At 39.8% G+C, this 261,856-nt stretch overlaps 5 protein-coding genes across 13 annotated transcripts; all 5 read right to left on the reverse strand.

Annotated features, from left to right (window-relative positions):
• Window positions 1–26,966: 26,966 nt before the first annotated feature.
• Window positions 26,967–33,444, reverse strand: borcs5 (BLOC-1 related complex subunit 5). The gene is made up of 4 exons (XM_085282977.1): window positions 33,017–33,444; window positions 32,587–32,730; window positions 29,873–30,030; window positions 26,967–28,705 (listed from the first exon to the last, which is right to left on the reverse strand). Exons 1-4 carry the CDS (start codon window positions 33,072–33,074, stop codon window positions 28,472–28,474), a joined length of 594 nt encoding a protein of 197 aa, XP_085139103.1. The 5' UTR covers window positions 33,075–33,444; the 3' UTR covers window positions 26,967–28,471.
• A 2,029-nt stretch (window positions 33,445–35,473) lies between these two features.
• Window positions 35,474–51,063, reverse strand: smc1b (structural maintenance of chromosomes 1B). The gene is made up of 25 exons (XM_085282978.1): window positions 50,867–51,063; window positions 50,327–50,515; window positions 49,470–49,582; window positions 47,939–48,142; window positions 46,297–46,535; window positions 45,850–46,108; window positions 45,285–45,425; window positions 45,107–45,189; window positions 44,747–44,954; window positions 44,420–44,605; window positions 44,068–44,259; window positions 43,845–43,991; window positions 43,129–43,266; window positions 42,868–42,984; window positions 42,377–42,483; window positions 42,146–42,287; window positions 41,503–41,648; window positions 40,894–41,047; window positions 40,640–40,738; window positions 40,399–40,555; window positions 39,550–39,704; window positions 37,334–37,485; window positions 36,954–37,023; window positions 36,193–36,303; window positions 35,474–36,098 (listed from the first exon to the last, which is right to left on the reverse strand). Exons 1-25 carry the CDS (start codon window positions 50,973–50,975, stop codon window positions 35,979–35,981), a joined length of 3,738 nt encoding a protein of 1,245 aa, XP_085139104.1. The 5' UTR covers window positions 50,976–51,063; the 3' UTR covers window positions 35,474–35,978.
• A 3,363-nt stretch (window positions 51,064–54,426) lies between these two features.
• cpa4 (carboxypeptidase A4) lies at window positions 54,427–59,975 on the reverse strand. The gene is made up of 11 exons (XM_085282979.1): window positions 59,829–59,975; window positions 58,993–59,074; window positions 58,396–58,530; window positions 58,190–58,288; window positions 57,996–58,097; window positions 57,641–57,742; window positions 57,187–57,297; window positions 56,907–56,997; window positions 56,339–56,538; window positions 55,081–55,165; window positions 54,427–54,745 (listed from the first exon to the last, which is right to left on the reverse strand). Exons 1-11 carry the CDS (start codon window positions 59,891–59,893, stop codon window positions 54,558–54,560), a joined length of 1,260 nt encoding a protein of 419 aa, XP_085139105.1. The 5' UTR covers window positions 59,894–59,975; the 3' UTR covers window positions 54,427–54,557.
• A 19,103-nt stretch (window positions 59,976–79,078) lies between these two features.
• Window positions 79,079–194,379, reverse strand: LOC146570144 (copine-8-like). 3 transcript variants are annotated; one of them, XM_085282982.1, is made up of 21 exons: window positions 194,085–194,379; window positions 169,670–169,710; window positions 162,644–162,690; window positions 161,550–161,653; window positions 144,215–144,254; window positions 136,329–136,405; window positions 128,664–128,727; window positions 127,293–127,396; window positions 126,535–126,639; window positions 124,730–124,771; window positions 123,820–123,895; window positions 120,941–120,997; window positions 119,331–119,392; window positions 118,998–119,044; window positions 114,810–114,991; window positions 108,943–109,070; window positions 83,248–83,350; window positions 82,046–82,103; window positions 81,250–81,323; window positions 80,831–80,929; window positions 79,655–79,777 (listed from the first exon to the last, which is right to left on the reverse strand). In XM_085282982.1, the coding sequence occupies exons 1-20, from the start codon at window positions 194,165–194,167 to the stop codon at window positions 80,864–80,866; spliced, it is 1,560 nt and encodes a 519-aa protein (XP_085139108.1). In that variant the 5' UTR covers window positions 194,168–194,379; the 3' UTR covers window positions 79,655–79,777; window positions 80,831–80,863. The 3 variants fall into 3 exon arrangements, with proteins under 3 accessions (XP_085139106.1, XP_085139107.1, XP_085139108.1); XM_085282980.1 differs by lacking the exon at window positions 80,831–80,929 and having other exon boundaries at window positions 79,079–79,777; XM_085282981.1 differs by having other exon boundaries at window positions 79,639–80,929.
• A 9,028-nt stretch (window positions 194,380–203,407) lies between these two features.
• On the reverse strand, window positions 203,408–260,629 carry kif21a (kinesin family member 21A). 7 transcript variants are annotated; one of them, XM_085282984.1, is made up of 35 exons: window positions 260,238–260,629; window positions 239,957–240,179; window positions 236,971–237,153; window positions 235,776–235,916; window positions 235,322–235,453; window positions 234,985–235,155; window positions 234,527–234,642; window positions 233,592–233,787; window positions 233,271–233,460; window positions 233,069–233,135; window positions 232,004–232,207; window positions 231,355–231,429; window positions 230,436–230,523; window positions 230,214–230,328; window positions 227,620–227,808; window positions 226,772–226,971; window positions 226,177–226,284; window positions 226,006–226,074; window positions 225,715–225,860; window positions 224,791–224,935; window positions 224,248–224,442; window positions 223,391–223,492; window positions 222,344–222,509; window positions 221,675–221,695; window positions 220,896–220,953; window positions 220,494–220,548; window positions 220,207–220,406; window positions 219,457–219,570; window positions 214,485–214,621; window positions 213,749–213,923; window positions 210,047–210,211; window positions 208,492–208,609; window positions 208,078–208,248; window positions 207,441–207,640; window positions 203,408–206,080 (listed from the first exon to the last, which is right to left on the reverse strand). In XM_085282984.1, the coding sequence occupies exons 1-35, from the start codon at window positions 260,279–260,281 to the stop codon at window positions 205,990–205,992; spliced, it is 4,770 nt and encodes a 1,589-aa protein (XP_085139110.1). In that variant the 5' UTR covers window positions 260,282–260,629; the 3' UTR covers window positions 203,408–205,989. The 7 variants fall into 7 exon arrangements, with proteins under 7 accessions (XP_085139110.1, XP_085139109.1, XP_085139111.1 ...); XM_085282983.1 differs by having other exon boundaries at window positions 219,457–219,582; XM_085282985.1 differs by lacking the exon at window positions 221,675–221,695 and having other exon boundaries at window positions 219,457–219,582.
• Window positions 260,630–261,856: the final 1,227 nt, after the last annotated feature.

Here is a 261,856-nt window from a genome sequence, read left to right on the forward strand (position 1 = left end):
TTGCCATTAGTAACAGGTTTTAGCTTCGGTTTTAGACGTGATAACGTGTCTTTTATATCCATCGTTATATATCAAAGCTATCTACCGATAAAGAGATTTCTTTTTAAAATGATAACAAAAGTTAGAGATGCATTTAATGTGATACAAATATTTAACATACATATGGCCATGAATGTCTGAGGACTGGGGAATATCAGTGGATGCAACATTTAATGATGAGTTCAAGCTGGATCTCTGTCAAAGGAGAGCCAGGAGTCAAGTTCCCAATTTGCAATTATAATTAGCTTTCAAGCCCCTTTAAATGTAGAGCCCGTGTATTCTCCATGCCGCCCTGTCTTTATATGATATTTGCTCTAATTCAGCGTGGAAAACACATTAAAAGCAGAATCAGTGATGCGCTCGTGCTGAAGGCATGAGGTGCTCCGTGTTTTTTCATGTTTGACTATCAGAAAATGTGCTGCTGCTGTTTTAAAAATGTAAGGGTCCTAAATCATGCAGATCACACCGTGTAAGACCACACAGGAGCACAGCATTCCTGCTGTTACAGCACTGCTGTAAGCACGAGCCTAAGTCAAGTGCAGCAGCTTTGATATGACAGAAAATTAAAGAGGACTGCTGGAACATCTGTCCTGCTCTTATAGGGGGCTGGAGTGTCTGTCGATTATGTGAGAGGTGTTTCTATCCCTCCGTGCCTGCTTGTTTGTTTATTATCCTGAAGAAATTTGGTGGAGGGACTCCCTTAGTGGACGTCCAGATCTAAATTTGTGATTGGCACCTTCACATCTTTATTTACAATTCTGAGATTCATTCACAGACATGCAGATACGTTTTTTTAATGTTATATTTTGTCTGGATGATGCAGTTCAAATAAACATATACTGTTATAGCTAGAAGAACTTGCTTTTACACATGCACCAATATTGTAATGAAATCATTACTTCACACTTATATTTTATTATAGTAGCTGTTTGATATATTTCAAGGATGAATATGAATGTTTCTGCGATCTTCCCAAATGCACAGTTATTTGAGATTATGATAATTATGATTGCAAAAACTGAGAACTGAAAAGTGACCCCAGTGGTGTTGGATCAGAATCCATGTAAACATAAACACTTAAACTGACTTTCAGTTTTCTAGGCTGAACAACCGCTTACTTTAACATAAATTTTCTTGCAACCTAAACTAATTTAAATATTTTTCTTATACACAATATTACCAAACGTATTCAATCATCCATCCAAATAATTGAACTCAGGTGTTCCAATCGCTTCCGTGGCCACATGTGTATAAAGTGAAGCACCCAGGCATACAGACTACCTCTGCATTTGTCAATAATGGGTACACTGTGGTACTATGATAGGATGCCACATGTGCATCAAGTCCAGCTGTGAAATTTACTCGCTACTAAATATTCCACAGCCAAGTGTTAGTGGTGTTATAACAAAGTGGAAGCAATATGGAATAATAGCAACTCAGCCATGAAGTGGTGAGTATAAAATCATACAGCACATAGAGTACAGAGATGTCCAACTTTCTGCAGAGTCAATCACTACAGATCTCCAAACTTCATGTGGTCCTCAACTTCATGTTTGTATGTGTGCAATCACGATGGGACACCTGGACCAAAAACTCTAGGCCGATATTTTTTTTGTCTCAGTGAAGCCCTTAATATGACTGCACACCAGTGCACAAAGCAGGCTCCATAAAGACATGGATGAGCGAGTTTGGTGTAGAAGAACTTGACTGGCCTGAACAGAGTCCTGACCTTAACCGTACACAACACCTTTGGAATAAATTAGAGAGGAGGCTTTGAGCCAGGCCTTCTCATCCAACAGTGTCTGAACTGCGCTTCTGAAAGAATAGTCAAAAATTCCCGTAAACACACTCATCACCTTGAGGAAAGCCTTCCCAGATGAGCTGAAGCTGTTATAGGAGCAGAGGGTGGACCAACATTATATTAAACCCTATGGATTAAGAATGGGATGTCACATGTTCAAATGCATGTGAAGGCTGATACGGGAATACTTTTGCCAATATAGTGTATAATAACATCTGATATGAGCCAGCTCCAACAAGTAAATAAAATTTAAAAAAAACATGACATGAAGGGTAGCACACAGGAACTATGAGCTGATTGTGAAATGAGCTGAAAAGTAGCCAGAAACACGGAAAAAAACAAAACATGTGGCATTTGGCCTTTCATGAGAACTGAACAGTGGGTATTTTTAATAACTCATCCATTTAGACTTTGTCTGATTTGAATCATTGAATTGAGCCTCTTCACCAGGTTTGTGTTGTTGGTGCTTTTTTGAGCACTTAATTGGTGGCTGGCATCAGAGAATATACACTTTCCTAGCAAATGCTTGTTGCCAGGGGACCAGTCTCTATACCTGTTTGATTGGGGCTTAGCCATGCTTCCTAGCACTGCCTACCCTGCTTTCCAATTATGGTCCCTTGTGGCTCCAAAGTTTTACTTTAGTTTGACATTATGGTGGCTACATCTTCAGTTTTACTTGATTTGAATCCTTGTTACTTTATCATTCTCCGAGGGCTTAAATGGTAAATGCACAGCAGTTTAGAAGAATAATTTTAACAGGCGATAGCTAAACTTGGAGCTAGTGAACTAAACGAAATCAATAATAAATAAAAATTAAATGTATATTAATATAAAATCCATAAACTTGATTATGAAATTATCATAATGATCAAATATTATAAAACTGCCATTTGTGTGGGTGGCGTATTATGAATAGTATCTTTAGTCTGTGATCCCACCCTGTACTAACTAGAGCTTCATAGTGCATAGCTTAGCATGGCTGCAGTCTTTGTTAAGTAATCAGTGGACTTCACATAAGCGTTAATTTAAAAAGGTTTTTGAAGGGAAGAGGTAATTTTGCAATAGTTGCTCTTCCACTTGTGAAATATAAATGAGTAAATTATCATTATTATTCTGCCAGCGCCACTCAGCATAAGATGCAGTGAGAGTTGACACACTCAAAAAAATAAGTCATTGGATGAACTCAATTGGACTGATGGCAGGTTTTCCACGTAATACATCTATTTTGGTCCAACCTAATCTACATACATCATGACAATTCAATTAAATTGAGTCAGTAGAACACAATTTCGTAAATACTGCTAAAATGAAAAAAAGTACATTAATATGATGTGAAAGGTTTTGGTTGGTCCAACTCAATACAATGTCATTCACTTGAGCTAGATTTTCATTGCATTGAAATCATTATTTTGAGTTCAACTAAATCATAATTTTCATTACCAGAAAACTAATTTAATTATTAAAATAATGACAAAATGAATTTGTTTTTACAACTCAGGTTTATTCACTTGAATTAAAAGCAGAAACAGAATATTTTGTAAATAAACATACATGTCACATGGTCAAATCAACCTTAACAAAAATCAAAGTGCTCACAAAAAAGTGCTGACGTACATTTGTAATGAATGTCAAATCTGAATAGCACACACCTCTGTAATACTAGGCAATACTGAAAACAAACTGGAATCTGTAAAATCAGATTTCACTTCAGAATCATTGTATATATTTATATAGGCTACATTTCACTGTATGACAAATAAAGAACCTTGAACAATACATAAATACACACACACATATACATATATATATATATATATATATATACATATATACATATACATATATACATATACATATACATATATACATATACATATATACATATATATATATATATATATATATATATATATACATACACACATATATGTATGTGTGTGTATATATATATATATATGTGTATATATATATATATATATATATATATATATATATATATATATATATATATATACATACACACATATATGTATGTGTGTGTATATATATATATATATATATATATATTTTTTTTTTTTTTTTTTTTTTTTTTTTTTTTTTTGCGTTTACCTGTGGACGGGATTATTTTTTAAAACGAAAACGGAAAATCTCCGTTTTCAAAAATACCTGTGTAAGTGTGGATGTAGCCGAAATCTTTTATAATAATAAATAGGTTTGAACGGCATGGGAGTGCGCATTGTGCTGCCTGCAGTTACTCTTCCGGCCACATGGTTCGCTTTTGGTAGCACCCTCAGTAAACTATGTAGTGCTTTTAAAGACATCTCAAAACGATACTTTCTACTAGAAAATGGCATATAATAATAAACACAGAATACCATATTTTTAGATTATAAAAAGAAAACAGTAAGAAAGAAGTTAGCTATAGGACATCATCTTTCATTGAGCACAATGGCTAGCTGCTAATAAGCTAGCACACGCTCCGACTTAAAAGTTGGCAGCTACACAATTTCTCCTCTAAAACAAGGCACTTTTGAAAAGACCTGGCTATATTGTCAAAAAAAAATAGTATTCAAGCAGAGAAGAGAATGGTAGCACCACCAAAAGTTCAAAAAACAACTGTTACAAGCTTCTATGATAAATAGCATTGCCATAGATTTAGCTGATAAAGAAATACACAATTGGATATATGAAAAAATAATATGTTACCTTACCTGAAGGTGTAGTTTTATCCAAAAAGTACAGAGAGGCGAAGAGCAGCTGCATTCATTTAGGTGATCCTGAAAGAGCGCAAAATTTTCAAAGAAGGCGGACCGTTGTGTAACTCAATAACTTTGTGTTCTTGTGACAAAGACTGCTTTGAGAGAAAATAATTTAGGTTCACCACACGAATAATAATTGCAGTAACGCTGGAGTGCTACATTTGCGTTGAATGAGATTAAAAATAATGTTTAAGCTTAAAGAGGGGCTTGAATTTATAATTTTAGGTTTACACAAAGAAAATCAAATTAATTTGGTATTTTTTAATTGCATTTGTGAACAACTAACATAATTTGCATGTGTTCTTTGAAAGGAGGACCTGAATCTGTTTTTTGAGTGCATGATGATTAAGTCAGAAGCCTGAAGCAACTGTCGATGCTCAGTCCACTCAAACAGAAAACAGGTATCAGTGTCCACCAGACCCACTGATGCTCAGTATCACACACACACACACACACACACACACACACACACACACACTTAAAGCCATATATTTAGTATATTTTATTAAATATTATTTATTTAATATTTCTATACTTTCTATCAACACTACAAGGTTGTTCAGTTATACATCGGGTGCTTAGTGTGTACTTTAGATATTCACACATGCTTTGCAGAAAAGCTAAGCTTAGTGAATCGATGAATAAATCAATAGAAAACTGATGAAGTGATACAAATATATGCTCAAATACAACCATGTACTGGTTTCTTGGTGTCGTACTTCATGACCTTCTTCTTTATGAAATGTGAATATGGATTTCCTGGCTATGAAAGTTTCAGAACACGGCTTAATTAAGGGTTTTAGACGTTCAAGACTCTCCAAGAATGTTTTGAGGTCGACCGATGACTCTTTAATCCAAGGGAAACACAGGAGGGCGGGTGGAATGCGAGGACAGAGAAAAATATTTGAATTTTCTCAAACAGTTTGACACAGCCTCGTCTTGTCTCTCCGATAACGGATGCAAATTACTATTTCCTCCATCTGGGATACATTAGAAAGAAGATCTTATCATATTTAGCTGCCAAACAAACTTAGAACTATAACAGCTCTGTGCAAGCCTCGCAGCCAGATAGCAAATGAGTAACAGCCACAGATACAAAAACACAAGCAACAGACTCTAATCTAATGTGTTTGCCTGATTAATGTGGTTTTAAACAGATTTTCCTCTCACATAAAATAATAGTTTATTTGGTGAGTCAAAAGAATTTCTTGAAATTCCAAAACAATGGGCCTGAGATCACCAGTTTAGATATTCTCCCCCTTCTTGTATATCATACAGAGTCAAAACAGTGAAACTGAGTGTTTGGGTGATGGCACAAACACTTTAACTGTATTCTCTAACACCACAGTCATTTTAAGTTTGAGTGGTCTGAATAAATACAATATCTGTATCTGCTTGTGACCTTATCCAAGGTCCTTTACCTTTCATCCAACTAGAATCATCCCCACTTGTTTCTAGCAAATATACAGGTGCCAGAGCAGCACGAAATTACTGGTCCCGAAGTGAGAATCACTGACTTTAGAGGCTATGGGAAGAAATTTACATCAGATTTGCATATGCAGCTTGAAGATCAAACTTTTCAAAAATGCTGGCTGGTTCACAAAAAGCAGCAAGACAGAACTGGCTCAGCAACAACAAAGGAACCACATCTATAGAAAACAGATAAATGTTTGATTTGGAGTTCAACCTAAGAGATATTTCTCCTCTAAACTTTTAGATCTTTTTTTTTTTTTTAGATAATTGTCGAAAACTTGAAAAGGTAAAGCTTCTCAATATTTCATGAGAAAAAGAACATCCTAATAACATTCATGAAGGAAAATCTTGTTTCATCATCTTTCCCCTGCTGTTAATCATCCTCTGATCATTCACGATCAGGGGGATTGATGGTGAAGTTGACCCACTAAACCACCAACCTGTATATAGAACTCACCTGGGTTTAAGCAGCTACGACAGCAAAAATGATGCTTACAAACCATCTGTGTTGATAATAGAATAGAACAAATAAGATAAAGGAGGAGAATTTTCCTGTCTTTAATGAAAACCTGTAACAGATGGTGTTATGTAAGGGATCTAAGCACTTCTTTCACCACTGAAATACCATTAACTCAAAACATGATGCAATGAATGATTAATACTGGACCTTGCGGTGTGCAGTCAGAGCAATGATTGTTCAAGGTAAAAAAGTCAATACTTTCCCTCATCACCTCCATACATCATGCGATTTCCAAACACTGTTAGAGCGTAGACTATAACAGCAGCAGCAGTGAGATTTCTTCTTCCATCATTGGTGGCCAATAGCGTTTCACATCACCAGCACAACAGAACTGGAGCGCCATCCATTAGCCTGTCAGAAACTTTGAATTAGAATTGATTCCTCTTGGCATAATTATTCATCTGTTCCTATTATTTATCATGGTGACAACAGTGCTGCTGTGTTTGATTGGGTGATTGCCTCAGATTTTGGGGTGCAAAATTAGAAGTCAGAGAACAGTTGCTCCCCAAACACTTGACAACTGATCTGTTTGGCCAGCGTCTGGAGAAGCAGCGGAGCCCAAATGAGCACACTTATCTGAGTTGCACTCCCTACATACTGATTTACGAGATGTTTTCTCTGTTATTAAATTGTTTTGTCATTTGTCATCTTTTGTTCAAACTATTAAAAAAAAGACTAACAAAACATCAAAATTGTGATAATTTGCTTTTTGAGGTGACATGTGTGAGGCATCGTTTCAAGGCGTTTCTTTATGTGTGTGACTGACAGAGAATATACTGCAGAACTGATTGTGAAAGCACTGAAAAACTGTTGAAACACTAACTAAAGCTGCAGCTTTATGTTGACTGTGGCATGTCGCTTAGAGAAAGTATGAGTGGCAGTAAATAACTACTGCTGAATGGCAGAATGCGAGCATCAATATCTCAGGCAAAGAATAAAAAATGGCTATAATCCAAATGACATCGGGTAAAACAGGGACATTGGATCTCTGAGGTGAAGCAGATGACACAGCTCAGCAACAAAACAGAGAGGAGCAGTGGATACATGATTGATGGATAAATGAATGAATGAGAATGTGAATAGTGCCCCAGAGTTGCTCAGGCATGCAAAATACACTGGTATTTCACCCAGGCTAATTTTAGGAGACATGTAAACTTCTGCAATACTAACTCTATTAGACGCTATCCATTTATTCTCTTTGGTTACAAAGCCATTTCAAAGGCTTTCGGGCTCCAGGGAAGCACAGTCAGGGCCATTACAGTGGGAACATAGGGATGGGAACCGATAAGAATTTAGTGATTCCAATTCCATTATCAATATCACTTATCCATTGGATTCCTTATAAATTCCCGTTGGCTTCACTTTAAGAGTCACCACCATCCCCAAGCAGCATATCATTGCGTTCATGCAAATTGTTAAATACTGTGTGGTCAAATGTTTGTGCATGTTGGAGGTATTTTCCATCTTGCCTGTGATCAGTGTTGTGGTCATTACTCAAAAAAAGTAACTCCAAAAGTAAAAGGTTATTACATACCGAGCACCGCAGGGGACATGGGAGAAAAAAATTAAGACGGACTTTTGCGAGATCTCGCAAAACAAACTCGGGATCTCGCAAAAGTCCGTCTTAATTTTTTTTTCACCCATGTCCCCTGCGGGGCTCCGTAATTACAAGTATTACACAGAACTCGTTTCTTAAAAGTAACAGGAGAAAGACAAATACTTTTTTTCTCCAAGGAGAAAGGCATTCGTTATACTAGTTGTTACGCTACTGTTATGTTACTCTGTAAAATGATATGAAACACACCATCTCATAATTACCACCTGATAATACAAACCTAGAGGCTACAGCCCCTAACGAGTATCAATATAGCAAAATCTCATGAAACAGACTCGGAAGTGGTGTTTTCATCAACGTGTACGGCATGACCTTCAGAAAGGTCAGAGTAGACTGGGTCTACACCTACAGAGTGATGCCTGGATGTAATGGGAGCTAGAGGTGCAACTATGACTCAAAAGAAAACAAATCAAGAATTTATAGAAAACAGATAAATGTTTGATTTGGAGTTCAACCTAAGAGATATTTCTCCTCTAAACTTTTAGATCTTTTTTTTTTTTTTAGATAATTGTCGAAAACTTGAAAAGGTAAAGCTTCTCAATATTTCATGAGAAAAAGAACATCCTAATAACATTCATGAAGGAAAATCTTGTTTCATCATCTTTCCCCTGCTGTTAATCATCCTCTGATCATTCACGATCAGGGGGATTGATGGTGAAGTTGACCCACTAAACCACCAACCTGTATATAGAACTCACCTGGGTTTAAGCAGCTACGACAGCAATAATGATGCTTACAAACCATCTGTGTTGATAATAGAATAGAACAAATAAGATAAAGGAGGAGAATTTTCCTGTCTTTAATGAAAACCTGTACGGACACGTGATCTTTCTCTTAGTATTTAGGTATGAACACAAAGCCAACAGCATACATCCAAGTTGAAAACCATCACAAAGAGACTCAATATGAACAGATAGAAACGGAGTTTGTTACCTGTTGAAGTTCAGCGGCGACACCACAAATGACTGCTCACTTCATCACGGTGCTGGACTGGGGTTTAGCATTTATGCTGCTTTAGCATCTCTCTGGGTTCTTGGGTAGCTTAGCATTAGCACGCTATGCTCGCGAGGAGGCAAAGTTGTGCAAACAGTATAATACAAATGTTTCTCTCTTGAAGCAGTCTCCATTTTACATTCTCCCTCTCATCCTTTTGTGCAATAAAAATAAAAGTAATGTCCATATCCACTCTGTAAACTGCTTACATGGGATTACGTGGGTTAAAAACTGCTTTTTTTGTAGAAGACGATGGATATAAGTGCACGCACTGACTTCATGACACAAACATCCACCATCAGAACAGGGTATGGATAAAATAACTGTTTTGAGTTGTGACCTTTTTAGCTGGCTTAGTGCGGGGACCCATGTATTTTCTTAACATCTTATCCAGCTTGGAGTCAATGGCGAAATTGGAGTCTATCCCAGCTTTCATGTGTCTAACACAGGGAGACAGCTCTTTATATGCACACATGCACACTTCCATCCAAGTTAGAATCACCAGCTAATACAACAGTCTTTGGACTGTCGGCTGAACACAAACTACTTGAAGCTGACCCACAGGCACAAAGAGAATCTATATACAGTCCCGATCAAAAGTTTAAGGCCACTTGAAAAATGGGAAAAAAATCTTACTTTGCATGGTTGGAGCCTAACAAGGTTCAAAGTAGAGCTTCAACATGCAACGAGGAGAAATGGGAGTGAGACAAAATATTTTTTTGAGCATGCAATTGATTTAAAACAACTCTCATATTTTATAAACTGAATAGAAATATTTTTTTTAAAAGTAAGTAAACCTTGGGTTTGGTTGAGTTGTACACAGTATAGATGGCAAAAGAGCGCAAATGGGCTATAAACACACGTTTAGCAAAAGAACAAACAAACCATGACAGGGCTATTTATCCTTCTCAGGTTATCTGCAATGGACAGTTTTGTTGTTTCCTTTCCAAAAGGGGAGGGGAAGGAAAAGATTTAGCTGTCTCCATATTGTCTTTGTGTTTACAAAGATGAGCTGAAAATGTGAGACTGGATGCATGCAGCTTCTGCAGGGAAGAAATCAATAATCAGGACCCCTGGAGAATCACAAGATAAGCCTAAAGTGTTGCAGAAAGATTACAAGGATAACAAGAAAAACTATTTCTGCTAAATAAAATGGTTAAAGGACACTGCCCTATTAATTTTTTTAAATTCTTGATTTGTTTTCTTTTGAGTCATAGTTGCACCTCTAGCTCCCATTACATCCAGGCATCACTCTGTAGGTGGGATAACAATATTGTAGAGAAGTCTTGACTTTGACAACGGAGGTTTACGCTGAGCCTGAAGTCTACTCTGACCTTTCTGAAGGTCATGCCGTACACGTTGATGAAAACACCACTTCCGAGTCTGTTTCATGAGATTTTGCTATATTGATACTCAAACAAAATGCTACAGAGCTACCACAGAATTACAGACAACTTCAAGCTCTTTTCAAACTGTGACACTTAGCCTGATTTTTTTTATCTTCGGTATCAAGTTACATTTATGAATGTCAGTTTTTGAACCTGGGATTAAGCATTATTTTCTCTGCCTAAGATGCAGTCATGACATGAGAAACATCTATGATTTTCTTATCAGCTACCTAAGCTGTTAGCTGTCATTTATCTCTTTGAAACTTTCATTTCCCCAAAGTTGCCCTAAAAACACTACATGTGCATAAACGCTGTCATTTGTATTATGATTAAATGATCCCACAGAACACTGAGCTGTGGCTCAGGTGGTTAAGTGGGTCATCTACCAGTGGGAAGGTTGGTGGACTGACCCCCGACTCCTTCACTCTGCATGCCAAAGTATTTTTGAGCAAGATACTGAACCCCAAGTTGCCCCAAATACATCCATTTGTGAGTTCATGTAAATATTTGAAAGTACAGATCCTCTATATTACTAAAATTATTCACTCATCTGCCATCACTTGCATATGAACATGAGTGACATCCCATTATTAATCCATAGGGTTTAATACAATGTTAGCCCACCCTTTGCTGCTATAACAGTTTCAACTATTGTGGGAAGGCTTTCCACAAGGTTTAGGAGTGTGTTTATAGTTTTTTAACCATTCTTCCAGAACCAAATTTGTGAGGTTGGACACTGATGTTGGACAAGAAGGGCTACACTCTAATTCATCCCACACCAAATTTACTCATCCAAATCTTTATGGAGCTTAATTTGTGCACTGGTGCGCATTGATGTTGGAACAGGAAGAGGCCATCCCCAAAGTGTAGTCAGACAAGTACTGTTCTCCTGATAACCACCAAACTCATCCATTGGCTTGCCAGATGGAAAAGCATGATTTCTGTCTCCTGAGAACACATCTCTCCTTCTCTAAACTCCGGTGGCAGCGTGCTTTCTAGCACCATCTGAGACGTTGCTCGACGCATCTGGTTGTCCAAACCATTCCATGAAGCTCTCTACGCACTGTTCTTGAGCTAATCTGAAGCATACATGAAGTTGGGAGGTCTGCAGCGATTTACTACTCTGTGACATTTCTTCAGCATTTGCTGAGCCCGATCTGTGATTTCACATGGCCTGCCACTTCATGGCTCGGTTGCTGTCGTTCCAAACCACTTCCACTAACAGTTGACTGTGGAATATTTAGTAGCGTGGAAATTTCACAACTGGACTTGCTGCACAGGTGGCATCCTATGACGGTACCATGCTGGAATTTACTGAAGCTCCACAGGACGACCCATTCTTTCACAAATGTTTGCAGAAGCAGTCTTCATGCCAAGGTGCTTCATTTTATACACCTGTGGCCATGGAAGTGATTGGAACACCTGAATTCAATGATTTGGATGGGTGAGTGAATACTTTTGGTAATATAGTGTAAAAGTGCTGTATGAATATGACTGGGCAAATGAGACTTGTAGTAGAAAGCACTTAGAGTGCTAAACTCAGTAGAAAGGTGCTATATATAAACATCAGGCCATTTTCAATCTCACAAATGTTTATTTTTATCACCGGTAATGGAAAACAGTTAACCTCTAACCTGCCTCTTCCAGTTGCCAATTACTATATTTTCTAACTGTGTATCTATTTATGTCAGCCCTGTTGGTGTAAGAGGTGAATGCAGTTACAGTGTGCAGTAAAGGGAAACTCAGCCACCCAATCAGCCCCTGCCATGCTTCTGCTCTGTCCCCACAGAGGCAAGGTCTGAATATTTCATACCCGATAATTTGAAGGGTTGCAAGAGTTCCCAGTGTGACTGCATATTTAGTGAACCACTGCTCGCATTTTAACCCAGTGGAACGGGATGAAAGGCAGTGCCGTGGATGAGATGTGAACTGCTTGTCTTCACCTGGAGGATGAGCCAGGAATTTCTCACTGCTGTTTTATTAAGGTCATATTTTCTGAAACGAAATCCAATATTCAGTAATGGATTTGAAACATCACTGGGAAGATATACTTAAGAGTAGTGGTCCTCAATAAACCACCATCCTACAGACTTGCAATAGAAAGATTTGGAAATTAAAAAATTTTAAAGAACAAACAAATGAATAATGCATGGTGTCAGATTATACGTGTTTATAAGGAAGGTGGGGCTAATTTTATCAATATTTAACTCCAGGTTAACACTTCCAGTCTTGCTGTTGGACAAGACTAAGCCTTACCAGCCTGGTTTTAATTTATTGTTCCCCAGTCTAACCTCATGCTTATCACAGGGCTTTCTTTCCAAATTCTAGTTACAGTCATGGAGTAAATGAATTTCTGAAGATATTCTCATCAGATTTGCCCGTGCAGTCCTTGTCAGTATGTAAACCTGACTAGAATGAGTATATGAACAGTTGTTAATGCCGCATTCACTCTGGTGCACTTTCAAAGACCTGACAGTGTGGCCAGCCTCGACTCCTGAGTGTAATAACCTTCATCAAATAGAAAAATAAAGTGTTTTTTCACAATAATAACGGCTTTCGTTGTGTTGAGTGAGTCATCTGTTTGAAGGAGTCTTCATAAAATGAAAAGGTCACAAACTCAAGCTGGCTGCTTGGTGATCTTTCAAGCCCAGGCTGCCACATCATAGTTTACAATTACACCTTATTCTGCATCGCACATGTTTCACAATCTCAGGCATGATTAAAGTTTCAGACTTTTACATTTACACCATGTAGTTGTGTTTGAAGATCTTCTTTTGACATTAAGTCCAGTTTAAGTTAAGTTCAGTGTTACTGACAGTAGTTATATAACTAGCCGTGTGAAATTCAGGACTTATTTATTAATATAGTGAAGGATTTGTTAACACCCAAAAGCTACATGTCATAACCAGTGCAGGCTGAATTCTGTCAAGATTGCAAATCAAGAGAAAATAAAAGAAACATTTTAGGACTTGAAAAAACCCTAAAACCTAATCATCATACCTAGACAATAATGAAACCTTAATATTATACTTTATATAATAAAGCTGTGGTATTCTATTAAGAAAAATCACAAGACAACCAACACAATTGGTCCTTTCTGTATTCCCTACACCCTGGAGTGCCCGATTATTAAAACTGAAGATTTAAATCCTTTGAAACGGGTCGTAATTATACAGCTATTTCAAAAAAAAAAAAAAGATTCAACTGTTATCTGATCAAAATCAGGAGCTACAAAGAGGACAAAGTAGGTGCAAATAAAGAAGTAAAGTAAAACTTAATTCTAAGTTGATTACATTTACAAAAGGTCCAGGGGAAAAAAACACAGTTCAGGTGGCTGGAACAAGCAAAAGAAGAATCTGAAAAATTAAAGAAAGAACCATGAAAACAACTGATGGTCAGTCAGCCTGACAGCCAGCCAGATAGAGCTAACATGGAAAATATGGGACTATAGAGACAGAATGAAACACATGGGAATCAAATCTGTTTGGAGAACACATAGACCGAAGAAAACAGCTAAATCCGAAAGCAGATGCAAATAAATTCACAGTTATGCTCTGATCAGTGTTTCTAGGTATGAATAAAAGTGAATTTCACTGTATGGGAGTTCATAGTGAAAACCAAAGAGCAACCTTTGGGGCTAAAAAAAAAATTACAGCAATGCAGAAGTGCAAAAATCAACTCCTGTAGAGCTACCTGAGACTGGCTCCAAAAGGGAGTTAGCTCCCATGAATGCCAAGCTTTGCAGCAATAAAAAGCATGATCATACAAGAAATTTTCTTGTACCAGGTTTCTCGCTTTATAACAACTGTACAAGTTTTAGTGTTTTACAATTATTTCTCATCCATTTGGATAATGTTGATGCTTAAAGTTGGTGGTGTGTGATCAACAAGCTTTTCCTTAGTCTTATCTTCATTATTTCAAACCTTTGAAATGCACCTCGCGAACATGTTTGTGCTGTTGGTACCTCCTTGAACATTTTTAATCTTTCTGTGTGGTACAGGTGACCCAAGAAGCCTGCGTTTCTGGAGTCTGGAGTGAGATTCTGCTATTCTATTAGTCTGTTGCTTTTTAGTGTTTGGTTAAGAGCATAATTTAACCAGTATTTTAAAAGCACTACTCTGAGCACAGAAAGTGCACTGCAGGCTACATTCACTAGTTCAAACATACAGTTGTACTTACACTACGATGGACGCATCAGGTCAATTTGAGATTCAGAATATTGCCCAGAGACTTTTTGACCAGCTTTTTTAATCTGTGCCTGAAAAAGCCAGCGTTCAAATCACTGGCTTTCTAATTAGTGTGTTCTTTGCTTCTGCACAGTTTAGGAATGCAGTGTGCTAACCAGGTTTTCCAGGTTTTGCTGATACCTATGCATGCCACCCTCTTATCAAAGAATGGCCCCGTCTGGATGCAAAAAAAAAAAAGCAACATGGCATTGACCAAGCAACCATGGAGAAGAATGAGCTTCTGCCTGTGCAGGCTGGCAGAGTGTGGCCAGAACTGGCAAAAAGTTGCTGAGGAGATCACAAGAAAATGGCACATAAAAAGAGACAACGACAGAAAAGGGCAAGATAAAAGCAATCATCTCTCACTGCTGCATGAAGGATTTCCATTCCAGATCAGGTCTAATTAGAATCTGCAATGTCACACTATACATGATAATACTTGAAGTTGAATGAATGAATGATCTTTATTGCTATTATACACAGTACAATGAAATTCAGTTTGACTTTGTTTTAGGATAAAAAATAACAATAAATAAAGAGCATAAATACAAATTGGTAAGTTATTAAGGATAAAAATAAACTTAAACTTAGCAGCAAACTTAAGAGCCCCAGATCTCAGAAGAGAAGAAAACAGCATAATTACCACAATGTAACCAGTGTAAAGTGTCATTAACCAGGTAAAAGGTCCTCAGTGTGTCTTTAACATGTCCACTGAGAGAAGCGAAATAATACTGATTATCTCTTCATCATGGCAGCTGATAGTGGGGGGGGGGGGGGGCTATATTAAGGAGCAAGCGAGCATTTTTTCAGAGAGGGAATGGTGGGTCATCAGGAGCTAAGGCTGATTGATAAATGTGGGGAGCAAAGGCTGGCCAGTGCAACAACAAACATCCACAAAACACTTTGTTGTGAATGCGGTTACAAAGCCGCAGACCAGTCAGGGTAACTATCCTGACCCCTGTCCACCGACCAATGCACTATGAAAAGAAGGCAAGAGGCAGTGTGATGCTTTGGCTGGGAAACCTTGGGTCTTGCCATTTATGTGGATGTTACTTTGATGCGTACCACCTACCTAGGCATTGTTGCAGACCATGTACATCCTTTCAGGAAAAGAGGCTGTGGCCTCTTTCAGCAGGATAATATGCCCCGCCACAAAGCAAAATAGGTTCAGGAATGGTTTGAGGGGCACAACAACAACTTTGAGGTGTTGGCTTGGCCTCCAGATTTCACTCCATTCCAGCATCTGTGAACTGTGCTGGACAAACAAGTCCGAACAATGGGGCCCCTAACCTTGCAACTTACTGAATTTAAAGGATCTGTTGTTAACATCTTGGTGCACCACAGCACACCTGCAGATATCTAGTGGAATCTATGGGTCAGGGCTGTTTTGGCAGAAAAATGAGGACCAACACAAAATATTAGATACCTAGATAATATTAAACACCTCGGAGTACACACTGACAATAAACTGGACTGGGCTAAAAACACCACAGCACTTTACAGAAAGGGCCAGAGTCGTCTCTGTTTTTTGAGGAGACTGAGGTCCTTCAACATCTGCCAGAAAATGCTGAGGATTTTCTATGAGTCTGTTGTGGCCAGTGCGATCCTCTATGCTGTTGCATGCTGGGGGAGCAGGCTGAGGGTAGCAGATGCCAACAGACTCGATAAACTGATCCGTAAGGCCAGTAATGTTGTGGGGATGGAGCTGGACTCCCTCAAGGTGGTGTCAGAGAGGCGGATGCTGTCCAAGATAAAGACAATGTTGGATAACACCTCCCACCCACTCCATGACATGCTGGTCAGTCACAGGAGCTCGTTCAGTGAGAGACTGAGATTACCGAAAAGCACCACTGAACGACACAGGAAATCATTCCTGCCTGTGGCCATCTCCCTGTACAACTCATCCACTTAACACACTGGTTACTGCAACAGCTACACCCTTCTTGCACATGTTCTTTTTCAGCTATTTATTAATAAGTGACTTTTATGTATATATATGCCTGTATATATTGTGCTATTCTTAGTTAGTGTATTGTCTGTCTCCGTTAATGTTTGTTTATAATGGAGCACTGTAACAAAAAATAATTTCCCCTAGGGATCAATAAAGTATTCTGATTCTGATGATTCTGATAGGCAGGTGGTCATAATGTTATGCCTCATCTGTGTATATCTTTATATGTTTGTTTAAATATGTTTTAGACTGTGGTCTTCAAAGTGTGTGGGGTAGACACGCTCTCTCTGGTATACTTCCAGATGGGCACAGCACAAATCACTTTACTTTCTAGTGATGTTTGGCACAAACAACTGCAGATAATGGGATGTTGGGGAGAAAGAGATTCTTTCTTTTCCTTTTTTGCTCTCCAGTTGAACATGTTTAGAAAACAACCAAACACAGAGGACATTTCACTTCAGGCCAGCTTGCTCACTGAGTTCTGCTCTGATCAAACCTCAAGGGTCCTCCACAGCCTTTTCACCGACATGCTCCAACTCATCTGGCTACAGTGTGTTCCTGGAACAAAGCATTTGGCTCAACCTCTTATCTGCTAATCAATGTGAAGAGACCACTCAACATAATTGATATAGGATGTGATGATGCATGTTTTTTTCCCCCCTCAATCTGAAGCACACACACACACAGCTGGAAAACTGAAGAGCAGGGCGTTCTTTCAGACAATAAGTTTGCATTTGCATATGAATAATAGCGAATAATGAATTCCTCCTACTCTTTATTGTTCGACGTGAAGCTGTACATGTGTACTCGCTTTTAAAAAAGCTGCCGTGAACAGCGGGGTGCTCAGTGGCATTGTTTGAGATGTATCACTAATACGCTATATCTGAGTGATTCCATTTAAAACATCAAAGCCTAAAACCGTAACGCACACGTGATGATTTTTCATACGACTTTAGTGACACTAATGTGTTTTACTACTTGTGCATAGCACTGATGATAATGAGACTCTCTGTATATTTCATTTAGAGTAACACAAAAAAGAGCAGAAATGAGCTGTAAACAAAAAGGCGCATTTGTAACCAACAGTTGTACGCCGAAAAGCAAAACATCAGTGTTTTGGGACCTGAATGAAAATGTCCTACAGTAAGAAAGAGTGTGCTTCTGCACCACGAGAGAGAGCAGAACTCCCAGTGGCTTGTTCGGCTCGCTCATCTGAGCGAGTCAAACATAACAGAGCAGTGACGGACGTGGCTCCTGTCTCACTGGGTTTCCTTCTCTCCTTTATGAATAATAGATGAAATATTTTTGCCTTCATGAAAACAGTCACTGGGAAAAGATTTTTTTTTTTTGTAATACACAACCAAGTGCTGTTTTTTAACCACATTATTTTAAAGTCAAGGCCTCAGCGTGGCCCAGGTTTTGTTGATTATTGTTATGCACATTCATTTGCATTTTCTGCTGTTTCTGGAAGTCAAGACTAAGTTTACACCAAACATTAGATGGAAATTCTGCAGTTAGCAGCTTCCAATATCCATCCATTCATCCATCCATCCACCCATCCATCCATTCATCCATCCATCCATCCATCCATCCATCCACCCATCCATCCATCCATCCATCCATCCATCCATCCATCCATCCATCCATCCGTTCATCCATTCATCCATCCATTCATCCATCCATCCACCCATCCATTCATTCGTCCATTCATCCATCCATCCATCCATCCATCCATTCATTCGTCCATCCATCCATCCATCCATCCATCCATCCACCCATCCATTCATTCATCCATCCATCCATCCATCCATCCATCCATCCATCCATCCACCCATCCATCCATCCATCCATCCATCCATTCATCCATTCATCCATCCATTCATCCATCCATCCATCCATCCATCCATCCATCCACCCATCCATTCATTCGTCCATCCATCCATCCATCCATCCATCCATCCACCCATCCATCCATCCATCCATCCATTCATCCATCCATCCATTCATCCATCCACCCATCCATCCATCCTCTTCTGTTTATCAGAAGTTGGATCACAGTGGCAGCAAGCTTTGCAGAGTATTCCAGATGACAGAAGTTTCTAGTTCTACCCAGGGTTCTCAAAGCTGGGAATCTAGCAATAATATCGAGCTTATTCTGTGGCAGCTGGATGCATGGTTGAAAAAAGTAGGCTGAGTTAATACTTTGCTTTTGAGTCCTTTAAAAAAAAAAAGATTTCATACAATTACCTCTATCAGTCCTGTGAGTACAGCTGTAGAATGCACTGAATGCACTGGGAGTGAGGCTGTGTTAAATCTGTGTGTGCTTTTTTCACATTTCACTGCATCTCACACTTCACTACAGAAGCCTTCCTTTGCCACGCTGCCTACTTGGGAATAGTGAGACCTTGAAATCTCAGGAGAATTCACTGAGTAAACAGGAATTAGCTCAGTGTGCTATTTGGTGAGAATTTTAAAAAGTTGCTCCATCAACCAAAGTCTAAAGGTGGAGAAAGAGAACCAACTAACAAAGACAAAAAAATGAAAAAAAATAATAAGATTTTATGTAATTGTGAAATGTTGTTTATGACTAGTTGAGCTTCAATATTTGGTAGAACGGTTAAAGGTAAAATTTGGTTTAGGGTAAAGAGTTTGGCACTTACAGTGCGGGAAAATTATGATTTAATTCTCTGCTGAATTTGTAAGTTTACTCACTTTAAAAAAAAAGGAAAAACTGAACAGTCTCTGATTTTTATGATAGTTTCATTTTAATGGCGAGACACAGAATATCAACCAAAAATCCAGAAAAAAACACTTTTATGTAAATGTTATAAACTGAATTACATGTCACTGAGTGAATTCTGGTTCCTGCAGATTGGCTGTGTGTCCAAGTGATGCATAGATTACAATCAACCCATCAATCAATTATAGATACTCCTAATCATAACTTGTTATGTGGATAAGGCACACCTGCAGAGGTCAGGCTTAAGTTTGCCATTGAAGATCTAGATGATGTTCAGTGGCAAAAAACGAGAAGGCTCCTTCTTAAGGTGTGGCTGACAGTCATTCTTACGAATAAAATCATAGCAGAAGTGTCGCCACATGTCTGACATAAAGAGAGTAGCAATGTGTTTATTTGGTAGTTCAATGAAAGGCTTCAGGTAGTTAAGAGTGAGAAATGAGAGCCGTTTGGAAAGAATCCATACATGTAAATGTGTTTTACACTCTGATCATGAATGGCTTTGGAAAACACTATCTGATAGGGTTAAGGTTAAGGTTAAGGTTAGGGCTGGAATAGATGGCTGAGGGTGTGTTACCACTGCGAGCGGCGTCCTATTGCATTCAACTGAGAATCTGCAGCGTATCATAAGGACGCTGAAGGGTACCTTTCACGTTACTATGAGACGCCTCGGGACATGACAAATCGTTGGTATGTTATGCACTGAGAATGAGAACGCTCTGCCTGAGATGTGTGCAAACCTGATGAACAACTACAAGAAGCATTTTACTACTGTCTCGATTCATGCTCAATTACTCAGGTAAGCAAATCCCAGAAAGTTGATTCCGTTCATCTGGATGTTGCATTTTCAGTGTTTCTCCCACAGGAAACACAACATCCAGATAAACAGAATATCAGCTTTCTAGGATCTTACCACTGTGTTTGCCAAAAACAGTGATGTGGTTTTTTTTGGATTTTCGGTTGATATTCTATCTCTTCCTGTTAAAATGAAATTACAGTACACCATTCAGTTCTAATGTTGACTGGGTGACCAGATGGAGAACCATTTAGAGATTTCTTCAATCATCAGAATGTGTGACGCACATCTAAGCAAACAGTTTGATCCACCATTACCAGTACACTCAAATACCTTTGGTCAGACATAACAGTCACTGGGACAACTAACCAGACTGTAGATACAACACTGCTTCTACACAGGATAATCAGAAAAATAGCCTTAATAAGATCTTCACCCTTTCAGCGGTCTATAGGTAAATATTTGTCACAGGAGGTTCTAATGTTACTCACCTACTGCTCATTACTCCTTTACAAACTGAGAGATCAGATCCAAACAGCTAGGCGTGTATTTCAGAGATTAAACAGCAGCAGAGTGAATGTGTTCGTTAACATGCGCATGTCCTTCTGAACGCAGCTACAGCAGTGAATGACAAAACATGTCGTCTCCTGTAGCAGCTCTGTGTCCTTCATAGCACAAATGTGCAATGAAGCAACAAAGTGCTTTATTAGATGTCCCCGGATAAATCTGGTCTGAGGCACAATTCGTCTTTCTACTACACCAGAAATGTTTGGCTGCAACTCAAGAGGGAGGATCCACTGGGTGTCTATCACTGGAGGGGACTGCCTACAAGTTTCTTTTTAAACCATGTAGGTTGATTCTTCAGAATGAAAGTCGATACATTCAATACAGGCATTCGTCTAAAAACAACCTTTGCTTTTCCTCAAACTACTCACAGGTACAATATTTACAACAGTTCTGGGCCACATGGCTTCAACCTGATAAGGTTGTAGAAAAAAAATCTCACAGTCATCTCCAAGCAGACCTGCCATGTCTTTCTTTATATTCAGTCATATATTGTTTACAATGGGACCCTTATACTAAATATGGCTAAAGGTTTAAATAATAAGGCATTTTAAAAAATAACAAAGATTCCTCTGAAGCAGCTTGTTCAGCTGACTTCAGTTTACTTTTATTTAGATAGCACCAATTCACAACAACAGCTGACTCAGTTTTATTTTGCAGAGTAATGATGCTACAATATTAGAGAGGAAACCCCAACAATCACACAGTCTGCTCAGAGAGAAAGGAAAACTTCTGGCAGGTCCTCGTGGAGGTGCAGACCTCTGCTGGGACCTGTTGGTGGGTGGAGAAGAAATGCTCTGTTAGGTCCCAGACCCAAGTATGTCAAACAAATATATTGTTTTTTAGTTATCAAATAATCAGTCAATTTTTAACTGTTCAGAATAATAGACAGACAAAATTGTTCCTATTAGTTGCACAGTTACTGTTTTCAGTCTCAGCTGATCAGCTCAGTATTATTTTATTTCTTTGGATAGGAATTACGAGGGGAAAATGCATGTCTTAGATTCCAAGGAAGCTTCTGTACTTTTACTTCATGTCTTGTGCAACCAACATCAAAATGGCACATTCAGTTTCCAGTCACAGAAAACAATCTTCACTCTGGACTAAAAAAGTTATTTTATTATTTACTTTTTGGAAAATAAATTAATTTATAGTTCTGTTCATTTTGATTTTGATTTTTTTTTGTCATTTTCTGGGGTTTAATCACAATCAGAAGTTGGAAGCAGATATGAAAGATAAATAAAATGACTTCTGTCATTCACATAATTATCTGAACTCTGTGAATTATTTTCTTCTTTAAATGAGCACAGAGACATAAAACATAACAATTATCTGGCAAATTTCCACTCTTATTGCAGAAAAACAACCAGTGCCGGTTCGTATTTTTGACCTGAGAGATGATGGGGATAAGAGGCCTGGACTTATTTTTATGTTTCTAATTTTAAGTGGGTAAAACAGGAAGGAAAAAGGCAGCAAACCAGCCTTTGATTTATATTCAAATGAGAAGTATACAGAGGAAATTGGATTTCTCTTTCATTTCAGAGAATGAATTTCCTGGTGGCAGATCGTATTGTATCATCTTGTGGCGTTAATATCCAGCTCTGAGCGTCGGTAGCTGCTCTTCATTACAAAGACTTGGAGGAACTTTTACACCTCCTTGCTGCATAAATGCAATGACAATTTCCATTTCTGTTCCAATGTTCAAACAATACCCCCACGGCCATTTAAGACATTTTTTAACCCATTTGAATTTACACATGAAAGGCGATAACATATCAAAGGAGTTCTACTTTAAATTCAAACAGAAAAGTTGTCTCTGCCTTATGTACCATATGTCAACGAACTGCGCTAATTCTGCACCTCAAAGCAATCCAGCCGGAGGAGGATCCTTTTGTAGGTGTAATTGAGTTTGGGGTGTTTATACGCTGATGAAAAATTCAACAACATACACAAGAACTCTAATCAGACCACACTGGCTCAAGGGGGGAAGAAAAAAAAACCCGACCACCAGCCACTCGCCATTAGCAGCGAGCTTTTTCTGAGGCAACATCCTTTAATCACTGATTCTGATTTAGTCTTTAAGTTTGGTCCGTATGTGGTATAAACCCCAGTGGGAATCACCAGGCTTCCAGGCTTCTGTGATGTTGCTCATCCAAGCACACACGAAGGAAGCTGCAAGTTGATACCACAGCACCCTATGTAACTCTGAGGACCAGCCAAGGGCGCCAACAGATTTGTTCCTTTCTATTTTTCATGCTTTAGTAGTAGAAATACATATTAAAATTTAGTACAATACATGCACAGTCAATACAAAATACAGTAAGCTGACAGCCATATCAAAACACAGGAACAATGTCAGGAAATTGTTCTTAGTATGCTCTTCAACTACTGTCAGACATGTGCTAAAGAGAACCTGTTATTCTCATTTCAAAGTCTTTATTTTTATTCTTGGACTCTACCAGAGTAGTTTGTCGTAATTTAAAGTTTGTAATAATCCCTGTTTATCTTATTATTCAACCTTGATTTTCACTATCAGAAAAAAAGCAGTTTGAGTTACTCTGATCTTTCTTTAGATTGGCTGCAGCTCATAAACAGAAGCCTGGTTCTGCCTGCGGTTTCTTCCTGTTAAAAGGGATATTTTTCACTTTCCACTGTCACCAAAGTGCTAATACTGAGTCTTATGATTGATGGAGTTTTGGCTGTTTTCTCTTTATTTAGGATCTTCATCTTCACCTTGAGGCAACTGTTGTTGCAATTTGGCGCTATATAAATAAAACTGATTTGAACTGAATTCCTGCTTCCATCTTTCCGCTGTAGTACCCTTGGGCAAGATGCTCTCTAATGCACCCATCTGTGTTCGACTGTTAGAGAATCAGTGTTTTTACCATACAGGTCTGGCAGTGGGGAAAACTGTTTGGGGCAGCCTGTAGTCTAAGGCTCACGGAGTTTCCTTGCAAATATTTTTATGTCATTATTTGGGATTGAATGTGGGCACTGCCACTGTAACAGTGTACATTCTGTCCACTCACCAGCCACTTTATTGGGTATACCTTGCAAGTATCTGGTTGGATCCTCTTTTGCCTTTAGACCTGACTTAATTCTGTGCGGCACAGATCCAACAAGATGCTGGAAACATTCCTCAGAGATTTCGATCTATGTTTTTTTTTTTGGCCTGTCCCGTTTGGCTCTTTTGCCATCAGAATTGTTGTCTAAAGGCAAAGAAAGATGCCCAACGGATTTACTTTACCAAACTGACCATCCCAGCCTTGCCGTAATGGTCCATTTGATTCACCTTTTATTGTTTATTTTATTTTCACTTACTGAATACGGGACAGACTTGACTGGGGGAAAGAAGGGGAGAAAGAAAGAGGGAAAGAGAAACAGCTGAGAAGAGGGACGGGGGAGAAGGGCAAAAGACAAAAACCAACAGAACGGGCAGAGAAAAAAAAATGCATATATCAATCACCTGGATCACCTGCTGAGAAAGAAAAAAGAAAGCAAGCAGAAGAGAACAAGAGTAATAGAATAAACAACATCACAATGATATATGGGGATATGACAGTAAATACTAAATATTAAACATTATTGTGCAGCACATAAGATCAACAGAACACAGTGTGCTTTGAGGTAGGAGCCAAAAAGGGTGTAGTTTGTGGGTGTGATCACCCGTGTGTACACCTGTGAGCATGGACGCGCTTGTTTTTTTTAAAAAAAAGGTTCCTTCATGTAATGATCTGCTAGGGAGTGTGGGGGGGCCACAGCCCCGTCCTCCAGGGCATGAAGCAGGTATGGAGGAGATCAAAACTCCAGACATCCAGAGGCCCTCAGAACACAAGAGACCAAGGAAGACCAACAGAGGGGCAGCCGCGCCACTGTCCCGGAAAGAGCTGAGGAGAGTCCCAGATGAGGGCTCACTCAGCAGCCGCGGAGCAGAAGCCAGGGGGAGTTGCAGTGACGCGCCCGTGAGCTCCGCCGGCAGCCAGCTGCGCCTGAGTGACCGAGCCCCAGGCCGAGAGGCCGGGGGCACCCCACCTCCGAAGTGGCCCGAGCGAGCCCCAGGCTCCAGGCCCCGATAAGCGGCCGCCAAGGAGTGAGCCGGTGTGTACCTGGACGCCCATCCCCGGACACAAAGAACCACCAACGCACCGATGTCTGAGGGAGTCCGCCACTGGCAGGGGAAGTGGTGGTGGGGGGAGATAGGCCTCCAAACCTTGGAGGGCCTGAGATGTCCCCAGAGAGGTGGCGTCTGATACCCAACCTGACATATAGACACAGACATACAGGCACACACAGATACAAACATCCATTCCCACCCTCATGCTCTCATATGCACTCACTCCACACTCAACCAACGTGGAGACAGACATAAAGAGACGTTGTACACACGATCACACTCACCAAGCGTACTCTACAAACCGGGTCTAGGTGCCCCCGCCCCTGGAGGGGGGAACTGCACCCAGACCCAGGTGGTGTTTCCCTTTTCCCTGCGGTGGGGGGAGGCAGACCGCCCCGACTCCGCAGCAGCAGGAAGGCTCCACACTCCAGACCGCAGTCGGACGGCCAACTCCTCCTCCTAGCCCCCCTGCTCCAGCAGGTCGCAGAGAATGGGGGTGAGAGAAGACTCCAAACCTCCCTCCACCCGCTCATTGTAGTGTTGATGCATGTGTGTTCTAAGGTGCATTTAAAACCCAGGAGGGCATGGAGCTACCTGCCAGAGAGCAGCAGGTAAGCGCATGGTCCCTCCTGATAGCCCTCAATGTCTACGTGTATTTAAAATTGAGAGGTGGGCAACGATGCCAGGGGTGGGGTGTACACCCTGATGGTACTTTGGACTCCGTGTATCGTGCCCACCCCCAAGATCCTATATGTATGTGTAATGAGAGTGTGAGTAATGTGAATGTCTAAGTTGTGGGATAAAATTGAGGCAGAGGCAGCCAGAAGGGGACAGAGGGGGGGGTAGCCTCCTCTGCACCCTGGTGACATACCCCTACTCCAAGGCCCTGCATGTGTGGGTGGTTGTGGTGGAGCGGGAAGAGGGAGGCAGCTGGAGATGGGGAGGGAAGGAAGGGAGGGGCAAGTGACCCCTCCCTGGGGTCACTTGCCTGTGTGCTGTCATGATCTATGTTAACATGACAGCACACAGATTTGTGGCTGCACATCAATGATGTGAATCGCCCGTTCCACCACATCCCAAAGGTGCTCTGTGGGATTGAGATCTGTTGACTGTGGACGTCCTTTGCGTACAGTAAGGTCATTATTATGTCTAAGAAACCAGTTTGAGATTAACTGAGTTTTGTGGCATTGGACATGGTCAGCAACAATACTCATGTAGGCCGTGACGTTTCATTGATGCTCAGTTGGTGGCCAAAGAGAGCCAAGAAATCACTACCACATTTATGCACATTTCTGACCCTACCATCCAAATGTTGCAGCAGAAATCAAGACTCATTAAATTAAACCAGACTGAAGAAGTCACTTGGGTGAGTGACGAAACGTTTCTCCCACTGAAAACGTTACGTCCAGACGAACAGAAACCTTTGGAAACCAGGCAATGTATTTCTAGTCTTCTATTTTTGTGAGACTGTGTGAAAAGTAGCCTCAGTTTCCTGTTCTTAGCTAACAGGAGTGGCACACAGTGTGGTCTTCTGCTGTTGTAGCCCATCTGCATACCTCAGTTGTAACAAGTGGCTATGTGAGTTACTTTTGCCTTCTCATAAGCTCGAAGCAGTCAGGCCAATCTCTTTTCATTTCTGACATTAATGTAATTTATCAGCAGTCTTCAGTACAGTCGATTTATTATCAGACACAACAAACTTCGAAATTATTAAGACAATTTCACATTCCTTTTTAAAAAGTGATTAACAGATTCAACTAATGTTATCGCTCTAAAGCACTACAAATGTTGATCAGGGTAAATAAAACACTAGGGCTGCACAGTGAGGGCAGCTAAGCTTTAATCTTAACTTGAGGTTTTCATTGCTGTTAGACATGAGCATCCATCACTGTTAAAAAGGATATGACATAAATCAGTGTGTTATAAACTCTGTTCTAACCACAAATGAAGCTCTGACACAAGGAATGAAAAATAAAAACAGGTGGCCTCGCAGGAGAAAGCTGTTTTATTTATTTTTACAGTGACAGTGAGCATGTACAAGCTAACAATCATTCACTCTCAAGTCCTAACATCCACACTCAAACAGCTGTTTATGGGCAATGAGACACTCAGCCAGTGAAATGTGTTATACATGCACCACCTAGTGGACCAACATGTCCTCACTACAGCTGCTGCAAAGTGTTCAGGGCCACCTTAAAGCCAATTTCTAAATTAGTTTTACTGGCATTTACACACACACACAAAGGTCAGTGATGCATCAAGAAGAGAAAAAGTGTCTATTTTCTACCTAATAGAAAATAAATTGTTGAGAGCATGTTACACGGGCACGTCTTCTTGACAGCTTTTTTCTCTGCTTTCTCTTCTTAAAAAGAATAGAGGCAGTGAACATGAAACCACATAAAATCCCAAATCCATCCCCTGTAAGGGTAGCGAACATGGCAACTACTCAGTAGATGAAGCCATCAAGTTAACCTGATCAATTTCCCCAAAGAGATCAAAATATAGCAAACTGTTATTACATTTCTGCTTATTAACAGGTCAGCATGTAAACCTTTGGTGTGCAGACCAACAATCAAAGTTAATGCTGACATTTGGTGCAGTGATCTGAAAGCCTTTTTTGTAACAGAAGTCAGAATCCAAATGTTTTGTGTCCACCTCAATTTACGTGTTTTTATCCTTCCTTACGAAACCTGAGCTATCAGCGTCTATATACAGTCCAAACTTTCTATTTTTCACATATTTTGATTGTGAACAGGCTTGTCACAGCTGCTCAAGCAAAAGCATCCATTTAAGGTCTTCCTTCCCACAAAAACCCAAGTACACAAGATTTCTGATTTTACTTCCACTGCACAATTTCGATGCTCATTATGCAATAATACTTCTTTTTGCTCTTTATATCCCAAAATGAAATTTTAACATTGCAAAGAATGCACACAAGCACTTCCAGGATGGGATATGATGACAAAGTAACTCAAACATCATGATTACAAACACACATTTGTAACGATCCAAAACTAACGCATCACAAATTATGGAGCAGGTGGCAAGTGTTAGGAGGCTGTCCACAAACCTCCAGATCAGCAGCTTTAGATGTTTTTATGTTGCTCACATTCAAATCAGAATCTTTAAAACATGCAAAACATCTCAACAACTCCCAGCTTGATTCCCTTGGGTCACGTGTCACGTGTACCTATGAATGCACCCAGAAGGTTATTGATCAGGATAGCTTGCAGGTGTGAAAATGTATTTGCTGATCTATTGATTACTGGCATGTGTGTTCAGCAAACCCGGCTGCAATAAATAAAAGAATACACATAATTGTTTGTGACTTGGAGAACGAACCCAAGCAGCTGCAATCGCACACAGCCAAGCTGCAGGCCTCTTTAAATGTTACAAGTCTTAGATTCTCTCCAGCTGGACAGAGCTGCTGTTCCTCCTGGATGGAGAGTTGCACGGAGACTCAGGTAGGAAGCAGCTGTGTTTATTTTCAAGAGTCTACTTGGTGGCGGATTCCCCATCAGGCCTCATGCTGAAGGGCTCCAGGCGTTCACTCTCAGGCAGCATGTTGTTGAGGCGCTCCATCAGCGGCACCGTCTGGTCAATTCCCATCTGGATGCGTCTCAGGATCATGGACATCTCGTTGACCTTCTGGATCTGCTCGGCGTACTTGGCATACCGTTTCTGGCGTTCCTGCATTATACTGAACAAGGTTTCCACCGACATGTCCATCTGCAGAAAAACAGATAAGATAAGATAACCTTTATTAGTCCCACACGTGGGAAATTTGTTTTGTCACAGCAGGAAGTGGACAGTGCAAAAGTTATGAGGCAAAAATTAGAATACAATAAGAATAAATACAGTACACAACTGTACAGAATAGAATAAAATAAAATACTATATACAGTAGAATAAAATAAAATAAAATAAATATACAATAAGATAAAAATAGAATACAAATACAAATACTATATACAACTGAGTAAAAATAATAATATAAATAATATATATATAAATAATAATAATATAAAAATAATAATATAGAGTAAACAGAGGTGAAAAAAACCAAAATGTCCTTTTAATTTGATTATTTATTTATATTCTTTTCATTTTTCTTCTACGATATGTAACAATTTTAGATTGATAAGGAGGCCCAATTTTATTTTAATGCACAGACTTGTACATGTTTATTGTTTTTGTGAGCAGCTGTGTGCTTGCACTGAATTGTGGTTCAGCATTACTGTTTATCTATTCATTAAGAACATTCCACTGTGTCTTTAGTTAAAGGAGGTAATAAAGAAAGCACAGAGGCTCCTTTCCCGAGTATTTAGGGAATCTGTCCAGCTCTTAATACAGCTGCCCTGTGGACATTTGAGTCACTTCTCTCAGTTAGGAAACTTTCTAAGTAAAACAGACTATTCCCACCCACAACTGAGTTAATGGAGATTATATGGCTATAGGTCAAATCTGCAGAATGGCCTCATTCTCCTCACCTGGTCTTCTCCCTGACCTTTTCTTAGTGCTTTCTGTTTTACACCCTCCACACCTACCATTTAGCAAGTGCACACCCTGCAGACTTGTTCCATCTAACTGTATATTGTATATTTAATTGGGATATTTTGAGTTTATTTAAACATGTTTGTGGTCTTTGTGAGTGGCTCCATAGTGTAGTGGTTTACACATGCACCCAACAAGCAAGAGATAAACGGCTCAGTCCTGGGAGGAGACGGAAATCCCTTTGGTGCTGCGTCACAAAGAGAATCTGGAGTAAAAATCTGCCCTTGTAGAGAGAGCAGCCAGCCTGTGACAACAGCCAGCAGTGCTTATGGTACTGGTACAAAATGTGTTTACATCCCATGTAGTTAATATAGTTATTTAAGGACTTAAAAACAGTCTTACCTCTTTGATCCTCTTTACAAGAGCATTCTGGTCGAAAGCCACAGCCTCAGCACACTGGTGTAGGTGGTCCTGGTACCGGATGCAGAGCTGCAGAACCTGAGCGGTGTCCAACCTTTCAAGACACACACTGCTGGGTGACGTCTGGCCGCTCAGCACTCCTGTGGAGAGAAAAGCCAAAAAATGACTTACTTGAACATGCAGGAACACGGTAACACTTGACAACAGTGTAACACTTGGTAATTACAGTAATTAGCAATGCACAGGATGTGACAGAGCTTTGCAGGCTGCTATTTCAGGAGTGTGCCTACACAGGAACTTTGGTTCATTATCAGCCTTCTAACACAGTGCTAATAGGTTGCAGCGGCATTCAGCTCCACTACACAGAATTTTAAAATGAACTGATTGGAATCAAGATGAAAACTCAGCACATGTGAAAACTGAAAAGAAGGATGCCAGACAAAACATCTGAAGAGAGTAATGAAGGCGTACCTCAGGTGATCACAGAAATCCAAACACTGTTATCAAATCAAATCAAATCAAATCACTTTTTATTGTCACATCACATGTGCAGGCACACTGGCACAGCACATGCGAGTGAAATTCTTGTGTGCGAGCCCCACAAGCAACAGAGATGTGCAAACACAACAACACAAACGAGCAAAATACAAGAATGGCCAACCTGAAACTAAGAAATATATGTACAATATATAATAGTGTATGCATTTCTGGATGTGTATACTAAATATTTTCCTACGTGTGTGTGTGTGTATACACATTTTTACAAATTAAATAGTAAAAAAATAAAATAAAATAATAATAATAATAATAATAATAATAATAATAATAAAATATATAAAATATACAGAGTTGAATATGTGCAAAACAAGTGGCATTTATATACAGTGTGGAGTGCATAATGTTGTTACACTGCCTTTACAGCTAATGTTGCAGTGCGAAGTTATTTAGTTTTCTATTTTTCAATCAAGCAAAAAATAAATAACTAAATAAAAACTGTGGTCACTATGCAGTCTATGTATTTCAGCTAACGTGTACATTGCACCAAATTGGATTTGCTGCCACTTGATAAATGTAAAAATACAACATAGGTCATATATTGTGCTACGGATGCATTTAAATGCATATTCTGTTATTTACATCAATTATTTCCAGGACCCAGTGCACCAGCGTAGGGTCTGACAGTGAGTCCAAGGATTTTATTCCGATACCCAATGGGAGTGAGGTTGCTGTCACATGCACTCGGAGTGTACCTGCTCTCATCTTTTCACAGATGAGAGCAGGTACACTACGAGATGGACCTGCCAATTCGGGTATTTAATGGCCAACGGTGCCAAGCAGTAAGCACAGGGCCCGCTAGAACATGCTGGGCCCTCAGGCTACCATCATGAAGTATGTTTCGCATTGTTTTTTCAGAGACATTCACATCAGTGGCCTGCTGGAGGTTATTTTGCAGCTCTGGCAGTAATGATTGGTTATGGACCTTCTACAACCCTGTCCAGTTCTCCTAGAGTAAGAGTCTGTCTCCCGGAATCTCCTCCATGCTCTTGAGACTGTGCTGGGAAACACAGCAAACCCTCTGGCAAAGGCACGTATTGACGAACCAACGTGGAGGAGTTGGACCACCTGTGCAACCTCTATATCTATCTATATATCTTTAAGAGAGAGAAATTGTAACAAATATCAAATCAAATCAAATCACTTTTATTGTCACATCACATGTGCAGGTACATTGGTACAGCACATGTGAGTGAAATTCTTGTGTGCGAGCTTCACAAGCAACAGAGTTGTGCAAAAAACAATAATGTAAACAAGCAAAATACAAGAATGGCTACATCTGAAACTAATAAATATATGTACAATATATAATAGTATATGCATTTCTGGATGTGTATACTAAATATTTTTCTACGTGTGTGTGTGTGTGTGTGTGTGTGTGTGTGTGTGTGTACACATATTTTACAAATTAAATAGAGTAAACAATAAATAAAATATATAAAAATATTCAGAGTTGAGACATGTATCAAATATATCATTATAGTTCTTTAAACATACTTTGGGTCACCAAAAAGAACTAGATTAACTACAAAGGGGGCAGGGATAGCTCAGTAGGTAGAGTGGTGGCCCTGTGATCGGAAGGTCGGGGGTTCGACTCCACTGAACGGCTACCCTGAGGTACCCCTGAGCAAGGTACCGTCCCTACACACTGCTCCCTGGGCGCTGCACTGGCGGCTGCCCGCTGCTTCACTGGGTGAATGGGTTAAATGCAGAGGAACTATTTCCCTATGGGGACTAACACGCACACTTTACTTTACACTTTACACATGTAGTAAAATTAAGGTAATTATAAACATACCATGTATTTACCAATATAAGTTAAGATATAAGAAACACAGAAATCACTTTTTTGGCACAACATCAGTCCTTGTAAATAGGAACGCAAAGATCTGGTACTGTATTTTTATTTCATTTAATTGAAATCGGTCCAAAACTGACTTGGGTATGGGACATGAGTCAATCTTGCCCTGTGTTTACTCCACCATGCAGCAGCACACCGGGTGGTATACTGCTTGTTTTAAACTCTGGCCATATTTAATATGAGCACCCGCCACTAAAACCCTATACCCAGATCCTCTTTTACAGTCTCTTAAAGTGCCAAACAAAAATCCGTGACAGCACTCCGGAGACTTAAACGTTACCTTTCAAAAGCGGCTGAAATGTAGGTATCTCCTGAAGCTTGATGACATCTGGGTCGTTGTGGATATTTCGCATTGACTGAGTCCCCTGAGCCACAACCACAATATCATCCATCTTTGCCTTCTGTTTTGCTGGAGATGGCACCACTGCAACGACAGAAATGTAATGAAAACCAAATCTGAAGCACAGCACATGTGGAATATGTGTAACTTTTAAAAAGCTCAGTACCCACACAATTTGACAGCAGGACTTTCATTATTATATGTATACTACTAGTAGTGGTGCTACTACTGGAGGGTGAACGCAAATAGGATTTGTAATACCGATGACTGTTGGTGGAGGTGGCTTGACATATAATCCTAACCTCAGCTCGGTTTACTTTTCATTAAAACTAACCTTAACAGAGAAAACCACCACGGCAGACAGCCTTACCTGATGAGCTGTAATCGGAATGTTTGTGCTCCGCATCTCCGCTCTGTTCCGCTCCCATGGTGCTGACGTTAGGTTAGCAAACTAGCAGTTAGCTTCAGTTAACGTTTTCAAAAACTGGAGTTTCCTGCTAAAAACCAGTTTGTGCAGAGTTCATACGGTCTACAAACGGACCAAGTATGTAGGACCAGAGGAAGTAAAAGGGCTGTGGGCTCACCGGTTTAGGCTAGCTACTAATTGCCAGCTAGGATGTGTTACAAACGGGGTTACCGGAAGCTCGTTTGATAAATGAATCCCGAGCAAATGTTTTTCAATGTAGCGATTTAGCTCTGAATAATTAAGAAATATCTGCATGACAGCACAACAAAAATGCCTGTGAGCAGACTTCAATTCGAAACGAGGATACACTTCCGTAAATAGTGATCACGGGGTCTGCTTCTTAGCTGTAAAGTGCTCAATATTACCGCCCCCTACTGGTGGCCAGGTCGCATATACAGCCTTATTGTACGTATATTTATGTCTAAGGCTCTGCGTAAACAAGACTGTATCTCAACAAAAAATGTCAGTGGAGCCCCTACAAAGTGCTATTTTTTATTTCAAGTTATTTATTTTGTAGTTTACTGTGAATACTTTCAGATGCAAACAGCCATCACAGAAATAACTCAGCTACTCAGCTACAACCTTTACTTCCACCTCACTATTATTAAGATCTTTTTATAACCAGGTCTCATTGCTTTTCAAGCTATGCAGTATGGAGTCTTTAACACTTTGCTACTTTTTAATATCTACAGTAAATTGTATCTTAATGTTGAATCAGCAAGAATTTCAGTGAATCACAAAAATATAAAACACATTGCTGTGTTCTCAATTATATGGTAGCTGTGTGCATCCTAAATTCAATTTAGCACTAAAATTATGTTATGACTGTATCTATCCTGTGCATACATATTTTTCTATGAGTCTGTTGTGGCCAGTGCGATCCTCTATGCTGTTGCATGCTGGGGGAGCAGGCTGAGGGTCGCAGATGCCAACAGACTTAATAAACTGATCCGTAAGGCCAGCAATGTTGTGGGGATGGAGCTGGACTCCCTCAAGGTGGTGTCGGAGAGGCGGATGCTGTCCAAGATAAAGACAATGTTGGATAACACCTCCCACCCACTCCATGACATGCTGGTCAGTCACAGGAGCACGTTCAGTGAGAGACTGAGATTACCGAAAAGCACCACTGAACGACACAGGAAATCATTCCTGCCTGTGGCTATCTCCCTGTACAACGCATCCACTTAACACACTGTTTGCTGCTACAACTACACATGTTTCTTTTCCAACTATTTATTTATGAGTGACTTATGTATGTATGTATGTATATATATGTATATATTGTACTATTCTTAGTTAGTGTATTGTCTGTCTTGTCTTAATGTTGGTTTAAAATGGAGCACTGTAACAAAAAATAATTTCCCCCAGGGATCAATAAAGTATTCTGATTCTGATTCTGATAATAAGTTATTTGCATATTAATGCGACAGATGGTCAGGAGGTTGATATCACAGTATCTTCTACACTACATCTTATTAGCACAAATAATTTGTCTGCAGTAGACAAAATATCTGTCATGATCCTGGGTCTTTTGACCCAGCGTTTTAAGTTTTGAGTTTATTTTGTTCATTAGGTTATCTAAGTTCATTTGTTATTAGATTCCCCTTGTGTATCCAACCCCGTTAAGTCTCCCTTGTCCTTCATGTGCTTCATGTCTGTGTTTCTTATGTTGTCATGTTTGCGTTTCATTATGTTTCCCATTTTATTTTGAAAGAGGTCCTGTGTTCCTGCATTTTGTTTTACTCTTCCCCTGTGGCGTTATGTTCATGTTGTATCTACTGTGCCTTTCTGTTCCATGTTTCAGGTCCTTATGTTCTAACTCCCCAGTCTGTTAAGTTTACATATCTTGAGTTCCGTCAGTGTGTTTCCTGTTTTACTTTCACAGTCTGTCCTATGTTAATGTTTCTAGTTTTGCTTCCCTTGCCTCGTCCTGCCTAATTACTCTCAGCTGTGCTCTCCTCCTGTGGCTCATTCCCCCTCGTTATCCCTCAGTGTATTTAAGTCCCATGTTTCTCTTTGTCAGTGTTGCGTCCTCCCTCATAGCTGTGTGATTTTTCCCTGTGGCTCATTGTGCGTTCGTTAGTTTAGTATTGTTTTTCGTGTCCCACGCCAGCAATAAAGCTGTGTTTTTTGAGTTTACTTTTTGTCTCTGTGAGTTTGCGTTTGGGTAATATCACCTTATGCACCTTCATGGGCTCTGTAATTTGTACATGGCAAATAATATAAAACAACGATATTATGCTTTTATCATAACTCAATCCACAATGGTACTGGGTAATGGGTAGTAAAGCAGAATTTGTTGCATTTAAATGGGAAACACTTTTTAAAAAAGGCTGAAAATATAACAGCAACACATCACACTTATTAAACTTGGTGGATTTAATGAACAGAGCATTTTCCAACTTCAGTGGTAACATTTACACCAATAACTTCAAAGTGCCTAATGGGAGAACAAGCACATAAACACAGTCCTTCAAAGGCTGTAATGTGTGGTTGCTACATTTTATATGAAGGGTTTTTTCTTCTTCTTTCATTTTTCACCTCAGTTAAAAACTTTGCTTTGTAAGCAAATTAAAACACACAACCTTCTCATAAACATAACTTGAGGTCAAAATTTATCTGAAAAAAAAATATTCAGTGAATTGCAATTACTTTAAAGAACAAGAACGACTCTAAAACAGTCAAACATAAAGATCATCATTTGATATCCAAGATAACTCCACTGCCTGCACATTTAGTCTGGACAGTTCCTCTGTGTAGTCAAAATAGAAGAACACTAAGAAACAACCACATCCATTAAACAATGCAACAGGCCACTAGACAAGAAGAAAACATAATGGCTTCATGCAGCTGATTCCTGTAAAGCTCAATCCTGCCTTTTGTCGGAGCTGGTCTCTTTGTCAGTCTGTTTCCCATTGTCATCTTCAACCAGAGGATAGGGACGCAGGTCTAGGGTCAGAACGCAGCTGAACATGCATTCATCAAACTGCCAAACACAAAAGAATAATGACTCTATTGCCTGGCATTGTAGGAATTTAAACTTCTTCACTAATTTTCATAATTAATGAAAGCTATGTTACATCTGAATAGACGCCCAGCAGAGCGTCTGCCTTGGAGAAAAATTCCTCCTTGAGAGAGATGATGATGATCTGCATGTTCTCCCTGGACTCCTCTCTGATGAAACTGGTCACCTGGAGACAGTGAATATTTGCACTTGATATATCGCCCACAAAAGTTTCCTTTCAGAATGCAGTAGGCAAAATGTATTTGGTAAATATACAAAAATAATATAATCTGAATAATAATACATGGTTCTCCTGCTGCAGTGCATCCCTTTCTATTAGAAGCCCCCAATCCAATCCCCCAATCCAACACCAGCTTATGTCACTGCTTCTTACAACTAAGAATAAGTTATTAGCATAATTATGTCCCATCCACAGTGCAGGTCAAACAGTTCTGCATTAAGGTGCTTCTGTGCCAAACTGAATAGTCCTTTAAATCTAGTCTTCAGTCTGACAGGCTACTATTCAAAGAGTACCAGTAGTGTGTATCTGTGGGTCAAGTTCCGTACCCACAACCACAATCATGGAGAAGATTGGTGACACTTTTTCCTGAGGTTGATCAATGGATATAATCAATATATTAATAGTTTCCAGCCAACTCCAAATCACGCCTAAACATGTAATATACACACTGGTCCACCGTGTCGATTTCACGTCTTGAAAGGCAAAGCGTGAAATAGACACGGTGGACTGGTGTGTCTATTACACGTTTTGCCGGGATACTGGGTTGTCCCAGTGGTGGATATTAATAGTGAATGTTTATGCAGCTTGACTCTTACCTTTCCAATGTTAGTGTTGTCCAGGGCTGCATCCACCTCATCCAAGATTAAGAAAGGAGCAGGCCGGAAGCTGAGAGAAGGAAACAGAACAGACACAGTATACTGGGAATGTGGGTCAGGAATATGGCATCACTTTGTGTCAGTCAACATAATCAAATACTGATCACTAGGGCTGCTCAAAAACCATAATCACATTATTTTGGTCAATAGTAGTTTATTATTTAACATGATTATTCTGCAGCTTAACAAGCGACATACATTTATTAAAATAAAAAAACAGGGTTTTCTTTGACCTTAAACTATAATTCACTGAAAAGAATACATTTAATATATGTAACACATTTTTCATGTATTCTACCATGGGGTGACTTCAGTGTTACCTGTGTATGGCGAATATGAAAGCAAGGGCTGCGATGGCTTTTTCTCCACCAGACAGGTTGTCCATGGACATGAAGCGTTTCCCTGGTGCTACACAGTTGTAGTTGATGCCACCCAAGTACGGCTCTTCTGGATTTTCTGCACTCAAAATGGCCTGGAGCACAAATCACAGACAGCCTAAATTTTTAATGAGGTTTTATTATTTAAGGTAACAGCTTCTAAAATGCTCAAGTTAACGAAAATTATGTCCAGTTTAGCTTGTGCTGGATCACATATATTCAACTGTACTAAATGCCCTTCATGAGGAAATCAGAGCAGGAGAGAAACTTTGATATATGCCAGTAGATATACAGTGGCTTGCAAAAGTATTCGGCCCTCTTGAACTTTTCCACATTTTGTCACATTACAGCCACAAACATGAATCAATTTTATTGGAATTCCACGTGAAAGACCAACACAAAGTGCTGTACACGTGAGAAGTGGAACGAAAATCATACATGATTCCAAACATTTTTTACAAATGAATAACTGCAAAGTGGGGTGTGCGTAATTATTCAGCCCCCAGAGTCAATACTTTGTAGAACCACCTTTTGCTGCAATTACAGCTGCCAGTCTTTTAGGGTTTGTCTCTACCAGCTTTGCACAGAGACTGAAATCTTTGCCCATTCTTCTTTGCAAACAGCTCCAGCTCAGTCAGATTAGATGGACAGCGTTTGTGAACAGCAGTTTTCAGATTTTGCCACAGATTCTCGATTGGATTTAGATCTGGACTTTGACTGGGCCATTCTAACACATGGATATGTTTTGTTTTAAACCGTTCCATTGTTGCCCTGGCTTTATGTTTAGGGTCGTTGTCCTGCTGGAAGGTGAACCTCCGCCCCAGTCTCAAGTCTTTTGCAGACTCCAAGAGGTTTTCTTCCAAGATTGCCCTGTATTTGGCTCCATCCATCTTCCCATCAACTCTGACCAGCCTCCCTGTCCCTGCTGAAGAGAAGCACCCCCAGAGCATGATGCTGCCACCACCATATTTGACAGTGGGGATGGTGTGTTCAGAGGGATGTGCAGTGTTAGTTTTCCTCCACACATAGCGTTTTGCATTTTGGCCAAAAAGTTCCATTTTGGTCTCATCTGACCAGAGCACCTTCTTCCACATGTTTGCTGTGTCCCCCACATGGCTTGTGACAAACTGCAAACAGGACTTCTTATGGTTTTCTGTTAACAATGGCTTTCTTCTTGCCACTCTTCCATAAAGGCCAACTTTGTGCAGTGCACGACTAATAGTTGTCCTATGGACAGATTCCCCCACCTGAGCTGTAGATCTCTGCAGCTCGTCCAGAGTCACCATGGGCCTCTTGGCTGCATTTCTGATCAGCGCGCTCATTGTTCGGCCTGTGAGTTTAGGTGGACGGCCTTGTCTTGGTAGGTTCACAGTTGTGCCATACTCCTTCCATTTCTGAATGATTGCTTGAACAGTGCTCTGTGGGATGTTCAAGGCTTGGGAAATCTTTCTGTAGCCTAAGCCTGCTTTACATTTCTCAATAACTTTATCCCTGACCTGTCTGGTGTCTAAATCCAATCGAGAATCTGTAGCAAGATCTGAAAACTGCTGTTCACAAACACTGTCCATCTAATCTGACTGAGCTGGAGCTGTTTTGCCAAGAAGAATGGGCAAGGATTTCAGTCTCTAAATGTGCAAAGCTGGTAGAGACAAACCCTAAAAGACTGGCAGCTGTAATTGCAGCAAAAGGTGGTTCTACAAAGTATTGACTCTGGGGGCTGAATAATTACGCACACCCCACTTTTCAGTTATTTATTTGTAAAAAATGTTTGGAAACATGTATGATTTTCGTTCCACTTCTCACGTGTGCACCACTTTGTGTTGGTCTTTCACGTGGAATTCCAATAAAATTGATTCATGTTTGTGGCTGTAATGTGACAAAATGTGGAAAAGTTCAAGAGGGCCGAATACTTTTGCAAGCCACTGTATTCTTATATATACTGTTTCCTGTATACAGTGTAATGTATAGTAAATCATCACTGAAGACTTATATACAACATAATACATATTCAATATGAATATATACAAAATTCACTGTTTTTGTTCCGCATACGGAGAAGTAATTAAACACATTTTACAAACATAACGTTGAAGGAGAAAAGAACAACGAAAATGTAAAAATTGAAGAAAAAACATCAAAGTGAGGTTTGTCTGTCTCACCTGGGCGCTGTTGTTCCTGCAAATTCTTTTATAGACCTGATCGATTATGACAGACACGTGCTCAAAACACTGACTGAAGAGGTGCAGGCGCTGGGATCTGACTTGCTGAAACTCCTGATTACACTTCCTGGCTGCTTTAGTGCTGGCTTCAAAGGCTGAGTGACAGAAAGAGGAAGCTTAATCATCAGTCCAGGTGCTTCACTTAACACACTATAACATGCAAAATGCACCCGTGGGAATAAATGAATTTCAACATGAAAAATCTGTCTGCTTAGACAGAAGCAGTCCTCTGTTCATTAATTAATCAAATAAACAGTTTGAATATCTTATGAAAACAATATAAACGTATAGATAAACTGGTTCTGCTGATTGTAGAAATACACCAATCAGATATCACATTATGAGCACTTGTGTAATATTGTGTTGTTCTCCCTCCTTCTGCATGCAATGTAGCCCTAACCTGTCGAGGAATGAACTCCACTTGACCCCTGAAGTTGTGCAGTTGTATCTGCCACCAAGATGCGACCAAGAATCCTGACACCTTAAGGTTTTCAGCAATCACTGTTCCTTCTTTTGATAAATGCTGACCACTACAGACGGGGAGGTTTGGAAATGCTCTGACCCAGTCATCTGGCCATCACAATTGCTAAACTCGCTCAAATCTTTACACTTGTCCATTTTCCCTGCTTGTAACACGTCAGCTTTGAGGACAAAATGTTCACTGCTCCCATTAAATAATCAGTTTTATTCAGTTCACCTGTCAGTGGTCATAATGTTATGCCTGATGGGTTTATATTGCACCAGCTGTTTCAGTTTGAGGTGAAAAACTCAACAGATTCATACAAATACCTTCCTTCACTCCCTGTAACTTGTCCTTCACCTCCCTCATTTTGTCCAGTGCTTTCAGGTTAGGGGCAGTGGTGCGCTGCAGCGCTGCCTCTATGGAGGAAACTGACTCCCTCAGGTTCTCCAGGGAGGCCTCTACTTCCTGCTCAGCCTGCAAATTCTGACCATACACAATGGGTGATACTTGCTGGTTCTATAACCAAAGAACACCAATAGAGAATAAGTATGCTGCCCTGTTTTTCACCTTGAGCTCTGTCTCCAGCTCAGAGTAGTCAATGACTAGTCGTGCCTCTCTCTCATAGATGTCCATGGTGGCTGTAGTGCTTTCAGAATCTGTGTCCAGCTGCATAGACCGGACAAATCAATGATCATCTATACCAACACTACAGTACTTTAAACCTTTCTTTCAAATTAAAATTTGAGCTGAATTTGATAAACAGTCCAGGACAGGAATGATCAGTCAAGTCAGAGTAGATACCAAACATCTCTGTGTCCTACCTGCACCTCGCTGATTTCATTCAGGCTCCCTGACAACAGGCTGATGGGCAGGTTCTGGATTTTGCAGGCCAGCAACAAGTTGTGTCTAGTCAAGCGCTTTTGCTCTATAGCCGTCTCTGTTGTCATCACCTCTCGCTGAAGCTTCGCCAAATCCCTATTTGGCAAAATAAAAAGAAATAAAGTCAGAGAACAGAGTCCATGACAAAACATGATACACAAGTCAAGTTTTGACATGGACTTATATGGTAACTCATGTCATTAGGTTGCTTAGGAAGAAGGGAACGTTTTGGGAGTGATGGTGGAGAGAAAACAGCCAATTATAACACATTATTGTTACTGGAAACAAAGCTCAAAGAAACTCATTTCATGTATATTACTGATGGAAAAAATTACTTAAATGCATCAAAAACAGAATATTTTTTTAAATAACAGAAATAAAGGCATATCAGCAACTGTAGTGGGTTAGATGCAACTTTTCTGCTACCTAACAAACGGGAAACCTCACAGCAACACAACAATCAATACAATCAGCAGTGGTGCAAATGGTGACAGTAATAACTGCACAAAATGTCAAAAACAGTGGCACTAGAAGCATTGCAGAGATGTTACCTGTTCATCTCTTGAAGGACTTGAGTTTTTTGATCCAGCTCAGCCTTGGCAGCAGCCACCTCACTTTTCTTAGCTAAAAGCTTGTTCTTGTGCTCAAGTAGCTTATTCTGACCTTCCTCAACCACTGCCAACAACTTTTGCTCTTCCTGGAAGGGAAAACGAGCGCTTGGTTGAAAAATCTGCAAAAATCGAACTTAAGATCCACAAAGGCAACAGCCAGAAATAACCAGAAGTAACCAGCACTGTTGCCTCATAGCCAGAAGGTCCTGATATCAAGTTCACCATCACCCCGGGGCTAATCTGTGTGGAGTTTGCATGTTCTCCCTGTGTTTGCGTAAGTTCTCTCCGGGTACTCTGGCTTTATCCCACAATCCAAAGACATGTAATTAGTGGGGTTAGGTTAATTGGTAACTCTGAATGTTGAGTGTGTAGGGTTGTCTGTTTGTATGTGTAAGCCCTGTGGCAGACTGGTGACCTTTTCAGGGTGTAACCTGCCTCTCGCCCTAAGACAGCTGGGAAACCCCCCCCCCCCCCCCCCCCCCCCCCCCCCAAGGATAAGAAGGGGAGAATGGGATGGATGGAAAATATATTGCTATGAATGTTTGTCATGTGCTTTATAACAACATAAAAAACTGAGACTTACCTTTCTCTGCTCAGTCATAAATTTCTCTTCCTTACTGATGGTGTCCTCCAGTTTTTGGACCTTCTTTCTCTGTTGCTCAAGCTGTTTTTGTTCATATTCAATGCATGTATTTAAGCGGGCATGTTGACTCTCAAACTCCAGCCTGAGTTGTTTATCATAAAAACCCATTAAAGATTTGGCTTTTAAAGTTCGTCATGTGACACAGAAAATACTGGTGTGTGACTGAAGTACCGTTTCTTATCAAGCTCTGTCTGCTGTTTCAAGCGCTCCTGCTCAAACTGTCTGATGCTGTCCACTCCGATCTCAGCGCAGAAGTCAGAAAACACCAAGTTTTCTATCTAAATACAGAGAATAGAGAGGATCCATACAACATCCGATATGTGCAAGTGTAACCAGCCACAAGACAAACACTGTATTTGGAAACCCACCATTCTAGCAGACCGTTAATAAAGTTACTCACTGAACACTTCAAATTCCATTTTGCTTTTGTAAAAGTCTAAATCACTTTACAGTGTTAAGAATTAAATGGGCCAACATTCATGAAGCCAGCACAAAACACTGCAAAAGTTATAAGTTCTGTCAATTGTTAGGATTTACTGATTAAAAATACTGAAAAACTGAAAATTCAGAGACAAAGAAATTTCTCCAACAATGAATTCACTTGCAACAGAAGTTCAACGGCAAACATTTCAATCTAAGTCATGATATGTTGAGAGCAGCACCTGGTCAAGCTTGTCTCTGATCTCCTTAATCTTTGCCTCTTTTGTCTTCACACTCTCCATCTGCATCTGAATCTGAGAGTCCAGGTTTGCCAATTCACTCTCCAGACAAGAAATGTCCTGAAAACATATGACAGAGTAAATACCAAGAAACTGTAAGCTCAGATGATTTCAACACCTGTGTGAAAAACACTTTTGCGCCCTATTAAGTCTCTAAACTTAGAATGATTGTGGCAGTCCAGAACATTTTATATCAGATCATACCGCTTGGCATTTAGGGATATTTTTCTTCTGAAGGTTTTCCAAGTCATTTTTGGAGTATTTGAGCCGGGTTTGAGCACCCTGAGCCTGTGCAACAATCTGTTTCAGGTCCAGCTCTTTTCTCTTCAGCCTCATCAAATCCTGTTACATAACCAAAACACAACTTGATTCCTGTGCATAAAATACAGTGTGTATAAACCAAAACAACAACAAAAAATACAACAATTTATTATATTTCAGAGTTCTAAATTCCTTTTCTTTGCACTAACACATGCTCACAGATTTCAAACACATAGTGAGAGGAGTGCCTACTTGTTAAGCTGGTAGTTTAGTATATTTATCAGTTCTCCTGGTTGTAATAGAATAATCCTTTATTCCCCCACAAGACAAAATTTGGTTGTATCAGCAACCAAATGTAATATCCCAGTGACTACTGAAATTATCATCTATCTTTAAATATTTAATTGCTCTGTTCTCTGGTTTTCATGTCCCAGTCCTAAAACATCTCTGCATGCTTGAAAAACGTCTGCAAAGGATATCAGAGTAGATTATTATTGCTGTGTTCACAGCTTCTCCAGCTAGCGTTCCCTCAATTAACATGTATTATAAGAATTGAGACATCCTTCAAATAATGGACTGAGACGTCAAAGGGAAGAGGACAAAGGAGGAGGAGAGGAGGCAGAAAACAGAGAATAAGGAGAGCACTTAGTGTGACTCACGCGTAACTCAGTGGTCAGCTGGGTCTTGCGCTCCTTCAGCTGCAACACGTCCTTCTCTTCCCAGCAGCGAGCTTTAGTTCGCAGGTTGCTGGAGCCTCCGGAGATTACGCCTGACTTTTCAAACATTGTCCCTTCAAGAGACACTGTCTAGAGTAGACGTGACAGATTAAATTTTTTTATGGTTCCGTCTCAAATTAGTGGATCTCAAAAGAGGAAAGTTTACCTTAAAGCGTTCCTGTCCATCAAAGGCCATACTCCTGGCTTCTTTGACTGTTTCACACACAAGAGTGTTACCACAGACAAACTGCACCACTTTCCTCAGCTGGGTAGCAACTGTGGTAGCAATAACCTGCACAACATCCACCACCATCTTGGCACCAGGCATCTCCCTCAGTCGCTCGTTCAGTGGACTCAGCTGTGCACACAGAAGTGATGTTAGGAACGACAAATTTATACTACTTGGTCTACTTGAACTACACCATTATTTCTCAGGGCCTTTTATAAGGTTTTCCATTTTTAACAAACCCAAAAAGTCAAGCTATGATTTAGAAAGCACAGCTTGATTTTTCCCTTACAATCAAGTTGTCGATGGGAAGAAACGTCTCGCGTCCCCTCCGCTCCTCCTTGATGAAAGTGATACATTCGCAGGCTACTTTCTCTGATGCTACGACGATTGCATTCATGTAGCGGCCAAACACCTTAGTGACAGCCAGCTGGTACTTCTTATGGATAGGGCTGCACAGGTCGGACAGACGGCCATACTGAAACAGCACGTGTCACAAATTAGTTAAGAAAATTGTACAGGCAGTGCTAGTGTTAAGAAGAACAAGGTACGTTAGGTGTTATGTCCCGAACCACAGTTTTGGGGAATTGCTGCAGCCTCACTATTTACTGCTTCTCACCACAGTTTCCGGGTAGAGTCTGCGGAGCTTTTCTAGCAGCTCTTTGTGCTGCAGCTGCCTTTTGTTCTCCTGTTTGTCCAAACAGGCATTCCCCAACTCCTCCATCACCTGATTCAGCTCCTGGTTCACCTCCTTAGTACGCTGGTGGCCCCGCTGCAGCTCTGCACTAAGGCTCTCCTCCTGCTGCCGGTACTCCTCAAGGGATGACCTGAGGCATACAGTGCTTTCAAAACAACATATATATATCTAACGACCAACTATACAACATATATTAACACCTCGCTGAGAGTGAAAAAAAAAAAGAACAAAAACAGCACAACTTCCTTTTAGCGTTTAGTGGTTGAGCTAAACACAACATACTTGCAGGTCTTGGTGTACTCCTCTAGCTTCTCTGCTCTGCATGTCAAATCTTCCAGCTGTGTTTGGTTGTACTTGATAGCGTTCTGTGATGTGAAACAGAGGTAAGATTAGACTGAACAGCTATTTTATTGATTTAAATATATCAATGCTACAAAAAGAACTGTGTCATAGAAAGTACCTCAACTTCCTTCTTTCTGCGCTCATCAAAGGCTATCTTTACCCAGTCTGCTTTCACATCCCAGTGAAGCTTCTCTGCCTGCTGGCTGAGGACAGCCCCCTGCTTCAAGGCAAGCTCCTTCAGCTCTTTGTATCGCTCTGACTGTAGCATAAAAAAATAATAATAATCATAACAGAGTCCCTATATAACTATAACTTTTAAATGTTACTTCACCAGCTGGGCCCACATCCTCATTTTAGGTTTGACAGCATTTTTAGTAGATAAGGGCAGAAGACTTGAACATGAATTGAGGCTGCCGTTTGGGGAAGTGAGTCACCGCCAGTGCTGTACTAATGAGAAGTGAAAGAATTGAAAAAGGGAGGATGGGGCATGAAAACGAGAACAACAGCTTGTAGAGCCGGGGGTCATATATAGATCGAGAACCGGAAGGGGCATGCTGGGAGGTATAGTCCCGCTCCTAAAATTCAGATAATTTATCTCCAGTTATTGTTTCTTTTAAGGCATGGTGTAGTGAAAAGTACCCGACACTTCAAACAAAAATTAGCAGGAATGAAATCTAACAGACCTGATCCATGTCGAGCTCAATGTCTCTTCCACGGGCAGCTCCCTGTTCCTGGACCTGCTTCTCATAGTTCCTCCAGGACTTCTTAAGTTGAGAAATCTCCTGCTGATGCTCTTCCAGCTCCTGCTCTTTGGTTGAAAACATCCTCTGACTCTTCTTCAGGGCATCACGGAGATCCTCAGCCTTTTTTACGTGATGAGACGTGTTCACTTTCGCTTTTATGTATTGGGACCGAGACTGGGACAGGATTTGCTCCTGTGTGCTGTGTGAAAGAATGTTTCCAGTTTACTTAATTTAATAACAGATTTTTAATTATATCTGAGTTGATTTGGATTAAAAAGGTGTCACCAGTGGCTTTCCTGTAAATGAAAACAAAATTAGTGAAATGAAAATATAATGCATCCATTTATAGACCTTCAAATTTGAAGCCATATACGAAAACTAACACACCAGATCTCTTTGTCAATGTGTTGCTGCTCTCTTGTGAGCCGTCCGTGTTCTTTCTTTTGAGTTTTGACTGTCTGCTCCCCAATCAGCAGTTTACTGTTCATTGCAGCTGCAGCCTCCTGTCTCTTCTTCAGGGTGTCACTAAGAGCACTGATCCCCTGCTCATTATGGTAGAGCTCAGCGAGGCTCAGCTGCAGGCGGCTTTGGTGAAGTTCATCCAACAGTGCCTGGTATTTCTGTGCCTGGAAATATGAGCAAAGATGAATAACGGCAACTCACTGTCATTCTGACGCAAAGGCCCGCGGAACATCACTAACCCTCTCATATATCGGATCGAAAAAACTGTTTATTGGCAACTATTCTCAGAAACATGGAGGTAGAGATTCTATCAACCATACCTGACTGTATTCATGGGGCCAGAGCAGGCTGGGTAAGGTTAAATGTGGATTTGGTAAGACTGTAGGGCCGTTCGATATATCGATATATATCGGTTGACGATATGAAAACGTCTATCGTTTCATTTTATGCTATCGTTTGTTTCGTGGTGTCGCAAAATAAACCGTTTACAGCAACATTTTTTCATCGTTTTGATGGTCACTGTAGAATTTCTTAAACTTCTATCTTTCTCTTATATTTAATATAACCACACTACGGAAGGACAAGCGACTGTTTTTATGCGTTGTCGTTGTTTATTTTCCACATAAACCTTTCACAATAAAGCTGATGATCCTTTTGAGATTTTTCAAAATAAATTGAATCACATGAAATAGTATGTAGAGTGTTTACAGACGAGAAGCTAAAAAGAACCGTCAGGTGCTAAAAAAAATAAACCTTAGAACAGGCTTTTCCCCGCAGCACACCGTGTAATACGTACTCACAAAGAAAATTGCGGCCGTTTCAACTTATTTAACACTCGACTCCAGGTACACAACGCCCAGCTGAAAACACTTCACGCAAGTCAAGTTGCCCGAGATTCACAGAATTTACAGAAGATGTAACATTTTTGTGATATATATTGTTGTCGGGACGATAAATGTCTTATATCGGGATATGAGATTTTGGTCATATCACACAGCCCTACAAGACTGTAATTCACATTGGGAGTGATGACACACTGCATCAATCCAAGGTCACTAAAATTAGTCGGTGTGTAATTCTGCTAAATCATTGCCATACTCTGTAGTTTTCTCTAGTGACATCTTGAGCTCTATGCTCTCCTTATAACTGCCTTCTGAGTGGTGTCTAAATATGGGCTTCATGGATAATTGGAGAAATTTTGGGTAAAACCTGGTCATGTTAAATGGAGTGATTCAACAATTAGCTTTACTCCTCATTGTAATGTTGGCTTGGTAATGGTGACTATGAAGATGTTTCCAACGCAAATGAATTCACACAGGTAATACCAGGGAAAACGTGAATTTGCAAGGATGTGAACACCCCATTAGATCTCACAAGTTTAGACTGGGAGAGGAAAACTGTTCTTCAACATCATTTGAGACTTTTGGGGTGTTTGTGTTTGTGACATTATAATCTATCTGCTGTCAGGCACACTTATGCCATTTGTAGGCGCATGTATCTAGAGACTCCACATTTGGGGATGTAGAAGCATGACAGAATAGAGAAAAATAATTTCTTGGTATGCTACCTCTATTTTTTCCTGAGACACCTGTTTCCTCTCGACAGTAGCAGATTTCTTCTTGTTAAAGTGAAACTGAGTGTCTTCTTTGGCCTTCAGCAGGGCCTCTTTCTTCTTGTTGTATTCTGCAGCATATTCTTTGGACTGACTGATCGATTCCAGCATCTTGGTTCTCTCCTTTGGGTCCTTCAAAGCTATGGACTCCACTGCCCCCTGGTGAGAAGCAAGCGGAGTACAATCTTTGTAAGACATCTCTTACCAACAGTGCCAGTTAAAAAAAACTCTCACATTTAGTTATTTATTAACAATTAGATGCAAATGGCCTGGTGAGCTTGCTTTTATGCAATGTCTACACATATCTACACATTCAGCATTCAGATAAGGATTCAATCCTTGTCTGAGTGTCACTGTGGATGAACAGCTTGTGCCATTCAGGGTTAGGTTCAAATTTCTACAGTACATGCCAAACAAGCCCATTAAGTATAGCCTAATGATCTTCTGGGTTTATGATGCATGCATCCCCTGTGCAATACTTGGAATGGTTTACAAACAGGGGAAGAAGGTAAGAAGAATCTGAGGGGAAAACATTGTCCAGCACTTGTGCAGTAAATTGCGAAATACAAGAGACAACATCACCACAGATAACTGTTTCTCCAGTGTGCCTCTTCCACAGTGTCTGCTGCAGACACTATTGTGGGGACTCTACAATAGAACGAGGCAGACATCCTTCCTAAGATGAAGGTTTCCGAGTCCAGGGAGGTTTACAGCACAGAGTTTACACTCAAACCTTTGCATGGTCAGCTACATCACCAAGAAAGGAATAGCTGTATGGCTATGAGTCCTCAGCATGATGATCACAACAAAATGGTGGATGAAAATACCAGAAAGAGGAAAAACATAATTTATCACATTCTACAAGCCCAAAGGAGGTGTAGATACCAGTGCCTACACCTTTTTCATGGCTCAGCACCCTGAATTAAAGAACGGCATCACCACAGCATGGCAGGCCTTCCTCACTGAGCTCTCAAAGGAGCTTGTCACACCACATATGAGAAGTCAACTGGAAAGTTGCCCCCAACTGCAAACCCCGATCACTGAAGCAATGGGAAGGTGTGGGTGACAAAAGCCACAACTGAGCCACAGAAAAAAAGCAGACCCACTTATGGAAGAGTGTAGGGTCCAGTCTCTCGTGCATCTAAGGATTAATGCAAGGGTTAATGTGACAGTTTACTGTTAGCAATCTTCTATGTTTGAGTAAGTATTTTTAGCGTGTTATATTTGACTGGTTATGTGTTAATTAACTTCTTATTGTTTGTAAATCACTGACCCTAATCCCTGCACCACAAAATATGCCATTATATGGTAAATACAAACACTTTGGGGCATATTTTTCAGTTTGTTGTACAATACTGCAGTCACCACAGCTATAATGTGAAAACTGACAAAAAAAAAAACACTACAGCAAACAAATCTGGCAAAGTTAATTTTTTTCATGTTGACTTTCAGTAAATCAGTAAAGTGCAAGGCTCTGGCACTTTACCTGGAACACCAGACAGTTTTGAGCTTTAGTCAAAATGCCAATCTTCTCAAGCTCCTCCACATACTTGGCAAAAGTGACACGTAGGCCATTAATGTGATACTCAGAGGAGTCCCCTGAAAAATACAACAGATATCAAATGAAAATGATTGGATTAAAAACTGTATCCTGAGGTAAAACATGAATCAGCCTTGGGTGCCAAAAACCTGATTACTTCTAAAAATCAAACAAAACACTTAACCTCCATAAATCACACAAGGAAAATTATCAACAGCCACAAATACAATTTTTTTGTATTTTTAGGAAAAAATCGAATCATTCCTGTCTTAATGGTTCTTTAAGTTACATGTGAGAATAAAGTATAAATAATAATAAAATCATATCCAAATTATTGCTCATTATACCAAATTATGAAAAATGTAACCACTGTGAATCACAACTAAAGGAACACTTGGGATAATAAGTATTAGGTAAGATCACTAATCATGCTATGCTGGTGTATAATAGTTATAACTGTGTACTTTGTGTATGCTTATTATATGATCATTGCCAGTACATGATAATAAAGGTGGTTGCTGCTTTATTAGCATTTTCCATATAAATCTGGCTTCTTTATGAGTCAGCACCCAGCTGTCAGTTTATATTATCTTTTTTTCTTAGATGATTCTCTTATCCTAGATAAATATTGAATGTTATTAATGTGGTAAACTTATATTAAAGGACCATCATTATATATGAAAACATGCATAAACAAATATACACATTATTCGCTATAATTTTAATTTACGTTTTACAGTTGTTATTTTTGGCCTTGCATATGCAATATGTAAGTAAGAAAAAACTTGGCAGAGTCTACTGACCTGTAATGATCCTACAAAAGACCGTCTCTTCCTCTTTATCACTGCAGTACCTCATGGCCACCCTGGCAGTGTTGGAGAGGGGCTTACCAACGTGAGCTCCATGGATCAGGTCTTTCAAGTGCTTGACTCGGAGAGAAGAAACCCGCTCACCCATGACAAAGCTTAGGGCATCCATCACATTAGATTTACCTAGTATGATTTAAAATCATTGACATAAAGTTTTCAATATGAATTTATTTTAAATAACCCAGCTCTGGTAGGACGACCATACAGCTAGCCTGACTTTTTAGGCAAAGTCTGTTAACATAACAGGCGGGATTTAGAGGTTGTTTAACTATTTTCTGTATTCCTTACATGAAAAATATAATTTCTAAGTAGATGATGTAGTTCTTAGGACTACATCATCTACTTAGAAATTGTATCTTTACTTAGCAAACCAAAAAGAAAGAAAGATATACTCCGCAGGCTAGCCGCTAGCTTAACAATTATTTACCATTAGCTAGCTAGCTAGAACACGTCACCAATAAAAACTTTACTTACCTGAGCCATTTGTGCCAATTATGCAATTAAATCGCAAGAATGGCCCAATAATTTGTTTTCCTCTCCATGACTTAAAGTTTTCAATATCTAGTTGTTTTAAATAACCCATCTTTGTAAGTGAACCCTGAAGCTAATCTTAGTGTCTGAGGCCAGGCCCTCTAATGTGGCAGACAGGACGTGGAGAGGCGGGAAACTACTGTCTGCGTTTCCTCACATTAAAAATATAGTTTCTAGTTTTAAACTGAGTCAGCCGCTGATCTGTTGTTGTTTGTTTGTTTTTGTTTTTTTCATTTTGTTTCACATGTACTTATATATGCTTTATTATTACAAAGGGCTACTAAAAGTATGAAAAAAATAAGAGGCAGGTGTGGGGGGAAATTCAAAAGATTTTCTACATTAAAATGCAAAATTTGTGAGGGAAAACTATCAAATGTATAAGGAAAAAATGGCAAATCTTCAAGATGAAAGTTGCAAATTTATAAGAAAAAAGTAGGAAATTTGAAGTAAGGAAAGTTACAAATTTTAGAGTAAAAAATGGCAAGATTTACTAGAAATTTTACAAGACATTTCTAAGAAAATCCTCTCTGGAAAACCACCCAAGCACTTAACACTATAATCCCTATACCATAAGGCTTCAGTTTATCATTTATTGTGGTCCATGTGCCAAACAGCTAAAGATTAATTTTATAATCTGTCAGTTGTTTCTCGCTGTACCAAAAATCCCATTTCAATAGCACGAAGGTGTAACCAGCGAGCATCTGTTCATACTGTAGTAGTTTTTGATACACAATACACAAGAGTTGGGCGTTCGCCTTGTAATCAGAAGGTTGCCGGTTCGAGTCCCGGCTTGGACAGTCTCAGTCGTTGTGTCCTTGGGCAAGACACTTCACCCGTTGCCTACTGGTGGTGGTCAGAGGGCCCGGTGGCGCCAGTGTCCGGCAGCCTCGCCTCTGTCAGTGCGCCCCAGGGTGGCTGTGGCTACAATGTAGCTTGCTGTCACCAGTGTGTGAATGGGTGGATGACTGGATATGTAAAGCGCTTTGGGGTCCTTAGGGACTAGAAAAGCGCTATATAAATACAGGCCATTTACCATTTACCCACAAGGCTCATTAATTTAAGAAAAACAGTTCAGTGTAACATCTGCAGCTTAATAAATCAAAGCAGTGAGCAAACCTGATTTGCATCCATTCTGGTTTTGTCACAATCCTGAGTCGTGACCCAGTGTTTAGAGTTTATTGTTATTATTTTGTAGTTTATTCTGATTTTGTATTAATTCTTTAGGTTTGGTTCTCGTGTCTTATTATCCCCACCTGTGTCTTCCCTCTGTGCTCTGTTCGTGACCCCGAGTTTTGTGTTGTAAAACAGTCTGTGAGTTTCCTGTTTTACTTTGTAGGTCTGTGTCTCGTCTTGTGAATTAGGTTCAGCTGTGCTCCCCTCCTGTGTGTCATTCCCTCATTACCTTGTGTGTATTTTTAGTGTGTGTCTGCCTGTGTTCCTGGTCATGTCGTTTGTGTTTCTCCGTGTAAGTCAGTGTTACTCCGCATCTCTCTGCCCAGCCTTCTTCGTGTCATCTCTGTGTATTCCCCGCTGCCCTTATGTTTTCAGATTTGTCTGTTAGTTTTTCTCAGTTTAGGTTCAGTTCTGCCCTCACCTTAGTTTATTGTTCACTGTAAATAAAATCTCACTCGCATCTCCACTGCCGTCTGGATCTTGGGTCCTCATTCATTCCACCACACAACTGCTGCCCCATGTGAACTCATGGGCTTTGATCAGTGGCTTTGGGTCAGTGGCTTTGGGTCAGTGGTTGTTGATCAATGGTCATGAGAATTTGCATAATTAAGATTAAGGAACTGACCTCCCAGCCCATTGTTCCTTCACTGGGCTGGTTTCAGTCATTATGCAAATGTACTGTTTATAAGATGAAACCTGCAGTCAGCTGAGACTGAAGAAGTCACTTGGATGAGTGACGAAACGTTTCTCCCACAAAACGCTATGTCCAGATGAACAGAATCCACTTTTGGAGATTTACTTACCTGGACGATTGAGCATGCATCAAGACATATTATACTGTATTTTAACTGCATATATGAGATTATTTCCTATAGGACTGCTGTTATGGATATGGGTCATGTTAGATAAGATCCCAAAATCTCATTTTACCAAAATCCTGCTTCTGCTACATTAGCTTTATTTACCTGCAGTGGAAACACCAGTTTTGGTCAAAGCCATGGTATTGATAGGATCTTGAAACACTGTGTGCACAACTTTCATGTTACTTCCAGGTAAGTGAGACATCCTCATTATTTCTTAGCAACAGCAAAACCCTGAGAAACTAAAAAACCCTTCATGCTGGTGATGCTATCGTCAACCAAATCCTGTGTTCATTTATTTAGATAGTTCTCTATTTGTGGTCAGTTTGTGTATTTGTGTGTGTATGTGTGTGTTCACTTATACAGTAGTTTATTTATAATGCATTCACATATTTTCCTGTTGGGCACGACTGCAGTTTTTAACAATAAAAGTTTCAATACCGATATGATGCCCAGAGATGTATGAGCATAGACTCTGCTACAGCAGTCAGTTGGAGTCTGCTCTATGCATGACATATTTGACTGATCTGGATAGAGTCCTTGCTAACTTCAAGCTGGTGTTCCACAAAATCAAATTGCAGCATTATTTGAAATGAGATCTAGTCTAGACTGTTCTGACTGTGTGTGGTTCTTCCACATGCTACCTGATTGTTAAATGAATAAATCGCTAAATTGTAAAAATATCTTCAAAATTCAATCAGTCAGTTCAATAATTGCCAACAAACAAGAGTCAAAAGGAGGATAATCTGTCTGGTTTATTCTGCAGGAGATGATGTTAAAAGTCTGATCTATAGCTCCAGCTGATGACAGGACCTGAAGGATCTGCTGCTAATGTTTTAGTGCCAGATACCTTTAGTCCATTGTAAGGAACCTATATAGGCTTGTATCTCATTTTATATGGGTTCTTTAAATAAATATACTGAACTTAATGAAATATTCATTAAATGTAACTTATATTTCGAGTCATGAACAAAGAGCATTCTTTGAATATATGTCCAACAGTCTATACTGAACAGTGGTTCCTCTAAAGGCTTTTCAAGGATTCTTGATGGATATTCTGATTTCTGATTGTTTTAAGCCATCTTTTCCACAACTACCCTCAGATTTGCTATGGAAGCCTGTTCAAAAAAGGGCTTACGATGATCTGAGTTACTAAATCGTTTAGTTAAATAGGAGCAAACCACAGTAGTGGCATAGAATCTGAAATAAAATAGCTCAAATTTTATTCTGTGAAACTGAAATGGATTTAAAAAAATACTATCTTAGCATTTTGTGTAAAAAATGTCAATGTTAAAGACTGAGTGAATGCTTAATTTCTCTACTTTTGCTAAACCCAGCCAGTAAATCAAAGTAAGGTCAGATATAAATAACTGATCATAACTGCCTCATTTCCCCTCACACAATTAATCTTTGCACTCCCAAATTATTCTTGTGTAAAACTATTTCACTCAAAAGAAGGACTACAAGGTCTGCTGAAAGACAGATAAAACGGGTATGTTGGGTTTTTATTGGTCTCACAATGATAAAGTCGAGGAAGCTTTAAATTCAAAGCTGAGTCAGCCAATTTTTAAGTTTCTCCTCTATCTGTGGTTATACAGTCCTCAATAAGGATGGTCACGGACATACTCCATGATATGCTTCAAGGCCAGCCATGTCTCTGAGGCAGTGGGGATGATCTGATCAGCTGGCAGGATAAAACCGTAGCGGCCAGTGTCCCTCAGCTCGAAGGCAAAGGAGTATTTGATTCCCGAATTGTAGGACCAGTCAATGCTACCCCCGCTGGCTTGATCTGAGCACGAAAAAATATAAAAGATGTATTACTAGCAAGAATACAAGAACTCTTATTAATACTGCTAGTCATAACAATAGCTATATCACTTTTAGTTTTGATTTGGGTTGTTTATTAAGCTATAAAACATAACGTGAAATGGAAATTAAACAAACATAGGCACAATAAATAAATAAATAATAAAAATAACTGTGCTTGCACTCGAGCGAGTATTTATTTTCCTCAACCAATTATTCTGCATGATTGCAGCTCGTCGTTTCATTTATCCATCTGTAACTTTAGTATTGAAGTCACTGTGTACTGGTCTGGTTAAATGAGAGAAAAGATTTACTTACAGATGATATTGCAGATGCTTCCAACCTGGTAGGCGGTGCCATAGAGAGACGTCAGTTTCTGCGCTGCTGCTCTGCCAACAGAATGCTGCAGAGAAGCAAAGCGAACAACACTGTAGCGAAGAAGCCGTATCAACTCCTCTCCCTTTATTGGCATTGCCCTTAAAGCCAACTTTTCTCACTTGGTTGCTGCTTGCAAACAGAAGGACTGAAGAGCTGCTTACAGCCAGAGCTGTGTACCTAACACCATGGTGAACTAAACGTGGAGGTAAAAACATCTCACTTGCCCATCAGCTAATTTTATTTTTTTGAGACTTTAGGAACTTTGACCATGCTCCATTGTAACAGTTTTTGAAACGATCAGAGAAACAGATGATGGGAACTGAATCCTTGCAGGCTATTTGGAGGGAGAAAATCACCCAATGTCCAATTACAAGAACACAGGCCACAAATCACTGCTGATGTAGGGGTGGCTGTGGCTCAAAAGGTAAAGCAAGCTATGTACTATTTGGAAGGTTTTTGGTTTGATCCCCGACTACTCCACCCTGCATGCCGAATGTGGGCCGTGGGTAAGATACTAACCCAAGTTGCTCTCTGATGCTTCCATTGGAGTGTCAAAGTTTGTAAAGAAAATACTTGATTGATCAGGTAGAGTAGAAAAGTGTTGTGTAAGAAACAGTCCATTTACAGAGAATACACATGATAGTGTAAAATCAGGGGACTTTATCATCAGTTGAAAGTGACTCTCCTGTTCAGGAGTTTTACAGTTCATGGCAGCTTGATTAATGTAGCCCAAAACCACAAATTTGTGTCACGGGGGTTTAGTCATGTATGAATAACTGCAGGATTATGGGTCCATTAGGCATTTTTCTCAGACTTCATTTGCAGTGCTGTATGAATATGAAGCAGAGTACTGCTGAAAAAGAGCGTACCTGGCTGAGTTAAGGCAGACAATTTGTCATGTTTAGTAGTGATGAGTTTATAATTCACCTACCCCAAAGCTAATTATTCACATTCACAGCTATAAAACTTTAATTAGGTGGAAAATTGCAATCCCCAGCTGAATGATATCAACAGTCAAAAAGCAGCCTACAGGAAGACCTCAGATCAGGTTATCAGACCAGAATCCTTTGTCTTTTTGACAATACGCATAACTCACAGATGACACTTACTTACCTCTCGCACGTATAAGATTACTCTTGAAAACATTGTTTAAGCAATGGCAAACATTTCGAGCTTGCTCTGTTTTCTGCTTTCTTACCAGCTCGGCCTGATGGTTTGCGCTGCTACAGACATAGCCGTAGGGGTACATGAGCAGCTGGGAGTAGGAGTGGACAGAAATGAAGGCCTTGAAGTTGCCGTGGCTCTGGATCAGGTTCACCACGTTCTTCACCTCGATCTCAGAGTTCGCCGAGGGGCCGTGGTAGGAATCGGAGCAGGGGTAGCTACTGGCACCAGGGCCTGGACATATCGCAGAGAGATCATCACAGAGCAAACGCTCACAAATGACAGACATATGTCAGAAGTTTTTTTTAACATCTCATTAGAATGTAAGAGGGCTTAAGGAATTTCACTGACGTGTTACAAGCAAACATTTTGCACTGAGTCATTGGGTATTCCAGAGGAATCCGGTTCATTCAACTACAACAATTCTAAAGTCTAAAGTGACTACAAGTCTAAATCCTTAACACACGTACCAGCGGTTAACAGTAGTAGTAGTAAATGATGCTATTCAGATTCTTTTTGATAACAAGTAAAAAGAATGTGATTATTTACCCGGCAGGTAATTGACAAAATCATGAGATGCATTCAGTTTTTATAATACTGACCACCAAAGCCTGCGTCCCAGTTCCTGTTTGGATCGACTCCACGGCACGCATAGCCAGGGTTCACAGAGCGGGTCTTGCGCCACATCCGATCCTGTGTTTCACAAAACGTCATTCGGTGTGAATCATCATTTCTTTTTCTCTCTCAGATGATACTGTATTGATTGAAAACAAACACAGTTCTACTTGTTTCTGCATGACTAACATCTTGCTCTTCTTTCGAGTATCTACTCTATATATGCGACACATAAATAACATTATCTGAGGAGTGCCAGTGACGTACATTGGTGTGGGAGAAAACATAGCCATCAGGGTTGGCAACGATCAGCATGTAAAGATCCATGGTGTTCAGGAGGGAAGTGAGGGAGGCGTCGGTACCGTAATCCGTGGCAATCTAAGCAAGGATGAAAGGTTTTGTAGAAACGTAGAAAAAAAGACACGCTTTCACATATTACATATTTAAGATGAAGCTTTATAAATAAGGTAAACAAGGTCTGCGAGAACAGAGAAGAAGGAACTGATTAAAATAAGAAAATGATAGGAAGGAAAGTGAGGCCCAGTGCACTCAGACAATAACTCATGCTTTTTTAACATAAACATCCAGTAATATGTTTAAAAGGAAAAAACTTAATAAGTACAGAAAATTAATTTGGTTCAAAAGCACAAAGTTCTTGCAAAAAATAAGTCAATTATGATCATTTAAATTCAGTTTACTCAGTTTAATTGACATCTTGTACCTTGTTGGCGGTCCACACTCCAGTAGCCTGAGTAACCCATTCTCTGGCGTGGATACCAGTGTCAACCCAGATAGCAGGACGATTGTAACCACCGGTGCTGAACTAAACACGAACACAGATTCAGACATGCTTTTACATTTTGCTTCTAAAGGTGCAGTCAATCACGATTAACACATGTAGATGTATGCACAAAATAAAGCGCATCCTCTCTTTACCCCACTGTGTGAGTGACTTGATATTTGATACCGGATTAATTTTATTAGATAGTTAATATTAGCTATATTTGTCCACATTTTTATAGAGCTCAAAAGTGCAGTGCTGCTGCATTCTGTGAGGCATAACCAGAGTATCTTACCTTGAGCACATACATGGGCCTGTTCTCATAGGACACCCCAATATGCTGCTTGGTGATCAGGTTAGGGTAATCGGCCACCAGCGTGTCCATCCAGCTGTAAATCTGCATAGATTCAGTTCTGACATTAAAACACACATAGGTACACACAAAGTTGACTGGATCCAGTCATGTTTTTTTTCTCTAGAGCAGCATACTGTATTGAGATCATGATAGGCTCCAAAGTTTAAGCTCCTGGTGCTGCGTTCCTTCATCTGGTTCGCCTCCATCTCAGCTTTCTCTTTGTCAAGAAGTTCCTGCAGGTGACAGGCAGGAGATTAAAAATTCACTCTCTGTGCCACCGAGTCTCCCAGTGGAAATCAGCTCTATGTTAATACACAACTGTGTTTTGAGGATGACAGACCTGGACGTTTTCAATCATGACGGTGAAGGGAATGTTGTGGAAAGTAAGGTGCTCCTTCACAGGGATCAGACTGAAGCGGGGCACTCGGATGTCCACAGGGAGCTCAGTGGAGACTGGGTCAAGCCAGAAGTCCACCTGTAAACAGATGCGCAATGAGATATCACACATGGGAATGAAGGAACATGCTGCGGGGAAGTCCTGTACATGTTGCATCTAGCATATTCCATAATAAACTAAATAATTTAGAAGAATTCAACTTAAGATGTTTCTCCAGACAGAGTGTGCTGCTGTAAGATATATCATCTGTAGTTGCTTCAATCTTAAAGGAGCAACAAAATATCTTATTTAATAAATAAATAATGGCAAGGTTAATGTCTGGGAATTTAATGCAGTAAAAGGTGAAGTCCAAAATGACTGCAGGGCCAGAGACGAGCACCTAACTTTCTGTGTTAACCTTCGACCCAGCTGAACTTGATTTGCCTTTTGCGCTGCTAGAAAATTGATGAGAAATCACTTGGCACAAGCTGCCGAGAAAACATGAACATCAATTTCTGTGCTGTTTACCAAAGCTGTGCGTGTGTGTTTGCGTGTGCATACCTCCCACTCCTGCGCCGTCTCCAACGCCTGCAGGAGATGGATCTGTTCCTCTGACTTCACATTGACCCGGATAACCTGATCTCTGCACATCATTATGTTAAGTTTGTAGTTAAAACTTTTAAATGCTGAAATGTGAGCTCAGCAGAAGAGAAGAACTTTATTTATTGGTTACTGATATAACAAGCAATTACTGGTGCAGCACAGGTACAGACCGTCACTATATTCCTTAATGAGACTGTAGCAGAGACTTAAGCTTTCTCTTAGCATAAGCTGTGGATTGTGCTACCATTTGAATAACAGTTACAGATACAAGAACAGTGCAAGACTGCATAGCTGAAAATCTCCTCCACATAATCTACCAATTAATACCCTGGATTTAGAGGGATGTCTGGTTTTAAAAAGGTTTGCAGTTTGTTTTTTGAGAGGATAAAAGACATGACACAAAAGTTTAATGTAAATAGGTATTGGTTTCTTTGTTAGCAATTCAGCTATAACCTGCAGAGTTAATGAACAGAAAAATACTTGACATTTGCAGCCAAATGGAGGATTCCTCTCTTGTACTGGTTCTTTTATTTAGAAGAAGGTACAGTTCAAAAAATGCTTTCACCTTAACCACAAATAATGGTTATTCAGATTATTGTTGTTGAACTGTGCACTGTTGTTATTGCTGTGCAAAAGGTTAATAAGAAGTTCCTGCCAAAGCAAAAGGGAACCGAACCCTAAAATGTTATTCTGCGATTCCATTTTAGTCACTTTAAACTCATAGTAGGAGTACTAAAGAATGACCACATGAATTATTAATAAGTAAATCATGTTAGTGTGCACTTTAAACTTACCCAGTGAAGCCCTTTTCAGCTTTGGCCGCAGCCACAAGCACCAGCAGCAACCAGAGGCCTTTCATCTCACCTGTATAGTTCTGGACTGTTCAGAGGAAGCAAGTGAAGCACCTGCTCCTCTGCTCTCCTAATATCCTGTGGATGCAGGTGGGCTGTTCTCATACGTGTGAGTTAGGTCACTCTACTGATAATGACACAGCTCTACTGGAAAAACAGCTATTTTGAGCAAAGAACATGCAGAGTAAGCACTGATCAGTCTTTTCAGTTCTCAGGAGCAGATAGTGGAAATTTCCACAGATACAGTATGTTAGTGGCTTTGGTGATTTAGTCTGTTCTCATTATACACTCTAGTCATCATATGCAGAGTGTCACTTGGAAAGCAGCCCACAGATTAAGGCACATTAACTGTCATTATCTGAATATCACTGTTCTGGATCATAGAGGTTAGTCATGAATAATAAGCCTTTATACACACAGACTGACTGAATGAAAAACGGTTCAGATTGTGTGACAGACGATGTCTTTCTGTTTTTTTGGCCTAAAACGACGTATGCATGTTGCTAATTGCTGTTAGCAGGTTAGATGTGAAAGTTTCAGTCAAAAAGTAATCCTTCATTGTTACACTGCACTTTTATTTCGTCTAGTTTTTGAAAGGTAAATACACAAAAAACAGATCCAAACTAATTATAGTGATTTGTCATATTTCCCAGTTTATTGTAATGGAAATTTCTTTATTTTATGTATTGATCACTTTAGTAATAGTAATATTACTTTGTCACTTAGTTATATATACATATAGAATAGCATCACAACTGAAGTTATGCTTATCACACTTCCACAGTAAGGCCATTGTGAGTAGGCCAGAGACATCCAGGCGCCATGTGTGAAGAGGGGCTGGATTGACAGCGTGGGGCCCTCCTGCTCTTCTCTGGAAGCAGGGAGGCAACAGCTAAGTTGCCTCCCAGTCGTAATTCTCTTTTGGAAGGGAAGGTTTCACGGACGTAAAGATGTAAACACCTGATCCATGTTTACTTTTGTCCCAAAGGCAGGGCCCTAGAGAGCTCAACACAGCCAAGCTTTCTTTGGCTTAACTGGCTTAAAAAAAACCCTGAAACTCCAGTTATCACAATTGTTGTGATATTTTGATACCATGGTAGCATTTACAGGATATTGTTTTATTGTGATATTATACAGAAAAGAGTTACTCAATAAGGCCCATCTACTAGTTGTTTTTCTCTTTCTCTGTGACCCAAGAATTAATGTGTAGGACTCACAGGCTGGTACTCCAAGGTCGAAAACACCACAGAGATGAGACCACTTCCTTACTCCCATCCTCCCTTTTTCTTTATCTCCTGGAAAAAGCTCGTTAAAGGCTAGGTGGTTTGTTTCAGAATTCACTAATGAAAGAACTCTGTATTTTATGTCTAGGAGTGTATTTTGCTGGGATGATCATAAATTATAGCTGAACTGAGAAACTACACACAGGATACTTCTTTGCTCACAAGGCAGGAAGACGTTTCCTTATTTGGTCTGTACCGGTTTGAACTGGGAAAGCTGACACACGAACCTTTTTTTCTCTATATAAGCTGTTATGTACTAAATAAACCTTTGAGTCGATTGGGAAGGCAACCTAAAGCAGTCTCTGTTTTCTTGTTCTCCCAAGCTGCTCCCGAGCTCGTACTAACACGCTGAATGGCATACCTGAGTGTTACTTTAAATAATTAGGAATCTTAGAAGGAAAGGACAGAACTCTGCTTATCGCTCGTGCCTTGGAGGGAAAACCGGGATGGACATTTTTTCCTTCAACAATCTTTATCAAATTTTCTGTTTCCTTTCTTCTTTAGGTTCTTTGTGGGCTCACAAGAAAATGGGCGTCTCATGACTCTTCTTCCACAAGAAGTGATCCCTGTGAGTGCCCACATGATCAGAAGATGGGAAAATAGTGATAGAAAAATATAAATGATAAAGAATATAACAGTAAAATCAAACACTGTTGCAAATAAGACAAGATACTTTTTTTCACCAGAAAACCAAAACGAGTCATACCTTTAAAACCAGTCAGAGCGGGCACGCTCCGTTTTGTGTAACTAATTTTAAATCCCTCTAGAACCGCAACCACATAAACTAGCGCAATAATTTTGTTTTGCATATGAAACCGGAGGAGTTGTACTTACATATTATGCCATCAGCTTGTCCTAAGTCAAGGTTTCCTTCCACATATAGCTTTGCAAAAATTGCATAAAAAGCATTTGCAACAACAAAAACATAATATTCCAGAAACACGTTCAGCTGTTCATTACACTTCCTACGTTGGAATAGATGTCAGCACGAACTATGCAGGGTTTTTTTTTTTTTTTTTTTTTTACCTTCAGGGCCTTATGATCCTGTACTGGTGTTTGGCTTTATGCTTTTCTATATCGTTTCTGGGATGCTTAGACAGACAGGCTTTTTTTTTTGCATCAGCCGGTTTAACAAAACGACAGATTAAGTAATAAATACTTGCATATGCACAAACTAACCAGCAGATGGCAGTGCATTACTAGAATAAAACAACAAGGGAAACTACCATTTATAGCTAGGGTGAGTGATGTCAGGATGGAATTACCTTCAGTCTTAAATTATTCATCTCCAGCTGAGGAACTTTTTGTTTTTGTTGTTTTCACCAGTCCTCGTTTGACTTATAGCATAGTTTATAATGTGCATAAAATGAAAGGGCAGAGTTGTAATACAGCATAAAAAAAACAGCAACAAAACTAGTATCCACCTTTTAAATGTGAATACTTTGCAAATATAGTTGTATTACATTTTGTTTGATATTTAAAAAATCATTGTAGTAATTGGTAGATTGGTAGATAAACAAATTATGAAAAAATACATTAGTTGCAGACTTGAAACATCCACATCATTAAATGTAACCAGCTGATGTTACTGAAATGTATCAAATTAAACATCTCCAAAGTACTCATGGTAGACCTGAAATATAGGTCAGCTAATTAATTTTCAAACATAGTTTACGTGCCATCCACTGACCTATTTCAATGGCCATCTTACTCTGGTAATATTTAACAACCAACTCCTCTTTTAAGAAATCAGGCTGCAATATTGTTCCTGAGCATCTCTCCCAGCATTTCTCGAGTGGGATAAACACAATCATATTTTATTACTGTTCGCAGAGGATTTGGGGTTTGGCATTAACTTATTCATGCTGATATCCGCAGCATTGATATCAGGCTGTGCATCACTCAGCCTCCCTACTCACATCAGCTGCTGTGACATCCCGCCAAACCCTCCCTGACTCTCAGAATTAATAAAAAGAGGTTTTAACATGTCACTTCCCTTCCATTTCACTCCCAAACAATCCCACGAGACAACGTGAGAGGAGGGGGTTTAATAGGTGTGGGAAGTGCGTAGAAGTGAGCTGGGACTTTCCATCTTTCTTGCCATGGAAATTATTTATTGCTATTCCTGCCGTGTGTGTCTAAAACTTTAAGGGGCTCTACATGCAAATGTGGGTGTAGTTTGCTTCCCCATCTCTTTGTCCGCTGTCATTTGCTGCTAAAAGATATATGAACAAGGCAACTCCCAGCCAGCTTGCTCTACATGAGCTCCTTTGCTGGGCTATAAATAGATCCATTGACATTGCATCCCATGGGTAAGCAGCCTCTCAGCATTTCTGAGGTTCACCGGTAAATTGATCATTATTTATTTACTGTATTGCTCATTTGTACATCTCATTTATGAGCAGATGTCACAGAACATTTTCAAATGGTAATGAGTCTTTTTGATGTCTATTGTCGATGTTTACCATTTACAAAAAATACAGCATGAGAAACAATATCACAATACTAAGAAATTTATAATCAGACTAATCCAATGTCATTGGGGTTTTTTTAAAAAAAAATTTTTAGATAGTCTTGAAAACTAGGGTGCACAAAGACTACATACACTCACCAGTTGCATCATTAGGTAACCCTGTTCAACTACTTGTTAGCATAAATCTCTAAACAGCCGATCAAATGGCAGAAACTCAATGTATGCTGGCATGTACAGTCAAGATGACAGGCTAACGTTGAAACCGAGCGTCAGAATGGAAAAGAAAGGTGATTTAAGTAACATGCTTTTTAACCAGATGGGCTTGTCTGAGTATTTAAGAAACTGCTGATCTGGTGTGATCTGATTTCCCACACAACTATCTCTATGGTTTACAGAGAATGGTCAGAAAAAGAAAAAATATACAAGTTTGTTAAAAATTCCTTTTTCATATCAGAGGTCACAGGACAAGAGCCAGATGGCTTCAAGTTGATATGAATAGAAATTCAAGTAATCACTTGTTACAACCAAGTTATGGTCGGTCAACCAAGATGATTGTGAAAGGAGTCCGATACAATGAGTCAGTGAAACTCACTTCAGACGCTCTGTAATTTAAAGATGTGAGAATGTAATCGAACTGCTGATCAGAGGGAAAGTGTGATTTATAGGATACTCAAGCCTAACATTAGCTGGCATAATGTTAGCTTATAAATCAGCTGTTTTTGTGACTTAGCAGGTTGTCAGCTGTCTGATGACAAGAGGGTCACATGTCTAACCTGCTGACAATAATTAATTAAGACAATATCAGGAATCAGCGAGCACATTTATGAATGTTTTTGCATGCATGAGCCATGACTTCAGTTCAGGAGATGGGGCTCGAGGTGAGGAGGAAGAGGATGACGTGTTATGCCATTTGTGTTTTCTCTTTCCTTTCCATTTTGGCTTCTTTGGTGAAGGGGAGCCTTTTCAGATGATAAAGCCGAGATAAATCAAGATGCGATCCATCATATCTTCCCTCTGAAGGTGCAGACACAAATTAAAACTTGCCTAGAAGTTCTCTCCTCCTCCACCTTCGGCGTACTCCATGTGTGGTCGGTTTCTAGCCACATCTCGGCTGCTGTAGTCAAGACAACAGGACAACGTGGTGGCTTACGTAGACCAGCAAGTGCGTCTATGCATTATTATTGTTATTATTAGATAATTCTAAGCTTATGAGAATGCAGCTGTTAATTGGAAGATGTAATTACACACTCAATCCATAATTATGAGTACAGTATTCTGTTTTCTATTAAATAACCTGAAAGTAAAACTGACCATACCTTTAAATCTTGTGTTTGCAGTACCAGTGTCGGTCTGTGTTTTCTAATCTTGGTCAGTTTTTGTAGTTCTTCTGAGTGCTCTTTGTTGTCACTTCCTCTTTTACATTAGCACATAGTTTTCTTTTGTGTCTCAGTAAATTGGACTTCTTGTTTTCTCAGCGTCTACAATATTTACACCTGTTCCCAACTATTGCAATGTATTTAGCCTTGTGTTTGCCACTCTATTCAACCTGTAGTGTATCCTGTTGCCTTTCCTGAGTTTCTCCTCATGTCTCTCTCCTCTTTGCTTTTGCATTGTCATTCTGGTTATTATTGTCTTTCAGTTCTAGTAGATTTTTTGGACTTTTATTGGTGGATCTCTTTTCACCTTCATTAGATCATTAAAGACACCTGTATTCTTTCTACTTTCCTCATCTTACCCTAAAGCAAAATTAGTTGGCAGTTGGCAGTGAAAAAGGTTAATAGCACAAGCAATATTAAGTGGCACTTTAAAGTCCCATCTACTTCTCTATTTACTTTGACACTGAGGCAGAGCCAGTCAACATTTATTAAGCTGGAACCATTATTTATATTTATCTGGCACAGAAACTGATATCTATTTTTTTTTCTTTTTGTTTATTTTGTTCTTTCTCTGAATAGCAAACTGTTGTAGGGAAGTCATGTTTTGTGTATGAGTGTGTATGTGGGAACAACAACGCTAGAGAAATGGATCCAAAAAGTTCTGGAAACATAATAACGGATGTAACTCCAGTTCAAATTAGCTTCACAGTGGTCTGTCCCCTGCTCGCAAAGATAATCACACAAAAAAAGGAAAAAAAATCAATCATTTTCCCATCAAAAGTTCTTGTCCTGGATCTACACATTATTTTTCTGTTCGAGAATTAATGAAGGATGCATTAAGGTGCACTCAATCATCAAGGTGCTGCTGATTTGAAAACATCTATTAATGTACTAAATATAATCAAACCTCCAAAACAGAGACGCAGCTTCTTTGTTGACAGGAATTTCCATTCACATCGACTTTGTTTTTAAAAAAAATGCATTCAGGCGTTTACACTGATCTGCATAAAGATTTTATAAGCTCTGAAACCGAGCCATATCTCTAGAAAATCGTCTATGGCACTGTCACATTTATATTCTCCATTTTTGCCAATTGAGTCTTGATGGAGCTGTACATCTGTGAGACATCACAGATGCAAAGTCTGGCTCTGCTAGCTTGTTCTCACTAAATGAGGACGAACTGTGAATGTTAACTGTCCCAAGGCGCATATTTTAATGCTGAAAATCAGCATTTTCCCCCCCTTTTAAATGTTGTTACTTCTGCATACTCAAGGTGACATATCTCCCCGAAGACAAACTCATTACCTATCCCTCCCTGTCAAGCGTCTGAGCTCACAGCGAGCTGACAAACTGTCCTTTGGGCTGCTTAACTCTGTCAAGATTCCAGCACATATTAGGCTTGTTTTTCTTTTTGTTGTTTTTTTCATTGCTTCACTGCTGCCCAGAAATCCCCAAGATACATCCTGCATCAAAACCATTTAAAACCTATCTAGTATTGGACTTAGATTCGTCAGTCTGGATTGGATGATGGGGGACTTCACTCTGTGTCAGACTCCGCATCATTGCATCATGCCTTGAGATTGGTTCATTACATAATAGACTAAGAAAAGACCACAACATCCCAGGAAGGCCTCAGCATGTGTAAAAATAGATTGGTAGGCACAAAACAATCTGGCAATTTTTAGCAACAAACCGCCTCCTCCCCGCCTTCCCCCCACCCTCCCAACCTCCATCCAGGTCTAAGAATAGCAGCAGAGACGTTTCATATCCATACTTAGCCTCATACTTGCCAGCACGCTTTTACCCTTGTACTTTCTGAGTCGAGTGGACAGACGCTGCATTCTGCAGGGTTGGTGTATGTTTGTGCGCTGGCTGCAGGGTTTTCTGGGTGTGTCATCAAAATTTTACGCACACTTCCTTATTCCATTACTCATCACCACCTATTTCAGCACGCAGGCATCTCGCAGTTGATAAGCTTAAAAAGGGGGAGCGAGGGAAATAAAAGTGGCGAAAACGGCAGCTCAGAGACACTTGTAGCTCCGCATATTGGATCAAGTCATATTAGGCTCATGCTGAGCTTGTTCAAGGCAGCTTTAGAGTCTCAGCACTCATCGCAATCAGTCCCCATAGTGAGAAAGGCCCGGAAATGCGATTCCCTTAGAGGTGCCTATAAAAAAGTCATTTTTAGTGGGACAGATAGAAATGGGGATTCCAGTGAAACTGTGAAAACTATCTTTGGGGAAATGATTCCTTAATTTAGGTTATAATGTTGTGAGATATTGTACTATTTAATTAGATCAGTCAAATAAGTATCCTCTAAAACACTTTACAGCTTACTCAGACTATCAGTCTTGCCATTCTTATTAAAGGAGCGATCTGACGTTTGGGAAATATGCTTATTCCTGTTCCTGCTGAGGGGACGATTGGGAAGATCAACATCCCTCTTATCCCACCCAGCAAAAACACAATGAAACAGTGCTGAAGATGGCTGCGCCAGAGGTCTGAACAACATTTAGATTTAGTTAAAGAAGATAAAAATCACCTTCTCAGGGGAGGCTAACTGCTCCATCATGCAGCCCTAGCGTAATATGAGACCAGCAAGTTCTGACTGTCACAACAGCTCTGCAGAGCAACTCAACATTTAGAACATGAGACATAAGAAACAGAGTTTACATGCAGCACTGTGGCTGTGTAACCATAACCACTCCACAGCAAAAATTCAGTCAATTAAGTGTAAAAAAAAAACCCCCAAACCAAACAAAAACAAAAACAAAATAGAGACATGCTTGAATTTATTTGAAGCAAAGGATTTCCCATTTTGCTAGAAGAAAGATTGGAGAGAAGAGACTTTGCTGGCGGAGTTTTAATTTAGGATCCATAGGTGTATCCTTTGGCATTTTTCCGTCCTCCAAGTACAAAAGGTATGGCACAGAGGTGCAATATACAAACCATATCCATGGTGAGCGTAGGACTCTTTTTATTCATGCTGTTTCAGTTATTTAAGATTTAAACTTTCAGTTTGTTGGTATGTGATTTTTTTAAAAATCTATCCAATTGTACAACACTGAGAAGTGAATTAAAAGTAAATATAATTTGTCATGTCACCATTATGCTGAGATTGTGGCAAACGGTGGTATTTTGGCTATTTAGAAAACAAAAAACCAACATATTTGTGCCAATTGTGTCAGAGGCTGACATTGCTTTAAATCATGGCTGGAAGGCAAAGGTGTCTCATTTCATTTAACGTGCGTTCCCTCGAATTCTCTCTCTCCTCGTGTAACTGTCTTGCCACTTTCTCTGCTCGTGTCTCCAGTGGGTAAGGAGTCAAGGGAAGGATGTGCAATTTGGGAAATGTGAAAGGCGGGACGGGGCTATTTTAAGTCGAAGATGGGAAAAATATAAATGCATGGGGTAGCTGCTGGGCAAAGAAGAACAGAAAAACAGCTCACACATGACACATAGTGTCGTTTTGTGATGGGCCACTTTCTTGTCTACCCATAGTAGGTTCGGTTTGGGCTTACTGTATGTAGGCATCTAATGAACTTTGCTTTTCTTAAAAACCAAATTTAACCAATTTTAGCCTTGATAAAATTGGTTAAATGTACCATTTACATAGCTTTTAGGCCCTCGATAAAGAATAATCTTCAGTGGGTGAAGATGAATTAGTGAATGATTAGAATAATGCTGGATTCCAGTCTTTGTAAAAGCTTAAAAAGACTACATTTCAAGGGATGTTTTTTTAAATGCAGTAAGTGGCATTAAAATAGTTATGAATGGAGGTGACCAGGAGACGGATACAACAATAAATGTCTGCAGCCATCTGTAAAACATGGTGGAGGCTCTGTTGTGGTTTGGGGCTGCATTTCAGCCAGTGTTGTTGGGAATCTTGTTATAAAAGCTGAAACGTCAGAATTTAGTCTACAGCAACACCAACTGGAAAGCATCTGACTGACAACAGCAGAGAATTGAACAAAAGCTAACAGCATTCACCCAAGCCTGGGGGACTATTCCTGAAGACTACTAGACAAATGACGAGAAAGCTTGCCTAAGACAGTTCAGGCTGTGCTGAAAAATAAAAGGTGATCACACCAAACACTGACTATTCAATTTACTGAGTTAAATCATCCCCATCATACCACAGAAACCGTAGTATCATGCCTGCAAGGTATGTCCAAATCAGCCTATTTTACACTTACAAATCTTTAATCTTGAAAATCAACTCGTATTCCTAACCTACATTCCTTCTCCTTATATTTAATAATACGTATTATTATTACATTTTGGTTATTTACAACAAAGTGAGGTAACTGACTACAAACCAACTGAAAGTTGACCATGAGGAACAAATTAAATTCTCAACTCTAAAACAAGTTTTCATATATTTAAGCTGAAATACTATATGGCTCCAGCTGCTCACTGTGTTGATTTCTTATTTTCTCTGGCACTACCTACAGAGTCTGCAAACATTAAGTGAACTGTGTTTGGGTCACACAATAAATATTGGTATGTTATATAACTCTTTGTGCTTTTTCTTTTTCTTGTTGTGTTTTTCTGCTGACCTTCCAGTTTCATTAATAACTGCTTTATAAGGTATAGATGAGGTGACACAAAACCCTGAACTAACAACTAAACCCCCGAATTAACCACAAATGAAAGAAGTCAAACCTCTATTAACCTCTAATACTTAGACTTTCTAAAAGAGACCATTAACAGTCATTAACAGTTCCTAAATAACTTCACCTATAAATACTTCATATAAGACTTTAGAAACAGTTATTCCATTGTCCATTAATGCACTTATATCCATGTTTATAAATGACATACCAAGGAGGACTAATGCTTTATAAACAATACCTTACTAATTCTTAATATTGTGTAGTATAAGGCATTAGCTTACTTTTTTTTTATCATTCACACAAAATTCTAATGCCTATAATGGTGATAAAAACTGAATCCTTTATGGATATCAAAGGTGATATGTGCAAACATGACTAATATCAAGTCATATCGAATGTACTGTGATTCTAACATTCCTACCAGTAAATTATAGTTCCAGCCACTGCATTTCATTTCCTCTGGTTGTTATTTTTCTTCTATTTTACATTATTAAGTTAAGTTAAGAAATGGATGGTTAGATATTAGCCTACCATTATTTTGTGTGAGAGCATCTGAAAACACCAATTAAAGCTTCTGATTATAGCCTCAAGTGGGAGGCGACCATAATAATATAATATCTCATCATGAAGTTAAAAGTAATATACAGATAAACACAGAGAACAGATAGCGGCGGCGACTCATTAAAATCTTGGAAAGAACAGAAACAAGGAGGAGAGAAAAGTGTACTAGCTGTAATTAGCACAATGACACTTGTTACAAAGCAGCCCCCGCTCTGAGCGCGTCAGATCACTTCCAAGCAGCATCAAGCGATTGTTTTGTTGCTGCTCTGAAAAGCAGCAGGAAAATAATTCCTATCCATCAAGGCTGGCGGTCTGCAACCACTGGACATTTTCAGTGGATCTGTCATGAGGCATTTGAGTGAGAGCATGTAAAAACTGGACTAGATAATAAAGCAGAAAGCCTCAGACTTATAAGAGAAACGCTGCACTGTATATTTTAGACAGGAACCTACTGCACTCTCACACAAAACACTGTCTCTGCATTTCTTGCTGGATGACCAATTCAGCAAACCACTGATTAAGTACTGTAGCACACAAAATAAAACAATATTCACTGCACTGCACATTGTGCACATTGTGGAACATTAATTTAGAGGTCCGAATTCCTTCATTATGAACAGAAAGTTCCATAATGTGTTGGTATTTCAGCTATTTTAAAAAAAAAAAAAAAGCCATGTCATTTCTTTGGTCTTTTGACATTCCACGTGGTACAAAATAACAAATTAGAGAGTCCATAAAATGGAATAGCGAAACAAAGGTCATTGTCACAAAAATAAGAGGGCATTGATGAATCGTTATGCTGTAAATTCCATATGGGCCACCAAGAGAAGGAAAATTCCTAAGTATCTGATGGCGGCAGCGTCTGACTGCTACCATGAGAAAACATCATTAATCCCTTTCAAAATCCTTCAGATCCAGAACAGGAAAATTCATGGGAGTCCAAATATAGTCACGTCTTATTGGTTTGCTCAGATTGTCTGGTATTACTTTAAAACTGAAATAAATTTCTCTTCTTTGTCCCTCCCCTAGAGATCGTTATATACACTATATTGCCAAAAGTACTTCCTACTCTGCCTTCACACACATATGAAATTGAGAGGCATCACATTCTTAATCTATAGGGTTGAATATGATGTTGGCCCAACTTTGCTATAACAGTTGTAACTCTGGGAAGGCTTTCCACAAGGTTTAGGAGTGTATTAATGGGATTTCCCCCCCATAAATACACTGATTTTACTCATTTTTCCAGAAGCACATTTCTGAGTTCAGACATTGATGGATGAGAAGGCCTGGCTCCAAGTCTCCACTCTAATTTGTATTGGGTTGCAGTTTGGACTCTGTGCAGGCCAGTCCAGTTCTTCCACACCAAACGTGCTTGATTTGTGCACTAGTGTGCCGTTGTGTTAGAACAGGAAGGAGCCATCCCCAAACTGTTCCCACAAAGTTGGGAGAATGAAGGTGTCCAAAATGTAGCATTAAAAGTCTTTCACTGGAACTAAGAGGCCAAGCTAAACCCCTGAAAGACACCCCCACATCCACATAGCTCTCACTCCACCAAACACTTTACACTCGACATGATGCAGTCAGACAAGTACCATTCTCCTGGAAACCTCCAAAACCAGTTTCATCCATTGGATTGTCAGATGAATGAGCGTGATTCGTCACTCCAGAGAAGATATCTCCACTGCTCCGGAGTCCAGTGGCAGCATGCTTTATACCACTGCATCCAGCATTTTGCACTGTGCTCATTATGCAGAAGCTCTCAGCACACTGTTCTTGAGTTAATCTGAAGACCTCAGGAAGTCTGTAGCAACTGACGAAAGTTGAAGGAAATTGGCAACTTCTGCACACGATGTGCCCGACTACCCTGACTACACTCTGTCACATGTCTGCTATTCAAATGTTTTACATACTAACATGCTAACTAGTTGCGATTATTTAAAACATCCTGCTGCAAGCTGCTAATTATAACTTATTACAACCGCAGTTTGGTATTATTCTTGTGTGAGGTGACATCAGCTGTTTCGGTAAATGCTTTAAAAGGACATTTCATGAACTTAACTTCAGGTTTATTAACATAATTATTTGACTATGTCAACCATTTTCTATGCTTAACCAAACATTTTTCATTCAAGTCCAGGGCTCATTTAAATTACAAGTTTTAGTAAGGATTAGGCTGATACCACACATAGGGTACAAAGTAATCAACTACTGTATTTGTTGCACATAGTTTGTTTCCTGGTGCTTAAGGCTTAATATTATCTTATATTACAAAATAATACCACCCTTATCTTTCCCACAGCTGGCTAGTCCGTTATAGTTTTTACTGTAACAAGGATGCAAAGGCTACACTCATTTCTTCTCAATATTCAGGCAAAACGTTGCATTTCTGAGCCACATTTTTTGGACTCCTTGGAAGCATTTCAGCCTGTTACTCTGCTGTAATGCATTCAATTTTAAGATGAACACTTTAAAGGTGTAATGGTGTGAATCTATTCCAGCGTGCTGGCTCTTTTGATTTTATTGGCAACACTGACAAGGACAGGTGTCCAATAACAGAGTGGGTTGAGTAGCTTCAGTTTTGTGTTTTACAGCAGTGTAAGTGGTGTAGGGCTTACTTTTTAGGTACATTATGTAGCATGTTTAGGAAATGTTTGTGAAACAGTTTGTGAAAACTTAGTCATGTAGGCATCCCAGGTTCAATCAATATTAATACGAATGCTAGCTTTTTGTTTTTCTGCAAAAATATTTTTTCTACACTTGATTTTGACAAAATGGCATTATTCAATACATTGGAAAAATGAACCAGTTGGAGAAAGATGCTAATGCTATGCAAATTAACCTTATGGATCTTTAATTTGATCAACGCCGGCTTCCTGAGAACTTTTGAGGAATTCTAAATTGGATTTTCAATCCAATTTTATTTTATTTCATGCATATAGCCCCACTTCACAACTGTTTGATTGAGTCAATTTATATTGCAAGGTAAAGAGCTTACATTAAAGAGAAAATCTCAGTTAGCAGCACTTTGTGAAAGTGGTAAAGAACTCCCTAACAAGAAGACACTTCTCCCTGAACCAGCCTGAGCCTATAGCAGCATAAGCAAGCAATGGTTCAGGGTCACCTGATCCTGTACTAATTATTGATGATTAAAAAATCAAAAAGGAAAGTTTTAACATGGGTTACTGGTTTCCCAAACTGGGAAGTGGTTCCACAGGAGAGGCTCCCATAGACCATGTAATGGGGTCTGATTATTCAAAGCTCTGTACATGAGAAGATGGGTTCTGAGCACACAAACAACAAATAAACAAAGAACAAGCTTAGATAGGGATATTTATTTAAAGACGTCAGTTGTTACAGAAACAGTCATTTTTATCAGTAAGTTGTTTGTGGCCTTTATGTTTCCTGTTAGAACAGTAAAACCTGTGCTGTCTTGTAACATCACTAAGCTCGAGAACTGGTTTAAAATAATTATATATCAATGGAGAAATCATATTTGATTGGCCTTGTGTGCCACTACAAGCATCATGCAAAATTGTGAATCACCCCTGATGAAATAAAATGGGGCAGATGAACAGTTTCAGTATTATCTCACGGTAAATAAACATGGCTGCATGATGCCACACAGCACTATCCCCAGCCCAATAATTCTGTCCTCTCAGCGAGACAGACCATTTTTTTGTTTTTCGTCTAGTTTTGTTTTTTTCTGTTTGGATCATACACCCTGTTATTCACATCACTTCAACCACTGACTCTGAGCGAACAATGCCGAGACGAGTCTGACAGAGAAGTGGCCATGCATCAATGTACTGACAGATAAAACTAAAAAAAAGAGAAGAAAAGAAAAGTCATCAGAGAAGAAGAAGGAAACATCTGAAGGCATTGCACATTTCCAAGACTAATCAATTGACATTTTTAAGGCAAAAATGTTTTCTTAAATATTCTGAAGTAACGCACAAAGATGTCACAGTACAATTTTTCCTTTAACCTCACAGGTGCATGTCTGATAGAAAAAAAAAAAAAAAAGTTGCACACATGCAGTTTTAATCCATGCTATAAAAAACATCAGGATAAAACAGGATATTCATCACAAGCATTCAGTTAAACCACTTTATCAAGATAATTTACAGCAAACAGAGTTCATGTTATTTGTGCAGATCACATGGGCGTTCATGTGGCCTGGCATGCTGACATGCTGCTGCTTTAGCAGAGTGACGTGGATGCGACGATGAGCAGTGGGAGGCAGCGAGGTGTAAGCCTACTTCATTAAAGCTGGTTTGTTTACCAGCAGTGATTTTTTTTTCTGTCCTACACAATAAATGCTTTTGATTGTTACTCCTACACTGACACAGCCTCACAGAATCAGTGATTTCTGAAGTCTTCTTCTTGAGGGCAAACCTATGTATCCCAAAGAAACGATCTACATAATCTCACATGGGATAGTGTTAAAGTCATTTAGTTGTAGAATGTGATATTTTATTCTTGAGGACTTGTGGAATTAATGGAATTTCTTGAGTTTAAGACACTGTTGAATGCTCACCTACGTACGATGCATAAAACATTTTTGTCAGTAAAAACAAAACAAAAAAGAAAAATCAACTAACCACTCTGTAGTTTGACAAGAGTGAGAGCAGCACTGTAATCTGGAACTGCTGCTATTTAAGAATTCTATACATCCTGTCACACCCATTGACTAAGAGTTCATTTTAAATGGTACCTATTATACTTTTACAAAGGTGGAAATAATACGTAAATGTGCAAATAACCCGTATGAGCTCAGCTCTTATCCATAACATAACCAGCTATGCAGCTCTGGCTTTGAAAAGGTTCAGCCCGACTGTTGTTCAAAACTTGTTTTTGTGAGGTGCAGCCAGTTAGTAGAAAAATGTGTTAGAGGCATAGTTAAGTGTGCTAAAAACAAAAAAAAAAAGGTTTCTTTCTGACGGAGGATAAACAAGGTTTTTAGCTGTGACTTCGAAGCTGCTTTCACACAAAGAAAAATCCTACTTTAATAGAGTCCAAGATTAAAATATGGACTTAATAAAACAGGTTCCCCTCTAACTGAAACTATACAAACGATATAAACTTCATATATTTATGGCCCTTTTATAAGATTGTGTAATGAAAGAGAAGTCAAGTTACATTTACTTTTCACGAAAATCAGAGGCTGATTGTTAGGGACAAACAAACAAAAAAAGCACTACACCTCCCATAGTTATCATTGTATATTGTCCTGTACGAGACCAGAAAGCTCAATGGGCGCACAGAGTACAAGGGTCAGAGCATAGCAAATGGTAATAACTATAAACAGATATCTACATATGAATATGCTGAATTAACAGGCAAGAGATGAGGCATTTGGTCATTTTTCTCCCATTTGTTTAATTAGTGAAAATGTCAACCATGCTTCCCATGCTAACACTTTTAGTAGGAACCTGAGCCATTTTTAAATGATCTCTAGCTCTGCCAGTTGGGCATTTCTGAGGATTTCTGCACTGATACTAAAAGAAAATAAATTGGTAAAATTATTCTCTATCATGTGCAGATTTTTAATAAGATCCAGATTTAGATTTTTTAAGAGTTGCCCATAAATTCTTGAAAAATAAAACAAAACACAAGCTGCATTTCAAAACAGAAACAAGAAGAAGGAGGAAGAGAAGGAAACCCTTAATCTTTATACAACCCTCACTGTTATGTAAGTGTCATGCATGTTTCATACACAAATACATGTACTGCATGTACAGTATATACGAGAGAGTGGGCGTGAGATGAAGCTCACATCTTGTCTTGATAAATAAATAAAAAGGCCATGCCTTGTGTTTCAGGAAGAGAGTCACAGAGTGCCGGCAGTTTGCTGCAAGTCAACTCTCCAGAAAACCTACGCACAATATATACAGATTATACTGTATATTTACATGTACTTATAAAAAGACTGTTCCTGCCTGATCTGGTCTTATCTGGTTCAGGCTGACGTTGCTCCAGTCTTGAAACTAGTGCTACATTTTGCAATTCAACATCCCGACTGTTGTACGGGGTCCCCGCCATCCCGTCACCTCTCCCCTCCACGTGGAGGGACCCTATTCAGTCAAACCGAATAAGCGTTTTTATCCTGGGATGAGATGCTACACTTAACAGTATTTCAGATTTGGCAGAAAAACGTTGCTACGGAGTGGATTTGATCATTAACTTTTAAATGTCTTGCACACATTAAACACGCATCACTATCTAACAGTTTGCTTATAAAAAATACAGGCCTGTCGTTCATAATTTAAATATGAATAACCTACGTATAAACATTGATAAGGCCTGTTAGTCATGATTTAAATATGATTACAGGCCTCGGTATAAAATGTCATACTTAAATGAGCAGAAAGAAGCAGCATTACACATACATTATACTGACCAATACACAAAAAGGCAGAAATTTTGTACAGTGTAGAAACGTCTAAGAAACTGAATTTACAAGCAGTTCATAACATATTATATAACAGACATATTCATTAAGCATCACCAGCCAAGAAGTATATCGTTATTTTGAGGTGTGAGTTTAGAAAAAAGTGTTGTAAACCTTCTTTTATATTTATTCCTTGACTAAATACGGCCCTACCACACACATAAACTCTACACTACACGTCTCAAAAGTATAAAGAAAAAAATGCTTTTCTTTGGACATTTACATGGATTAAAAGGGACCTCTGGACAAGGTGGTTGATGCTTGTCTAATAGGACATGGTTTGTGCTTTGCTTTCTTATACCCATTAACGGGAAGGCCGAAACATATCTGAAAGTGACAGTGCAATAACCTGAAAACTAAGCTTGATTCATATAGGCTTTAGCAGTTCTGTAGCTTATTTCTTTAGAAAGGAGAGCAGCTGTGGTTAGCTTGGATTCACAGCAGTTGCAACAGTTACCTACTTGTTTGTCCCCCCGTGACCGTGACAACGACAAGTGGAAGAGAATTGCTGAACAGATGGACGGACGGACGGCTGGACGGATCTACTATTAGGTAGAACATTTTTTTAAAAGTCTGTCAGAATCAAACAAGTGCAGTTACTATTGAGAGATATGGTAAATGGCCTGTATTTGTATAGCGCTTTACTTGGTCCTAAGGACCCCAAAGCGCTTTACACTATACACAATCATCCACCCATTCACACACTGGTGATGGCAAGCTACAGTGTAGCCACAGCCACCCTGGGGCGCACTGACAGAGGCGAGGCTGCCGGACACTGGCGCCACCGGGCCCTCTGACCACCACCAGTAGGCAACGGGTGAAGTGTCTTGTCCAAGGACACAACAACCGAGACTGTCCGAGCCGGGGCTCGAACCGGCAACCTTCTGATTACAAGATGAATTACAAGACGAACACCCAACTCTTGAGCCACGATCGCCCCAATATATAGAACACTTGCTGTATCTAAACCAATGGTATAGTTGGATTTTTTAAGTACATCAGACATTATTATTAATATTATTATTATTGCTACAACAGCCAATTGCTTTTTGGGCATTTATTTACCAATAGAGACTAATTCTATATCCTTTTTTTTTTTTTCTGATGAAGGTAACTGAAGACTGATGAGAGGTGGAATATATTTTAGTGTGACGTATCAAAGACACTATTTCACAGCACAGAGGGGTCCAAAATGTATAAACAGAGTAAGGGGGTCACTTTCTTGTAGTGGCAATGTCTTTCTATGCAGCTAAGGTGGCTACAGCTAATATGGAGTCCAGCAAGCCAAAGAAACAAATTAAATTCCTTCCAATTTTAAGCTAACTTTTATTAGATGCCATGCTGACTGTTCTTGCTAACAATAAGTATAACAAAGAAGAAAATTTATGTAACTTATTAGCAGCCATGTTGAAAAAGAGAGAGTGTTAATTGAAACCACTGCTGTGAATCTAAGCAAAGAGCAGCTGCTGTCACCTTTAAAGCCTTCAGGATGCGAGTATTTGATGATGAAACATGGGTTTTCTGTGGAGTCTGAATTTAAGGAGATATATGAAACTTTAGGACTTTTAGTTACAATACTGATGCACAAACATGGACCCAAACACTGTTGTTACAGTCATTACTTTGATCCATGCAGACAGTTGTTAAAAGAAAAGCAATCTGCACTTTTACCTGTTTTCAAATTCAATTTCATATCAAAAGTGTGTTGCTACCACAAAGGTGTGAGCCATCTAATCTGATAGCAACCAAAATGCTATACTTCCCAACGTACAGTTTGGCAAACATGATGTATACGTGGTGAGAAAGGTAAAACTGTGTGACGGACCACAGACTTGCCAAATATCACTTACAACACTTGCTGTTTTTTTTAACAATATTTTTTGGCAATACTGAACAATGTGAGAGGTAGAGAAATGTAAACCAAAAACCAAAACCAGAAATGCTTCTGAAGTACAGTGTTGTTTCATGAAAATAACAAGACTCTGAAATGTAACAACACAGTCAGGTTCGGTAGTGAAATGTGTGTTTTTGACTTCTGGGCTTGGAGAAATCCACGTTTCCATAACCCATTGTGCCAGTAATGTTTTCTGACAAAAAAGTAAGGCTGGTTCAAGTCCCTGTTGCATTTGATTTGACCAGACTCCCAAGGAGCACAGCTTCCTTTCGAGTCAAGGCAGGTGGATGGAGCAGACGATAGGAGCGTGGAACGATTTCCGGTGGGTTTGTTCATGATGGAACATGGCAGTGGTGGTGGGGACAAAGCCCTGAGTGCAGGACAACAGTGCATGCTTTATTTTTCATAAACTGGCACATGCTCTATTTCTATTAAAAAAAAAAAATCATATATATATATATATATATATATATATATATATATATATATATATATATATATATATATATATATATATATATATATATATAAGTGTGTGTGGCACTGGGGCCTAAACATTTTGTACAAAGTCAGAATCTCCTGTTTCTGTAGCTGAAAAATAGGACTCTGAAAGGTATTCAAATTTATTTGTATAAATTTCGTCCTGGAAAATAAAAGATCCACTCCACTCCTCAGTTTTGTAAACATTTATATATCAAGTGACATGACTTAGACAGAGGAAGTGGAAATGGGAACAGCTTGGATTCAGTCTGTTGAGTTTCTTTCCCGTTTACTCTTCCTGGTGCAGCTCCTTGATTTCAGGCCACCACCACTGCCCTTCAAAATCCACACCTTTTTGTCCAGTCTTCTAAACAGAAGAAGCACTCAGGGCTGTCTTCATCACCCTTCACGGCCAAATATTCCCAAAAGTGCAACATGCGAGATGCAGGCAAAGTTTGCCATGTGCTTAGGAGCTTCCAGTGAAGAGTGAAGCGTAAAGAGAGGACAGTAGACCCGGCTGGCCAATACTGGGGTGGAAGCCATTAAATTCGGCTTACCCTTCTTGTGAGAAGGGGGTTGATAGCTGGTGGTGGACAGGGAGTGTAAGGAGGTGGCAAGGGACCAGGTTTGATCCCCCGGGTTCTCATGTAGGACAGGAACTGGTCGGGAATTTCAGCCAGCACTTCTTTAGCCAGACGGGCCATGCTGAGGATGTGATTTCCTCGTCGGTCAATGTAGTCTCTGAAAGGAACAAACTGAGAGGGGAAGCAAGAGGAAAGGACACAAGGAAAGGAGAGAACAGGAAATGAAGAAATCAGATATAAGTAATGTAAAGAGAAATAAGAGGCGGAGAGTACAGAATAGGAAACATGGACATTGAGAATAAGAGAATAGTAAAGAAAATGACAAAGATGAAAAGATAAGACAAATGAAGACAAAGAGGAGAGGAGAGTATTGAGAGTGGAGAGATATTTTGCTGCTATTGTTAATAATAATCATCATTACCATTGCATTAATAATATGCATTATAATTTACAGTATTGATATTGCATACAGATGTTTAAACATCTTGGTACCCAATTAGCCTTTATTACAGGTGCAGTTATAACCACTTTAAACTGTTGGCTTGAATCTATAATCTTAAATGCTTTTGAATGGTTGTTATAATCTTAAGTGTGTATGTGCTGATTCTGTTGATTTTGAGTACACTTTGTACAGAGTCAGAGTGACAGGAAACTGCAGGCTTGCAGAGCGTTTGCAGAAATGAAACCGAAAGCAGAATCTAACTGCAGGTTATTCTGAGGAGCTGGTTAGACGAGGCTATGTGAATAACTAGGGTATTCAAATTGTCTGTTATACTTTTATATTCTTTTATTAAGCTTTCAGTAGAGGTTCTTGGTTAAAACATTTATTCAATTTATATTACATCTATAGTTTTAGTAAAAGGTTGACAGTGGCCTCTGTTTGACTGTGAGCGTTAGTAGGTGAGAGGTGACACAGAGTGCCACGTAAGGTCGTGAGATATCATGTTTGCTTGTAATTGTGGGCTTGCAGAAGTGCTCGCTCACTGCAAAATCATTGTCTGCGGTTTTGAAGAAGCGCTAATCAGAAAGGTTGACAGGAAACATCTGTTATGAAGATGAAGACAATGTTCTTTTAAACCGTGTTAAAAGTCATTTTGGTTTTGATGTGACCTATGTATGAAATGTATCTGTGACGTATGAAGGGGCGTCATTAATTCAAACCCTGATGCTATAAAAATCTGTGTATGCTTTGATTAAGTTGAAGATCAATCCCTGTCTGCGTACAGAGTGGTCTTCCCACGCGTGTATTCATTAAAATCAATTGTTTGACCAAGCTCTTGTTGGACCATGGTGGTTTTTACTCTCCTTCCTCAATATTTGAACCTTAACAAGAGGAAACAAAGAAAAGGTGAATATAGGAAATGAGATGTGGACAAAAAACAGAAAACGCTTATGCAAAATTATGAAAAAGAAAGCAAAAGAGAGGAAAACAAAGAGAAAAATATTGCACGTAGAGGAAGAAATAAGGGTCGAGACAGCGGAGAGAAGACAGAAAAACCAGCAGACTCAGAACAAGAGCACAGTAGAAGGTCAAGCACAATGACCCTTTCCCATTAATCATAAATCCCACATTTCTCTCAACACTTTCTGCTGAGTGAACAGCCTTCCAGCCAGTCAGCCGTGTCTTCGGGAGTATTCTGTACCTGAACAATGTCCCTCTCCGCGTATCGTCCTTGGGATGAGATCCTCTCTTCGTCCCCATCCAGCTCAATCATTTCTGAGGAGGGAAGCGCATCAGTAACACCCCGTCAACGTTGCGGTGAGCAAACATGACACACGGTTTTTGTGTTTCAACCTGCCAACGTCATTAGCATGCCACAGGCTTACACTTAGAGTGTTGATAGTCTCAAATGGGCAGGAGTACACAGAATTTGCACGGCTGAGCGTGAAGCCACGGGGCCGTGAGTTACACGTAGCTGTGCGCATAAGAGGAACGTGCCCGAATACATGTAAGCACAGCCAGCAATGAGCACCACAGGGACATAAAGCGAATGCGCACTCTGACTTCATATCCGTGCTAATCCCGTTGACTCTGCAGGCTCATTGCTCCCCGTGAGTGAGCTTGTTTTTCTTTTCTTTTTTTAACAGAGGACTGCTCTGTGAACTGTAAACACCAATGTTTCAGGGAGGGAACACCGCAGAGTGATGTGGCCCTTGCGCATTTAAAATAAAGAAGAAGAAGAATGGAAAAAAAGGAGTGCTACTGGACTGAAAAGCGAGAATTTATCAAATCCCCTTTACCTCGGCTTCTGTGAAGGAGGAGAGGGAGAATTAAGGGGAGGGTAAGCGGAGGAGTGAAGAAAAGAAAAGCTGCACGAGGAAGGGCTAAACCATGTGGGAGACAAGATAGGAAGCAGAACGAGGGGTGAGGGCAAAAGATTACTGCATGCTTTTAGACACACACGTATTTGCACACGGACACACATTCAGCCTGCTTACCATCGAATTCCGCTGGTCCAACCCCAACTATTATAATAGACATGGGCAGAGACGAGGCCTGTAAAGGGTGGAAAGTGACAGAATAACCACATCAAAGGCGGCGAAGAGGGAGCGTTCATTCTTTTCACCATTTGCTATCTTAAACCGTGCAGGCTGCCAGTGAAATAGGCCTGCAAATTACCAACTATACATTAACTGTTACAGTCCAAGGAAAGGAAGCTCTATAGAAAAAATTAAATACCATTGTTAAGGCAGACGGGGCCTTACGTCCTTACTCTGCAGCCGGTTTTATAAAGCCCCTCGCCTGGCGAGATCTACGGTTTCTAATTTCATGCATCTGCAACCTAAATCTCTCGAAGCTTGACAGCTTAATAATGACTCCCATTTACATCTTCCTCTGCCCTGAGCTGCAGCTGAACTCCAGGCCTGCATAGCAATATTGTTTATTAAATCTTAGTTGAGTGGGACAGCAAAGTACAGTTGGATTGATGAAGGATGAATGAAGCTTTTTCAGTGTTTCATAACTTCCCGGGTTATTAGACGGACGCCCAAATTGCTTGAGATATGAAGGGCATGGATCCTCCACGGGCTAGTAAATAATTACTCTCAAATCTCACTTTACAATAACATTACGTCACACGGGGGGCAAAGTGGAAAAAGAAGCAGGAGAGCGGATGCGCGTTGAGGCCGTGCGGAGCATTAAGCCCAAGCAGCCGAGGCTCCAAATATATGAGCTCGCCCAAAATCGTTACACACATTAACTCTGATCACTCTAATTAGAAAGCAGAGTTATTAGAGCTGAACATAGCAGCGTTGGGGGTGGGGGTGGGGGTGGGGGGGGGGGGGGGTAAGGGACGTGGTGGTGACCAGACTGACCCTCTCTTCCATTACTTCCCTCATTAGTAAAGATGAGAGACAAAGAGAGGGAAGAGGCAAAGATAGCAGCTGCACTGCTTTTCGCCCTCTCGCTTTCATATTAGATGTTTGTTAGTTTATTAGGCCTCTATTGGGGTTTTAATCATACCTTCAGGGTTCCTTGCAAGTTCTACAGTAAATTAACTGAACGATTATAAGCACACATTTCACGGACTGCTACAGTAGATCACGTTTAGTAACCCACTGTGTGCTTACCAGTTTAAATAAGTTGAAAAACATTTTAAAATATACATAGACCAGAGGTTAAATGTGAAGTGCTACTGTACATTTACTATGGACTCCTTGGTCTGCGCCATGTCTGTGATCACGCCATCAGAGATGATGAGCAGGATGAAGTACTGTGAGCCGTCTGTCACTGCCGAGGCATACCTGGTGTGCAAAGAGATGATGTGTCAGAGGTCAGGCGATCAAAAAATGACAAAAAACTGCCCCAAAAATCAACTTCTGGGTTGAAAAATGAAGTGAAAGTCAAAGCGCCACAAACTGCAGTTCCTATAATTTCCACATGAGGTCGTCTCCAAAAGCTCCTCTGTTAAAGTCACCAAGTTGAAACCATGATGTTTGAATCGTGTCACCCTTTATAACAACTGCATGTAACTGCATTTACTTTTTAGTACCATATGAATACTAGTAGGCCTGAAAGTTAGGGGCATGGCCATTTTAACAGGTATGCCAACACAGAGTCTAGTTAATACTATCCCAGCCTCACCTCTGTTAATTGTAGCCACTAAACTGGAGACTCATAAATGGCTTGCTATGTCCTGCTTCAGTTTCGGAGAATAAACCTATACAGTTTATGGACAATGCTTCTTACATAACCAAGCTAACTAGCATAAGCTAATAACATAGCATTTCACCATGGTAAATGGCCTGTATTTGTATAGCGCTTTACTAGTCCCTAAGGACCCCAAAGCGCTTTACACATCCAGTCATCCACCCATTCACACACACATTCAAACACTGGTGATGGCAAGCTACATCGTAGCCACAGCCACCCTGGGGCGCACTGACAGAGGCGAGGCTGCCGGCATGGCATCCTAACTGTAACTGCAAGATGCAAAATGCACTTCCATCATTAACAAACTTGATTTCTTTATTTTTAATCCTGTTGGTATTTCATTAGCATTTTTTTCATCTGAAGCTGATTAAAGTTTTAATATGTACTGCACTTACCAGTTTATGTGTCAGAGGGAGCAAGTTTATGGAAGATCCAATTTTATGAGAGCACAATATTAACTTGCTGGAGCAGCCCTTTAAAATCCCCCTGTCTCAAGCCCCACACATTGCCCTCAGCAATCACCTTATTAGATAAATTCTCATATTAGGTTATTATCCCTCAGAGATCAATAAAATTATAATCTTATTTTATGGAAGACAACTGGACCAATTACAGCTGCGTGTAGTTGCCAGGCCCAAAAAAATTACGTAAAAAGTGAAATAGGCATATTTGAAGGGCATGGCTACACTAATTAGTTTGAGGTTTGGGGTATTTAACACACAAAGCGCACAAAAACTGGTTTTCATTCAAGTATTTCACACCTATTCTCAATGAAAGCCAGACTTTTTTCTAACGTTTTTTGTAATCACAACATTTCTAAATATTACATTTCAATGAAAAGTATTTATTAAACTTTTATTAACACATTGTGGAGCAGGGAAATTATTTTACTGCTATTGTTAAATAATTGTCATCATTACCATTGCATTAATAATATAATCTGGAGTTTATATTGTGTTTAGAGGTTTAAACAGTGTGTCTTTCAGAAAGGCTAAAAGTAACAGGACAGGAAACAGGCTTGGAGAGTTTTGCAGAAGTGGAAGTTATTTTGAGCAGCAGGCTAAGACGAGGCTTTAACAATGTAACAGATAGCTTTAAGAAGGCCTTAAGCAGTTATGACTATTTTATACACAATGCATATCTGTGCTTATTTGAGTTGATGTTCAGGTTCATTAATGGTCTTAAGCTTCATCTAGTGAGAGTGTCTAGATGATCCATGCTGAGGGAAAACTAGAACATAGAAGGAATTGCAATACATGCTTACAAAACACTTATATATCAGGTCATTTCATATTAAGCTTTTAGTAGGGGTTTTTGATTAAAACATTTATTTAGTAGAAGACATACACATAGTCTCAGTGAGCCTCTGGTCTGGTGAAAGGTCAGAAGTGCAACAGGTGAATTGAGAAAGAGCATGTGAGGTCGTGACACACACACATGAGTTAAATTTATTTAGAGGAGAGATTAGTCATGTCTGGTTGTAACTGCAAAAGTGTCTCGGTAAAAGAGGAACCGTCCTTGTTGTCTCGGCAAGAAAGAGGAACAATTTACTTTAAGACAAGAACGGAAAGTACCAGCCATGAAAATAGAAGATGATTTTCTGGGTGAAAAGCCATTGTGGTGTTGATCTGATCTATGTATAAAATGTATCTGTGACGCATGAAGGGGTGTCAGTAAATCAAACCCTGATGCTATAAAATATCTGTTTATGCTTTGATTAAGTCGAGGACTACTGGCTGTCTGCGTACAGAGTGTCTTCCCACACGTGTGTAGTCATTAAAATCATTGTTTGACCAAGAGCTTCTGGACCAAGGGTGGTTTGTACTCTCCCTCCTCAATTTTGAACCTTAACATTTGGGGGCTTCGTCCGGTGGTTGAGGAGGGAGGATTGGAGGTTTAGATGGAGAAATTTGGTGGTCTCTGAGGTGGTCTGACGGGCAGACATGAATTCCAGTGGCCGAAGTGAGTGGGCATAAGCCGGCTTATCCAAAAGGTAAGGCACTACCTGTTGAATTATTTCCAAAGTGTGCCAAATTGGACATGATAAGATTTAAGTCTACTCACTGAAATTACTGGTGGATGTCTGTTTTGATTTTGATGAAAATTTCATGAGTTGAAGCAGTTAGAGTTCTGCTAAGAAGAAATGAAAGCAGTAAAGTCTGCTAAAGCAGTTAGAGTCTGCCAGGAAAAGTTTAAATACTGGGTTGAAGTCCCAAAGAAATTGAGTTAGAGTCTCAAGTAGTTTGGTAGGGTATTTGGTCATTTTGTGGGTTAAAGTCCCGGTTGGTCATTAGGTCAGACCTTTGTTGGTCAATTTGTGGGTTAGAGTCCCCATTGTCCATCAGGGTCGATCTGCCTCAGTTATACACTTGTTTTGGGTGTTGATTGTTGTTTCAAAGTATTATAAATTATTTTAGAACGGCAGTTCGAGTCTGCTAGGAAGCGCAGAGCCCGGAGGTTATGCTCCCTCCTTGTCGTGGACGCGCGACATTGACCTGTCGGCGAACAGGGTTAGTTCAGTTTGGCTTAACTGTGGGGTACAGGGCATCCTGGAATGAAGCTAGGAGTTAGAGTCTCCTTACCGTTTGGAACGGTACCTGCGCTTTTTTGGTCAGAAGAAGTTGGACTTCGGGCGTGTAACTTTAACTTAAAACTTCAGGGAAAGCCTTGGCTGTGTAATGCCAAAAATAGAGCTTCAGGCAAAGTTTGGGTTGGTTGACGCTTTTAAATTGAGTTAGGGACTTTAGAGATGAGGCCAGAAACTGTTGGACAGATACTGGTTAATTGGTCGCAAAAAACTCAGGGAGTTTATCTGCTGGGCGGTTATTTTAAATTTGTCGAAATTGTGTAGGCGCTAAAGCTGACAGATCTGACAGTGGTTGTAAATATAAGATGTCTTTGTAATATAAAATAAGAGATCTCTGTGTGAAAGGAGTCTGAGGCAATGCTGGAGCTATTTTTAGACGGTGTGTGTGTGAGTGAAAATGCAAATGAGTGAGCAGTGAACTGTTTAAGCCACAGTTGGTTTTACAAATACTGCTGCAAACATTGTTGAGTGTGTGTTTAAAATGCCATTTATGTTTATTAGAGGACTATAAATAAAGTTTTGAGTTGCCGTAGGGGATGTATAGTAATTGACTGAAGTTGGATGTAGATATATAAATATATTGAGTGCACTGTGTATACTTAAGATTAACATATTACTTTCAGTAGTAACTTCTCTCCAGCAATAGTTGCTGGTGTGTTTTATTTTTTCAATTTCTTGTGTGTGCGGTGAGAATTAATGGAGGTTTCAATTTTTCGTTTGTTTGTTTTTGACTTGCTCTTTTTGATTATGACAAGCATGTCTAAAATACTCTTAGGAAAGTGTGTTTTGAGTTATATTCCTCAACTCTGGTCACAGTTTAAGTGTGTGAATGCGGTGACTAGAAGGTTTTAAATGATGAATAAAGGTGTGAGAGGTATTTCTTTGGTGATGTCAAGTAGGATGTTTTAAAGTTTGAGTTTCTTTTTCTTTCAGTTTAAAAACACATAAGTACATACACTTGGTACACCTGTTTACTCTTTTACTTTATTAAAACAGACGGTGTATTTGAGTTTGAATTTCAGTAATTGTATGTTGATATGGTAATTTAGTTTATGTTAGGTGAAGGAGATGTCCATCTCTGCGTCTTGCAGGATTGAAAGTGAAAGTTGAAGGTTGTGATGTGAATGCTGTGAGTACTCGATTTGAATGATTCTGTGTGAGGTGTACAAAACACTAAATAATAATAACACTATGAAAGTTGATAGTAGAGTGAGTACAAGGTGGTGTGTGAACAGAGGAAGTCTGAGAGAGAAGTGTGTGCGTAGGCAAAATGCAGAGTGTGTGCGTGAAATAAGGGTGTATTGTTTTTACATCAAGGTTTAGTAGAACTAAAGTAGAACGTCACAAACAAACAAAAGAAGGTAAAATGAAGAGAGAAAATAACTGACAATTACATTAATGAATAGAAAACACACATACACAAAGTGCCATATGTGAAATTATTCTAGGAAGGAATCAGAAGTGAGATAGTTTAATATAAGATGCAATGAAGGAAGCAGCTTATACTCCTTTAATTTCCAGAGCCAGTGTGTTCCCTCCCCTGCCCACTTGGGCCCCGTATCAGGCGAGTATGGAAGGCTGGATAGCCCATGACGGGTAAGATCCCACCTCGAAACCCTGGGACAACCTAAGGCAGGCACAGCCACGATTACTCGGCCTCACTCAGTCCCGGTGAGCTCAGACTCACGGGTGAGATGAAGTGAAGAAGACGGGACCTCAAGGGTAAAGCCGCTGGGCTGAGGCAGAGGGGGTAAGTGGCAAGTGGAGCCCTACCTTCTGGCTGAGGACAAGGAATGCTGCTATTTAAGGTAGGAAATCAGAATTTGGGTTAGTAAATTTGGGAAAGAAACTGACGGCTTAAGTGGAGAATTATGAAGGAGTCTGACACACTGCAAAAGCAAAATATGCAAATTCACACACACAAACAGAAAATGCATTAACCTTATAAAGACAAGACAAGCTCATGGAGTTTAATGCATAGGCACTGATTAAACCTGGCTAAGAACACAAACATATGCAATGAAGAACAGCTTGCTATTTTGTATGAATGATACAATGGTGTGAATGTTTAATAAAATGCATTTGAGTTTGTAATTGAGGAATAGAAGAAGCCATATGACAAAGGGAGTGAGTTATGTAAACAAAAAGTGATTAAAGTAGTTTTAAAAGAGTGACTTAGGAGTGCTCTCTCGTACTGAGTGATCAACACTAGTGATCACTGTAGAAAGAAATAAAATGATTTAATGAGTTGGGAATGTTTAAACATATGTTTCTGTTGTTACAGCTTTTTGAGAGATGACTCAGTATGCACATTAGCTGGAGTGAGTGGTGACGTAGGAGCTTCCTGTATGTGTGTGACTGAGGAAGTGACTTTCAGAAGATGAAGCATGGCAGACAAGAGAAGTACAGATTTGGGTAGGAAATTTATAGTTTAGTGATATGTTGTTGTAAGGGGGGTTATGTTTTATGCTGAATTGAAGTATGTTACAGAGCATAAGGGGGTGATTTTTGTGTGCAAATGGTGTGGTTTTAATGAGACTTTCGGTGTATTGAGGAGGTGAAATTATGTGGTGGCAAAACTTTTGTGTGTTTAAGGTTGTTGAGGTTGTTGTGGTGATGGGTTGATTCTGTCAGTTAGGTTTGGGTTGTTGTTTTTGTTTTTAATAGAGGGAGTTTTAGGAAACATGGACATGTCTAAAAATTGGGCCCATTATTTTGTAACAGTGCACTTAAAGAAAACCTGTCAGGTGATTTTGTTTTGTGTTCTCATGAGCTAATAATCAGCTCTATTTTTTCATTTCTGTTTTAAGCAGGCCTGCAACAGTGAATAACGGCGCTGAAAATTCTCGGGAGGAGCAAATATAAGGGGGCTTTCCAGATTTCAATTGGCTGAGGAGAAAGCTACCTGGGGACTATTCAGGTCGTAAGTCCCTGTAAAAAGGATTTTATGCGAGTCAATCCAGTCCAAAAGCATAAAGAAATATTTTCCTATGGAAAATAAAAAATGACTGAGCTCATTTTGCTGAGGGTGGAGAAGTTGCGCGGGAAGCTCCACTATTAGCAAAAATATGGAGTGAATGTGAGGATGAATAAATGTGGACAAACAATTTGTTTTTACCAGAGAAAATTTCTGTTCTGTTTTGTTGACTGGGGTTAGATTATGGGATTATAGTATATTGTTGGGAGAATGCCAAATGTTAAAGGGGAAACATTTTGATGTAACTCAGTTACCATTAATTGTAGAAACACATGACTGATAATTGTTCTGTTTTAAGTTTATTTTTATGATATAGATTGGAACATGAGTGGGGAAAACTGAGCATTTTTAAGTTTTGTATAGTATCTTGACACATGAAATGTATCAAGATAAAGGGGGGTTTAGGGTTTAATAATTTAATTGTTTAATAATTTAGGATCATTTTAGGACCTTTTGGGTTTTTGATCATTTGGATATGGTAAAACTGAAACTGTTATTTTTAAGTTAAGGTTAAAGGATTAAAGTGAACTTGTCACGGTTTGCGGGGCAAGCCATGTGGAGTTGTAGAAATGGACCCAAAAGGCGGCAGCTCTGGTGCAGGTGAATATTTATTTACAACGGTGGGCACAAAACAGCACTGGTGGAAAAACAAGAAACCGGAAACCTAAACTGGGTAAGCTAATAACACAAACCAGAAACGAGGATGCAGGGAGGTCCGGGGAAATACACAAGAGACGCAGGGGCACAAGGGGGTAAGAGTCACAAAGGGAAAAACACTTAGGGAACACCACAACAGGACACCTCAGAAAACATGGCCTAAATAAGGAGCGAAAATACAAGGAACCAAGAATACTGGACCAACATGGCCCAGGACCATGACAGAACTGAATCCTGTTTAGAAGATACAATGCCGGTTTTTCAAAGCTGTGAATAAATCTTAGAGGGAAAATTAGTGAGGGTTGAAGGAGTAGAACAGGTTTGATTTCTTTTTGATTTCTAGAAGTAGTGGTTATAATGTAAGCTTACACATACAGATATTACATAGGAGGTATTTTTAGGATAAAGGGGAGAGCTTATAAATAGAAATGATTTTTATACATATTGCATTTTTTGATATGAGTTATTGAAGTTATTGAAGGATTGCACACGCTTACAGACACAGAGTTAAGAAACACACATGACAGTATTGATTCCAGGCAAAAGGCCTCAAATTCATTTAGCTTTTTGACTGAACTTAAAGAAGGACCAAAGAGGAAGGAAAGCATATGTTTTGGTTAAGTCTGATAAATTAGAATTAGAAGGTATTGTTAAATTAAAAGGAGCAAATGAAATAAAAAGGCTATACCAAAAACAGGTGATAACATAGGAAATGTGAGGTTTTAAAATGAAGTTAACACATAGGAGTTGTTTCAAGGCAGCATTTAGCTATGATGAAATGTATACAGGAGTAATTGCTTATATGCTTAAACTTAATTGATTAAAGTGGTTGTTTTCTTTTGGATCTTTTAGAGTAGAGGAACTTGCAGCAGCGACAATTTGTGCACAGGATGTTGATGATCAGATAAGGGAAAAATAGAGCGAGCAACCGGACGTGAAAGCAGGGCTTAAAGAGTTTTAAAGGGATGAGTAATGTTGAAGAATATATATAAATATAAGTCAATAAGTTAAGAACATAATTAGGATCAGGCTTTTGACTACAGAGTCCCAAAAAGGATAAGTTAGGGAGATGCAGGAAAAGGTGTTTTGTTTCCTTTGCAGAAGATCGATCTCGGTAACCACAGGAGGGGCGAGGATCCTGGAGATCTCGAGGCCTGCTGAACCACCAGAGAGGGACCGAGAAAACCTAAGCTTACACATGGAGTGTTCTCGAATGGGAGCTGGTTGAGCCAGAGGACGGCTAGAGAGGGTCTGAGCGAGGACACAATGTATTGCGACCTCTGGTGTTCCAGAGGTCGAGAGAGGGAGTGTGGAGCAGGGAAATTATTTTACTGCTATTGTTAAATAATTGTCATCATTACCATTGCATTAATAATATAATCTGGAGTTTATATTGTGTTTAGAGGTTTAAACAGTGTGTCTTTCAGAAAGGCTAAAAGTAACAGGACAGGAAACAGGCTTGGAGAGTTTTGCAGAAGTGGAAGTTATTTTGAGCAGCAGGCTAAGACGAGGCTTTAACAATGTAACAGATAGCTTTAAGAAGGCCTTAAGCAGTTATGACTATTTTATACACAATGCATATCTGTGCTTATTTGAGTTGATGTTCAGGTTCATTAATGGTCTTAAGCTTCATCTAGTGAGAGTGTCTAGATGATCCATGCTGAGGGAAAACTAGAACATAGAAGGAATTGCAATACATGCTTACAAAACACTTATATATCAGGTCATTTCATATTAAGCTTTTAGTAGGGGTTTTTGATTAAAACATTTATTTAGTAGAAGACATACACATAGTCTCAGTGAGCCTCTGGTCTGGTGAAAGGTCAGAAGTGCAACAGGTGAATTGAGAAAGAGCATGTGAGGTCGTGACACACACACATGAGTTAAATTTATTTAGAGGAGAGATTAGTCATGTCTGGTTGTAACTGCAAAAGTGTCTCGGTAAAAGAGGAACCGTCCTTGTTGTCTCGGCAAGAAAGAGGAACAATTTACTTTAAGACAAGAACGGAAAGTACCAGCCATGAAAATAGAAGATGATTTTCTGGGTGAAAAGCCATTGTGGTGTTGATCTGATCTATGTATAAAATGTATCTGTGACGCATGAAGGGGCGTCAGTAAATCAAACCCTGATGCTATAAAATATCTGTTTATGCTTTGATTAAGTCGAGGACTACTGGCTGTCTGCGTACAGAGTGTCTTCCCACACGTGTGTAGTCATTAAAATCATTGTTTGACCAAGAGCTTCTGGACCAAGGGTGGTTTGTACTCTCCCTCCTCAATTTTGAACCTTAACATTTGGGGGCTTCGTCCGGTGGTTGAGGAGGGAGGATTGGAGGTTTAGATGGAGAAATTTGGTGGTCTCTGAGGTGGTCTGACGGGCAGACATGAATTCCAGTGGTCGAAGTGAGTGGGCATAAGCCGGCTTATCCAAAAGGTAAGGCACTACCTGTTGAATTATTTCCAAAGTGTGCCAAATTGGACATGATAAGATTTAAGTCTACTCACTGAAATTACTGGTGGATGTCTGTTTTGATTTTGATGAAAATTTCATGAGTTGAAGCAGTTAGAGTTCTGCTAAGAAGAAATGAAAGCAGTAAAGTCTGCTAAAGCAGTTAGAGTCTGCCAGGAAAAGTTTAAATACTGGGTTGAAGTCCCAAAGAAATTGAGTTAGAGTCTCAAGTAGTTTGGTAGGGTATTTGGTCATTTTGTGGGTTAAAGTCCCGGTTGGTCATTAGGTCAGACCTTTGTTGGTCAATTTGTGGGTTAGAGTCCCCATTGTCCATCAGGGTCGATCTGCCTCAGTTATACACTTGTTTTGGGTGTTGATTGTTGTTTCAAAGTATTATAAATTATTTTAGAACGGCAGTTCGAGTCTGCTAGGAAGCGCAGAGCCCGGAGGTTATGCTCCCTCCTTGTCGTGGACGCGCGACATTGACCTGTCGGCGAACAGGGTTAGTTCAGTTTGGCTTAACTGTGGGGTACAGGGCATCCTGGAATGAAGCTAGGAGTTAGAGTCTCCTTACCGTTTGGAACGGTACCTGCGCTTTTTTGGTCAGAAGAAGTTGGACTTCGGGCGTGTAACTTTAACTTAAAACTTCAGGGAAAGCCTTGGCTGTGTAATGCCAAAAATAGAGCTTCAGGCAAAGTTTGGGTTGGTTGACGCTTTTAAATTGAGTTAGGGACTTTAGAGATGAGGCCAGAAACTGTTGGACAGATACTGGTTAATTGGTCGCAAAAAACTCAGGGAGTTTATCTGCTGGGCGGTTATTTTAAATTTGTCGAAATTGTGTAGGCGCTAAAGCTGACAGATCTGACAGTGGTTGTAAATATAAGATGTCTTTGTAATATAAAATAAGAGATCTCTGTGTGAAAGGAGTCTGAGGCAATGCTGGAGCTATTTTTAGACGGTGTGTGTGTGAGTGAAAATGCAAATGAGTAAGCAGTGAACTGTTTAAGCCACAGTTGGTTTTACAAATACTGCTGCAAACATTGTTGAGTGTGTGTTTAAAATGCCATTTATGTTTATTAGAGGACTATAAATAAAGTTTTGAGTTGCCGTAGGGGATGTATAGTAATTGACTGAAGTTGGATGTAGATATATAAATATATTGAGTGCACTGTGTATACTTAAGATTAACATATTACTTTCAGTAGTAACTTCTCTCCAGCAATAGTTGCTGGTGTGTTTTATTTTTTCAATTTCTTGTGTGTGCGGTGAGAATTAATGGAGGTTTCAATTTTTCGTTTGTTTGTTTTTGACTTGCTCTTTTTGATTATGACAAGCATGTCTAAAATACTCTTAGGAAAGTGTGTTTTGAGTTATATTCCTCAACTCTGGTCACAGTTTAAGTGTGTGAATGCGGTGACTAGAAGGTTTTAAATGATGAATAAAGGTGTGAGAGGTATTTCTTTGGTGATGTCAAGTAGGATGTTTTAAAGTTTGAGTTTCTTTTTCTTTCAGTTTAAAAACACATAAGTACATACACTTGGTACACCTGTTTACTCTTTTACTTTATTAAAACAGACGGTGTATTTGAGTTTGAATTTCAGTAATTGTATGTTGATATGGTAATTTAGTTTATGTTAGGTGAAGGAGATGTCCATCTCTGCGTCTTGCAGGATTGAAAGTGAAAGTTGAAGGTTGTGATGTGAATGCTGTGAGTACTCGATTTGAATGATTCTGTGTGAGGTGTACAAAACACTAAATAATAATAACACTATGAAAGTTGATAGTAGAGTGAGTACAAGGTGGTGTGTGAACAGAGGAAGTCTGAGAGAGAAGTGTGTGCGTAGGCAAAATGCAGAGTGTGTGCGTGAAATAAGGGTGTATTGTTTTTACATCAAGGTTTAGTAGAACTAAAGTAGAACGTCACAAACAAACAAAAGAAGGTAAAATGAAGAGAGAAAATAACTGACAATTACATTAATGAATAGAAAACACACATACACAAAGTGCCATATGTGAAATTATTCTAGGAAGGAATCAGAAGTGAGATAGTTTAATATAAGATGCAATGAAGGAAGCAGCTTATACTCCTTTAATTTCCAGAGCCAGTGTGTTCCCTCCCCTGCCCACTTGGGCCCCGTATCAGGCGAGTATGGAAGGCTGGATAGCCCATGACGGGTAAGATCCCACCTCGAAACCCTGGGACAACCTAAGGCAGGCACAGCCACGATTACTCGGCCTCACTCAGTCCCGGTGAGCTCAGACTCACGGGTGAGATGAAGTGAAGAAGACGGGACCTCAAGGGTAAAGCCGCTGGGCTGAGGCAGAGGGGGTAAGTGGCAAGTGGAGCCCTACCTTCTGGCTGAGGACAAGGAATGCTGCTATTTAAGGTAGGAAATCAGAATTTGGGTTAGTAAATTTGGGAAAGAAACTGACGGCTTAAGTGGAGAATTATGAAGGAGTCTGACACACTGCAAAAGCAAAATATGCAAATTCACACACACAAACAGAAAATGCATTAACCTTATAAAGACAAGACAAGCTCATGGAGTTTAATGCATAGGCACTGATTAAACCTGGCTAAGAACACAAACATATGCAATGAAGAACAGCTTGCTATTTTGTATGAATGATACAATGGTGTGAATGTTTAATAAAATGCATTTGAGTTTGTAATTGAGGAATAGAAGAAGCCATATGACAAAGGGAGTGAGTTATGTAAACAAAAAGTGATTAAAGTAGTTTTAAAAGAGTGACTTAGGAGTGCTCTCTCGTACTGAGTGATCAAAACCAGTGATCACTGTAGAAAGAAATAAAATGATTTAATGAGTTGGGAATGTTTAAACATATGTTTCTGTTGTTACAGCTTTTTGAGAGATGACTCAGTATGCACATTAGCTGGAGTGAGTGGTGACTGTAAAATTATGATATTATTTTATGCCATGTTATACCCCTAATTAAAGATTGTGAATTATTATGTAGTTTTAGTTTGCATTATTCTCCTGAATTAGAAGAAGCTGATAACTATTGCATTAGTTAAACTGATTTGCATTACATTAAATTGCTGACTTGTTGTGAATGAATGATATTGTTTTATGATGCATTATATTGCTGAGTTATAAGAAATACTGTTCGCAGAAGGTTATTGTCTAATTTGTCTGAGTAGAAGAGAACAGAGTGTGCTGGAGTTTTCTGCCCCATTTCAGCAGGAGCAGATAAACAGGGAGCCAAGGTCGTAGCTTAGGCGCTGTGTGAGAGAGAGCATGTGAATGTTTAGGCTTTTTATGATAAGGTGGAGGCACCAGAGGTTATAAAAGTTTGAGCAATGCTCCACCATTTTGAGATTTTGAGGCTGTCTACATCAGTGTCCATCTCCCACGTGTGTGATCATTAAATCATCGTTTGACTCAACCCGGCCGGACCAGTGTTGTTATTGTGGTTTTTTCTCTTGTCTCCATCCCCAATATTTTGAACCTTAACATGACGTAGGAGCTTCCTGTATGTGTGTGACTGAGGAAGTGACTTTCAGAAGATGAAGCATGGCAGACAAGAGAAGTACAGATTTGGGTAGGAAATTTATAGTTTAGTGATATGTTGTTGTAAGGGGGGTTATGTTTTATGCTGAATTGAAGTATGTTACAGAGCATAAGGGGGTGATTTTTGTGTGCAAATGGTGTGGTTTTAATGAGACTTTCGGTGTATTGAGGAGGTGAAATTATGTGGTGGCAAAACTTTTGTGTGTTTAAGGTTGTTGAGGTTGTTGTGGTGATGGGTTGATTCTGTCAGTTAGGTTTGGGTTGTTGTTTTTGTTTTTAATAGAGGGAGTTTTAGGAAACATGGACATGTCTAAAAATTGGGCCCATTATTTTGTAACAGTGCACTTAAAGAAAACCTGTCAGGTGATTTTGATTTTGTTTTTATGAGCTAACAATCAGCTCTATTTTTTCATTTCTGTTTTAAGCAGGCCTGCAACAGTGAATAACGGCGCTGAAAATTCTCGGGAGGAGCAAATATAAGGGGGCTTTCCAGATTTCAATTGGCTGAGGAGAAAGCTACCTGGGGACTATTCAGGTCGTAAGTCCCTGTAAAAAGGATTTTATGCGAGTCAATCCAGTCCAAAAGCATAAAGAAATATTTTCCTATGGAAAATAAAAAATGACTGAGCTCATTTTGCTGAGGGTGGAGAAGTTGCGCGGGAAGCTCCACTATTAGCAAAAATATGGAGTGAATGTGAGGATGAATAAATGTGGACAAACAATTTGTTTTTACCAGAGAAAATTTCTGTTCTGTTTTGTTGACTGGGGTTAGATTATGGGATTATAGTATATTGTTGGGAGAATGCCAAATGTTAAAGGGGAAACATTTTGATGTAACTCAGTTACCATTAATTGTAGAAACACATGACTGATAATTGTTCTGTTTTAAGTTTATTTTTATGATATAGATTGGAACATGAGTGGGGAAAACTGAGCATTTTTAAGTTTTGTATAGTATCTTGACACATGAAATGTATCAAGATAAAGGGGGGTTTAGGGTTTAATAATTTAATTGTTTAATAATTTAGGATCATTTTAGGACCTTTTGGGTTTTTGATCATTTGGATATGGTAAAACTGAAACTGTTATTTTTAAGTTAAGGTTAAAGGATTAAAGTGAACTTGTCACGGTTTGCGGGGCAAGCCATGTGGAGTTGTAGAAATGGACCCAAAAGGCGGCAGCTCTGGTGCAGGTGAATATTTATTTACAACGGTGGGCACAAAACAGCACTGGTGGAAAAACAAGAAACCGGAAACCTAAACTGGGTAAGCTAATAACACAAACCAGAAACGAGGATGCAGGGAGGTCCGGGGAAATACACAAGAGACGCAGGGGCACAAGGGGGTAAGAGTCACAAAGGGAAAAACACTTAGGGAACACCACAACAGGACACCTCAGAAAACATGGCCTAAATAAGGAGCGAAAATACAAGGAACCAAGAATACTGGACCAACATGGCCCAGGACCATGACAGAACTGAATCCTGTTTAGAAGATACAATGCCGGTTTTTCAAAGCTGGGAATAATTCTTAGAGGGAAAATTAGTGAGGGTTGAAGGAGTAGAACAGGTTTGATTTCTTTTTGATTTCTAGAAGTAGTGGTTATAATGTAAGCTTACACATACAGATATTACATAGGAGGTATTTTTAGGATAAAGGGGAGAGCTTATAAATAGAAATGATTTTTATACATATTGCATTTTTTGATATGAGTTATTGAAGTTATTGAAGGATTGCACACGCTTACAGACACAGAGTTAAGAAACACACATGACAGTATTGATTCCAGGCAAAAGGCCTCAAATTCATTTAGCTTTTTGACTGAACTTAAAGAAGGACCAAAGAGGAAGGAAAGCATATGTTTTGGTTAAGTCTGATAAATTAGAATTAGAAGGTATTGTTACATTAAAAGGAGCAAATGAAATAAAAAGGCTATACCAAAAACAGGTGATAACATAGGAAATGTGAGGTTTTAAAATGAAGTTAACACATAGGAGTTGTTTCAAGGCAGCATTTAGCTATGATGAAATGTATACAGGAGTAATTGCTTATATGCTTAAACTTAATTGATTAAAGTGGTTGTTTTCTTTTGGATCTTTTAGAGTAGAGGAACTTGCAGCAGCGACAATTTGTGCACAGGATGTTGATGATCAGATAAGGGAAAAATAGAGCGAGCAACCGGACGTGAAAGCAGGGCTTAAAGAGTTTTAAAGGGATGAGTAATGTTGAAGAATATATATAAATATAAGTCAATAAGTTAAGAACATAATTAGGATCAGGCTTTTGACTACAGAGTCCCAAAAAGGATAAGTTAGGGAGATGCAGGAAAAGGTGTTTTGTTTCCTTTGCAGAAGATCGATCTCGGTAACCACAGGAGGGGCGAGGATCCTGGAGATCTCGAGGCCTGCTGAACCACCAGAGAGGGACCGAGAAAACCTAAGCTTACACATGGAGTGTTCTCGAATGGGAGCTGGTTGAGCCAGAGGACGGCTAGAGAGGGTCTGAGCGAGGACACAATGTATTGCGACCTCTGGTGTTCCAGAGGTCGAGAGAGGGAGTGTGGAGCAGGGAAATTATTTTACTGCTATTGTTAAATAATTGTCATCATTACCATTGCATTAATAATATAATCTGGAGTTTATATTGTGTTTAGAGGTTTAAACAGTGTGTCTTTCAGAAAGGCTAAAAGTAACAGGACAGGAAACAGGCTTGGAGAGTTTTGCAGAAGTGGAAGTTATTTTGAGCAGCAGGCTAAGACGAGGCTTTAACAATGTAACAGATAGCTTTAAGAAGGCCTTAAGCAGTTATGACTATTTTATACACAATGCATATCTGTGCTTATTTGAGTTGATGTTCAGGTTCATTAATGGTCTTAAGCTTCATCTAGTGAGAGTGTCTAGATGATCCATGCTGAGGGAAAACTAGAACATAGAAGGAATTGCAATACATGCTTACAAAACACTTATATATCAGGTCATTTCATATTAAGCTTTTAGTAGGGGTTTTTGATTAAAACATTTATTTAGTAGAAGACATACACATAGTCTCAGTGAGCCTCTGGTCTGGTGAAAGGTCAGAAGTGCAACAGGTGAATTGAGAAAGAGCATGTGAGGTCGTGACACACACACATGAGTTAAATTTATTTAGAGGAGAGATTAGTCATGTCTGGTTGTAACTGCAAAAGTGTCTCGGTAAAAGAGGAACCGTCCTTGTTGTCTCGGCAAGAAAGAGGAACAATTTACTTTAAGACAAGAACGGAAAGTACCAGCCATGAAAATAGAAGATGATTTTCTGGGTGAAAAGCCATTGTGGTGTTGATCTGATCTATGTATAAAATGTATCTGTGACGCATGAAGGGGCGTCAGTAAATCAAACCCTGATGCTATAAAATATCTGTTTATGCTTTGATTAAGTCGAGGACTACTGGCTGTCTGCGTACAGAGTGTCTTCCCACACGTGTGTAGTCATTAAAATCATTGTTTGACCAAGAGCTTCTGGACCAAGGGTGGTTTGTACTCTCCCTCCTCAATTTTGAACCTTAACATTTGGGGGCTTCGTCCGGTGGTTGAGGAGGGAGGATTGGAGGTTTAGATGGAGAAATTTGGTGGTCTCTGAGGTGGTCTGACGGGCAGACATGAATTCCAGTGGTCGAAGTGAGTGGGCATAAGCCGGCTTATCCAAAAGGTAAGGCACTACCTGTTGAATTATTTCCAAAGTGTGCCAAATTGGACATGATAAGATTTAAGTCTACTCACTGAAATTACTGGTGGATGTCTGTTTTGATTTTGATGAAAATTTCATGAGTTGAAGCAGTTAGAGTTCTGCTAAGAAGAAATGAAAGCAGTAAAGTCTGCTAAAGCAGTTAGAGTCTGCCAGGAAAAGTTTAAATACTGGGTTGAAGTCCCAAAGAAATTGAGTTAGAGTCTCAAGTAGTTTGGTAGGGTATTTGGTCATTTTGTGGGTTAAAGTCCCGGTTGGTCATTAGGTCAGACCTTTGTTGGTCAATTTGTGGGTTAGAGTCCCCATTGTCCATCAGGGTCGATCTGCCTCAGTTATACACTTGTTTTGGGTGTTGATTGTTGTTTCAAAGTATTATAAATTATTTTAGAACGGCAGTTCGAGTCTGCTAGGAAGCGCAGAGCCCGGAGGTTATGCTCCCTCCTTGTCGTGGACGCGCGACATTGACCTGTCGGCGAACAGGGTTAGTTCAGTTTGGCTTAACTGTGGGGTACAGGGCATCCTGGAATGAAGCTAGGAGTTAGAGTCTCCTTACCGTTTGGAACGGTACCTGCGCTTTTTTGGTCAGAAGAAGTTGGACTTCGGGCGTGTAACTTTAACTTAAAACTTCAGGGAAAGCCTTGGCTGTGTAATGCCAAAAATAGAGCTTCAGGCAAAGTTTGGGTTGGTTGACGCTTTTAAATTGAGTTAGGGACTTTAGAGATGAGGCCAGAAACTGTTGGACAGATACTGGTTAATTGGTCGCAAAAAACTCAGGGAGTTTATCTGCTGGGCGGTTATTTTAAATTTGTCGAAATTGTGTAGGCGCTAAAGCTGACAGATCTGACAGTGGTTGTAAATATAAGATGTCTTTGTAATATAAAATAAGAGATCTCTGTGTGAAAGGAGTCTGAGGCAATGCTGGAGCTATTTTTAGACGGTGTGTGTGTGAGTGAAAATGCAAATGAGTAAGCAGTGAACTGTTTAAGCCACAGTTGGTTTTACAAATACTGCTGCAAACATTGTTGAGTGTGTGTTTAAAATGCCATTTATGTTTATTAGAGGACTATAAATAAAGTTTTGAGTTGCCGTAGGGGATGTATAGTAATTGACTGAAGTTGGATGTAGATATATAAATATATTGAGTGCACTGTGTATACTTAAGATTAACATATTACTTTCAGTAGTAACTTCTCTCCAGCAATAGTTGCTGGTGTGTTTTATTTTTTCAATTTCTTGTGTGTGCGGTGAGAATTAATGGAGGTTTCAATTTTTCGTTTGTTTGTTTTTGACTTGCTCTTTTTGATTATGACAAGCATGTCTAAAATACTCTTAGGAAAGTGTGTTTTGAGTTATATTCCTCAACTCTGGTCACAGTTTAAGTGTGTGAATGCGGTGACTAGAAGGTTTTAAATGATGAATAAAGGTGTGAGAGGTATTTCTTTGGTGATGTCAAGTAGGATGTTTTAAAGTTTGAGTTTCTTTTTCTTTCAGTTTAAAAACACATAAGTACATACACTTGGTACACCTGTTTACTCTTTTACTTTATTAAAACAGACGGTGTATTTGAGTTTGAATTTCAGTAATTGTATGTTGATATGGTAATTTAGTTTATGTTAGGTGAAGGAGATGTCCATCTCTGCGTCTTGCAGGATTGAAAGTGAAAGTTGAAGGTTGTGATGTGAATGCTGTGAGTACTCGATTTGAATGATTCTGTGTGAGGTGTACAAAACACTAAATAATAATAACACTATGAAAGTTGATAGTAGAGTGAGTACAAGGTGGTGTGTGAACAGAGGAAGTCTGAGAGAGAAGTGTGTGCATAGGCAAAATGCAGAGTGTGTGCGTGAAATAAGGGTGTATTGTTTTTACATCAAGGTTTAGTAGAACTAAAGTAGAACGTCACAAACAAACAAAAGAAGGTAAAATGAAGAGAGAAAATAACTGACAATTACATTAATGAATAGAAAACACACATACACAAAGTGCCATATGTGAAATTATTCTAGGAAGGAATCAGAAGTGAGATAGTTTAATATAAGATGCAATGAAGGAAGCAGCTTATACTCCTTTAATTTCCAGAGCCAGTGTGTTCCCTCCCCTGCCCACTTGGGCCCCGTATCAGGCGAGTATGGAAGGCTGGATAGCCCATGACGGGTAAGATCCCACCTCGAAACCCTGGGACAACCTAAGGCAGGCACAGCCACGATTACTCGGCCTCACTCAGTCCCGGTGAGCTCAGACTCACGGGTGAGATGAAGTGAAGAAGACGGGACCTCAAGGGTAAAGCCGCTGGGCTGAGGCAGAGGGGGTAAGTGGCAAGTGGAGCCCTACCTTCTGGCTGAGGACAAGGAATGCTGCTATTTAAGGTAGGAAATCAGAATTTGGGTTAGTAAATTTGGGAAAGAAACTGACGGCTTAAGTGGAGAATTATGAAGGAGTCTGACACACTGCAAAAGCAAAATATGCAAATTCACACACACAAACAGAAAATGCATTAACCTTATAAAGACAAGACAAGCTCATGGAGTTTAATGCATAGGCACTGATTAAACCTGGCTAAGAACACAAACATATGCAATGAAGAACAGCTTGCTATTTTGTATGAATGATACAATGGTGTGAATGTTTAATAAAATGCATTTGAGTTTGTAATTGAGGAATAGAAGAAGCCATATGACAAAGGGAGTGAGTTATGTAAACAAAAAGTGATTAAAGTAGTTTTAAAAGAGTGACTTAGGAGTGCTCTCTCGTACTGAGTGATCAAAACCAGTGATCACTGTAGAAAGAAATAAAATGATTTAATGAGTTGGGAATGTTTAAACATATGTTTCTGTTGTTACAGCTTTTTGAGAGATGACTCAGTATGCACATTAGCTGGAGTGAGTGGTGACTGTAAAATTATGATATTATTTTATGCCATGTTATACCCCTAATTAAAGATTGTGAATTATTATGTAGTTTTAGTTTGCATTATTCTCCTGAATTAGAAGAAGCTGATAACTATTGCATTAGTTAAACTGATTTGCATTACATTAAATTGCTGACTTGTTGTGAATGAATGATATTGTTTTATGATGCATTATATTGCTGAGTTATAAGAAATACTGTTCGCAGAAGGTTATTGTCTAATTTGTCTGAGTAGAAGAGAACAGAGTGTGCTGGAGTTTTCTGCCCCATTTCAGCAGGAGCAGATAAACAGGGAGCCAAGGTCGTAGCTTAGGCGCTGTGTGAGAGAGAGCATGTGAATGTTTAGGCTTTTTATGATAAGGTGGAGGCACCAGAGGTTATAAAAGTTTGAGCAATGCTCCACCATTTTGAGATTTTGAGGCTGTCTACATCAGTGTCCATCTCCCACGTGTGTGATCATTAAATCATCGTTTGACTCAACCCGGCCGGACCAGTGTTGTTATTGTGGTTTTTTCTCTTGTCTCCATCCCCAATATTTTGAACCTTAACATGACGTAGGAGCTTCCTGTATGTGTGTGACTGAGGAAGTGACTTTCAGAAGATGAAGCATGGCAGACAAGAGAAGTACAGATTTGGGTAGGAAATTTATAGTTTAGTGATATGTTGTTGTAAGGGGGGTTATGTTTTATGCTGAATTGAAGTATGTTACAGAGCATAAGGGGGTGATTTTTGTGTGCAAATGGTGTGGTTTTAATGAGACTTTCGGTGTATTGAGGAGGTGAAATTATGTGGTGGCAAAACTTTTGTGTGTTTAAGGTTGTTGAGGTTGTTGTGGTGATGGGTTGATTCTGTCAGTTAGGTTTGGGTTGTTGTTTTTGTTTTTAATAGAGGGAGTTTTAGGAAACATGGACATGTCTAAAAATTGGGCCCATTATTTTGTAACAGTGCACTTAAAGAAAACCTGTCAGGTGATTTTGATTTTGTTTTTATGAGCTAACAATCAGCTCTATTTTTTCATTTCTGTTTTAAGCAGGCCTGCAACAGTGAATAACGGCGCTGAAAATTCTCGGGAGGAGCAAATATAAGGGGGCTTTCCAGATTTCAATTGGCTGAGGAGAAAGCTACCTGGGGACTATTCAGGTCGTAAGTCCCTGTAAAAAGGATTTTATGCGAGTCAATCCAGTCCAAAAGCATAAAGAAATATTTTCCTATGGAAAATAAAAAATGACTGAGCTCATTTTGCTGAGGGTGGAGAAGTTGCGCGGGAAGCTCCACTATTAGCAAAAATATGGAGTGAATGTGAGGATGAATAAATGTGGACAAACAATTTGTTTTTACCAGAGAAAATTTCTGTTCTGTTTTGTTGACTGGGGTTAGATTATGGGATTATAGTATATTGTTGGGAGAATGCCAAATGTTAAAGGGGAAACATTTTGATGTAACTCAGTTACCATTAATTGTAGAAACACATGACTGATAATTGTTCTGTTTTAAGTTTATTTTTATGATATAGATTGGAACATGAGTGGGGAAAACTGAGCATTTTTAAGTTTTGTATAGTATCTTGACACATGAAATGTATCAAGATAAAGGGGGGTTTAGGGTTTAATAATTTAATTGTTTAATAATTTAGGATCATTTTAGGACCTTTTGGGTTTTTGATCATTTGGATATGGTAAAACTGAAACTGTTATTTTTAAGTTAAGGTTAAAGGATTAAAGTGAACTTGTCACGGTTTGCGGGGCAAGCCATGTGGAGTTGTAGAAATGGACCCAAAAGGCGGCAGCTCTGGTGCAGGTGAATATTTATTTACAACGGTGGGCACAAAACAGCACTGGTGGAAAAACAAGAAACCGGAAACCTAAACTGGGTAAGCTAATAACACAAACCAGAAACGAGGATGCAGGGAGGTCCGGGGAAATACACAAGAGACGCAGGGGCACAAGGGGGTAAGAGTCACAAAGGGAAAAACACTTAGGGAACACCACAACAGGACACCTCAGAAAACATGGCCTAAATAAGGAGCGAAAATACAAGGAACCAAGAATACTGGACCAACATGGCCCAGGACCATGACAGAACTGAATCCTGTTTAGAAGATACAATGCCGGTTTTTCAAAGCTGGGAATAATTCTTAGAGGGAAAATTAGTGAGGGTTGAAGGAGTAGAACAGGTTTGATTTCTTTTTGATTTCTAGAAGTAGTGGTTATAATGTAAGCTTACACATACAGATATTACATAGGAGGTATTTTTAGGATAAAGGGGAGAGCTTATAAATAGAAATGATTTTTATACATATTGCATTTTTTGATATGAGTTATTGAAGTTATTGAAGGATTGCACACGCTTACAGACACAGAGTTAAGAAACACACATGACAGTATTGATTCCAGGCAAAAGGCCTCAAATTCATTTAGCTTTTTGACTGAACTTAAAGAAGGACCAAAGAGGAAGGAAAGCATATGTTTTGGTTAAGTCTGATAAATTAGAATTAGAAGGTATTGTTAAATTAAAAGGAGCAAATGAAATAAAAAGGCTATACCAAAAACAGGTGATAACATAGGAAATGTGAGGTTTTAAAATGAAGTTAACACATAGGAGTTGTTTCAAGGCAGCATTTAGCTATGATGAAATGTATACAGGAGTAATTGCTTATATGCTTAAACTTAATTGATTAAAGTGGTTGTTTTCTTTTGGATCTTTTAGAGTAGAGGAACTTGCAGCAGCGACAATTTGTGCACAGGATGTTGATGATCAGATAAGGGAAAAATAGAGCGAGCAACCGGACGTGAAAGCAGGGCTTAAAGAGTTTTAAAGGGATGAGTAATGTTGAAGAATATATATAAATATAAGTCAATAAGTTAAGAACATAATTAGGATCAGGCTTTTGACTACAGAGTCCCAAAAAGGATAAGTTAGGGAGATGCAGGAAAAGGTGTTTTGTTTCCTTTGCAGAAGATCGATCTCGGTAACCACAGGAGGGGCGAGGATCCTGGAGATCTCGAGGCCTGCTGAACCACCAGAGAGGGACCGAGAAAACCTAAGCTTACACATGGAGTGTTCTCGAATGGGAGCTGGTTGAGCCAGAGGACGGCTAGAGAGGGTCTGAGCGAGGACACAATGTATTGCGACCTCTGGTGTTCCAGAGGTCGAGAGAGGGAGTGTGGAGCAGGGAAATTATTTTACTGCTATTGTTAAATAATTGTCATCATTACCATTGCATTAATAATATAATCTGGAGTTTATATTGTGTTTAGAGGTTTAAACAGTGTGTCTTTCAGAAAGGCTAAAAGTAACAGGACAGGAAACAGGCTTGGAGAGTTTTGCAGAAGTGGAAGTTATTTTGAGCAGCAGGCTAAGACGAGGCTTTAACAATGTAACAGATAGCTTTAAGAAGGCCTTAAGCAGTTATGACTATTTTATACACAATGCATATCTGTGCTTATTTGAGTTGATGTTCAGGTTCATTAATGGTCTTAAGCTTCATCTAGTGAGAGTGTCTAGATGATCCATGCTGAGGGAAAACTAGAACATAGAAGGAATTGCAATACATGCTTACAAAACACTTATATATCAGGTCATTTCATATTAAGCTTTTAGTAGGGGTTTTTGATTAAAACATTTATTTAGTAGAAGACATACACATAGTCTCAGTGAGCCTCTGGTCTGGTGAAAGGTCAGAAGTGCAACAGGTGAATTGAGAAAGAGCATGTGAGGTCGTGACACACACACATGAGTTAAATTTATTTAGAGGAGAGATTAGTCATGTCTGGTTGTAACTGCAAAAATGTCTCGGTAAAAGAGGAACCGTCCTTGTTGTCTCGGCAAGAAAGAGGAACAATTTACTTTAAGACAAGAACGGAAAGTACCAGCCATGAAAATAGAAGATGATTTTCTGGGTGAAAAGCCATTGTGGTGTTGATCTGATCTATGTATAAAATGTATCTGTGACGCATGAAGGGGCGTCAGTAAATCAAACCCTGATGCTATAAAATATCTGTTTATGCTTTGATTAAGTCGAGGACTACTGGTTGTCTGCGTACAGAGTGTCTTCCCACACGTGTGTAGTCATTAAAATCATTGTTTGACCAAAGAGCTTCTGGACCAAGGGTGGTTTGTACTCTCCCTCCTCAATTTTGAACCTTAACAACATTCACAAACAATGATAATATATATTAAAGAACACACATTTATACCTGTATTTAATTACATACTAAGGAGGAGTAATGCTTTATAAATGATTAAGTAAACACTAATGGCTTACTAATGCTTATTTGTATGTGATTATTATAGCGTATAACATGTTACTTGCAGCATTAAAAGTTAATATAGAAACCCAATTAATATACAAAGATAAATACTTTGAAATATAGTTTCATGCAGAACAAGTTTATTACATTGACTTCATAACAGTTAAAAAAATACTGTTAAACATGATGGATTCAGCCAATGCCTGCAGAGGTTTTCGTTATATGAACCAAAACTTTTGAAGTGATGTGCCATGGCATTTTGAGACCATACATTAAACAACACTCTTAGGTGAAAACAGTCAAGCAATTAGTGATTTGACGTGACTTGATGCCACTGTTTCTAAGTGCCATCTTCCTGGATTTCAGTCAGATGCTCCACACAAGTGAGGAGTGAACAATGCATCTATTCTCAGGCTGAGTGGGCGGACGACGCTTGCAGAGATGGGATTTGAAAGCCGATGATGAAAGGGGGGGGAAAGTGCTTGTTACAGTCAATCTTGAGGATCATGAGACAAGATCTGGCAATAGAGGATGTCAGGTGGGAGTTGGAAGACACAGAACTAGGAAACAGCACGTAACTTTCTATCGGTGATTTTTTTGTGTGAATTGAGTAAGTGCAGCTGACAGCTTCTTTCAGTATCTGCTAAAGGTATTACTTGTTTTAAATATTTGAAACCTTTAGAAGAGCATATTTGCTGATCCAGTGAAAAGTCAACTTGGTATGTCTCACGCTGATCTGGTTTCGAACTCTTTAACACTGAAGCATAGGGAATTTTCTATTTATGGCTCTTGGGATGGCCAGAAAGGGATTTATCTATTGTATATCTGTGAAGCGGTAGGAGGTGTGACATTTACTGTTATTCACAGCAGTGGCGCCAGCAATCATAATCCTGTATGCACTGAGCTTATAAATGTTATTTTAAAACTATGTTCAAAAGAACAGTTTAAGAACTTTAAGTCTAATCTTTGGATTCAGTAAATGATTCAATCGATGGCTTTTTGGAAAAAGAAAGGAAACTACTCTATACGATAATTATAGTTATACATTAAAAGATTTATCGGGCGATTAAAATTTGAAAAAAATAAATTAAATTCAAGCTTTTCTGTAAATTTCAATCATTCTGAATACTAATCAAAAACTTTATATGCTCAAATATTTGTCTTTATATGACTTTACAGTAAGAGCGTGAATGTTTTTCTTCATTTTTTGTATCTTTACCAAATTACAGATCCTGATTCATTTTGATGGTGGCAATGACCAATAACATATTCAGGCTTTTATCTTTGATAGTCTGACGCAGATTTCAATGTGCAAAAGAATAGCCGTAAAGAGGGTTGATGAACCATTTTTTAAAAAGATATATCCAGAAAAGTATTAGAACCTAAAATTTTTACAGCACTCATTATATATGTTTTAACAACTGAGTAGGAATAGTAGTAGTGGTATGCCCGTGTTTATTTCAGAATGATGGAATGAGCCGACCATCATGAAATTAGAAGTGATGCTGAGCCTTGTATAGACTTTTGACAACATGGAGATGCAGAATGAACTTCGAAGTTGATTTCAATTATTTTTTAATTTATCATCTGGCTTTTTGATTGTATAATGTAGCAGCTTGGTTTGGTGTTATTACTACATATAGCTGATACTTTCTGTATTGCTGCTAAATAAGGGAATCCTGCTTAATGCCAACTGTTTGTATACTATGAAAACACTGAGTCACACTGCCATTTCTTCAGAGGTGCATCTCAGCTGTTTTCTCTTTTTTCTTCAAATCTCATTAGCTCCTATTCTTGCTCCTCAAGCCAGTCTATCAGCCACTGTGCAGGCTAGAAGCAGACTTCTGCTGAAAGCACTGTGATGACCACTTTGCATGTTCAAACCACCACAGCAGGTATTGATTCCTCTCAGGTGATGGTGCTGTTAGCACATTTATCCCCATCTTTTCCCTCCACTTAAAGCTGTAACTTCACCAAGGCTGATTAATCTTTTAGGAATCTTTCCTGCTGAGCCGCACAATTCTTGGTGACATGGTGCTTAATGACATTAACACGTGTCAGACCACATGTTTCACATCCCTCGGTGTATTTATAATGGACGTACCTGGCCACATGGTTAATAACAGGGGAGAAGTGGGTGGGTCCATAAAGACGTACACTCTTGAGACTCTGGTAATAGGCCTCCATCACACCCTCAATACCAGTGCAGTATGGGTTCTGTGGATTACCATTCTGCACAAAAACACAAAGATGTGAATGAGTTAACAATAAGACATTCAGAAATTTCATCTGCACAAAAGGCCCTTGGAAGATTTTAGAGTCACTAATAAAAAACTCAAATATGCAGTCTAAGTCATCTTGTCACAGCAAAAAAGAGCCTTAAATTTCTACTTAACATATTTAAGACAGTTGGCAGTGCAGTGGATAGTGCTACTGTGTCACAGCAAGAAGATTTAGGTTTGAACCTGCCTGGGGACTGTCTGCAGGGTTTGCATGTTCTCTTTGTGGGTGCTCTCCAGATGCTCCCGTATCCTCCCACAGTCCAAAGACAGACACATGAGGTTAATTTGTGATTCTAAATTGTGGATGAACAGGTTTCTCTCTCTCTCTGTGTATTAGCTTTCTTGCCTGACAGCAACCTGAACAGTGTGTCTCGCCTCTATGTCAATGTCAATTTTGTGTTATCCCTGTAACGCAAAGTGTACTGTTTTTGATACAGGAGTCTGGGAGTTTTTGAGACCTCTAAACCATTAGATTTTTTCCCCCTGAAAACCTGAATAAATAAATTGCAAAAAATGCCAAATGTAGCAAAAATGATACCAATTAAAACTCAGCAGGTTCTCTAAATTCTCACTTTCAGACAGTTCTTTCTACACTTAGCTCTCGATGATGTCAAAAAGTAGATTTTCTTAACATGTTAATCAAAGTAACACAACTCTGGCTGTAAGCCCCATCCACCTGATGTTCAGACCTCCTTTGTAAGACAGGAAGTCATTCAGAAAAGCATTAAAGAAGGAAGGGATCTTAAGGAACTGCACTAAGGATCAAGAGTAGGAGGATAAAAACAAAAAGAGATGCAATTTAACGGGCGATTTGTAAACCTGCGTTTACAGTAACATCAAATGTTAAATGCCCCAAATTAATTACAGATTATATTGACATATATTTCGTTGATATGTGTTGATATGTTCACGGCACCATAGGCTAAACGTTTACACATCCTCTCACCTTCACTGATTTGATCTCAATGTTTATTCAAAGGCACTCAGTGTCTCGATTGTAGCATGTATCTAACATCAGGCATTAAACTAAATGAAATTATATTGCAAAGTGTTTTGATATTTGAAGACACTTCCTTATTGCTAAAAGGAATAATAAAAACATCACCATGCTGCAGGGAAACAAAATATAAAGTTGTATTAAATTTGATCTCCCTGGACTGGGACAGAGTTATAATTAATTATCATAACGAACATGTTCGGATGCAAAGTGTCAAACAACAGGATTCCCTGTTAGCATATTGAGAGACGTGAAAAGTGGTCAACCCGGGGCCAAAACATCGATAATACTCCAATATTAACACCAAGTGTAAAAGATCTTTTAAGGATGCAGAATCTCAGCTAGACTTATAAATTACATAGTTTAAGGAAGGCTTTAATCCTTCTTTTGCATCAGTTCGGTAAATGGTATCCTCAGGCAAGTTGGAGCTGCAGTGTTAGTTATAAAAAGATCAAACATGATGATAATTTGTATTAGACTCTGACATAAGCCCATCCTCTGGCTTCTTCCTCTGTGTCTCCCACATCTGTAATATTAAAATATTAAATCTGTGCCTGGTTGACTGCTTTTGGAGGCCCAAAAGAAAGTCGCAAAAAAGGAAACAATGCATTATTTAAACTACCCATATGTTTTAGGCTTTCAATTATCTGAGTAAGAAACCATCCTCACTAACTCTGCTTGGCTACCCATGAGTACGAACAGTGCACATGAGACTCCATTGTTTTGTAAATGGAGCTTGCATAATTAACGTCAGATTCAGTGGTGGCCTTCTCCCACTGTGGCTACACAGCTGTAGCCTTCCTCTTTAAGAGCTGACTCAGTCAGATCCTCAATCGTTAAATTAATGCATGTGTGCCTTTAGGGAGTAGCCGATGCTGAGCAGCTGTAATGGCTGTAAATGCCTCTGGAGCAACATCTGGAGGTGAGAGTCGACCAAGAAGAGATTATGTGCGGCTTGAGTAATGGTCAGGATGTCTACAGCCCTAGAGCACTTGACACTGGCAGAGTGGTAGAGACAAATGGATGAGTGGAATAAGGAGAGATGAACAGTCAAAAGCACAACTATTTCTACTCAATATGAACAATGTGGGATCTCAACCCTAAGTTTAAAGCTACAGTAGGTCAAATCTTCACTGCTGCATGTCAGTAGAATGCCCCTACCCATTTGAGTGCATTACCTTGTTGTCAGCCCACTGTATACCTCAGCTGTCAATGCTGGGTGAGAAGCGTATTTACTCGGGAAAAGGCTGTAAAACTTTGTGGAAGGAGTCAGATACAGATCAATGAGTCTCAGAAGCTCACCTCTGTCCGATTACAGCAAAGCTAAAATGAGTTGCTGAGAACATGCTGAGGTTTTCTGTCAGTAAGATGCTCATATGCTGTGAGAATGTAATCAAACTCTTTATCAGAGGGAAAGTATGATTTTTAGGACACTTGACTATAACATTAGCGAGAGCAATGTTAGCTTACAACCAGCTGTTGTTGTTTAGTCAGCTCTTTTTTAGCTGTTCAGGTCACGTCTTATCTGCTGACAATATCGTGGAATAAACTTATGCACGCTGTTAGAGCCCTGACTTCAGTTTAGGAGATGAGGCTTGATGTGAGGAGGAAGAGGATACTATATTTTTTAGATACCACTGGCATTTTCTTATTTTTTGCAATTTAATTTCTTTAGTGAGAGGGACTCCTTCTCCAAAGGTAAAACAGAGCTACTTTATATCTTTAGTCTGAAGGTGCAGGCACAAATTGAAATGTCAGCACGCAAACTCCTACAGCCTCTCTTCTCCTCTGCCTTGTTTTGTTTATGGAGCCATTTTATAGCCACGTACATAAAACACAATTAGTCAGAAACTAGAAGTTCTTCCTGCCGACTGTATTTATACACGGTGGAGGGATATGGCAGCTTCCACAAAGTACAAACCTGCTCCAATCTATTTTAATGAATTAATCATAGGTTTATGAGAAGGTACCAATTTCCTAGACACAATTACACACAAATCGATGTAAATTTATCAGAATCCTTTAAAAAATTAATCTCAAAAAATTACCTTCAGCGACTGCAATAATCCTTTCTGTATAATACTAAGTGCAATAATCCTTTCTGTCATCGTTGTATTTTTACTCAGTTGTATATAGTATTTGTATTTGTATTCTATTTTTATCTTATTGTATATTTATTTTATTTTATTCTACTGTATATAGTATATTATTTTATTCTATTCTGTACAGTTGTGTACTGTATTTATTCTTATTGTATTCTAATTTTTGCCTCATAACTTTTGCACTGTCCACTTCCTGCTGTGACAAAACAAATTTCCCACGTGTGGGACTAATAAAGGTTATCTTATCTTATCTACAATACAAATGAGAGGGTCTGGGAAAAAAGTGCAAAAGTTACATCCATCAATTCCAGACTTGAACCTTTCCCAGCTGACACTGACAGATCATCAGTCCATCGCAGTACTAACACAGAGGCAGACACCCAGACATGCACAACTGCAGCCAATAAGGAATCATCGCTGAACCTAACTGGAGGAGATTCATGAGGTAATTCATGAACCAAGAACCAACCAAAATCTTCATGCTGTGAACTGACAGTGCCAGTCACTGCATCACAGTTACAGTTCAAAAAAGTCTTAACGTTACCAAATTTCATAATGTTGATGGTATAAAACTAAAAATGGTCCTTAGAAGCTAACTGTCACGGTTCTGGGTCATGTTGACCCAGCTTTCTGTTTCTTGTATTTTGGTGTTTTTCTAGATTAGGATTTATGTTCTGATTGATCAGTGATACTGTTTTGATTATGATTATTATTTAGTAGGTTTTGTTCAGTGTCAAGTCTGTCTCTGTCTAGTCCGTGTCTTGGTAAAGTGTGTTTTGTTTCCTGTTTTACTTTGAAGGTTCTTGTTCCTGTCTGATGTCAGTGTTCCAGCTTTGCTCTCCCTGTCTCGTTAGGTCTTATTCCTCCCAGCTGTGTTCCCCTTCTGTCTCTAATTCCTTGATGACTCCCTCAGTGTATTTAAGCCCAGTGTGTCTTTGTGTCAGTGTCGCGTCGTTAACGTCTACTCACCCTCACGTTAACCCCGCCTGCCCGCCCAGTTTAGTTAACTTTATGTTCCTTTTCTGCCCAGCAATAAAGCTGAGTGTTTTGAGTTTACATCTGCCTCCGAGTCCTGCATTTTGGGTTCTTCCTCCCTGCCTGCCTTCACACAGCCATGACACTAACTAGACATAGTAAATCAGTTAATTTGCACTGTCTTTGGTTTAATAAAATAAAATGCAGCCTACAATCTGCCCATTTTCAACAGAAAAAAGATTGATACAAAGAAATTAAACTACAGTTAAAATACTATGTCACTCTTGTATGACTAACAGTGGCCTTATACAAATAATAAAAAAAATAAACTTGGCATGTTATCACACCTAAAAACAAACTCACTTGGCTCTTTTGGCTTCTATCTCCACAGTGCGCAGGCAGTTTGGATGCTGTGTACACGTTTTTGGACAGCAGCACTGACCACCCACCAATATATTTGTTCACTGTAACACCAAGTATGTAAGAGAGTGCCTGTTTGAAAGTGTTTTTTGTTGGATTTTTGAAAAGTTTTCTTTTTTAACTTGCATGCAGTATTACGTTATGTTTTAGATGTCGCTTTAGTTTTCTTGTGGTCTCAGTGTGACTGACAGACTCCTCCAGCTGGCACCAAAGATATGAAAAGATTTGCTTTCGCAGCCGTATTCAACAGCAGTTTGAGGACAGGCCAAATCTTTTATTCTGCCAGTTCTAATGATGTTCATCAAATCAGCACTGAATTTCACAAGACCCGTCACAAAGCAAGGCTTTATTTCCTTTGGTCAAAAACATTGTTTGGTTGGAATCTCACATAACACAAGATTTAATTATCAGATGAATTGTGGCTTTGTGAAGGACTGAAAACATCTCCAGCGTATGCCTCACTTCTTGCCCAGTGTCAGATCCAACAGACTACAAAAATGACAAGATTTCCAGAGGATGAAACCACGCTCTTTGACGGTTCCTCACCTTGTCAGGTCAAGTTTCTTAGTAACTGATTATCATATAATTCACAGATGGACTGGCACTAATATTAAAGACACTGTTGCTTCCCATGCAATTTAATTTATCCTGTACTTTGATATATTACCAAATAGCAAACATAAAAGTATATTTGTGTTAAGTGCTAATTAAGAAATGTTAGCATACTAGCACGTTACACTGTGAGGACCAAAGCAGATGCTAACATTTAGCATGACACATGTTAACTTTAGCTCAAACTGAGGCCATGTCTATGCACAGCTTTAAAGAGTTGGTAATAGAGGCTTAGATCCTTGCTTCACTTTATTATTTAAAGTTTCATTACTGCCTAAAGAAAGGTTTTGCAGTGTTAAGACTAAAACCTTAAAACATTACTCAAATGGAACTTGGAATCCAATAATTTCCCGTGTCAATTATTAAGCAAACAAGAAGTAAACAATATACTGTCAGTCAACCCTTCATCATTTTTCAACATCTTACGTGGAAGAAACAACATAACGTTTGCATGTTTAATCCAGGTTTAGACTGTATGTGCCTAAACATAATACAGAAGAAAAAATGGAGCAAAGCTTTTTTTTCATGTATGTATCTGGACAAATGGATGGCTGGATATGAAGAAAAAAAACGATGTCCTCACCAGGGCAAACTCATGTGAGACCCGTCCATCTGGGGGAAGCTTGGCACCAAAACCCAGCGCGGGAAACATCTTGTCGCTGTCGTAGTCCTGGATGATCTCACCGACAGCCCGCAGTGCCATGGCATAGTCATTTAGCTGGTAAGGGCTCATGTAATGGAGTGAGGTGGGCTGGGATGGGTTGCCTGGGACCCGAATGGTTCAACAAAATAAAACACACATCAGCATCACACTGTAATTATGCCTGCTCCCCCTGGGCTGTGAGTCATATTGAAATAAAAAGGAGGAGAGAAGGTGAAAGGGGTTAAATTGCAGACAGACATTTCTGCAAGGCACAGCTGCACTGGAGGAAGAAACAATCTCAGTGGCTGCCTCACACCTCAGTGGGTCATACAATTTCCCCAAATATTGCAGGATAGATAGGCAACATGAAACGTACTGTAGTCATTTTAAACTTACAAGATATTGAGCCGATCCTTCAGAGCTTTATTCCAATTTGCACAAACTAATGAAATAAGCAAAAACTGACAATATTCTTGTGTATAAATTTCAAAAGCCACTCCTGACAATTAAATAATCAAACCCAATAATGGCAAAACTGGTATTAAATAAAGCCCATCGTAAATTGTGTCCTATTTATTTACGAATAGCTACATGAAAGAAAAGTTAATATAACGACGAGAGCAAAGACCAAAAATCATGTGTTATTTGATTTTTGTTACAATGTGAACATCAAAACCAAAAATATTTACATTTTCTCAAATTAGCTCGTAACTTATGGACCCTGTCAGGCAGTTTGGATTCATTTATTTACCACATAGATCTATTTTTAAATAGTTCAGTAATTAACTCTTAAACTATTGGCTCTTTCAACCTGAAGCAAACATTACTGAATTTAATCGTAAGCAGTTACAAAACTGTAAGGCTAAAATGAAAAACCTTAGGCTCTATGGACTGGGTAGAATTTAACAGCCTTGAGAACAGATCACAGATATTATAAAAGAAGCAACAGCACTCAGGATGAGGATAAAGACAGTGGCCTTTCCCACCTGCACATAAAGACCCAATTAGCGGGCAAAACAGGAAACATGAGAGCCAATCGTGTTTCTTAGTAACTGATTGTCATATAATTCACGGATATAATCCAAGACACTGTTGCTTCCCATGCAATTAAATTTATTCTGTACTTTGATATATTACCAAACAAATGTAAATGTTTGTACAAATATACTTTTACGTTTGCAAATGTAAAAGTATATTTGTATTAAGTGCTAATTAAGAAATGTTAGCATACTAGCACGTTACACTATGAGGACCAAAGCAGATGCTAACATTTAGCATGTGTTGCTGCACTAACGCGTGCACATAACATACGTTCACAAGAGTTTGTTATGCTGCTCACTATCATGGTGAAGGTTTTTGTCAAATCTTTTTTGTTTCATCGCATTTCTGGCCTTTGTACAAAATCTTTTTGTGGACATTACCAAAGTCCTGAAGCTAATCTTTATTTCATTTATGTTCCAACTGTCACAACTACAGTCCTCCCTTATTCATTTTCTTGCGGGCTTTGAAAGAACTGTCCAAATAACTGCTTGAATGTGTTACCAAGACAGCGTATGTGAACGACTGTCACCATTACAGAGTGAAATTTGAAAAACTGAGAATACTGATAAATGCAAATTTAAGACTAAATAACAGCCTTACACCAGTGAGCCAGTTATATTAATGTTGTTGAAGCTGCGCTAAAAAGTAGAGTGAAGACTGTACTAGAGCAGCGGTCCCCAACCCCCGGGCCTCGAACCGGTACCGGTCCGTGAGTCGTTTGGTACCGGGCCGCGAGAGTTGAGGCTCAGGTGTGAAATGTGTGGTTTTCAGGGTTTTTATCGGTTTTCAGCGTTATTTTGTTATCGTTTTTATCGTTAACTCTGTTTTCCTGGGTCTTTTCACGTGTGTTATGAATAAATCTTCTTTTTTTCGGTACCGGTACTAGTTTTATTTTGTTGTATTTATCCGCGACACCTTAAAGGCCGGTCTGTGAAAATATTGTCGGGCATAAACTGGTCCGTGGTGCAAAAAAGGTTGGGGACCGCTGTACTAGAGGACCTATTCTAGGCCCCTTTCAGCTTCAGATTAATGCACATTGAGGTGGTTCTCCATCTAACATTTGCAACAGCAGGATGGTGTATGTGAGCATGAATCCAAATAACCGACAGTATTTGGAAGCTGTGGCGGCGAGGAGGTCACTCATACTATAAATCTTGCACCCCTTACAGGACTATGCGGTGACACATCTGCCAGATAATAATAATAATAATAATAATAATAATTAGAAAACCAAGGGTGCTCTGTGGCCCAGATGAACATGCTGTATTAGATTTGGGTCACAATAATAATATTCATTTGAAATGAGTTCAGCGTTGGCTTTGGGTTTGAGAAAACTTGTAGCCTACGGCTTTGTTTGCGCAACATTATTAAAGAAATGAGACAGCTGTAACAGTCTGGAACAACCTGTTTTACAAATAGGATCAAAGAAAAACTAATGAAGATAATATGCATACATTATAAATAGATGCATCACACCACTATTATTTTACAGTGTGGGAGCTGCTTTGATGGCAGCACAGAAACTCAATATCTCTTGTGGCAGAAAGAAGTCTCTAAAATTGTATAACATATATTGACTCACTAAATCATCTTTTGCTGAAATGAGAACATTACTCATCCCTGACAAAGTCATCCGTGCAGAATAGCTCATTTTGTTTGTCTGACGTTAAGTTGTTCTGATAAATGCAATGTGGTTTTCCTGTGGGTTTTATAAACCGCCACTACATGAACACAACAATCTAAACTGAAAATAAATTTGGGCAAAATGTGGGAGTAATGGCTTTCGTTCTCCAGAGAGGCAGAAACTTTTGGCTAACAAGTAAAATCAAGCTGAGCTCAGAGATTTAGAGCAACAGATAGCGTTCTAATAATTATCCAGCTTTCAGCTGTTCTATCTTCTTAGTCAAGTTAAGGGGTGAAGAGCCATCAAATGAGCGGATAAGCAGTCTCTTAAAGGTTCAAATCATATAAAGATCTGATCGTTAGCCTGCAACATTTTATCTGTTGATACTAGGGCTGCTACAAACGATTATTTTGATAGTCGACTAGTCACCGATTATTTTTGCGATTAGTCGACTAATCAGATCATCATCCATTGGACGTAAAACTACAGCTTATTGCACCAGCAGCATCTGCTCTTATAACTATCATTAGCTTACAGCTTTAAGTGTTTAAGGTCTGTGCTAACTAAAAATAAAGACAAGATGATAGTTTATTAAATTTTAATGAAATTTGCAGATTGTTTCGGTGAAGTTTAATAAACTCCTTGCTATCTAAAATATAACAGGACACTGGAGTAAATTCTCCAGCATCTCACACTTCTGATAATCAGCTGTCTGCTTGATGTTTATTCAGCTGTGTAAAAACTATAACTTTAATCTCAGACAAACTGATTTACTCAGGAACAAATAAAATACTAAAAAAAAAAAAGCCAAACAATAACATTTTAAGTTATCTAAGTGACTCATATATATTTAACCTGAGTAGCGAAAGACGGCGGTGGGTTTGAAAACGATTTGCGGGGAGTCCGGTGTTCTCATGGCGCTAGTGACCTAGCCCCCGGCTCGCTAACGAGCTAGTGGGTAACAGATGTCTCCGAAAACGTCGGAGCGCTTTTGAAAATATGTGGTGTCCTGATAAACTGAGCCGATATTTGAGGTTTACACAGCTACATTCTCGCCTGAAAATATGTTAAACGTTTATTTTGTGACCCAGAAAGAATAATAAGAGTAACATTAAAACTAACTAGCTGCCGCCATTGTTGGAAACTGCGCTGGGCCGCGCTATGAATTCTGGGACACAGCTGCTTCTTCTTCTTCTTCTTCGGGGTTTAACGGTAGCTGACATCCTTGTACATGCAATGCTGCCATCTTCTGTTTCAGTCCGTTATTACACTCTTAAATCCTGCCACTTATTCCTGCGTCTTTTGTGATCTTACAAAGCTTCAAACGACGCGTCGACTATTAAATCAGTCGTCGACGATTTTGATAGTCGACGTAATCGTGACTAGTCGACAAATCGTGGCAGCCCTAGTTGATACACTAAAGAGATTTCAATAATATGTGGGCAGAGCTTTAAAACACTCACCATTTGATGCTGTGAAATCAATTGCCACTGTGAAATTAATCTGAGTCCTACAAGAAATAAAAGAACAGAATAAATAAGTCACATGAGGAGAAACAGAGAGCCATCAATCGAGCCAGATTATATGATAGCATGTTTCAAAGCACGCAGCATGAGCAATTAAGCAGCAGGTTATCGGCAGCTGTCTGTCTTCATTTTGGAAGTGGGAGATAAAAGGCAGCGGAAGTCCTCTCTGCTGCGTCTACACTGCTAACTCCAGGCCATTCAGAATTTAATGATGACATTAATGTTGCTGCCTAATTGAGTACTGTATGTTATCAATTATTGTGACCTTACCCGCCTCTGATGTAGTCCAGGAAAGACAGCTCAGTGTCCACCAGGCAGGACAGCAGAGTGACCTGCAGGCAGACATGTGCACCAATTAGACAGGAAGTACTTGTGCAGTGTGAATCTGTCACTGTAGCACCTGATTCTCTGATGAGACATTTTTACACCACTGATCAAATGTTTCTAACATTTATTTTTTAGGGCTGTGATCGTTTCTGTTTTGCTCCACTGTGGTTTTTATGCTATTTTATAATTCTAATAGTATTTTATTAAGCTAAAACTAAATAAGACTAAACACACCAACACATGCAGAGATGACATAGAGAAAATAAACCAGATTAGGATTTTTTTATCTGTGTGTGTGTGTGTGTGTGTGTGTGGTGGTGGTGGTGGGGGGGGGGTCTCTTTTGAACCCAGATGAGCATGTAACATCACCACAAAAATTCTGCACTGGGAGCTTCATGTCAAGCAGCTCCCATAGAAGCAAAGTGCAGGTGGCTCAGAACTTTTTCAGCTCATGGTACAGATGACAAGGTGTGTGTCGAGATGCCAGAATTAAGGTAAAACCATAAAGGAGAATCAAGAAGTGCTGAGAGCGAAAAACCCCACCAAGGCAGCACGTTCTCTAGGCAGTATTTACTTTTAAGGAAACTGTCTTGTATTTTCTATATGTTGATTTTATTTTCTTTGTTCTTGTAGTTCAGTAAAAAATAATGTAATTTTGGTCAACTTGAAACAAAGACAGATGTGAAATGTTAGAGTGAGGTCAGAGGTCAAATATGATATGATATTTTAATGTAAACTATAATGTGATATTTAGAGTCCACATAAACCAGCAGCATTTCCTACATGTTGGTAACAAAAACAAAGTCAGCAGAATTTTAAATGTAGTTTTAAACATAAAAGACATTTTATGAGTTTTACATGTTTGACCTTGAAGAAGAAAGAAAGAAGTCCAAGTAATGTGATATTTAGGATCAGTATATATCATTATATAATTCTCTATATGCCAATGTTTTGTCAAAACAAACAATGGCAGTAAGAAATAGTTTAACCATATATATAGTATCATTATATAGACTTAGACCTTGAAGGAGAGGTCAGAGGTCAAATGTGAAATATTTCAAATTGTTATCCAGTACATTCCATATGAGGACAATATACTTGTAAAAATTACAGTTTTTAAGTTATAAGACTTTTTTAACTAATAAAATATTAAGTTGACCTTGAAAACAGTGGATGTAAGCCAATTCTTAATGGACTGTTAATATGACGTTTGCACCACTGTAAGGAAAATATGAGAAAACAAACCAAACATTTCTGAACATTGAGGGGGATATTTGAGAAAATAACCTGAGATAAAATCCTCTATACATTTCACCAATAAAAAAAATCCATTTTTGATAGGGCACTTTAATCCTTAAGTTTAGCGATGATAACAGTAAACATCAGATGCTTCACGCACATAAAAATGAGGATGGCACTGTTATGATATTGCAGAAGAAAGGTTTTAGGGAACACTGGAAGTACAGAATTTATATGGCATCACTTTGTATCGGTACATGGCATGAAAGTTCAGCCAACATATTAGGACAACTTGAGTAACAATAACAGCATACCGTTCCTGAGTTTTGGTACTTTTTCTTCTTCTTCCCCTTCTTCTTTGGATTTAGCACCTGTGTAGAAATCAGTTTGAATCATCAAAACAGATTATTCCATAAATTAAAACACATGCCTTCTTAAAACTAAACATGTCTGAATCTCCATCAGCACACTGCAGTGGGTGTTACTGATGGAAATAGCTCTGTTTACTCTCCCTCTTCAGATTCATGTATTCCAAATGCCACAGGACACTGCTTCCAATAGAGGCTTCCAACAGAGTGTACACACTCCCCAAACATTTTTCAGAACATGTTCACACACTTCATTTTGTATTCTATTACTTGTCCTCTGCTCAAGGAACAATTGATTTTCTCTGTTTTGGAGAAAATTAAAAACTGAGCTAAGGATTGATGAAGCTGAAGACAGCACTGGTCTAAATGATTTGATAACCCCCAGTTACATCACACGAGAGTGGAGAGAGCACCCTGCTCTCCCCACATCTATTCTCCAGATTATGCTTCATAGTTTTACTGACTCTTAACTTTCAGTGATTTATGCTTAGCTCGAACACAGCTGATACACCAGTCAGCAAACTGCAACGAGGACAAGAGGGAAGCACAGCCTTTTAGGGAACTTGCTTAACAGCGTGCAGTACACATATTAGTGAGTTCCATCTGGATGGCTGTATATCAGCCTGTTAATCACTGTAATTAAAGAATCCGTGTATAATCCCAGCTATAATGCTCCATTTCAGTCTTTGGAATACAAATGAACACAACAATAAAGTGAGTCTTTTACATTTTAGATCATTATGTGAGCTACAAATAAATAACAAGAGCAATCAAAGACTGTATAGAAAAGACTATTTCTACCATTGTTTTCTTTTTACAAATTGCTCGTTCAAATATGATGTGAAATTAGCAATTTTGTCCTATCAAGCAATGCTGAAGAACTCTTGCCAAAATTGTTGGATCCAGACTAGAAATTCACTTCTAACTTGCCCTAAACGCCACCTCACGATCAAGCAGAAAGATATCCTTGAACCCTGAAACAAACCTCCTTGGGACAGGCAAAAACTGCTGAAAACTATAGGAAGATAATATACACTCCCACTGGTGAGAAATGACACTTGAAGGTGGCTCTAGAAAATGTTGACTCGGACAAAACTCAAACATAACGTAAAATATGCAACTCAGAACATGTGCACCTGGTATTATAAACTACCGGATCAAGGTGATGCATCGTATACTGACAATCCACGAGCGTAAGAGCAGTCAGATTCCAACCTCTGATGAATGTGTTTGTCTGGTTTTATTCATCTAGCTTTCTGGCCCCAGGGGGAAGAGAGACAAAACTTATGTTCACATTACACAGAAAAAAATGACTTTTCCTGACTTTGAGCCTGTGCTCACGCTGCAGTGTGTGGGGAAAAACTACTGTAAATGTTCTTCTGTATGGACGCAATGCTGTGATTAAAGATAGAAGTGAGCCTCATCCGACCCACTTCAGTCCCACAGACCTGCAGTTCTTTACTCTAGTATTCCAGTTTTTCATGATAATGTCAATTATTTTTATTTAATGACTTGATATCATTACTTAGCTGTTTCTTTTTATTTAGTGCTTTGTAGCCTATAAAATTTTATTAGATCGAAGTATTTACTTTATTTGTCATGGCACCAAATTTAAAGTATTTAAATGGCACTGAGGTTGAAAAATACAGCTGTCCTGAGCATGGCATGAACTAAATCATTTGTTTAAACTGTGTGACCACAGTTGGTTTCAACTTGAAAATATAGCATGAAAAATGTGTACTTTAAATCAGTGAAAAGTGAATGAATCCAACAATAATTTTCTAATCTTTTGTAGACTGACCACAACGTAGAAGCTTTCCAGATCACATGTCCTCCTGGTATTGCTCTAATTATTGTGCAGCTTCTGTTGTATACTAACTGTTGTACAGAGATTACGCTATAAATGCTTTGAAGTTGCACAATGTGTCCTATATTCAAGTGAAAAACTACATGCGTTTGAATTATTTCCACTTTTTTCAAAGCATTCTCTTTGTTAAAAATGCCCGATCTCCTGCATGGACTAGTTAAAATGTTTGTGAGGATATTTTTTAATAACAACTTGCCTCGGGTATGTTCAGTTTGAAAATGGGGCACAGCATTTTGCTGTTTCCAGGTTGAATGACATGTTTTATTTAAACATTGTGCAACAGTGGGTAACAGTCTCTGAAGCATGTTTTATTCTCGTTCAGTGGGTGTATCAGAGAGTATTACCCTTACAGTGTTGACACGTAAGCTGTGTAAACCCCTCACATTAATAATATGTTAACACCGCTCTATGAGCTCAAATAGCTGTTTGAAGGTTCATGTCTTGGTTAGATATCTGGATCAGGTGACCCTGAATCCTCCCTTAGCTATTCTGCAATAGGTGTAGGCTGCTGGAGGATTCCCATGATGCACTGAGTGTTTCTTCTTCAGACACCTTTCTCACTCACTGTGTGTTAATAGACCGCTCTCCACTGAATCATGCTTGTTATTGATCTCTGTCTCTCTTCCACAGCATGTCTTCTATCCTGTCTTCCTTCTCTCACCCCAACCGGTTGCAGCAGATGGCCGCCCCTCCCTGAGCCTGGTTCTGCTGGAGGTTTCTTCCTGTTAAAAGGGAGTTTTTCCTTCCCATTGTTGCCAAAGTGCTTGCTCATTGTTGGGTTTTTCTCTCTATGTATGTATTGTAGGGTCTACCTTACAATATAAAGCGCCTTGAGGCGACTGTTGTGATTTGGCGCTGTATAAATAAAACTGAATTGAATTGAATTAGGTATCTTGATGAGAGAATAATGAATAATTAATATTATGAAAGGTGTGGGGAAAAGGAGTTGGATTATCACCTCATAGACGTGGAACTGTGACTGGCTTCTGGACATTTCCCTGTAGCTTGTACTGAACTCTCCGATGAAATCGTGGCTGTAAGAACACACACAGAGTCACATTAGGCCATTGCTAAAAACAGGAAACACTGTAGTAAAGCTGTGTCAGGAAAAGTAAAAATAATAATAATGACAAGAGGAATGGTCCAAATGCCTGCTAGAGAATAACAGATTGGATCAATTTGTTTGTAGTGTGCATAATATTTGAAGTCTTCTTCAAGGAGCAGGACTATCACTGAGAAGCTCATTGGTTACTGTAGGCGTGGGTGTAGAAACCATTTATGTAATTTCACAGAGATAATCAGCAGAGTTGGAATTCAGGGTCAGATATTAATAGGAGCTCAGGGCAAAACGCCCTTGAAATGTCACAAACTGTGTATGAAATGAACAATGAAGGGGCAAACTGTGCCCCTGAGTACTGGGAATTCACTTGCTTCAAAAGATAAACACGATCTTTATTCCCTGCCTGACACCATGAAGGTAACCATTGAGAGACAGTTCAGAAAATATTAATAATTAATGTGTTGTATATTTGAAGTAGAAGGGAGTGTTGTCACGTGCAGGGCTCTGCTGAGATATTTTTCCGCAGTGTCTACTCTTTAACAGTGAAAAACAAGAGTGTGTATAAGGACATCCACTTTGGAGAGTGGTCTGTTAGCAAAATCCCAAAAGCACTTCCCTACTTTGCACATATGCTCTGATGTTATCAGGGCAGCTTTTTTGGATTTTAAGAACACACAATAACAGTCTCGCTGGTATCTCTCTTTTTAGAATGTAGTTTTAATACATTAAATAATGATACTGCATAAATTCATGGACCATTGCACCACACACTGTAGCTTTAACATGCAGGAAAGCATTGCTCTCTCACCCTCCATCTCTGTCCCAGTCGTACACCTCCACCTTAATGCTCCTGTGCAGAGAAACAAGTGGATTGAGTGAAATCCCATTAAGAAAAATCAATCAGCACCACAGATTTACTATTTTTCTGTTTATAGAGCTGGCCACTGGTCTGTGGAATGCACATGTCCTCAGCAAAGAGAGGAAGTTCTAGACAAACTAAAGAAGTTTCTACATCTCCTTTCTAAGACTACGGTCTGGTAAGCTTTAATGTTTAAATGTATCCAGGTTTAGGTTCCAAATCTTTAATCTGTAGCTGTCACCTTAGAAATAGACACCTGTACAAAGAGTGCACTCTGCAACAAAATAAAATTAAAATGTTAATTACAGCTCTGTGTTCTAACGATTTCTGAAGCATTTAACTGTAACAGTATTGCATTCTACTGTTATATTTTTATGCATGCTCTTTTATGGCACGGCAACTCTTTCATGGCATGCATTTTTAATTTCTCTCTGCTATTTGGGCTGATTGGGACCTGATGAATGTAAAAACAAAGAATTACCTGATTTATTTTTTTTTTAACCTGATTTTTGTTTCTGAAATTCATTTTAAATTTTGATAGAACAGTGGGAGTATAATGTCCTCGTACGAGGATATCAGGCACTTGTAGAGCAAAATTTAGTATTTTGGTCTAGACAACCCAAAATGTGATGTCCACATATGTGGATGCCAGGTCCTAGGAGGTTAAAAATAAATTATCCATGCAACATATCCATGCATTTTTCTGCAAGCTAACAGTAAGGAAGCGCTTTACTTACTTACTACTTATTACTAAATAATTTTTAAAAGGATCTCAAAGGTATGGAAGCCCGTTTCTGCCACTAAATTTAAAAAAAAAAATATCCATAACTTGATATGTTGATTTATCTTTCTCAAAATTTTGAGTTATTTTCTGGAAATTTTGAGCTAATAACATTAACTCAAAATGTCAAAAAAATTGACTCAAAATTTTGAGTTAATAGCTCAAAATTTCGAGTTAGGGTTGCCAATCGGTAATCTACGTGATTGATGTCATTTCCTTGTTACCCGGAAGCTGAAGCCCTCAGCTACAAATGCTACAGCTAAGTTACCGGTATTACAGCCAGTCATGAACGCACAAATTGCTAATTATTTTCATCGTGGCTTCACAAATGATGGAATCTTTGTGTTATTAGCTGAATCACATGGCCTTGCTATCTACAAACGTACTCTCGAAAGCGCCAGTTTGTTGCGATCCAGTTTTGAGTGCGCATTCCACATAGATTACTGATTGGCAGCGCTAACTCGAAATTTTGAGTTACTTTTCTCAAAATTTTGAGTTAATAAATTAAAATTTCGAGTTATTAAGTCAAAATTGCGAGAAAGATAACTTGAAATTTTGAGATATGGATACTTTTTTAAAATTTAGTAGCAGAAACGGGCTTCCATACAAAGGAGCTCCTAAACATCGCCCAAACATCTAGTTTACCTAAGTCTTGTAAGTCTGTGCCTATTTAGTATTCAAAGGACGATAAAGAGCTAAAAACTTTAACTTTCAGACCAAAACAGAATTAGACACACAAAAAGGAATATTAGCATATACATGAGTTATCAGCCAAATTATTATTTTAAACAAAGTTATTAACCCAGAATTTCTCCATCTGTGCCGCAATAAGAACACAAACAAATCCAAACATGTCTTGGCTTGACTCTGCTTAAAAATATGCTCACCTATATTCCTGTTCCTGTTGTGTATATTAATATTCTCTCCATTTAACTGTAAACATTCATGCATCCCCTTGTGTGTCCTACTATACCTGTCATAGTCACCATTACACAGCGCCCTGACGGGAATTTTAAAAGCCTGCCACACTGGATCCAGAGTATTCTTCACCACCTCTGTTTTGTGGCAGATGGTGTACCTGCGAGACATACAAAGTTAAAGAAAAAGACAAAACAAAAACAAAGCCCTCAGTGCTTCATCTCCTTATCATTGAGGGAGAGCTTCATTTAAAATGCGTTTCAGGAAGCTTGACCCTTAGCTGAAGAAACAGCTTCCAGTTTCTGTTTTATGAGGGATCAGGACTGGCTCTTTGTAACCACGGCTTGCTGCTGTTAAACCCTGCGGCGGAACATTTAGGCTGCATCAGTAAATACCCAGCTGCACTAAAAGAAAATGTGTTAAGTGCGAGACGCTGAAGTCGACTTGAATAAAAGCATCTTCAGGGCAAAGAAACTGCAACCTCCACACGCAGTTTTCACTTAACTCTGTCTTATCCATCCATCCTCTCTTTATGTTTCTCATGTCAACTCTGTGCTATTATTTCCGCTCACCTCTGCATCTACGGCTTCTGAATGGAAGGCATAAGTCACTCATACAACAGGAAGCATTATGTAACATCACACAGGCGGCTTAGCTCCTACTGTACGTCCTCCGTGTATAAGCTTTTAGAGCATTAACCGTCATGCTCGGAGTCTATATGTACTTCAGAAATTTTTGCATGTGTGTTTTTATGTGTATAATAGCTGAGTATGTAATCGCTGGATATCAATAAGAAGTCACTTGTCAACTTACGATCCGTCCTCGTTGCTGCGGTAAAACACAAGAAACGGATCTGATTTTCCGAAGAAATCCTTCTTATCCAGCTTGTTCCCACAAAACTGTAACATCACTGACTCCTAAAGAGGAAGAAAGGGACCAAAACAAACATGACACACTGCCTCAGAAGTGCTCTAAAGACATAAAATATGACCTGCTATTAATACAAAAAGTATTCATATTGGTCAATAGGATGGTGAAGACTTGTGCATGTGTGTTATATATATTTGTTTTGTGTTATTTTCCTTTTGATCCCATGGCTTTTTGTTTGGTGAATTGATTTAATTAATTGAATTGGTTGATTTTATTACACAGTCAACTGGCATCTCTGTCACTTTTATAATTAATTTATCTTTGTAGCAGTTTGCTGCAAAATGGTTCTTTGGTTTTAAAGGATTGACGCTAACACATGGGTCTGACTGTATGATGTTGTACAAAAATGTCAGCAAATAAAAGACTTGAGCCCAGAATATCAGAGAACTTCCCTTGGGAAATATCTGCTTTCTATATTAACTGAATGCTTGGGTGGACAGATTCACTAGTGGGAGCACAAGATGATGCCTGCAGCACATTCAGGTTGCACATTTGCACTGTTGCAAGAAGGTCTGCTGTATCTCCCAAAACAGCCTCAAGAGTTTGGAAGAGATACTAGGAGATAGGCACAGGGAGCGCTGGACATGGCTGTACCATGCAGCAGGACCAGTGTCTGCTCTTTTGTGGGAGGAGAAACAGGAGAAGTACTGCCAGAGCCCTACAAAACGCCCTCCAGCAGACTACTCATGTGCATGTTTCTGGCTATATTGTCAGAAACAGACTACATGAGCATGGGATCAGGTCCCAGCATCATTTATTGTGCACACAGCTCAGCACCATTCAGGACAGAGCAAAGGTCTGTGGCCACCTGCAAAACCTGCAAAAGCATTCCAGTTTTAGGGGGGATTTCATTTCATTAGCATCAAAAGCAGGTGAATTAACCAACAATGGATTATGTGTCTCACAGAGGGAGAAGCACAGTTTCTCATTTATAGTTATTGTTAAATATATGAATATATTGACGACACAAGTAACTAGCCTTTCTAACTAAGATGGGGGTATTTGACATTAAATTAAATGCTTTTTTTTTATCCTTCCAACTCCATAGTGCAAAGTCGTGTGTAAAGCTTATGAATACGTGTATTCTATGTGTGAAACCAATATTAAAATGTTGGACAATTTTAGTTCGATCTGTGTGATTTTTACTTGAAGAAGACAAAATAACCAGAGAATACAGATAAATAAAGCACAGCATCTCAAAGTCCGAAAAGTCAACTTCAAAATGGCCAACAGGTGAACCAAACAGACTCTTACCCTGCAGTTGCTCACTTCTTCTGCTCTCACTATGATAGTGCCACATTTCTTTCCTGGGATTCCACTAGAAAAAAGAAAAACAAAACAGGAAATTGACCGCATTGATTCCAGTGTAAATGCTTTAAATGTAATCTATTTTACACTGTATATGTCTGTTCTATTACTGCATGCATACTATATTTAGTGCTTCACAGTATTATTTGTCATCTTAGTTTTTTTTCTTAGTATATCTATACTACTCATTACATTTTAAACTGCATTTTGTCATTCTAATCTGAAATTGTGAATTCTTGGTTGTTCATCTTCCTGTGGCATTTCTTTTCACCACAGATTGGGGTTTTGGGCAAATATTTATGATAAGAATATTTAAGGTTGATCAGGAGTTTCAGCAAAATGCTGAAAATGAGAGAATTTCAGGAGACGCTGCATCTAATTTCTCCTCTTCATGTTTTCTCTTGCAGTCACTGCCTGATTGCATTTGTAAATATCAATTAATGCTGAATGAAAACCTTCAGAAAAGAACATCAAAGTAATGCAAACCACATCCAGTGACATTTCAGCTGAAATGTTTGTTTGCATCCTGAGCAGGCGAAGCGTAATATTCAGCCAATAAAGCCAAGGGAGGCTGACCACTAAAAATAGACAAAATGAATGCCACAGACCCCGGGCCTGCTCCAGGGTAAGGAAGGGTAGAGATCATTTATTTTGGCTAAGTAATGTCCAGTAATGCCAGAAAGCGCCTTAAACAAATAAGAAAATTGAGAAATTTATGGCTGATCTAAGCAAGTTTTTGACAATTTCTCCATCGCCTGAGATTCACAGGCATCTTTGGATGAACAGGGAAGCTTCAGTGAAATGAAGCCACTGTACATGGAGAGATTGCTCAGTAAGGGGCCAGATGGAAGAAATGGTGAGACAAAGAACAAAAAAGAGATGGACAGAGCCACAGAGAGAAACAGTGGAAGAACACAGTGCATAAATCATGGAGTACAAAAAACTGTAGAGGAAGCCTGACACCATCAGTGCGTGACATCACAAGTGTCACTGAAATGGAATTTTAGTCTGTGATCCCCTTCAGTGCTCACAGTCAGTATCTTACACGTGTGTAAATTAGCCTCAATCTTATGTTCTTTACTGATAAAGCTATATGCTATAAAGCAACTACACCTTCACTCCTAAAAAACTGATTCAATCTTGATGAAACTGGCACATAAATTACCCAGGGTATGTAGCATCAATATGGTGATTGACTCAACATTTACTTTGAATAAAAAGTGCAGGTTTTTTTCTGTGTATTTGTATATAGAAGCTGCAAAATCGAGGCTGTTTAGTGAACATGTGCTGTTTTTACAAACTTAAGTACACAAAGATTCAAAATGAGCTAATATTTTTCTTAAAATGGTACATGTTCTGGTTGTCACTAAGCAAATGACCCATATGCTGTGAGGGTATTGCAGAGAGCTGGGTTTGTATCCTCCCCGGGCCATTTTCTCTCCATCTTCCACTTGCTCTCTCTCCCAGCTTTCCTTTTGCACTCTCAACTCTCCTATCATAATAAAGGCTAAGAATTCCCCAAAAATACTTCTTAAAAATTGTGCATTTTCTCACTTCTGTTCTGTTATTAATAAAATATGGATTTATGAAATTTGCAGTTTACACAGTATTCCATTTTTGGAATTGGCTTTCCAAAACATCTGTGCTGAGCTTTTTCAATGATTACATTTATGTTAGCTTTAATTACCAAGTATCTGGATCTGTGCCATACACCAATACAGTTGCTGGATGTGCCTTGTGTTACGTTCACCTAAAAGGGGTCTAGGCGATGAGGGGGGGAAGTAACAAAATGTGTCCGGGTCAGAAAAAGGAGACAGAGGCAAAATGGATAAATTAAAGAGTTTCATTAAAGTTTCTATTAATATTCAGCTAAAAGAGACGGACAAGCCACTTTCACCATTTAAGGAAAAACAAAACTCAAGCGTTGGTCAATAAAGTAAAACGTAAGTCAAAAAGAGAGAGCAGCTCACTCGCTGTAACCATTCACATGGCACTCTGGCCCAGAGCTCACCTGTCCCTGAGCTTAAATCCCTTTAATTACTGATGTGAGTCAGCTGTGTAAAAGAGAAAGGGTGGCACCTCGGGCAGAAGAGATTGAAGGACACGCCCACACAGGCACCTTCAGGAGGAGGCCCTGCTAGGGCCGTAACACCTTGCTAACAAAGTAAGCTAACTTCAGCCGATAACTTTACATTCTCATCCAAATTTTGTCACTTTTGGCATCCAGAAGTCCAGATGACAACAAATAAAATGCCACATTCAAGGGTTCAAAGAGGTAGTCCAAAAAAATAGTCCATCATCCATATACAGTCTATGGTTTACAGTTGTTCTTCTATTTTTGTTGTTGTTGCTGCTTTATTTTTATTTGTATGATCCAGAGCCACTCGACTGAGCAGGGGCCTGTTCTTCGTACCTCGCTAAGTAAGTTAGCTGGATTAGATTGTTGACGATTTCGCGTGATCCTGGATCGTTCGGTTCCCCGAAGCTCATCCGGGACTTGCTGTCATAGCAACAGAGCCGTAAGCGTAAACCTGCTCGGGAGCAGGTTTACTTTATGTAAACAGGATTAGATCGCGGCCACGCAGGTATGTCCGCTTCATTCATACGAAAGCAACAGCGATATTTTACCACTGTTTCACCATAAATAAATAACATCAATGTAACTAAAGATAATGCAGCACTTGATCCTTTTATTGATGTCACACAGATACATACAGGTCATTTCCTAAAAAAGGGAAATGAACTATTAACATTCTATTACATGTATGTGATTATTACAGATGTAATTCATATTTCAGAGTAGTGATTGTAAATTACTTCGTGTAATCAAGATGAGAGACCACGGCTATAAAAGCGAAGGTGGATTTGGGAAGTCTGTCGCAGCCATGTCCTGTCCGTATACGCGACCAACCCATTGCGGAAGGTGCAAGATTGATAAGGAGAGTCCTCAGAATTCAGCGTATATTGCGGGATAGACAGGATCCTTTAGCTCAGCGCGACAGTGTGCTCATAGAGAGATATCGATATTCCCGTGAGGGTATTATTTACTTAACCAACTTGTTGACGAGGGGGTGCAGGACCACCACCTGTCTTTTTTTCCTCTGCCCTTTTCTTGGTTGCTGTTATGAACAAACTAACAGAGTATTACAGGCCAGTATTACCTTGCCAAGAGGCGCAAAGCAATCTAAGAGATAAATATTACCATTCTGTAGAATACTCCTGTATTCCACTTTTACTTGTTCCCATGTTCTTGTGGGTCCTGTTGTGGCTCTAATGTGAAAGGGGATATAATATAACATATTATAATATAATATAATGCCATATGATATTGGACAATATAGTGTCATATGATAGATCTACCCTACCGCCTACTGGTGTTGGCCAGAGGGGCCGATGGCGCGATATGGCAGCCTGGCTACAACCGTAGCTGCCTCCACCAGTGTGTGAATGTGGGAGTGAATGAATAGTGGTATCGTAAAGCGCTTTGGGTGCCTTGGAAAGCGCTATATAAATCCAATCCATTATTATTATTATTATTAAATTACCTACAAGTTTGATTTGTCAGCAACTTTCTGCCAGCCCTCTCTCCTTGCTTTTGCAGCCTTTGCAGTGTTCTCTTGCGTTTTAATTAAACTCTGAAACTCCTGAAATCCCTCACTCATGAGTTCTTGCTCTGCTGCCGGAAAATACCGAGCACGCCCCTTCGACATTTTCGCCGACCAATCAGAGGGTTGCCGATCAATGTTTCTACTATCGAGTGATGTCACATTCCTGCGTCCAGCTGTACTAATCGTCAACAGCAGGTGTGTTCGGGGAACCGGATTAGCGAGCTCATGGTTAGCGCGATGGTTTGGTCTTGGATGTGTCATTTGATCTTGGATGTAGTAAGCGACGTACGAAGAACAGGCCCCAGGAGTGAAATGCTTTCAACTTGGGAAGGAGCACAAACAAAGTAACACACCCACACATACACACACACACACAGCTGCCCAGACTTGCAAATATCAATTGCAGAATAATGACGAATATCTAAAAATATCTTCACAAATCCTAAAAAAGTTACAAATAAAACATGTAGGTGCTAGAAAGAAAGCACAAAGACACAAATAAACACACACAATCACAAATCTAAAAGACAGTGAATGACTACGGGCAGAGATGATTACATAACTTAGTGACAGCAACACATTCTTACATCATATTTCTTGTGTATCATTCTTTAGGAAACCCATTCAGTTCCAACCGCTCGTTGATTCTGACACACACAGACACACACTCACTGACAGAGAGAGACACACACTAATGGATGTAGATGCCAGTATGGCCACTTACTTTCAGCTCACTCAATTTCTCCCTTTCGCTCACTCTAACACACACATATGCACACACAAAAAGGACACCCACTGGAGGACGTGGGGATCAGACCATGGTTGGACAGCTGATGGCTCACTGTCTTTGGTGGAAAATGAAAACAAGACGAACAGGTTCTTTAGTTCTGCTCTGTGGGTTGAAGCTGCAATAATATCAGGATGCAGCTAACAACCAAAAAGAAGTCTGAAGACCTCTTGGAGAATTTACAAGAAAGCTTTCCAAGGAAACTTTGGTCCATGATTTATGAGGAGCCTTCGTGCAGTAAACAAAACTCTCACTTCTGTGTAATTTTAAATTGGGCTGTATTCGTGCAGTCGCCTTGTTTATATTTAAAGTATTATTAATGAAATATTTTTAAAGAACCTTGAACTGTTTTAGATTTTCTAAATACCCATGAAGCATTCAAAACTCATGAGAATATATTAGCAAATGTCTGTACTTTTGACTTCCCCATTTAAGTTAAGACTTACATCTGGATACAAATCTGGATAGCCGATCAACTCCATCTAAAGGTCTGACAATCCACTGCCATGGTTTTTTAAAGTGTGCCCGTGGAGTTGAAATTGTCGCAGACTAAAACGCATTCTGTGCATCACTGAAGTCAATTTGATTATTGTATTTTGTTCTTCGTGAAAAAAAAAATTAAACTTCTTTCTGGATGTTAGCTGCCTTCTGTTCCATTTATTCTGTTAAGACGATCCTACGTTGATGTCCAAGATCCGGGGAGGCCCAATATGAATGATAGTGTTCCATTATGCACTTTTCTACCCAGGTATGGTTTTTACTGGATTGGCAGAGTGTGATAGTAGATGAGCTCCTCAACAGAGCTGGATAAATTGCAGCCTCAAACCATGACAGAGCCTCCACCGTGTTTTACAAATGGCTATGGATACTCACCGTTGTACCTCTCTCCTAACCTTTGCCCTACATACTGATAAATTATTTGTATTTGAACCAAGAAATTGCTGGACTTGCTCTTCTTGTCACTAAACAGTGAACAATATACAAGTACATTTAGAAAAGAAAATAAGAGAGAAAAAAATACTATGCAAATTACATACAAAAAAACCCGTTCTGATTAATTTACATATTGAAAGGGAGTGGGAAGAAGTACACACTTATTTAATCCCACCCCTTTGCCATAAATTATCAGTTAATATTTAGTCAGCTTCCTTACTGATATAATTTGTAATAAAAATAGCGAACAGATTTCTGATATACTTTATACTATAATATCACATCATGAGTTTTTTGTTTGTTTGTTTTTAAATAGAGACATTCACTTAATTTCAATATTTTCCTTGTCTTTATCGTCCGAGAAGATCATATTTTTATAACTCTTTTTGAACAGTTTTATGTTTGGACATTGCTTTAATTCCATATTCAGTTTGTTCCATAGTTTCACTCCATGAACAGAAACACAAAAGCCTTTTCTTGTAGTACGTACCTTCATTGTTTTGAAGTTACAAAAACCCCTTAAATTATAACTTCCTTCTTTCAACAAAAACATACTCTGAATATTACCTGGCAGTTCTTTATTTTTTGCTTTGAATAGAATTTGTGCTGTTTGGAATTTCACTATATCGTCAATTTTCAATATTTCAGACTGCAAAAATAGTGAGTTTGTATGTTCCCTATAACCTGCATTGGGGATGATTCGAATTGCTTTTTTTTGAAGAGTAAAAAGTGAATGTAATGTGGTTTTATAGTTATTGCCCCAGACCTCTGCACAATAGCGTAAGTATGGTGAAACCAGTGAACAGTATAGAATATGAAGTGATGTTCTGTCGAATACCTGTTTTGCCTTGTTTAGTACTGCAATGCTTCGTGATACTTTGGAATGAATATATCTTACGTGAGCTCTCCAGTTAAGTTTTTCATCTATTATTACCCCCAGAAATTTATTTTCACTGACTATTTCAATATCAACACCATTTATTTGAATCTTTGCATTTGTATTTAAACTACTATTTCCAAATAACATAAGTTTAGATTTATTCAAAATTAATGATAATTTATTTTTATCAAGCCAACACTTAGTCATATCCTCCAATAAATTCTGCAGATCATCACCAGAGCAAAAAATGTTTGTATCGTCAGCAAAGAGAACCATTTTTAATACTTTGGACACTTTATATTATGTGATTAATAATAATATAAATACCTCAAGTAGCTAAAACCTTTGCATAGTTCTGTATCTTCCAAAGTTGTTTTCACCTGTAATTTGAACCAATTCACAGGTTTGATCAGTTGTGAACAAATTTATGCCTATGAGATAAATAAACCTGAATCTGCTGATCTACTGGTGAATAATGAATCCTACTACAACTAGTACGATTAAAAAGCTGGGAACCTTGACAATTAGTCATTACTTCAAAATACAATGTTTTCAAACCAGACTTGTTAGTACTTTTTGAAATTAATGATTGAATTGTGATTGTGTAATGTCAAACCTTGTGTGATGATAATTGTAATTCTGTTCAGTATGGAAGGCATGTTGGCAGTTAGGCTAACAGCTCGGTTCTTCCTCTGAATGTACTACTCCACTGTTTATGTTTATTTTTGTCAGTACTAGCTAATACTGGAGAGAAACTGTCAAAAATGCTAGCAGGGGACAGACTTCCTGTGCACTAGAGGATGCTTCCAAGCTAACATAAACACCCCATCGAGCGTAAATCTGACATGAACTGCTACAGGTCTAATCACTGCTTTTTTTCCTGCTATAATTAGCAACCGAGAAGATGAAATCACAGATTCATTCATTTTAAAATATCTCTGATGAGATTCTTTAAGTCTTAAGTTCAGTTAAGGCTTCTACAAAAAGGAGGTGTGAGCTCATCACTGACACATTCACTTTGGGTGAACTGTCCTTTTTCAATATTTGATTTTTACCATCTCAGCATGTTTGCAGTCTGTCATTAGCTCTACTGCTGTTAAAGTGTTCATCTCATTTGGCTGTTGGAGGCAGCGTAGGCTTTCATCAACATCATTACTCATTTTCATGCCGCTGCTTCACTTCGAAGACAAACAATGGCAATCTTAAAATCACATGCTGCTTTTCAGTTCACGCCTACATGATCTAAAATTTTAACAGCTTATTTGAGCTACCTATTGACTCCCAGATTAGAGTAATGTAATACAAATATTTTTGCCCATCACTTTAAAATGGCAAAAATCATATTCCAAGAGTGTGCTGACTGTTGGTCATTGTGCGTGCATTGTGTGGTGTGTGCCACTTACGTCAAAGGTTTTTCTAAGCGGCTTCCCAGGGAGCCGACAATTTCACCCAGTGTGCAGAAGGCCTGGCCCAGGAAGTCCTGCATTAAACAAGGGAAAAGAAGGTTTATGAGTTAAAGAGGAACATTCATTACAATTTTCTTTATACATCTTTTGCATTTGTTCCTTTTCCTAAATCTGTCCTTAAAGACGGTTTAATATTAATTCAAGACATTTAATTATTAATTTGTGATTTTATAGGCTAAAATACAACATATTCTCTTATATTTTTTAGCTTGCAAAATCCAGTGATTTCAGTCTTTATTATAGGATTTTGTACCATTTTACCCTGCCACTTATCATTGCAATATCTTTTTCAGCTGCAACAAACAAGGCTGAGCCGATTATGTGACTGGCTGTGGCTTCAGCATGACTGAACAAACAGCCATCATACAGAGATACCACACAGCAGCGCCACGTGGAAAACAGAAAACAAAAAGCTATAGGTAAAACAAAATAATTAAGTAACAAAGTAAACAAAGTTGCATTTGCACCTGCATTGGAAATATCTCATTTGAAGCTGTTTCTCCAGCAGATTTAAAGTGAAGGGTAAAAAGAAACACATCACTCAAATTAAATGTCACATTCCCTTCTCCATCCACATTTATTTTGCACACTGACATCTAAGCCCACCGTGCAAAGAGACTAGTGTCCTTGTTGATCACTGCAGGGTGACCACATGAGAGGAGTCAGTGTAGAGATGAGGAGCCCTTGGCCAGCAAAACAGAGAATTCTTGCATAAAAAGTGGACTGCTCATGCACTGATACTAAGTCCTCCCCTACGAGACTGAGAATGCACGCGTATAAAAGTGCTTGACAGATGAGTCGTGTTGAGTCCAGTGGGCAGAAAGCTGCTCCAAAGATATATTATACTGATATATATCAGTATATTTCTCCCCCAGCCGAGGTCTCAAAACAAAAAGGGATGACAAAAACACTCTGGCCTTTCCTTAACATGTGTGCTACTAGCGAGGAGCCCTAGCCTGGTTGTGGACTTCGGGAGGTCTAGAGCAGGTCCACTGCCGGTTCAGATAGAGGGGGAGGAGGTGGAGGTGGTCAACAAGTACAAGTACCTCGGGCTGTGGGTGGACAATAAACTGGACTGGTCATGCAACACAGAGCACCTGTATAAAAAAGCCCAAAGCCGACTGTACTTCCTCAGGAGGCTGAGGTCTTTTAACATCTGCAGGAAGCTCCTGAGGATGTTTTACCAGTCGGTGGTTGCTGGAGTACTTTTCTATGCTGTGGTGTGCTGGGGGAGCAGCACAGCAAAGAAGGACTCATGCAGGCTGGAGAAACTGATCAGGAAGGCTGGCTCTGTGGTCGGCATGAAGCTGGACACTCTGGTGACAGTGGCAGAGAAAAGGACATTAAAGAAACTGATGGACATTATGGACAATGCCAGGCATCCTCTGCACACGGCCATAAACAATCAGAAGAGTCTGTTCAGTGACAGGTTGCTTCTCCCCAAGACAAGAACTAACAGACTTAAAAACTCCTTTGTCCCACACGCCATCAGACTGTTTAACTCCTCTCTGGAGGGGAGAGGGAGGGGAAACAGGAGGACAAAGGAGGGGGGAACAACTAAGCTGTAGTGCCTCTTCACCTCACTGTACAATACCTTGTGCAATACTTTTGTAAATAGTCAACGGTGCAATAGACTCAATACTTGAAATGTGCAATTCACTTGTATTTTTATTTTTATTCCTATTTATTCTATTTATCCCCTTCGTATATTTTATTTATATTGTCTCTGTATTTATATATATGTGTGTGTGTATAACTCTGTAACTTCTGTCGGTGCTGTGCTTTTTTGGAAATCGAATTTCCCAGAGGAACCCACCCGAGGGATTAATAAAGTTCTATCTTATCTTAGCCTGCTGCACCATTGAAAGTCTAAGGCTAGGAGTTGTGGTGCTATAGATTCACTGTACAGAGAGAAAAGGTTTGAGGGGTTTCTCTAATAAAAAAAAATTATATATATATATTTTTTTTACTGTACTTCCAAACCCCTTATAGTCCCACGTGTGGGATTATACCAAGGCCCAGTGAAACAGTGGGCAGCTACCAATCCAGCGCCCGGGGAGCAGTTTGTAGTGACGTTCCTTCTTACTGATGTTGCTGTCATTCGGTCTCACTACATCTATCACTACGGCGGTCTTCCTCTGCTTGTCCATCACCACTATGTCCGGTTGGTTAGCCACCACCATTTTGCATGTCTGTATCTGGAAGTCCCACAAGGTCTTAGTTTGGTCACTCTTGACCACCCTACGGGGGGGATCTCCCATTTTGAACTCTGGACTTCCAGGCCATACTCGGCACAGATGTTTCTGTATACAGGGAGTGCAGAATTATTAGGCAAATGAGTATTCTGTCCACATCATCCTCTTCATGCATGTTGTCTTACTCCAAGCTGTATCAAAAGCCTACTACCAATTAAGCATATTAGGTGATGTGCATCTCTGTAATGAGAAGGGGTGTGGTCTAATGACATCAACACCCTATATCAGGTGTGCATAATTATTAGGCAACGTCCTTTCCTTTGGCAAAATGGGTCAAAAGAAGGACTTGACAGGCTCAGAAAAGTCAAAAATAGTGAGATATCTTGCAGAGGGATGCAGCAGTCTCAAAATTGCAAAGCTTCTGAAGCGTGATCATCCAACAATCAAGCGTTTCATTCAAAATAGTCAACAGGCTCGCAAGAAGCGTGTGGAAAAACCAAGGCGCAAAATAACTGCCCATGAACTGAGAAAAGTCAAGCGTGCAGCTGCCAAGATGCCACTTGCCACCAGTTTGGCCATATTTCAGAGCTGCAACATCACTGGAGTGCCCAAAAGCACAAGGTGTGCAATACTCGGAGACATGGCCAAGGTAAGAAAGGCTGAAAGACGACCACCACTGAACAAGACACACAAGCTGAAACGTCAAGACTGGGCCAAGAAATATCTCAAGACTGGTTTTTCTAAGGTTTTATGGACTGATGAAATGAGAGTGAGTCTTGATGGGCCAGATGGATGGGCCCGTGGCTGGATTGGTAAAGGGCAGAGAGCTCCAGTCCGACTCAGACGCCAGCAAGGTGGAGGTGGAGTACTGGTTTGGGCTGGTATCATCAAAGATGAGCTTGTGGGGCCTTTTCGGGTTGAGGATGGAGTCAAGCTCAACTCCCAGTCCTACTGCCAGTTTCTGGAAGACACCTTCTTCAAGCAGTGGTACAGGAAGAAGTCTGCATCCTTCAAGAAAAACATGATTTTCATGCAGGACAATGCTCCATCACACGCGTCCAAGTACTCCACAGCGTGGCTGGCAAGAAAGGGTATAAAAGAAGAAAAACTAATGACATGGCCACCTTGTTCACCTGATCTGAACCCCATTGAGAGCCTGTGGTCCATCATCAAATGTGAGATTTACAAGGAGGGAAAACAGTACACCTCTCTGAACAGTGTCTGGGAGGCTGTGGTTGCTGCTGCACGCAATGTTGATGGTGAACAGATCAAAACACTGACAGAATCCATGGATGGCAGGCTTTTGAGTGTCCTTGCAAAGAAAGGTGGCTATATTGGTCGCTGATTTGTTTTTGTTTTGTTTTTGAATGTCAGAAATGTATATTTGTGAATGTGGAGATGTTATATTGGTTTCACTGGTAAAAATAAATAATTGAAATGGGTATATATTTGTTTTTTGTTAAGTTGCCTAATAATTATGCACAGTAATAGTCACCTGCACACACAGATATCCCCCTAAAATAGCTCAAACTAAAAACAAACTAAAAACTACTTCCAAAAACATTCAGCTTTGATATTAATGAGTTTTTTGGGTTCATTGAGAACATGGTTGTTGTTCAATAATAAAATTATTCCTCAAAAACGTTTTTGTTGTTGTTGCCTGCAGTCAGGAATGAATCATTCCCAAGTTACACAGCTATAGGCTCAGGCTGTTGGGGGGACTTCCCATGAGCATTACTTGTCATCTTCCCATGTATATGTCGCTACTTCATGTCATTAATTTAGTCTTTTTCTTCCATAGTTGTTTTGTCCTTGGTCACTGTACTCTTCTTTTGACTTCCCCCTCAGTTCCAATTGTTTGTAGTAGATGCCTGTCCTCCTTGTATCCTGGGGCTGCTGGAGGTGTCTTCCTGTTGAACAGGAGTTCTTCCTTCTCAACATTACCAAGTACTTGTTCATAAAAAATCTGATCATTAAAGATTCCTCTCTCAGTACCTTTCTCAAAACAACTGTTGTTGTAAATTGGTGCTATATAAATACAACTTCCTGTGCCTGCGTGGGTTTCCTCCAAGTACGCAATAGTCCTCCCACATCCCTAAGAGATGTTTGTTAGGTTAAATGATGATTTGAGCCGTAGGTGTGATTATGATTACTTTCTATCTCTGTCTGGTCTGTGATGGACTGGCAGGCTATCCAGAGTGAACACAGATTCTGCTAGAATAGACTTCATCCATCCATCTAAAGAGAGTGGATGGATATTACTGATCCAATTAGAATTTTGGCAGAATTGTATATACAATATGTACATATCATATGCACAATCTCACACATTACAAGAAATTGTTTTAATATGGACTAAAAATTTAGCTTGAATAATATGAAAATGTTGAACAAAACAAAAATACACATAAAATATTAAAATCCTAAGTCTTCAGAAAACTATAAGAGGTGTGTCATCAGCACCAAACAACACCAAAGGTAGAACAGAACTTTGTTTGAAGGACCCTTGGGCTTTAAGCCTGTTGCATTCAATAGGTATTTCTTGCATCACACTTGTGAACAGTCTAATAAAGGAAATGCCACTATTCTTTTAAAAGCTGTTAAACAAATAACAAGATGTGATGTGCTTTTCTAACCACAAGACATTTAATAAAGGGAATAAAAGCTCCAGTAAAATCCAGCCGTCTCTCAAGCAGTCATGAGGGAACACCAGCCAGTTAATTTAATTACTGCCTGCAAACAAAAAAGCAATTTCTCCGCCTGGATTCATTTGCTTATCATCGAGTGCTGAATAAAGACTTTGTAATGAGACCGCTGTTTGTGAGAAGCACTGGTGTATTTTTCCACAAAAAAACATGAGTTGAATAACTGTGCGTGGTGACAAGCAGCGCTTAGGAAGAACGTCATACCCTAGCCTTACATCCAACTTTACTGTATGTCCCCTTTCTGAACTGTTTTTCCTGCAGCTTTAAGTACTAAAGGTATGTGAACCATATGGCACGGGGGAAAACATCTGTTTTGATTGGAGAAGGGAGGCATCCTCTAAGGGTGCCACTGAAGCTGCCAAAAAAGATACTGTACTTGTGTGCGTTTGCATTTTTTCTTCATTTTTAGCCACACGACTAGGAATGAACTGGACAATGGAGCCATCACTGTGTGCCAGATCTCCTATCCCACACATCCACAATGACGACAGGACGCATCCAAGCGTCCTCAGCCTTCATGCTTAGAGTGAATTGCAGCACTCACATTGCTCACTGCTCACAGAGGAAGCCTCGGGGCACGCTGAGGTTGGGGCTGAGGAAAAGAGCTCCGCCAGCAGTTGGCAGTGAGGTCGAAGCTGGGTAATAGGAAATGGGGCTGGGTGTTGAGGTGAAGAGAGAGTTTTATACTGAACTAGTGCTGCTCAAACCTCTGTTTGAACTGAAAGGGAATGTTGTAGCTTTAAGCCAGGGATATATCAAATTTCAGAAAAGCAGAATCCTTAATCAGCAGCAGCATGACAAAACAAAACCAGAAATAACAAAGCTGATCAGAAGCTGTGTCTGATATTTATGCGTTTTATTTGATCATTTTGTTGAGCTTTTTCTATTTCCTGGAGTTGCTGTCTAATGCCCAGGACAGTGTTTTTCTCCAAATTTAATCTCTTTGTTATATTAATAAACCACCTTTTGATAAAGATGACATGTTCAACATATTAAATTAGAAACAAAACAATGGAACCTACATGAATGAGAACTTTAAGATATATAGCCTCTGTAGCATTGCTGCCTAAGTTTAGGGGTCAGCGCAAATTGATTGATAACTATCCATTTAAACTAGTCCTCAAAGAAAGTGTAAGTTCCATAAGTACTATCACAAGAAAGACAAACAACATGTATTTATTTGAAGTTAAGGCCACACTAACTCATATGAGTTGTGGCCAAAATGTTCTGGAAATCAGTCCATAAAATAATAAAAAAGCAATACCTCATTTCAATTTGTCCAATCTCCCCTTCAGGCTCCTCTTTGTTAAATGGCCGGTATTTAACTCATATTTACTTAGTCCCTATGGACCCCAAAGCGCTTTACACTACATTCAGTCATCCACCCACTGGTGATGGCAAGCTACATTGTAGCCAGAGCTGCCCTGGGGCGCCCTGACAGAGGCGAGGCTGCCGGACACTGGCGCCACCGGGCCCTCTGACCACCACCCACAATGGGTAGGCAATGGGTGAAGTGTCTTGCCCAAGGACACAACGATCGAGACTATCAGAGCCGGGGTTCGAACCGGCAACCTTCCGATTACAAGACGAACGGCCAACTCTTGAGCCACGATCGCCTCACATGTTAGCATGTCTGGCATTTATATTTTGTTTCCGTGCAATAGATCTCATTGCATGGATCATTCATTTTACCTCTGCTCTGATTCTCTTTACATTTGTGAAAACAAATGTGTGCTCACAATCAAACACCTGACTGATGTGCTGCCTTCAGGGACCGTCTGTTTTTATTAAGCACTGCGGTCAATTCCCAGATGTGTCAAAACACAGCTTCCAAAAAGCTATTTCAAATTATCAGCCGAACTGAACGTGGTCTGGAAAATGCACAAGATGACTTTAACGGCAAGACTGGTAAAATATAAATTCGTATTTAACTTTCAGGAACTTTTCGATCGCTTTGCATTTAACTTGTGCTAGAAAACCCAAAGTATCAAAAAAGTATTATTTTAATGTGGATTGCACAACACTGGTCACTATATTCTTCATTTCCAGTTAATACTTGTACAGCTGCTGTTATTGTGTGTATATATATATTTATTTATTTATATTTCTTCATACATTCTTATATAGTTCTATACTGTGTATTGTGTATTTTGTTGTACAGTTATTTTATTTTCAACTTTAATTTATATATTTTATCTTATTCTTTCACAGTTAAATTTACCCTTCATTCTAATTTGTGTTGTACATTTATTTCATTTTTAACCTTAATTTTTTTTATATTTTATTCCTTCCTAGTTAAATTTACCCCTTTTAATTTTTCATATTTATTTCCTATCTTATTCATAGCCTTTTCCTTTTTTTTTTCTTTAGGTCACGAGCAGTTGTCTAAGCATTTCACTGCATATCGTACTGTGTATGACTGTGTACGTGACAAATAAAATTTGAATTTGATTTGAATTTGAATTAAAAGAAAGAGTATATGCAAAGTAGCAGATGCACCCATAATTCAGTGCCCTGATTTATCTCTAATCAGCTGATATTTTTTGTTTTTCTTTGTTTTTTAAACATGAACAGCATCTATGAGGTGTGAGGTCTTGGTGACCTACAGACATAAGGAAACACTTTAAACCTCAGCCCTTGGTTGTTGTGTGGCTCTCAGCCTTTATTCTGGCCTTCAGTAAATGGAACAAAGTTCAGTCAGACTGAGATCATTTACTTGACTTGGTCAGTAAAGAATAGTCCACCTTGTCACCCTGAAAAGCTCTTTGGTTGCTTTGCATGTGTGTTTATGATCACTACTTTTACCCCCAACATTCAGATTCAAATCAGGCTGCTATTGTTCTGGAAGGTTAACTGTGGCTGTATAAAATTTAAATGAATGCATGGCTGATTGTTGAACAGCTGAGGTGAAAGAGACACTCACATGTCTGGAGAGGTTGTCACTCTTGCAGTCTAAATCATACCTGCAGAGAAAAAGAAAAAAGATTAAATATCCGAACATGGACAGTGGCAGCACAAACTGACTGACAGATATGTGACTGAAAGGGGACCGTAGTGTCATTTTTTTTGCCTTCATTATCTAGAGGCATTAATGCAAGGTACAGCAGTTCTCACTAATCACTGTAAAGAAGCTATTCATGCTTAACACAGGTTTTGTGATGGCGGGACCAAAAGCTTCACTAAAACGATTTCATGCATGTGGGTACATAATTACCAGGCTCAGTACTTTTAGGTCAGGTGAAGGCTTCAGCAATTTTACCACCCAAATTTTCCAGCTTTCAATTATGACGGTTTAATAGCTTTTGGTTTGTAGTCAGTATGTATCTACAATGCCAATTAGATTATTTTAAAAACTGCATAAAATATATTTCAAAAAGAAAGAAATAACACAGAGAAATATTCAGGGAATCAACCAGAGTCAGCATGCTACGTATTGTATTCAATAAACACCACATTTATAAAACTTCATATAACTATCATCTATAGTATTTATATTATATATGCATATGCACATACATGCACCTGCACACAGTCAGACATACACAAACACACCCGTCACAGATTAATGGATCTCAGTGGTCCATTCTTACACTCATAATGAGTAATATAGTGATTAGGTGCTTAAATGCTTTTGGAGGATTTTTGCATCTGGGAATATTGTTAACTTTAAAGCACAACAAGGCCCCGCATTGCCTCAAGGTTTAGCTGTTCTATTTCAGCTAAATCGCAAATCCACTGACTGAAGCAATAAGAAACTCCAATGAGATTTTACTCGAGACATGTACTCTCGAGTAGAGTCTGGGTAGGTCTGGAACCAGCCAGAGAGGCACCAGTCCTGCAGTTTTTGTTGCTGCATCAGGTTATTGTACATGTATTAACATGATGAGCGTGTCACTCTAGGTTTGTCATTTTTCATACAGATGTATTTCAACCCAAACTATAGTCTTAACCTATAAGCAAGTGCATCTAAGAGCCTAAACCCAACCACACAATTTATTTAGTGTCTAAATCTAAATAACAAGTAAAAATGAAATTAAAAATTAGGTCAAAATTAAACAACTTGAACCAGGTTAAAATTTAATGAGATTTAATGACCTCTCAATATTCCTCTCAAAGTTTTTAACTACGGTACATATTACTACTAGTGTTGAGGTTTTTTTTTACCTGCCTGTTTGCAACTGTGCTATTTGAAATTGTGTACCAATTAGAAGAGCAGTAATATAGTAGTTTTTATAGTAATTTTCAGTATTGATTTAGTATCTGAGCATCATTTTGTTTGACAGCCCTTCACGCAAGTGACAGGAAACCCCACGGGGTAGACCTGCAACCTACTTGCAGGTCGGGGGACACTCTACTTAGCCTGCTGCTACCACCACCATACTTCAGCAGTATATGATGGATGGATGGAGTGCTCTTGGCACCCAGTATTGTTGTAGCTAGTCTGTCAGTGCACCAACACCAAACAAGATCTCATGTATGGTAAGAGAATGCATTGGATGCACAAGTCCCCTGGACTTTGGTAATACCTGAGAGGATGCTAACACCAGATGACAAAAACATTAACAGAGCGATTGTGACACTGCCTGTAGCACTATAAGCAACAATTCATTTTTACAGTCTGTCCAAACTGAAAATGATATAAGGTGATGTACAATCACTAAATATTCATTCTTCCCTTAATCTATAATGAGTTGTCTGGATAAATCAGTATCCCACCAGGGGCAATCTGATAACAAACTTTTTGACTCAATGGAAAAATTGGACCAATAATTTTTTGTTTTGTTTTGTTTTGTTTTTTAGCTGGATATTTGGTTGTGTTACACTAGTGGGTAGGAAATGTGGCCTTGAGCCATTAACCTGAAACAGAGCCCTGAAGCTTCGTTCTAACTCCCTCAGTTTTCACTTTTTATTCAGACCCAAAAGACACCGACTCAAATGTAATCACTTTAGGCAGCTTAACAAGCTTCACTTGGCTCCTTCTGATGCTGTTGAAGGTTTTACTAAAAACTAACAGGCTTTCTCTTGAGGCATGCAGTGTTAATTTTCTGGTGCCCACCGAGCTTACAGTTGTCAAATGAAAAAATAAATGTGGCAGATCTTGCAGATTTATGACTTCCATCTGTGATTGCCGCTTCCCAACAAACGCTCGTAAAGGTCAATCAATGGTCAATGATCAATGGTAACTTTATTGTCCCTGATGGGAAATTGATTCGCAGTATGTCAAAACAAACAACAAACATACAACCAACACATCACGTACACTCATTAAAAAAAAAATACTATAATATAATATAAGCCTGATAAAACAACCTAGATATTCCATCGAAAAAAGTGCAATGTGCAATGGCAACAACACTTACAATTTAGTGTTGTTAATTAAGATAATAGCACTAGGTACAAACGACAATTTGTGTCGCTTTGTCTTCACTGCAGTCATTTTATAACGACGACCTGATGGAAGCAGTTGAAAATCGTTAAAGAGAGGATGATCTGAACACAACAGGACAGAGGTTGCCTTCCTCAGCACCTGCCTGTTATAAAAGTCCACAAGCTGGACCTGAGACCTCCCTGAAATCTTGCCCGCCACTTTAACCAGATTGTTAAGTCTGGTCTTATTATCCATGGACATACTACCGTACCAAGCAATGATACAGAAAGTTAAAACAGATTCAATAAAACTTTTATAAAAGAGAGTCATCATTTCAGATGAAACATTAAAACCTCTCAACCTCCTTAAAAAGTACAGTCTTTGTTGGGCCTTTTTCACTGTAGCAGCAAGATGTGACTCAAAGGACAGGGTCTTATCAAGAACAACCCCCAAGTACTTGTAACTATCCACCATTGAAATGGTGGATAGTTCAAGGATTCAGAAATGAGCAATTCCTGTATTTGCCCATCCTAACATTGGTCCAAAACCAAACGCAGCAGCTATGTTGTGCATGCCATCTAATCTACTTGGCTCCCCACAGAGCAATTTATCCACCTTTATTTATTTCCTGCACCACGAAACCTCCTTCGGTGTGTCAGGTGTGTGTCAATATGCGAGTGCGGTGTATGTGCAGCAGTGTGCAGCCGAGTGTGTAAATGGAAGAGCCTGAGCGTTTCTTTCTACAGACAGCATGCCATGTACGATAAGGCGCCTGCTGACAAAACGGGGAGATGCCGTGTGTCACTACAGGATGTGGAAGAGAGCTCGAGTACAGTGCCATTACTAATATATTTCCATAAGCGCAAGGAAGACACGCTACTGTTACGCAACACGCTGCCAGCAAAATGCACAGGTGCGCTTCATGTTCTATTCGCCCCTTGCCTCTGTCACTCCCAAAGGTTCATAAATGACTCATTTAATTTTATTTAATTATAAGAGACCCAAAGAGAGCAAGAGATAAAAAAAGAGAGGGAGCACGAGAGGGAGAGCGGGGGAAAAAAAGATGTATGTATGATGATTTGGCGGCACATGTTCACCCGCACATACACACGAACACACACAAGAGTGCTAGAGTAGATGTCCCATGGCGTCTTGTGAGTGCACATTTGCTGTGTATGACTGGACGTTCGTGCGTGAATGTTTATGTAGATGACGTCACTCTGCATCGGCACTGGGCCAGACAGGATTTCTCTCGGTCCTGCGCTGTCTGTCTTTGGGAGTGGGGGGTTGCTGCTCAGAGCTCTGTTTGAACTGAGCAACGATGACTAATGACAGCGCACAAATAAATGGGGCCGAAGAGGCAGGCAAACAACAGACAACGGCTCACTGACACTTCAGCGTTGTTTCCTAACAGCTTCATAAACCACTGAAAAGCTTTCAGGCTGACTGACACAAGATATCACACAAATATTTTATTAGCGGCCTCTACACTCACATGATCGAGATGATGTTTTACCAAAAATACTGCTATAAAAGGAAGTGAAAAACCATCCCGACCTTCAGCTCATGTAGTCCAAGGCCACTTTATTAAGTTGTATCTTTCTCCCCTTTTGCTTTCAGAAAGCTTTCTTCTGATTGGCTGCCCCTCACAAACAAAAGCTCTGAAAAAGCAGGTGGGTGGAGCTGCAGAGTTATGTGTCTGCCATGACGACATTAAGGATATATCCGCTCACTGAGATCATACCAAACCAAGAGTAGAAAAACTCTCAGAAGCAGCCTGAGACCTGATCTTTTGGCTTTCAGAGATTCAACACTGACCTCATTATTTGACACCGACCCTGTTGCCTTAGAGAAAAGTATGGTGGCTCTAAAAGGTCAAAAAAAAACTTAAATATCTGTAAATGGAAAAATGGGACACAATAACGTGATGGAACAACTGCAGAAGTAAAAGAGCAAAAAACTTGTAAAGGATTGCATTTAAAAGTATAATACTATATATTTGTTACAGTTAGCAAACGTCTATCTACTGTTAGCTTATCAGCTCGGTTTTTCTGTGTACTTTTGCAACATTTTTCTATTTGCTGTTGTTTCTACTGTTACTAGTGTTTTTAGTGTCAACGCATGTGCGCATTTTCACTAGTCACCGTTTTTTCTTCTAAAATGCGTATTATTATGCATTATAAGTATTTTATGATTAAGAATATTGACATGCATGTTATATTTACAAAAAATAATTAATTTTGGATAGAAAAGTTTGCATCCCAGTGCAGCACTGTGGCACGATTAGCACTATTGCCTCACAGCATGAAGGACCTTTGTTGGACTCCACCATCTGGCCGGGGCTTTTCTGTGTGGAGTTGCATGTCCGTGTTCGTGTGGGTTCTGTTATGTTAATTGTTACTGTGTTCCTATGTTAATGTGATGAGTGAGTGTGAATGCTTGTCTGTCCCTCTATGTTAACCAGGGTGTACACTGCATCTTGCCCTATGGTAGCTGGGATAGGCTTCAAAACTTCTGCAACTAAACACAGAATAAAACAGACTATATTCAATTCTTCTCACACTCTTTTGTTCGATTCCTTGTGTACATACACAGGGAATATTTTGTTCTTTCATCTTGGATTGTTTGTATGTTAGTTTTCAGCCTGCTTCTTTGTCCCAATCACATCTTGTCTATATTTTAAATCTCAATGTTTCCTGTTGTTTTCAGCGTATTTTAATGTTAACATTCTGGATTACAGAAATAATGCAGTATTAATATTACCACAGTGAAAGAGAGGCTTCCTCTAATGCACAAACTTTTACATTTATATATAAAGCTGTGTGTCTTTCACACCGTGCCATCATTTATTTTGTTTTTCAGTTCAAATTCAGTCAATATTTATTGTTTTTTTTCTTCCCCCAAAATGGAAAAGAAACATGACATGCATTCTTCATGGTGAATTTCTTCTTCTGCTCTGTAAAGGTCTTTGTTTTGCAGGAGATATTCAACATTAATATATTTAAGCAAATCTGACCTTGAAATTGGTTCCACTCTTTTATTCTTGAGTACCTTAAATATTTTTATATAGCTATATCTTTATTGTATTCCTTTTTTGGTGAGCATTTCACTTCATTTTTTGAGGTCTGATCCAATTTGCAACACTTGATTAGACCACCATCCACCCAGGGGGAGCATCTCAAACCATCAAATAAATAAATAAAGTAGAGGAGCATTCGGCATGGCCAGCGTCTATAAGGGCAGTTTGTGGGGGCTTAGTGCTAGCTGGCTATATGGGTCTATTGAAGGGATTTGAAGCTTTATAAAGAAGATGGAGGTAAGGAAGGAGTGTAGGAGCAGCAATGAAATGAGTTTCAGACCTCAGGACAAAGCAGGAGGCGAGTGCAGTTACTGGTCCCGTAATGAGAAAGAACCTGTGTGTGTACATGCGTGTTAAAGCTCAACATGAGTGCAAAAGACTGCTTGAGCAGTAAAGTGTATGCATGAGTGTGTGTGTGTGTGTGTGTGTGTGTGTGTGTGTGTGTGTGTGTGTGTGTGTGTGTGTGTGTATCTGGACATTTGTCTTGGTTTGAGGGCAGGCAGTGTGTGGGCGTCGCCATGTCCTAGCTGCGAGTGATCACAGGACCATCAGCCCAGAAGACAGTAACAAGGGCCTGATGCTCACCCACTCACAAGAAGCCCCACAGGGAGTCGGCTAGACGGCGCGCGCACGCACGCACGCACACACACGCACGCACACACACACACACACACACTCCCCATCACCCACTCTTCACTACTTGTCAGCTTTTAACATCTTGTATGATATTCTGGCAAAGTCTGCACTACATTCCTCTGGTCCACAGGGATATACACACAAACGTTAAAGCACATGCACAGAAATGCTTGAGTTATTTATACTTTTACAAACAGAGACATTCAAAAACACATTCTCTATGGCTGAATGATATAGATGAACATCATCTCTCCTTATTTTTATTGTGAGATGGTGCAGTACAGAATATTTAGGTCTGTATTTTCTGTGAGAAATATTACAAGCAGTTCTTTTAAAACAGACTGGTGTGTCAAATGAGAATCATTTCTTTATGTCATTTGATTCATACAGTAAAGGTATGAAGTGAGGTTGAGAGGTTATCATCAACAGTCAGTATTTTACAACTCAAATACAATGCAATATATTGTTTAGTTTCATATCATAACTCAATGCATCTGGGCATGTCGACATGTGTTTTCATGTTAACTTTGAACACGAAACAGTTGTTAGTGCCAGATAGGCAAATGTGAGTACTTCAGATATATGCTGATCTACTCTGGGATTTTTTCCACAACCATCTTGAGGATTTATAGAGAAATAGACTGAAAAAGAGAAAATATTCAATGAGCAGCAGTTCTCTGGTGAAAATGCCCTTTTGATGCCAGAGGTCAGAGGAGAACGTGTGACAGGATATGTAAGAGTGGATGCATCCTGTTTTGTATCAATGGTTGGGGGGTATTTTCCAAGTGCCCCCTTAGTACCAACTGAGCATAATTTAAATCCCACAGGCTAACACAGTACTGTTGCTGACCACATCGCTTTATAACCACAGCATACCCATTTTCTAATGGTTGCTGTTACCAGAATAAGCTTAGATCGTCTCAAAATATCTTTCTGAACAAAACACTGTTCTGCATAGTTCACTGTACTCAAATGGCCTCCACAGTCACCAGATCTCAATCCAATACTTCTCAATCTGTTTTAGTCAAGACAGGCTGCATATGAAGTGCTTAAAAAAATGTTTAAATCAGTTTCAGCTGCTTTGGTGTTAATGAAATTAACAACAACACGTGCACTAGTATATATATATATATATATATATATATATATATAACACCCAGCGCGCCCCTGCGGGCGGTTTATCCTTCAAGCTCGGGTCCTCTACCAGAGGCCTGGGAGCTTGAGGGTCCTGCGCAGTATCTTAGCTGTTCCCAGGACTGCGCTCTTCTGGACAGAGATCTCCGATGTTGTTCCCGGGATCTGCTGGAGCCACTCGCCTAGCTTGGGAGTCACCGCACCTAGTGCTCCGATTACCACGGGGACCACCGTAACCTTCACCCTCCACATCCTCTCGAGCTCTTCTCTGAGCCCTTGGTATTTCTCCAGCTTCTCGTGTTCCTTCTTCCTGATATTGCTGTCATTCGGAACTGCTACATCGATCACTACGGCCGTCTTCTTCTGTTTGTCTACCACCACTATGTCCGGTTGGTTAGCCACCACCATTTTGTCCGTCTGTATCTGGAAGTCCCACAGGATCTTAGCTCAGTCATTCTCCACCACCCTTGGGGGCATCTCCCATTTTGACCTCGGGACTTCCAGGTTATACTCGGCACAGATGTTCCTGTACACTATGCCGGCCACTTGGTTATGGCGTTCCATGTATGCCTTGCCTGCTAGCATCTTGCACCCTGCTGTTATGTGCTGGATTGTCTCTGGGGCATCTTTACACAGCCTACACCTGGGGTCTTGCCTGGTGTGATAGACCCCAGCCTCTATGGATCTTGTCCTCAGAGCTTGTTCTTGTGCTGCCATGATTAGTGCCTCTGTGCTGTCTTTCAGTCCAGCTTTGTCCAGCCACTGGTAGGATTTCTGGATATCAGCCACCTCCTCTATCTGCCGGTGGTACATACCGTGCAGAGGCCTGTCCTTCCATGATGGTTCCTCGTCTCCCTCCTCTTTCTTGGGTTTCTGCTGCCTGAGGTATTCACTGAGCACTCGGTCAGTTGGGGCCATCTTCCCAATGTATTCTTGGATGTTCGTTGTCTCATCCTGGACTGTGGTGCTGACACTCACCAGTCCTCGGCCCCCTTCCTTCTGCTTAGCGTACAGCCTCAGGGTGCTGGACTTGGGGTGAAACCCTCCATGCATGGTAAGGAGCTTTCTTGTCTTTATGTCAGTGGCTTCTATCTCCTCCTTTGGCCAGCCTATTACCCCAGCAGGGTACCTGATCACGGGCAGGGCGTACGTGTTGATGGCCCGGATCTTGTTCTTACCATTCAGCTGACTCCTCAGGACTTGCCTGACCCTCTGCAGGTACTTGGTGGTTGCAGCTTTTCTAGCGGCCTCTTCATGGTTCCCATTCGCCTGCGGGATCCCCAAGTACTTGTAACTGTCCTCTATGTCTGCAATGTTGCCTTCTGGTAGTTCAATCCCCTCAGTTCTGACTACCTTCCCTCTCTTTGTTACCATCCGACTACACTTCTCCAGTCCGAACGACATTCCAATGTCATTGCTGTATAGCCTGGTAGTGTGGATCAGTGAATCGATGTCTCGTTCACTCTTGGCATACAGCTTGATGTCATCCATGTACAGGAGGTGGCTGACAACTGCTCCGTTCCGTAGTCGGTATCCGTAGCCAGTCTTGTTAATGATCTCACTGAGGGGGTTCAGGCCTATGCAGAACAGCAGTGGGGACAGAGCATCTCCTTGGTAGATCCCACACTTGATGGTGACTTGTGCTATGGGCTTGGAGTTGGCCTCTAGTGTTGTACGCCACATCCCCATTGAGTTCCTGATGAAGGCTCTTAGGGTCCCATTGATCTTGTACAATTCTAGGCATTCCAGTATCCAGCTGTGGGGCATTGAGTCATAGGCCTTCTTGTAATCAATCCAGGCAGTGCACAGGTGGGTCAGTCTGGTCTTGCAGTCTCGGCTGATTGTTCTGTCTACCAGTAGCTGGTGTTTTGCGCCTCTGGTATTCTTGCCAATTCCTTTCTGTGTCCCGATGAACAGGCACATGGGTCAATACATGAGCGGGATATATATATATATATATATATATATATATATATATATATATATATATATATATATATATATATATATATATATATATACATATACACATATACATATATATATATATACACATATACATATATACATACATATACACATATACATATATACATATATATATACATATACACATATACATATATATATATATACACATATACATATATACATATATATATACATATACATATATACATATATATATATATACATATACATATATACATATATATACACATATACATATACATACATATACATATACATATATATACATATACATATACACACATATACATATATATATACACACACATATACATATATATATACACACACATATACATATATATATACACATATATATATATATGTGTGTTAAAATTATAAATATATATTTTAACACAAAAGTACAGTTTTTAAATTTAACCCTAACCCTTGTGCGTGTTGTTTTTTAGCTCGTCATATTGCAGCCACAGAAATTCTTTTGTCCATGAAACCATAAAGCTGCACTTTCTTTTTGCCTTATAGTCTGATTTGTCATAACTTCTCTGTTTTGTGGTAAGCTTTTCTTTGGCTGTCACTTCTTCACCCTGACCTGTCTTATTTGGCTCAGCAGAACTAAAATATATATCTGTCTGTGAAGGTTCTCAATCATCCAGGTCATCGTAGTGAAATATATATCCTGCCGCACTCACATAAGCTCAGCGATTCTCTGCGCGATCAACCTCTCACATGTTTAAGCTGCGGGAGATTTCACTTGTCATGTTTGCATAGTAAGCTAACAATTAATAAGACGATGTCAGAGGAATTGGTGCACAAATTATCATCACTCACAGATCAGTGCTGTCGCTCTCTATACACAGTTCGCGCGATTGCAAAGTGAAAGCAAAAAAACAAGCGCAAATTCAAACACGATTTCAATATGTCACATATTGACAGTGGCTCACCCAATGACATAATTACCCAGCTACATTTCTGAAAGAATGCAAAAGCATTGACATATATTTTTCCTTCCTACAATAGCCCGACAGGCAGGGCAGAGATAGCCCCGGGACGTCGGGCTAGCGATATTGCGAGCCCTGTATCTGATTGAGGAATCACTCATCTTTGGAAAAGAGAGTTTATTACAGAGAAATGTCTCTTTCCAAAATAAAAGCTATACTATCCGCTTCTTCTGGGCTATATTCTCAGCAGCATATTAAACATATCAGGTCTCCATAAGGAGAATCCTGTGCTAACAGCTGTCTAAATGACTCGGCTAAAGTTTGTAGCATGCATGCTTGTTGTTTTTGTCTTTGCACTAGGATGATGTCGGTGTAAATGTGCAGTCATATTCGTTGTGTTCCCACTAGTGCTTTCAGGTTAATCTCGTTGAAATAACCTTAACGCCACAACACGGCAAATCTCCGTTAACAAGCTACCCTATACAGAGGGGCTAGACGGCCAACACGTTAACGAGCTAACTGCGCTAACACACTAGCTCCCACCCATGTAATTGAGCATTGCATGGCACATCCAACATACTGTTTTACTTTAGTCCATGACTCGCTTACCTTCAGGGTCATACGTCACATGAAAACCAAAATAATTCCAAACGCCAGATCTGAATGAGGGTGGGAAAGGTTCAATTTGCCATATTGCAAGGAGAGCTTAACTTCTGTCTCGCTAGCTTGCCCTGCGCTCTTCCTTCTGATGATGCTGTCTGTGTCGAACGCTCAGTGGATCTGCACTCGACAGTGCAGCCTAGGCGGAGTAGTCGAACGCAGATTCACTGAGCGCTCAACACAGACGGTATCGTTAGAAGGAAAGTTGATAAAATAAATTACTAATTTTGTATTGTTCGATACATATGCGTACCGAACCGAAAGCACCGAAAGCACTGTATCGAACGGTTCAATATCGATACGAGTATCGTTGCACCCCATATATATATATATATATATATACATATATATATACATACATATATATATATACATATATATATATACATACATATATATATATACACATATATATATATATATTGTTAAGGTTCAAAATATTGGGGATGGAGACAAGAGAAAAAACCACAATAACAACACTGGTCCGGCCGGGTTGAGTCAAACGATGATTTAATGATCACACACGTGGGAGATGGACACTGATGCAGACAGCCTCAAAATCTCAAAATGGTGGAGCATTGCTCAAACTTTTATAACCTCTGGTGCCTTCACCTTATCATAAAAAGCCTAAACATTCACATGCTCTCTCTCACACAGCGCCTAAGCTACGACCTTGGCTCCCTGTTTATCTGCTCCTGCTGAAATGGGGCAGAAAACTCCAGCACACTCTGTTCTCTTCTACTCAGACAAATTAGACAATAACCTTCTGCGAACAGTATTTCTTATAACTCAGCAATATAATGCATCATAAAACAATATCATTCATTCACAACAAGTCAGCAATTTAATGTAATGCAAATCAGTTTAACTAATGCAATAGTTATCAGCTTCTTCTAATTCAGGAGAATAATGCAAACTAAAACTACATAATAATTCACAATCTTTAATTAGGGGTATAACATGGCATAAAATAATATCATAATTTTACAATTCCCCCTGATGAGGTCATTAGAATAATGACCTCACAAACACCCTGTAGCCCAGTGTGGCCGGGTTCATCTTTTCTCACTCCTGAGGTCCTTTGTCCCCCTGACGGGCAAACCATATGTAAGATGACCTCTGTGTTTGCGCAAGTCAGGTGCAAGACAAACTATTACTACAAGGATAGCAGGTCCAGATGACACTCCCCTGTTCTCCCACAGCTTTATTTGGTGTTCCCTTATACCATTCAGACGTAGACTAGAACCTCTGTCCGAAGAGCTCTTAACCTTTATTTTATTGCTGCAGCTACCAGTGTCGTCCAGTTGGGTGATCCTCTGCTCTTAATTCTTCAACCTTAGGGGTTAGACAACCCTTCAGTCGTAGCACAGACCAGGGGATTATTCTGTCTCGATTTCAAACAACGATCTGTGTATTCTCCAGAAAAAGGAACAGGAAGGTGTCCCCTTTTTGCCCAAAAGCCTCTCGAACTTCGTTGGTCTGGTGTTCCCGGATTTCCGCCAACCCCTTCATGGTTATTGCTGTGTTTATGGGATCCATCCTTTTGTGGTGACTAGCTGGAGCCCAAACGCCATGACCCTTGGACCCAGTTGATGTCTCGGCAGTCACTGTGTCTGACTCTGCTACGGAGGATCCTCGCATCTCTGTGACCTCGTCTGGTGTCTGTTCCTTTCTCTGTAAGAGACAGAAAACCAAAACACCTCTCTTCCTAACCCTAATAATCTAATGTTGTTACCTACTGACCTTCTAGTGATTCAGAATTGGTCTAAACATTCAGAATGTCCCAGGGACTTATTCTAATCATATCTTATGTGTGTGTAAGCATGTTTGCATTTAGCCCTCCGCACTCAAGGCATTTCTTACACTTTATCAGTCCGGACAGTCACGCCGAACGAAGCTTCTGACCTTCAAAAGGCCAAGTGCCAACTCGTTATAAGCACATTTGCAAGGTGTGTCTGAAAATTATTAAAACCCCTCTTTTTAACAAAAGACAAAAAATTAACAAATCTTCTAAACGCTATTCAGTTCATTTCAATGAGTAATGATTAAACATGAAAGTGATAGTTTATGCTTTTTCACTGATTCTCTAAAAGGTCCGTCTTCTCGGACCGCTATTAGCTTAAGCTTTACCATTCCTAAATTATTAAAGACACAAATGAAGTTATAAAATGTTCAAATAATCCTGGTTTGATGTTAAAGCTCAACCATCCCCCCCTTTTTTGACAATATACATATATAATGTATGTATGTATGTATGTATGTATGTATGTATGTATGTGTGTATATATATATATATATATATATATATATATACACACATACATACATACATACATACATACATACATTATATATATATATATATATAAAACCCTGAACACACGTGACAGCCGTGAAAGGGTCTGGAGAAGCCATGGAGAGCATTATGCTGCCTGTAACATCGTTCAGCATGATTGGTTTGGTGGTGGTTCAGTGATGGTCAGGGGAGGCATATCTCCGGAGGGATGCACAGACCTCTACAGGCAAGGCAGCGGCACCCTGACTGCCTGCCATGGATGAAATCCTACGCTAGTACAGTGGGTCCTGGGTTCCTCCTGGTGCACAACAAGGCCTGGCCTCATGTGTCTAGAGCAGGGGTGTCAAACTCAAATACACAGTGGGCCAAAATTCAAAACTGGAACAAAGTCGCGGGCTTACATTAATATTTATTGAAAAAAAAAAAAATTCCTCCAGATATAAGAATGAATCTTTTCTTATGGACTCAAACAAGTTTTGCAAATTTGGTATGGCTTCGCGGGCCAAATGTAATTAGCCAGAGTTTGACACCTATGGTCTAGAGTATGCAGGCAGTTCCTGGAGGATGAAGGAACTGATACCATTGACTGTCCCCCACACTTGCCTGACTTAAATCCAATAGAACATATCTGAGACATTATGCTTTAGTCCATCATTTTTCATTTTTATTTTTTGGTGTTTTTGAATTTAGCCGCCGGTAGGCTGATCATTTTCATTTCTACCAAACTGTTACCCACTCTATGTCAGTATAGCTATCCAGCATAATATTTCTTTCCTTTGTGATCTGATGTCTTTACAAAGTGTTACTTTAATTTTGTTTAGCAGTAAATATTTTTAACAAGAATAAAAGAGCTATACATCTCCCAGCCCCATCATATATTCTTAACATGTACCCTTTAAAAAAAACACTAACGCACACATATAAATACTTACACCTCAAACAAAGTGGAACACACAGTGCATATCTACATGACTAAATGTATTCAAACAATCCAGAGTGTCTGACACAAACCATTAACCAACTTAAAGTACAATACACTACCTGCACAAGCACTTTGCATCTACACACAAACTCACACCCAGAATCCCTCCTTGACCTTAACTATAACCTCCCACAGCTTGTGAGCAGCATGCGGCCATGCTGACAGGCCAACAAGTGAACAAACAAAAGAGCCATTCCATATTTCATGAGCTACCAGAGGAAAATACAATGATGATGTGTGAGGCTTGAACACAATAGGAAAAAAATGCACTGCAGTCTTGCTTTGATAGTTTGTCTATTAATGCCATTTCTCTGTTCATTTTCATACACCACGGCTGGAGATGCATACAGCATGTATGTACAGTATGTGTGTGGATAACAGAGCATGTACATGTTATACCATTAGCTATAATAAGCAGCTTGATTTTGTCAGATTCCTAATTCATAAGAAAATCTGTCAGTGTCAATATGCCTCATGAACCAACTAGGACAACTTTCACACTGTTGCACAGGCTTCATAGCCAATAATGCAAATAAGCCTAACTGCCAATTGTCCACCAGCTATTTTACTAAGCTGAAATAACTTTACGTAAAACAAGTGTTCAATAAAACTCAGCCTTGTGAAAATTTTGGAAACTGTTCTTTTGTTCATTGAGCTACTGATTAAATTTGTTTGAGGGACATACGTACTAGCTATATTTTATATTTTCCTTGTGTTGTTTTGTGTATTTTCTACCAGATACTGTGGTACCACACCATTTTTAAAAAGCCACGTGCATTTAAAAATGCATAAATATAAAGAGAGCACAATTAAGTGAAAGAAAAAGGGACCAGAACCAGATCAAATCTGGCCCTCCTCGTATTCGGAGAGTGGTAGTCTGAGTCCGAACCATCAGTTTTACAGCCTCGTACTGACAAAGATAAAACCGCATTTAAGTAAAGTGGCTAAGCCGAGATGTGTAAATGTCTGTTTTTGACTTACAGCAATAGAAATGGAGAAGTGAAAAGACTGACTGAGAAAAAAAGGACTGAGCTCTCTTTTTTCTAGAAACATCTTAGGCTGTTCATCTGGGTACTTTTTTTAAACTTCATTAAATGCAAATGTTTCAACATGTACTTTTAATTCTTTGCACTAAAACAAAGGCAAAACTTCAGAGGTGTTTTCAATCGGTCATTCTGCAGCGGTTTTACTGGTCAGCCCACTAGAGAGCCAATCGAGCTGTGTGCGGTTGACAAAATGAAATGATTCGACACCCTGATTTAATGGCTTTGTCCTCTGCCTACACTCGACCTCTCCGTCAAGTTTTGTTAAATTTAGCTTGGTGGTTTTCTCTAATCTTGCTGACAGGGAGTCAGATGAAAGAGGGGCACTCTGAAAGTGCAGATCTCCACTAGAGCCAATACCCAGCCAGCACAACGTTAAAGAAAAATGATCCAGAGCCACATCGTATCGGCTTCTTTCTGTGGCCGTAGTAGTTTGATGAAACTCAGCCTGGTACAAAGAAACAAACCTGACACAAGGCTCTCAGTGAAAACACAGCCTCAGCAGGGATAAATGCGATGATTTAAATGTTTGGGGTTTTTTATATTTAGTTTCACAATTTTTAATCTTTAAAGAGATGATCTGCTTTAGCCATGTGATTCATGCTTCGCAATCACAGTTATTCATCAGCTTCTTTTCTACCAACAGACTAGCAATGCCTACTCATAGTCAGTCACATGCGCACAAGCACAGCCTTTGGATTAAACTTATTAAATGGTTTATTGTGGTCCACCCGCACCAATGCAGTGTGCCAATGCAGATCAGTCCACCACCACCACAACTCACTCCTCTGAGGTCAGCTTTTTCCCACTGGTAATTTATTATTACATATTGTAAATGGTAAATGGACTGATTCTTATATAGCGCTTTTCTACTCTCAAAACGGACTACTCAAAGCGCTCTATACAACACACCACATTCACCCAGTCACACCCATTATCACAAGCACTACCTCTATACTGAGTGCTTTCTAACTACACTCACACACATTCATACGGAGAGCAACTTGGGGTTAGTATCTTGCCCAAGGATACTTGGCATGCAGACTGGAGGAGCTTGGGCTCAAACCTCCAACCTCCCGATCAGTACCGGTAGGTGACCTGCTCTACCTCCTGAGCTACAGCCAGCCCAGGAGTATGTATTTATAAAAGATTTGTAGAAGGTTTAGTGTGATCTCTAAAGTCAGCGAGTCAAAACTACAGCATGGCCTCAAAGTGTTGCCATAAAGTGAGCCGATGTTTTTAGATCAAAACTCTGGACTAAAAAAATATTAATGTATTCGTCAAATTTGTGTGTTGCCTGTTGTGACACAAACTCACACACCAGGAAATATTCTGAATTTTAATGAGCGTACAAATTATGTCTGCAAAGAGTGCAAAATTACATGCAGGAAAGGTGGGAGGGGGAAAGAACAGGAGGGGGTCTTGAGGGAAGGTGTCGGTTGTTTTCTGATGTGGCAGATGGAAAAATCAGCTCCTTTAGCATAACAACTTCTATGTGAGCGGCAAGAAACTCTGCACTGACCCAGAGATACCCGCCCAGTGCTTAAGGCAGTCAATTAAAATTGTATGATCAACTGTGTAAAACGATGCACTTAGGTCTAAAAGGATTAGGACCGAGCAATCTTCTGCATCTGCTGTTAAAAGGAGGTCATTTGTTACTCTCATAAGGGCTTTTATGCACACCACACAGAACTTCACATTTAGAAAAATAAGGCTGGGGCTTAAAAAAAAAAAAAAGGCAGATGTGGTATGTTGACGCTCTTAAAATATCTCTATGACAAACTTGTCTTTTTAGTAGAACCCAAGATGAAATAACCAACAACAAGCGAATCATAGACATCAAAAAATGTGTGATTCACCGTGGCCATCTGGCCCTATTTTGTCACAAAGCAATGAACAAATGGGATGAGTTCAAAATGAAAACGCTGGTGAAAAAGTGGCACGAAAACTTGTCTTTTATTTAGAAGAGAGAAGACGTACATCTCCCTCAGCGCAAGCCATGAATATTTCAGTCCTAACTCAACTTCGCCTCACACAGAGCAGCACCCGTGTCTGCGCAACACACGCTAGTACACAATAACAAACACACGCGCGCACACATTAGCACGGATAAGTCAGCTGTTAACTTACAGGTCAAAGCGTAGATTCTGTCTCTCCTCGAAGAAATAGTCAAGGATGAACTTGCGGACAAAGTCGGGGTTGAGGGTGTTGTCGATGACTTCTGTCCTACCAAACTAGAAGGGAAATGACAGAGGTGATATTTTATTACTGGGAGCAATAAGGGGGCGGGACACACTGACATTGACAACTGACAATCTGAATCATACAGCATATAAGCACACCAGCTTCATGTCAGACACTTTTTCATGAAACTAGGCTAATTATAGTAATATTTAAATTTCCCCTTCAGCACATACACAACATGTGCCACTCCTTTAAAAACTGCTTTCTTGTTCATTCATTTATTCACCAGGAACTCTAACTTGGTCACATGAGATATTGTGTGTGCTATTTGACTTGGGATAAGAAGACGTTTTGTGAATGGAATCATATTAGTGTTTCCCGAAACTGTGCCTTTCTCCTTAACTGTCACGGGAATATCTCCATGCAATGATGGAGCACAGCAACATAACCTTACTCATATTTATAGTCTCATCTTATAGTAGCAAAGACAATTTTATGACCCATGCACAAGTAATTCAGTCGTCGCAGACTGAACGTCGACCCGACATGTAGTTACATTTCTCGAGAAGTGCATCTCAAGTTATGTGGAAAGTTACAGCATAGATTTATTGCATTAGTCCAAATCAGGCCATGGTCTCACTGACACCTGAAAGATGGCCTGTAAAGATCTCTAGCCCACATAGCACTCGCTAAGCTAGTTTAATTACACAAATGGATAAATATGGATGCGCACCAAATGACAGCAACATAATTAAACATTTTCATGCTTTCCAAAAAGAAATGTCTGCACATAACTGTTAAGATTCTATCATTAACACAAGAAAGCACAAGAACAGAGTGAGCTTGGTTAAATTTGGTCAATTCAAACTAACACAAATGTCCCAAAAACACCATTACTAGCAATTGTTTCATCATTCAACAAATGGCCCACAGGCAAACTTGAAAAAAAAAGGATTTAAACGGCTTTAGCGTGACTCACTGAAAAGCTGCACTGCTGCCATTTATACACAATGCCTTCACAATCCCACCGCTGTACTCACCTCTCTCCATTCCTTGTTGGCTATTCCTTGAGTGTACAGGACACAAACTGTTGAATTAGAAGCAGGGAGGGGAAAAGAGACAGGAGACAGTCAGATTGACTGAAGGGTATTTAACACTGAACAAAACAATGCTAAGATGTCAGCTGAGAGCTAGTCCGCCCCTCTGGACCCCAGCATGAGAGGAAAACTCCCTAATTAAATGTCACTCGAACTTTTGCCTTGTAGCATGGTGATATTTCAGAGAGGAGAAGAGGAAGGAGGGAAGAGGAGGATGAGGATGATGGTGCTGGGAGTGGTGAGTGTTTGAATTAGGGCTGAACGATATATCGCATTTGCGATAATATCGCGACATGATCAAGTGCAATTTTCTAACCGCAAAGGCTGCGATTATACTCTGGACATGTCCAAATTCATGGGCTGCATCCTCCTGAGGCCGCATTTGTAGACCGATTACGTCACAGCGACGTGCCGAAGGCTGTCCAAATTACTACCATATCCCAGAATTCATAGCGCGGCCCAGCCAAACTCCAGTTTCCAGCAATGGCGGCCGCTACTAAGTTTTAAAATTACTCATACTAATCTTTCTGGGTCACAAAATAAACTTTTAACATATTTTCAGGCGAGAAAGTAGTTGTGTAAACATCAAATATCTGCTCGGTTTATCAAGATATCCCATATTTGCAAAAGTGCTTCGACGTTTTCAGAGGCGTCTGCTACCCACCAGCTCGACAGCTAGCCGGGAGCTCGAGGGTTACTGATGCGGCCGAGAACGGCACAACTCCCGGCACATCATTTTCAGATCACCGCGGAGTTTCGCTGCTCGGGTTAAACGTAATATATAAGTCACTTAGACAACCTAAAAATGTTATTGTTGGGCTTTTTTCAGTGTTTTGTTTGTTCGTGAGTAAATCGGTTTGGCTGAGATTAAAGTTATTAGATTAGATAAAATAAAACTTTATTAATCCCCCGGGTGGGTTCCTCCTTGGTTTTCACACAGCTGACTAAACGTCAAACAGAAAACTTATTAAACAGAAGTATGAGACAGTCGAGAATTTACGCCAGTGTCTGGTTATATTTTAGATAGCAAGAAGCAGACGGCCGAGTTTATTAAACTCCACCGAGACAGCGGTGACGCTAATCAGAACTAGACCGTCCAATTTCACGCCTTTAAACTTTAAAGGCGTGTTTGTGTGTGTGTTTATACAATTGCTATTATGTTTGCACTTTATGTCTAATGTTACTGACTGCAGAGATCAGTAAGATGTGTGTATTTTTTATTTATTCGTTTTATTTATTTAATATTATTTTTTAATTTAATGACTGTCTAGTAGTTCACAGATGTCGAAAAACTGAGTGTGGTAAAGCCACTGATTTTGTTTATGTATATTTCTGCAATCTGCACATTGTACTGACTTTCATTTTAATGTTTACACCAGGGTTCCTTGCCAGCACTTTATGCTCAGATGTTTGTAAGCTAAAAATAAACTATTGTGTATGTTCAAATATACTGTTGTGATTGAAGAAGTTAAATAAAAATGTCAGTCATCAATTCATGCATCACCTCATGTCATCATAACAGAGGTCTGTCTTCCAGGAAAGAACAGTTTAAAATTAATGTAATATAGTATTGGCCATACTATATGATGTATTGCTTGTCTTTGTTTAATAATACAGAAGACAAAGACCTTAAAAAATAATCCCATATCGCATCGCAATATTGGGGCAAAAAATTGCAATTAGATTATTTTCCATAATCGTTCAGCCCTAGTTTGAATGCAGGAAAGTCCTCCTTTTGACATTTGAGGATCTTCATCCAAAGGAGTCTTGAGTGTGTTTTGATGAGTGACCACTTGTGGGAAGAGAGCGAGGCAATCGTGTAGCAATAACATGACATATCATTTGGATTCGAGCAGCCAATACTGTACTTACACCCACCTGTCATCTACCAGCGCATAAAAACTCTGAGCTCACACACTTGTAAATTTGTTTGAAGAGTGAATAGTTGAATGGTGGAATACTAATGCTGACAAAGCACTTAAGTTATGGATACGTTTTCAATTCCAACAGCAAAGCTATGAAACTGAAAATGAGGTCATACCTCAGCAACTGCTTTGTGTACTGACATGGTGATGAGGTTGACCAAGTAAAGGAGCATTACCACAGAATTTTAAAAATGCAGACTGTATATAAAAAGTTGGATGTTGTGTCCGGGTCTGAAAAATGAAGCCGATGTGAAAGTGCCGTTAACTGGCATTCCTGCTAACGGCCAGCAGGGGGAAGCTTCACTGTTTGGTTGGTTGCACAGAAGTCGTTAAACCACCCTCAGTTGCTTTTTGACGTCAGTTAATGCTTTTCTAATGATGAAAGCTCAATCGCTACTTAAAACTCTTAAAAACATCACTTTGAAAATATAATGTATTTTCTCCATTAGGTTCAAAGAGAACAACGAAACAGTTTATGCATTAAGGTAGGCCTAGCTCCTGACAAGTCTCCAATTGGTATGTCACAAAACCAACACCAACACAGAATATTTTATTTAATCTATTTTATTTTATTTGATATGCCTTCAGCTGACACACAACTCCACACAGTACTGCTGCAGACAGGCGGGGACACAGCCCCTCCCCTCACTAGCAGCTGAACACAAACAGCAGCGCAACAAACTCGGCAAAGCATGTTAAGGACTGATGCCCCAGTTTTTATAAGAAATTCGTTGAGGGCCACTACAGCTCCCGTTTTACTGTTAGTGGTTTAACTATTAGCAATATTATATACTGGCTAACGGCTAATAATTAAACAAAAACATTAATGCTAGAGAAAGATGGAGTTCAGCCCAACTGCAATATTAACATGAAGTCTCTATTTAACAAGATAACATGATTATTTGTGTCTAAAAAAGTTTTTCTTGACTCTGACAAAAGTCAACCAACAACTAGATAGAAACAGTGGCACTCTACATTAACGGCTCTATGTTATCAAGAATGAAAATGAGTTAAGTCACCAGAAGCTCAGGAAACAAACAGGATTCGCACAGACCAGTATTATTGTAATCCTCATTTTTTTTTAAATATGCCTCTTTCTTTCTTTCATCTTTTTTCCCCACATGGAAAATGATAGGGAGTATGCAGTCGGCCCTCTGATCACTGCTTACAGCTACATTTCCTCTTCTCATTTCATGTGCTGAGTCAGGTCTCTCTTGCAAATGAGAACTTGGTCTCAGTGAGTTTACCTACCTAAGTAAAGCATATATCAGCTATATAAACTCTGTAAGAGGTTCACTTGCACCAACAGCTCTTAAATTCAAAGGTTCATAATACAGATAAGATGAAATACAGTAAAATAAACAGTTATTTGTATATAATGAAGGTATACATATTTATTAATTTGCAGTTTCTGATACTTTCTTGATATCATCAAGCATTAAGGGTGAAGATGGAAATAAATACGTCTGAGGCTGCTATTTATAAAAGCTTAAAAACAGAAAGGTCCTCTCAGGAAAAAAATAACAGAAAAAAACCGCAATCAGACAGACCAGAGACTTATTTTTGTGACATCTGATTATTAAAGGAACACCTTCCACTGAGACGGCTTGCGTTATAATTAACTATAGCATTAATTAATTGTAAATTTATGCCTAAGTGAATGCATTAGCTGTCATCAACTGATGATATCACATGACTAGTGCAATCATGTATTCATTAGCATTCGTGGCCGTTAGTGAAAATCTTTGTTTTGTTAGCTTCAAATGAAGATTTAGAAATCTTCCTGCAACATCAGGTTAGGTTGATTTGCTGATAAAGTCCCACCCACCACAAAACTGACATTTAATCGTTTAGAATAGACCTGGAGTCGAGTCAAGATCAAGATAAGCTATTAATAATGTTTTGTACATTTTATGGGTTTATTTTCCCCACCTCACAAATTTCACACTGAATTTGAGTACAAACTTAAAAAAAACATGTCCTAATTTATTCCCGCCTCCTGTGTGGCTGCAGAAGTGTTCAAACTTGCTGTGTTTTGGCAGTCTGTCAGTCTGGAGTCTGTATAAGTTGCATAGTGTACAGAGTGCAGTGCGCTAGGGCTCAGCTGGTTGAATATACTGTCATCCTTTAATCTTGCTATGAAGGACCGGATGACACATGGTCTCCATGTGAATGTGCAGAGAAAAAAAAGCCATTGATCATACACCCGTACACAATACGTCCTCACCATCAGTACTTTTAACTCTTCCTTAATTAAGGGGGGGAAGAGATTGACAAAGGCACCACAAATGCGACTTTTTTTAACGTAAACAGTTTGATAATGTTCCCGTCTTCTTAATGGGCTTTTCCCAATTGTCGAAACAGTGTGATCAAAGCACATCCACCCACCGCGGGAACAATTGCTAAAACACAAACACACATAAAAGCACACAAGCATGCACCAAAGAGAAACACTGGACCGTTGTTCAGTTTTATGAGCTAATATGAATATGGTACGTGAGCTTGCCCGAGGCCCTGGATGTGTGCGCTTTTGTGTGTGCATGTGAGTGTGAGCGTGGCTCTGCCGATGCGGTCTAATGCTGTGTGACTGGGGCCAGTGCTGTCAGCAGAGCAGAGACATGGACGCAGCACAAGTGCCTCCTTGCATAAACGCAGGGATGCTCATCCTCCTTTCTCACTATCTGACATTTAAAGGTCCAATCCGCAATTCTGGAAGCTCATCAATTATGGGTTCACACACCACCAACCAAGGAGAAATGCTAGTGCTTGCTGTGCAGTGCTCAGGTGCTAAAGTGCTAATATTTAGGAAATTCAGCTAAAGAAACGAAGGATAAACAAACCACGGATGATCAGAAGTTAAAAAATGATTTTAACTTTTAAGATTTCATGTAAATGTGGAGGTTTTTTTTTTTTCAATCGTGGTTATTTTTAGCGGGCTGTTAACAGGCATGAGTGTCACAGTTTGCTGGTGAAAACAAAGTAGGAATGACAGATGAAAACAACAAGGAAATGCATTACAATCCCTAAGCCTGTCTGAGCACATGTGTCTGTCTATGAGAGGATCTGTACACAGTGTTTAGGACAAACAAAGCTATTGAGTTTCTCAGATATTGTTTAGAATCACATATTGTCAATTCTTTCCATTATGGGCCATCACAACAATCATCAACAAGTCATTGCCATCTGCATTTGATGATTTGTAAATGTCATTAAATGCATATTTGTTAATCCAACTGTCAGTCAAAGCAGAAATGCCTTAAATCATACTCTGCTTGTGTATTTGATTTTAAAATTAGACATCATTTAAAAAACAAACGTTATATTTAAGGAGACTTGGAACTAGTGAATGAGACCATCAAGCTTCGACTGAGATCAAGGGAACCAAACTGGTCTGTTCCTTGGACTTCTGTGCAATCTGACTTCTTTTTGAAAACAGAGGTGTCACCTCTAGCTAGCCGTTACAAAGAATCCAAATTTAAGGTGCTTCCTCTTTGGATTCACTTTTCACAGCAACAACCCCATTCGTCCCCTATCAAGGATGTCACAATACAAGAATTTCAAACTTGATACCAGTGCCAGTTGATACAGAGGAAAATTGATACTGATATCAATTGATAGAAAAAATAAAAAAGTAAGAGAAATCTTTTTTTTTTTTAATTTTTTAGAGCAAGATTGGAACAATAGCCAAGCAGCCGTGACTAAGGAAAGTATGAAGTAGGTTCCAGGGTCCTTCTGTGCCACAAACGATTATGCTTGTGGTTAATATTTACATTTTAACCACCTGGCTTAATCGTCTCTTATGTTTTCCTGCCATTATTTTCATATTGACTTAACATAAAACATTCACCGCTGCTGGTACTGCAGCTTGATGCAGATTCTGCATGCCGGTGGGCCACGATACTGGGTTGTGCTGGGGGTTGCCGACTGGTATCTAACCCTGTGGTCTCTAACCCTATGTAGACAAGCTTATTGAAGGGTCAAACCAGCATTTGCTCATATCTTCCTTTTGTTTGTTTTCCCCAAATTTTACAGGAATTGCTTTGATTTTCTTGATATAACAATAGTTTTAGCCCCCCCACCAAACTTCAAAATAGGAAGATGCAATTGTACCAACATTGCTCGTCTTCTCTAAATAACAAAAATGCACTGCAGTACTTATTTAAGAAAACCAAGCCTGTTTTTCCCCCAATTAAAAATTCTATAGGTACATCTGAAGATGATGCCTGTATTCCTGCTATTCGTTAATATTATAAATGCACCATAGAAGGACTCTGGGTTCAAATGTGACAGTGTATGAGATATGAAGAACAAATACCACCAACGTTAATTTCCATTTTTGAAGCAGCGTGTCTGTTTGGTTATCTTGTTTTCACTGGTGTTGATGTGACAGTTCATTTCAATCAGTAACAGAAAAGAATGAAGTTCTGATAGAGAGCCTGTGTGTTAACAGTTTGCCTAAACATAAAACCCTTCTTTGAAATGAGAAGTCCATTTATTAAATTTTTTTTTAATAAATGGACTTCTCATCCTGCTCTTAATGTCCGTCTACTGAGGCAAATTGCTGTTGGATTGCACACTGGGCCTTTAAAAACCACTGGACCAGTTGCCAAATTGAACCCCTGCTATCAAGTGAGTGAGGAGTGTGTATGTGTGCCGTTTAATCTGTAGGAGGGAAGCGGCTGGTTTGTGTGTGAAGATGATCTGGTTCCCCTCACTCACACTGGGAGCAGAGAACAGTGACGAATACGACCCCTGACATATGCAAATGTCTACTGATTCACACAGGCGAGGCAGAGTGTGTGTGTCCATGTGTAGTGCATGCAAGCTGTGTTTGCACAGTACCAAATCTGCCTGCATGTGGTGGATGTTTGTCTGCGGTTGTGTCTGTTTGCCTGTAGAATTTAAAATCCACCTGTACACGTGCATGAGAGAGTGCGTATATATATGTGTCTGTGGATTTGTGTTAGGTCTACTGGGAGCTGTTGCACTGATCTGTTTGTGTGCACATGTGTGTCACAGAGAGAGTGATAAGAGACAAGCTTACTTGGATCTGACTTGGAGAACGTGTCTCTATCCAGCAGGTTCCTAAAGAAAAGAGAAAGACAGAGAGAGAAAGAAAACAAAGACTTCCATTAACGTAAAAAATTTATTACTCAGCTGTCCTACTTCAACAAATAAAGAGCAACTACAAATTTATTACATCATTAAATTTTCCTTAATTAGCTCCCATTCTGACCCCGACAACTGGTTTTCTCAGAATCCTCCGACGACTTGATTAACAAAAGCCATTTCACCCAGTCACACTGCAGCGGTACAAATCAAGCTTGAAGTGCAGCCCATTTATATTTTAAACATACAGGAAAAGCAGCAGAAAAGAAGATGCATTTTTCACTTTTTTGCACTCTCCCGGAGTGCCAGAAGCAACTGTGGAAGCTGCCATCAAATTTACATGACATTCCCAGCACTGCACGGGCACGGATAAATGCACCGAAGAGCTCCATCACGAAGCAGATGCTCGGCGCTTCTGAGATATCCCACAGTAAGACAGCTCTGAAGGAATTAAATATTCAAATGAAGATGACAAGTTGCAGATGCCTAAGACCTGTGTATGAGGAAATCAAGAAGCAGCTCGAGCTCAGAATAAGGATAGGGAGACCTGGCGTGTTACGTCAGCAGAGGTGGAGCATTTGTGGTTTTAACTGTGTGTCAGTTGCTTCACAGTGCCCTGAGGTCTCAGGAGGAGGTAGTCAGAAGTCCAACAACAACCCAAGGGGCTAAAACAAACCCTTCGCTTATTCCCTCAGCTTGTACTCCTGCCAAATGTTACATTAGAACTTCATAAAGCTTTCATTGAGCAAACCAGAAAGGCTAAATAGTACGAGTAGCCTGGTCAACAGTATTTTACAGCACCACCCAGTTTCCAGTGTCTTGCACTAAATGTAACTCAGGTTCTTGGTAATGCGTAAGTTTACTTGGCTTTTTATGAACAATATTTTCAGAATAAAGTCAAGTTATTATGCAAAAGTCTTTGTGTAGAGCTCTCTTACTGCGTGTTGTGATACAACATACTGCATCTTTACGGCATGAGGCTGTAATCGTCGCATCAAAGCATTTCTGACTTTGCACAAAAGAGAAATATTTCCTTATTACTAAAACCAAATTTGAAGTATTTTGTAGCATTTCACAGAGAGTATAACAGCCGTGGGAACAACAACTTGATCCCCACATTTCGACTTTTTGGTATATTGAATTTATTTGCAGAAAAACCTTTTGAGTTTGATCTCAAAATTTCGACTCTATTCTCAAACTGGACAATTTTTTGCATAATGTGGGCTCAATACTCGCATGATCAGAAGAAAAAAACCCACAAATGTACAATCTAAAACCAAGAGTCAGTGTAACAAAGAGACACAGACAGATTAACACTTTTGTCTATAGCAAACAACCGGGTTTGTTGGATGGGATTATGTTATCTGCATTTTAAAAGAAAAACATAGTTTAAAAATCAATAATAGCTTGTAATTAGCAGAGAATTAGAGCAATGAAATACTACACATTTCTAAAGTGTGGGGACTGGCAAATATACAATAGGAGACAAAAATAAATACAAAACAAGTCACACCTACAGACAGATTTAAAAGGATGATGAGCTCAAGCGTTTGTGCTGTCTCAGGCTGTGAAAAGAAAAAAAAAGAAGTTTTTAACAGGCTTTTGAGGTCATGATCCACTATGAAATGGTCATCACTGAAATCTATTATTACTGACAAGAACTAAAGCTGAACTGAGTCATAGCATGATTGTTGAGGTCAACTGTAACGTGTGCGTAAGAAACAAAAATCAGATTTAGACTCTTTAAAAGAAGGCTGTGTGGTGTATGAATTTAAACTGTGATAATCACAGCAGCACGACTTTGTCCATATTGTGCACGGCTCACAGGGAACAAAAGTTGAAGGGCTAGCTGCAGGGTAAGCACTCAGTCGCCCATCCTGTCCTGTGTGACAAGCAGCGAGTGACTTGAAGCCATTGATGGCTAGTGATGTATCTAGATCAGGCACTCGTGTTGTGCTAATCCCACTGCTACCCAGATGGTAAAACGCTACGCTCTGCTGCTTCTCTGTCAGGGCATGCCCACTGGCCCTTTGAGAGCTTTGAGATGTTAAATAAATGACAATAAGCAATGGAACTGAGCCTAGTCATATCGGGGATGTATTTTATGACTGGCAGATAGTCTGGAAGATTGCGTAGGAGTGAGAAGTGGGCAACTTCACCTGCCAAATGAGATAAATGTCCAATAAAGAGGATAGTATACCCGATTGTCTCCCAGAGGAGTACGTGTGGAGGCAGGAAACAAGATGCAGTGAAGAAAAAAAAGCAGCAGAAAAAAAACAGAGTGTCTCAAGAGTCTAAAGACAGCACCAAGTGGTGTGTGTGTGTGTGTGTGTGTGTGTGTGTGTGTGTGTGTGTGTGTGTGTGTGTGTGTGTGTGTGTGTGTGTGTAGGCAGACATACACACCCTTCTATGGATACGGTAACCTCCCTATGAGTCATACACACCCGAGGGCTTCCACCTGCCCCTCAGAGAGAGGGGGGACTCTTTAAAAAGCCCTTTCCTGCACAGGCAGCCTTGCAAACGTCTGGGTGGTCAAAACAGAGTGCCTCGTTGTTCATCAAACATTTACGCTAGCAGTCCCTCTTCAACACCAGAATTACATTTGAAATCCCGCCAGTTATGTAACAGGCACCTAAACATGGCAGCTGGAGCTTTAAATACCTGCATGTGCAGGTGGGATGGGGGACTTCCATCTTTTGAGAGCATCTGAGATTAAATTTTCCTTCAGCAGTGAGAGTGCTAGCCTGGGGAAATCAGCCAGTATTCTTTTTCTAATGACACACGTGCATTTCTAACCACAAATGATGTTGGGGTTTTTTTTAAAAGCAAAGTAAACAATTTCTACCATATTTAAAGCGTATAAAATGGTGAAAGTGTTCACAGGGCAATGTGGAAAACCTTCCTCTCCTCAGGAAGAGCCCGTTCCCACAAAGTCTGATAGTTTATCTGCTTATTATTCACCTTCAAATGATGGTTCCTTAGTTTCAACAAGATTCTTGGGGTTAATATTAAGGATACAGATGATAAACAGATACAGTAACAAAATAAAAACTTGCTCAAATTCAGTAGAAAAGTACACGTAGAGTTTGAGAGACCACAGGGCTGTCACAACATGAGATACTGTCAATAAGGCCTCTGCAATGTTCTGAAGACAGTTAAACTTGTCAGGTAGTGATGTCCAGCAGGTGAAAATGCAGCTCCATGAACATGCACAGCTGTGGATTCCAGCTGCTTCAATGTTGCATTAACTGGCATTAACTCAGCCAGTTAATGCGAAACAAATCTAGCTGCTCATTAAAGCTTTCTGGTTTGATCAGAAAAGAAACATTGGTCCATACACCTGAAAGTCCTGAAAATGCATTGTGAATTCTGTCTCGAGTCTACGAATGTATCCGTGTATTTCCGTGGTGCTGATGCTGTGCTGAGTGGAAAGCTCCTGAAGCTTCTGAAGTGTCGGAATGTAGAAAGCTAACAACGTCCTTCTCACCGATAGGCGAAGTGATTTTTAGCCAATTACAAGTTGAATCTGGCAGTTGGGGTTGTTAGCTAAGATACCGTCATTAAGTTGCGGCACAACTAATGTGTATGCGAGCGAATTTGCTCATTTGCGGCCATGTATTTTTTAATGCACCTTCTCAGATTGTCGTGCCCAGGGCTGAACTGGGACAAAAAATCGGCCCGGGCATTTTGACTAGAGACCGGCCCACCAGGTATTAAAGCCATAAAGCCTTTGAATGAAAACAAACGCTGTTGTGACAGTGATGTACAGTCTTGTCGGTATATGTATGATTTTTATACATTTTACGTCAGATAAAAACTTTGATTGTAAGCTTCAGATAATTATTTAATAAAAACCAGACATTTTAAATGAGAATAAGAAAGTATTTCTTTGTGCCCCCCTTCCCTGTTAATGCCCTACATGGACCCCTGGCAACATCTTGCTAGACCCACCCCTGCACAGTTACCAGCTGTCAGCTAATTAGAAAAGGATCCTGGTGTTATTTGTCTCTCAGAAACAGTTCACAACTTCCCTTCAACTCATTCATGTCACTTAAAAGGTAAACCTGTTTCTCCATCACAGCTCTGATGATTCAGTAAGGACATCTCCTGGTTTCATCTTCATGTTTCCCTCTCATCACATATCCAAACCAACCTCATGACCAGCAGCTTTTACAGCTGTGGCTCCAGCAAACATCAGCTGATACTAGAAAGCAATATTAAATAAATTCTAACAACAGCTGATCAAGCTTAAACGTGCTGCTGTTGTTTAGCGCGACATCTGCTGGTTTCCTCTTTCTGGCACAAAGTGGACGATAAACAAACAAGAGAGAAAAGCCGATCAGCTGATCATTGATCAGTTTCATGATTGAAGTAGCAACAGGAGAGGGAGAGAGAGAGAATGAGAGAAGAAGAGGCAGCTGTGCGGCTTAAAGATGCAGAAAAACTCCAGCTTTGTGTCGTTTTCATTGTAGCTGAAGTCCGGGACAAACTGTGTTCCTTTTCGGCTCAATATGAAACACGTAATATTTTCTCTGAATACCAGACGATTCCGTTTTTTACAGGACAGTCGGCAACTCTAATAATTAGCCTTATGAATAAAATAAAGTTCACTATCAATAACATCAAAGCACCCACCCAGCTGTATAGAAACTCTGTCATGCTAGCTAGTACGCAGTACTTGTTATTGTAACTGACGGTAAAAAGTCAGCACAACGAAAATAAACTCCACCTAAACTTGGTTTATATCTGACCCAGACAGACTGCAGGTCATAACTTCTTACCTGAAGTTCAGTTCACCTGACACTCGGCGGCTGCCTCGGGGCTCTCCTCCTGCCTCCCCTTTCTCTCATCCACCTGCTGGCCTCCACCACTTGCTAATGTTACTGAATCTGTGGAAGCTCCGCCACAGCCACCACCAAATAACTGAGTTATTTTTACACATCAGCCAGCATCTGGCCAATCCACCACCTTTCATTGTTTATACCGTTACAAAAAAAATAAAAAAATCATCGGCCCATGAAAACGAAAAATCACCATCGGCCCACCGAGCAAATGCCGGATGGCCAGTCCAGCTATGGTCGTGCCATCAGTTAACCCTTCGCGTGCCAGCTGTGGCACGCATGCCTAGGGTTGCCGACCCCTGTCTTAAAGTCAGATACCATGCAACTGCGGAGTGGGTGGTTACTTTTACAGCGTAACCTCACGCAAGCACACGAGCTTGACATCTGCCTTCCAAGAGTGTGGAGTGTTGTTCGGAGCAGCAGCAGTCGTCTGCAGAGCCGTGACATCAGTTAATGAAGAAGTTCCCATGAAAGATGCTGTAACCAACAGCACAAGCTGCTAGGAGGATAACTCCAGATCAATACAGTCAATCGAAGCTACAGAGATTACTCGGCTGGTTTGATCAGTTTAGCCTTGAAACACCTGAGAAACTCTCTTAACTATGAACGATTTTCTCAGATTCTGAGTGGGAGGGGGGTTTGTTTCTTCAAGGGAAACTGATGTTCACCCAATAATGAACCACGAGAGTCCTGCTTTACGAAAAGAAGCCACAATTTGAGTAGTCTGTGTTAGTTGTATGACATAATTACAATAATAGGTGTTAAAGAAATTATGTAAAATTTGAAACTGTAACTATGGTGTTGCATTGTCATAGTTTAAATATTTATGTGAACTACAAAGTTCCATCCATCCTCTTCTTCTTCTGATGTTAAATCATATAAGAGGAAAATTCCCCTCAGGTGAACATACAATGCTTTGGAACAATGACATTCCTCTTATCTTTGCTATGAAACGATTTCTTCTTCATATGTTTTCAGTGCAGGCAACTGGGGACAAAAGTCCGATTTCTTGTTATGTTCAAAAGTCAAATGATTATTAGTTATTATATAGTAATAGGGTTATAAATGAAATTAATGCCTTTAAAAAAAGCTCTTCTGGTACAAAATTCCCTTGTTGTGTGCTTCATTATTAATATTTTAAATGTTGAGCTACCACTAAAGAGAACGCTTTTTACAAACTAAAGATTAGTAAGTCTCACAACACTTTCACTTTAAGCTCCTATTGTTACAGAAGGAGATTTTTAATGGCTATTATATATTTTGCTTGCTACGACTGATAAATCCTCTATAATGACCATCCTTAAGGATCCCAGAGTTTGTTTGCACAACCTATGGGCCATAGCTACACTTGAGTGCGGTGGATCATAGAAGGAGCAAAATAAAAGGTGAGATTTTTATAGAGCTTCGGTGTAGGCAGGATGTCAGGCCAGACAGGTGGGTAAGAAAAACAGTTTAATATGGACCCAGACTTTTCAAACAAACTATTTTCTCTCTCTGTTCAAAGGTGGAACCTAAATTCAGATGACAAATTGATCCAGTATTAAACAAGAGTGTTATAGATGATAGATGGAAGATACAATTAACCTATGACTTATGAGTCTGAAGAACATGGTCAATGCTCTTATTAATGTCTTTTAGTGAAAGTACAGTTTCTCTAATGGTGAGAAACTGATTTTTGGGGGGTCAAAGATAACAGTCTTTTTAATGCAATTAGAAGGTGGCATTTATATCTCCAATGAGGCGGCTTCAAACCAGCTTCAGTCCAGTAATAATGCAGGAATGTTGCTACCACAATCCAATATGCGTGCATTCCTGCTGTGGACTTTTGTAAGCTGAACTATGCATTTCAACTGGTTCCCTTGTCATTTATGACAAGATATAATAGAATAGCTGCTGCCATGACAGCACCCTACTTAAAAAAGATGATTACATTTTTGATCAAAGTCCTGGTAAATTTCCTTCGAGTGAAGGTCAGAACCTATGTGGCAGGTACTACAAAGATTTATGCCTTCAAGTTCTTGTGAATCTGCTGTGAAATGTCAAGTTTTATGTCCTCTCAGGTACGATTTGTACTTTTGTTTTTGTGTTTTTTAAAGCCCAAAGATTCCAGCAGTTTAATCAGGAGCTAAACATTAATCTGAGGTTATATGTTAATTGTACTGACATTTTTTATAGGCTGCACCAGAACCTCTAAATGTCATTTGCATAATTACATTACACACATGCTACATCATATTCTATTTTTAGCCCATATATTTTTGATAATAGCTTATGATGAATCTGCCAAAGAATCTGTATTCAAGCGACTGAATCGGGTCATTCGGTGCACTTAGCAACACTTGTTTCTAAGACTGGTCGAGAAAGAGTATCCGTTTTTGTGAAGAGCTCCGCCGATTTGTTGAATAACCATTGAGACAATCAACGGAATATTAATGTGCAATCATTTTAAGGATTATAGGTCATTTTTAAGCAAAAATACCAAAATATTCAGACCCAGCTGAGGATGCCACTGTGAGGACTGATTTTCTGTTTTCCTGTTTCAAAGTAAACTGAAACCTTTTCAGGTTTTTGAATAGACTTTTTGACAAAAAATAAAATAAATACAATAATTGATAAATTATTGATATATGCAGCTACATTGATTGCAGTTTTGTTTTTTTTATCCGATTCTTTATTTTTTTCCTAAGTGTGACCTGCCAACACCAATTTTCTTCCGAGAAACTAGAATTGACAGAAAATACAAGCAAAAAAACTTTTCTACAATGCAAAATTTTGTTTTCATAATAAAAGAAATGAAATTTTACAGTTTTCTTTCAGGATCTTTTCTCACTGAAAATAAACATGAAAATAGAAATAATTACAAATAGAAATAATTAAATGAAAATGAGTTGCTTCTCACCTTTACTTGACATTTTTAACTAAAACAGGCTCATGCTTATATAACAAAACAAATTTCAGTGTTACTAACATGATTTTTAATTGCTTTTATTGCTTCCCCAGATAACACGACATCGACCTTTTTCTCCACAATGTTTCCTCAAACAAGCTTTTTGATCTTTTTCATACCCAGACTCTCGTCTTGCGGCTGGCTCTGAGCTCTGGACAGCTTTAGCTTTAGTCTGTTTGCATTTATTAGCCCTGTTCAGCGGGGCGAGGGTGGCATAAGTGTCTGATTAGGTTTGTTATTATAAAGATTTTGTGATGGCTCTCCTGCAAACGCTGTGTCGTCATTTACAGTGAGGAACTCCCACGACATAACAACATGTTAGCTTGTGGCGATAAGCATTTGTGCGACTGCATGTTGCACAAACATGAATGGGTCCAAGTCACAATTAGACAGATGTGAGGTTGGCCAATCGGTCATAGAGCCATCAGGGAATTCTGAAAACCCAACAGTTCCAGTCCCTGGCCAGTTAATGGCGACATCTCTAGTTTTTTGTCTTATTTGGTCTGTGATCACCGATCTGGTCATCCTCTTCATCGCTGCCATAATCTTTTTATCATCTAAGAACAAAGGGACAGTCATACACGCACTTTAACAACGCAGTCCATAGATACAGGTGCATATCTGTATATTATCTGAAGAGGACTTTTAATGGATTTTAGCAATAAATACCATATAATGTATTTAATATTTACAGCCTGGAAGTAATGCTTCTTAGAACTTAGAATACTGCATAAATCTGCATAAAAATCCTCTATTGCGCTCAGTAGAAAGGCATCAAATACTGGACACTAATCAACATGATGTCTTCAAATCTGTCCACAGCAATCACGCAGATGCAGGAAAGTGGCTGTGGAAAAGATGAAAGCAGAGGAACAAAGGTGGGGGGAGGGAGGGGGATGGTTAGTAATGTGATGGAGGCATGTCGGCTCTCAGAGGTAACCAGGTAAAGCTGGTTACCTCTGAGAGCCGACAGCTGTCTGGTGCCTTCATTAGACCAAATGACTGCTTCAGAAAACTAATTAATGCAGCCACCCAGCACGACCCTTCCTGCGTTTAGGACTCGCCACCTGAGACCAACTTGATCTGTTGGCTTTGTGCTCTTTGCTCCCTAAATCCTTCACAATTTAGGTGGAACGGAGCAAAGAAACAAGGTAAAGCAGGATGAAGTGAAGCAGAGGGGAAACATGACATTAGCTTAGCCGGATTTCATTTCATTTAGCTTCATTAGAGTTTTATTTGAACTAAAGATTTAATAGTAATTCTTTAGAGCTAACTAGCAATCAGTGGATCTAAGCAGCAATTAAGAGGAAACAACAGTAGTGGAAATGTATGCAATAACGGGTACTGAAACAAAAAGTACAAAACATGATCAATTACATAAACTGTAACGAAGGAATTTTAGCACCTCATTATACAGTAAGAGTGTGCACAGCCACAAAGAGCTTTGCTGCTTTGAAAATACTCCCCCTCATGACAACACTTTCTTTGTTGTTTTTAATCATTTTAGCCCTGTGATTAGATTGTGAAACAATGTGCAAATAACCTGTGAGAGTTGGAGATCCTGCTACTGTGTGCAGTTCTTTTATAATGGAAAAAGCTTTATTGGTTATACAAAAAAGCTACAAAAAGAACCCATATTGATCTTTCTATTTCTTCATGTGATACTATTTGCTTATTGCTTACTAAGTCCTGGGCTTTTAGTCTGTATTTGAATCAGTTTTTTTCAGACATTTTTTGGACTTTGAAAATTGTAATTACTGTATAGTAAACACATTCCATTTGATCTGATGTTATTTGAAGTGGGCAAGCTATAATTTTACGCAACTTTTCATTGTTAAGTAAACTAAATGGTGATTATACAAAGTAGAATACAGTGTAGTCACACCACTGACATTTAGATATCTATGATATTTCCTGGGTAAATGAACATTATAATGCATAACTAAACAATGAAGACCAGCGCTTCTGTTTTCTCTGGTAGCTTTTCCCAGTTTGTGAAAACCACAGAACATTCATATCCTAGCAGGCAGCTGAAGCCCCTATCCGGTCCTTAAGTGATGACGTGGCGAATCCTATTTTCGGGCCTAAAGTAGTCTGCGTTTAATATGGCTTTTGTGTTGTTAACATGTTTAATGTTATGTATTTTCTTCTATTTAATCTCAAAAGGCTCCTAAAACAGTCATTGATCACTGTTGACCTCCCTCGGCTTTTATTACCGCTGATCATTTATTTAAGCTCAGTTTTTAAAACCTTAGGATGTAACTACAGCCCAGCCCATGCAGCAGTATATGAATGACTAACCTCGTATTGTGGATGGATTATCTCAGTTGTTCTCCTGGCTGAAGTTTGGTCCTTTTACAGCATCCTGCCATGCGATTACATTTGTTCCTGACCACCGAGAACACTCACGTTAACTTTTATTGAGTGGAAAAAAAGTTAGCTTGTTTATATTATGCTAACATAGCTGTGTCGCTAGCGGTCACGTAGCACATCATTATATACCAGCTAGCCAAACTTCAGTAACCCTACAAACGTCACTGCTGTTTAGTTTTCTGTCTTCATATATGTTGGAAGTGATAACAGAGCTGTACGTTTTAATTTGTTTCCAAAACCCCGCAGTCAGGACATGCTATATTGTATTTAGATAGAAGCTAGCGAGCTAACTTCCTGCTAACTTCTAACTCTGTTAAATGTCATAAATTTCGTTTTCATGGATGCCTGGATGTTATACTCAATTGTTACACCTGGTAGAGCAGAACGCTGATCATTTTATTAAAGATGAAAGACTTTAGACAGTTTTTCAACGCTCAGTAATGCCATAGTGATCGTTTGATATATGGACCAGCAGCAGAGTTTAGGCCCAGACACGGCTAGTGACGTCAGACTTAACGACCGGATTGATCTTCAGCAGCAATGTCGCTGCTATCTTGTACTTTGTGGCTACTGTGTACCTTTTTGGTCCTGTTTTATTTTACTATCAAAGTTGAAAGATGGTATATTGATACAAAATAAATTGGCCTTTTTCATTTTGTATATGTCAAGGTTAAATTATACATTTTTTATCTTATGTAATTGAAATGTTTTAATATTTTTAACTTGTTTCTTAGGTGCTTTGCTGCAATCTCAAAATGTCTAAATAATATTTCAACGACGTAAAGCATTTTGTATGTTAGCTCTAATCATTAGCCCCAACTGGTTAACAGGTAATTCACAGTCAAACCAGTCAGCTTCATTTCTACCGGACCAAATGATTTTAATTTATCCTCGTCTAATTTCTTTAACCAGCCCCAATCAGCTGTGCTACACAAAGATCAAGCTCCACTGTTACCAGACAAATAAACGTGTCATCTTTTAGTTTGCTAAATGAGCCTCACCACAGCCATGCTTTCTTTCTTGTAATTACAGAGGAGTTTAAATTGTTGGCAGAACACAGCACCAGTTGGAGATCTCTGCAGACTCCACAGCGAGAGCACCAACCACAATTTATCTTCAGAGACTGTACCATTCTGAGCCTTCCGGTGAAGGAGTCATTATCTAGCTTTAAAGCCTCAATGTGTAAAATGCTGGTGTGATTACATGTTTATGTATGTGGAAAATGAGACAGTCGTACTGAAGAAAAATAGCGCAGCGTGTTCTTTGCTTTCACATCATTCTTCTCAGGCTCCTGGGGTGAGAGTGGTAGTGAAAGCTACTGTTATTTGAGTACCAGTACCAGAAATTGCTTCTTTTTAAAGCATACACAGAGGCTTTAAAGGGGACCTGCTGTACTTTTCTCTGTTTTCTGTCATACAGCTACTGTTACTATGGTGGATGTTGATATTAAATACAACATTTAAAATAATGGATTCAGCATAAAAGAAATCCCTGTCAGCCAAAAGTTTAAGTTTCAAACTGTTTCACACATTTTGTTCTATTGTTGCCTCTTTATGATGTTGGTGACACTGGAAATTCCTAATATAGTCATTTCAGACACAGAGCTCCTGCTGTAAGCAGAGAAGCTCCACCCTCCTGCTATTTCAAACCTGTTTGCGAGAGGCAGCCAATCAGATGATTGCACTTTCATCAGGTGCTGAGTAATCTTGAACTGTGCTTCCCAATGACATTAAATTTACTGGAGAAAAAACAACAACGCTATTTCACTTCTCATAAAAGCCAGAGAAACCTAGTTATTTTTGTTTTAAGCCATTTGTATTCAGAACTAAAACAAAAGAAATCTAAGAAACCTGCACGCTATAGTTTCCTTCCCTGCTCCACTAACTCTTTCTGTCTCTTTCTTCACCTTCCTCGTGGAAAGTGCAACATCAGCTGTGACACATCGACCAGCCTCTCAGCAGGTCGGCGTCCGGCTTCAATACAGCTACACAGAGCACGTCAATTCTTCAAAGGGATACACTTCGGAGCTTTTGTGCCCAAAGGTCATGACTATCTCTCCGCTGTGGACCACTCAGATCACAAGACAGCCGAGCTGACGCGAACACCAACATCATTCCCTACAAACACTTCCCAAAACGCCCAACTGTCTGCAAGGTTCATTTGCCTGTGCAGCTCTACAGACTCGCCACGCTCACTGTCTACTGTCCACGCACAGAATTAAACTCCACTGACTTGTGTTTGTGTCATCAAGGCCTCGTGATCATGAGTGAGGAAACTCAGGCAAATGGCTGTGCGGGGGTTTTCTTCTCACTAACACACCATATTTGTCTTGAGTTAATCAATCTGTCACTTCTGCTGCTTCACTGCACATGTGACGGGTCCGGAGACGGTTTGGATTTATTGAGTGAGGGAGCTTTCACTCAGCGACGGACTCTATCTGGGCTGAATGCTTCAGTAGCTTCGTCAACACAAAAGTGGGAAAATCACACTCTCCACAAGCTGAGGACTGGTAAATTTTGTTTTGGTGTGGCTATTAATGGTTTCACCTCAGGCAGATCAAAAAGCTAAAGCATGTTTGTTCTGTCAAAAAAAAATGAACTAGTACAGTGAATTATTGGACTAGATTTTCACACGAAAGATGCATTTAACAGCCAATATCCACTTAACCAAAAAACAAACAAAAACAGTAAAACAATATTAAGCTATAACCTGATTCAGATAGGTGTTCTGTTCTTGATTTCTGCCACAGTCCAATATAAGGCAGCTGCTCAGAGAACCAGACAAAATGCATGCGTTCATCCAAGGAATCTGTCTCTGTAGGTTTTTTTCCCCCTGTTTTAAAATCAACATAGAAGAAAACCAAGCTAAAACGGTGTCAAAATGATGTAGTATATCAAACTTTGGTAAAAGAAAATGCCAGGACTGCCAGTTTGGTGTACAACAATGAAGCAGTGCAGTAATCCTACAATGCAGGACTTGGCTTTTTTCTTTGACACACACGACACTAAAACTGAATCTATTTTTGATTTTGGTCGTCAGTCCTAAAAATTCGTTTAACGCTCCAATGAGACAGTGGTGAAATTTTGCAATTAGGAAAAAACATAACAGCAAATGCCTACATGAAACTGCAAGTGTTGTTAGTGCCCCGAACCAAAGGTGGTGCAGTTTAATGCGTCACCATTGCACAGCTTTTTTAGGATAATTTTTGTGCTGGTTGTGAACTGCAAAGCTTGTACATCCCAACACTATACACGACTGGCTCCCTGGAAGCTTTACTCATTTTGTCAAAGGTAACTTGTGTATTTTGTCTATCATTTGGCTCCACAAGCTTGAAAGCTTGTGGTGACAGAAACAATGCATTACCTAATGCCTCTGTCACTCAAAGTGCCTTTGCAAGTGTAGCTGTTGCTGTTCTGAGAGTCTATTGTGCAAGTGGTGTGATATGCCCATGTAGAAAGGACGGCACTGCAACGCTGGACTTGCCCTTACTCTGGGCTCCCTCTTTATTCTGGCAACTGGTACAAAGAAAACAGCACACAGTCTTCATTAACAATCTGCAAAGCAACTGCAACATTCAGTTCACTAGCTTGGGAGTTTTTTTCCTTTTTCCTTTTCCAAACATAACACTTAACAAATGACTAAGATATATTTATACAACACAACATCAACAAAATCTTTCTTTTAAAAGTTCTAGCTGAAACCAAACTTGTGATCGTATAGTAGCAATATTATTTATTTATTTTTCTCCTTTTTCCTAACCAACAACAACAATAACATATAAAAACAGCTTTTCTATTATAAAACAATCATCATTGTTCATCATTTTTTTTCCTATACAACAGCATCAATTAAAACTTATACTTAACAGCGCCTACCTGGTACAAAGAAAACAGCACACAGTCTTCATTAACAATCTGCAAAGCAACTGCAACATTCAGTTCTGTTAAAAAGAATTAGAACAATCACAATCTCATAGAGAAGCATTAGAGCTGAGTGCAAGTCAAAAAGCACCCGACTAGCTAACGAGTATTAGCTTAGCATGCTAACTAAAAATGCTACTCGTGAATAAAGTTACTACCCATGCATCAAAATGCCTGTAACTTTCGGGATACATGCTAGTACTGCTTACAATCAAAATACATGTTGACAATTACCACTATGAGGGTGTTTTCATTAATACAATTACAAAATTGACAACAGTATCGCTCACTAGCACCTACCACCAGCTTGGGAGTTTTTTTCCTTTGCTGAGGCATGCGCTGTGCAGCAATTTGGAACCTTAACAGTTGCAGTTGCTGTGTTTGTCCACCAGGTGGCTCCAACTATTCACAAAGCACATCAATTTTAAGGAAATTCATTAAGCTATTTTCTAACTCTGTTACATCCACCCCCGCAGAATTTCACTCAAAATTAAAGATGCACAACCCACAGCATCCACCAAAATCAACAAAACAAAAGAGAAACCCAAAAGAAAACAGACCCGACATGGTTATATAGACACACCAACTCAAGAAGTATCCCCAAAAGGATGAAGCAGAGTGAGCGGCGCCAACTCACTACCAGCTCCTGGATGCAGGATGCCGTCTACACCCCACACAAACCATGCCCCACAGAAAAAGAAATGTCCCCGCATCGGGACCGAAGTTCAAACATGGTGGTGCAATGGAAAACCAGAATGGAACAAAGAATACACCAAACTGGAAACCACAATGTAGAAAATAAAAAAAACTTACTGAAAAGCCTGACGTAATGACTTAGAGACTTTGCCAATCATCTGACTTGCATCATTAACAACCTCTTGAGTGGACATTACATGGAGCAACCGATTGACTGGTTTGACAATGCGTCCAAAACGAGATCTGACTGGTTGTACATCGCCAGGACCAGAGTGGGTGGAAGGCGTGAGTTGTCTGTTCCCTCCCTGAGTGATAGTCGAGGGGGCCGATAAGCAGTCTCGTTCAGAGGTCACTGAACCGGCTTGATGGTGCAAATCACTCACACTCTCAGGCTCATCAGCCATGCTCAAAACATGACCAGAGGGCTCAGCGCCCTCACAGCTGTCCGAACGTGCAGCCGACAATTTGTCAACCCATTGCCGAGTTCTGTTCACAGAATCCTCACTCTCTGAGAAAGACAGCAATCCCGTCGCATCCATGGCATCGCCAGATCCAGCTTCAGAAGAAGACTGAAAGGTGCGATCTGCGTGACTGTCCACGTCCACAGGCAAGAAGTTAACAAGCATCAACAGGTTACGGTGCACAACCCTCTCCTGTCCAGTGATAGGATTCTTGATCACATATGTGTGAGTAGCAGGTTTCACACCAACGACAGTGTATATGGTGGACTCCCACCTGTCTGCTGTTTTTCGCTTCCCTCTCTCACGTCTGTTGGAAACCAGGACTCTATCACCCGTAGCGATCAAGTTCCCCTTCACACGGCGGTTATAGAGCTCAGCCTGACGTCTCTGTTCTTTGTCAACATGTCCTTGAGCAATAGCCATTGCCTCTTGAAGATCCTTTGTCAGGGACACCACGTAGCTATCATAACAACCGATTTCAGGATCTTTCAGTATGTTTTTGAACAGCACATCAACTGGAAGACGGGGGACCCTACCAAACATGAGATAGAAAGGAGCGTAACCTGTTGTCTCATGCACAGTACAGTTATACATGAATGTCAGGGTCTGGAGGCGCCGGGGCCAGTCGTGTTTCGCATCAGGAGGGAGGGCACGAATCATGTTGCCCAGTGTCCTGTTAAAACGTTCCACACTACCGTTGCCCATTGGATGGTACGGCGTCGTCCGAGACTTCTTCACACCAGCAACCCTGAGCAATTCGGCAACCAGCTGACTTTCGAATGATGCGCCCTGGTCAGAATGGACCCTCTCTGGGAATCCATAAATGCAGAAATACTTGTCCCAGAGTTGCTTCGCAACCTGTTTAGCAGACTGATCTCGGCAAGGGAAGGCCTGGGCCATCCTAGTAAAATGGTCTGTCACTACCAGCACATCAACAGGTTTCTTGTTAGAATCCTCCGCAGTCCAAAAATCAATGCACACAATTTCCAAAGGTGCAGATGTCTTGATACTCTCCAGGGGTGCCCTCCCCTCAGGATCAGCTGCCTTACCAATGACACACCGCTGGCATTGTCGCACATAATCCTTCACATCTCTGTCAATGTGCGGCCAAAAGAACCTCTGGCGGGCCAGACACAAGCTCCTAAACTGCCCCTGGTGGCCAGCATTGTCATGTGTGCCCTGGAGGACCTCGGGTTTAAGGGCATCAGGAACAACAAATTGGTATCTCTTCTTCTTGGAGACCTGATCCCTAGATACTCTGTAAAGGACACCATTACACATCGTCAGTTTGTCCCAGTGTTTAAGGTACCTAATGACCATGGCACACTCACTGGATCTTTCCCTCCGGGAAGGTCGACGGCCACGTTCCACAAAGTACAGCACTCTGGAGAGGACAGGATCCCTCAACTGCCCCTCACGAAGCTCACCCTCAGAGAACACAGGTTGAGCATCTGTTGCAGGGAGAAGTAGCTGTGGAAGCTGTTGGAGGATGTCAACAGCACGCGTTCTGGCACCCGACTCCCAAAGGGTATGTGTCTCAAAGATGGCAGAGACCTCTTCTTTAGTCAAGGACTGGTTCTTAGCATGCACCGACACATTAGGCTCCTCCTCGACCTGGCCATCGAAGAGATGTCGACTGGAGTTCGACTGTCGAAATGCCTCCTGTACTGAGCCAACAGAGATGGGAAGAGCTTCTCCAACTAGGTTGCTATAGGGACAGCAGAGCAACCTCTCTCCGACAGCCAACTTCACAAACGGTCGACGGCTTAGTGCATCTGCGACAATGTTCTTAGAACCAGGGACATATTTGATATCAAACTCGTAAGATGCCAGCTTCGCCACCCACCGCTGCTCACAGGCGTCCAGATGAGGTTTAGTCATAATGTGTGTAAGTGGATTATTATCAGTCCACACCGTGAAGGCATGTCCCTTGAGCCAGTGGCTGAACTTGTCACACACAGACCATTTCAACGCAAGGAATTCAAGGCGATGAGCAGGGTACTTACGCTGGGCACGGGAAAGGGATTTACTGGCAAATGCAACTGGTCTAGCCACAAAATCACCTTCCTGAACTTGTGAAAGAACTGCTCCCAGCCCATCCAAGGAGGCGTCGGTGGACAAGACAAAAGGGCGAGCAAAGTCAGGATGGGCCAAAACTACTGAGGACACCAAAGCAGCCTTCAGATCCTCAAATGACTGTTGATGATCATGTGTCCAGTCAGTAGGTGTCAGCTTCCGAGATTGCATAGCACGGCTCACACGTGCCCGCCCCTTGCGCTTCTGCTTCTGGCCAGACAGAAGGTCAAAGAGGGGCCTTGCCAAGGCAGAGCAATTGGGCACAAAATGCTGGTAATAGTTCACCATCCCCAGAAATGATCTGACACGGGACTGTGACGGGGTGATCCCATCAGGCTCCATTAGGTCCGCAATGGTCATATTGCTGACAGCCTCGACCTTAGCAGGATCTGTGGACACACCAGACTCATTAATGATGTGCCCGAGGAATTTCACCGTCCTCCTGAGAAGCCAGCACTTCTTTGGGGCCAATTTCAGGTTGTGTTGGCGAAGTCGGCTGAAAACCATTTCCAATCTCTCCAAAGCCAACTGCTCAGATGGTGCAAAGACCAACAGGTCATCAAGGTAGCACAGCAGGCTGAGGAAATTTTGATCGCCAAAAATGCAGGTCATCATTCTCATGAAGCTGGCTGGGCTGTTGCACAAACCCTGAGGGAGGCGGTTATACTCGTACAAACCCATGGGTGTTGTGAATGCAGAGTATTTGCGATCCTCCTCATGTAGCGGCATGTTATAGAAGCCAGAAGTCAAGTCCATCGTGCTAAAAAACGCATTGCCACCAAGGGCTGCCAAGCAATCAGCTTGATGTGGCAGGGGATGAGCGTCCTTTAGCGTCCGCCTGTTGAGCCATCGAAAATCGGTGCACACTCGCAAGTCGCCATTTCTCTTCCACACAAGGACAAGAGGTGAGGCAAACTCGCTAGTAGACTTCCTGATTATGTCTCTCTCCTCCATCTCGTTAAGAACCTGGCGGAGCTTGTGGTATTCGGCAGGAGGCACACGCCTGTAGGGGAGACGAAATGGCCTGTCATCTGTCAGTCGAATCCTGTGTACAAAGCCCTTAGCCTCACCACAGTCCAGATGATGGCGAGAAAAGACATCTTGATAATTGACCACAAGGTCAGCCAACTTTTCTTGCCAGTCCGATGACACATCACAGGATTTCAGGTCCAGGTCACCCAGGCCAACACGGTCCAGCCTCTCCTGTACAGTACCAACATCCACTGTGGGTACAGATGTCCCAGTGGGCTCTGTACGAGTAGACTGTTGACTGAGCTCTGGAACCTCCATATCCTCCAATGCAAGGCAGGTGTAGACATCAGCAAGCTTGGCATTCCTCCGCAGAATAACAGGGTTGTCTGTGACATTAAGGAGCTTGAGTGGGACCCACCTGTCTCCCCAGAGAGGAGTCACCACTCTAGCGACCATGATGCCCCTGGGTGCAGAGCGAGAGGTGGTTGGCTCAGTAACTACAGTAGAGCCGGGAGATATCTTAACATCTTTCGGAAGTTTCCCCCATACAAGAAACTCACTGTTACCTGGCAGGGTGACAGCCCTGTTGCACCTGACTGTGCCCACTTTGTCTGGTATCTCAGTACCAGACCAGCGTTCCAGGCCAGCAAGCAGAGAGAGGAACTGTTCAAGTTCCTGATGCCCTGAACGCGACATCGAAACTGCCTCCCAGTAGCTTGCATCTTTCTTGAACTGACGGATTAAATGTCTGATGACATTCGAGCCAACTATTAAGTCATCTTGTTGATTCTCAACAACAAAGGTTGGAACCAAGATACGACACCCATACACTTCCATGTCAAGCTCCATCACTGATTTAGGCTTCACTCGTACACCACCACAGCCAACAAAAACAACAGTGGGTGCCCCCTGATTTCTCAAATCAATAGCACCAGCAGCAGCAAGCCTCTGCAGCGCTACTTCACTCAAAGAACAGGCCATTGAACCACTATCCAACATAGCACCAAGGGATGACTTGCCTCCGATTGTAACAGGAGTGTAGAACAGGCTGTCACTGCTGCTGATTCTCTGTGTGTCCTGAAAAATAACTCTCTCAGACTTGTCTAAGTCCTTTACATTGTCATACAGTTCTGCTGCATCATGTGTGTGGGAGTGTTCTTCATGACCTGTACAGCCTCCCTCAAAGCACAGGTCGTCTAGTTTCCCTGGGCATTGTCACCCGTAGAGGCCCCATTGGCACACGAGCGACGTGTGTGACCGGGCTGAAAGCATGTGAAACAGAGTCGGGCAAAGCGGCAATGGGACTGTGTAGTGTGGTCCTCCTTATTACAGACCTGACAGCTCCTGCCATTGAACAAAGGGGCCCGATTCTGTACTCGTCTGCCACCCTGCCGTGAGGGGGAATGTCCATCCCCGCCTTCGCTTTATTCAACAGCTCCCTGAGCATCGACATCATCTCACCAAGCACAGCATTGTCGCTGGGCTGCTGACTGTGGGGGAACTGCTGCTCAGGAGCAGGGAGGGCAGACTGCTTCTGGTAATGCAGGGGAATAGTCTGGCATCTATTCTGAGTTGAGGTCGTCGGATTCCGTTCCCCATCCTGTGACAATAGAGGAGGAACAGTGGGACAGCTTGGAGCAAGAAACATCTGCTGCGTCTGGGACAAGAGAGGAGAGGGTGAGACAGAGGGTCCTACCCCAGGTGACGGGGGTGACGTAGGAAGCGCGTCAACACCAGAAGACTTCCTGTCATCGTTATTCAAGAGCTCAACACGCGTGTCATCACGAATTAGCGCTGCTGCATGGGCCTCAACCACGCGCACTCTCACAGAAGACACCCTCTCGCGCCGATATTCATCTATCCTCTCCTGAATCTCCTTGCACGTCCACTCATGTATCTGTTTGTACTTAAACACAGATGCGAGCTCAGGATCTGGGCAGTGTTTCACAAACATTTTAGCGATCTCACCACCAATGTCCTCCATTCGCCTGCCTTGACGCTTCAAACCTTCCTCAGCCATATCAGCAGCCTTGTTGAGGCGTATCCAGTAATCAACAGGATTCTCCCTGTGAGAAGGCAGAGTTGAGTAGAAGTCCTGCAGGGGTAGGCAAGAGGAAGTGCTGCTGAAGTACCTTATCAGCATGTTGAATATGACATCAGGGGCGCAGGAAGTAATAAGCGCAGGATCACTTCTCAAGCCTATCTTAACTACATCCCTGGCCTTCCCCATTAGCCTCCCCATCACCTCCTCTGTCTGCAACGACACATCAAGACTCTGCTTCCTGATGTATGATTTCATCAACTCAACCCATTCAGTCACTGTGTACTTGTCTGTACCATCACCCCTGAAAATGACAGGTTCCCTGTCGGATTTTACAATAACACTGAATTGAGTGTTTTCACTAGGTGTATTCGTATCGCCACCCGAATGTGAAGTCTGGTTATGTGAGTGAGCATTATTTCGGTCGACATCACCAACAGCTCCACTAGACATAAGTCTGGCCGCAATAGATTCACCTATCTGTGAACCAAGTTGAAAGAGCATGTCACTAAACTGGTTTAATGTGTCATTCCCATCACCGGGAGTGGAGTGACGTGCTTCGCCCCGCAAAAATTGCCCCACGGGAGACTCATCCGGATCTAAATCCGACCCAAAGGCTCCAACCCTCCCAGGCAACACAGGTGAAGCTCCCTCATCCCTCCCAACTGACCCATGTGACAGTAAATGAGCACGTGCTGCACCTCTACCCCGCCCAACAGAGGAGAGAACATTTTCACATATATCACTCAGCTGGAATTTGCTTGCCATATTAGCATATAAACAGAAAAAAAAAAGGAAAAGCAAGAAAAACAAACCAAAACAAAACGTAGACAATAACAAATATTCAGAGTTGCAGGTGTCAGCACAAGCAGTCCGGAGAGAGTCCCATCAAATCAAAGAACAAACAGTCCAGTACCTCAACGTAATTCACAGTCCAAGACGAGCAAAGGATGAATCTTTAAGCACAATACACTGCAACCTGGGTTGGAGATCTGCATCAAGTTGATCTCAAATCACAGAGTCACGGCACCAATGTAGCTGTTGCTGTTCTGAGAGTCTATTGTGCAAGTGGTGTGATATGCCCATGTAGAAAGGACGGCACTGCAACGCTGGACTTGCCCTTACTCTGGGCTCCCTCTTTATTCTGGCAACTGGTACAAAGAAAACAGCACACAGTCTTCATTAACAATCTGCAAAGCAACTGCAACATTCAGTTCACTAGCTTGGGAGTTTTTTTCCTTTTTCCTTTTCCAAACATAACACTTAACAAATGACTAAGATATATTTATACAACACAACATCAACAAAATCTTTCTTTTAAAAGTTCTAGCTGAAACCAAACTTGTGATCGTATAGTAGCAATATTATTTATTTATTTTTCTCCTTTTTCCTAACCAACAACAACAATAACATATAAAAACAGCTTTTCTATTATAAAACAATCATCATTGTTCATCATTTTTTTTCCTATACAACAGCATCAATTAAAACTTATACTTAACAGCGCCTACCTGGTACAAAGAAAACAGCACACAGTCTTCATTAACAATCTGCAAAGCAACTGCAACATTCAGTTCTGTTAAAAAGAATTAGAACAATCACAATCTCATAGAGAAGCATTAGAGCTGAGTGCAAGTCAAAAAGCACCCGACTAGCTAACGAGTATTAGCTTAGCATGCTAACTAAAAATGCTACTCGTGAATAAAGTTACTACCCATGCATCAAAATGCCTGTAACTTTCGGGATACATGCTAGTACTGCTTACAATCAAAATACATGTTGACAATTACCACTATGAGGGTGTTTTCATTAATACAATTACAAAATTGACAACAGTATCGCTCACTAGCACCTACCACCAGCTTGGGAGTTTTTTTCCTTTGCTGAGGCATGCGCTGTGCAGCAATTTGGAACCTTAACAGTTGCAGTTGCTGTGTTTGTCCACCAGGTGGCTCCAACTATTCACAAAGCACATCAATTTTAAGGAAATTCATTAAGCTATTTTCTAACTCTGTTACACAAGCATTAAAGAAATGTCACTGCAGTTTGTCCATTTTCCATCCATGCCATTTTCTATAACTGCTCGCTCCTTTTCACGGTCAGGAATATGCATAAGGAAAAGCACATAAATTATGTTTGCATGAATAAAAAGAGCTTTTTATAAGAATGCGGAGATGAGTCATAATTTGCGGGAGCTTTTCTTTTATGATGCCATTTTTTCCCCTTAAAACAAACAAACAAACAAACACATACATAATCAAACACAAAATATCTTCACAAGTTCAGATCTCAAAATCATGAAGTTCATTACCAAGCTGACTTGCTGTGCAAAGCTTTTATCTTAGAACTAAAACAGCAACAGAAGCTCCATCTGCATAAACAGCTGGCAGATTTTAGGTCAGCGGGAATTTAAATGAGTCCAAAGTCTTTGTTCTTCTGTTCATTAAAAGTCTCAAATAAGGTTTACAAGAATTAAAGTTTTGCAGTGAAATAAAGATTTAAAGACTACATGATCTCAGCCTGAACATAGACCTGAACGACCGACTAAATCAAATAAAATGTTTTATGACATGCCCTGAATTCCTTGTCACTTATCTTACTCTTATACAGCATTATGATATTGAAAAGTTGTTTGGGGCGTGACTGCCTCTTCAGTTTAGGGGCAAACAAACCAGGATAACTAAAAATCCCCAGATTGTGTCAAAACACGTTACTGATTTTACACATTCAGACGACAAACTGAAGAAGAGAAAATGGATGCATTCCCCCCCCCCCACACACACACACCTGAAAAGTTACCAAATGAACCTTTGATCATAATAAAAAGAAATTAAAAATTCAGCTTCAATTCAGCACTGATCGTGTTGAATTGATTGATTGATTCTTTTTAATTCATGCTTCAAAGGAGGCTTAAACGATTTAGCGCTTATGCAGATTGTTTTATTATGTAAATCTTCAGTCACATTCTGCTCCATTTTAAAGATTCTGTGATGTGTGAATCATAAGCTTTGCTTTGATTGGACACTTTACACAGTGGGCTTTACCATCCACTGCATTAGCACACTGTACTGTAGATCTTTGTAGTTCACTAAACATTCAATTCTATCAACATAAAATTACTCGCTGATCTATATTTCAATTTTAAAAAAACTTTTGTCATTGAAGAGCACATGCTGCTTTTCATTGCGTCATGGGATTTAAAATGTGTCTTCTTGGCTTTTAAAAAAATCCAAGAGCTCAAAACCCATGATGACACCTTACTTTCTCAACTTTAAAATTTCATTGAATCTAAATTTAATCCTAATCTTCTCAACAGTCCTGACAGTCCTGCTGAGAGACCCCAGATGATACACGGAGAGCAGAAATGATTGGATGGATAGAGTGACAGATATAGCATATTTCATATCATTACAAACAGCAAATCCTTCCACGTAAGAAGCAGCAGCCTGAAAATGGTCGGTGTGTTTTTAAAAGCTGACTGGACGTGTCCACTGTAGTAAAACTGCCACAGCGCGAATCAAACAGCCTGCTCCAGCATCCTCCACCCGTCCTCCCTGCAGGAAATTCCCACATGAAATAAATATTTCGTAAGGATGATGACGTGGTGAGGTGGTCACTTTGCTTCGGCGCAAACATAAATTTCTGCAGCTCTGCGTGTGGCAGCTTCACCGAAGCTCGGAAACGTGACAGCAGTGTAAAGACATGTCAACTCTGACCTCCATCCGGCGCTCATCCACAGGAAAACTACTGGCAACAGACGCGCAAGAAAACGTGCCTTCCTGCACAAATCCAATATATAATCATTCACCTGCCACTGCTCTCATATAAAGAGAAAAGTGGCGTGACTCCACACCGCACTGTACAAACAAATCAAATTGAAACAACGAGCGCAAAGCGAGTTTGTGCTGGGTTTATTCCCTACTATGCAGCCTGCACGGAACTCCCGGGCAGATATCACAGTGAAAGGAATATTTATTGTTTTGTACATCTCAACGCAGTGAAGCAAAAGTGGTCAGCACTCACCTGCACGAGACCGTCAGTTCAACTTTGGTGGCAGGTATCGAAGCGGTGAAGGGGTCCGCGTCCCCAATAAACGCCATATTCATCGCTGCTTGGTCGGTCACAGTGCGTCCCCTACCCCCAGCGCTGTAACGGCGGCATGTGAAAAAGCGGTGTAAAAGAAATAGAAGGGGGGGAAACCTCGCAATGGATGCTCAGTGAGCCCTTTGCTTCCTGGAAGAACCAAACACCAGAGAGCGAGAGAGAGAAAAGCACACGGACGCAGACCTGCAGCGTGCCACAGTCGGGTCTCTGTGCGGCTCTGTGCTCCGGAGGAGAGAGGACAGTGTGAAGGGGCGGGAAGACACACATATACAAACACACCACACACACACAAAGTGGGAGTCCACAGCTATTTGTGAGGACCAAAAAGAAGGATCGTTTCTATTTAGAGGTGAGTGCAGGGTTATGTGTAAAGCTCTGTTTTGGTTTGAAATTGCAGTACTCGGGAAACTATCATCTTTAAAGGTCTGGAATCGATAAAACATGTTAAATAAAATCAGTTACACCCAAGACAGTCAGGACTTCAGCACAGCAAAGCCTCAATGTGTGCATCCTGCTCAGAATAACAAAAAATGGGTCACAGAGAGGCAGCCATCAGATTCTATAAAAGATAACCAATCAGTGATGTCAAGTTAGTTCAGGCTGGCTGGTTATGGCAAATTTGGGTTATAGGTGGAGGCTTGTTTGTGTTTGTGTGTGGACAGCACAGGGAAAGAAATCCAGCTCTCAGGGGGCCAGACCTGTTCAGTTTTTGGTCCATGGTAAGCCTAATTTACTTTGAGGCATATAGGAGTTTAATGGAAGCTATGTTCAGCCTTGCAGAAGAGCATGGCCTTTGGGTTTGAAATACATATTGATTTATGAGAATGTGTCTGTACGAGTGGACGGTGAGCTTCACCAGTTAAACATCTCTTATCTCAGCAGTAGCCTGACAGTACTTTGTTTGGTAATGCCTATATGAGTGAGATTTAGATACTCAAGTAATCATTTGACCAATACAAAATCTTGCAAAAATCCAGTTTTCCACATTTAGGGAGTAATGAATTCTTAAAAAAAAAAAAATGGCAAAAAAGAAAAGAAAACATTTAAATTGGCAGCATTCACACTGAATTATTAAGGATTATTCATAAGACTACAAAAGTGACTTATCCCCATGGGTGGGAGAAAATGTCAGGGTTTGAGTTGGATTAAAAAGTAGTGGAAAGAAATGTGACTTAAATACTGCAATAACTTATTCAAACTTTTAAATGCTCACAGAAGGCATCAGCCAGACATAAAGAAACAAGTAATTATGGAATAATCAGGCCATGCCTGGGTTATTTTTCTTTTTAACTTTAAGTTGTACAACATCCTCTAATCTATGGCCACGTGGAGTGAGCTGCTACCTTCAACAACAGTCAAATTAAAGAAAAGCTTAGTAGATTGTGATTGGGCAGTGTTAAAAGGTGGCACACTGAAAGCCAGATGACTAAAACCACCTGACCACAACAAACTCAATTAACCAGCCCAGCATGAACCTTGGAGCTAAAAATGGGCATATATGTCAGCTCCAATTAGTCTGAAGAAGCAGACAGAAAGTTCATGCAGCCGTTTAAACACCTTTTAATTTCCCAAATAAAGAGCCGGGAGTTTGGATTGGGTCGGCATCTCTCTAACACGGATGTTACAGCTCCCCTAAGTAGGTCTTATACAGTAAAATACTTTTATTCCTTATACTAATATTCCAAGACTAGTGCAGTTAGGTGTACGTAAATGTGCTCTAGGCTAATAATTCAGGTCACTGATAATGAGGCCGAGACTCATAAGCCCTCATATTGTATATGGTCTCATTAGACATTTAGACATTTTTTTGCAAACAATAAAATATGTTGTACTGTAACAAAATGCAATATTCCTCAAACTACTTTCATTTGTCTAAGTGTAAGAGTATCATGATAATTGTGTGTTCACAAAAACCCTGATATTTAAAAATTGTCAAGTGTCAGTATTCTGTCCATGATGCATTTATGATAATACTTATGATAATACTTTCAATACTTGAAATGTGCAATTCACTTGTATTTTTATTTTTATTCCTATTTATTCTATTTATCCCCTTCGTATATTTTATTTATATTGTCTCTGTATTTATATATGTGTGTGTGTGTGTGTGTGTGTGTGTGTGTGTGTGTGTGTGTGTGTGTGTGTGTGTGTGTGTGTGTGTGTGTGTGTGTATATATATATATAATATTCTGTAACTCTGTAACTTCTGTCGGTGCTGTGCTTTTTTGGAAATCGAATTTCCCAGAGGAACCCACCCGAGGGATTAATAAAGTTCTATCTAATCTAATCTAATCTAATCTAATATCAAAAATAAGTGTGCACAGCTTTAGTTACTGCACATTCATTTAATTTGCCTGAAGTCAAAATATTGTGATGTCCCTTTATAACGCATTTACACCAAATAGGGAACACAGCCTCATTGCTTTTAGGCTACAATGAGTGCTCACACTTACACAGCTGGTCGTCAACAATGGTGATGTCAGAGTGGCTACCTCTGTCTTGTATACATATTTATTATGTCCCTTGTAGCCCCATTTACATTCTGTTTTTTCTTCTGGGTTTTGTAATATTTAGTTTTGCAATTCCTTTGTTTCCCACAGTCAGACCACGGATCTCTGACCTGTGTTTTGTCTCCGTGCCTAACTTTGATCCCTGTGTCAAGTCGGCAAGTCCTAGTCACAGTCTTATGTTGTGTTTCCTGTTTTATTGCCTTAGTCCCTGGTCGAGTGTCCGTTGTGTCGAGTCTAAATTCCCTTGTCTCATTATTCATGATGTCGCCCCTTGAGTGTACTGCTCAGTTCCCCTGTCGTTGTTCTCAAGTGTTTGTCAAGGGTTTGTCATGTTCAGTAAGTTTTGTACTTTGCCTATTGCTAGTTTGTTCATCAGCTCAATAAAGGGCTCGCTTTTTGCTTTTGTTTGTTTGTACAAAATATCCCATAAACCCCGAGCGATCATTTTAAACTTAATGACTTTTTTCTAGATTGAACAACCCCAGACATGGGTTGAATGACAATGGCAAATGATCCTAAGGGTTTCTTGGATTTTTAACATACTTTTCAAGTAAATCTGGTGAAAAAAAGGAACTGTAAAAGTCCTGAAATTTAGTTATGAGGACTAAACTTCTAAAATCAATACCTAAAAATGAAAAAAAAAAAAACCCACAAGCTTTCAACATCAGATAAACTTAACAGAAGTTTTCACCTAATCATTTCCCGAGGTCCATGAGATGAACTGATAGGTCTAGGTGAGACAGAATAAACTAAAGTCGCTGTAATTGCACAATGGGAATCATCCATTACCTCTCCTAGATCAAATATAACAGGCTGTTTTCTGCCTTTAATGTTTTCAGTATCAGCTAAACCCCAATCTCTCTGCATGTTAGTTTTCAATGTGGCTTCCAAATTCTCTCTAATTATCTGGCCTGAGTTTGTTGCTCTACAGCCTGCTCATCTCCATCTGCAGTCAGCACCTGACATTTGTAGAACATATGCATGACCAAAAGATGATCTTACAGCCATTGTCCATGACATTAAAAAATAACTGAGTGAGAAATGGCCTTTTTTTAATGGTGAGCTAGTCATACTTAGACTGTTGTCCTGTGGTTACATCACAGACGGCCTTATCCAGACTCTATCCAGGTAAAGCATCGAGAGTGTTGGAAGCACCTTGCCTCAAACAATTAATGCACCTGCTGATTCTGCTTCCAGCCAGGAATAGAACAACATTCAAAAATCCTAATCAAGTGCGAAGTCTCAGCTTCGCACATTTAATGACTGTTTTTGCAGATTGCACTTGCTGACAGGTACACTGAGTTCTGGATGAGGTCTTGCAATGATCAGTGTATACCTTTTGTTTGTAATATTTCTAAACATTTAAGCACAGCTGCTTTGGCTCTGTACAAAGTGGCAACCTAGAGAAAGAGCCAACATTGTTAACGGATGGGCGAGCCCCTCTTGAAACCAGCTCTTTGCCATATTGTGGTTTTGAAATCAAATGTTATGAGTCAGCGTTGAGTCTGACTATGAAACTGAGGACACTACAAAGTAATGGTAGTTGTAGTGACCTGTCAGTCAAACGAAGCCACGCCCTAACACACACCCTGCCCTGTCATCCACTTTCCTCTAAACTGGAGCAACATAAAAACAAACATCATGCTGCATTAAATAAGACGTGTGATAAAGACCATCAATTCATTGCAAAAGTGTTAATTGAGGTCGTAAATCAAGTGAGTCAGTAGAGTCAGCTCATTGCAGTTCATTTTCTCCGGGATTTTTACACAGTCACACATCCATTTGTAAACAGTGATCTCCCCTATTCATCATTTATGCTATTTTCTATTTTAAAATCAGGAAATTTCCCTTTCCAACCCTTGGGACTATGTCCGTATACCTCATAGAGTCCGACTGGTCGTGACAGATTGCCACCACTTCCTGAGCCTAGTTCTACTGAATGTTTCTTCCTGTTAAGAGAGTTTTTCCTTCCCACTGTCCTTGCTTATAGGGCGTTATCTGATTGTTGAGGTTTTCTCTTTACTTTTGTACAGTCTTTACCTTACAATATAAAATGATTTGGCGGCATATGAATAAAACTGAATTGAATACAGTTCCTACTTCTGCTGATTGTGATCTGGAGAATCTGCATACTTGGTCAACACCTCGTGCTCCGTCAAGTTCGAACAGCTGTTCTTATGCAGTTTTCACAGTGTGGTGGAAAGCACTATGGGGGCGACCGTGGCTCAGGGGGTTGAGAAGCTCATCTTGTAACCGGAAGGTTACCGGTTCGATCCCCAGCTCTTTCTGTCTCGGTCGTTGTGTCCTTGGGCAAGACACTTCACCTACTGGTGTTGGCCAGAGGGGCCGATGGTGCGATATGGCAGCCTTGCTTCTGTCAGTCTGCCCCTGGGCAGCTGTGGCTACAACTGTAGCTGCCTCCACCAGTGTGTGAATGTGAGAGTGACTGAATAGTGGAATTGTAAAGTGCTTTGAGGGTCTCATAAAAGCGCTATATAAATGCAATCCATTATTATCATTATTATCACGAGGTAGCTGCCACTGCAGTATGTTGTTGCCATTGTGGTGCACCCAGGTGTAGTTTGTGTTAAATAACACGCAGACAAGGGTCAGAGTTTTCTTGAATGTTGTACACTTCATGGGGGCTTTTAATGTTGTGGCCAATAGGCTGACAGTGCTTAGTTGTGAGCATGTGACAAAGCAGAATTTAGCTTTTGAAGAACTGCAGTGGTGCTAACTTAGCTGAAGACTCAAGTCTTGTTTTAGGCAGTTTCCAGGAGCCATGATGTAGGGTCATGCAGAATGAAGGGCCTAATTCATCATCAGCCATTGTTCAGTTCGAGTGCAATATCAGCTTTATACAGTCGCCAAGGGTGTGATCCATGAAGTTTGTATTAAAAAAAGAGGATGGTGATTTAGAGAGTGTTATTTCAAACTCCTCGCCGTACCTGCATGACAAATGAGCTTTATTATCGGGGAACTTTTTTATTATCCCTTGAACCTCCTCTGAATTAATTTTAGATCTTATTCTCCATTTCTTTTAATATTAAGTCTTTGGAAATTAAAATTGGTCATAAAATCTGAACTGAATTTGAAGTCTAAATGCTTCAGAGAAGCTTTCGGGAATGCAAAAAGTTGTGTTCTGAGATTCCTTGTTAACCTTAATCAAAATACTTCTATTACACAATTTTGCTTTTAATCCTTAAAGCTGCAAGTGTTTTTTTTTTTGTGATAGTTTTTTTTTTGCTTGAAGTTGTCAGTGGATCTGGTTCTACAGAATTGCAATATACTCGTGCCTTGTGCCACAAATAGAGCTGAAATTACCAGAGTGTGAAGAAGCCTTGGCTGCTCCCTAATTACTGTCTCCTCATTCTCCCTTTCTCTTAATTCGCCAGAGTCTTGCTGGCTGCACGAGCCTCCTCACACCTCTGTTCACCCTGCAGAACTTTATTTTAAACTCAAGCACACAGCCCAAACTCTCAAACAGCCTAAAAATCAAACACTGCATAAAATGAAGTTATGAGTAGGGATAACTTTAGAACTCATGGTTAATGGTTCAACTAAAAGGTTCTCCTTTCCCCATTTTTTTTTTTTTTTGCAAGGGAAAAAAATAATTCATTATTATTTAGATAAATCACCATCCTTGAACATTTGATGTGATGTAACAGATACAAATCAGCCAATAGCATTGGTAAATGTCATCTTATGTGCTGATAGACTGATGGCTGTCCACACGGCAGATATCAAACTTACTCATCCCACTCTTTGTAATGCCACATGGCTCTGTTTGGATGCTTAGGAAACTCTTTCATTCTCAAACAGGATTAAGTCTTTGACACCTAACCCCAGCAACAGCCACACACACACAGCTCTGACATTCACATCAGGTGTTTGCTGATTGGTGCTGCCTGTCAGACAGTGCTGCAGATGTGTTATGATTTGATGTGTTAGGCGCTGGTTCAGATTGATGTCAGTCAAGTCACCTTTATTTAAGCAGTCCAAATGTAGGGTTTTCCAGTTATGTTATACAGTGTCCTACAGCCTTATCTATGTAGTATCAGAGTGTATTTGTACTTCTATAGTGGTGGAAGCAGAAGCTATTATTTATTCATCATGTTACAGTTACAGGAGTAAAATGCTGTTGGGAGGTGAGTAATTCTTGTCATTTTTATTCAGTGTTATTTCCCCGGGCATCTCAGTGCTTCCCACCGTCGGGCCCCTCCACAGTCATGTGCAAACATTTGAGTGTTCATTAGACAATAGCAAAGCCTATAATTAAACATCTTCTAAACAAATTTGTTGTCATTTGCTTTAGATGATACGATTCCTACCAACCACCTATCTTACAAAAGGATACAACCAGTGTAACTGATGTAATCACACAGCTCACCATTGTAGCTGAAAGAAGCAGTCAGTGGTTGTAGTGGAAGGAGAACGTGCGGGCTTCCAAGTAACCTGTGCACCACGCGACACACACTCTGATCATTCTGCGGTGAGCTTACCTCAGCTCACAGAATCATTCTGTGATCGGCAGAGAGCGTCTTGTGACAAATGGATGAAACAACCTATAAACCCAGAATACACAATTAATGATGTGTCACACTAATGGGATCATTGCGGTCAGCATCTAGAAGTCTTCTCCAGCTCACTCAAGTACTGTGCTATACTGACGGGGATTGTCCGCACATTTTCCCCCCATACTTTTCTCTTCCCAGCATTTTGGTACAAGTTAATATTTCTTTCATCTGACCAGAGACTTTTTTCTGTTTCCCCCAAAACTGCCCAGGCTCTTTTAGTTTTTTTTTTTTTTTTAATTTAACATCAACACTTATTAAAATAATCAATTTCAATTTTGAGTCATTAGTTAAAAAATAAGACTTGCGTAATAAGTCCACTGTTATCACTTTCTAAAATTAGACTCATCTGTACAAACAGTCTTTTTTTTTTAAGTTATCATCAACAATGAGCATAAACTAATTAGCAGTACTTGCTTGTTACTAAAGGCTCAGGTTTTTCCTCTGAATCTTTATTCAACAACACAAGCGTAAACACAGCAAACAGCTGTTTGCTGTAAAACATTTGCAGGTAGAAACTGAAATCTGCCCGAGGAAGGAGCAGCTTACTTGCTACACAAAGATAATCAAATTAATAATGCTCCAAGTGATAATCAAGTAATTACCGTTGTAGTAGTAATAATAAAAATGCATATGCAGGAGAAAATTGTTAATTATTAGTACACAGTCCTTTATTAGTACATAGTGCACTGAAAATGTAGGACTCAGCTCAGAGGAAACAGTTACTAATAAATGTATTGTAAAGAAGTCTCCTATAAAAACGCCGTCAGTTTTACAGAGGCTGGCTTTAAACAAAATTTTCCATCCATTTGCTTCGATTTATGGTCGTCTGATCTGCTGTCTGACGTCCGTCTCACGTTTTTCTCATGATCTCAGGAGTGAAACTGGATTAAATGAAAACTCTAAAATATGAAGGATTTACAATGCTCAAATACAGTAAAACAAGATGAAGGTGTACTGAAACTAAAGAGGACAATTACATCTACAGGGTGTAAAGGATCAGTTTTAATTGAAACCACACAGGGATTTCCAGAGACCTGGTTTGAACTGGCATCTTCAAGTAGGACAATGTGGAATATTAGACAACTGCCTTGGAGTTTTGTAAACTGCATCTGTGGAGGCAGAGGATCATTGTAGTCCTTACATTGACTGTCACTGTTCAGTTTTGCATGTGTTACCCACTACTGCCATCTTGTGCCCAGTTTTCACCAGTTTAATTTCTGAAAGCAGTCAGATGGCCATCTGCTCTGTAGAGTGTAGCTTCACAGTGTGCAGAAAGGAAAAAAAACAAAACATCTATAGAAAGTTTGGAAAGATCATCTTAGGAGGAACCTTAAATCTCTCCAACTTGAAGATTTGGGGAAAGTTTAACATTTCTAAGAGGTCCAAAATAGCAATAAATGCACAAAAAAAGAAAATGATAGTATTGCACATAATATTGTTAAAGTTGGCTTGAAAGTCCACAACATGGGGTTAGTTTCTGTTAAAACCACTTAACCACTAAGTAAAAGTGTAAATAATAAGAGTGTTATGTGAAGGAAAAGGAGAGGAGGAGGTCCAGTCTGAGGGAGTTGAGGAAGAAATGACTATAAATAGTAAATAAAGGGACCCTTAAGGTGAAGTGCTGCCAAATCAATAAAATGAAGAACTCTGTTTCCTCCTGGAGGAGTCTCCAGGTAAGGAGGGTTTGTTGGGCTACCGTGGGCACACCAGTGTACACCTCTGCAGAGATCTCAGATAGTCTTCCACCTCAGATCAATTCCTTCTGGTTTGTCATTTATTACTCAGAGGATGAAGCAAACGTAGCAACAATGGCATCCTAACCTTGATTCTTCTCCCCAGTTTATCACTGGCGATGAACTATTGCCCTCTTGTAGCCAAATGTCATATCGTAGCCTGGTTCCCACAGGCCAGCTGATAGCTTGAACACAGCAATGAAGCAGGTTAGCATTCCACTTTTTAAGAAGATGAAAAATTAAGGATGTCCAGGAAAAAAATAAAAAATAAAATATTGAGTTATCAAACTTATTTGTAAAAACCAAAGACACATTTAGAGGTAGTTTGTTTGCTTGAATAAATCAGCCTACAGATATATTAATAGTAAAAAATAATATATAGTATGTAAGAATACAGAACCAAGAAAATCACACACAGATGGTTGTTTTTGACAGATGGCATTTATTCTGACCAGGCATCTGACATTAGAATCGCTACAGAGTCCGCCATTGGGGAATGGCTCCTAAAACAGGAGGGGGTGCGTCATGGGTACAGGGAAGAAGAAGGGCATAACAAACAAAACAAAGAAAAGAAACTAACCAAAGGCCACTAAACGTGACCTGCCACCTGTATGAAGGATAAGCTCAGTCCAAAGCATTACTGATGCACTCGTCAGTCTTTGTGCCATTCACGGTCCTCTGGGCTCTAGTGTGAGACTACGTTCAGATCGGTGGTCCCACAAAACTAACATTCAGTCAGATTAGTTTTTCGTTTTGAACAGACATTGTTTACATACATTTCATATGTAGTTGAATAATTCCTACAGCTGCTGTTTCACCAAACATTCATAAATGACAGCACAATCATGACAGGCAGGTCAGTTAAACTGCAGAGACCACGAGTGCCTCCAGGAAGGCCCCACGAAGATCAGAACAGAGACAGATGTTGAGTCAATAGTCAGGAAAATAACACTGGTTGCGTCAGAAGGCCTCTCCTCTCAACAACAAAGAGATAGCGTTACACTTATATACACACATACACAACTACGGTACTGAGTGGACCTCACCTGGAGCCCACGACAAGAAGCCCTCTTATAGGGTTGGGAAGGTGAACGTGTCTTAGCAGCATGGGAATTAGACCACAACTTAGCAGTGTAGGTTTAGTGAGTGTTACCAGCATGTGTGAAGAGTGAAGATATATTTGTGCACACAATGAAACATGGACAACAAGTGCAGACTTATATCAGTGCTCAACCTGCTCACATTTAAGGATTAAGTGAATCTCAGAGACTAATTGTGTTGATTTTTGTTTGGTTTTTTTACATGTGCTCAGCGGTTAAAGGTATATGAGATCCTATGATAAAGTTCCACCAATTAAAAAACAAAAACTGCACCAGGCAAATTCTTCATCAATTAATTTTCTTACATTTATGCCTTTGGAAAATTTAGATTCCCCAATTTCATTCATCGTGCATGTCTTTAAGCTGTGGGAGGGTGCAGAAACCCAGAAACAATCCACACAGGAACAGGGACACAGAGGCCTCGGTCAGCTTCCAGATTCCTGTGAGGGGCCTGTGTTAACCACTGTACCACTTACCAGATAAATTCAAGATTTTTACTGTATTTGCTCAATTGTCCCTCATAGGTCTTCAAATGGCTGTCATTATTATAAAACCTTTCCTGACCACTTGCACACCTGTGGTGCACTGCCTCCACTATGTCAAAATCTTAGCATTATAAGCTTTAAACCTTGTGAGTATGGGAGTTGTTGAGTTGTTGAGCAAAGATTCTTTAAGTTTGGTTCATTTCTACTCAATCTTGGTCCTCAGACCCTTCAGGATGTACAGCCTGACCCCCAGAAGATGAATTCTTGGCGCGCACAGCCCAGTGAATGCAGAATAAAACTACCCTACAGACGTCCAGTAGATGCACCTATTGTATAAATTTCAAAATCCTTGTCAACTAGATTTCAACTCATCTGAGATTTTTAGTAGCTACACGTATGGTATCAATTTGAAATCCTATGTCATCTTGTTCTGAAGTTATAATGGCTGTCCATGGTGCCCCTCTGACAGGGTGACAACAGTACCCCATCCGCCTTTTATGACTGAAGGGTAATGATGATCATGCTTCTTAACTTGACACTGAAGACTCCTTCACTAAACTGCTGTTCAAGCTCTGGGTTGTATCTGAAAACCCAGGTACTCTGGATTCCTCCCACAGTCAAAAGACATGCAGTGTATAAAGCAAGTGAGCTTATTTCCCTAAATGTCAAACTTTAGCTACTCTAAAGTGTGTTCTGTTTACAAGTCCAGCTGAGGACAGCAATAAGAACACGTTACACATTTTTGGTCACTGATCTAAAGCTGCTGCAGAAACTGAAGGGAGCACAGAAGCTAGAGCAGGATGTTAAGGGGTAGAATGATTTCTTTCTCACACAGCCACTTTTCTTGCTCTTGGAAACAGGACTGATGGAATAACACTTCTGTTTCAAGTGCAGAGAAACAATCTCAACAAAGTAGAGAAGTGGGTTGTGAAGACCAGCTACCAACCCATTAGCTCTGCTGCACGTATGTATTTCTGTACTCTGACAACAAAACACCACTTCCTTTTTTGGCAGGGTTGCCTGTGTTGTATCGTTGCACTGTGCTGCGTGTAAGCCGAGCTGCACTGATAGTGTCTACTGTGTGTTCACCACATCCTATAGTATCTTGTGAATATAAGTTCTTATAACAATGACAATAATGACAAACCGTCTAAAGCGCAAGAAGAGAGAAATAGAAGTCATTAACAATACAGTTAACTAAATCCTGATTAGCAAAATCCTCTAAGCATACAGAGTCAAAGAAAAGAACTAATGCGTTAGCTTCCACTGTGATGAGATTACCGTTTCCTGTTGGCTCAGTCATGAACGTCACATGATATGGAAGGTGCGTCGTTTAGGCTTGATAGTTAAGGGGTCAAAGTGCAGGGCAGGAGTGCCTTTACGTCCTTCTAGAGTCAAACCAGGCAAGTGGTACCGTGTTCAGTTACTTGCAACCTCGTCTACACTGTCAACCACTTCCAAGGTGCCATCCAGTCCACCACGTGCACGCCAGATCTTCACAGTCCGATCACTGCAAGACACAAAGACACAAAAGTTATAATATATTCCATATCCTCTTAATGTCTTTACATTTTCACTGATTTGAAGACTTTTTACTTGGAATTTACGTATAAAATTACCAATATGTATATGTAATTTGCTGATCACATACATAAATACGTGTAGAGGGGTGCCAAATTAAAGGGGAAAGCCAATATAAGGTATTTCAGTGAACTCCTGATCCATTATGAGCCACTAGAAAGGCTCACTGAAACTACTGGTTGGATGGAAATCTGTCATCTAGGAAAAGAACACTCCGATCAGAAAGAAATGTTTCATCAGAGGACAAAAGATCACCCAGAAGAGAAAATGTGTGTGAATTTGCAGCAACCCTTTCCTAAGGCCAGCTCTCTCACAGCATGAAACATGAGCTGGAGGGGTTTTTAACATTTGTGTGTTACCTAGGGCGATCGTGGCTCAAGAGTTGAGAGTTCGCCTTGTAATCGGAAAGTTCGAGCCCCGGCTCGGACAGTCTCGGTCGTTGTGTCGTTGGGAAAGACACTTCACCTACCGCCTAATTGTGTTGGCCAGAAGGGCCGATGGCGCGATATGGCAGCCTCGCTTCTGTCAGTGCGCCCCAGGGCAGCTGTGGCTACAACTGTAGCTTGCCTCCACCAGTGTGTGAATGTGTGTGTGAATGGGTGGACGACTGGATGTGTAAAGCACTTTGGGGTCCCTAGGCGGGACTAGTAAAAGCGCTATACAAATACAGGCCATTTACCATTACCATTTACCTAAAGATTGCACTACAGTTTTGTCATACTATGATTTAACAGAACAAAGACCAATGAAGCATTTCTCTCCAGTTTGACTTCTGTTCTTGGTTGTCTTAGCAGACCAGACCAAACCTAATATAAACTAATACAGCCAAGAAGAAAAAATTTAACAGCCAATTCACTGATAGTTTAAGGGGGGGGGGGAAAGAGCAAAATAAGGGTTATCATCAACATAAAGCCTCATCTCCCTCCCTCGAAACAATAATGGTACATGACATTTGTATTCATTTTTCCTTGTACAACTCTGAATCCATCTCACTCCCTAAAGTGTCACTCAGTCATCAAAACTCTGGGAAACCCTGCTTTATAAGGACAAGTGGATCTAAACTCTGCTGGCAGAATGTCGCTCGCAGCGTAACAGACCCAATGGAACCCACTCACCACAGGGTCAATGCTCATGTTTTTACTTTAATTTGTTACCCATGTGTATATGAGCCTCAGGTGAAGTTGTTTTCCCTCATATCCAGAGAGACACAAACAAACAGTTGTTTGTCTCCCTCTCTGGAGACAAACAGAGAGCCTAAGCATGTGTGTCAGTGTGTGTGGAAAACTCACTCTGAGGCGGTGAACAGGTGGCTGCTGTTGGCAGAGATGCTGTTGATGGGGCTCTCGTGACCCTTGAGCTCCCCCAGTGTCCCTAGAGTGTCTGTGTGCCACAGCTTGAGCACCCCGCCTCTGCATCCACTCAGCAAGGTTGGTGATCCGGGGACGACACCAAGTGCACAAACCCAGTCACGGTGAGCATTTGGGACTTGCTGAGCACAGAGATGTATAGCAGTATGGTTAATAGTGAGAATGTCATGAATGGTTGATGTTTTTGTAACTTACTGAAAGATTATGATCATAATGATGCAATCGCTACAGTAACTTGAGGGTATCATATGGAAAGACATCTTTTTCTTAATGTACAGTCATGTGAAAACTGTACTTTTACTTTACTATCGGCCATTATGTGACAAAGAATGTGACAGAAAGGGCAGTTTTCTGCACATTGATTTACAGCAGGTTTTCCAGGAGAAAAATCTCTGGAAAGACAATAATGGTGATAAAAAAAGAGGAAATAAAAATATTTTAGGCTACTTTTGACAGTTATAAAATCAAAATGAAAAAAAAAAAATCTATATTGCATCAAATGGAACAAACATCTGAATGTCTCCTATCCATATTTCTTTTTGCATTGATCATCCAGTACCTGCAGTAGGTCTTTACGGTCTAGGTCCCACTTTTTGATGCCATTGTCTCGGGAGCCGCTGAAGAAAATGTCCCCTTGGATTACCAGAGACTCGATACCGTCGTAATGTGGTGGTTCAAAGTTGTGTGTAGGGCTGATGCTTCCCAGAGAGCCTTCAGTCACGTCAAACAGCTGCAACAGCAAAAACAATACATGTTAAAAGGGATGATATGCATCTGAACATAAGGATTATTATAACAAAAGATAAATAAAATCAGTTAAACATGGGTTATGTAGCATGTCTAACCTAAGCTGTCCTTATATTGCATTACTGGATGACTCAGCTGCACAAAGAATCTCACTTTATCATCTGCCTCAAGAAACAAGTGAACAACAGAGATGTGAAGAGCAGCAGTTTGAAAGCCTGAAACACACCTTAATGTAATGGTCCTTGGAGCCAGTGATAACCAGGTCTTGGCTGTTTCCAGACTGATCCACAGTCAAGCACATAACTGGACCAAGGTGACCAGTAAGCTTTCCAGTAGAGGCAAACCTAATGCAGGAAAGGAAATGTTAATGAGTCTTTTGTTAAACTGTCAAGCCAATACCACAGGGGAAATGCCAAAATAAAACTTAAATACATGTATCAAATCAAAGTACAAAGAGAAGATATTACTAAAGTAATGATATACTTAATATATCACTCATGAAAATATGTAAAAATGAGGTTTGCTGAGTTCTGTCTCAGAGAAAATGGGACCGTTCTTATACAGAATATTGATTCACAGTTAGTTTAATCATCCAAAGTACCACTTACTGACTGTTACGTTCGTAAGATGAACAAAGAGGCAATTCATCACAGCTAATATCAGGCAGCTGTCAAAAAGGCGTGACAGCTTTGAAATGGATGCTTGTCAGGTTTTCATACACAATTAAGTTCCAAGGCAACACAATGAAATTGGAGTTTGTACTATCTAATGAAGTGTGCATGTCATGCATCTGAAAATGTCAGGGGAAATCATAAACACACGGTCAGTGTTATTGATGTGCATGTGTTTATCAATACCTCCATACAACACGTTTTAGAAAAAAAAAATAAAGGAAAAAGGTTTTGATCAAACTTTCATCTACGCCTATAAAAAGTAAATCCCAGACGTGAATTTGGCGTCCTCCTTTTAAAACTCTAGACTTCTTCAAATGCTCCTGTTACACAAGGGTCTGACCATTTCTCAGCTGGGTCACATCTCCCTCTCAAAACCTTTTCTCCTCAACAATCTTCACTTTGCCTAAAAACCTTACATGCATACAAACTGCTGTTACTGATGTTACCTTTTTAAGGAAATACTTTAAAGACCATTTATCTGAAAATTGGTCTGTTGACCCACTTCCACCATGCCGTTTTGCATTTTGAAATCAAGACCAGATACATCCAAAAATGTTTGAATCTTGGTTAGTTAAAATATAAAAACAAATTAAGGCAGTGCCCATTTTTGATCGAAGGTTGTTTTTTTTTTTAACAAAATAAAAAGCATATTGAGGAACTTTCTGCATCTACTGAAATGTTTTTTGTTATGAGTTATAATTATGAGAGTTATAACTTCTTACTGTAATGCACATAGTTTATAATAATTCATTAAGTCAATTTTGAAGACATTGGTGGATGTAAGACATATTTTAGAGACTGTAGTGGTGTAGAATGGGGTTTTAACTTTTATCAGTATTCATTTAAAACTTTTCAAGCTGTTGTGTGACGTTATATTTACAGACAGAATGACAAGCAAAATAAGGTTAACAAAAACAACTGTGCTGGCAGAGGGAAATAAAAACGAAGTGTCACGATAATCTGTACCAAACTCCAAACAATCCACACAAAAAGTACGATATTTCACTTAAGAAAAATCCCTCAGATTGTTAAATCAGACTGACTGCCACCCTGCTAACCCACTGTCTGGATATTACTTTTGCATTCATTTTGAGTATCTCTGCTTACCTTCTCAGGTCCCAGACCCTGACAGAGTTTCCAGCAGCAGCGTACAGGACTGTGCCATTGGGGTTGAGCGCAATCTGGTTGATCTGATTCTCTCCTGCAGGGATGGTGACTGTCCGGCTGGTGTTGGACGCACAGACATCCCCAACATTAACTTGACCAGAAGACCTGAAGATATATGAATAAAATATGTACAAATATGCAACAATTAGGCATAATTAGCATTACAGGAGGTGTAACTTTAAAAACAGGAGTGTCCAGCTCCAGGCCTCAAGGGCCGGTGTCCTGCAGGTTTTAGACGTGTCCTTGAGCCAACACCATCCATCCATCTTCATCCGCTTTATCCAGGGCCGGGTCGCGGGGGAAGCAGCCTAAGCAGAGAAGCCCAGACCTCCCTCTCCCCAGCCACCTCCTCCAGCTTATCCGGGGGAACACCGAGGCGTTCCCAGGCCAGCCAAGAGATATAATCTCTCCAGCGTGTCCCGTGTCTGCCCCATGGCCTCCTCCCGGTGGGACATGCCTGGAACACCTCACCCAGGAGGCACCCAGGAGGCATCCTTGTCAGATTCCTGAACCACCTCAGCTGGCTCCTTTCAATGTGGAGGAGCAGCGGCTCTACTCTGAGCGCCTCCCAGATGGCCAAACTTCTCACCCTAAGGGAGAGGCCAGCCACCCTTGGAGGAAGCTAATTTCCGCCGCTTGTATCCGCGATCTTGTTCTTTCAGTCACTACCCACAGCTCGTGGCCATAGGTGAGGGTAGGGACGTAGATCGACCGGTAAATTGAGAGCTTCGCTTTTACACTCAGCTCCCTCTTCACCACGACGGACCGGTGCAGCGTCTGCATTACTGCAGCTGCAGCACCAATCCGTCTGTCGATCTCCGGCTCCCTTCTCCCATCACTCGCGAACAAGACCCCGAGATACTTGAACTCCTCCACTTGGGGCAGGAACTCATCCCCGACCCGGAGTGGGCACTCCACCCTTTTCTGGCTGAGAACCATGGCCTCAGATTTGGAGGTGCTGATCCTCATTCCCGCTGCTTCACACTCGGCTGCGAACCGTTCCAGTGCGAGCTGGAGGCCCTCACCCGATGAAGCCAACAGAACCACATCATCCGCGAAAAGCAGAGATGAGATTCTGAGGCCACCAAAGCGAAAGCCCTCCGCCACTTGGCTGCGCCTAGAAATCCTGTCCATGAAAATTATGAACAGAATTGGTGACAAAGGGCAGCCCTGGCGGAGCCCATCACCCACCGGGACCGAGTCCGACTTATTGCCGGCAATGCGAACCAAGCTCTTGCAACGGTTGTATAGGGATCGAATGGCCCGTAGCAATGGGCCAGACACCCCATACTCCCGCAGCACCTCCCACAGGACACCCCGAGGGACACGGTCGAATGCCTTCTCCAAGTCCACAAAACACATGTAGACTGGTTGGGCAAACTCCCATGCACCCTCAAGTATCCTGGAGAGGATAAAGAGCTGGTCCAGTGTTCCGCGACCAGGACGAAAACCGCATTGTTCCTCCTGTATCCGAGGTTCGACTAGCGGACAAACTCTCCTTTCCAGCACCCTGGCATAGACTTTCCCAGGGAGGCTTAGGAGTGTGATCCCCCTGTAGTTGGAACACACCCTGCGGTCCCCCTTCTTAAAGATGAGGCCCACCACTCCGGTCTGCCAGTCCAGGGGTACTGCCCCTGATCTCCATGCAACATTGCAGAGGCGTGTCAACCAGGACAGCCCTACAACGTCCAGAGCCTTCAGGAACTCGGGGCGGACCTCATCAACACCAGGGGCTCTGCCACCAAGGAGTTGTTTAACTGCCTCAGTGACCGCGCCTCCGGAAATTGGCGGGTCATTCCCCTCATCCCCAGACTCTGCTTCCTCCTTGGAAGACGTGTCAGTGGGATTAAGGAGGTCCTCTAAGTATTCCTTCCACCGCCTGACAATTTTCTCAGTCGACGTCAGCAGCGCTCCGCCAGCACTATACACAGTGCAGGTAGAGCACCGCTTTCCCCTCCTGAGACGTCTGACGGTTTGCCAGAAGCTCTTCGAGGCAGTCCGAAAGTCTTTTTCCATAGCCTCTCCAAACTCCTCCCACACCCGAGTTTTTGCTTCAGCCACTGCCCAAGCCACATTTCGCTTGGCCTGTCGATACCTGTCAGCTGCCTGCGGAGTCCCACAGGGTAACCAAGCCCGATAGGACTCCTTCAGCCTGGTGGCTCCCTTCACCTCTGGTGTCCACCATTTGGTTCGGAGCTTACCACCACAGCAGGCACCAACCACCTTGCGGACGCAGCTCAATGCAGCAGCTTCGGCAATGGAGACGCTGAACATGGTCCATTCGGACTCAATGTCCCCAGTCTCCCTCGGAATGCTGTTGAAGCTCTGCCGGAGGTGTGCGTTGAAGATCTTGCCGACTGGGGCCTCTGCTAGACGTCCCCAGCACACCCTCACTACGTGTTTAGGTGCACCGGGTCTGTCCAGCATCCTCTCCCGCCGCCTGATCCAACTCACCACCAGGTGGTGATCAGTTGACAGCTCAGCCCCTCTCTTTACCTGAGTGTCTAGAACATATGGTCACAGGTCTGGTGATACGATTACAAAATCGATCATCGACCTGTGGCCTAGAGCGTCCTGGTGCCACGTGCACTTATGGACACTCTTATGTTCGAACAAGGTGTTCGTTATGGCTAAACTGTGATTAGCACAGAAGTCCAATAACAAAACACCGCTCAGGTTCAGATCAGGGAGGCCGTTCCTCCCAATCACGCCCCTCCGGGTCTCACTGTCGTTACCCACGTGAGCACTGAAGTCTCCCAGCAGGACAACAGAGTCTCCAGGTGGAGCACTTTCCAGCACCCCACCCAGGGACTCTAAGAAGGCTGGGTACTCTGATCTGCCACTCGGCGCATAAGCGCAGATGACAGTCAGGACCCGTTCCCCGACCCTAAGGCGCAGGGAACAAACCCTCTCATCCACCGGGAAAAACCCCAACGTACCGCCAGCAAGCCGAGGGGATATTAGAATACCCACCCCAGCCCACCGCCTCTCACCAAGGGCAACTCCAGACTGAGACAGAGTCCAGCCCCTCTCCAGGAGACTGGTTCCAGAGCCCAAGCTATGCGTAGAGGTGAGCCCGACAATATCTAGCTGGTACCTCTCAACCTCACGCACTAACTCAGGCTCCTTCCTGGGGGCAAAAGCCCCCAGACAACATATCCGAAGGGATACACAAACCCCTCCACCACGATAAGGTAGCGATTCACAGACAGAGCTGATTTAAATGGCAGCTACCACCTCAAGATGTCTTGAAGTTCTCCGGAGGCCTGGTAATGAACTAATCATTTGATTCAGGTGTGCTGAGCCAGGGTGATATCTAAAACCTGCAGGACTCCTGCTTTAAAGGGTATAACTCAAATTGATGTTCATTTTCTTTAAAGCTAAAGAAATACTGCTAAAACAATAACAAATCCATAGACTGTACAACTTAACATTTTCAATGATTTGGAAAGAAAAATATTTGGGAAACAAGAGAAAAGTGTGAAAACTAAAGTGCTTATTATTTTATCCATATTAAGTACATAAAGCTTAACTATACCAACTGACGGGGTTGTAAGTTTGCTATATAGAAACTATACAGAAAGTGTGTGCCAGGAAAGTGAACATAATGTTCATCAGTCCATAATAAATAGTCTTACTCACGTTAGTGTGCGGATGCATTTGGCCGAGTCCCGAATGTCCCAGACTTTGATGTAGGAGGTAGAGACGGTAAAGACCAAACTAGAGCTATAACGGACTGACACAACATTGTTGGGGTGACCCGCTAGAGACATTATCTCCTGACCCGTCACCAGATTCCACACCTTACAGGTCCGGTCTGCAAATTAAAACACCATCTTGTCATTTTCACTGTGATTTATGACAATATTAAAATACAGAGAACATTTCTGAGAACGGGATGTCAAAACTGAAGAGCGCCACAACAAAACTGATTGGATAAAATTTATCACGGTGCAAGGGATACAAAACAAAATCCATTTTAACTGACAGCTAAACTAAACAGAGCTGGACAGCACCTTCTTGCACTTGGAATGCACAATTAATCCTGCTGGGATAAATTGGCACTCTAGCCGATTTCCTGCACATTAAAATCCATTTGTTATGCTTAAAAGCTCCATCACCATAACAATGTTGTGGCTTGGACAATGTCATTTATGTTCCATCACCTCATTTATCCACCATATGACAATCCTAATTAATCCTTATTGGCTTTTATATGTGGTGTTATGCTGTTATATAATAACACAACACCATGTCCAAGTGTAATAAATTACCATAGCTGTAACAAGAAGGCATCTGAAGAATACTGATTAGAGGTGTAAGATTAGAGTCAGGAGGTGAAAGAAGGAAGGAAGGAGGGAGGATTGTGAGCATTAACCTTTGGATCCTGTGAACAGCAGGTCGTCAGTGCAGTCAACACATAAAACAGCTTTACTGTGTCCCTCCGCCACATGAACACACTGTAATGTCGACGACCGGCTGCTCTTGGTGGGTGGGACCGGGTTAATGACGCCCCTGGAAAACAAACAAACCACCATCATAAAGGGCAGCATCACACATGGCAAAGTAAAAAAAAGAAGAAAAAAAACTCCAACAAATTCACACAACAGACTCATGCAGCTCTCTCAGTGATGCAAACCAAAAATAGAAAGAGATGAAAATAAGAGAAAAATGATGAGACAGCTGTGAAAGGAGTCACCCTTGTGTTGAAAGAAAGGAAAGACAAGCCAAGAACCTATAAATAATCAAGATGATTTCTTTTGCAGCCTATAATTGATTGAAACACCCAAAGAGCCGAAGACAGGTGATCACTGGAAACCCATGGAGTCTTCTTATCGGGGACTGAGAATTCTGCAGCATCTCAGTAAGCCTGGTTGATCACTAATTGGCTGGCTGTGATAGTGTAATTGTAAAATTTCATAACCAGCGAATCTGCAGCATGAGCTATCCAAACGATGACACTTATCATTAGTAGGTTTTTGTTCTTCAGGCTTGAAGCCTGAAAAACTTCACAGATGTGAGAAAAAACATCTGTTTTTCTGTTTTCTCTTTTTCATATTTCTGGAGAGCTTTGTAGTCTTCCACAGAAGTCACAGGAGAGGACTGCAGAGGGTTCAGGTTCAATACCAACAATGCACTAAACACAGTGACGCTGTTTGGCTTTGTTCCAATTATCTTATGGTCTTGGAGAAGACATCCATTCATTGATTTTAATCATGTTTTAACATGTTTGTTTTTTTCCTGGGTAACTCTCGCACAAAGTTGCCAAAGCAGTGGGGGAAGAAACCCCAGAGAGAACAAAACCAAAGAACAGCCCTGCAGCCTGCAACAGACTGGCATGCTCCAGGAACAAGCTCCAGCCAGACTCTCACCATGAACTGGCTAAGGGGAAGAAAACAGATGGATAGGTATGGCAAATCAGCAACAGCCCAAAAATAAAGTATTCATACTTGTTTGAAATCAGAGAGTGGAGCAAAGCTACTGTAGGAGGAAGCTGAAGGACAGGTGCAGGCATCCCTGAGGGGATGATATTCTGATATTCCTGGGGGCTGATTAGCTACTGATTATAAAACTAACTGCTTCCTATTCCTGAGTTCCTGAGTTGTTATCTGCAGTGCAACCTCGAGAAGAGCTAATTGTAGTGTGAGTGTGTACCCATGAATAAAAAGGCATTTTAAAAACATAACACATGGGAGGAATACATTTTAGTGTAATATACTGAGCATCTATATTTTCCATACCCATCAATTACTTCTACCTTCCATAAAGCGATTGGAATTATACAGATTTTTACCAAAGCGATTTAGTAATAGTTTTCCAAAGCTTTTACTTCCAAATCTGATAAATTATGTCTTCACATACATAATGACGTTGCACACACACTGAGAATGTACTTTCCATTAAGCAGAGTGTAGCAGCTAATATAACATGACTATGGATTGTGGATGGAGAAGTAGGAGTGCCTTTTAGAATTTGTAAGCGCTTTATTAGTTTGTTAGAGGAGCTGCAACTTTGATTAATAAGTGTGACAACTGTGGCTGAAAGGCCTCTTTCTCTGCCTCATCTCAGCTAACTGAAGTCACTGAAGTGGATCTCTCCAGTTTAGAGGAATCAGATGACAAACATTTTCTGTTTGCTATCGATATGGTCTAAGGAGCTTGTGCATTTTGAGTCCTCGACCTGAGTGTTTCCATCACAGCCATCTTGGTTGAAAAAAGCTTGATGTGATGAGGTGGTGCAGTTCTGACTCTAAAACTTGCCAATAATTAGTGAGTGACAAGCTATCCAATGAGCATGTGGTTTTAATACCACAGATAAATCTCTTTGGAAACAGACTTTTTTTAAATGAGTGACTGAGCCTATAAACTCAACAGGACAGTGTTTACAGAGGTCAAATCAAAGCCATTTTCCCAGAGACTTCAGTAGCACCAGACATATTTTGTAAACAACACCTCACAGCTTTCAGCGTATAGATTTAAGGTATTTTCACACTGGCTTCTTTTTTCCATTACAGAAGCCACGACTATGTTTTATACCATGTATTTTAAGCGTTCGCACTAATTGAGAGATGTCAATGTCTCTGGGCTACAAACATTGCTGGACTAAAAGTTTGAGCCTTTAAAATACAAAATCTGAAACTAAATAGATGTCACAGTGGCTACCTATCTCTTCTGCAGTCTTTTAGCCAAAGAATCAAAAACAATATGGTCTTAAATGTTTCTGCACGCATACAGGCTCCACTTTACAATGGTACAATATGCTTTTATAAACTTTGAATGTCTGACATTGTCTTTTATTATATTTATGTACAAAATCCACATGTATTAACCAAAACATCATTGCAGTTACTTGGGACAGAGTAAGCATTTGGCCAGCATTTAACAAAATAACATTTCAGAAAGCCCATCTGATCCTGCACAACATTTGCAGTATGCCTTAGGTAACCTGTCATACGGCTTAAGTGGCTATTGAGAAAAGCAGTAGGGGAGAGACAGGAAATGGCAGGCAGCTCTTCAGGTTTCTGAAGGAAGGCAGAATCACTTCCAATTAAGCTACTGCATAATTAAACTGTGGACTAAGCTGTTAAAACACTGCTGGCAGGAGTGTGGCAGGACTGCATGAAGAGAGCAGATGCACATGCTGCATTTATGTCATCGAAGCCACCAGCAGGATGGTTTTGGCAGTAAGGCGTTGTCACTTGTTCACACTCATCTGAAGCTAATAAGGATTACTGAAATGTTTGCTGCTCAGTCTGGTGTCTTAAGATTACCAGTTGGTTGACAGTGTAAGCAACTATCATTCTGTCAACAAATCATCATGCCATTAAAGTTCCTGTTTTAGAGCAACAATTTATTCTCTTTTTACACAAAAAGCCTGGCAGACCTCAGGCATTTATTATCCTTGTTTCACTGAAAACCTTATTTATATGCAGTCCTAAATCCCCCAGTTCAACAGGTTTTACCATCTTCCCAGCATACGCAACACTTTTCCCCCCAAATCCATCTTTAATGAGGTCAAATTAGAGCTCTGGGAGAAAAATCTGAACACTGTAATTTTTGGAATATATTTAAAGAAAAATGATTCATCTTGTGTCAAAACAGCTTTTAATGACTGCTTAAATCTAACAATAGCTGAGCATGTGTGTGACTACACTGCACACCAGAAAGAAATTGGTGGATGGTGGATGAAAAAAAGAAGAAGAGAAAAATGAAGAGACTCGTTTTAACAAAAATGTCATGTTTAGCCTGAGGGTGGTGGCAGAGTAAATGCCATGCTGTAGCCTAGAGAGTTTATCCTGTTGGGTGTCCTTGCCTAATGGTCAAAACACAAACAATTTAAATGCAGCAACCCAGGATGCTTCCCATACAAGGCGGCTTGTTGCTGGCATTTTCCTGCCATGTCATAAAAACGCATCCATAAACTTGTAAAAGACCACAAACAATTTAATATTTGTACATGTATATTTTTATCTCTCTCTTCTTCATTTCCACCTTATCCTCCTCACCTCAAGCGTCACCTCCTGAAATGATATCAGGGCTCTAATAAACAAAAATGCGCATAAACATGTTTAATTATTTTGAATATTGTCACAATTACTTATTGTCAGCAGATTAGACAATAAAACTAAACCAGAGCCTTGCTGGTTATAAGCTAACATTATTCCAACTAATGTTGGACTCAAATGTTTTTAAAAAATAAAATAAAAAAATAAAAATCTCACTTTCCCTCTGAGTTTATTCACCAAGTGTCCGAGTCCAACAACGTTACAGCGACTGCAAAGAAAGTTTCAGTGACACCAGCTAAGAGTAGCTAAGTGCAACAAAATCCACTAAAACTCAACAACTAACCTCAGTATTGTCATTAGACATCAGTGAGCTTCACCGATTCATAAACTCGTATCAGACTCAGAAGGTTTACAGCCTCCTCCAGATTAAATGGATGTAAACAAGCAGCATACTGATGAGGTAAACGGCAGATTGGCAGTCTACACTCGACGGCCAGCATTGTTTGTCCTTAACCGACCACTGTATCTAGGACTAGGTGCTTAAAATTGGGAAGGGTAAGAATAGAATTCAGTTGACTGCAATCTACTGACATCTAGTCATGAGCTTTTATACACTACCTTTAAACAGTAACCCTCAAAACCACTGCAATCAAGACTCTTGGGTATAATTACAGATACTGACATAATGCTCACATGTAATAATTATGATTCCTAAATAGTTAATGCAATTGTTATTTTTCATTACTTTGACAAACCACTTAGATTTAATCTGCAAGTCTGTACTACAAATACATCTTGACCACTTTCACAGCACTAATATTTTTGAAGTTGCTCATATTCTAAAACAGGACGACAGGCAATGAAGAAGAATTCTTAAGATATAATCAAAAACTGCTGTCAGTATTTTTCAGTTGATGCACAGCCAGTTTTATAATAACTGTTCGCTCACTGTTCAATCTTTCTATTTGAATCTTACGCTGGAAAACTTACTGGTGAGATAAAGAAAAGTAAAGAGAGCGATTTCTGAACAGGACATCAGGAGCAAGCGAATCAATTAGCAAGCAAACAATGAATTTGATCCCAAACTATCAAAAATACAGTAATCACCAGCTTTCAACATTAGAGCTCAGAGAAGATACGTGTTATTTAAGTTGGGAAAAAATTACTTCAAATGAAGCATAGAGCTTGGCATGTGACGGTCATCAAACAAGATGCAGAGCATTATGTAGGTGACACCACATGCTTTTCCAAACCAGGAAACCAGAAGGAGGAGTATTAGTAGGGTCAAAGTGAAGTAGTTTTGTCTTTAAGCTCTGTAGCCAGGATGATGGCATCAAGCTCTTACTGTTTAATGTCCTTGACCTTTGCCCTTTCAGCCGCTGCTTGTGCCTTGTCATAGGTCTTCCTGCGCGAGAGCGGGGAAGGCTCAGGAGCTCGCTTTTCCACGCCTGGCAGATTTCTGGAGCCAGAACTGAATGTTCAGTTTTACCGATTTATCCACAAACAACACAGATAATATAACAAAAAAAAGATTTTTAAAACAAATGGAAATGAAACCAATACAAAATAATGGCAACAATGACGAGATGAGCATGCAGTACACACAGAAATACAGTTACCTGATGTTACAGTTCCAAAACAGTGATGGTTCTTCGTCAAGCTCATGTTTAACAATGAGTGCAGTGTGTGCTGCACATCCACAAATATAATTCTAACTGTATCATTTTTGATGGATTATTATCAGCTAAGGTTTATTCTTACATAAAGCAACTGGCTCCATTTTAAAGCACTGCTTGTCACGAGACATTTAATGCAGCCTGGTTAGTATTTCTTTTATTAGTGTGCAACTGACCTGGAATGAGGAACGGCAAGGGAGACTTTTGCAGGGCACAGTAATAATCAAGCAATACAAAATATTTGCTCGTCTCTACATGCTTTTCTCAAATAGATTCATCAATTGCTGTAAGGTATAGCAAAATGTGAAGGTGCTTGTAAACAATATATAACCAAATAAAGCAAAGAAGCAAAGAACAACATGCAGGAAAAAGAGAAGGAGGAATGAATCTGTTAGTAAGAGTGCAGGGCCTGAACTTACATGCTGCCCATTTTAGAGGAAAAGCCAGGGGAGAGAGCTGCGTAGTCCCTGACTGAGCCTGACAAGTCCATGTCTCCGCCCGCATCGGGTGTTTCAGCTAACGGCAACATCGGACTAGAAAAGTCGACAGTAGGTGCATCAGGGGCAGAGTCACTGTTAGCGTAGAGCAACTCCATCTGAGTGGTCGTCCTCCTGCGAGCCTGTACAGCACAGATAAGTGAACAATTAAAAATACAGAAATGGTTTTAGGATAAGGCATCAAACATGTGCAACAAACTCTACAATACCTTATTTCTTGTTTTGGTCTCTCCACAAAGTTTCATGAAATCTGTAGCCAGAGTGCTGGAGGAAATACAGACAAGGTTTTTAATGCAAACACTCATTATAGAATGTGCTTGGAGTACACTGCTCCTCTCTGCTTTACTGCTTTGCAGTATAATTAAACAATACTTCTCATAATTAACAAGTTAATTATAAGAATAGTATAAACATTAATGTGAACATAAAAGACAAAATGCAATTTCATTAAAAGATACAATAAAACATCATATGTATATAATGCAATAATATAACAATTCATGAACTACTGAAGCAACTTAACATAAATGTGACAAAATATGCCACAAGATAATATTTTAAATCTACAAATACATTGTTATAGTACTTTTTAAGCACTATAACAGACTTACTTTCCCTCTGCAGAGGGGCTCTGGGCAGATTCGTCACTGCTGCTATCGTCCCCGTTTTCTGTCAGATGAGATCCGTGAACAGAGAATATTAGATGGAGTGATTTAGCTGAGATGACTGGTCAGCTAAAATGGTTCTTAGTAAGTATACTTTGCTAGAGACTTAAATAATTTAACTTCTTTATTTTAACCTTTGCAATTTTGATTTCTTTTGTATAACATGTAGAAAAATGAACAGATGAAGCAGATGAGGGGTGATGTCAGCACAGCGCCATGCTGTTTAATTGATAAACCTGGCCCTCGCCGAGCTCATTAATACCATAAACAGATGAGGTTCAAAGTCAGAGAGAGGTCATATTGGGAAGATTTTAAAGAGACATGTAAGGGAGCTGATATGAATGTAAAAGAACCAACATGAGATAACAGGGTGGACGAGTGCAAGAAATCATTAGTCTGCTGGTCCTGATGGGTCAGCTGACCTACAAGGTCTAACAGAGCAAAATATCCACGTTATATGGTTCCTGTAGAAGAGTCTGGGGTTAGCAGGTGCTAAAACATGGAGGCTGTAGCACATGTGAGCTGCAAGGAGGAGGGGGAGGACAGAGGGTAGGAGGAGTGTATCCAGATAAGGAGAGGGGAAAGCTTCAGCCAACACATGGAGGGGAGCCTGGTTGCACTGCACCTCATGCACCTGTTTATGTTATGTTCAGTTAGTTCTCAAAGTGCAAAGGGAAGGAACCATGCATTCATAACCGATTAGAGTCCAATAGGGTTTCACTTACCAGGCGGGATGTTACCTAGCTCTGTAAACACATAAGAAAACAAAAAAAGGGAAAAGAAAAGATGGGGGAACAGAAAAAGGCAACGCACAAATCAAAAACCATCCCCCAAAATTCGAAATAAATAAATAAATAAATAAATCGATAAAAAAAGATATAAAAATAAAATAAAATGCACCAACTGTCAGAGCATCCTACCGAACAGAGGCTGGCAAATTCAATATCAAAACAAAAAGAAGTAATCAGCTTTAATTACAAGCATGTAAATAGAAACAGTATTATACTAATGTGATCGTATATACTTGTGTACACAGCACCAAAATGTAACCATGGAATTAACTGTCGGTTGTACAACAGGGACGCCAGCTTCTATTCGGCAGAAGGCAACAAGCAATATCACCTCAAAAGGCCCAATCATGCAACTGACCAGTTACCCAGTGCACCTCCTGACAGCAAAATCATTTCTAACAAGAGTATGAAAGCAACATTTATGCTGCTAAATTTAAACACGTACACTCAGGGAGAGAAATAGATCTAAAACATCCCAGAATTAAATTCTAATCTCAGCTTTGCCTAGCATGATATCAGTGACACTTTCAGTGGGTGGGCAGGGCCTGGTCCAAACTGGATACGTTTTTATTTTATTGTATCTTTTCATGTTTTTTATTCTACCTTGCAAAGCATTCCCCAGCAGCGCGTCCAGCTCTGGGTTAAACTCTGCCTTCTCCTTCAGCATGTGAAAGAGCAGCTGGTTCTGTGTGGCGCTGGTAATTTCAGTCTGCTTCAATCTGCCCTCCATCACCTTCACCTGAGACTCCCTCTGAGCTGCCTGCAGGCCCTGAAGAGGTCAGACCACAGTGTCAGGCCATTTCATCTGCATTTCATTTCATTTTTTGGTTAGAGTTGGAAGTTTCTGAGTTAATGCATGGAACAGATGCTACAACTTAATATCGTGCACATATGCAAATGAGCTTGCATGTCATATTGCTGATACTTGGGCTGTATGACTACTGTACAGCAGTGGCAATTTTTATCAGTTATTAATAAAAAAAATTATCCAAGTTGAATTCTGGTTAAATAAAAGATCAACAGTGAAGGAACAACAAACAACAACAACATGAGATGTTGTCTCAGATCTTCTTCTTCCCTTTCACTCTCCGTCCCTTCCCCCCGTCTTGCAACCATGGGGAGCAAGGCTTTCAGCTGCTCTGCTCCATGACTCTGGAATTCCCTACCTCCTGATTTAAGAAACATCTCTTCCTTCTCTCTCTTTAAGTCCAAACTCAAAACCCACTTGTACAAAATAGCTTATCCCACATAACCTTTCCACTCTCCTATTTTTATTTGTTTATGTCTTATGCTTTTATGATTCTGTAAACTTCTTGCTTTTATGTTGCTTTTATTCTACTGTGTACAGCGACCTTGAGTGTTTTGAAAGGCGCATTTCAAATAAAATGTATAATTATTATTATTATTATCATCATCTTCTCCCCCTGGTCGCTTACAACCCACCTACAGTCAACTGGTGTCCTACAGTTTCTGTTACTATACAACTGCATTTCTTTCTACATACAGAGGTTTCTACTATTTTGCACATAAAAGACACGTAAGCTAAATAACATCTATGTATAATCATGTTTGTTGTATGTTATTCATAAGGAGAGGAAATGGTGATGTTTTCACTGAACAGGTGTGATTTCTCTTTCTGAAGGAGGGTACCTTGTTAATTGCCATTGACATGAAGTGATCAAGGAGAAAACGAGCCTCTGTCAGTGTACAAGAACCAATCACAGCAGAGACGTCCACAGAATCACCCTCCTCCTGGGAGAAAGAAAAAGTAACATTTGAAGACCATAGTTAACAGAAATGAAATTTAATTTCCAACCTTGTTAACATGCCCATATGTTGTTTATTATGTGCTACAATGCATATTTTTAGCAAAATAATCAGAGAAAGCCAACTTTTTCTCTTGGAACTGGAGTCCACGGTACTTCAGGCACTGTGTTTGTGCTATGAAGTTGTTGTTACAGTTTCAGTATTGACTCTCTCATAGTTTTCCTGACAGTAAAAATGTGTATGGGCTCTCCTGAGTTAGAGTGAAACACCCTTTATACAGCTTAAAAAAGAAGAAATACAAAAGAAGAAACTATTTTAAATCAAAGATATATTCTTTCAAATTTACTCTTCAGTCAGCAAGTGCTAAGAACGCTGAATTTCAGCTGATTGTGACATAATGAAGGTCATTCACGTTCCACAGTCTATCCATTTCTTTTATATAGATGGTATCTGGCGACCTCCCCTCTGCCCAAGTTTTGACACCTCACTATATAATCAACAAAGATGCAATTTGACGACCAGTTTGAACAGTTTCCAGGTTTTTCCCGAGGGTCGTCCTATTAATCTGTATAGGCAGAGATCACCATCACTAACTGCTGATTCACACCCGGTCGTTTTATTCTGGAAGCAGGCCTGAAAACATCTCAGTTCAGGAAAAAAAGGCTTAAAACAAGCTAAACAACCCGTCTGAGGTTTTCAATATCTGGCTGCCAATTTCCAGAATCAGCAGGCTCTCTCACCTTGGTTTCCTCCATCTGCATGATGTTGGCCTGACAATCTGCAATACTGTCATTAATATAATCAATGTTGGCTGTCAATGCTTCCACTTCCTCATTGATGGGAAGAACAGTCTTCTCTGCCTCTGGCCCCTCTCTGAGCAGCCGGTCCCTCTTCCTGAGGACCTTCTCCTTGCGCTTGGTGAGCTCCTCCCTTTGCTGTGTGTTAAAAATGAAATAAATTCTTATATATTTTCAATCACTGAGTCATTTCTGAATATGGGAAAAGTCACAGACGATGATTAAATTAACCTAAAGCAATGACATGTTCTTTGAAGCTCATTGATAAGGAAACACACAAGGATGCAGAGCAATATTAAATGAAACAACTGTTTTTGCTGCATTACGCTTAACAACAGCCACAAGGTCATAGATTTTAAAATTTCCCTACTGAAGATAAAAGAACAATTTAATGTCTTCCAGGCGTCTAGCAAGATATCTTTTAGGTCTTTCTCCTAATCTGCTAACATTCAAAATCTATACAACTGTCCTGCTTTAGGTTTTTACCTTGAGAAGGCGGTTCATGTCAGTTTCCATGTTAGAGATGGTCATCCTCTGCATGATGACATCAGAGATACGCCGCTCCAGGGACTGCCATTTGTTGCGAGCCATTCTGGTGCTGTAAACACTTCCTGTGCGCCTGTAAGAAGACCTGTACATGCAGCATCACTCATCAGTAAACTGTCCGATTAATACAGCCACTTATTTAACACCTAAATGTACAAATCCAGGGAGAATGTAGAAAGTGATTAAGAAACCCTCCATCGACAACAACTCAAATGTTCACATTGTGTGCATTTTAAAGTGGATTTGGACTTTTAGCTTAACATAATTTAGGATTAGTGAAGTGTTTCAACTATTTATCCTGTTAGGATATTTAATTAGTACACATTTTAAGAATTTATTAAATATATAGATTTTTTTATTCATTCTGACAGCTAAAAGTTTTACATAATAGCCATCCGTGTGTTAATACTTTAAACTACTAACCGTATGTTTTACCTAATAACATTCATCTGTTTATCTTTCATTTCATGCGGTCAGCTTATACTTGTAACCGTTTATCCATACTTTTATCCACCAATTCAACTCTAAAGCTATACTGTTAATAAGAATTTCAACTGCTAGCCACAGTTTTGCCTAGATCTTTGGGCAGCACGGTCGTGCCATCCAGGGACATTTTTGAAGTTTAAAGTCTTGTTTAGATTAGATGATCTTTCCCTGCAGCAATCTCCTGGGGTACTAATCACAGATGCAAATAACTGAAGAAGAGATTTAGGTTTCATTTTATGAAATGAGGCAGGTAGGGTGTTCACTGTTTCCTGAAAATTTCTGCAATGTGTACATCTCAGAATCTTCCTTCCAGCCAGCCTCTTTAAAAAAGTAAAAAATTATGCACTCAAGCAAACATTTGCGTGCACACAGACTCACCAAGTGCCATTGGGAGCACTGTTGCTGGAGGAGTACATGCGTCCAGAGGGGGGTCTGTGTGAGGAGTCCTGGACTGGTTCTGGAAGATTGACCTTTCGGATCACCTTACCTGAGGTAGGCCTGACCTGCCTCCTCAGAGCTGTCACCTGACACACAGAGCTTACTTGTCACACCAAAAAATGTGTAAACACAACATATACCGGACATATGCTTGCATCTACAGTCTCACAAGTACAATTAAAAAAGTTCAATCTGCTTCCTCTGTCAGAAATATTTTTTGATGCCTCTCACCTCCTCAGTCTTCCTCCTCAGAATAAGTTCCTGCTGTCTTTTCTGAGCTTCCAATAACTTCAGCTGATGCTGAGGAGGAAACATGAATATAGTATCATCAAAGAAAGTAATGAAACTCGTGGCACAGACCGTGATATAACTGCAGAAGTTTATAAACTGACTGTTACTAACCTCCTGCTTGCGCTGGTCCTTCTTCAAAGAAGCTATTTCTCGGTTTCTGCGAGACTCGTTCATCCTGTTCTTCTCCTGTTGCTCCTTCATCTGCTTCATAAGACGGACCTGGATAGATCATATTAAACAATATTGGGCTTAGTAACAGCACACATGTAAACTAGAGAGCCCGCATCTCCAGTTTACACGAGTGTCATATCTGGTACAGTTATATACAACAACAACAACAACAACAATCTTTATTTATAGAGCACATTTAAAAGCCAAGGGCATGCCAAAGTGCTTTACATAAAAGAATAAAACAATAAAACAATTAACACTATAACATCAGAGTCATATAAGTGTGGAATTATGTTCACAAGTAAAAACCACTAATAAGAGTAAACTATAGCACATAGCTATAGCAAAGTAAAGCTGTACCATCAACACAGTGATAGAGAACATAGACAACGCAAGACAACGCAAGACAAACAGAAAAATTAATAGAATAACTCACTGCAAACAAGGCCAGGATTTAACTGGTAGAAAAAGCAAGTTCAAACAGATATGTTTTAAGCCGTGATTTAAAAGATTGAAATATCTCCTTAGTCCATACCTTAGTCCTCTTCATTTCTGCCACATCCATCTGAAGCTTCTTCAGCTGTTTCTCGTACTGTGATTGGTTCTTGAGTAGGCGGGCATGCTCCTTCTGGGCCGACTGGAGCTTTTGAAGCTCCTTGTTCATGATGCTCAGCTTCTTCTCATATTCAGCCTTGATTTTGCGAGCCTTATCCTCTGTACCAGTTTCTACTGAACCTGAAAATATTCAGAAAAAATATAATACTATAACATTTTTTAAATCCAACACTGCTGTGGGACATGCTCCCCCAGCTGTGTGTGCCTGGCTATCTGCAGGTGGACTAACTGAAATCTCAACATTAGGCTACTAAAAATAAAAATTAATTAATTAAAAATACAAAACAGATTTTGTTTCGTGGAAACCTACCTGGAGAAAGTGTTCGTGAACAGAATCACACTTTAACTTTGTAGACAACATGTTTTACACACAGTTGGTCAACTAGTGTGTGTGTGTGTGTGTGTGTGTGTGTGTGCGTGCGTGCTTTTTAACAAAACTAATAAGTCTGGCTTTAAAATCCATTCTTTTAAAAGCCGTCTCAGACAAACTTTGATGTATTAACTGTCCCCATCTGCCAGCACACGTTCATAAACAGGTTTTTCATTACTAAAGAAAAACAAAGGCTCAGATCAAATAAGTATATACTTTCTGTTTGAGATTGAAATAAGATGATCAGAGGCAGAGATATGATGAACCAAACCCACAAGTGCCTCCTGGTGGATGATTTTATCCAAACTGTCAGAGCACATGTAAATAAATTATGTCACACACTGCAGTGCTCTCCCCTCTGACTGATATGTGACCTCCCACTTCCCTCGCCGTCTTACTCATGTTTTGGAGGACGCGGTCTCTCTCCAGCTGGGTGTCTCGGATCTTGCACTGCAGCATCATCAGCTTCTGTTCGTACTGCTGTTTCAGTGTGTGTAGACGCCGCTGGCTGTTCTCCAGTTCATCAATCAGCTTCTGCTTGATGGCAATCTCACAGGTGATGTTGGCCAGATCTGCCTGGTAATTCTCTGTGAGACACCGACGAGCTGATTAAGTATCGACATCCACAGGTACAGGCATAAATCTCAAGCAGTTCTTGTATATTGTTGTTAGAAGATCCATTTAAATAATCTTGGATTACACATAGTCAGGTTTCATTTGTTTAGTCCCAAGTTCAACTTGAAAACTGAAAAGAAGTGAAAGAAAATTAATTTGTACTACTTCATATTTTATCTTAGAAAAGGTGTTTTTGCCCACCTGAAAACATGAAATGCTAAACCTAAAAAAGTTTTAGGCAGAGCCTAAAGACCATCACAAGCAATTACATCAAATTATGTTTTTGTAAACCAGTTTTGTTAATTGAGTAATTGGGTCTTAATTTATGTAAGCAGACATTTTTGTTTTGCTCACTGCCCTTCATGCATATACCCCTCAAAGTCTGGGAGTGAGTATATGCATGAAGGGCAGTATATTCTATAATGAGCCATGTAAAACCCAGAAAAACAGGACGTAACCAGGAGTTTGTACTTGAATTTTTACACTGTCTAATATTACAATTTGTATCTGTTTGGAAGCCTAAAAACAAAAAATGCTCCTTACAAGAAGCACTGTGAGCACAAACCCCCACCAAGGCAGTTCATTGTCTGCACAATGTTTACTTTTAAGGGAATAGCATTGCATTTTCTTTATATTCAATTTGGTTTGTTCTTTTTAAACATAGATTAAAAAGTTTGCAGCTGTTTTTACTGCACTACAAAGTGCAGCCTTTTTAAAATGGTATTTGTCCTGTTGAAGCTCACTTTAATAAACCTGACATAATTCTCAGTACAATTTTTCATTTACATGGATTCATTGACTTGGAAATACTTTCTTCAACTTGAAAGAAAAGCAGATGTGTAATGTAAAAGTGAGGTCAGAGGTCAAATGTGACATGATATTTGGATACAAACTATAACGCGAGATTTAGAATTCCCATATGTTCTTCCCAATATTCCTTTATGTTGTCAATACAAACAATGACAGTATGAAAGAGTTTTACACAGCTCTATGTAGCATTATTATCACTATGATTTTAAAATAAATGATTGACCTTGAAAGAGAGGTCAGAGGTCAAATGTGGCATGATATTTTAAATCTTTATACGGTACATTTTGTATGTTCACAATACAGATCACGCCTGTAAAAACACACTTTGTAAGGCCAACAAATCATTAAGCTGACTTAGGGCTGTTCGATATAACGATATATATCGGATGACGATATAAAAACGTCTATCGTTTCATTTTACGCTATCGTTTGTTTCGTGGTGTCGCAAAATAAACTGTTCACGGCAATATTTTTTCATCGATGTGATGGTCACTGTAGTGGCTTTATTAATTTCTTAAAGTTCTCTCTTTCTCTTATATTTAATATAACCACACTACCGACGGACAAGCGCCTGTTTTTATGCGTTGTGGTTAGCAACAACGATGGTAACAGCATCGCGTGTCTGCTTGTTTATGCTTCACATAAACCTTTCACAATAAAGCTCAAGATCCTGTTGAGACTTTTCAAAATAAACGGAATCACATGAAAGAGCAGATTATTTACGGATGAGAATTAAAAAAGAGCCGCCAGGTGGTAAAAAATAAACCTTAGACTCAAACGTTAGAACAGGCTTTTCCCCGCAGCACGCCGTGTAATAAATACTCACAAAGAAAACGGCGGCCTTTACAACTTATGTCTAAAAATGTATCGTTTCATGCATCTGTTAAAACACTCGACTCCAGCTACATGACGCGCAGCTGGAAACACTTCCTGCAAGACGAGCTGCCCGAGATTCACAGAATTTACAGAAAATTTTACATTTTTGTGATTTGTATCGTTATCGGGATGATAGAATTCTTATATTGGGATATAAGATTTTGGTCATATCGCACAGCCCTAAGCTGACTTTAAAGACCTTGGTGGATGTAAGGCAAGTTTCAGTGGATAGTTAACATGACCCTACTCTATCCCAACAAAGTTTGATCAAAATTCATTCAAAACCTTGAGCTACTGTGTGTATAGGCACGTGCAAATGCCACCAAAAACGTCACTTTCTTGGTAAAGGTAATAAGCACCTCAATGAGAATGAACAGAATGAGAGAAAATTCTCAGGTCACTCAGAAGAAAACTATCACATGAACAGTGGGTTCTCAAAGGTTTAATGATTTAGATGGCCGGCCTATGAGTGAGGGTCACAAGTATAAAGAGAACTTCAAACACATTTAAACAGGGTTCATAACATGTCTGTTTTCAGTTGCTAATGTACTGAATTTAAACGAGATCTCGTGTAACCAGCTGGCTCAAAATCTTCCATCTGAATGGGGGGAAAAAGGGGGTCGAAGCTTACAAGTGACACTTTAAAGACAGTTTCATTAAATCAATAAAAAGAAAAATTCATGCAGGATACCTTTTTCATCTGACTCTGAGTCAGAGTCATCAGAGCTCTCCTCTACATCCATCTCTTCCTCCTCCTCTTCTTCCTCTTCCTCTCCCTCCTCATGGTCACTGCCATCCTGGACCTCCTACAGCATAAAACAAATACCTTTTTATTTCAAAGTACTAGTTAGTACACTGTATATACGAGGTTGATTATATAAATAATGGAGGAACATAATGAAGTCCGTCATACCATTTCCGTGTCCTCACTGGCCCTCTCTGTCATTTCCTTCTCTGTACCCTTTTCTTGCTCATTGTCAGGAACTTCTTCTTTGTTGACGCTGAAAGATTTAAAAGACGTTGTAATCAGTTTTCCATTTGTAATGTAAGAAGAGAACTTGGAAGCTTTTTCTGCAGGAAGTGGATTGCACGTTAATCTGCTGGCAATAAAGAAACGTTCATTTTCTGGATAAACGCAGTAGTAAGTAACATATCTGTGCATGGCATCTTTAACATCAGGGAAAACACTGTCTTTTTGGCAAAGAAGCTTTTTGACTGGTTTCACCACAATGCAAGGTTTAGTTTCCAATGACTCGATTGCTGCAGACACTCGTCTCTGTGAGAAAACATAAACAAGTCTTACACAGTGAGACTTAGATAAGACCACAAAATATAAGTTGGGATTGCTCCAATTTTATAAGCTTGATTGTGCAAAAGACAGTATTTTTAAACAAAAGAAGGGAGGCATCTCATCAGGCTGGTCAAAACTGGCAAAGTAAAGAAGCATGGAAGGAAAATGCAGTACGAAAAATAAATGTTTTAACCAAATCCATGAAGCAGATCTGTTGGATAAATATTTTATCCAAACTCGGGGGGTTAGCAATGCTAAGGTAGCATTTCACACAAAAAACACCCGGGTAAAGTGATCAAAAAGAAAATAAAAGATTAATACAGATTTTTTGTCATCCAGCCTTAGATTGTTTGAAAATAGGAGATTAAAGCTTATTAAGTGGCAAAACTGTGTTTCAGGGAGGTGATGTGCTTTGACAGTAGTATGTTTCACGTCAGAGCAGGGAAATACCTGCCCAAACATAAACAATAAAATTAAAATAAAGTGCTGAATTATGGGGAAGCATGGGAATGGCAACAGGAGGGTGGAAGCTCTGACAAACCTGGCATCCTCAACCTCTTCCACCACCACCTCCTCCCTTTCCTCCCTCTCTCTCTCCTCCAACAGCAGCTGGAGTCTTCAGGGAGGGTCAAAGGGTCAAACGAGAGAAGGAAGCAAGAGATGAACAAAGGAAGAATGGAGGGAAGACTGGTCAGAGGAAGCTCTGCACTGAAAACCACACCTTTAATCCACCTTTCAGCCCCCAAAGTGCCCCCGGGGCAGCTCTGAGTTAAAAAAATAAAATAAAACCTGAGCCTGCGATCAATCTGCTGTGTTTGCTTGCACTGAAATTTACAGTGCAGCGACAGTACAGCACTACCAGAGAACTAACGACTGAAAACATAAAGCTGATGTGTTTATGTGTATAAATGAAGTCAAATGTTTATAAATTATTCAATAAGTTATTTGTGGCTTTTAAGTGTCCTCGTTCCAATATACAAAGACAAACCTTTGAAACAAGTCAAACTGACCTCTGGGTAACGCAATCATGCCTTTGGAAAATTATGAATGGTTTAGGATAAATAAAAATGCCATTCCAGTATGAAACTCACTCAAATATATGCACGACTGTAGTAAAACATTCAACAGAGCCAATCCTCAAAACCATTTAAAAACAACAAGAACTTCGCTCTGTTCACTGTCACAGTTACCTTTTCTTCTTCTTCTTTTCTCGTTTCTTCAGTTTCTCCAGATCTTTCTTAGCGAGTTCGATAATGTCAGCAGTCTCCTTCTCGGGGGCCAGAAGAGTGGAGGAAAAGGAGCTGGACCCTCCAAAGAACGACTGACGGTTGGAGGCACGGGACAGATTCTTCCTCAAATTCTCACTGACAGCCTCGCTCTCCAGGAGTTTTGCCCTGAGGATAGCATCAAGACACCGACAGATTGTAATACAGAGCCTTCACTGTGTCTCTAGATTTGGTCCCTCACAAATGAATTTCATCTGTAATATAAATGTGTTTAAAGGCTTAAAACAAGGCTTGTGTTTAACACTGTAGATATTCAACCCCACTGTGGTGCCCCCTAAAGAGAGCAGCCGAAATAACAATGTTCAGTCTCATTGCCAATTATGAAAGTCCACTAAAACACTTCATATTTCATATAATCAGGTTGAATCTTTTTAAACAGGTTGTTTAAAGAAGTATTTTTATCGCCATTTAAATCAATGAACAGAATGATTTTATTACAACTGTGTGCACCGTTTGTGCACTGCTGCAGTTTCAGACAACATTGCTTTCCCCTCTGAAGATACCGTGTCACCAGTGTGGCTAATTCTATTTTTTCCAGCCTACTATTTATAACATCGTTACAAAATATTTCAATAAAAAGTTCTCTTCTCCCGTGCTAATTTCATCTCTACCTTTTCATTTTATCCGTGTCTACTGTATTTTAGTATTTAGTCTAAATGTTTGAACCATCCCAAGTCTGTTTTTGTTGCAGAAAAAGAAATGACGGTTTAGTTTCATCCAGACTGAGATCAGAAAAAGCTCTGGAGTTTGGTCCGCACTGAGATCCTGGGAAGGTTTCACAGGTGTTATATTGACTGGGATCAAAAGTCCAGACCAAAACACTTGAACTGTGATCTCACATGTCATCAAACATTTCAGGGTAGTGACTGTTAAAAGAATGAGGTAGTCTTAATGTTTATGAGTACAGGAGGCGAAAACATACAGGAAAAGGTCAAAAATGAACAAGGGAATAAATCGGAATTCGTTTACCGAAGGTCTTCAATCTCTTTAATGTAACTCTGAATCATGTTTCCAATTTCCTCTGTGCCTCCTTCACCTGTAAGAGAAACATGATAAGAGTAATGAAGGGAAAAAAGGCACATCATGCATTAACTCTGACTAGAGCGGCACAATATAAAAACAAAAACCCAACAACTCTCTGCTTAAACTAATTCATAAGTTTGATGCATACCTGCACGGGCGAGGGTCTGGTTGGCCTGGTCACTGAGCAGCTGGGTGAGTCGTGCCCGCTGGGCATCGATGGTCTCCTGCATGGCCTTCACCCTCACCCTCAGGTTGCTGTTCTCTGTCTGCAGCATGGAGTTTTCGTGGAACATGTCACTCAAGCTTTCCACACCGTCCTCACCCACCAAACGTTTACCCTGCAGGGGGGGTAAAAACAATATAGTTTGTTGTAAAAAGTTTAATTTTTTTGACATGCCACGTGGGTTTTTTCTCCTTCCATTTTACATAAGGCTCATCCCTGTCCTTTAAATTCCTCCCGTCTTCTCACCGTCTTGTACTCCATGAGCTCCATCTGCAGTCGAGCTATTTCCGTCCTCAGAGCGCTGATCTGCTGGCTGGCCTTGTCCTGGTTCACCATCACCTTGTTCTTGATGTTCCGCGCTCTGTTCGCGTACTTTAATGTGTTCAAAGTTTCCATGAAGTCACGGTCAGATGGACTGATGCATGCAATCATCACTGTTTGGCTGAGAAAGAAGAAAGTGACATTTCATAATTTATTTTCACACATGATCTCCACACAGTATTGGAATTATGACACTGTGGGACACTGCACCTAGTAGTTATTTCTTACATTAACATAAGAGATAAAATGTTTGAGATGTTCTCACTAATGGAAATTGTTTGGTGAGGTCAGAGAAGGAAATTATGCAGAAAAATCTAGTGTGTGGGTATCCACACCCAGGCATCTCCCACAGTTAACAGTTTTGTATCCATCTAATTAGCTGGGGTGGGTTTTTTTCCATTTTGACTTTTCATCTTCAATTTAGTTTTAGTTAGTTTCCATGGTGGATTATCTTGTTTTAGTTTAGTTTTTATTTGTTTCAGTGTTAGTTTTTAGTGGCTTTAATCATTATTGCATGCACACATTCATCACTGACTCAGGCAAGCTCTAAGAATTTTTTTTCCAAACTAACAAACACTAAAACTAATGATATTTTCTCTATATCTTTATTTTTATTTCCAAGTTCTCAAAATTGTTCCAGGTAGTTTCAATTCTTTTAAACAAGTCTAGCTTTTATTTTAATTGCTTTTCCCCCACATCTACTTTTAGTTCAGTTTTAATTAAATATACTGTAACAGCACTGGTTCTCATCATCTTATACTGTTGTTTGATGATATTCGGTTGAAATCGTTGCCGTATCAGAAACAAATCAAGACAAAATGTTTTTATGAGGAAAAAGCTCAAATCTGTGGTCCTCTGACCTGTTTCCTCCTAATGAGTCCTGCAGGAGTCGGGTGAGTTTGGAGTCTCTGTAAGGCACATGTGAGGTCCGCTTGCTCCGGTCACCCAGAGCACTGATTACATTCCCCAGGGCGAGCTGGTCAAAAAGACAGGAGACAAAGGGAGACAGGATGTCATAGAGAGGCAACAATTTGCTATCAGTCCATTTGTAGAGTTACAGTTAACACTTTTAGCACTACTTTTTTTTTTAGTTGCGATTTGGGTGGCCACATCCCAGAAACAGCATGTTTGTGTGGAACAACGTGGGATCCCTGGTCACTCTAACTGTGCTGACTTTGTTCAGCTGGAAATACTTCATAATTCATTCATTTTTGAATTTAAGTATATTTGTAAAGTCTGCCACCAGATGGCAGTATATCATTAGACTTTGAAGTCTTTGCTGCCTCACAAATCCTGGTGCAAGAACAGGCAGACTCACCAGTCCACAGTTAATGGAGATGCCCTCTTTGGCTCGATCACCCGTCGCTCCGGTTCTTTTCAGCCGCTCCGAACCGGCCAAGTCCACAAAGTGAAACTTGGCCGTCAGTGTCTCATACTCGTCCATCTCAGAGTTACCGTTGGTGACTCGATTATCAGTGTCATTTTCTTGCTGTGTAAAAATCATGCATGTAAATGCACTCAGTGACAGCAGCATGTACACACAGATTTTTTTACCCCCAACAATCATTGATAATAAAAAGGAGAAAAAAAAAGGAAAGAAATGATATTATTGATAAGATCTAACAGAAATGATTTGCAGTGATTTATTGACGTACATTGTCAGAGGCACAGACGCGGACTTGGCACAGGTGGATGGTGAAGATGGCATGAGATCGGGAGCTTTGGACGTTCATCTGAGTGCTGGCTGTGGTGCGAGACAGAGCCCCCAGTTTCAGGCACTGCATCATCTACAGAGTCAGGCAGAGCATTAAATATTAATACAATGGTTGAACCCACTTTGAAACATTTGGTGCAAAAAACAACAGCAAAGTCACAAAACAAAGTGCAGTGCTAAAAATATATTTATACTGAATATATGAAGCTTTACTCCAGTAACGCTTGTAGCAGTGCAAAGGTTTATACCCAAGAGTACTGAGTAAATCTTTGATACCAACCTACACACATTTTGTCTTGGGGATGTTTTGTTTTAGAATAAACTGATGCTTAAAGGGAAATCAATGATGTCGCGCTGAACACCTGCATAACAGTGCAACACATAATCTGTGTTACCTCAGCCTCGGAGGACACCGTCCGTGTGGTCACTCCCACTGTGTAGATTCCACCGTTGGCATCTTCATGGATCTTAATGTGAGATTTCTGCTTCATGTCTCGAGTTGAGTCAAAGAGGTCCAGAACTTCCTCGTTGTAAAGCTGCAGGAAGACGCAAGAAAATATTTCAAACTAGTAGGAACAAAAGATTATTCTGTGATTGCTGTGTCGTTTCTGTCTACTACCCTATATTATTATCAATGTTTGCTGTTCTCAGATCTCTTGAAGAGATTCTGAGATCAAGCGTCTCATTATGTAAAAATCAGAATGGAAAAGTTGAATAACTTACAAATTGCAAAAATGCCAGTGGGTGTTATGTCTTTCATACTGTGTACAGGCCAAACAATAAGTTACAGCAGCCCGTACAGTAAACAGCCCTGAGAGGTGAAAGCAATGAGTGTACAGTGAAAGACTCACTGCTCATTAAGGTCACTGCTTTTAGCACACTGTGATCACTGAAGGTGAGTCAAATAACAGAATCAGCTATTTTAAATCAACTCTGCTCTCATTTTGATTATGGCAGTAAAACAGAGCGTTTCATTAGCTACATATTAAAACGTTTTTAGAAAATATCTCTTGAACCACTAAACGACTGAGAAAAAAAAGCAGTATACGTTTCACAATATTGGGTCTAAATGATATATAGACATCTCATCCACTGCCAAACAGCTTGGAGCTTTCATTCTCTCTCTTTTTTGTTAAACTTAAAGCAGCTACCAGTAGTTTTAAGGTAATCTGCACCATCTAGTAACTTTGGAAGCCTTAGATCTAAAACGACATCTTATTTGCCATGTGTGACCATCACCATTATACTGCCTCCCCAGCTCAAGATGAGCCTGATGGCCTAGCACAACTGTCAAGTCACATCATCCCTATTAACTCTCTCTATCCAGAGACAGACCTTCTATCACCCCCAACCTGCCCCATAACACCTCCTAATCCCACCGACGACAGCTGCTGCAGTGGCAGTGTGGATATTTTCAAATGACTGAGCACCATGTCAAAGCCTGTTAAACCAGCGGTGTCAACAATATTAGCCTGACCCATGACACTGGAAAGTTTAAGAAATGTGTGTTTTCATTTACTGGGTTAAATTTTGACAACAACAAAAAACAGGTTAAAAAAAAAAAAAAAAAGCTGGAAAGTGGGTGTGTACCTCGAGGAACTGTGCGTTGATTTTAAACTCTGGTACAGGACGTCCCTGCTCCTGGGCGGTCCGCCGGCGCTCTTCAATGCCCTTGAAGAGGTGGTGGACAGCACGGGGGATGATACCCAGCTCTTCGTCTGCTATGTTGACATCGAAGCCAGTCCCCATGGTGTACGTCTTCCCTGAACCAGTCTGGATGGAAAGGGAAGAATAAATATAATAACCGCACACATGGCATTCAGACTGGCCTTCCTGATGACCACGGAAAGCTTTCAAACGTCAAAATTTGCAGAACTTTTAGTTCTGAGAAACATTTTTACTAGACTGATTTATCGCTTTTATTTTATTACAGTGTGTCCTGTTTTAAACTTGTAAAGCTGTCAGCTGCGATCAGTTTCATTTTCCTTCTGTACTGCTAGTAGTAACGTATTATGTTGTGTGATAAAGAGCTGTTACTACTTGCTACTTAGTAAAGCAGAAGTAAAGCATCTCCAATAACTGTTAACTTCACATATCTGTTTAGCAGTTTTTACTTTGAGCTCACAGAGCACTTTGGCTGATTTCTTTAAACAGTAGGGAGCTTTTTTGTGCACATGTCATGTTTTCCACTGGTGTTTCCTCTTTCTGGACATTTACCAGAATGCTGAAATTAACATTAAATATTCAAGTGTGAGCATCGATAATGGATGAGCCCAATGAAAAAAAAGGAAAAAAAAGAAACTCGAAAAAACAAAAACAAATAAGAAAAGAAATCTTGCTCTGTTCATATTTTTAAACCTCTGAGGACCAAATCATCATAAGTGGTAACCATGGTAAGGATGGCCCTCAAAAACTAATGTATTACACATTACTCAGTTCTTTATTTAAAGTAACCTGTCACTCTGTAAAATGACCTGAATTGCACTGCAGCATAATTATCAGTTAACAATAGAAACCTTTTTGGCTTTGCATTAGCATGGTGCCTCTGTAGATGCTTGCAAAGATTCAGTGTTAGCAGAGCTCAGTTTGCACAGTGTCTGTTAACTAATTCTGAAAGCACTGGAAAAAATCCATTACGTTTTACACTACAAAATGAGCAGTGTATTTACATTGGAGCTATAAATGAAGCAGGTTCTAGTCCAGGTAAACTTTGCAACTCTGAAAAGTGCCATCTTGTGGCTGCATTTGCTCAGTGAGTTTTACAATCCTACTGACAAAAACATAAAACATTCTGCTGTATTTCACACAGTTTCTTAAAACTAAGCCAGGGCACTGAAGATTCAAAAGTGCTTTAAATATCACTGATTTATTCTCTTTCCTCAACATCAATGCCGTCTGTTTATTTCTGTAACCCAGTCTAGCTGAGTTCTTGTGATGCAGCCGAGTGGGTCGGTCTAAATCTAGATTAGTGCCTCTAAAGCCTAAGAGGCAAGCAGATCTGATCTGGGACAAACCAACCGCTGTGTGCGCTTAATGTGTGGATGTGCTTTGAGAAGTAGGCCAACATTGAGAGAAGCTGTTACTAGGGAGATCCAGGTTAATATGGACACACATTAAAGATGTATATCTGTCTACAAGGTGTGTGCGCTTCACTTCTCTACTGAATCGTATGCAGCAGGAGCTCTGCTGCTAAAGAAACCCGAGTTGTAGGGGGGATGAAGGGGGACCAGAAACTACAGGTTATTTCCATGTAATGGAAATGCTGAAAAAGAAAAACATTTTTAAAAGGCTGGAACTCGTTTTTAGTATTAATTAAACATGATATTGAAAATGAGTGAAAGTGAGAACTACTTACTTCAGGTAAAATTTTAAAAATTTTTAAAACAGTAAAAATTTACAAAAACAATTTCACCAACCCCAGCATGTTAAAATAAAAAGTCCAACAACAATCTAATATCTGAAAGGTTTTGAGGTAGACAACAAATATTTGGCACAAAGTTAAAAATGATTGTGCTTTATGTAACCGTTTAAAAAGACAAGGAAAAAAAAACAACATCAAAACATCAAGCTTTGTCTACAAAATTTCAATTTATTGTGCGTAAAGCTTCCTTTGTTAAAAAGTAACTAGCCAAATTGTGACTTTTCGGGTTAGATTTCTTGGTACTTTGTGGATAGATTTAACGACAAGAATACATAGCCATCACCACTAATTTTTTTTCAGTGTTTGATTTTACAGCTGACGATGCAACTGGTTGCCGTCGGTGCTACCACTCAGCCTCCTAGCACATATACCCATGGCATCAATTTCAAAATCCTTCGTCACCATGTTCTCGTTTTATTGCATTCACAAGATTTTCAGAAAACTTGATATTTGACCTTGTTGTCAAGGCCACTGGGATTTAATCTTGTCCAACACTTTTAGCAGATGCTCCTATGGTATCAATTTCAAAATCCCATATTCGCAGATTCTCCAGTTATTGCACTTTGCAAATTTGGGTGTCCCCGCCACCCGCCTGCCAGCGGGGTGACAACAATACCCCCATCAGCCTTTTATGGCTAAGGAATAAAACAAAGTTATCAATACCTTACAAAGCTTTATAATGGCAGTATCGCTGGCAGTGATTATGTAAACATCAGTGGCAAATACTCAATGCAATGGAAATATTCTGCTTTTCTTTTTCTTAGTTTGTCATTTGTGATGAATGCAAACAGTAAACATGGCCAAATCTTTAAATAAAAAGACCAGCGTAAAGAACCAGTATAAGATGAATAAGATTTTTTTTTTAACTGCAAATCATAGAAAAATGTCTATTTTACTGCACTTTTTCCAGTTATGATGCAGATGCACAAATGAGCACAAATCAGTTTTTGAGCAGTGGAAACAGGCCTTTTTTTTCCTGAGTATCAACTTGCAAGATTATAAGTCAGATAAAGAGGGTCAGAGGAGCTCACATGATTTCAAATGCAGATTTTAACAGCCAAATATATTAGTTAACAAGAGAGTATTGTGCATAAAAGACCAGGGACCAGGAACACCAGCAGTGCTGCAGTTTTGACACCAAGGACAAAGACTTGCCTGTCCATATGCAAACACAGTGGCATTGTAGCCCTCGAAACAGCCTTCGATCAGCTTCTCTGTGCAGGTACCGTAGATGGTCTCCTGCTGCGAGTCCATGTCAAACACAAAGTCATAGGTGAAGGCCTTGTCTTTCCCCAGGATCACCTGAGGCTCTCCAGGCATCACATACGTACAGATGTGACATCCCTCAATCTTCTCCCTGGCCAGCTGAGGACGAATCCTGCAGAAAATCCAGAAACAGTGATTAGGCTCTGCCAGGTTTCCTTGTTTCTGTGTACAATAGTGCTAAAAGTTCTATATGACTCGGGCAAAATGCTCCTTTCAGTTAATACAAAGAGAAAAAAAAAGCCATCAGAAATGTGAAAGGGATGCATTACATCGTCACACAAATTCTGACCCTAATAGGCAAGGATTCTTTCAGCACCATGTCTCACCTGGGTTGCAGGTCACTGTAATATGACCAATTAGAAAAACATTCATCACAAATCTCCAGAAGGAGAGATGTCTCCAGAAAACCATCTCTCCTTTATGCAGAACCAGCCTCAGGGCAGCCATCTGCCAAGACCACTTGAGGTTGAAGAGAGTAATTAGTTCTGCACTTCTGTATAGGTTAGCACAATCATGCTACACAAGAAAGTAAACAGAAGATCAAAGTGCTGTACAGGGATATTATGGCACCTTCTCATTAACAACACACATCTGCATGACATTAAAAAAAGGCATGCAAAAGCTGTGGTTCAAACTGTTCATCTTAACCAAAATTCATCTTAAATCTGTGCACAAGCCACACGTTGTTCTTTTTCAATAGGTAGATCACAGGGACATAGTGGATTAAACATAATCACATCAGCGATAGATGTGTGGATCTGCAGGGACAGGGTCAACACTCTGGATCCTATTGTGACCCAGTATTTTGATCTGTAAAATATGCCAGCTGGGTAAATCTGTGCTTTAGTGTGTCTGTGTGAGCGCATGACAGAACTGCTGTGGTTTTGGCCAACTGAAATCTGGCAGGGATTAACTAGAGTAATGCGAGTGTGGAGGAGTAAGACAAGGTAGACAGTAGCACTGTGTGTGCTCATTGTGCATTTAAAATGAGCATTTCTTTCTTTGTTGAAAGAACAGTACAGCACACACACCACATATCCACAGAGGGCGTGAATTCAAGGACAAACACAAACGGCAGCACTTATTTAATGGTTGGTCAGTCAGTCAGTTTGGTATGTAGGCAGGCAGGTCGGTTGATTGATAACAGGGCGCTGTTAAAATGCTAAGCAAAGAAGCTATACCGAATGACAGCAACATCAAGAAGAACGAACAGGAGAAGCTCAAGAAATGTCAAGGGCTGAGAGAAGAACTCAAGATGTGGAAGGTGAAGGCAACCGTGGTCCAAGCGGTATTCGGAGCCCTCGGTGCAGTGGAGGACCTGAGCAGGGCAAGTGGCAGTTCTAGGAATCGCAAAGATACTGCACAGGACCCTCAAGCTCCGAGGCCTCTGGTTAGAGGACCCGAGCTTGAAGGATAAAAACCGCCTCGCAGGGCGAGAGAGGAATTTCTCTTTTAAACCATCGTAGTGGGAAACTGTTACTTACAGCCCAACATAGAATAAGTACTGATCTTGACCATCTAATCTTGGAGAAACTTTCTTCCATTGGTTTTGAGACAATTCTAAGAAATAGGGCTATTTTACTGAAAAAATAACTATAATTATGAATTAAAAACAACAACAACCAAGCTTTATTCGTCACATACACAATGATTACACACACATACAACATGCAGTGAAATGTTTTGTGTCCGAGCTGTGGACAGGCTGCAGACGTGGCCACGCCATTCCAGGGTTTGGTTTTTAACATGGGGGTCTAGCCAGGACCCTTACTGGATACTGGGGGGGGGGTCCCCACCCCAAAGGTGTGCAGTCTTACCACTACACTATCCAGCTGCTGAAAATGGCTGGATAAATGATAGATAGATGAAAATAGGATTAAAGACAACCCTCCAAATGTGATCCCTAAATCTGATATGTTTGCCATTTTTCCATTTCAGACAACTTTTTAATGGCTGATAATAAAAATGTAAAAAGAAAAGAAGGTTTAAGGGAAATGCTCTTCAACTGCAAGAGTAAATAAATACATGAGAAATGAAAGTTGAAATGTTTGGCAAACCTGTTTATGTTTCATATATATACACGTTTCACATTATATGAGTAAGGCTCTACCAGACGTCTCCTTTTAACATGCTCATATTTTTCACTAAATAATTTCTGGGCTTATCAGTCAGAATCTGATGTTCTTATGTAAGGTTTCAGCTTCTACAACATAAAAAAACCCAAGTAATTTCAGTCTATGTTCTGCGCATGTTCAATATGGACCAAAAGAGACACTTTTTCCAAGCGGTTCTTTAGACAAATTCTCTTCATGGGTTCAGCTCACGAACAAGCTTGGGAGAAAAGCACCTGACAGCAGGCTTGCCAGTCCTGAGTGGATAAGGGCCTTATTGTGCCTCTGAGTTCAGGGGAAAACAATACTGTGAAGGGACTACAGTGCAACCATTGTGTCCGCCTGTGTGACAGTGGATCCCAGCACTGACACCAACGCCACGGCTGCAGGATAACACGGCCAGATGGAGGCGAGGGAGGAGAGGTAATGTCCTGTAAGAAGGTCATGCAATGTTGGTGAATAATGAACAAAATGGTCACAGATGTGTACACAGGCAAAAGATGCTTCGCTTGCTGGGACGCTTTTTCATTTGACTGTTTTGATTAAAGCTTCTCAGGTTCTCAGATTTCTTACTGCATCAGTTTTCAGGCGACTGATTTTGTTTGTAGCCACAGAATTTTTTTGAGATCCTAGTGCTACGTTATCAGTGCATAGCACTGAAATACATGAAAAAAGACTTCTAAAAAAAATCTGTGAGTACTCTGAATTTCAATAAGCTGCATGAAAAATGCTCCTTCTACAACCCACAGACCAAACAGCGTTTTTGTGGAAGAGTCCACAACAGTCAAGCCTGAGTGTGGTGCCTCAGATCAGTGTCACATTCACCGTTTTGTGACACGTGCCATTGTGTGTCTGCTGAGAGTGCACTGACGTGCAGAGGTATTTTGGGAACACCAAAAAAGCCTCAGCAGACAGTTTTGGCTGCACTTTGTCTTCTCCTCTGGTCACCATTTGACGCAGTAGAGGAGGATCCATTGTACGTCACAAACCCAAGCGGTTAAAACAGAACTGTCATGGATCCACATAGCAGGAGCAGCCGGAACAGTGTGTGGCTTCAGGAGATTATGAGGTTCTGCTTTAACTGCACAGTTTGTCTGCACAGTACGTAGAAAGTAACTGAAATGTAGCCTGAAAGTTGCAAATCCTATTTACTCTACAGATATGTAATTGTCCCAGTTAGCCTAAGTGTAAATATGTTTTTAAAAATCTGCCTCAGAAGAGCAACTGAGATACAGAAGCTGGTGTTGCTGCATGTCATCCATGCTCAAAATACAAACCCTGTGTAAGCAAGAGTGCACCAGCCCGTGCTACCTTTCAGAGTTAAAGCTCGTGCTCTATTGTATTCATGTCATGTTGCTGTCTTAATGCAAAATATGTAATCCTAGTCAGAAAATCGATTAAATTCCGTGTCAAATTTACCGTATTTAACCAATTACATGTTTCCAAGGCCACACGGGGTGGGTGGGGGGTATCTTTGTTGCAGATAATTTAACTCACTAATTGGGTGTGTAATCCTGTCTCTCTGAATACCCTGGGAATCTGATGACATTTCCTAAATTAACTCTGCATTTCATCTGCGCCATCAGGATTTCAGCATTAATATTATACACAGTTATGTTCAATTTTTTTTTCAGAATTATATTCAAACTTGTGTATTAGAACAAATAACTAGCCACCATCTTAGCAATAACAGGTAATTAAAACAAAAAAAGAACTTTTTTGTTGTTTTACTGCTTATAGTCCCAGATATACAGTATATTACTGTGATTGTGCTATTTTTGTGTAGGTGAATTTGACATTAAGAACTTATTAACCTTACTGCTTCAATAGGAGTTAAGAGGGTAGCTCTAGATTGTTTCTCATTAAACGCACTTAATCAAGAGATCAGCAAGTGTGACCTCTTCTGTGAAAGCAGATGTTTTGGCAGTTTGCTCGTGTGGAGCACTCGGTTGCATGTTATCACAAGACACCAGCAATGATCTTAAAGATGTTTCTGTTGCTGCCCATAAATCTGGGAATAGTTATTAAAGCCATTTCCACCAATCTGAAGTCTATTATTCTGCAGCAAGAAAGAGGATTTAAAAGCGGTAAATATTCAGGAGAGGTGTCCCAGGAAAATCATCATAAGCTCAGTGCTCACAGAATGACCAAAAACCCAAGAGCTCCAGATCAGATTCTTCAGACTTCAGTTTAACATTTTAAATGTTAAAGTTGGAGAGAGTACAATTTACGAAAGACTGAACAAGTATTGCTTTTTTGGAAATATTGCTTGGAGAAAAGTCAGCTGCAGTTTGCAAAGTTGCACCTTAAACCCCAAGACTTTTGGAAATTTGTCCTTCGGATAAAAGACACCAAAGTGGAGATGTTTGACCATGATGCACAGCGGGACATTTAGAGAAAACCAAACACAGCACATCAGCACAAACACCTCATACCCACCAACATATCAAGCACAGTGGTAGAAGGGTGATGATTTGAACTTATTTTGTAGTCACATGTCCCCCAATCGTTGCGGTGACCACCAAGGTTTTTCAAAGGTCCAATTAAAAACCCAACTAAACTACTATAGACCTTGAGAGCTGAGCATAAAAGAATGCCTGCAGCTGAGATCTGAAGATATAAAGATGAGTGGCCCAAAAGGCCTCCACAGATAACAGACTGATAGTCTTACAGCAATTTACATCATATTATTGCTGCTAAAGGTCCTGCAAGCTACTGAATCACAGTCTGTATTTAGTTTTTCACACCATGCTTCTGCATTAATTTCTGAGGATATTTAATAGAAAAAAAATGTTGGACTAATAAATATACACTAAGCACTGATTACACATTCATCCTTTAAAAATATACAGGAGCGGGCACTGGTTTGTGGAAGCTGCCATGTCACTCACCTAGACCACTGTCTTGAATACAGTGGCCAGGATGGGGACTGTCATTTTACCTAAACGTGTTTTATGTATGTGGCTTGAGATCAGCCACAAACATAAAAGTATGCCTTATAAGTTATTCTAATTCAAGGATCACATACAAATCACACTCTCTCTGGCAAACAGTTTGATTAAATTCTTAGATCATATGAGTTTATTTGGCAAGTATTAGACTTCAATATGACAGTTGGATCCACCTGAAAGACAGCTTCACTAACGTATACTGAACTGTATGACTGAATGATTACATTTATACTTCCACACATTCACACGCTGCCAGCATTCAGCTATGAATACTGGATCACGCCCAAACCTGCTACCACACCCCGAATCCCTGGAACTGCCACCAAATCACATTTTCACTGCTACTTAATAAATCATTAAAGGTGCTGCATATCACCTTTCTTTAAAAGGAGGGATGGAGTGCATAAATGTGTAATTGTCTGCCTGTGTAGGACTCCACAAAGTCATTTCACTTTCACCAAAACCTTAAGTTTTAATTTTGGCTGTCTGAAAAAAAAAGTTTAAATGAGATAAATGGTATTAAATTCATGCAATTCCTGCACAACTTTATGCAAGGATTAGTGGTCATTTTTTAATGGTCCCATTTCCTTTTAGTAATCTTATTTCTCAAATGCACACTCCATCTTAGTTTTTGAGGAAAAACACAGTAATCCTTAGTAATTCAAACACAGACAAAGGTCAAAGCTAAGATAAAACTAAAACACCCTCACAATGGTTGTTGTAGATGGGTGAGTGAACAGGCCAGAATTTTATATGGAGACTGTCTTTGTCACACACTTTGATTGCTTCAAGCCGCTGCAGGCTGGTGGCTACATGCCTTCTTATGGTTGTAAACAGAGTAATGAAGCACTGGTTAGTTTAACATTGAATTGCTTTGAGACAGTTTTCATTAGCTTCCTTTATCAGCTCTGAAATATCACTCCTGCACCACCAGGGTGGGGTCCACCTTCTCTAAGCAAGCTCAGAACTAGCCAGGCAAGTTGAAAATAACAGGAACACAAATTGAATTCCTTTGAAGCTCTTTGCTGTCATTTAGAAATACACTTGTATGTGTGTAGGCCTTTCTATGACAATAGCAAAAATCACCTGAACCCAAAGATTTAAAGCAAACCAGGTAATTCTCAAAATCTGCAAATACACTACCTTTCATGCATTGTCTTGCTTTAGGTGGAGATGTGTGTAAAGCTCTTTGTTTCGTGCTTGTGCAGATTTATGTTACTTTCCTTCTACTTTATAGAAAAGGGTTTCATGGTGAAGCTCTTACCAAACAAGATATTTTGTACAATTCAAAAAGCCTACCAGCAATTGTAAAGTTCATCAGTTAACCGTTTCTATATTGTGTGTAAACTAAAAGATGATGATGCTGAAAACCTGTGTAGGCCTAACTTTTTGCACATGGACAGCTAAACAAATGAACCAATCCACAATGACGTTGTTATCAATTAAATCTTACCATTTGAGTTGGCTACAAGCATTTTCTCCGTGTAAACATGCTGCATGCTGGCAGAGGTTGCATATTATTACACTTACATGCAAGTAATCAACTCTGCAGTACAGGGATTAAAGCTAAAGCTCTGCTGGTTTGTGCAGGGAAATTGAGAGGCTGACTACATATTTAAAGATATTTTTAACGCAGCTGGAGCAGCAATTATATCTGGCCTTCACCAAAATTAAAAACCTGCGAGAGAGACTTCACTGCAGAAATGAGACATTGGTAGGCAGCAGTGGATGTTACATTCCATCTTTTTCACTTTATGCCTACTGTAGGCATGTTGGCTTACCACCTCAAATGAAGGAGGTGGTAACCAAACAAAGCATTTAAAGAAAACTACCGTAACAATGCACGATAAATGCTTGAAAAAGGTCCTGGGCAGCTTCTATTTGGAGAATCGTTTTAAAGAGTCCCACAGTACAATGAGAAAGTGCATTTTTACCATCAAAAAACTCCAGAAGTGCTTTCATGCTCTGCCCATTCAGCCTGACGGGACCACCTACAGCACCAGACAAAGAGCTGAGAGCAGCATCTACTTTAGACATAATACTAGGCCAGAGAGGAGGGGGAAAAAATAAAAATTTTTATTTATATATATATATATATATATATAAATAAATTTTTGACATCTTACAGCAAGACACAAATCCATCACTAGCAATGTTATATATATATATATATATACATACACACACACACACACACACACACTCACACACACATATACATTCTGGACTACGCATGACAATAAAGGGCTGGTGGGTGGTGGGGGTTGCCATGGTGACCAGTAATAGAGGCAAAGAATTAAAGTCATAATCCGATCACAGCAGGATATAATGCTGGTCTGGTCGACCGAAAGATGCCAGGAGGAGGGGCAACAGAAAGAGACTCAGCATCTCGTGGCAGTCATCAAAGACTTGAGGATGAGGTTAAATTGCTACCGGCCCAAGAAATTAGGCAAGAATATTTTCTCTGTCTACAGTGCTCAAGAAATTTATTAGGCCACCACCAAATATAAGGTTTATGACACAACTGCCCTAATTTAACAGTACTGTTAATTAAAAAAAAAAAAAAAAAAAATTATACATACATACATACCTGTAATTGTTAATCCACCAGTATATGCAAGCTCTTTAAATGGAATTATATTTTTCATACTAAAATATACATTTTTATCTTTAATGCTACCAAATACATTTAAAATGTACTGTTACACTGAAAGGGGTAAAACTAGAAAAGCAAAAAATTATTTTTAGAAAGATATTAAGAAATTACAAATTGGTACATTTGAGTTTTCTTGATTTTGTGACACATTAGTTAAGTCCTATTCATCCTCACCACTGTAGCCCAAGCATGAGAAATACCAGTCTACCGACCACTGGGATCATTTTCCCTATTTCAACTTTTAAAACTCAGCCAAGCCCAAAGTAAGAAAGCATTAATTCCACAAGGAGTTGCTGATGGGAAATTAAGTGTATTTTATTATGGTGTGATGCATGAATTAGCCCAAAGCCAAGTTGAGACAAAAGGCTGGCTTCTGTTTAAATTTACTGGCCTGACTCCTACATTTTATCTAAATATGTTTATGAGGATAAAAACAGAAAATAATAAAATAAGGAATTTTCATTTTTCAAAAAGCGTTACAATTATCGTACTACAGTAGTACGATAATTGTAACGTTTTTTGAAGAGTCCCATGGTGGAGGACTCCCTTGTCCTCCACCATGTTTCCAAAGTCATACCCACACACACTATACAGACATACTATAAAAAAGGCCCAACTATTTCCAATACAATCCACTGTGATGTAGTTCAAACAGGTAAAGTACTACCAGGTTTATCTTAGTACCATGTGCTTCACTGACACTTGCACACATAAAAAAATATTTACAAACTCTACATAAATGTATTCTTATACAGACCGGTTACATATCAGTCAGAGCAAATGAACATTCAATATAACAATTTGAAACAAGTTTTTCACACCTCTACGTACATCTTTTCTAGATTCAGTTTAAGTACTAATAGCTTTGGTAATCAGTAAAACACATTTCTCAATTTAGGAAAGGAAGGAATTTTTACAGATAAATGAAACTTGCCATCACAATAAAATCAGGCATAAGAAACACTTACAGAAGAAAGATTAAATCACAATGTAAGACAATTTTAACAAACACCAAACGCTTAGTATCTGAGCTTTTGATCTCTTCTAATGAAAACAAATTAGTTTCTTCATTTCAATATTTGGTTATTTAGGATCACAGATCTATTCAAAGAGAAGAAAGAGATGCTAATATGCGCACATCTCAATATTTGTTTGATACTGAAATGATCATATGAATTCCAATAAAGAGTAAGTGCACATCCAACTTTTTTCACATTGTTTATTTAGAGGTAGGGCTGCACAAACCCTAAAGGAAGGGCAAGGTTCTCACAACCCGTGGAAAAGCCCTTAATTTTTTCCTAATCACTTCAACATAAACAAAGCTTATTTTGGCAACAGACTTCTCACCTCATGGTGCAACTTAATCCTGGAACAGGTAAAAGAGACTGGGCATGAGAATGATCACACCCCAGCTTCCAGCTTCACAAATCTTTTGCACAAATGCTAAAAACTTTAATAAAAAGATAGAATTGGATTGATTCTGGACTGAAATTATAGATAAATGCACAAACATACACAAACAATGCTTTTGATACCAACTGCTGCAAATGCCATCTTAGGAATAAAAAATATAAAGCTCTTTGCCATAGTGATTCACAAAACATACAACTGATCTAATTTTGAAATGTTTACGATATTTATAATGAAGCTGCTGGCTTGTGTTGATACACTTTTAAGCATGCTGTAAAGCAAGAAAAAACAAATTCACCACATACTTTGCACAAGGTCAGCACTTGCAAAAACAAGGCACACGCCCATGCCTCTGTCGGGGCACATTGACTGGTTTACAGTCTGCGTGACGTGTGAAATCTGACCTTGCCCTGCTCCCAATTTTCCTTTATTATCATGATTCCTCTAATAAGGTTTTGGATATGTGTTGATATTCCACTCATTTTTCAGAAACCGTGCTTATGAAAACAAATGAGGGCATGCCAAATCCCTGTGGCATGCTGATAACAACTTTGCTGCTTCCTGCAGGTCAAGGGTCAGACAGCAGACTGCCCCATCGTAACCAGAGGGAAAGGTTAGGAAACAGAAGGCCTCAGCTAGGGAATTGCAATGGTTAAATATATTGTAAAGTAATTTAACTCTCAGTTCCATCTAACAACCTTTAGACTAATTTCAGTGAATTTCCAGCAAATTTTAGCCAAAGTTAGCCAAAGATTATGGAGAATTATGTTATACACATCACCGGCATCTAGCATAACACAGATTTTCCAAAAACTAATCACTGGTCCAAGGGCCAAGGCACAAAATCTTCAGTCACCTCTCCTCTCTGCTGATACTTTTGAATTGCTCCATTCACACCTACCACGACAGATCTTACTGAAGTGCAAAATGTGTCAAACTATATGTGGTGAGAGCATAGCCAGAGAAATGTTCCCTTTTAATTACTGCTTTAATTAAAAAAAAAAAAAAATGATGGCACAGGAGTAATTTTAAAGCCTCTTCTTCTAATCTGGTTGTCAGGCTTTATTTGTAGATATTCCGGTGTTGCTTTGAATGAGTCATCCTTTTCAGGACTGGAAACACTGACACAACAGACATGCTGAATCTAATACGAGGTGTCTAATTCAATGTGGATCATCACACACAGCAAATAAACTCTGACATCATTAATGTGGGTCTGGTTAAGTAATGACCGCAAACATCTCATAACAGATTCTAAAAAAGATAACTTACAATCAGAAGACGAAATTACGCTAATTAAATATTAAATATGGAATCTAAGGTCCATGCTCCAGAATCCAGGCCCATGTTATTGTTGCCATTGTTTGTACTGACAACATATCAGCATACAGGGAAAGCAGACAAGGATTCTACACATCACATTATTTTAATACGAGTCTGTTAAAACAGGTTTAAACACACAATAATTTTTTTGTATTTTTTGTTAAACAAAAACTTGTGATTAAAAATGTTTTAACCCCCCACCCAAAAAAAAAAAAAAAAAATCTAAAAATTTTAAACTCAAACGTTGAAATGAATGCTACACATGAATTAGAGCCACATAAATTTAAAAAAACAAAACAATTATCACTGCACTCATAATTATGTCAAATATATTAAATGTGTTTCAACAGGAAAATAACAAAAGCATGTACTTTACACTTGTTTTTACTTCACTACAAACATTTTAAATATCTTCAAAAATAAATAAAAACAAAATGAATATTTAAAAAATACAATATAATTCACTCAAAAGTAAAAACTGCCCAGAGAGTAAGCTAACTTGGTGAAAGTTTGTGCTCACAAAGTGCTTGTTTTTTAATGCATGTGTTTTCTGCCCAGTGTTTGCCCCCTTTTTTTATTAATGTGGCTGCAGGTCTATTTCTTTGTTTTCCTATATGCAACTTCCCAAACAACAACAAATAAATATTGCAGACATTGTTAAAAGCCTTTATGAAAACATCTTTGTCTTTTTTGCAGTGCATAGAAGAAAAACAAAAGATATGATTTCGTCCAATTAACCAACAAAATAAGGAGAAAATGTACCCTGAGATAGCACACTCCTCTGTGATAGAGGCAGAGTTAGGCCTAGACTGCAGTGTCACTGAACCATGTGTTGTTGACATAGGAATCTCATTTCTGTGTCAAACATGGGTCAGCGACACAAAGGCTAGCCCTAAAAACTGTGTGTGTTACAGCCAGCCACCATCTGCAGTTTTTAGGCCAGATAGAAGATAACAGGTTAGGTAAACACACCATTCAATACAGAGTGGAAGGCACTTTGACTCTGCACTTAACTATTTACAGCTCTCAAATACAAGACTTTATTTCACAGTGGGTGACCAATCAACACAGAAAGATTTAACAAAGGCATTGTCCACGTTTAGTGTTTAAATCTGCAGCAAAAAAAAGTGAAAGACTAACACCTCATGAATATGCAGATTGAGTCAAACAGCTGCCATATGATGCCAGCAGGTGGTGGAACTTCATTTGCACTTTGGTGCCTTCAGCAGGATTTAATCCAAGGCTGCACTTTAGGTGCAAGACATCTAAACACAGGAGGGGTGTTTGACAAGCAAAGAAGCTGTTTTATTGTTCAAGTAACTGCCTGCTACTCCTCATCCAAATTGAAGATGTGATGCAGAGGTGAGCCACTACTCCTCCAGCAATTAGATATCATAACAGCTAGAATTTCAGTTTTTCAGTTTTTTGTTTTGCATTTTCATCTGCTGATGCATTTTTTTGCGATTAATCAGATAGGATAGGGTAAGGGTACATAATGACATCCTGAAAGGATTTAATGAAAATGTATAAAGCTAACGGTTATTTTTCAACAAATACTCATTCGAGTATCATGTATTTTGCTTCAAAGGCAACTATTTGTGGTATGTACTGGCATAGCTGATGACAGTTTGTTATCAAAATTGCTTCCAGCGAAAATAAAGACTATCCAATCCAAAGCTGAACAACGATTGATAATGTACCTTTGGACCATTGCAACACCCTCATTCCTTTCTTTTTCAGCGATTCTGTTATAGATTTGCTGTGTGTAGGATCACTGTCCTGTTGCATGAGCCAATTCTCATCAATAACTGTCAGTAGTTATAGGTATAAAGCAGAGTTCAGAGACTAAGTGTCCATGTCTAGTGGCTCCAAAACGAGACCAAATTACCACTCCTTCACCACAGACGGTATGAGGTCTTTGATAAGCTAATATGTGTCATGTTTGGCTTTCACCAAATGTGGTATTGTACGTTAAGGGCAAATAACCCTATCTTCAGTTGCAGTGTTGTAACCAAAGATAACACTGCGACCCAAATTCAATGCCATCACATTACTGTGGTGGAATACACAAACCTCACTTTGGTTTAGGTAAAAAAAACAAAAAAAAAAAAAAAACACCCCTGCTAAGCTGACATGTAAAGTGAAGTAAAACTGAAAATCACCATCCTTAATGTCTCTCTAACTATAATATTAAAACATGCGTCACACTTTTTAGATTAGAGAAAAAACAAACAAACATGAAGTGCCAGATGAATGGATTCCAGTGCTAACATAGTCATGGGTCCCTAACGTGGTGACTGCAAGCTAAACATGCATCTTCCATATCAGCACAGCAACATCTATACATTTCAACATAACCTTAAAACAAAATCTGATTCACAAATAAAAACAGATCACTTCATAGAAAAAACATCTGTCCCCATTAACTATAGAGAGTCTCTTGACATAAATAAGGTGGCAGCTTGCTATGCAAACAGAGCTATTTGTGACCGTCTGAGTCCTATTTGTGATTATGCAGGCAGTTGGATGATAGAAGTTAAGTTACATCCACATCCTATTTGTGGCTTCTGTTCTACATTTAGACTTCATTCATTTTTGGCTGAGTCCTTAACTGGACAGATCTGTACAGTGAACAGGAAAAGGCATACATATCAAGCAGTGGTACACTGCTGGTAAAATTAAAGGACTGGGAAAGAAAACTACCTAGGGGGGAAAAAAAAGGAGCAATGCAAAGTGCGCCAGAGCAAGACAGTGCCAACAACTGAGCCAATAACATTTTTCTAAGGGTGTGGTTTGCATGTAAGCTACTCTATGATTACATCCAATTTATTCTGTGTAACCATCTAATTTTTATGCTGTATAATGGAGGAGGAGAAGGAGAATTTGGGAAATCCGGTTCTTGTTTAAAAAAAAAAAACAAAAAAAAAAAACATGTTGACATGTGGTGCATGCAGACTGCACAGCACAAGGCTCTTTGCATCGGTGCAGATGCATCTGGCAGAAATGTGCTGACTCCTGAGGTTGTGATATAGATAACTGAGGTCTTCCAGGAGTGCTGCGGCCAGTCAGGAATCTATTTTGAGGCAAGTTGAGCTTAAGTGTAGGCTATGCTTAGCATAGCCTTGGAATGGAAGAGCCTTCTGTCTAGAAGGAGGTCATGATGGCCAAACACTGGAAGTGTTATCTGGGCTACACTCAAATTAGTGTGATACAGGGCAGTCCGTCACCACGACAAAGTCAGTTACTAAAGATAATTTGACTTCCTGATATTGTGGTCCTGCTGCAGTGAGCATGTAAGGCCTGCTGTGGAACTTTTCCTAACAAATACATAGAGCTATGTATTTTAAGTAAAATGTGCCTTAAAATCTAATTCTATGTCTTCAAACTGCTCGTTTCTCCAACCAAAATCCTAAGATATTCAATTTACAAACTTACAATACAAAACATTTACTGACATTTGTGAAGCTAAAATACTCAAATAGTTTTTTGACACAGCATACCAAATATATCACTTCTAGTTTGGAACTTGCAGAAGGCATTTTGTCATTATTTTTTGACATTATAGTCCTTGGTTAGTATCTACAATCTTAGTGAAGTGCAGCACTTTTAACAGTCTGTTATCACAGCACTTTATCACACAGGATTAAGTGCTTTGTGATAACCTAAATGGCACCACTATAAAGTCATGCAGGCTGTCAGCTCGAGTAATTTTTATACAGTAAGATCATGAAGTACAAATGATGAAGGTCACTTATGTTACATGATAATGAATTGAGTCTATCCAAAGCTTGCCTCTGTCTCTTGTTGGGATCACATACCTCTTCCCATCTAATGCTGCAGGCCAAGTAGGTGTTATTCATAGCGTAACTTGGCCAGTATTTACACATTTTGGCTACTGCTTAAAAAGACAAGAGGCATGTGCAGAGATGTAATACAGTCCTATGAAAGCCTCCATCAAGCCCTTTCTTTAATAAAAGCATTTAAATAGAATGACAATGAAAAAGTGTGCGGAATCCACACAAGGCAAAAGAAGAACTCTTTGATCTAGACAGAGCCAAAAAAGTAAACCAGGTCCTCCAGACGGATATTAATCTCCTACAGTTGTTAATCTCAGCAATAAACACTATTCTTCCCTTGTTTGTGGAATACTGTGTAAATAACAAATTGAATCACATCACTGTACCAAGAAATACTGTTTTCTATGACATGTGCCTGTTGTAAATGTTACTGACATTTTGTGTTTTGTTAAATCAAGTAATATGAAAAGGTTCTTGCTGTATTCCGTTTTCAGTTGAAAGTCAGAAATCCTGAGTCGGAATCTTCCACTGGAATGCCTCCTCAACTCAGATTACCCACCAGACCCCAACTTCACATTCCAACATGGTAGCAGTGCACATAAACAATAGTAAAGCTTTAAATCTTGTAAGATGTAACACCACTATTGTGCATTTACTAATTACTAACCTATACACAGAGCACTGACCTGTGGATGTGCTGCAACTGTGTTTAAGTGAAGGGAAAAAGGTGATTGATGAATTTCTCCCTAGCAAGGTAGAAAACCTGTTTTGGGGGTATTAATACTGTTACTGCAACATGGTCACTTCAGGAGTGATGTCACTTGTATCTCCGACATCCAACTTCTGATGTAAACGGAGTGCAGCAAGAAGTGTGCATCAGGACTGCTTCATTCAGTGATACAGCTCAATATTCGGCTTGCAATGGTTATTCAGCAACAGTAAAATATTGAGGCAAACTTTCATTTTGCCACCATTCTCAGTTTCACAGTCTACTGAATAAGTTGTTTAGTAAAGTCATTTTTAACATTTTTGAAAATGAAAAAAACAACAACAACAACAACAACAACAAGACAAAAAAAATGGCCATGAATAAATATTTCCCTCACACTTCCCTGAAGCCTGAGGCAGTGGCTTCGAATTGCTTTCTCTTTCTGAGTCAGTCTATTAATGCACAAGACAAATATACTGCCACTTTTACTTAAAGTTAAGCTACTATTATAGTTATAGCAGAGGATCAATTCTAGTTTTATATGTATCACAGTTCATACCCTTTTATGATCTTACAAATGGGAGAAATGTAGGTGATACTTTTGGTTTAAAATTTTAATAAACACATTGTCAAACTGGTTTTTAATCATCTGCAGAATAAAATACATAAATTTAATTTCAAGATGAAATTAAAATGTTTGTACAGGCTCCCTCATAAATTTTAAAGTTCAATTTAAAGTTTTAGGTAATAGCTTTCAGAGCTCATCATGGTCAGATGGTTTCCTATTTTTTTTTACTTTTAAATCTGTACGTAATTACAGTGTCTCTGAGGTGAACTGATTAATGCTGTTCATAGAACCTCAGTCCAGGTTAGAGACGGAGGGAAATTGTGCTTTTGAGATTGTAGCTCAAAAGCTATAAAACTTCCATTGGACTTAAGATCTGTACTGATCACCCAGTCCCAGGGTTAACATTTGAAACTTAACCAGCAGTGATGGGTTAAAAAAAAAAAAAGTTACACTGGACAATTTACTAGAATGGGAGAAAAAAAGAACACAGGTAAAGACCAACACACTCTTAAACCCACACTCAAACACATCTAAACGACTGTGGGTCAACAGCTACATCCTGACAGACTCTCACAGTTCAGTGGATGTGAACAAAGCACGAGGTCTGCAGAGGCTTTAAACTGAGGGGCTGTGTTTAGTTGGTGCTGCCATGGGCGACGAACACGAATCTAAATGTCCTGAGCGCCAACTGGTCCTCTGCCAGTAACCTACTGGCCCTGCCCTTGTTACAGTGTCCAAAAACCTGTTAAAACTTCACTCAAAAAATTCATGTCTTTGCACTTCAACTATAAACTTTTGGACAGATAAACCTTTAGCTTTTATGTAGCATACAAAAACACAGAAAATAGGTATGTTAAGGTTAGCCAACTAATGCTTCAGCTAACTGTTTAACAACAGACACAAATTGATATTTTACATGTAGCTACATGCTTTTCCCCCTTTGTTGTTTTTTTTACAATTTTTCGACTGAGCCCTTTTCCCCCCCTCTCCGATGAAAGACACTAATCTCTATTTGCATTGTAAACCTCGGCTCACACAGCTTTTGTCAGCTGAGCTGAAGCCCATTCTGGTCAATAATATAAGATATCTGCTCTAATCATGCAGCTCATTTTAACAAGATTGTTCCACCACAGTTAGTCCTGTCTCTACAGCTGGCTTGTGAGCCACAACCTGAGGCTTAGCCTTACCCACTTATACCAGTTGCTGCATGCCTACACTTGATTACATTAAAGCATGGCTGTAACTTAAGTCTTAAGAGGTTTAGGGACCCATTTAATTTCATTATCGTCATTGTTATGGCCTTCAGCTGAGCATCAGAGACAACAAGTCTTTACAGGGGAAATGAGGAGGTAAATTTCAAGGTGAGATGTGGCATGGCTTTTGATTTTGCAAGCTCCTCCACTTTATGTTATTAAGTGGTTAATGCACAAGCTAAGCTCTTACAGCAGATATAAACAAAGTCAAAGATACTTCTCTCTCACTTTGATCCCCAGTGCTAAGCTGTCAGCACATTAAAAACAATGATTCTGCTACATACACTAATAACAACCACAGCAGGCAGGTTCAGCAAGTCCTCACTGCAAGCCTTTCGGCCCCTCCCATCAATGCACACCTACCATTTAAAACAGACTGTTATGACATAATGGGCTGTTCAAATAAACCAGGTACAGTACAATTAATATAATGTAGTCAGGGAGGGATACGACTGTGCAACTGTTTCACAATACACCCTCTACTGCCACCATTTTTCTGCACGAGTAAACACTGACAAGCAAATGTTCTCGGCTTTGAGTTCCTTTGTAGAAGTCTGACAGAGCAAGATGGCCTTTTTTATATAAACATAAAGTTTTGGCCTTAAACTGTTAAATTACCTTAAGAAGTCCTTTTAGTCCTTAAAACCAACCCTGTATAAAACAGAACCATGAAAACTGTTGGTCTGCAAGATGAGTTCAGCTATTTTTCCATGATGTCTACATATGAGGCGTTTTTGTTGACACACACCTAACCAAATATCCATAGGCTTGTTGGGTTTAGCAGAGAGAAAAAACAAAAACGAAACCGTCATGCCCAATTTGAAGCATCTATGCACATGCATTTGTCACTAGAAAACCCATTACAGATGAAAACTGATCTTCACTAAAACTCTGTGGTAACAGAATTACATTTAGAGGCATCATTATGAGAAAGCTCAATTATGCTTTTCAGGGTACATTTACCAAATAACCAGTCTCACATATGGCAAACTGAAGTACAGTTTACTAAGATCAGAGCTGTAATTTTAGCTGGTGGAACCACAACACAAAGCATTCACCTCTTCCTAAGTGAATGGTTGTCTACACTTTCACTGCAATTTGCATGCTCCTATAGCGACTCTCTCTGACAATGCAAATCATTTTAAAAATACACTTGCATCCAATTTGGACAGGCGTGCGTTTTACTTTCATATGAAACTGGCATATCATAATTCTGCTACCTTACACTCATGTATGAGGTGTGAATCAATATGAATTATTACATTAGACAGGTGATTTTTTGTAATCAGATACGTTGACTTCATGTGTACGCTAATAGGAGAAAGGGTTTTCTATTCTATGTAGACCCCCTCCATTTCATCTTGTGGGGTAATTTATTGTCATCATCAAAGTAGATTATGGTTCGGATAACAATTTGGCAAAAAAAACAGTCGCTACTTTATGATTTGTGATGGTGATAATTAACTGAAAGAGTGTAGGGTGAACAGAAGTTAACCAACTTGCAGAGAAGAATATTAAACACTCTTAAGAGGTAAAATAGTGTTCAGCGGAAAAAAGCTAATCAGATTTAAAAGAAATGCATTATTAAAATTGATTAATGATGACCATTACCTCCACTGACCTTTGACCTAACTGACGCGCACACAACTGACACCACAGTTCGTTCATTCCTAGATGCATATTTCCGGACTTTTGATTTCTTCAGGACTGTTTGGCTATTGCATCACACAGTCTCACAACGTATCACTGTATAACCATACTGTCATTATAGTGGTAGCATTATAGGAGCTGCTCCATTCCTAACCTTACATCCCTGCAAACATCAAAGGTAATCAAAACATTTCTAAAACTCTTAACAAAAACCCAAAGTGCCTGCAGCAAAACAACACTACAAATCACACCACAGAATCGAGACAAACAGCAAAACTTTACAGTAAGGCAGCGCAGGGCCGTTATATTACTTAGTGCAACCAACTGTGCAGCCCCAGAGGGACAAACAGGAAAGCCCCAGCAGAGTAGACTCCAGGTGGGGAGAGACAACTGACCGCATTACAGGCTCCACAGGGGAGAAGTGGCACTCGATCCACTTAGACTGGGACGGCAACATGCTGCTTGTTCTGGGAACTGTTTTGTAATTAACTGGGCAGGTCCAGGCAGTTGCCTGTTTTGCTTTCATCCTTCCATTAAAACCACTAAATGTCTATCTTTGCAAAGGCAAATTTTTCAGGAGTTATTTGGCAACAAATAACAGGCGGTACAAAACAGAACATCTCCAGAATCACTAGTTTCTGTTGGAAAATGTCCTACCATAAAAACTGTGTTCAAAACCAACACTTGAGACCAATTCAACCCCTGTTTTACATGGAGTAGCAACAGCATAAAATAAATTATTCCCCTCATAAATGGGATACTGGGGAATGGTATCCGGAAGCTCAGCACAAACATAATCATCACAAATAATGACGAGGCACTTGTGTGTCTTTAAGGTTGAACAAGGAACACAGGCGAGCAGCTGAATATGAGGATACCAAAAAAAAAAAGAAAAAACAGATATGAGAAACTATACTGCCATTATGAGTCATTTTTATAATTACTATGGATACGGACAGACTGGAGGGGAGAGAAAGAGATTGGTTTCCCCATTATGTCACTGTCAGTGCCACTTCACCATCTGGGTGTGAGCGGCCTTCTTCAGCATGAATACAGCCGCCCACATCAAGTGCATGAAATTAGAGGTGAAGCAGCCTGTCCGTTTGGTGAATTGATTGGAACAGTACTGAATCGCTGAGAGCCGTGACTGAGCTGTCCACTGAATGTCTACAAACAAAGAGCAGGCTTGACAGCGTTATAGGCCCACTGCCCTTTTCCTTGGAACCTGACTGTCAGTGAAGCTCTTCTTTCATCGATCCACTGTCTCTGCAGGAGGCTTTGATGAGACGCCAGACCGTTGGACGAAGACAGGCCGACTGGCTCTCTCCCACCTTCTCCATCTGTTTCCTTTTCTATGATAGAGAGAGCCGCTGCAAAAAGATATCGTCACTCCTCCCAGCATGCACGCTACAGAGGATGGCCCGTGAATGTGTGCGCGCGTGCGCGTACCTGTGCAATGGGCGTGATGCTCTATGTTTGTGAGCCCCCAACACAAAACCTGCTCATTCAAACTGAGGTGAGAAACAATTGCGCCGCAAACATGTCCTGAAAGCCGGTAACAGCAACGTCACGACGCGGAATATTTTCCAGGTCAAAGAGTGTTTGGCGAACACAAGATGATGCTGATGACCTGCAGGTGTTTGCGAGGCCCGCTGCACTGACTGACAGGTGGCACCGGGCAATTAATGTTCCTACGCATTTGGGAGTTAATGGAAACATTTAAATAGTCTTTAGCGCCTTACCTCAATGCCACACGGACAGAGCTTTCATCCTGTCCCGTTGTCATGATTCCTTATGCAACAGCAGGTAGAAGAAAAAATAATAATAATAGTGCGGATTTATCTGCGTTGGCTACTAGCCCCGGCAAAAAAAAGGAGTGCGCACTATACTCCCGCTGGCGAGCGGATCACCTCGACTTCAGCGCCGCCATTAAAAAATAAAAAATAAAACCCACAACAACCTATCTTAACGGTGTTTAAACCATGATATCGGGGAAGAGCCGCGGTGGTGTGCCCGCGTGCTGCGTCTACGTACGCTGCATCTCTGCGCAACTTGGCCCTGATGCTCCGACTCGAGCCCGTCTGCACACTGCCACTCCGGCTGCTGGTGAGCCAATGGCGCGCGCGTATGCGTTCATTGGTTCAAACACACTCGCACATGTGCGCGCGCCCCTCGGTGCCTCGCCTTTCCTCTCTCCGCTCCGTTTAGACACTGGGAGGGATCCGCAGTGCGTCAGCAAGCCACGCCCTCTCCGGGGAGTGAGGCGATAGTAAGAATCACTGTATTATTTTTCCCCCCAGTATATTGGAGGAGTACCAAAATCTGCATTTCCACATTAATAAAAAGCGCTCGTGACACAGTCCAGAATGAATCTGTAGCCCAAAATGTACATTTTCCAGACAGTTATCATCGTTTTATGATAGAAAATGTTGGGACAATATTAATTTAATTTTAAAACTTTTTTTTTCTGTGCGTCTTAGAGAAATCACAGCACCATGAACCGCTTTACAGCATCAGCCATTTGGCTTTCAGGCATGAAGTCATGTCAGCAACGGCAGAGAATCTACCAGCAGCCTTCTGATAGCAGTAACCTTGGACTACCACAAGCTTCTTTTACACAAATGAAAGTTTCGATAGCTTAGCAGGTAGATAGTTGGACTTTCATGTGACTACAAAAGATGGGCAAACACGAGTCTCTATAAGAAATCCTAAATGACATCAGTACATATTTCGAATTCAATTTAATACCATATCAAAACGTTTGTTTTAAGCAATTTTACAATATCATTTAAATTACCAAATAAATAAATGGCAATATTCTATTGTTTATTATTTAATATACTCTGTAATCATCCCATTAAAAAAAAAAAGCAATCATTTAGTTTACAGATAACAAATATATGAATCCATGTTCCCAGTAGCAATAAATATAAAAAAGTCACTAAAATTGCACTGGCAGATAATCTATTTTTTAAGCTCACATATAAAATAAAGGGTTTTTTGTTGTTTTTTTCTTTTGTTTTTCTTTTGCTCCCTGCTAACGTTCATCGCGACTATTTATTCTCTTTAGTTGTTTTTTACTGCCATCTTGTGGATTGGATAATCACAGTGCCACACGAAGGAACTGTAGGGGCCAACACTGCATTTATGTTTCTTAGAAAGAGTGGAACACATCTGGTCACAATGGAAATCAAATCCTACGACTGCACAGAAATAACTGACCTGATGTGTAATTTGCACCCCTTCTCTAATATAAACATAACCTGACGTCTACAGAGCCAAAACTGTGACTCAGCAAACCTTAAGACCAGGTCAGGATTCAATATCCCGTGGCTGCATTGTTAGATTTTGGATCATATGC

Source organism: Mchenga conophoros, linkage group LG7, assembly GCF_057382185.1.
Source record: "Mchenga conophoros isolate Kocher_MC1m ecotype Shallow Benthic linkage group LG7, M_conophoros_male_GT1.1, whole genome shotgun sequence".
NCBI lineage: Eukaryota > Metazoa > Chordata > Actinopteri > Cichliformes > Cichlidae > Mchenga > Mchenga conophoros.

Coding starts and splice junctions, on each gene's coding strand:
- kif21a (XM_085282983.1), bottom strand. CDS start 260,281: ATGACAACGGGACAGGATGAAAGCTCTGTCCGTGTGGCATTGAG. Junction 220,549..220,895: donor AGCCCCTCTGCAGAGGGAAA/GTAAGTCTGTTA, acceptor TATTTCCTCCAG/CACTCTGGCTACAGATTTCA. Junction 210,212..213,748: donor AAATGCATCCGCACACTAAC/GTGAGTAAGACT, acceptor ATATATCTTCAG/GTCTTCTGGTCAAGTTAATG.
- borcs5 (XM_085282977.1), bottom strand. CDS start 33,074: ATGGGAGCGGAACAGAGCGGAGATGCGGAGCACAAACATTCCGATTAC. Junction 32,731..33,016: donor TTCCGATTACAGCTCATCAG/GTAAGGCTGTCT, acceptor CTGTCGTTGCAG/TGGTGCCATCTCCAGCAAAA. Junction 28,706..29,872: donor TTGTAAAGAGGATCAAAGAG/GTAAGACTGTTT, acceptor GTTTTTCTGCAG/ATGGACATGTCGGTGGAAAC.
- cpa4 (XM_085282979.1), bottom strand. CDS start 59,893: ATGAAAGGCCTCTGGTTGCTGCTGGTGCTTGTGGCTGCGGCCAAAGCT. Junction 57,298..57,640: donor GAGTGTGGACCGCCAACAAG/GTACAAGATGTC, acceptor ATCCTTGCTTAG/ATTGCCACGGATTACGGTAC. Junction 55,166..56,338: donor CAAACCATCAGGCCGAGCTG/GTAAGAAAGCAG, acceptor GCTTCTCTGCAG/CATTCTGTTGGCAGAGCAGC.
- smc1b (XM_085282978.1), bottom strand. CDS start 50,975: ATGGGTTATTTAAAACAACTAGATATTGAAAACTTTAAGTCATGGAGA. Junction 46,109..46,296: donor CACATTGACAAAGAGATCTG/GTGTGTTAGTTT, acceptor TCTTTCACACAG/CACACAGGAGCAAATCCTGT. Junction 45,190..45,284: donor GCAGAAAGAAGGAAGTTGAG/GTACTTTCTATG, acceptor TTCACATCACAG/AACGCTATCAAGTACAACCA.
- LOC146570144 (XM_085282980.1), bottom strand. CDS start 194,167: ATGAATATGGCGTTTATTGGGGACGCGGACCCCTTCACCGCTTCGATA. Junction 127,397..128,663: donor AAGAAGTGAGCAACTGCAGG/GTAAGAGTCTGT, acceptor CTTCCTCTTTAG/GAGTCAGTGATGTTACAGTT. Junction 83,351..108,942: donor GTTATTAACCATGTGGCCAG/GTACGTCCATTA, acceptor TTTGCACACCAG/GTATGCCTCGGCAGTGACAG.